The sequence below is a fragment of the Cyprinodon tularosa genome, unplaced genomic scaffold (assembly GCF_016077235.1).
Source record: "Cyprinodon tularosa strain WSP-4 unplaced genomic scaffold, ASM1607723v1 ctg296, whole genome shotgun sequence".
Taxonomy (NCBI): domain Eukaryota; kingdom Metazoa; phylum Chordata; class Actinopteri; order Cyprinodontiformes; family Cyprinodontidae; genus Cyprinodon; species Cyprinodon tularosa.
This window is the reverse complement of record NW_024039003.1, coordinates 1-272,014: the sequence shown is the minus strand read 5'-3', so window position 1 is coordinate 272,014 and position 272,014 is coordinate 1. Positions and strand designations below refer to the sequence as shown.

The following is a 272,014-nucleotide window of genomic DNA, read 5'->3' as shown; positions in this document are numbered from 1 at the left end:
CGTAGAAACATATTAAAGCTTCGTCTCCTAAAGGGTTCTTTCTTTCTACGGAAGATGATTAGGGCCACTGAAAAAAAAAAAAAAAATTTATGGATTTTTAAAATTTTATTTCAGTATGAGAAAAAAGTCAGAATTCTGATTTTAATCTCACAATTCTGATTTTAATCTTAGAATTCTGATTTTAATCTCAGAATTCTGTAGCCTAGTAAATTATCCCCACTTGCCAGCGGCCAAAACAATTTTTGCCTGCGAGTTTTATACATTTAATCTCACATTTAGGCTGGTTTATCAAGCTAAGAATTCAGATTTTTTTCTGAGAATTCTGACTTTAATCTCAGAATTCTGACTTTAATCTCAGGATTCTGATTGAATTCTAACAGCTGACAAACATGTTAGCATCAAGCCGTAGCCATGTCTGTTTTAGAGACTAAACTCTATCTCTTGTTTTAATTACCTTCTGCTCTTCCATTAATCAAATAGCATCACCAGGGACCCTCAGGCATGTAAAAAGTTGCCTAATTCCATCTTTTTCCACCAAAGTGTTCCTGTTCCTCCCAAACAACTCACATCTTTGTCAGTGAAGCTGAGTGCTCCACTTCTCTACCTTCATGGTGCCCATCTACATTAAGATCCAGAATTATGAGATTAAAGTCAAAAACCAGAGAAAAAAGTCAGAAGTTTGAATAAAAAAGTCAGAATTCTGAGATTAAAGTCAGAATTCTGACTTTTTTCCCATATTAAACTTTAAAAATTAGTTTTTTATTTTTTCAGTGACCCTAATCCTCTTCCATATTCTTTAGAATAACAAAGATATATGTTATAAAAAAAATATCTTTTTTTTTATAACTTGTTTAGAAATTGTATCAATCACATTGGTAAGTCAACTTTTCAATGAAAAAGGCAACCTCTTTATTAATCAATAATTTTTATTCCATTTAAAGATTCCCGTAAACTTAAACCGGTTTGCTATTGTTTTTGATGCTGTTCCATCAGGTGTTGTAAAGTTATTTAAAGGTCAGACTTCTCTGTTCTCCGAAGACCTGAAACCTCTACCGGATCCAACTGATACTGATGTAAGTAGACTGTGCTTCTCCTAAATTAACAAACATACTCGCACTTTATTCCAAGCAAACTGCATCTCAGTTCATTATGTCATTTCAGCCTGGTCTGGTCTCAGAAGTATGACAGAGCAAAACGACTTTACTTCAACATGTGCAGCGTACATTATTTTAATAATAATATAACAAGTGTCTACAAAATATTATTACGAATAAAAGAGGAACAAAGGGTGTGCAAGCAACCAGTAACCAAAGTCTAAATAAAAACTTAAAATATGTAACTTTGCATTGTAAATCTAGATTGCATGTTTCAATTTTTGGTTTAGATTGAAACAAATGTACTGTTCAGTTATATTCTCTTTTATTGAGATACACGTTTATACTGTATGTGTACAGCTGGGTGATTCATCAACATTTGCTTTCAGTCTTTAATCTCTTTTGAGGCCCAAATTAAAGGTCTGCAGGGGGTGTAAGCCTGCAGATGGCAAGTTTGTTCTACGTCAGACCAACCCCAATATTTCTCCAAGTCACCATTCTACTGTTAAAAAACAGTTTGCCCTTAAAAAACAGTACAACAGGTCCACCAACTCTTGATAAAAGTGATACTTTTTGGGAATTTGAAGAGCAAAGCATACAAATAAAGGTTCTAAAATACTTCGTCTCACTGTTTTAAATGCAGTATAAAATAAATCAGCAGTTATATGCTATTTAGATTTAATCAATCACTCATCCAAATATTGGCTTTTTTTATTTGCTTTTAACCAGTTCTCCAGCAAAACTGTACCAACCCTGAAGGTGAGAGAATCTGAAATAGAAGCTGAAAAAGGTTTGAATTATCCATTTAATCAAACAGCACTAACCTAATGTTTCATAGGCGGGGGCCAGATGGGGCCACTAAAAATCTTGGGGTGGCCACTGAAACTAAAAGCCATAATTTCAGGGTTTGAATCTACTATTGTGCTAAACCTGGCTGTAGAAAACATAAAGAATTAAGGAAACTGTTAGGTTTATTCAAAGATGATTATTAAAGTAATGTGTGTTCATATAAAACATTGTAGAAATGAGATGCTCCACTCCTGTCTCATGATTCAGTCAGGAGACCATCCTGCCTTGTCATTCTAGTGGAGCATCCTGTCTTTATAAACTGATCAGTTCTGTCAGAACAATACTCTGTTTGTAACCATGTGTCATGTTCTGTTAATAAAACGCTCTGCGGAGGAGGTCCAGTGGGGTTCAACTGTCTCTCCTTTCTGCAGAAATTGTATCCATATTTTTGTATTTCAGTTCTTCTTTTGCAAACCTACATTTATGAACCCAACACAAAAACACCTTCTCATATCTTGATTTATTGTGTGATTTTTAATGTTACGTCGCTGTGCAGAATGGGATGAAATGCTAAATTGATGCTTCTGGCCAGTGGGGTGGCCATGGCGCCATTGGTGGTGCAACATATTCTCATTATGAGTGCGTATGAAATCGTACGAAAAGTTATGCACACTATTTCATACGTTTTTGGACATTTTTCCTCAAAAAACCACATCAGTGCGCATGCGCTGGCAGACAGAAAAAAAAGCAGATCCGCGGACGGAAATAAAAATGGGAAAAACAGTGCAATCATCACTTATTCATGTCTCTAACTACGTTGCTTGCTGTTTTATATCTTAGGGTTAGGGTCAGGGTTAGGGCTAATTGTAATTTATATTCTATATTCGTGAAATGAATCGTCAGATGCGCATGCGCATACGACGAAAAAAACGTCCAAAACGTACGAAATTACGGTGCATAACTTTTCGTACGATTTCACACGCACTCATAATGAGAATAGGTTGGGTGGTAGCCATGTGTAGCTTTGAGTTCTGGGCTTCTGGGGGTCATCTTGTGTGTTTGTCTACTTGAGACTGGAGAAATCTTGAGAAATGTTTATTTATTGATTTATTTAAGTGAAACTGAACCACAATTAAACCATCTTTTTTTATGTCAAAGCTTGGATAGTATAGTTTGCCGAAGGTAATGTTTAACTAGAACTACTGCACTAATATTTGCAGGTCACATTCTGAGGCATCTGCTGAAAGTCTTCCCATTATCATCATGACTCAGCCTATTTGCACCGATCACACTGGTTTTACTGGTCCCTTCATCATGCATAGAAACTACACACATTCGGTTATTTATACATAAATACATCCACAATGTCTCTTAGCCTTTCCTCCATGCAAAAATACGATTCCTGGATGTCAAGTAAAATTTGCCGGCCGTTAACCTTAGTTTCCATCTTTGCTCAGCATTTAACATTCTGCACTCTATAAATATATAGATTTTAACGTCTCTGAATGAATAAACAGACTCATTCTTCAGAGGAGGGATCTCTTTATAAAAACATCAGGTGCCTTTATATTCCCTGCAGGTCTTGCTTTGCCTTCTGAACACCTGTTTATTTATTTCACAGTACAGGGACTATTGCAACTCTACTGCTTTGCACACAAAAGATATATGATATCTAGAGCTATTCTTTGTAGATTTTGAAAGTTTCTGTGTGTTTTCTATTGGAAAACATTGGTCTGGTTTACTTATTTATTTGCTCTTGATCGATACAATGCAGTTCATAATGTGAGGTAGGTGTAAAAGGATTAATGCTTTTTAGAGAGATTTTAGGTTTTTATTTTAATTCATGTTTTTTAGTGTTGCTCTTGTTTAGCTTTTCCACTATTCTGTATTTTTTATATACACTGTGGCATAGTAATTTACTTCTCTATCTTTGTCTTTATTCTAATGATTCTCTTTATGTTTTACTTTCTTGTTTATTCTGGGTTCATTTTTCTTCTATAAGCCTTTATGATGTTTTAAGATCTATTTTAATCCAATATTCCTTTCTTCTCTCCCTCCATCTCTGCCATCATACATTCGTTTATTGGATCGACCTTTTGTTCTGCTTATTGAATTCACGCCAGCCACCTGTTCTCCTCTGCTTTTCATCCTGATCCATTTCCTCCAATCCTCTCCGATTTAAAATGTTTTTTCACGCCATGCTTGTTCAGATCCATACTGTGAGTTTTATTTTATAATGCATTAACAAACTGTGACTCACTGAGACGCTTCTGCCTGCCTGCCTTAAACTGGGTCAACTTCTAGAGCCACACATTCTGACAAGATTCTACAAATAAACGATGTGCAAAGAGTGGTGAGCGTTTGTAACCCTTTATTCTGCTACACCTAAATGAAATCCAGTTCAACCTTTGTCATTTAAAGTGGGGTTAGTTTATCGAATAAATATTTCAAATTTTTACACAGAGCAAGGTCAGACACTCAGGGAAGAATCCACAGGGGGGTTAAGGGGGGGGGGGGCTGCCCAGCTGAACCATCATGTATCTTTTTTTAAAGGAAGCAACCATTTATTTTTGCTGAAATTATGGCTTTCAAATTAAACATTTACAAAAACATACACTGTTTTCTATCAAGCATAGCGTATGAGATGAGCCAAGGCCTCGAGCCGTGCGTCGAGTAGTGGAGTTCGCGTTTCCGCGAAGCGTGAATCGAGGCCAAACTAGATGGCGTCCGAAGCCTCGCTAACCCCGCCGTAACTTGTGACCGCTTCAGGAAGTGGTTCAGCTCACCCGGAACTTCGGCAGGCATCTAAACAGCCTCAGTATTCAGTCAAGATGTGGGAGTTTGTAGGAGAGTTTCTGTCAGCTGGATAGAGTTTGGATAGATTCTAGGAATAGATTGGTTGGAAAAACAGCCAATCTAGTTGGTTAAAACTAGTCTGGTTCGATTAAACAATGTAAAGACCAAAATCTGACCAGGCCACTGCTGAAGGGCTGGTTATACTCCAGCACCAGTGTGTTGCAGTGAGCTTGTTGCCGGTATGATGCAGACATTTTGGATTTATGCTCAATATTGAAGCATGGTCTGCGCCATGTTATGCCACGTCCCAATGCAAGAAGGACAATCGGGAACTAGCTGTGGGTCTAGATACGGCCAAGGCGGTGAGGAAGTGGGGGCAAATTTGTGCGACAACGGAGGGACAAGAGGGCCAAAAAGAGCGGGGATCCAGGTGGAAAAATGGGTCCCAGCGTTCTCGCGCACCTCACTGTTCTAGCTGGTCCATCTTCAGGAGTCGTTTTCCGTAATCGTGGTTCTACAAACAAAACACACCGGTAAGGTACCAAACAGGTAATACAGGTGCTGGTCATAAAATTAGAATATCATGAAAAAGTAGATTGATTTCAGTAATTCCATTTAAAAAGTGAAACTTGTATATTATATTCATACATTACATACAAACTCATATATTTCAGATGTTTATTTTGTTTAATTTTGATGATTACAAATGACAACAAATGAAAATCTCAAATTCATCATATCAGAAAATTAGAATATTACTGAAGACCAATAAAAACAAAGGATTTATAGAAATGTTGGCCAACTGAAAAGTATGAACATGAAAAGTATGAGCATGTACAGCACTCAGTATTTAGTTGGGCCTCCTTTGGCCTGTATTACTGCAGCAATGCGGCGTGGCATGGAGTCGATCAGTCTGTGGCACTGCTCAGGTGTTATGATAGCCCAGGTTGCTCTAATAGTGGCTTTTAGCTCTTCTGAATTGTTGGGTCTGGTGTATTGCATCTTCTTCTTCACAATACCCCATAGATTTTCTATGGGGTTAAGGTCAGGAGAGTTTGCTGGCCAATTAAGAACAGGGATACCATGGTCCTTCAACCAGGTACTGGTAGCTTTGGCACTGTGTGCAGGTGCCAAGTCCTGTTGGAAAATGAAATCTGCATCTCCAAAAAGTTGGTCAGCTGCAGGAAGCATGAAGTGCTCTAAAACTTCCTGGTATGTGGCTGCGTTGACCCTGGACCTCAGAAAACACAATGGACCAACACCAGCAGATGACATGGCACCCCAAACCATCACTGACTGTGGAAACTTTACACTGGACTTCAAGCAACGTGGATGAAGTGCCTCTCTTCTTTTCCTCCAGACTCTGGGACCTTGATTTCCAAAGGAAATGCAAAATTTACTTTCATCAGAGAACATGACTTTGGACCACTCACCAGCAGTCCAGTCCTGTTTCTCTTTAGCCCAGGCAAGACGCTTCTGACGCTGTCTGTGGTTCAAGAGTGGCTTGACACAAGGAATGCGACAGCAGAAACCCATGTCTTTCATACGTCTGTGTGTGGTGGTTCTTGAAGCACTCACTCCAGCTGCAGTCCACTCTTTGTGAATCTCCCCCACATTTTTGAATGGGTTTTGTTTCACAATCCTCTCCAGGGTGCGGTTATCTCTCTTGCTTGTACACTTTTTTCGACCACATCTTTTCCTTCCCTTCGCCTCTCTATTAATGTGCTTGGACACTGAGCTCTGTGAACAGCCAGCCTCTTTAGCGATGACCTTTTGTGTCTTGCCCTCCTTGTGCAAGGTGTCGATGGTCGTCTTTTGGACAACTGTCAAGTCAGCAGTCTTCCCCATGATTGTGTAGCCTATAGAACTAGACTGAAAGACCATTTAAAGGCTTTTGCAGGTGGTTTGAGTTAATTAGCTGATTAGAGTGTGGCACCAGGGGCCATCAATTTTGAACCTTTTCACAATATTCTAATTTTCTGATATGATGAATTTGAGATTTTCATTTGTTGTCATTTGTAATCATCAAAATTAAACAAAATAAACATCTGAAATATATGAGTTTGTATGTAATGTATGAATATAATATACAAGTTTCACTTTTTAAATGGAATTACTGAAATCAATCTACTTTTTCATGATATTCTAATTTTATGACCAGCACCTGTACGCATAGAGTAGAGCGGATGTAGATTTGACCAATCAGAGGCCTTCTGTCTGCGACACTGTCTGTGGTCACCTATGGTTTGGGAGAGGTGCAGCAGAATGTCTGAGGAAGGGTCGGGGACGTCTCTGCATCCACCACGACACCCACGCAGACGACCTAGTTGGGTTCGGTCGCTCCGTCCCCCGCTTGTTCCTTCCCCAGTCCACCAGGGTTCCCCGACCGGCTCTGGAGCCCACTGCTGGTTCTGCTGCACAGTAGTCGACCAAAATCACAGCCGATTTTGAAATTCACCCCAGACATTTCTTTAGGAATGAAAAGCAGGACATGTCTGGGAAAAATAGGCCATCTGGCCCCCCTACCATATCAACAATCTGATGTTTCAGTGAGTGAGTGCTTGTTGCTATGATGCGTCTTTGCTCAGCAGCTTGGCTCGTTGTAAACCAATCAATCAGAGCACAGCTCATCTAAATATTCATGATCAAACCATAAAAGGAAGAAAAACCTGTGGTTTCATTCTAGGGCTTTTAACCAGGCTGCATTAGGGCTCATAGAACAGCTAATATGCCATTTTCAGCCCAACCAATGTTACACACCCTATTAGAGACCTGAATGACCTGATACCCTATAGAATCATTCTATCACCCTATTAGAGACCTGAAGGACCAGATACCCTATAGAATCATTCTATCACCCTATTAGAGACCTGAAGGACCTGATACCCTATAGAATCATTCTATCACCCTATTAGAGACCTGAATGACCTGATACCCTATAGAATCATTCTATCACCCTATTAGAGACCTGAAGGACCAGATACCCTATAGAATCATTCTATCACCCTATTAGAGACCTGAAGGACCTGATACCCTATAGAATCATTCTATCACCCTATTAGAGACCTGAAGGACCAGATACCCTATAGAATCATTCTATCACCCTATTAGAGACCTGAAGGACCTGATACCCTATAGAATCATTCTATCACCCTATTAGAGACCTGAAGGACCAGATACCCTATAGAATCATTCTATCACCCTATTAGAGACCTGAAGGACCTGATACCCTATAGAATCATTCTATCACCCTATTGGAGACCTGAAGGACCAGATACCCTATAGAATCATTCTATCACCCTATTAGAGACCTGAAGGACCAGATACCCTATAGAATCATTCTATCACCCTATTAGAGACCTGAAGGACCAGATACCCTATAGAATCATTCTATCACCCTATTAGAGACCTGAAGGACCAGATACCCTATAGAATCATTCTATCACCCTATTAGAGACCTGAAGGACCAGATACCCTATAGAATCATTCTATCACCCTATTAGAGACCTGAAGGACCAGATACCCTATAGAATCATTCTATCACCCTATTAGAGACCTGAAGGACCAGATACCCTATAGAATCAATCTATCACCCTATTAGAGACCTGAAGGACCAGATACCCTATAGAATCATTCTATCACCCTATTAGAGACCTGAAGGACCAGATACCCTATAGAATCATTCTATCACCCTATTAGAGACCTGAAGGACCAGATACCCTATAGAATCATTCTATCACCCTATTAGAGACCTGAAGGACCAGATACCCTATAGAATCATTCTATCACCCTATTAGAGACCTGAAGGACCAGATACCCTATATAATCATTCTATCACCCTATTAGAGACCTGAAGGACCAGATACCCTATAGAATCATTCTATCACCCTATTAGAGACCTGAAGGACCAGATACCCTATAGAATCATTCTATCACCCTATTAGAGACCTGAAGGACCTGATACCCTATAGAATCATTCTATCACCCCTTTAAGGAGGAAACACATGAACTGAGACAGAGATAAAGGAAGTCATCTATGATAGATATACAATAGCTTTAAACACAGGAGTTAACCCCAGCTTCTATCTTCCAGACATCTCACATATTTACATCTTGGAACATGTTACCATAACAACGGCACTCTGGCCTCATCAGGGAACTTCCCATAAGTAACAACGATCAAAACGTCTCACAGGAAGGATGGGAACGTCATCTGATCCTGTTCAGTTAAAAACAGAGTTACAAATGAAATATGACATCATATTATCCAACTTTAGGCTTTTAGGGACAGGAAGGATCTGCTGAAACTGTCAGTATTCTGAAATCCTGTCTGTCTGGAGCGTCTGTGCTTTAAAGATAATGCTGTAAAAAAAAAAAAACGTTCAATGTTTTCCATTGGTTTTTGATTCAATGTAATATTCTTCTATTCGCATCACCTTTTTTTTTTTTTCAGGTGAGTTCCAAGAAAAAAAACAGCCTTGTTTATCCCATCACCTCAAAAGATGATGGGAGTAGAAATTAAACTCTTTACTCCAATCACATAAACGTTCATATTTATCAAAGTTTATGGAAGAAAAATTGTCTCATTGGAATCTGCCTTTTGTTTTAGACTGAATTTTAAACACCCAATTTTTGCTGCCACATTTTTTGCAGGTGATTTTTTGCAGCTGCATTTTTTGCATTTTCCACATTTAAATGAAAATGACTCTTAATTAAAAACACTTATCATTTATTGAACAGTATGGAATAATTTCATAATTAAAGTACTTTCAGTTTGTCAGTTTGAATTCTGAGTATGACTGGACTTTTCCTTCAATCTTTTATTCAGTGTACAGAGAAATGAATCAGTTACTAAAGATTTTCAGAAATGTTTTAAGTTAAATTGTTAATAAACATCTACATGCTAATATTGGAGCCTGCATGTGTAACTGCTGAGATATTTTCATGTGCCAAACAAAATTACTGTTACATCAAGCTGTTATTCAGACAAAAATGTAATATATATATATATATATATATATATATATATATATATATATCATAAGTGATAAATTTATACAGAGTTAAAGAGATATTCAAAATATCTTTTAAGCTGACATTTTACTCCTCATATTTCACCATATTTCTTAGTTCTCCTAGATGGCAGCAAAATACTCCAACTCCCTGCATCCTGCATTATATATAAGCACCACCAGAGGGCGCCAGATCCATACAAAGACCAAAACTACTAGGAAACGGTAAAAAAAAAAATACTAAATCTAAATAAATAAACATTAAGTTTATAAATAAATAAACATATTGATTTTACTCTAAACAAAAAATTGACGAAGTCACAGTTATATTATTGAGACGCAGCCTTTAATATGGTCTGAAAATAAAAAAGAAGTTGGGCAAAGTTAAAATATGTATAAATTATGCTAAATGTGATTGAATCAGATATGCTCTGTGCAGGGACAGACTTCCTTCCCTCTCCTCTGTTGCAGCAGCACCTGCCTTGTTTCTTGCTGCTCTCCTGTTTCTCCCCAGATTATGAGTCTCAGAGGAAAGGGACGGATTTTCTGCATGCATCATCCCCCCTCCGCCCACCCCACAGCACGCATCTTCTGCAGCGTCCTAACCTGCTCTGCTGCTCATTCCTCACTGCAGCTCAGCACAGCTCAGTCCAGCTGGTTCAGTTCAGGTGGTGCTGATGGTTCAGGAGGCATTCAGCGCCTGTAAGGAAATGTGAGGAATGCGTCGCTTGGAATAAGTAGATGGTCACTAAAGTCTGGCAGGATTCATGGAGACAACAGAAGAGCGCGTCTGTTACAAAGTTGGACAAGGTAAGACCAGACTGGGAATGAAGAGTCTGCATTGGATCCATTTTTTTCTGCATACATTCACCTGAATCCCCTTTAATAAACAGAAACCATGGAAACGCCCTACAGAGCTGGCTACTCTGTTTAACTCCCCTGGAATCTTTTGTTAGGGAGACGCATAGGCTGGGGATTTTCTCTTCTGCATTTGATTGTTTGGAAATAAAAACAATGGACTGTTCTTTATGCGCTGTTTCTTTTTAACATTTTTGTTCTCCATGTTCTCCCTGCAAGGGGAAATCTGGGAAGGTCCCAGGAAAAGATGCCAATCTGGAGGAGAAATACTTCTGTTGGTAAGACACACTTGCTTTATCCTGACAAAAGAAATAAATGTTACTTTAGATGAAAAGGGGCGATTGTCAGAGGATGACAAGATGACACTGATAAACTTGGTGCAGCAAAACAAACCAAAAAACATTTTTTATGTCCCTATATGGAACTACAGAAGCGTTTTGAATACACTTGAAAAAAGAAAATAAAGTAGTCTATTTTTCTGAATTAACATGATGTTGTTTTTTTTTTTTTACAAAAATGTGGTAACAGATATCATTTGATATTTCATTTATTTTCATATAGGGTTTCATTTACAGAGTCATTTCATTATTTCAAATTTTATTTATCACCATTGCACCGTATTTCTAAATTAGTGTGCACATTCTGGTTTACTGGTTCTGTTATTATTCTTTTAATACTCTGTTTCTGTTGCTCTAGTCCGTTGACTGAGGAAGCAGCAGGTGGTTGAGGGGTTGAGTTAATTTGGACTATACCACATCAGTGCCATATGTTAAGTTTCTCTGAAACTAAAATAGAATGCTTTATCTTTTTTTTTCTCCAGTGAATTCAATACACTTCTGTAGTTCCATATGAAGGCATGAAAAAATATTAATTTTTATTTTTTTTGTGCTGCACCAGGATTATCAATATCCCTTAATCTTGTCTTTAAGTTTCAATTCTCTCCAATCTTGACGTGATGACAAGATTAGGAGACACTGATAATCCTGGTGCAGCACAACAAACCAAGAAATAAACATGTTTTCATATTCCTATATGGAGCTACAGAAGCGTATTGAATTTATTTGAAAAAAAAGAAAAATCAGTCTGTTTTTCTGAATTAACAAGATAATTTTTATAAAAATGATTTAAAACTAAATTTCGGTTTATTCAATTTCAATTCAATTTATCTTTATTGTCATTATCACAAGAACAACGAAATTTTAAAAAGTGCCATCGATCAGTGCATATACTTAAAAACAAAAACAAAAATCACTGTCACCACCATTTACACAAAATATAAGAAATAAATAACAATCACTGATACAAAAACAACTCATAAGAATAGTACATTCTCACACACACCATCCATGATGATTAATGGTTATTTTTGGTTGCATTTAGTTTGGTTATTGCTGTCGGGTAAAAACTGTCTCTAAGACGGTTGGTTGTTGTTCTAATTGCTATTACCGGAATTAGCAAGATAATTTTTTATTAAAGATACATTTTAAAAACTTTATTTCGCTAAATCAACAAACTGAAAAGCAGAGGAAGTGGGGAAACAACTGTGCCATGAGGAAGGGCCCAGTTAACAAACGTTAAAAGTTAACAAACTAATAGTGATTTCATCTACATAACTAAGATGCAAAGCATTTCCCAGTTTTTTCAATTCCAAAAGAAAGTAAAAATGAGTTAAACTCAACAAACGGGACGAATTGAAGCTTTTCTGAAGCGTCTCACGCTTGGACATCTGCAACAGAACATCCTCTATGAAATCACAGCAGCATTATGTCATTGCTTCACTTATTTTTGTAAAAATTATCTAATTAAATCAGAAAAAAACAGTTAATTTCCTTTTTTCCTAGGTGAATACAAAATGCTTCTGTATGGATAAAAATATAAAAAATGGGATGCTATTAAAGGAACCCAGTTATGGTCCAAATTAGTTGGCAAATAAAATGTATTCATATAGAACCTTTAAAAAATGAGCCGTTGCAGATTAACAGCAACATTCAGTTAAATTTGCTAATTTATTGTCCCTTTATAGGGCACTCAGTGAAATACTTAAAAAATCTAAATTTAGAGACACCTTCACTGGAAAAAATGATCTAAAAATAAGTAGAAATGTCTTAAATTAAGTGTATTTATGCTTAATTTGAGTAGGTAAATGAGATAGTTTGCCAATGGAATGAGTATTTTTGCTCTTAAAATAAGAAAATTAGATAAAATGCACCTGAAATAAGACAATGCAATTGTGTTTTCTTATTTTGAGTGTAAATTGTCTTGTTCCATTGGCAAAATCTCTCTTTTACCTACTAAATCCAAGAACAAATACAATTATTTTAAGAAAAAACAACTTATCTAGATTTCGATTCTTTTTCCAGTGTTATTACTTTTATAACGTTAAAAAAAATATGGATATTTTGATGGTAAAAACTAACGTCAATGTAATAACAAATAACTCCAACTTGCTTGGATATATGAAGAAAAATAACAAAAGTCCTTCTAAAAGAAATTCATGAAAAACACTGAGAGCGAAAGAAAAACATTTTATTTTGGTAAAACTTAACCTTAGAGGCATTAATGCTGATACTGGCACTTACATTTTATAGTTTATAAAACTAAATATAATTGTTAACTAGGCTTATTAACTTTTTATTTTAGTTTTTTACCTTTTTCCTTGCTTTGTCATCTTTTTTTCAACTTAATTTCCAGTAGGTAATATATCATACAAGGGCTCATCTAATTGGTCAAAATAAGATGTACATCCATGTAGCAGCATCTTTGCTGAATGGATGCATATAGATCTAGTGCTTCTAGACCTCACTGAGTTGACCGGGGGGAGGGGGACTCCATTTTTTAAGGGGTATGCAGGTGATCAAAACCTTTAACTTGCCCTATAAAGGGTTAAACATCCCATCTAAAAACATTTGGAAATATAAAGATTATTCTGCACTGGAAAATATCTAAATCTAGATTAGTTATTTTTTCTTGAAATAAGTGCATTTGTTCTTGAATTGAGGAGGTAAAAGAGGTATTTTGCCAATGGAACAAGACAATTTACTCTTGGAATAAGAAAGCACAATTGGATTGCCTTATTTCAAGTGCATGTTATCTAATTATCTTATTTTAAGAGTAAAAATACTAATACCATTGGCAAACTATCTCATTTACCTGCTGAAATTAAGGGTAAATACACTTAATTTAAGACATTTTCACTTATTTCTAGATCGTTTTTCCAGTGTGTCCTTTTTGCTCATGTTTTGCTGTACACTGCAAAAAATATAAATCTCAATAAGTTATTTTTTCTTAAAATAAGTGTGTTTTTCCTTGATTTGAGGAGGTAAGTAAGACACTTTGCCAATGGAACAAGACAATTTCCTTTTAAAATAAGAAAAAACTATTTTATCGTCTTATTTCAAGTAAATATTATCTAACTATCTTATTTTAAGAGTGAAAATACTCATTCCATTGGCAAATCATCTTATTTACCTGCTCAAATTAAGGCTAAATATACTTAATTTAAGCCATTTTTTACTTATTTCTGGATTGTTTTTGCAGTGTAGTTATTGCGTAGAGAATCAGATCACACTGGAAAAAATCTAAATCTGGATGAGTAATTTTTTCTTAAAATAAGTGCATTTGTTCTTGAATTGAGGAGGTAAAAGAGACATTTTGCCAATAGAACAAGACAATTTACATTTAAAATAAGGAAACACAATTACATTGTCTCATTTCAAGTGCCTTGTATCTACATATCTTATTTTAAGAGTAAAAAATACTCATTACATTGGCAAATCATCTCATTTAACTACTCAATTTAAGGGTAAATACACTTAATTTAAGAAATGTTTTTCTTTTTTCTGATCGTTTTTCCAGAGAGAGCTCGATAAAGATAAATCAGCACATGTTGATGTGTTTGAAATCTCATTCTGGTTCTTCGGGAATGTGTCATCTTATGCTTCGTGGGAAGAAATGCAGTCCAAAATACGTCAGCATTTTCCAAATCTGTGAGCTGTTCAGACTTGCAGGCATCAAAGGAAGTTGCTTGGTGAAGAAAGAGTTAAAAAGCAGAACGTTTAGATCATGGAAATATCAACTGTACAATCTGTAAATGCAATGCTTAAGCAGCTCAAAGTGTCAGAACAAGCAAATCAGTTGTTTAATAATGAATCAGTGTAGTAACTGATAGCTGGGTGAGTGTGTGAGATCATCTGTCCTGCTGCAGCTTGCTGCAGGTATGTGATGCATAATTGAACAACCATTTACCCCGTCTGACCACTGCAGGTCTATCTCAGTGTTTCTCCAGGCTTTGTAAAGTTGAGCTGCTCTTTCTGACTGGGTTAGTTTCCTTTTAAGACATGAGAAGACAAGTCGGAGCACGATAAGGATCCTTAATGAAACACAAAGGAGGACGAACAGTGAAATTGTTACCGAATTATTGGGAAAGATTTGCAGGTAGAGACAAGTTGGAGGCGGTACTAGCTTCTCAACGACTGCTGCTTACCTCATCAAGGCTGCACTTTAAAACATGAGAGAATTGTTCTAAGTGAAATTTATTATTGCTCACATTTGGGTATACAAAATGAAATAATAAATCTGTTTGTTTACACTGCAAAAAATTTAAATCTAAATAAGTGCATTTTTTCTTGAATTGAGGAGGAAAGTGAGACACTTTGCCAATGGAAAAAGACAATTTTCATTTGAAATAAGAAAAAAATATTGCTTAGTCTTATTTTAAGTGCATATTTTCTAATTATCCTATTTTAAGTGTAAAAATACTCATTCCATTGGCAAACTGTCTTATTTTCCTGCTCAAATTAAGGGTAAATATACTTGATTTAATAAATTTTTACTTAATTTCAGATAGTTTTTGCAGTGTAAGTATAAGTTCAGGGTGCCACTGAATTCTCTTCAGCTTTGTGTTAATAAATACCCGACACAGACCAAACCAGTGGGTTTTTTAAAGGCTTAGATTAAAATAAATGCAATAAAACCACAGACATAAAATCTACACCGCTGGGAAAAAAAATCTCTGGCTTACATGTTTCAGATTATCTAAATACTTCTATTATAATTTCATTACTCAGGCACATGTGTTTTCTTTTAGGGTCTCTTTTAATAAAAGCAAGAACAGGTTTGGACTAGGCCACTCCTAAAATTCATTTTTAATTTGAGGGAGACCTAAACTGGTTTGGTGGGGATTGGTCTGGCAGTAATAATGGAGCAATTAGCTTTACACTGCAAAAAATCTAAATCTAGATAAGTCATTTTTTCTTAAAATAAGTGCATTTGTTCTTGAATTGAGGAGGTAAAAGACATTTTTCCAATGGAACAAGACAATTTACACTTAAAATAAGTAAACACAATTGCATTGTCTTATTTCAAGTGCATTATATTCAATTATCTTATTTTAAGAGTAAAAATACTCATTCCATTGGCCATCTATCTAATTTACCTGCTCAAATTAAGGGTGAATACACATAATTTAAGAAATTTTGACTTATTTTTATATCGTTTTTGCAGTGGAAGCTGGTATTTTATCACAGTTAATTTGACATTTAGGGGGGGGGGGGGGGGGTTATCATTAGGCAATACTAGGCAGCTGCCTAGGGCTCCAGGTTCCTGGAAAACTCTGTTTACATGTATGGTTAATACAACTACACTGCAAAAAACGATCTAGAATTAAGTAAAACTGTCTTAAATTAAATGTATTTACCCTTAATTTGAGTAGGTAAATGAGATGATTTGCCAATGGAATGAGTGTTTTTATCTTAAAATAAGATATTTAGATAATATGCACTTGAAATAACACAAGGCAATTGTGTTTTCTTATTTTAATTCTAAATTGTCTTGTTCCATTGGCAAAATGTCTCTTTTATCTCCTCAATCCAAGAAAATTTGCAATTATTTTAAGAAAAGTATAACTCATCTAGATTGGAATTTTTTCCAGTGAAATGCATAAATGGAATAAAAGCCCCAAGTTAATCTGAAAGTGCTATACACTGCAAAAACGATCCTGAAATAAGTAAATATATCTTAAATTAAGTGTATTTACCCTTAATTTGAGTAGGTTAATAAGATGATTTGCCAATGGAAGGAGTATTTTTACTCTTAAAATAAGATAATTAGATAATATGCACTTGAAAAAAAAATACAGTAATAAAATTATTTAAATTTAAATTGTCTTGCTGCATTGGCAAAGTGTCTAATTTCCCTCCTCAATTCAATAGAAAATGCACAAATTTTAGGCGAAAATGACGTATTTAGAGTTAATCTTTTTTGCAGTGTATAATGTCGTTACGGAAACTAACCAGAGAAAAAGGTTGGAGCATCGCATCTTTAACATGTTGTCTGTGATTGCAGAGAAGGAACGCCGTGTCAAAGCCAACGCACGGGAATACAATGAGAAGTTCGCATATGCGGTGAGGGGGAATCACTATTTATTAGAATTTGATTCCCAGTTTAACCACAGCTGAAGCCTGTATGATTTCATTTGTCTTTTCTTTCTATTCATTTATTGTCGTGCAGAACAATCACATTAAGACCTCAAAGTACAATATCTTCACCTTCCTGCCCATCAACTTGTTTGAGCAGTTCCAGAGGGTGGCCAATGCTTATTTTGTGGTGCTGCTCATACTTCAGGTAGGACAAACCTTCTCATCATGTTAGATCACCTGATAATCACGTTAAAGGAATAGTACACCCAAAACATGATTAGCCTTCATTTTCTACTCACCCCCATGCTGAACAACACTCTGGAGTACTTTTTTGATATCTCAAATGCATCTGGAGATCTGGGAGGCTTCTTGCTGTCTGCTGACATTCAAATAATGGAGGTCTATGGCGCCCGAGGCAGAAAGGTCCATAAAAGTCCACAAAAAACGTGTCAATATTCCTCCATACTGCTCGTCCAATGTATTCCAAGTGTCCTGAGTGGGTAGCGTCCAGAATTTACTCGAAACGAAGTCATTTAGAATGTTTTTAGAGCATAAACAGTAGTGTATAGGATTTCCTAAAAGCGTGTTCACGAGTCTACGGAAACCGCGGCAGACCAAACCAGATGAAAGTGCGCATTCAGCTCGGCAAAGAACTCATGCTCTTCCTCAACACTGAAGTCCTCAGTCATTTTTCTTTCGTTGTTTCTTTCTTTGCACAGGTAAACAGCACATTTCTTCTCCTACGCTTGCATTATCGGCAGAGCAGACGCTGAATGCGCACTTTCATCTGGTTTGGTCTGCCGCGGTTTCCGTAGACTCGTGAACGCGCTTTTAGGAAATCCTATACACTACTGTTTATGCTCTAAAAACATTCTAAATGACTTCGTTTCAAGTAAATTCTGGATGCTACCCACTCAGGACACTTGGAATACATTGGACGAGCAGTATGGAGGAATATTGACACGTTTTTTGTGGACTTTTATGGACCTTTCTGGCTCGGGCGCCATAGACCTCCATTATTTGAATGTCAGCAGACAACAAGAAGCCTCCCAGATCTCCAGATGCATTTGAGATATCAAAAAAGTACTCCAGAGTGTTGTTCAGCATGGGGGTGAGTAGAAAATCAAGGCTAATCATGTTTTGGGTGTACTATTCCTTTAAAGCACTGGAAAAAAGATAGATAAGTCATTTTTTTTTCTTAAAATACGTTTATTTGTTCTTGGATTGAGGAGATAAATGAGACAGTTTGCCAGTGGAACAAGACAGTTTACACTCAAAATAAGAAAAAAACAATTGCATTGTCTTATTTCAAGTGCATATTATCTAATTATCTTATTTTAAGAGTAGAAATACTCCATTGGCAAACTATCTCATTTATCTACTCAAATTAAGGGTGAATACTGCAAAAACGATCTAGAAATAAGTAAACATTTCTTAAATTAAGTGTAATTTATCTTTATTCTAAGTAGGTAAATAAGAAAGTTTGCCAATGGAGTATTTCTACTCTTAAAATAAGATAATTAGATTATGCACTTGAAATAAGACAATGCAATTGTGTTTTCTTATTTTAAGTGTAAATTGTCTTGTTCCATTGGCAAAATGTCTCTTTTATCTCCTCAATTCAAGATCAAATGCACTTATTTTAAGGAAAAATTACTTATCTAGATTTCGATTTTTTCCAGTGAATACACGTAATTTAAGAATTTTTTACTTATTTCTAGATTGTTTTTATCCGTGAGCAAAGAGACTCATAGAGATTTTCTTCATAGTTGATTCCAGAAATCTCGTCCCTGTCCTGGTTCACCACCATTGTGCCTTTGGTTTTGGTGCTGGTGATCACCGCAGTCAAAGATGCCACGGATGACTATGTAGGTGCTACGATTTCACTCATATCTGCTTTAATCACAAAACTGCTTGGTAAAAATGATTACCTTTTTAAAAATAATTCCAGTTTCGACATAAGAGTGACCAGAAAGTGAACAACCGTCAGTCTCAGGTTCTCATCAGAGGAAGGTACTTCAGTCAGATCGCTTTTAAACATCTGCTGCAAACATTTAAACTCATCCACTCACTGTGGACTTTATCTGTTTAAGTTTACAGAGGGAGAAATGGATGAATGTGCGAGTGGGCGACATCATCAAACTGGAAAACAACCAGTTTGTTGCTGTGAGTAGAAAACACTTTTCTAAGATAACTTTAATAAAAAAACTTTTCACACCTTTTCATTGAAATGTTATGTAAAAGATTAACAGAAGGTATATTAACTCATTGGGGTGGAGTTGTAGAAAAAGGACAGATGGATTTTACACTTTAAATAAAAATCCGTTTCCATTTAGCCTCCATTATGCTGACCAGTGGTGCCAAAAGTACACACACTGCACAAACGATCTAAAAATGAGTAAAAATGTCTTAAATTAAGTGTATTTATCCTTAATTTGAGCAGATAATTAAGATGATTTGCCAATGGAATGAGTATTTTGACTCTTAAAATAAGATAATTAGATTATATGAAGCTCTAGCGAAAGTTCAATTGAAGAAACTCTGACTTACCTCACATCATCAGAAGCGGATCCGTCTCTGAAGCGAGCCAATCAGCTTTGAACTACTCCACCATGAAGCCAAATCAGCGTCCTGCTTCCACTTTATAAACTCCCTCAAATCTCACCACAGCCGCTATCCTGCAATCGCAATGTCGGATTTCGATCCAGACGACAATTCAATTTTCCCCGCTCGGAGAAACTCCCGTCTAGCCGCTCTCATCTCCTTCTTCCGCGTTACACTCCAGGGGTATATTGCCAGGCTCCGACCTAGACTCTGCTCAGATGTCTTAACGAGCCTCCCTCCTACCTCCTCGTGATTCATCTCCCTCGCCTTCCGCTTCAATCCGCTCCGATTCCTGGCCGCAAAAGTCATGCAAGTCCTCCGCTCCCCTCGCCAGGCGCAGAAGGCCTCCCGGATCTGTCCCAGCAGCAGTCACCACTACGCCCGCTCCTTCTCATCGTTTCGATGCAGCCTTGGACCTCTCCAGCTTCCTGATTCATAGCAGCTCCCCCGTCTAGTCCTTCTGGCGTTTAACAGCTCTCAGCCTCCCTCCGCTCCACCGGACTCTCTCACTCAATCCTTCGACGCTGTCCGCACGCTCCAAACGTGGGAATCCCTGCACTGCCACGTCATCCCTGCCGCTGTCTGCTCAGACGGACCTCCCCCTCCCCTCATTCTCATTAGGGAACGCCCGCCCTGGGCCAGCCTTAGGGTAAGACGTATTCAACCATGTTTTCATTCATAATTTTCTATCTATTTGAGTTGCTCTCATGCTTCGTCTGCCTCTATCAGGCATACTTATATTAACACACATGCTGATATTTTCCCTAGCCTCGTTCTAAATTATTCAGGGGAATATTTTATTTAGTCTCTTATTCTTCCCTCCCCTGAAGTCGATCAGCAGGTGACGTCACCGTTTTTCTAAAATCATCCGATCTCCGTCTACCAGAGATCTTTCTATTGGCCAAAATTTTTTGCCGCATTCAGCATCTATCGTGATTACTCAGAGCTTCTGCAGGAGGGCCATCCGATCAGTCTGTCCCCGCCGTGCACGCTTCATATATATCGTACCTCAGTCTTAGCAGCCCGTCATCTTACCACCCCTTATTATTACTTCTGATTATCGTTCTGGCTTCTTCTTCTTCAAAAAAAAAAACAAAAAAAAAACACACAAACTGATGTTCTACATCAGTCATTTCTAAATGCAATTGCGCTCCTTGCTAGGTCAGCTAATTTGCCATGCGCTTATTTTTCCAAGGCCGCGCTTTCATTCCCAGTTGCTTGATCCGGCAATTTCCGTCCCTCTCCTTGGTCAGATTACTGAACGTAGGCTGCCGTTCGGATCTCCTGGTCTGACTGCTTCTAATTGGGTCAAATTTCTTTTCTATGTCGAAATTATCTATCTCCTGCCATGCTTCAAAATTTTTCGGATGCTGCATCCGTAGGTTTTGGGGGGTTCTTCAGGACAGGTGGTTCATGGCCTCTTTTATTCACACCCATTATGCTTGTGTGAGGTCTAACCCTAGCTAGCTTGCATCGTGGGGCTTTGGGAAGGAATCGCGTCCGCCCACTGCGATAACCTCGTAGTAGTTGAAGCCACTAATAAGTCTCTACTCCTCCCAGTCTCTCATGCCTTCATCAGAAGCATCACTGGCAGCAGTCACTAACGTTTCATCATCTCAGTGCGTTATGTTTAGGCATTCAGCACTTTTATTCGCCCAAGCATTACCCTACGTCCACTCATGGTTCTTCACCACCTTAGGATACTCTTAGAATCGCGTGGCCTTCCCTCTAGTAGGTAATCTGGGCATTCGTTCTGGACCGAGCAGCTGCATTGCAGCTACTCGCGGGGTTCTGAGGCTTCCCTCAGCTCTGGGCCGATGGCTCACCAGCCTATACCTCATTCATCCGCCCAGAACTCTCACCAATTCTCTCAGCTCAGTGCTCTCTGCCTCTAGGTAACACTATTTCAAATACTGGTGGTGGTTCAACTCATTTTCATAATTTTCTGACCTAATCACGACTATCCTCTAACTCATTTTCTACTCCCACTCCTTATCAGTTTTCTTCATTATTCCCTGCTTCATGCAGTCTTCCATGCTGTCTCCTGGCTATTCATGCTATCTTCATTCTGGCTCGCATTCATGCAATCTCACCTTTATGACAGGCATTATATGCATTCTCCTGTGTGTCACGTCACGTCTGGTCTGTGTCTCGTCATGCATCCTTGACACCATTTAGCATGCATTCCCTAATGCATCAATTCTTCATATATGTAACCATCCGCAAGAATCATCCGCAAGATTCATTATCAGACTCATCCGCAAGATTCATTATCAGACTCATCCGCAAGATTCATTATCAGACTCATCTGCAAGATTCATTATCAGACTCATCCGCAAGATTCATTATCAGACTCATCCGCAAGATTCATTATCAGACTCATCCGCAAGATTCATTATCAGACTCATCCGCAAGATTCATTCCCCATGCATCACATGCTCCCTATCTGTGTCTCGTCGTGTCTCGTCATGCATCCCTTACGCCATTTTGCTTGCATTTTCAATGCATCAATATGCACCATGTCTGCGTCTCGTCATGTCTGTATCCCGTCATGTTATATGTTCTATATGGACTCATCCGCAAGATTCATTATCAGACTCATCCGCAAGATTCATTATCAGACTCATCCGCAAGATTCATTCCCCATGCATCACATGCTCCCTATCTGTGTCTCGTCGTGTCTCGTCATGCATCCCTTCGCCATTTTGCTTGCATTTCCAATGCATCAATATGCACCATGTCTGCGTCTCGTTATGTCTGTATCCCGTCATGTTATATGTTCTATATGGACTCATCCGCAAGATTCATTAACATCGTCATCATAATGGGATGCACCATCGTCATCATCATCCGCAGGATTCATCATCATCGTCATCATCGTCATGGGATCATCGTCATGGGATCATCATCGTCATCATCGTCATCATCATCATCATCATCATCATCATCATCATCATCGTCATCGTCATCATCATCGTCATGGGTAAATCATCATGGGTAAATCATCATGGGTAAATCATCATCATCATCATCATCGTCATGGGTAAATCATCATGGGTAAATCATCATGGGTAAATCATCATGGGTAAATCGTCATGGGTAAATCATCATGGGTAAATCGTCATGGGTAAATCATCATGGGTAAATCATCATGGGTAAATCATCATGGGTAAATCATCATCATCATCATCATGGGTAAATCATCATGGGTAAATCGTCATGGGTAAATCATCATGGGTAAATCATCATGGGTAAATCATCATGGGTAAATCATCATCATCATCATCATGGGTAAATCATCATGGGTAAATCGTCATGGGTAAATCATCATGGGTAAATCATCATGGGTAAATCATCATCATCATCATCATGGGTAAATCATCATGGGTAAATCATCATCATCATCATCATGGGTAAATCATCATGGGTAAATCATCATCATCATCATCATGGGTAAATCATCATGGGTAAATCATCATCATCATCATCATGGGTAAATCATCATGGGTAAATCATCATCATCATCATCATGGGTAAATCATCATGGGTAAATCATCATGGGTTCATCATCATCATCATCATGGGTAAATCATCATGGGTAAATCATCATGGGTTCATCATCATCATCATCATGGGTAAATCATCATGGGTAAATCATCATGGGTAAATCATCATCATCATCATCATGGGTAAATCATCATCATCATCATCATGGGTAAATCATCATGGGTAAATCATCATGGGTTCATCATCATCATCATCATGGGTAAATCATCATGGGTAAATCATCATCATCATCATCATGGGTAAATCATCATGGGTAAATCATCATCATCATCATCATGGGTAAATCATCATGGGTAAATCATCATGGGTAAATCATCATGGGTAAATCATCATCATCATCATCATGGGTAAATCATCATGGGTAAATCATCATGGGTAAATCATCATCATCATCATCATGGGTAAATCATCATGGGTAAATCATCATCATCATCATCATGGGTAAATCATCATGGGTAAATCATCATCATCATCATCATGGGTAAATCATCATGGGCAAATCATCATGGGTAAATCATCATCATCATCATCATGGGTAAATCATCATCATCATCATCATCGGTAAATCATCATGGGTAAATCATCATCATCATCATCATGGGTAAATCATCATCATCATCATCATGGGTAAATCATCATCATCATGGGTAAATCATCATGGGTAAATCATCATCATCATGGGTAAATCATCATGGGTAAATCATCATCATCATCATCATCGGTAAATCATCATCATCATGGGTAAATCATCATGGGTAAATCATCATCATCATCATCATCGGTAAATCATCATCATCATGGGTAAATCATCATGGGTAAATCATCATGGGTAAATCATCATGGGTAAATCATCATGGGTTCATCATCATCATGGGTTCATCATCATCATGGGTAAATCATCATCGGTAAGTTCTCGGCGTCAACCGTGGTCGCCATCCTCATCAACAACCTGGCTCGGTAAGTTGTTTGCAAACCTTCTCAGCATTTCATTACGCATTCTTTATTCTGTCCCTAGCGTATGCCCTACGAGCATACGGACTCTCCGGCCTCGACCTCGGCTTTTTGGGGGAACATCCCTATTCACATTCATCTACTCATGCATGTTAAAGCATAATTCAGCATGAATGTTCCTGCCGAGGTCTGAGCGCCAAAGACTATACTTTCTTATCAATAAATTCTTCTAATTATCTTTTCTCTCTGTGTGAGTTTTTCAGATTGAAATGAAGCTCTAGCGAAAGTTCAATTGAAGAAACTCTGACTTACCTCACATCATCAGAAGCCGATCCGTCTCCGAAGCGAGCCAATCAGCTTTGAACTACTCCACCACGAAGCCCAATCAGCGTCCTGCTTCCACTTTATAAACTCCCTCAAATCTCACCACAGCCGCTATCCTGCAATCGCAATGTCGGATTTCGATCCAGACGACAATTCACCCACCTCCATCCCCTTCTCCGCCATCGCAGCTGAATCGTCCTCCATGACACGACTTCACCTCAACCTCATCAGAGAGTATTAATCCCAGTTGTCACCATCCCTCGTCTCATCGCATTGGTCCGGCAGAAGACCACCATGTTGAGCCCGGTTCTGCCAGAGGTTTCTTCCCAAAGGGGAGTTTTTCCTCTCCACTGTCGCTTCATGCTTGCTCATCATGGACACTTCACGGTACCTGCATCACCGAGCAGGACCTCTATATCCCGAGTCTGAGTGAAGCCCCGGCGTCAGCTCCCTCAGTCTTCTAGTCCCACAATTCTGCCCAGCAGATCACCTTGTCAACCAGCTCGGATTAAACCACCACCAGTTTCAGGCCCGGGGGGAACATCCCTATTCACATTCATCTACTCATGCATGTTAAAGCATAATTCAGCATGAATGTTCCTGCCGAGGTCTGAGCGCCAAAGACTATACTTTCTTATCAATAAATTCTTCTAATTATCTTTTCTCTCTGTGTGAGTTTTTCAGATTGAAATGCACGTGTAATAAGGCAATATAATTGTTTTTTCCTATTTTAAATGTAAATGTTCTTGTTCCATTGGCAAAGTGTCTCACTTACTTCCTTAATTCAAGCAAAAAATGCACTTTTTTAAAGAAAAAAATCACTTATTGAGATTTGAATTTTTTGCAGTGCATTGGACGTTGCATCACTGCAAAAAATCTAAATCATTTTTTCTTAAAATAAGTGCATTTGTTCTTGGATTGAGGAGATAAAAAAGACATTTTGCCAATGGAACAAGACAATTTACACTTAAAATAAGAAAACACAATTGCATTGTCTTATTTTAAGTGCATATTCTCTAATTATCTTATTTTAAGAGTAAAAATACTCATTCCATTGGAAAATAATCTTATTTACCTACTTAGAATAAGGATAAATACACTTAATTTAAGAAATTTTTACTTATTTCTAGATTGTTTTTGCAGTGCAAAAACTATCTAGAAATTAGTTAAAAAAAAATCTTAAATTAAGTATATTTAGCCTTAATTTGAGCAGGTAAATAATAAGATTTGCCAATTACACTGCAAAAATAATCTAAAAATAAGTAAAAATATCTTAAATTAAGTGTATTTACCCTTAATTTTAGCAGGTAAGTAAGAGGATTTGCCAATGGAATGACTATTTTACTCTTAAAATAAGATAATTAGATAAAATGCACTTGAAATAAGACAATGCAGTTGTTTTTTCTTATTTTAAAGGTAAATGACCTTGTTCCATTGGCAAAGTTTCTCACTTACCTCCTCAATCCAAGAATACATGCACTTATTTTAAGAAAAAATTACTTAAGATTTACATTTTTACAGTGTATTTCTTTAGGAATTAGTATATTTACTCTTAAAATAAGATAATAGATAATATGCACTTGCAATAAGACAATAACATTGTTATTTTTTGTTATTTTAAATGTAAATTGTCTTGTTCCATTGGCAAAGTGTCTCACTTACCTCCTCAATTCAAGAAAAAAATGCAGTTATTTTAAATAAAAGTGACTTATTTAGATTTAAATTTGCTGTGTAGATACTGCAGTTTAAAAACACTCTGGTAAAGGTTAAGGTATCAACTTGAATTCTTTACTGAAGTAAAAGTGAAGCTTTCTAAATTCAAAGAGTCATTTGAATTGAGAAAACTTCCTGGAGGGGAAGTGAAACGTCTTCAAACCCTGGAAACCAAATCCAGTGGATTGTTTTTAAACTTTTATGGAATAATAAATATAATGATCCATTGATTATTCCTGCTGACTGGACTTCTCCTTTATAAAAAACTTTTCTCATCTTTTTATTGAGATGTTATGTAAAGGATTAAAAGAACATCTTAAAGTATGGGGGTGGTGTTCTAGAAAAATGACAGATGGGTTTTACACTTTAAATAAAATCCGTTTCCATTTAACCTCCATTATACTGACCAGTGGTGTCAAAAGTACACACATTGGTTACTTAAGTAGAAGTATAAACTGCAAAAACTATCTAGAGATTAGTAAAAAAAGAATCTTAAATTAAGTATATTAAGCCTTAATTTGAGAAATGACAGATGAATTTTCGACTTTAAATAAAATCGGAAACATTTGCAGTCCATTTGTATTTAGCCTCCTTTGTGCGGACATCCCTGAGTTTTTTTTAAAAACTTCACTTTCTTGGCATCGTATTTTAATCCCAAAGTATCAAAAAAACTTGTTTGCGTCCCTACTTTTAAAAAAGAAAATGTAAAAGTTAAGTGGTATAAATACTGTTTTAAGGCACAACTAACTGCAAAATGTATTTCAAACCTGGTTACTCTGGATCTTCCTTATTTTTTCTGCATTTTTGTTGTTATTTAGTTGCCTGTTATTTGGTCTGCTTGTTTCTCCAGTCATTAAAAACTATAATAGATTTGAAAATGGGAGCATTGCTGCAGCTTCTGTTACACAGATTAACTTACTGTCTTGTTTCATCACTTGTTTCCTTTGCATCTACACACAGGCAGACATCCTCCTCCTGTGTAGCAGCGAGCCATATGGCCTGTGCTATATCGAGACTGCAGAGCTGGATGGGTGAGTTCTGCATTACTTATATAAACAGCACACTGGGAAAAAAAATCTAAATCTAGAGAAGTAATTTTCCCTTAAAATAAGGGCATTTTTCTTGAATTGAGAAGGTAACTGAGACACTTTGCCAATGGAACAAGACAATTTACATTTAAAATAAGAAAAAAATCTATTTCATTGTCTTATTTCAAGTGTATGTTATCTAATTACCGTATTTTAACAGTAAATATTCTCATTCCATTGGCAAATTATCTTATTTATCTGCTCAAATTAAGGGTAAATACACTTAATTTAAGACATTTTGACTCATTTCTAATAGGGATGCACGATATAATCGGCCCCCTATCGGTATCGGCCTTAAAACTGAATATCGGACATCGGCCACCCCACCGATATTTAACCCGATATTTGATCAGCTTCTGAGTTTCTAAAGTCTAAAAAAAAATAAAAATAAAAAAAATACTACTTCTTCCTCAAAAACCTCTTTTTTACAGACTTAAAAACTTCTAAAGACGAGGGAAAAAATATTGATCCATTAAAATATCCCAATATCTTCATATGCTGATATATTACCATTTAAAAACACCATATCAATCTCTTTTACTAATGAAATATTGCTATATGTCATCGTTATGCTACGAAATCCCCCGAAAATTCACCAAATGTTGCCATATTTTTATATGTTGATATATTGACGCGGAATCGATCTATTTTACTAACAAAATCTCACAAGAATTTGCAAAATATCACGAGAGTTTGTTACAGAACCATGAAATTTCACGAGATTTTAAAAATCAATTTGATATCAGCATATGAAAATATATTTGAGTATATTATTTTTCAAAGTGTCAGAAATGGATAACAAAACTGCTATTTTCAATGACTACTTATTTTTGTCCAGCTTTAACATCGGTATCGATATCGGTTATCGGCTACATGAGTTTTAAAATATCGGCATATCGGATATCGGACAAAATCCCAATATCGTGCATCCCTAATTTCTAAACTAAAGCTGAGCTCGACATGCGAAGGTGAAGGAAAACTCACAGATGCTCGATCATTTTTCCCCAAACAGTGAAACTAATCTGAAAGTCCGTCAGGCTTTGAGCGTGACCTCAGATTTGGGAAATGTTTCAACACTAACGGAGTTTGATGGTGAGATGCTGCGAGTGTTTTTATATTCCAGCAGCCTTATATTGTGCTAAATTAGGCTCAGATCGTTTCCTTTTGTTTTGTCGTCTCTCCTCAGGAGAAGTCATTTGTGAACCACCGAACAACAAACTGGATAAATTCACAGGAACGTTGTACTGGAGAAATAATAAATACTCTTTGGATAATGAAAAGATGCTTTTAAGAGGTTGCGTTCTGAGAAACACGGAGTGGTGCTTTGGAATGGTCATCTTTGCTGGTATTATTAATGGTTTTTTATCTCCATACTGGGGAGCTTTTGCTCTTAAATGTTCTTTTTGGAGAATTTTTGTCTTTGTTTGCTTTAATCAGGACTACAAACCAAGCTAATGCAGAATTCTGGAAAGACTAAATTCAAAAGGACCAGCATTGATAAACTAATGAACACGCTAGTATTATGGGTAAGAAGTTGGTCTTATTTTTAATAAACCCTTTTTTTTAAAACTTTAACATATAATTTTTAACTTTTAAACATTTTTGCTATGATAAATAACAGATAAATATCTCACAATTTTTTTAAAAACACTTTGCTGCTATTGCTTCCAGATCAGTTACACTGGAAAAAATCTAAATGTAGAAGCAAATTTTAATTTAAAATAAGAAAACACAATTGCATTGTCTTATTTCTAGTGCATGTTATTGAATTATCTTATTGTAAGAATTTATTAAAAAAATACTCAGTTCATTTACCTACTCAAATTAAGGGTAAATACACTTAATTTAAGAAATGTTTACGTATTTCTAGATCTTGTTTCCAGTGTAGTAATTTTTCAAAAACATTCATTATAATTCACTTTTTTGAATTGAAACAGGCGTTCATTTTTTCAAACCATTGGTCGTTGTAAGTTTGGCACCATTTGAAAATGTATATTCATATGATTCCAGGAGAAGCAGTTTCTTTCTTTTTGTTCTCATAAGCTTCACAACAAAAAATGCCTTCTAAAAAATAAGAAAAAAAATATAGTGTTTTAAGTGAATAATTGCTTATTTTTAGCTAAATAATCTGCCAGTGCAGCAAGCAAATGAGACTTGGGAAGATTTCTTAAAACAAGAACATAATGTCTAAGTAGTAAGCATCCAAAAAAACTTAAATCAAGTAGAAAAATCTATTTCTTCTTTTACTTGTTAAGATTTTTTCTCTTATTCTCATTTATTAGTCATTATTGCTTAGAATTAAATGTCCTCTAACCAATTATTGCTCAAAACAAGCATACAACAGGCTTAAAAACAAGGCAAATGTACTTGATACCAGTTCAAAAATGTATTTACCCTTAATTTGAGTAGGGAAATGAGATAATTTGCCAATGGAATGAGTATTTTTACTCTTTAAATAACATAATTAGATAATATGCACTTAAAATAAGACAATGCAACTGTGTTTACTTATTTTAAGTGTAAATCGTCTTGTTCCATTGGCAAAATGTCTCTTTTACCTCCTCAATTCAAGAACAAATGAACTTATTATAAGAAAAAAATTACTTATCTAGATTTAGATTTTTTTTTACTGTACATGTTCTTCATTTGTTTTAAGCCCTGAAAAACCATCATTTAAAAGGTTTTCGGGGTTCATTTTCAATGTAGGAGCTAATTTAAATCCTGGCTGAGATATAGAAATATAAAAAAAGAACCTATGTGGCCCTCAGGCCGAGCATTAAACCTAACTTTCTCCACATGTTGCTGGCATTGCTTTCATTATTTCACAGTAACACTTTCTGCCAATGCTCAAAGAGGAGCAAGGAACACCAAGCAGCTTCCCTGTGCACATAGATGCATGCTATTATAGTGAGACTCTCAGACAGGGAAAAGAACACCAATATCTACAGATTGCACATCTATGTTGGATGGAAAAGAGATTTTATTTTATTTTTTTAATCTTGGAGTCCACATGCAACATACATTTTTTACAGCTGTTAAATAACAGATATTTCCTTGCATTTATTGGGAGAATGAAATTTCCATCCCATCTTGTTTTTAAATCATTTGCAGAACAACTAAAGCACAAATGAAACTTTAACTTCAGGATTGAAGATTTCCTCTTACTCTGTATGCTGACAGTGTAAATGCACCAAAGAAGTTTTGCCAAATTTGTTTTTATTTAGTGATGAACAGAGGTGTCAAATTACAAAATACTTCATTACCTTACTTAAGAAGAAATGTTGGTTATCTATACTTTACTGGAATCATTGTTTATTAGACAACTTTTTATTTTCTACTCCTCACATTTTAAAAATAGACTCACTTTTTTTCCCCATTTAACCCTTTAAAGCCTGACCGAAGAATAAAACAAAACCGAAAATTACTTTTTTTTGGTTTGAAGTCCTTATTTGGCCTTTTAACAAAATATGTAAAAAGAAAAAACAAAAATAAATTTTTGATATTAATAATTTATTACTATGCGATAAGTCAGAATTATTTTTTGTGTAGTCTTCTACTGGCTGTTATCAGGTATATCTGATTGTGTACTATAGGATTTTGAGCAAAGTTTTTACCATTAAATTATGCAAAAGGTTTCAGACGCAAAACATGTCAGAAACCGTATGTATCAAATATGATACATTTGGCATTATAGGGTTAATCTCATTTTCATTTTGTCATTTGGTATAAAAAAAAAACCAAAACAACAAAAACATCAAAGTAATTATTTTCATCCAGACAATTAATTTCTTTGTGGTTGGAGTCGGTGCTGCCCCAACTTGTTGCTCCCCACATACCAAATTTCACACTTCTGCCATTTGTTATATTACACTGGAAAAAAAATCCAAATCTAGATAAGTAATTTTTTCTTAAAATAAGTGCATTTGTTCTTGAACTGAAAAGGTAAAAGAGACATTTTGCCAATGGAACAAGACAATTTACGCTTAAAATTAGACAATGCAATTGTGTTTTCTTATTTAAAGTGTATATTATCTAATGATCTTATTTTAAGAGTAAAAATACTCATCCTATTGGCAAACTATCTAACTTACCTACTCAAATTAAGGGTAAATACACTTAATTTAGGAAATTTTAACTTATTTCTAGATTGTTTTTCCAGTGTACTTAATTAATTCTAGGGAAGTTATCATCCAGAATTGTAGAAACATTTTCCTTTAATGGACTTAGACAACTTTAATTGTCATTTTTTATACACAGAGTTGTACACAAAATGAAATTTCGTTTTTGTAAAGCATTCAGAACATTTCCATTTCTTAAGTGCAGCAGTGATCAAATGTAAACAGTGTTAGAGGAAAAAAACATGGTGCAAAAAAATGCATTGATATGGACGTTCAAAGCGTTAAATATATATGGTGCAATTATACAGTATTTTGGTTTGGTGTTATTAGTGTAATAGGGTAGTGCAGTAAATCATTTCTCATGTATTTCTTTTACTTTTATACTTAAAGTAGTTTTAAAAAAAGTACTTTTACACTTTTACTGGAGTAAAAACCTGAAGTTGATCCCCTAACTTCTACAAAAGTGCTTTTAAACAGCAGGATTTATATTTCTGCTGGAGAAATGCACCTTTGACACCTCAGTAGATGGATAAGAAGCAGCTGAAACTGACCAAGCAGAATCATCCTAACATGTCAAAGTAACCCTGGACTTTAACCCAAATGGTCCGATTAAACATTTTAGATTCACTTCTGTCTTTAAGCTCCTCATAAAGCCTTTACGACCGACCAGGATATCCATTTTTTTTTTTTCAGATTTTTGCCTTCCTCATCTGTATGGGAGTGATTCTGGCAATCGGAAACACCATTTGGGAGACTTATATCGGCAGAGGGTTCCAGGTGTTCTTACCATCAGAGGAGTTTCAGAGCAGTGCCGTTTTTTCTGGCTTCCTCACCTTCTGGTCCTACATCATCATCCTCAACACTGTTGTGCCTATCTCACTGTATGTCAGGTAAATAAAGAACGTCTTTATTTCATTTTATCTATCAGCTTAAGGGTGGCTTTGTGAAGGAACATAATTTTCTGAAACGTTCCTCACACCTTCGTTTAGTGTGGAGGTCCTGCGACTTGGTCACAGTTTCTTCATTAACTGGGACCAGAAGATGTACTTCACGCAGACCGATTCCCCGGCTGAGGCTCGCACCACCACTCTGAACGAAGAGCTCGGTCAGGTGGAGTTCATCTTCTCCGATAAGACCGGCACGCTCACACAGAACATCATGGTATTCAGCAAGTGCTCCATTAACGGACGGACGTACGGTACGACTTCTGATCTCACTTCCACCTCTCATTGGAAACATCAAAATTATCAAAGGGATTCAAAAATTGATGAATTATAAGTTATTATTTTTCCACTATTTTAGCATCTGAACCACACAGAATAAATAAAAAAAAACACCTTTAAATATATTCCATATTACATTAAAGAAAAACTGCTTTAAGGAAAGCTTCTTTTACTAATTAGCAAATTGATTTGGTTCGTAATATTAAGGTAAAATTGCATAAAAGTTCCTAAAACTACGGTAGAATTAGAAAGATATATTTCACCAGATATCAAGGAAAAAAAAAATCATTTTCCCATTTTTCCATTAAAAAAAAATAAATAAAAAGCTGTTACGGTTAGATTAAAGTGTCCTATATTGATTCTAGTGTAGTGTTTTTTAACCCCTTGACATCCAAATTTTATATACGTGTATATAAAATATAAAGTTTTGTAATCTATATATACATATATATATAATTTTTTATTATAAATAGATATATATAATATCTATATACACTACTGTTGTAGGAAAGTGAAGATTTCCTCTAACGGTGTGTACTACTCCCTTCTAAGGACAGCACAAACAGGCTCTAACCAGAGTAGAAAAAGAAGTGGGAGGCCGCGTTGCACAACCGAGCAAGAAGATAAGTACATTAGAGTCTCTAGTTTGAGAAACAGACGCCTCACAGGTCCCCAACTGGCATCTTCATTAAATAGTACCCGCAGTAGCCTGTTTGTGCTGTCCTCTGAAGGGAGTAGTACACACCGTTGGAGGAAATCTTCAATTTCTTAGCAATTTGTTGCATGGAATAGCTACTGCGGGTACTATTTAATGAAGATGCCAGTTGGGGACCTGTGAGGCGTCTGTTTTTCAAACTAGAGACTCTAATGTACTTATCTTCTTGCTCAGTTGTGCAACGTGGCCTCCCACTTCTTTTTCTACTCTGGTTAGAGCCTGTTTGTGCTGTCCTCTGAAGGGAGTAGTACACACCGTTGTAGGAAATCTTCTATTTCTTGGCAATTTCTCGCATGGAATAGCCTTCATTTCTAAGAACAAGAATAGACTGTTGAGTTTCAGATGAAACTTCTCTTTTTCTGGCCATTTTTAGCGTTTAATTGACCCCACAAATGTGATGCTCCAGAAACTCAATCTGCTCAAAGGAAGGTCAGTTTTGTAGCTTCTGTAACGAGCTAAACTGTTTTCAGATGTGTGAACATGATTGCACAAGGGTTTTATAATCATCAATTAGCCTTCTGAGCCAATGAGCAAACACATTGTACCATTAGAACACTGGAGTGATAGTTGCTGGAAATGGGCCTCTATACACCTATGTAGATATTGCACCAAAAAACAGACATTTGCAGCTAGAATAGTCATTTACCACATTAGCAATGTATAGAGTGTATTTCTTTAAAGTTAAGACTAGTTTAAAGGTACACTATGCAACCGGTGTTGATTTTCCCCCCAGAGGGCGAAAGTAAAAGTGCACTGTCGTAAATATGCTCAGCTGTTCTCCTGGTTTCTCCGTCAAGCCAGGCGCGGTTGTTTTGAGCTTAGCAGACAGGCGAACGCAGCTGGCACGATAGAAGCAGCGAGTTTACATGCAAAGTCAATGGTTGACGCGCGTCAAGGCGCAGCAAAAGGTCCCGCGGCGCGTTTTGAGCAGCAGGCGCAGCGCGTCTGAGCAGCTGAAGCAGCGCGTCGGGAGCTTTTAAGCATCTGACGCGTGTGACGCGCCGCAAACGCGCTGCTGCTCGAGATGGAAAAATTTTATTTTTGCTGCTCGACGCGCCGCCTCAACCAATCAGAGAAGCTGATCTGGGAGCTGGCAGGGAGAGAGACACAGCGCTGATGATCACAGCGCTATGATCACTCCTCTTAAACAGTTTATTGACGCCTAAATTAACTTAAAATGCAGAAATTTGCCGGCAGAATATGTTCACTTTTATTATCCTGCTGCCTGAAGTTTGGATTATTTAGATGAAAAACACCTACCAGCCGCCGCGGTGAACCGCGAGGAGGCAACCCAGCCAGAGGCTGCTGATGAAGGGGTTCCTACTGTCGGCGCACCGCTGCTATGTGGGGGTCTGAGCGGCTCCGACAGAAAAAATATTGGAAGGCAGGATGATAAACTGGATGAACTGACTGCACTGATGAAGTTTTCAGGTGTATTTTCTCACTTAAAAACATATTAAAACTACTTTATTCCCACTGATCACAGCAAATATAGCTGCAAGGCAGAGAAAGGATAGTGAAGCTCCGCCCAACGCGCGTCAGACACACTTTTGCACCGCGCAGCCAGAGCAGCAAAGCTGCTTCAGCCGCGCGTCAGAACTAACTTTACAAGCAGTAAAAATGAAGCAGCAGACGTGATTTTGCTGTGTCCGGTGTGAAAGCAGTGCTGCACAAAGATCGCCACTGTGCTAGCAACCAGCGTGCTTTTAACTGGGGGCGTGTAGCAGTTCTCGCCGTAAAGCAAGACCGACTCTCGCGAGACTTTTGAGCCTGTGGGTGCGGGTCGGTGCTCCTGCAATTGCAAGTGCGGTTTTCCCCCTACAGACCACCAGGGCGGCCGAGAATACCTTTGTTCAACCTGAAATGACTCATTTAATCATCCAAAACGTTATGGAACACATTAATTAACTGAAAAATGTTGCATAGTGTGCCTTTAAAGTTATCTTCATTGAAAAGTACAGTGCTTTTCCTTCAAAAATAAGGACATTTCAATGTGACCCCAAACTTTTGAACGGTAGTGTATATATATATATATATACACACATATGAAAAAAGGAGTCCTAAAAATAAACTTCCAACACATCCTTCATCACATTGACCAATTGAGCATAAATAATACTCTTATTAACATTGAATTTGAACATTAAACATTTGAAGATAAATAAAGACTAAAACAAAATGTTACTCGTCTTTTTCATGCAGTATAAATACTGGATTTGTACTATAATCCCCCTGATTTTTATAATTCAGCTGTTGCTTTGTTTTCATTGTTGTTGTGTATTAGCTAGGGGTGTAAATAATAATCGCTTTGTATCGATGCATCGATCCAACAGCCGACGATCCGATGCATCGATACGTCTGCAAGAGAATCGAATCATGTTTTTTTCCTCCCTCCGGTCTATTTTTATCCATTTGCTCCTGGGCGTAATTCTCCCTCCCGTGCTGCGGTGGCGCTAAACCTATTTTGCCCTCCTACCTCGCTTCCTGGTTATACTCTTACAGCAGTGTGTTGCATTTTTTATCAATGCTCAATATTGAAGCGTGGTCTGTGCTACACACTGTGGGTCTAGATACGGCCGAGGCGGCGAGGAAGTGGGGGCGAGTTTAGTCCGACGACGGAGGGACATGAGGGCCAAAAAGAGCGGAGAGTTAAGACTAGTTTAAAGTTATCTTCATTGAAAAGTACAGTGCTTTTCCTTAAAAAATAAGGACATTTCTATGTGTCCCCAAACTTTTGAATGGTAGTGTATATATAATAATAAAAAAATAAAATAAAAAAAAATCTATATATTTATATAGATTACTAAACTTTCTATTTCTTTCAAAAATAAGTAGAAATGTAGGTATATAGAAATTTGTGATCAGATTTATAATTGTCAATGATAATGTTCTCTGTCAGGGACCAGTTGAACTGGAGACCAGAGCCTGTTAAAGGTTCCTTGATCCACACTGAATGTGTAATAACTGGCACTGAGGGAACGCCATCATGGCCGTGGACGTTATACGAAGGGCTTGTTGCGTATTTGCAACAATGGGGGTTGAAGGGGTTAAGAGACAACCTGAAATGTTATGTTAGGGAATATTTATTTTTGGACAAGATGCAAAAGTGTTTAAATTTTCCTTTTTTTTCCCTCAAGGTGATGTTTACAATGAATTCAATGAGAAGGTGGAAATTACAGAGGTAAACAAAAAGGAATTCATCTTTTTATTTCATTTTTTTTTTCTGGGTTTCCTTCTCTAAGACAAATTAAGGCGAAAGCTTTATTTAAGCAGGCGTGAAACTTATTAATAAATCTGTGAGTTTAGAGTACGATTAATTCATTAATGTAATAAAGAAAAATATAAATAATTCAGTTGAATTAGCGTCCACTACAAATATTATAATTGAAATTATTGATCTCATATTGGAGGATTCCAAACTTTATACCCTAACCACTAGACCGCCACTCCCCCAGCGCTCTATTAAAGAGCTCTAAAATCTGAGACTCAGGCTCTGTTCGAAAACCTGGGCTGCATCCTCCAAGGACGCGGTCTACCTAGACTGGATCCTTTGAAGTCCTTGAAAATAAGGAGACCGGAAGAGTTTTGGCTGTGAATTCGAACAGGTCTACCCTTCGACGGGCTTTACCGCTGTGGCTATGTTGCTTAGCAACCGTGAAAGTTGACACACAAAGCAGGAAAAGAATGAATGCCGAGGTATTCAAAACCGTTTGTTTATTTATTTATTTTTTATTATAAAGTGAACAAAGACTACATTAACAAGAATCCAGAATGGCATAAAGGTTCCAACCACCGGGAGCAGGAACAAATAAAATCAAATGTAATGATAGAAACCTTAGTCAGTTAAATAACCTGCTGCTGTCATTCTGCACATCTCTGATGTTGCTGCTATTTTCAAATATCCATTACTGGAAAAATGTCCATAGCTGCATATTGGTTATTTATTCCCCAGTTTTATATTGTTAAAACACTTTACAGTATTTTATTGTTTATATTTTAACTGTTCCCTATTATGTTATTCCACATTAGTCCACATTTGTGTGACCATTTTCAATAATCTTTCTGCTGCTGTAAATTTGCCCATTGTGGGACAATAAAGGGATTTTCTATTCTATTCTATAAAAGGGGTAGAAAGATATAAGTAAATCTAAACAATGTATGTATAAAAATATATCTGCAAAATCTCTAATATTCAACAACAAAAATACTTAGTTAAGCATATTGTGCAAAACAGCAATAGAAAGATAAAAATCCTATCAGATTTATAGTCCCCACCCTGCAGATATATTAGAATATGTCCTTAAATTCCAGCCAAACCGATTTACACAGTAACTGATTAAAACCTTTAGATAAATCAAACATTACCGCCACATATCTGATTCAATAACCATTAAAACAACTATTTTTCATTCATCTCAGAGGGAACTATTCACAGACTTGTATTATATTAAACTGAACTTCCAATTTTCACCACTGTTCGGCGCCAAGTAACCTTTCCTCTGATCACGGCTTGCTTGGTCTCGCAATGAATCCTGGGTAAACCAAGGATAGCGAGGATACATCGGACCCGTCCTTCAAATCGGGCAAAAAGAAGGACGCATTTTAAGGCCGCATGAGGAGGAGTCTTGGAATCCGACCAGACCTCGGCGCCGCGCTATGACGTAATCGTCCTTCGAATCTGGCCTTCTAAGGACGCGTCCTAGGTTTTCGAACAGAGCATCAGTTTCACGCTATTTTCCCACTGCTCTTTGCTATATGGTCCAAACCTGCCTATGGTTTAGCCATTCAAATTTTTATGTATACTCTGGTTTGTTATACGGAAAAAATTGTTTCATCATGCCTAATATTGAAATTCCATAAAGGTAAAAAAAACTGCTTGGAAACATGCAAATTGAATTGACTGCCACTGCTATGTTTCAAAGTGGCTGCAATGTCTTGGTGAAATGTTTTATTCTTCAGATCACAAAAGAGATAAATATGAAGCAATCTTTTTATTTATGACCTTATAATAAACCCTAGATTATATCATTAAGGCTGATTATATATCACTGTTTAATAGGGATTATTGAACTGGTGTTCTGTCAGATAAGCATACCCAGTCAGACCAGCATTCCCAGTCAGACCAGCATACCCATAGTCAAAACCCTCTCTTTAGTTTATCTCTTTCGTTTTGTATGAAAAATAAACTTTAAACTACCTCAACAGGTGTAAAACCAATTTGATTACTTACTTCTTGGCATTTTTTTAAGCATATGGCGATCTGACCTTCAATTGTTTTTATCCGTACGTGACTAAAGGGATACACGCCCCTTTAGGTAGTTTAAAGTCTATTTTTCATACAAAACTAAAGGGATAAACGCGAATCTGACCTCTTGCGCATGCATATTGACTCTGAGTATGCTGGTCTGACGAGGTATGCCTATCTGACAGAACACTGGTTTGCTGCATTTTGTCATAAAATACATTAAACAGTTAAAAGAAATCCACAAATACCTACCTAAAGAGTGGGCAATGGTTTAAAATCCAATCATTGTACCAAGACACCTGCATGGTTCACAACGCTTGTCAGAAACACTGTTCCACAAACTAGATTTTCTGATGCTTCATAATAAAGGCCGTCCTCCTGAAGCAGGGAGTAATGAAATAAAAATCCTCTTTATCTTCCTGACTTGATTCAATTTCTATTCAGTTTATTTCTATAGCTCCAATTCACATCATGTCATCTCAGGTCACTTTCCAGTTCACCAGATCATCCAGTCAGATTGATTCAAAGTTTTCTATCTAAGGAAAACCAGCTGATTGCATCGACTCATTGACTCTTCAGCAATCCCTCACACTAAGCATGCTTGTAGCGACAGTGGAGAGGAAAAACTCCCTTTGAACAGGAAGAAACCTCCAGCAGAACCAGGCTCAGTGTGAGCGGCCATCTGCTGAGGCCCACTGGGGTTCAAGGAGACAGAAGCGCCAATTTACAACACAAGCATGCTTAGTGTGAGGGATTGCTGAAGAGTCAATAAGTCGATGCAATCAGCTGGTTTTCCTTAGATAGAAAACTTTGAATCAATCTGACTGGATGATCTGGTGAACTGGAAAGTGTCTTGAGATCAAATGTGTTGTGAATTGGCGCTATAGAAATAAATTGAATGAATGCGTTTCCCTCAGAAAACAGCGTGCGTGGACTTCTCTTTCAACCCCCTCTTGGACGGAGGGTTTAAGTTTTACGACAGCAGCCTGGTTGAAGCTGTTAAACGGGAGGAATCTTCAGTGCAGGAGTTCTTCAGGCTGCTGGCTCTGTGCCACACCGTCATGTCCGAGGAGAAGAGTGAAGGTAAAGCTGCACCCTGATCTTACCGTCCATGAGGATTTATTTTACGTTTTTTCTCTGATCAATATGTCTGTTTGAACGAAGGGAATCTGGTGTACCAGGCCCAGTCACCTGATGAGGGAGCGTTGGTAACGGCAGCACGAAACTTTGGGTTTGTCTTCCGGGCTCGAACGCCAGAAACCATCACATTATGTGAGATGGGAAGAGCCGCCACCTATGAGCTGCTGGCCATACTGGACTTCAACAACGTGCGCAAGAGAATGAGTGTCATTGGTTAGGTCTTTACGTATAATAGCACTAGAAGTCAATATAACCCCAGTGTCCTTTAGTCATTTTCAGCATCCTGAAAAACTAATTTTAGGTATTTTATTGCCTGTGACATGAGATCAGTGTATCTGATTTGCTTTTGTGTGTGTGTGGTATCTATGGAGTCAGAAAGGGTTCAAAATATTTGGAAACTTCTAAATCTACAATTTTTTTTACCTTAAAATATGACTAACTAAAAAAAGCAAACATAGAATAATAAGAAATGAATCTAAACTCAGATTAGTATTTTAATTACACTTTTTCCTTTATTTTTTATTTCTGTCCTTATTTGCGGTTTTAGATTTTTACACTTTCAAATCAGCTTTTTTCAGATTCAGATTTTAACCCCAGTCTGACAGGAAATTATATTTATAATTTTTTCTAATTAAGGTTTTAATCTTCGTTGCATTATTTAGGACTGTGACAAAGTAGTCTGTAAAAAAAGATGAAACTTGCCTGATTAGCAGAGATGGGAAGTAACGAAGTACAAATACTTCGTTACTGTCTTCAAGTAGATTTTTCTGATATTTTTACTTTACTTTACTACTTATTTTTATGGCGACTTTTTACTTCTACTCCTTACATTTTTACACAAATATCTGTACTTTCTACTCCTTACATTTTAAAAAATTGGCTCGTTACTTTAGTTTTGAATCATTTCAATGGAGTTACCGTTATTATTTTTCACGTCATCAATACCAAATTCAATCTAATTGGATGGGAATCTACGTTGCATTTGACGCACCGCTACAAGATGAATCGACAGATTCGGCGGTATTCATTGGCGGCAAATCATTGCAGCTTGGTGGCGGTGGCGTTAGCATAGTAGCATGGACGACGAGATGATTGAAAATGAACACAACGTAGATCTAGTCCTATTGGCAGACATCCATTTAAAATGTAGGCAACGGCATGAAAAAAGTGGTTTCTACTTTTACTTTTATACTTTAAGTAAATTTACAAGCCTGTACTTTGTTACTTTTACTTGAGTAAAGAAGTTTAATCAGTACTTCCACTTTTACCAGAGTATTTTTTAACACAAGTATCTGTACTTTTACTAAAGTACGGAAAGTGAGTACTTTAGCCATCTCTGCTGATTAGCAGTGTTGCTCGAGCCACTCGGTGCAGATCCCATCTTTCAGTGAACGGACACAGAATTTAATTTGCGGATTTGGGAATGTTTGAGGGTCATACATTGCCTGTTTATTTTTATATATATTAACTCATCCTGGAATGATTATTATTGAAAGTTCCAGTGTAAATGTCTTTAATGCAATATTTTTCACGGGATTTGGCCAAAAAGGCAAATAAATGCTGCAGAGAATGTGAAAAAGTTTAATTAAAATACTAAACTGAATTTTTTCAAGTTTTTTCAAGCTGCAGGAAAGAATTTAGATTTTATTCCTATTATTTAATGTTATAGGTAAATATTCAATATCAACTTATATTTTCTCTGTTTAAACTTTAATTTTTTTCAATTTCAACTAAGATTTAGTAGGTTTACAAACATTCTGACCCCTTTCTGACTCCATAGGTATCTCCAAAGGCAAACTGTTTTCTTATTTGGTTTTGTTTGCGGATTTAGTAAGAAATCCCAAAGGTCAGATTAAACTGTACTGCAAGGGAGCCGACACCATCATCTTTGACCGTCTGGATCCGTCCAGTGAAGAGCTGATGTACGCTACCTCAGAACACCTCAGCGTAAGTGTTATCTGATTGCTTAAAGAGTCTGCAGGATTCACACTGAGCTCTACTAAAGTTATTCTATCCTTTGAACTATTTTACATAAGGTTATATTAAAACTACTAACTTTAATATATATCATTCTACTTTTTCATCCCGGAAAATACTTGTATAGTCAGAGAAAAAGGAAACAAGATTTAACTAATTTTCTTAATAACTTTTGTTGCTCTTCCACTGAAGAGGGAACCTGGGCTCCAGTTTCAATTCTTTTCCAGCTTCCAACAGCATAAAAAAAAAAAAAAAAGCTGTTGGCAGATTTTCCGACCAGATCTGTTAACCTCTGCAGCTCATGGGCTTTTCGGTTGACATTCTACGGAACCCCAGAGCGGCCATGTCCCTCCGATACTTTTTCATGGTGGTTTTCTCGAGAAAACAAGTTAATTTTTTCATTATCTAAAGATAACGAAAGCCATTTTCTCGTCATAACGAAATTATTATTTTCTCCTTAGAAAGCCGTTTTCTCGTCATAATGAGATGATTGTTGTGTGTTAAAACTGATAAAATCCTTCAATACCACAACAGCGAGAGAGGAGAAGTCATGGCAGCCTATGTGTGATTCTTTAATTAATCCTGTGGTTAACATTTAGGTAACGAGACGACGTTGTTGGTTTGATGATTTGCTTCCACTTCTGATTCATAAGAAATTAAACCTATGCCTCCGGCGCCTTAGCGCCTGGTGTTTTCTGGACAGCCCCGGTGTTACACCTGTAACAGGTATAAGCTGCATTAACCCCCAAAATGAGTCCAGATTCAAGATTTTCATTAAAAAACAGATTTGTTTCTACTCTATTCCATGCAGTCCAATTATCCACCACCACCTGACAATGAGTGAAAAGAAAAAGGAATCTAAGAAACTGATTATTTACGCTCACGCTGTACTGCGGCTGCACAACTATGGGCCCTGCAGGCATGGATGGACCGGGAATCCAGGGCAGTTGGCCACCCTCTTTCAGTACTCATACATGTTAATCATCTCGTTATCTCAAGAAATCAATAACTGCACTGGAAAAACTATATAGAAATAAGTAAAAATTTCTCAAATTAAGTGTATTTACCCTTAATTTGAGCAGGTAAATTAGGTAGTTTGCACAGTCAGAATTCTGAGATTAAAGTCAGAATTCTAAGAAAAAAAGTCAGAATTCTGACTTTTTTCCCATACGAAACTGAAATAAAATTTAAAAATCAGTTAACTTTTTTTTTGTGTGGCCCTAATCCTCTTCCGTAGCCAGCAAACTGCTTGTTTTTGCAGCCAAATGCTTCATAAATTGGCAATTTTACTGCGTGTCTCCGTGGGATTGGGGAGTACCAACATGGTGGCTTCACTTCACTTCACTTTTTTGGGGCTTTCAGCAATCCAGTGAATAAACAGAGATCAGTGAGTGGCACTCCAGGGCCGAGGTTGCCTACCGCTGGTTTACTCTGATTCCTGCGTATTCGACAACAGTTCAGCTCAACATGATGCATCCTCTGTGCTCTAAGAACAACTCTATCAGTCTGAACTAACTGGATCTGCTTTAGTTTAATTTTTATAGTTTTAAAACATGCATGTATTCAAATTGCATTAGCATCTTACAGAAGAGCAATGCTGAAGCTTTGATTGCTTGTTAAAACTGCAGCATTTGTTCTGCTAGATAAGCTGACTGATTTTTAAAAACTTTCATTTACTACAGAACTGCTGAATATGTAATTTCTTGACAGGAATTTGCAGGAGAAGGGCTTCGGACGCTAGCTCTCGCATACAAAGATCTCAGTGAAGACTATTATGAAGCGTGGAAGAAGAAGCTGCACCATGTGAGCACCGTGATTGAGAACCGGGAAGAGCAGCTGGCTGTCCTCTACGAGGAAATTGAGCGGGACATGAAGGTAAAATCGACATCCTTCAGTCTGAAGCAGTGACTCTTCTTCTGCTGCTACAGACTGACTGCTGGTTCTGTTGAAGCTTCTTGGAGCCACGGCAATAGAGGATAAACTTCAAGATGGAGTGCCTGAGACAATCGCCTGCCTGAATCTAGCTGACATCAAGATTTGGGTCCTAACAGGAGACAAACTAGGTAGCAAATAAGTAAAGAAATCTGGATTATGAATAGCTGTATCTGTGGAGAGTTACAGAAAATTAGCTCTGTTGCCTTAGAGACGGCGATGAACATCGGCTATTCCTGCAACATGCTGCGAGACGACATGAATGAGGTGTTTGTTATCTCTGGACTCACACAGCTGGAGGTGCAGCAGCAGCTCAGGTAAATTGCCATGTTTATACAACAAGCTAAAAAACACAGCAGCAGCCCTGGAGAGGGTCTGCTGTGCGCAGGGCGCCGTTTGTAAAGTGGAGGAGTCAAAAATTAGGAGCAATATTTATGGTTATTTAGCGTGTTTTAAGAGAAAAAATAAGGTTATTTTATTCCAAGTCATTTTTTCATTATGTCATTCATTCATTTATAAAACTCTTACTTTGTTAAACATTTAGTTTATTAAATAAATATTTTGCTCTTAAGTAAATATTTAGTTGGTTAAATAAATATTAAGCTCAAAAGTAAATATTTAGTTTGCAAATTAAATATTTAGTTTATTAAATAAATATTTAGCTCCAAACTTAATATTTTGTTTGCAAATTAAATATTTAGTTTATTAAATAAATATTTAGCTCGAAAGTAAATATTTAGTTTGCAAATTAAATATTTTGTTTATTAAATAAATATTTAGCTCCAAAGTAAATATTTAGTCTGCAAATTAAATATTTAGTTTATTAAATAAATATTTTGCTCTTAAGTAAATATTTTGTTTGCAAATTAAATATTTAGTTTATTAAATAAACATTTTGCTCCGAACTTAATATTTTGTTTGCAAATTAAATATTTAGTTTATTAAATAAATATTTAGCTCGAAAGTATATATTTAATTTGCAAATTAAATATTTAGTTTATTAAATAAATATTTTGCTCCAAACTTAATATTTTGTTTGCAAATTAAATATTTAGTTTATTAAATAAATATTTAGCTCGAAAGTAAATATTTAGTTTGCAAATTAAATATTTAGTTGGTTAAATAAATATTTAGCTCAAAATTTTATATTTAGTTGGTTAAATAAATGTGTTGCTGTGTTTCCCTGAGGGAGATACTTGTCCTTCTCAAACCTATTGTCAGGATTTGGTTGTTGGTTTGAGGACCCAAATGCAGAGGCAGGGAGGCAGGGATGAGCTTCTTGTAGATTTAATGAAATGTTAACAGACAACTTAGGCAGGAATCCAAAAATCAAGCATGAAAAAAGTAAAAACAAACCAGAAACCATGGAGACTCCAGTGGAAAACAATCACGACGAGGAAGACACAGTGAGACGGAGTTGGAGGAAGTTAGACGAGGAACCAGCACTGAGGAACTGCACAAGGAGAGTATTTATGGCTAACTGAACAAAGAGGGGACTAACGAGCAGATTGGGAGCAGGTGTGAACAGAACAGACTGGAGAGGAGCTAGGGAAAAGGAGAACACAAGAGGGCAGCAGAGGGCAACAAATAAAAACCTGAAAACTGAAATATAACCAGAAAACACAACAAAATAAGAATTAAACCAATAAAACTAGAGAAAAATGGAGCAAAGTTAAACTGAATACTCAAAAGAAAACATAACAGAACCAAGACCGTGACACCTATTAACGTTTATCCAGCTTAAGTTGAGGTTACTGGACTTCATCTCATGCTTTTGAAGACGTTTAACTTCTAATACACAAGACTTTCCAAAATCCACATAAAAAAAAAATGGAATAACACTGAAATATACGGCAGCTTGCACAACATTTTACTATTGGAGCTCTTGACCCTAATCACAGGTGAAAACAAGACAACAAATGATGTAGAAGTGATTGCCATGGCAACGCAAGCATAAAAAGAGAAATATTCTCTGAAATCTGAATGCATCACAGAAAAGCGGTGGATTCAGGACTCTATTTATGAAATTCTCTCTAGAATGTTATTCTGTTAAAGTTTTTTTTTCTTCATCTTGCAAAAATGGTCATGTTACGTAAAAAATAGCCAAAACCAATACACAGTACTACAGTATGAATCTGGTTTATAATCTGGTTTATAATCAGGTATATAATCTTAAAAGATCAAAGCCCTGATTTGCTTCCTATATTTCTAGTATTTTTTTTTTTCAACAGAACCTCTGAAAATGCATAAAATGCATGTTTAGCAGCATTCCTCCCTCTGCAGGAATGCTAAGGAGCGTGTCATCGGTCTGAGCCGGCTGAGCAGCACAGGAGGCGCTGAGAAGGACGACATGTTTTTAGAAGATTCAGTTTTTGAAGAAGCCATCATTGCAGAGTATGCCTTAATTATCAATGGCCACAGCTTGGTAAGATATAATTAAAATGCTTTTTTAATTTTCTTTATTTGTGTGTGTTGCAGGTTTTTAACCATTAAATAGTAGTTTTGTTGTTTTTTTGCTGAATACTGCATCTGTCTTTACCTGCTGCTAAATAAAGTGTAATTAGCAGAGAGCTGCTGGGCGGCTGAGTCCTGACAGATGTAATACAAGTTTTCATTAACATCCATTTCCTTACCCCCTGCAGCTCTGGTTAGGTGCATGATGGGAAATGTTACGTTGTGCTGTGCTGCCTCAGCAGGGATACTGCAGCTCTGCAGAGATACAATATGTTAAGCAGGAGTGTTGTGTGTGTGTTTGGCCGCGCCAGGCTCACGCTCTGGAGCCCCAGCTGGAGCAGACGTTGCTGGATTTGGCCTGTTTGTGTAAAACGGTCATTTGCTGTCGGGTCACGCCGATGCAGAAAGCTCAGGTGGTGGAGCTGGTGAGGAGGCACAAGAGGGCCGTCACGCTGGCTGTAGGAGACGGCGCCAACGACGTCAGCATGATCAAAAGTAAAGCTGTTTATGAGTATAAACATTATTCCCTGAAACAAAACAAAAAACACTGTTTACTGAAGATGTTTGAAACCCTCATTGATAAAAACGACTGACCTCACACTCATTGCTCATCTGAAACCAAGAAAAAGCTTGTGCCGTATGCTAACCCCCTGAAGGGAAAAATAACTTGCTTTACAAGCTTTTATGAATTATACATCCATGTTTGTGGAAATAGATAAGGATAACACTGTCACGGCTGAGTGGAGGTTTTTGAGGACCGAGGTAAGTCTTGCAAATTTAATGAGGCAACTGAGCAAAAATTCAAAATACTGAGAACCAAAAAGAAGATAACATCAGGGGAAACTCACGAGGGAAGCCAGAGACAAGGGAACAAAAAAAAAAAAGAGATCAGCACTGAATGGCTGCAGAGGTGGTGTATATATTGGGAGACAGGGGCGTGCACACATAGACACTAGGTGGTGCTAAAGCACTAGGAAGTTTGCCCTCTATCAAAGAAAATGCCCTTTTGAAACTCGTTTTTTTTTTTTTTTTTTTTTATTATTAATATTATTAAGATTTTACTGAGGTCGGTTTTGAAATGATCTTTTGAAAACCTGAGCCATTAAAAACGACTGAAACAATGCCCCGAAATGACCGACCTACTTGCGCACAAACGACCGGCCTCTCTCTCTTCCTTTGTCACGTGAACTCGCTCGGTCGCCCGCAGGGCATCCCAGATGATGGCAGGAACGGTCGCTGACAGGCTGCTTCTCCTGTGCCCCATTAGCCAGGTAATATACAGATCAAGCAGAATCATTTTGTTGTGCATTAAAATGTCTCATTCAGCAGCACCAAACACGCATTTTGCCGACTGGTCACCAGATAAACTAGTCGTCTCCTTGTAAGATGCTATTTTACTTTTTATATTTTGTATCCATATTTTTTATCTTAAGTGTATACATTAGTCTATTTTATTGCATGACGTATACCCACAGTTTTTAGATATTTTTATAATTTTATTTACCTATTCCATATTATATGTTTCATGTTGCACGATTGTACCACAAAAAATTTGTGAACTCCTTCACTAACAATGGCAATAAACCTGATTCTGATTCTGAAAGTTTTACACTGTAGCCCAAGTCAATGACAGATAACGTGAGGACGACCACATAGGCTACAAATAATTTTGGTAGAGTTTGCAATTGCAAATACGGAAGAGGATTAGGGCCACTGAAAAAAAAAAAAAAAGTTAACTGATTTTTAAATTTTATTTCAGTTTAGTATGGGAAAAAAGTCAGAATGCTGACTTTAATCTCATAATTCTAACTTTTTTCTCATAATTCTGACTTTTTGCTGAGAATTCTGACTTTTTGCTGAGTATTCTGACTTTAATCTCAGAATTCTGACAATAAAAAAGTCAGAATTCTGACTTTTTTCCCATGTTAAACTGAAATAAAATTTAAAAATCAGTTAAATTTTTTTTTTTTTCAGTGGCCCTAATCCTCTTCTATACAAATCTATGTGTTAAGACAAACATTTTCTGTTGTATAGGTTCTGTTAGGCAACATAAATTAACACATTTTTGTCTCTTTATTGTCTTAATTGTATATTTATTTAGTAATTGCAGCACAATGCCAAGAAAGGAGGGTTAATCATATTGAAAAATCTTAAAAGCTGTTCACATTTTATTTTTAAGTGGTTTGTGCAGCAGGTATTAAAATAGCAAATATTTTGTAGGCTACCATAAGTCATATCCACGTGACAAGACTTCCAGTCATGTTGCCCTAATAGCCCATTATTTAAACTAATGTGGCATATTTGTTAAAGCTATTATTATTATTATTATTATTATTATTATTATTATTATTATTATTATTATTATTATCATTATTATTATTATTATCATTATTATTGTCATGATGGTTATTATTAATATATTGTAGCCAGTCACAGCAGGGAAGCTCTATACCATCAACATCTACCAGGACAGGAGATGAGGAAGAGTTCAGGGAAGACACAGAGACAGAAAAAGACCAGGATGAGGGAGAACAGATGGGTGAGGGAAAACCGGGAGATGAGCCAGATGAAAGAAGTACGCTTTAGTCTGTTCTGTTGGTGATGTGACTTTTTTCCATTGAAAACTCACGTTTAGAGAATGTTACAAATAAAAGTCAAATTTCATTCAACATGCGTTTATTTTTTTTTATAATTAAGTGTTACACGTGCGCTAAAAAGTGCCTCCCCCCCCCTCCTGAGCACCTGCCCCCCAAAATGTCTGTGCACGCCTCTGTTGGGAGACTGAACCAAGACAGGCTAATCAGCAGATAGGGAGCAGGTTTGAACAAGACCAACTAGGAGGAAGGCAAGGGGAAAGGAAACAAGCACAAGGAGGCAATAGAGACTTTTTTTTTCGAATTCTGACTTTAATCTCAACATTCGGACTTTAAAGCTACAGTGTGTAATAATTACAGGGATATACAGTCAGAAATGTAATATATTATACATAACTATGTTATTTATCATCATCTACGAGCTCAGCCTCTTAACCTTAATATTTGCGTTGCCTTAGAATTCGTTATTTATAATTACATAGGAGCGGGTCTCGCAGCCATGGAGGCAGACATCTTTGCGCTACGGCAGCGCAGAGCCAACAAACTAGCGATTGCGAGATCGCCCATTATGCTCGAAAGTAACTACGGCAAGTTGAGAGAGATGATGAACTGAGACGGTACTGAACAATAGATGGCAGTATTATGCCTGAGAATACTATCTGTAAAATTATCTATGTAAACAAACCTCATCACTTGAGAAGGTAGGTGATGCGGACGTCGTGGAAGACATTTTGTCCCGTAACGCTCGCCGTACTGTTGGGGGGGAGATGTTCATGTTGCTGCGGTCTGCAGTCTGGACGTTAGATGTCGCTAAAAATTACACACTGTAGCTTTAATCTAAGAATTCTGACTTTTTTTATTGTCAGAATTCAGTCAGAATTCTGAGAAAAAAAGTCAGAATTCTGGCTTTTTTCCCATACGAAACTGAAATTAAATTTAAAAATCAGTTAGATTTTTTAGACAGCAAACTGCTTGTTTTTGCAGCCAAATGCTTCATAAATTGGCAATTTTACTGCGTGTCTCCGTGGGATTGTGGAGTACCAACATGGTGGATGGTGGCTTCACTTCACTTTTTTGGGGTTATCAGCAATCCAGTGAATAAACAGAGATCAGTGAGTGGCACTCCAGGGCCGAGGTTCTTTTTAAAACGTCAGGATCTGATGCAGCATGGATAAAGACGGCTAGGACTGATTTAAAGCACTTTTTAGAAAAGGCAAAGAAGAATGAACAATCTGGGATTCACATGGAACATATAATATATTGATTAGTTGCTCTTAAATAAACTCAGAAAATAAATAGTTTATATATATATATATAAAAAATATAAAGCTGACTAATAGCTTCTAATAGCTTCTCCATTATTAAACTGGCACATTTATTAGGTTGGTGAAACAATATTGGATCATGCAAAACACAGATTTACCTTCACAAAGCTTTAGAAGGGCAAGATTTTTTACAAACATTAACCTGTACATGAAATTATGTTTATAAATTGTTTTTATAAGGTTTTTTTATAATCGTGTGATAACTTCGTATACTTAAAACTCCACCAGCCGCCTCTGATTCTGACACTAACATTTTCTTCCCCTCAGATTTTTTTTATCCTCTGTCTTCATCTGTTATCATGAATTATACCTTTAATGTGTTTGTAAATCAAATCAAATCTCAGGGATGCTGATGAAGATTCTCAGTCATCCAGGTCATAGTCATTCCGTAAAATTTTAAAAAACAATCCACTGGATTTGGTTTCCAAGGTTTGAAGACGTTTCGCCACCTCTCCAGGAAACTTTCTCAATTCAAATGTCTGGATCCACAATGAGTTTGAGTCTATATATAGACAAGGCCTTGTATCGCTTGGAAACATGCAAATTGAAACCGACGAGTGGGTCGTTTGGTTCCATGGTTAGCCTGTAATATCTGAAACCTGTCTATGATTGTTAAGGGTCGGTCGTTAAAGGGGGAGATTGTGATTAAGGGGGGGGGGGGGGGTTGTCTCCTGTAATACCTGAAACCTGTCTATGATTGTGAAAGGTGGGTCGTGGTGTGGTGATATCTGGAAGGGATCATCTCTATAACTGAATTGTAAGTTGTAAGTACTTACAAGTACTTTTAAGTAAGTTTTTTAAACTTTTACGGAATCTCAGGGATCTTTACAGTATCAGTGCTTGCAAAGGTCTGCTTGTTTTGGTGTGTGTTAGGTTTATTCTTTTAGTCATTATTAGTCATGTGTATTTTTTGTATCTATGCTTCTTTTTCTGTCTGCTTCTGTCTCCTTGAACCCCAGTGGGCCTCAGCAGATGGCCGCTCACACTGAGCCTGGTTCTGCTGGAGGTTTCTTCCTGTTCAAAGGGAGTTTTTCCTCTCCACTGTCGCTACAAGCATGCTTAGTGTGAGGGATTGCTGAAGAGTCAATGAGTCGATGCAATCAGCTGGTTTTCCTTAGATAGAAAACTTTGTATCAATTTGACTGGATGATCTGGTTGAACTGGAAAGTGCCTTGAGATGACATGTTTTGTGAATTTGGCGCTATAGAAATAAACTGAATTGAAATTTAATTGTATTAGAAATCCGTCCAGATTAGATGGAGTGGACGGCCTTCCTTCACATGGTGGATAACAGCGTGTGTACAGAGGCCATCTAATGAGGCATAGAGGCAAGAGGCACAAAGGTCAGGGCATGGATGGCGTGTCAGTTTCTGACACAAACAGCATCCACCTGATGCAACACATGAGGTATAAGAAGCAGGAGATGACCTCGTTTTGGGCTCATTTTTCCAGATTTGAGCCCAACAGCTATGCCGACTCCAAGCAATTTCTATTTGTCCTTTAACGATCTGAACTGGAATAAACTCTGTTAATATTTACTCCTGTTTTTATAGTCCTTTTAATATAGTTTTACCAAGTTTTGAGTTAAAAGTAATTATACAAAGTAGCTTACTCCCAGAAAAAGAACCGGAAGGGAAGTTCTGTGGTGTAATCGCCTTCAGGGGGACGTAACTTCCTATTTTAACAGGCGGGATATAAGATCTTAAACTCTTCATGCCAGTGATACATTTGGTCAGTTGTAGTCTCTCTAAGTGACTTGATGTGCAGCATTTGTGAGATGTTGTGGCTAACATGCTCAGACTGGACATTATTTTTGTAAGCCTGTTAAAACCAAGATTCCCAGAAGTGATTAAAATGCGGTTGATAGTCGCTGCACAAATACGACCCATTTATAGTTGTTGGTGTTTAGATATGGTTTGTTTCCGGTTCCTTTGGTTTGGGTGGTGGTGTTTGGTTTAGGTTGACACACTGACCTATATTTTGCCCTACCGCTGGTGGCGCTGTGGAGGGGAAAGCTATAAAGGTGAGATCTGAGAGGGCAGAAAAGGTTAGAGTGATGGGAGGTCATTACCGCTTTCTTTAGCACACAATAGCCTGCGTCCACTGGTTAAGTTCTTTCATATCCACACTCTCCATAATTACCTGTCCATCTTGCTTGTTGGAAAAGACCACCACTCGGATCGTTTGTTCATTAACAAACTGACTTCAATAAATAGGAACGCCCATAAATTATCTCCCGGTCTGGACATCATTTTGTAAAAACGTTAATACCAAGATTCCCCGCATCCACAAGCGATTTAAAGGTGGTCGATAGTCGCTACCAGATCACTTCTCTTCTGACACGAACATTTTGTTCTCATCAGATGCTTTTTATCCACTGTCTTCATCTGTTATCATTAATTATACCTTTAATGTGTTTGTAAATCAAATAAAAATGATGACCAGTAACAACTTTATAGCGGAGATCTGAAATGCATTTTTAGACATCCATTTCTGATAGGAGTAATGTCATTTCAGATATCTGAAATGTTCATTTTCGATATTAGCAATACTATTAAAGATATATGAAATATGAACAAATCTATGTTAAAACGGCTGCTTAAAAAAGTAAAGATTTGTAGATATCTGATATGTAGTTCTTACTAGTACAAATTTGATTCCAAAGTGTTTAAAATTTAATTTCTACTGGTAGAAATGCAATAAGTGATATCTAAAACACAACTAGCTGACTATTTGATGTTAAAATGGAGCCTCCAGATGTATCTTTTTAACAATAAGCCTTCAGTCAAGCTAATAAATTTCAAAATGGCCTGCCATACAAACACTTAAAGAGACTTTTGAGAAACCCATTAACCTAACAGTCATGTTTTTGGACTGTGGGAGGAAGCTGGAGAACGACCCCGAGCCGGGAATCGAACCCAGAACCTTCTCGCTGCAAGGCAGCAGTTCTATCCACTGGATCAATGAGCAGCCAGGAATAAATAAACCTGGTTTAATCATGCACCCTTGTACCTCCCTTAGTTTTGAGCTTATAGATGTTGTCTAAAATGCAAACTTGTTGTTCCATATTTCTATAATGTCTAAAGGAAAGTGAACCACATTGTGCTTGTTCCTTTTGCTGCTTCAGCCGCCCACATTGGTGTAGGCATCAGCGGACAGGAGGGGATGCAGGCCGCTCTGGCCTCAGATTACTCCTTCGCTCAGTTTCGATTCCTGCAGAGGCTCCTGTTGGTCCACGGCCGCTGGTCCTACTTCCGAATGTGTAATTTCTTGGCCTACTTCTTCTACAAGAACTTTGCCTTTACCCTGGTTCACTTCTGGTATGGTTTCTTCTGTGGTTTCTCAGCACAGGTAAGGAAAGTGTGATATATAATACAATCTGAGGCCAGTTTTTAATCAATTATCCTTATAACTCCTTTCTTTCCACAGACTGTGTACGACCAGTGGTTCATTACACTCTTCAATATTGTCTATACATCTCTACCGGTGCTGGCAATTGGACTTTTTGATCAGGTATCGTTAAAAACAACAAACAAATAATAAAACACTTGCATAAAATAAAAAAATAATAATAATAATAACTGAATTTTATTGATCTCTCATTGGAAAAATTAACCTCTGTTTTTAACCCATCCCCTTGGTGAGCAGTGGGCTGCTATTGTGCGACACCCGTGGAGCAATCGGGGGTTAAGGGTCTTTCCTCAGGATTCCAAGCTTTATGCCCTAACCACTTGGCTGCTGTTCTGTCAGACCAGCATACCCATAGTCAACACGCATGCGCAAGACGTCAGATTTGCATTTTATCCTTTTAGTTTTTTACAAAAAATAAACTTTAAACTACCTCGACGGGCGTCTGTCCCTTTAGCCATGTAAAAAAAAAAAAAAACAATTTAAGAGGTTGCCATACGCTTAAAAAAACACCAAATAGTAAGTAATTAAATGTTTTTTTTTGTATAAAACTAAAGGGATAAATGGGTTTTGACTATGGGTATGCTGGTCTGACCATGTATGCTCATCTGACAGAACACCTCCACTCCCTGTTGCATTCAATTTGAATGTATAAATTTTATTCTAAAATCGATGCAAATCTTTGTATTGCAGTAGATGTCATTTCATGTAGACTCATATGTTAAAAACAACCTTTAACTCAAGTACAACTGTTCTGTTATTGACCTCCTAACGTCCACTAAACTTTTTTCTGTAAAAGAAATGTAACTAAAGCTTGTTTTTAATTATTTTGTAATTTTCATTGGTTGTTAGAAGGTTTCTGGTCTTTTAGTTAGAAACCTGTTTCTCTAAGACACTCTCAGAAAATGCACTAATATTTGAATCAGATGGTGTTAATCTATGTATATATATATATATATATATATACATATATATATATATATATATATATATATGTATATATATATATATATATATATATATATATATATATATATATATATATATATATATATATATATATATATATAAAATATGATTATAAAACAACATGGGAATAATCCCTGGTGGAATTTTAAATCTCATTTTATTTGTTTACACAGCTATAAAACAAAAAGTATTTGTGAAAAAATAATTTTGAAACATGTTTTAGAAATCTTAAAGCCCCATTTGAAAGGCATGTGGATGAAACACCATGTGACTGTGTTTTGGCCATTTCTATAAATAGATAAACATCAGCTGAGCCCGGAACCGTGCCCGCCAGGCTTAAGGGTTTAATCAGTTTCCTATTGACAAAAGGAGAGTTGCACAAAGTACTTATATTAGAAATAAATATAGAAATAAATAAGAAATAAGAAATTTGGCACCAGTAAAAACAATTATTTCTTAATATGGATTCTTATCCCTTTTCTGAATGGATTCATTTAAAGGTTTGATATTTTTATATCAAAGTATCAATTGCAATGAAAGGTTAGTTCACTTAGTTTTGTTGTGAAAGTGACACTTAAAGAAGATGCTTTATATAACTTAATGTCTCCACTTTTTAAGACAGAGTCAATTTATCCAAGTGAATATTTAGTTGATTCGATGCTTTATCACATATTAAAGCTGCAGTATTACAGTATTTTGTTTATTTTCTTTACTCTAATTTATTCTGTTATTTTATACACTTTTTTTAAGGTCCACATTTGTGTGAACACTTTAGCTGTAATCGTTTGCTGTTTTAACACCACAATTTCCCCCATTGTGGGACAATAAAGAGATTTTTTTATCCTCTTCCGTGTTACCTTCAGCTTACCATTTGTTGTTCTATTGCTGTAGATATTTAAATTAGATTCTTCATCTGATCTTATTTCTGACACGTTTCTGCCAGGACGTCAGTGACCAGAACAGCCTCCGCTACCCGAGTCTGTACAAACCGGGCCAGCAGAACCTCCTCTTCAACAAACGGCAGTTTTTCCTTTGCACCCTGCAGGGGATGGTGACGTCGTTCCTGCTTTTCTTTATTCCCTACGGAGCCTTCTCCATCATGGTGAAGGAAGGCGGCGCGGACTTCTCCGACCAACAGACTTTTGCCGTCACCATTGCAGCATCGTTAGTCATCATCGTGAGCGTTCAGGTGAGAGTCTGAACAGAACCTGTTTTTTGCAGCAAAATACAATAATAAAGAATGGAAACGCTTTCTTTTACACAACATCTATAACCATTTAATAACATGGTAATAACATAGCAAGTTACACTATATTAGTAGGTAAAACATAAACACATTATGGAGCATTTTGGTACGTGCTGTGCTTTAAATTTGATCAGACAAGGTTAATTCAGACTTTTTAAATGCCAAACTGTTATTATCAGCTAACAGTCATATCACTGGCAGAAGTAAATTAATGTGTTATTATCCAGTAAAATGCAGTTTTTTACTGGACATATAACAGAAAACCAAACCTAGAAGATGGCACGCCTATCTCCTTAACTAAACTCTTATTTACAGTATATGTATTTATATACACTCTCCGGCCACTTTATTAGGTACACCTTTCCAACTGCTCGTTAACACTTAATTTCTAAGCAGCCAATCACATGGCGGCAACACAGTGCATTTAGGCATGTAGACATGGTCAAGACAATCTCCTGCAGTTCAAAGCGAGCATCAGTATGGGGAAGAAAGGTGATTTGAGTGACTTTGAACGTGGCATGATTGTTGGTGCCAGAAGGGCTGGTCTGAGTATTTCAGAAACTGCTGATCTACTGGGATTTTCACGCACAACCATCTCTAGGGTTTACAGAGAATGGTCCGAAAAAGAAAAAACATCCAGTGAGCGGCAGTTCTGTGGGTGGAAATGCCTTGTTGATGCCAGAGGTCAGAGGAGAATGGCCAGACTGGTTGGAGCTGATAGAAGGGCAACAGTGACTCAAATAACCACCCGTTACAACCAAGGTGGGCAGAAGAGCATCTCTGAACGCACAGTACGTCGAACTTTGAGGCAGATGGGCTACAGCAGCAGAAGACCACACCGGGTGCCACTCCTTTCAGCTAAGAACAGGAAACTGAGGCTACAATTTGCACAAGCTCATGGAAATTGGACAATAGAAGATTGGAAAAACGTTGCCTGGTCTGATGAGTCTCGATTTCTGCTGCGACATTCGGATGATAGGGTCAGAATTTGGCGTCTACAACATGAAAGCATGGATCCATCCTGCCTTGTATCAACGGTTCAGGCTGGTGGTGGTGGTGTCATGGTGTGGGGAATATTTTCTTGGCACTCTTTGGGCCCCTTGGTACCAATTGAGCATCGTTGCAACGCCACAGCCTACCTGAGTATTGTTGCTGACCATGTCCATCCCTTTATGACCACAATGTACCCAACTTCTGATGGCTACTTTCAGCAGGATAATGCGCCATGTCATAAAGCTGGAATCATCTCAGACTGGTTTCTTGAACATGACAATGAGTTCAGTGTACTCAAATGGCCTCCACAGTCACCAGATCTCAATCCAATAGAGCATCTTTGGGATGTGGTGGAACGGGAGATTCGCATCATGGATGTGCAGCCGACAAATCTGCGGCAACTGTGTGATGCCATCATGTCAATATGGACCAAACTCCCTGAGGAATGCTTCCAGCACCTTGTTGACTCTATGCCACCAAGAATTGAGGCAGTTCTGAAGGCAAAAGGGGGTCCAACCCGTTACTAGCATGGGGTACCTAATAAAGTGGCCAGTGAGTGTATGTTCAGTTTTATAATACTTTATTTAGCTGATCATAAGTTACAATTTACTTTGTAAGCCATTGGTAGGCGATGGCAGATAATAGAAACTGTTATGCAGTAACCTGAAGGTAATTACGCAGCAAAAGTCTCCATTGATACATAGTAATGAAACATGCAGGTAATGTTACCTTGAAATTATATACCTTAATTTGGGGTAATTACCAAATAAAGCTTTACCTAGTAATATAGTGTGACTACCCTGTTATCACATGGTTGTTGATGTACTGTAAAAGAAAGCATTACCTAAAGAATCCCCCCGTACTGATTGTGATTTCTGTTTCTAGATTGGACTGGATACCCACTACTGGACGGCAGTCAACCATCTGTTTGTGTGGGGGAGCCTGGTTGTGTATTTCGCTGTACTATTTGCAATGCAGAGCGACGGCTTGTTTGGCATTTTCCCAAATAATTTCCCGTTTATTGGTGAGTTTGGCTCAGAGTGATAAGAAAACAAATGGATGGAAACCGAACAGGAATTAAACTTTGATTATGGTCGATTCAGGCACGGCTCGTAACTGTCTTTGGGAGAAGAGCGTGTGGTTGGTCGTCCTGCTCACCACTGTGGTCTGTATTTTGCCCGGTTTAGTCGTCAGCTTTGTAAGAGTGGACCTCTTCCCAACGCTAACAGACAAGGTGCAGTAAAAAGGAAACACATTGCATGCATTAAGAAGACACAATCCACTCATAATAAACTAGATTTACCAGCATAATGCTGCAGATAAACAAGTGATTGATGTGGGTTTATATATACTGTATGTATACACACACACACATACATATACACATACATACATATATATATACATATATATATATACATACATATATACATGTGTATATATATATATATATATATATATATATATATATATATATATATATATATATATATATATATATATATATATAAATACATATACATATGTACATATATAAATACATATATACACATATATATATATATATATATACACATATATATATATATATATATGCACATACATACAAATATATGTATATATGTATGTACATCTATATATGTATATGTGTATATATATATATATATATATATATATATATATATACATATACATATATAAATATATAAATACATATACATGTATATACATATACATGTATATGTATATATATATACATATACATGTATATACATATATATACACATACACATATATATACACACATACATACTTATATACATATATATATATATATATATATATATATATACATATACAGGTGCTGGTCATAAAATTAGAATATCATGAAAAAGTAGATTGATTTCAGTAATTCCATTTAAAAAGTGAAACTTGTATATTATATTCATACATTACATACAAACTCATATATTTCAGATGTTTATTTTGTTTAATTTTGATGATTACAAATGACAACAAATGAAAATCTCAAATTCATCATATCAGAAAATTAGAATATTACTGAAGACCAATAAAAACAAAGGATTTATAGAAATGTTGGCCAACTGAAAAGTATGAACATGAAAAGTATGAGCATGTACAGCACTCAGTATTTAGTCGGGCCTCCTTTGGCCTGTATTACTGCAGCAATGCGGCGTGGCATGGAGTCGATCAGTCTGTGGCACTGCTCAGGTGTTATGATAGCCCAGGTTGCTCTAATAGTGGCTTTTAGCTCTTCTGAATTGTTGGGTCTGGTGTATTGCATCTTCTTCTTCACAATACCCCATAGATTTTCTATGGGGTTAAGGTCAGGAGAGTTTGCTGGCCAATTAAGAACAGGGATACCATGGTCCTTCAACCAGGTACTGGTAGCTTTGGCACTGTGTGCAGGTGCCAAGTCCTGTTGGAAAATGAAATCTGCATCTCCAAAAAGTTGGTCAGCTGCAGGAAGCATGAAGTGCTCTAAAACTTCCTGGTATGTGGCTGCGTTGACCCTGGACCTCAGAAAACACAATGGACCAACACCAGCAGATGACATGGCACCCCAAACCATCACTGACTGTGGAAACTTTACACTGGACTTCAAGCAACGTGGATGAAGTGCCTCTCTTCTTTTCCTCCAGACTCTGGGACCTTGATTTCCAAAGGAAATGCAAAATTTACTTTCATCAGAGAACATGACTTTGGACCACTCACCAGCAGTCCAGTCCTGTTTCTCTTTAGCCCAGGCAAGACGCTTCTGACGCTGTCTGTGGTTCAAGAGTGGCTTGACACAAGGAATGCGACAGCAGAAACCCATGTCTTTCATACGTCTGTGTGTGGTGGTTCTTGAAGCACTCACTCCAGCTGCAGTCCACTCTTTGTGAGTCTCCCCCACATTTTTGAAGGGGTTTTGTTTCACAATCCTCTCCAGGGAGCGGTTATCTCTCTTGCTTGTACACTTTTTTCGACCACATCTTTTCCTTCCCTTCGCCTCTCTATTAATGTGCTTGGACACTGAGCTCTGTGAACAGCCAGCCTCTTTAGCGATGACCTTTTGTGTCTTGCCCTCCTTGTGCAAGGTGTCGATGGTCGTCTTTTGGACAACTGTCAAGTCAGCAGTCTTCCCCATGATTGTGTAGCCTATAGAACTAGACTGAAAGACCATTTAAAGGCTTTTGCAGGTGGTTTGAGTTAATTAGCTGATTAGAGTGTGGCACCAGGGGCCATCAATTTTGAACCTTTTCACAATATTCTAATTTTCTGATATGATGAATTTGAGATTTTCATTTGTTGTCATTTGTAATCATCAAAATTAAACAAAATAAACATCTGAAATATATGAGTTTGTATGTAATGTATGAATATAATATACAAGTTTCACTTTTTAAATGGAATTACTGAAATCAATCTACTTTTTCATGATATTCTAATTTTATGACCAGCACCTGTATATACTAGGGCTGATTAATCAAGTATTGAAATATTCGTCAACTAATTTAGTAATCGATTAATCGTTTACTAAAGACTAAAACATGCCTTTAGCTGACAGAGCGACCCACTTAGAGCAGTAGGTATATGAAAATTGTAGAAATAAATATGAAAACATTTTTCATTTAAGATAAAAGAGGTATTTTTTCTGTCAATATCTTTTATACCGAACTCCTCAAGCAGAAAAGTTTTAGTCTCACTCGATTTAATTTAATAAAAAGTCTTCTTTAGGGAATGGACTATGTCAAAATAATATAATTCTTAAAGGGTAAATATTATTTTACATTTTTTGACAAGATATAATGTTGTCTAATGGATAATTTTTATGATTTTTTTTGAGGATTTAAAACGTTATGGTAATGTAAATATACTCATTAAAGTGACATTTCTAAGCAGTGTTTCCAAAAACTGCTTTTTATGAACAAACAGGTAATTTGACGTCACCTCAGGGAGTTGATTTAAAAAACAACTGCTTACATATTTTTCTAAACACTGATAAAAGTGAGGCTCTAACCTGAAATATCCTCTTTAAATGATTCTCATATGAATTCCTACTGATCTATTCATATAACCAGATATGAAAAAAGCATTTTTACACTGTTGTTAAAGTCATTACTAACTACCATAACATGATTCATTTGCTGTTGAATGTTAATACAATAATAGGATAAACATGTTGCATAATCATTCACAGTCACATAATTCAAATAACAGCCAAAATGTGTTTTTACACCTGCAAAGCAAGTTGAGATCAGATTGAAAGGAATCGATTTTAAATTATCAGAATTGGAATCGATTACGAATTAAGTTTTAAGTCACTCAGGTCGACTGCAAAATTAAAGTTTAAAAAAACAAAAAAAGCAGGAATATTCTTACCTGAAAAGAAAAAACGTATAGTTGCAAATTGTGTTGTTTCAATACAGACAGGGGCGGATTTACCATTAGGCAATATTAGGCAGTTGCCTAGGGCCCCGAAGTTCCTTGGGGCCCCATTAAACGTCATTAAAACGTCATTAAAATGAAAAATGGAGAACAGATAAGCAGATCATGGCTTGTCTACAGTAGGGTGACCAAACGTCCGTATTTCACGTCCTGTCCCGGGCGTCCCAGGTTTTTTTTAGAAAGTGAGGAAATGTCCTGATTTCACTGCGCACGACGCTCCGTGTGACGTAATCCCTGAGCCGCGTCAGTGCAGGCAGCCCTGCTCTTAATCAGAGGCTCTGTTCAAAAACCTGGGCTGCATCCTCCAAGGACGCGGTCTACCTAGACTGGATCCTTCGAAGTCCTTGAAAATAAGGAGGCCGGAAGAGTTCTGTCTGTAAATTTGAACAGGTCCTCCCTTCGGCGGGTTTTACCGCCTATGCTCTGTTGCTTAGCAACCGTGAAAGTTGAAACACAAAGCAGGAAAAGAATGAATACCGAGGTTTTCAAAACTGTTTGTTTATTTATTTATTTTTTAAAAAGTTAAAGTGAACAAAGACTACACTCAAAAGAATCCAGAGTGGAATAAAGGTTCCAGCCACCGGGAGCAGGAACAAATAAAATCAAATGTAATGATAGAAACCTTAGTCAGTTAAATAACCTGCTGCTGTCATTCTGCACATCTCTGATGTTGCTGCTATTTTCAAATATCCATTATTGTAAAAATGTCCATAGCTGCATATTGGTTATTAATTCTCCAGTTTTATATTGTTAAAACACTTTACAGAATTTTATTTTTTATATTTTAACTCTTCCCTATTATGTTATTCTTATACATTTCTCTAAGGTCCTCATTTGTGTGACCATTTTCAATAATCTTTCTGCTGCTGTAAATTTGCCCATTGTGGGACAATAAAGGGATTTTCTATTCTATTCTATAAAAGGGTTAGAAATATATAAGTAAATCTAAACAATGTATCTACAAAATATATCTGCAAAATCTCTAATTTTCAACAACAAAAAATACTTAGTTAAGCATATTGTGCAAAACAACAATAAAAAAATTAAAATCCTATCAGATTTATAGTTCCCACTCTGCAGATCTATTAGAATCGGTCCTTAAATTACAGCCAAACCCATTTACACAGTAACAGATTAAAACCTTTGGATAAACCAAACATTACCGCCACATATCTGACTCAATAACCATTAAAACAACTATTTTCATTAATTTCAGACGGAACTATTCACAGAGTTGTATTATTATATTAAACTGTACTTCAAATTTTCACAACTGTTCTGTGCCAAGTAACATTTCCTCTGATCACGTAGCAAATCCCGATGATGAGACATTTGTTCTTTCAATACCCCCCCCCCCGCTCCAAGGTGTCCTGGTTTTCCCAAATGAAAATATGGTCACCCTAGTCTACAGTGAAAAGAAGGACTGGGTTATTTACTTTGGCCTTTTTGGAAACACAGGAAGGAAAAAATCTTTCATTCCTTTAGAGACAGCATGAAAAGTCAGCTGAGTACAAAACATAGAGAGGAAAACAAGAAGAAAAGGGACAAGAAGAGAGGGACACAACCTAGAACAGATAATGGATGTCTATTCTATTAACATTTCTCTATCTGGAGAACGGGGCTGTTTATGTGTTGTCTTCTCCATTCAGAGGGCCCCCTGCCTGTCTTTGCCTAGGGCCCCACATTTCGTAAATCCGTCCCTGAATGCAGGGTTTATAGTTTTACGTTTTTGTCGTGGGAAAAAAAGTATTCAACTATTCACTCCAGTTAAATAAATGGAGATCGATGGATTTACCTCAGTCGACACTTTATTTTTATCTTTGAAAAGAGAGAACAGTTCATCATACGGCCCTTATTGCACGGTAATCAGCAGAGATGGCGAAAGTACTCACTTTCCGTACTTGAGTAAAAGTACAGATACTTGTGTTAAAAAATACTCTGGTAAAAGTGGAAGTACTGATTAAACTCCTTTACTTAAAGCTACAGTGTGTAATAATTACAGGGATATACAGTCAGAAATGTAGTATATTATACATAACTATGTTATTTATCATCATCTACGAGCTCAGCCTCTTAACCTTAATATTTGCGTTGCCTTAGAATTCGTTATTTATAATTACATAGGAGCGGGTCTCGCAGCCATGGAGGCAGACATCTTTGCGCTACGGCAGCACAGAGCCAACAAACTAGCGATTGCGAGATCGCCAAAACGTCACAACGACGTAGAAAAAATAACGGGTATATTTATTATCTTAAGTCTACATGAAATCTATACCCTACACAGACTAATGAAATACTATCTGTAAAATTATCTATGTAAACAAACCTCATCACTTGAGAAGGTAGGTGATGCGGACGTCGTGGAAGACATTTTGTCCCGTAACGCTCGCCGTACTGTTGGGGGGGAGAAGCGGTGGGGGGGAGATGTTCATGTTGCTGCAGTCTGCAGTCTGACCGCTAGATGTCGCTAAAAGTTACACACTGTAGCTTTAAGTAAAAGTAACAAAGTATAGGCTTTTAAATTTACTTAAAGTATAAAAGTAAAAGTAGAAACCACTTTTTTCATGCCGTTGCCTACATTTTAAATGGATGTCTGCCAATAGGACTAGATCTCCGTTGTGTTCATTTTCAATCATCTCGTCGTCCATGCTACTATGCTAACGCCGCCGCCACCAAGCTGCAATGATTTGCCGCCAATGAATACCGCCGAATCTTTCGATTCATCTTGTAGTGGTGCGTCAAATGCAACGTAGATTCCCATCCAATTAGATTGAATTTGGTATTGATGGCGTGAAAAATAATAACGGTAACTCCATTGAAATGATTCAAAACTAAAGTAACGAGACAATTTTTTTAAATGTAAGGAGTAGAAAGTACAGATATTTGTGTAAAAATGTAAGGAGTAGAAGTAAAAAGTCGCCATAAAAATAAGTAGTAAAGTAAAGTAAAAATATCAGAAAAATCTACTTGAAGACTTCCCATCTCTGACTAATCAGCCCTGTTCTGATCTGGGCAGCATTCGTTCCCCCTTACTTACCGTACATAACAACGTACAGACTTTTTTTTTTTTTTGTTTAGTTTTTGCAGCACTACTGGCTCTTTTTTTTTTCTGAGGTCAGACTGGAACCCGGGTCGGCCACATCAAGGACTAAGGCCTCCGTACATGGGTTGTGCGCACTAACCACTGCGTCACCTGCACGCCCAACTTACAGGAACTTTGGTTTAACAGTAACATGTAATGAATAAACCTTGAGAAAGAATCTGACTTGTTATGGTGAGAAGTATATTTTGTCTACAAACACCCTCACTCAGGCATTGTGTGGCTTTGCAGGTAATACATAGCCTGACGTAGTCCGACTCAATTCTAGTCAGAATGAGTCTGATGCTGCTCCATAGAGCTGTGATTATGGGGCGTGTTTCGAACGAACCAGGAAAAAAAATGCCTCTGCACTCAATTGGATAGACCTACAACCAATAAGAGCAACGGAGTGCGTGACGTATGTTAGGCGAGGCATAGTTGTTGTCAACAAAAATCAAAGCGTGCAGTTACACGCCTAGAATAAGAAAATGAGCCTTGATCGCGTTTCTCTGTTCCTCTTTTAAAATTAATTTGCTGTCGATATCTTCTAGAACAGACCTAATAGCAGAATCTACACACCTCAACTCTCCAGCGGCAGCCATTGTTGTTGTCGCCCATGCGCGCTTTGGTCACGTGGTTGATTACGTTACTGTTGATCATCTGTCCATCATCGTATAAAGCCCGCCCTGACAATTTGATTGGCCCGCCAGATATTGTGCGAGCATACTCGCGCTACTATTGAGCAATGCCAGTCCGAACTTCCTGACCTCAAACATTGTGGGCGGGACTAAGTTCGGAATGGCACCCAGGCTAGGTAATACAGACTGAGTGAAAACGTTTATAGTGAGAAAATAGCATAAATCAATATATGAAACAAGAGAAATCCAAATTTTCCGACCACACAGAACGACTCCACTAAATACAGAAAATGCTGTGAAATCCAACAATCTCAGAGAAATAAGAGATTGCTTCCATCTCTGTCTTTGCTCTGTGGTCACAGGTTCGTCATTTGCAGCAGTCCAGGAAGAGGCACAGACCTCAGGAGCAGAGCCTAAGGCGAGTCCGCAGAACCAGCTCCCGCCGCTCTGCCTATGCCTTCTCCCACCAGCAGGGCTACGGAGAGCTGATCACCTCAGGCAAAAACATGAGAATGAGCGAAATATCTTCCACTCACTCCCTGGAGAGAACAGCACAAAGTTCCAGCTGGATAGAAAACATCCTTAAGCGGAAGAACGAAGTCTCGTGCATCTCGGCTGAAGCACCAGAGAACCATAAAGACTCAAAGGCATCAGCAAATAGACTGCAGTAACACAGGAAGTGCCTCAACAAAATATTCATACCCAATTGTCTTTACACATTTTTTATTCTGCAAAGTCGTACATTAATGCATTTGACAGTTTCCTTTGAGATTGTTTTATGGATTTAAATCTGAAACCAAAATTTCTGTCCAGCCCCTATGGTCAAAACTTTATACAATTGCTTTTTATATTTCACTCATATATGATTTACAACATTTGTGCATCTGTGCACCTTCCTTCTTTTGCAAAAAAAAATCAGCTCAATCACAATGGATTAAAAGCATATGTGCTGACCCCACAGAACAATGCTGCCACCACTATGCTTCACCTTGGGGATGGTGTGTTTTGGGTAATGTTATTGGAAGGTTTTTTAATATTGTCAGGGTTTGGTTGAGGTTTTGAGGACCCAAATGCAGAGGTGAGGAGGCAGAGGTGACTTGTAGTTTTAATGTAGTACTCACAAGCAACTGAGGCAGGAATCCAAGAATCCAACATAAAAATACAGAAAAAAACAGAACCATCAAGGAAAACATGCATGAGGAGCCAGGAAAGAATGAGGAACTGCACAGGGAGAGTATATATGGGAGACTGAACAAAGACAGGACTAATGAGCTAATTGGGAGCAGGTGTGAACAGAGGATTCTAGAAGGGAGCTAGGGAAAAGGAGACCAACACAAGAGGGCAAGCAAGAAATACCTAAGAACTCAAATATATCCAGAAAACACCACAAAATATTAATTAAACCAATACAACTGGAGAACAAAGAAAAACATGGATGAAAGTGAAACTGAAAACTCAAAGAGAAAACTTACTGTGACAATTGTGCTCTCAACAAACCCTCACAGACCTTCCCAGAACAGCTTTATTACTTTAAAGTGGATTCCACTTACTGACCTCTGAATGCTGCACTACATACTGTGGCAGCCATTCAAAATGCCCCCTCCCAGTCAAACAGCAGCCGAATGGCAGCACACTTCCCAGCAACTCCCAGCAAAATCCCCTGCAACTCCCAGCCAGTGGCCTTCACCTGGGCACGCATATTTTTTACTGACTCCACCCTTTCACTGAATTACAGGGACTGATCAGGAGATGAAGTTTCTCTTTAGATCTTAATGTCAACAAATAATGTCAGAAAGAATATTTTAGTACAAATATTGATGTTTATAAAGGAACTGTAGGGGAGAAGCCAAGGGCCCTTCAAGGAAAGTTGGGAAATTCTGAATGGCTACTACCACACCTTTTACAGTTTTCCTTTTTCATGTATTTCAATTTGAATAGTTTCTCTTTACAATTTTGTGTTGTAATAAAAAATGTGAAGAAGTTCTGAGGGTTTGAATATTTTGATGACCATTTGCATGGATCTGATAAACTAAGAACAAGCTTTGAATTTTCTTCATTTGGATAAATCAAAGCTCAAAGTATACCTCAGTTTTTAATGGTATGAATGGGTAGGCTCTGAATATTAAAGAATATTAGGAAACAAAATAATCTTTACGGTCTGGAATTTTTCTGGTCTGGATAAGTTTGGTGAAAATAACTATAGGAGAATAGCGATATATTTCCATACTTTACTTCAATCAGAAACCTTCTTTTTCTCCCCTCTGTCCACCGTTCTACCTACTATCCTTCCCTCTCTTTACTTCCTCTCCAAGGTTCTTTCTTCCTACCTTGTGTCCTTCTTTTTTTTCCTGTTTTTCTTCCCTGCCCTGCCTAATAAACCATTTTTCCTTCATTTTTTTTCCAATATCCTCCCTTTTTCCAATTCTTTTCTTGTATCCCACCTCTGTTCAGTCATTTTTTGTCTTTTCGTCTTTATCTGCCTCCTTCCTTTCTATGCATGTCTTCAAGTTTTTATTTTTTGCAGGTTCCATTTATAAAGCAGGTTTGATCATTTAAAAACTGGGAGATATTTACATGAAAAATGTATAGGAGCCCTGAGATTACCTCGAAATGATTTACCTCTGTAATTTGAAGTAGTGGAAGTTATTTTCCCACGGAGAACGCTTCTGAAAGCACAACAAATTGCCTTTTATTGATTCTCCATTTTGCCTGCTCCAATGCTATAAAACAGCAGGGATAGAGAATATGTGCCTTGTAAGGTTTTATTTGACCATTTATTGATTTATTTGATATTTTCCTCGACTCTAAATGTATAAAAGGTGTAGAAGACAGTTTCTGAATGCATTAAAATGATTAGATCTAAAATACTCAATAATACCAACAGTGGTTTATCGATACGGAGCGGCGTTTGCCTCAGACCAGTAAGACCAGCCACAGTTGCTAACTGGATTAGGGAATAAATGTCCGGAAGCCAAAGCCCAGTTTGTGATTTTATATTTACAACTTAAAACTTGTCTTGATTGTGTTCTATGTCAAGTTTGCATTGTTGTCAGTTAATTTGTTTGCCTTCTAATTAAACCTTTTTTGGAGATAATGATCCCTTCAAGTGCAGCTGTGTTCTTTTAAATATATGGTTTAGTTTTATTTTCAAAGGGTTCATTTGACATCATCTCTCAGAATAAAAAACAAAATTACAAAAAGAAATTCAAGCAAATACAAATCACAGCAGTGTATATTGATTCCCTCGTGTTCCCATCTGTAAAATGAGCTAAAACATAAAGCACAATTATTCCCAGCTCTTCAAGCCGATTAGAAAAATAAAGTTTGCAAAGTAAACATTGGTGGGTTTGAGGTTTTACTCCTCCAGTAGAACTGCAGCTCCTCCCCCCGGCTTCGTCACAAACAAACTTTGTTTTTCCATGGAAGCTCTGCGTGGGTCTGACATGTAGTAGGCCTCTCTGACGGCTTTTAGGAAGCCCTCCGCCTTTTCACTGGGAACCATGGAGACGGCACAGCCTCCCCAGCCTGCTCCTGTCAACCTACAGCCAATGGCTCCAGACTTCCTGCATCCAGAGGAAAGAATCAGGATCACAGCAAAGGGTTAAAAAAAACAGCTTTCAACAACATTAATTCGCAGGGAAAATGATTATTAAAGCAATGTGAGCGATAAGAAGGGACAACAAAAAAGGCCGTTTTATTGCACTGAAAGACTCCCGCAGTTTAGGACTATTCTAGTGCCTTGCATAGAATGTAGGATTGGGTCAGATCCATGAGTAAAAGCTTAAACCAACAGCTTTATTTATGTTTGTTTGTAGTAGTAAATGAATTATGCTGCCTTTAAAACAAGGCATAATAAAAGCAGTAATTGCATATTTAAGATTCGTGTAAATGTGGGATAGCTAAACACGTCAATCTCAGTAAATTACAATATTGTTAAATAGTACTGTATTTTTTGTGATTTGATGTAAAGAAATCATAGATTAAACTGCAGTGATTCATTTCAACCATTTCTGTACTCATTTTTTTTATGCACACCGAATATTAAACACTTATTTTTTTTTTTTTTTTTTTTTACACATTGAATTCCTTATACTGAATTTATGCAAAAAAATTGCAACTGCAAATGTGTTGACCTTTTGGTGAACTCCAGCCAAAGCAATCTACACTCAATGCAGCCAAGCAGCTTCTAGCCAATGAAATGAGCTCATTTGGTCACGTGACACAACAGTTGGGCGAAGCTTTGTTTCCGGCTGAATGAAGCTGATGAGTTTTTCTTGTTACATAGATATGATTACAAAATGTCAGGTAGCTGCTAACAGATAGCCATTAGAGTTTTTCATCTAATCAGACCGGGTGAAACAACTAAGCCGCTAGTGCGGCACCCCCCGTCTGCCGAGGCTCTTTTTTTTTTTTTTTTTTTTTTGACAAAATGAGCTATGCCGCCCCCTGCTTTAAAGTAATTAATTTATTAAAAATGTAATGTAATTGACATTAAATGGATACATTAATATAAAGTAAAGTAGAAATGTTTGGGAACTTCTGTTCTAAAACACACTAGGAACATTTTTTGACAATGCACCAGTTGTCTGGATATTTTTACACCTCCTCAGCTGCACAATTTAATAAAAGTAGAAATTATAGAATAGATTTGTGTAACTTATACATCTTTTTCAGCAAAAGCAAAAACATAAAAAAATTTGAATCTCTCTTAATAGGGCTTGGTCGTCATGACGTAAGCAGTTTAGGTTGCCGCCATATTGACGGCCTCTTTTACCGCGGCTCAGACTACTGCCTATGACTACCACATACTGTACTCCTTCTCAGCCTGATTAATTTGACCTTATCTTGATTTCAACCATGGTAAACCGTTGCTGTATTGTGGGCTGTAACAGCTCAACACATGATCGCCATGGGAAAAACATAGAAAATGGGTTAACTTTCCACCGCTTTCCTGCCTGGAGGCGTAACCATGGAGACCAAGCGTCAGAGAAAAAGAGTCGTCGGCTAGCTTGGATCGCGGCTGTAAGACGACCGAACATAACTTTCCACAGTATTCCAATGTCAATAAGAGTGTGTTCCCTGCATTTTCATTCTGGTAAGGTAAAGATGCACGGTTTTATTTTATAGCCTACTTTGTTTCTTTCCCTCAAAGTTGGGATCTTTTACGGGAAAACAATAAAAACGGCAGCGGGAAAAGGCTCAAACACGTGAGAAACCCGGAGGGTTGGCAGTTAACGTTACTAACTACACCTTTGAAACACATAGCAGCTAGTTAAAAGTACATTACATGCGTGAGTGGTTGTTAGCACTAGCGGTTAGCAGTTACTAAACTAGCAGGTTTCAGAGCCCGTCTGATCACAGCTTACCTTCGTACAGATTACTGTGTTCCCACTGTTTGCTGGCTTTATGATCTGCAGCTCCTGAACCCATCCATTCATGAACTGCATATGAGACTCCAAGGACTTGTAGCTTCTGAACTGTTTTGAAGTATAGGCGCTCACTCATCGGTGCTCCACTCATTGTTTGGAACTTTATATGGATCCAAATTATTAATAATGCTGATTTTGTCAACATACCGGTCCGAGGCTTCTCTATTTAGTGTGTCCTGGTAAATTCCAGATCTTTTTCGGGATTTTGACATCTTTTTTCTCTCTACTTCTACGTCTCTTCTTTCAACAACAACGTTGTATCAGAGCTATGTTTACGTTTGCGTAGCCGTCAATATGACCGCGACGTCCCACAATGCAACGTGGATCCCGAGCCCTATGAGGCTTTGCATCAAGTAGCATAAACTTTTTAAACCCGACATCACAACAAACAAGATCTCCTTTTTGGTCCCATTGTACTCACAGACAGACGTCCACTAGCTGATCTAGTTCTGCACAGCTGCACTCGTACAGGTCCCTGCAGCTCGCGTGGCTCTGGTTCATCAGTTCCCCCAGCAGCTGGAGAGACTCGGCAGATCCGGCGTCGCACACGCACTGAAACTTCAGCACGCGCGCAGCTTCGCCGTACACATGCTTAGCTCGCTGGTAAAGCTTAAAATGCGTTACTGAAAGAGACGAGGAAGAGTGAGAAAAAATACATACAACACATTTTAAAAGAGGTTTCAAACCGTCTTAGTAAAATCCAAACTTTTCTGATGTTGACGCATATTTTGCAACATGCTTTATTATTAGTGGTGAGCATAGATAAAAAAAAGTTTATCTAAATTATTCTAACTGTAATCTTGGAATTAATCTAGATTAATCTAAATTAAAATGGCTCATTTGAATTCTACCAAAGGCCTTCCTGAATCAGAATCAGGATTAATTCATTAATTCCTTGCAGGAAATCTCTCTCTGGCAGTTTACAGAAGTGCTACCTAAACAATAAGTAAATAAATCAAAGTAAGTCTTTAAACTAGTGCTGCACCCATGACATTTTTTGGCCCCGATACCGTTGCCCAATACCTGGCTGTGCAGTATTGGCTGATACCATCTGTTTGAAATTGATGTGTGTATATATATGAAGAACTGTATACTACCTGGATGTAAAATAATCGCCATCATGGCTTTGTCAAGCTGCTGCCTACCTTTGTGAAATAGGAAAAAAGACTAAAATTGAATCCAGTAGAACTTTTTATTGCCTACCTGGAATGGGTTAACCATACTCCGCCAGATGGATTTGCTCCACATATCCATCTGGAAACCTTCCGTTGAAGTAATTTTGGGAAGGGGCGAAAATACTGGTTAGCTGATTGGCCTATGTTGGTGATAGACGGGCCAAATAAACCAATCAGATCAACGAAGCATATGACCAGTGTTGGGCACATTATTTTGAAAAAGTAATTAGTTATAGTTACTAGTTACTTCTCCCAAAAAGTAACTGAGTTACTAACTGAGTTACTCCACAATAAAAGTAACTAGTTACTAGTAAAAGTAACTATTGCATTACTTTTGCGTTTCTCGCCCCCGTAACCCTCAGCACCCAGCCCCCACCTTCTCGCCGTGTGTTTCCAAAGCCAGCTGAATAGAGCGGACGACAAAGACAAGAACCTGCAGAGAGTTTAGCATTTATTGCAACTCAACGTAAATGACATCAGAGGGGGGATGCTATCTGATGGGCCTATTAACCTCGTCCATCCATCCATCCATCCATCCATCCATCCATCCATCATTAGATCGTTCACGCTCTCCGTAGTTCCGCTGTGGCGCGAGCACAGCACGGCTGTTACACGCCTTTAGCGAGCATGCGCGTTTCCTGTCGCTTGCGCGGTGAATCGTGCCGCCTGCGCTGTGCGGAGATGCAGGGGAAACCGTATCTGATGGGGAAATGCAGTTCGCTGGAGTCCTCCTCACTCTCCATCCTCCCCTCTCTCATGACGCATGCACCAGCCCTATCATGATAAAAGGTTCATTGTGCGACCTGAGTAACGTGCAGTAACGGGGTGTCGGCAGTGTAATAATTTTGATTACTCGTTACTAAAAAAAGGTAACGCCATTACTCCCATCACTGCATATGACGTACTAACAGATCGACGACAAAAACAAAACCACAAGCCAGGCTACTCTTGCCGAAACCAGTCGGGAGAAGAGCAAAAACATCTTTTCCTCTGAGAAAAGCCTCCAGAGCAGTGTTTTGCTCTTCTTTCAGTGAAGAAATACTCTGTAATTCCGATAAAACTTGCTCGATAGCCACGCTAACGCTAGTTTCATCGGCTGAAGCCGCCATGTTCTTTAGACTGAACTGTCGCGCTTCTCGTTGCGTCACACCTCAACCCGCCTCAAAGCCAACGCTGATTGGACGTTCGTTTGGTGAACGGCTCCAAATTTTCTTTAACGGAGAGTCTCCAGACTGATCTGCGAGTGAAACCTTGAAAGCTCGCGAGATCAGGATGGTCTCACGAGGCTAGGAATGGGTGACAATAGTTGAAGAAACTTTTAGCTCTCAAAATGGTATCGGTGCCCTATTTGTTGGTACTCGCCGATACCGATGCCACCATTATAGTGCTGGATCGGGGCCCCGCCCGATACTTGTATCGGCCAATACTGCACAGCCAGGTATCGGGGCCAAAAAATGGCATCGGCACAACACTAGTTTATAGTTACCCACCATTTTGAGTGTTGGCGCTCAGCAGCTCTGTGCAGAACTGCTCCGAGGTGATTCCCAGCACCTTGCAGATCTCCTCGCGGCTGTATGGATCAGGATGCAACACCTCATCCACCAGGACCAACATCTCGTCCAGGGAGGCCTTCAGCTCCGTCTGAACCTGAGAGAGCTTCAACATTCGGCTCGGATCCAGACCTTTTGACAGCGCCAACATCTGAGCCCCAAACAGGAGGACGACTTGTGTTAACTTCTAGAATATATTATATATTCTATAATAGGGAGTTTGCAGCGATGTAAATATTATTTTATTGTAAAGTTAAATGGCTGCCAATCAAAAGGTCTAGAAGAAATGTCTCTATCAGCCTATTTAGGTCACCTTTGTTGCGATCCGACACTCAACCACACGGATGTTGTAGTGAGAAGAAGCAGCTTTGTTCATCTCGACGCAGCAGTTGGAGATCACGAACACCGCCCCTTCTGGGAGCCGGACGTCGGTGGCCCTCAGAGGCTGGAACTCGATCAGCTTTGCCTGATAAGCAGGTGAAATTTTCATTTAAACACATAATAACCACCTGAATACGCAGATTTATTGAAACAATAAAAGATGTGGTAGAGAAAAAAAAAATCGGTTCATACAGTTCCTTCCTCTGCCAGGAATGAGATTGACTGGTCCATGCCTCCTCCCTCTGTCCCGATGTAGCGCTCACTTTTGGCACATATCTCAGCTAGAGCCACCTGGTGTATGGATGAGAGAAAAACAAAGATAATACATATATTCTTGTAACATAACCACTATGTTATTTTTCACTTTTTGTATAAAGCACATTAAAGTGTACCAATGACAAACTGTCTTGTAGAACAGTTATGTCATTGATAATATTATTTCAAATCTCGTTTGGACGTTTGGATTTTCATTTTGGAAAGGACTTTGGACTTCCAGGATTTTACTTTGGGTTCGGAGTGTATGGAACTCCTGTTTGGACTTTATTATTAGAAATAAAAAAGAGACGGACAGTTTTGGACTTTCAGTTATTAGGGATGTTTTTCTTTGTTTTTTGCGGATATAAATTGAGACTTTGAGATTACTTATAAATTGGTTGCGAAGGTTTTTTTGGTTTATTTATCATTTATACTGAAATATTATTGAATTAACTTTGGATTCTTGGTAAAAGTGCAATTTTTTTATTATTATTATTTTTTTTTTTAAATAAATCTTTGTTTTTCCTTAAAATTGTAATACTTTGCCTGATTTCCGGCGGTTACCTAACACCTGATTGGTCACCCTGCACATTAAGGCGAAGCAAATCGATTACAGAGACTCGATTCGCGTTAACCCCGCCCCCTAACTTTGATGGGTGAGTTTGACAGATTCTTTTAATGGTTTCGATGCACTGCGACACAGGACCATGAAATAATTAAATGCACACTGAAATAATTATATATTTTTTTTTTAAATAAAATGAAGACGTATTTTATTAAATTAATGACACATTTATATATTTAATTCCTTATTAATTTAATTAATTACACATTTAATTCATTGTTTATCGCTGTATTTATTTATTTAATTGTGGCACTTTATATTAGTGACGTGGTTTTAATTAATGAATGACACATTTATTTATTCAATTCCACATTTAATTAATTATTGACACATTTAATTATTTATTTAATGCTGTATTTATTTATTTAATTTTGGCACTTTTTATCCTCCATAAGTAAGGATAACATGTGGTAATCTTTAAAAAATGTTATTTCTGTCTACCGGTATTTTAACTGGTTTCAAGCATTTTACTGACTAAAGAGCAAAGCAGTCAGTCTTTAGAAATATAAAAGTTGTATAAAGCTACAGATTTGCAGAAGATGCTAGAAGATACATGCATGGATAAGCTACACTTTTCTACTTTTGAAAAACAGGAATGATTTTCTTTCCACTTCAAAATTATGGAATAAATATACAAAAAAATTAGCTTTCTACAGAATCCTTAAATGTGGAAAAGTTAAGGGGTGAAAAAATATATTTTTTGAGAGGCTCTGAATATGGTTAAGTTAGACTTAGACTCAACTTTATCTCTCGGGACTACTCCTTCAGGGAAATTCTGGTTCCAGTAACTTTTATAGTGTATAAGCTATATATGTTATAAAAGAGTTAAAGCAAGATGCCATTAAGGATAAAAATATAGCACACAATATAATGCATAAAAAAATTACTTTAAAACTTTCCTTTTTGATAAAGCTTCTAGTTAGAGTGGCTCAGGTTATCCTGAGCTATCTCTATAGTTGTGCTGCTATAGGCTTAGACTGCTGGAGGACATAGGGACCCCTTTTTCATCATTCTGCTTCATTCTATCTCTATTCTCCCACTCTGCAGAATCTGTTAGTTCAATCTCTAACGTTCTGCTCTCTCTGCTTTTTCTCATAGTAGCTTCATCTGGTCTGTTCCTGTTTGGCTGTGACTCCATCCTGGAGAGAAATATCAGCTGTGCTGCTGCCATCAACACCTTTGTTTCTAGATGTTGGAGCTTGGCCTGTTTTCCAGTGTAGTCCTGTTTCTCTGACTGTGACTAACTGGATGTGCTCTCTTCATCCTCTGACATGGGAGCTGGCTCGGAGCTCGTCTACCTGGCTGTGTGTTTCCTGGACGGGGCCGCCTGTGGAGCTGGTTGACAGTTGCCTTTTGTATCTATGCTTCTTTTTCTATGTCTGCTTCTGTCTCCTTGAACCCCAGTGGGCCTCAGCAGATGGCCGCTCACACTGAGCCTGGTTCTGCTGGAGGTTTCTTCCTGTTCAAAGGGAGTTTTTCCTCTCCACTGTCGCTACAAGCATGCTTAGTGTGAGAGATTGCTGAAGAGTCAATGAGTCGATGCAATCAGCTGGTTTTCCTTAGATAGAAAACTTTGAATCAATCTGACTGGATGATCTGGTGAACTGGAAAGTGACCTGAGATGATATGATGTGAATTGGAGCTATAGAAAAAAAACAGAATTGAATTGAAAACAGTTGGATTATTTTTACCTTAGAAAGAGACTTTTGGTTCGCCTCCATAGTCAAGAGGCCTGAACAACAAACTAAGGCGCTTGAACTGGAGAGACCGGAACTGGGAGGAATGGTTCCATCCACAACACAGGACATCCCAGCTAAATGAGTGATCCCAAACTTCTCCTGGTAAAAAAAACAAAACAAGACAAACACGTCAACATATAACACTCTACGATACCAATCATTTCCCCAGTACATACACATATACACTTAAAGCTTTATTTATTTCAGATACGACCTTCGCCGACACAGCTTACCTGGATACCTTTAACACCGCAGAGAAAATAAAAATACCACTTTGGATTTTCTCTGTCTATGATGATCTCTTCTGAGCAGGACACTTTAAAATCCCTGCAATTATCAGACAATAAATCCTTATAATAAAACAGCAGCTGTCTTTATATACATTTTAGTATTTTAGATTAAATAGAAGTGTAGAATTTATAGGTATCCTACTGGTACTGAGGATTAGTGTTTGCCAGCTGGATCATCCCGGAGTTGTTCACCGACACGGCTGCCAGGATGCTCTGCTCAATAGCCATTGGCAGGACCGAATAACCGCAGTAGTCGATGTGCTCCCCTGTTCAGTGAGGCAAATACAACAGAACACATTTATGGAGTTAATTAAACTGAATAATTGTGTTGTTATGTCTTTGTGTTTAAATATTTTAGATTTTCCTGTTCTTTAATAGTACCGATTTAAATCCAAAAGCTCTGAGGGCTGCTAGAGACTGGAATGAGGGTTTCCTTTTTAGCTGGACACCAAAGCAAACAGTCAGAGCTACAGAGAAAAGCTTTAAAGCTCCATATAGTTGTTAGATTCAGAAAATGTAGGTTTGCAAATAAATAGAAATTGAGTCTACACAGGAAAGAGATTCAAGCAGCTTCTGCAGGAGCGGAAGGAATAGTCCAACCCAACTTCAAGCTTTCCTTCTCCGAATCCCCCCCCTGCAGCCGTCTTTTATTAACAGAACATGACACATGGTTACAAAACAGAGTATTGTTCTGGCAGAACAATTGATCAGTTCATAAAGACAAGATGCTCCATCAGAATGACAAGGCAGGATGGTCTCCTGACGGAATCATGAGACAGGAGTGGAGCATCCCCTCGCACAAATGTTTCACAAGCTAACATTAATTTTATAATCATCGGTGAATAAACCTAACAATAGTCTAATATTTATCATTGTCCTTTGACTTAACAATTCTGATTTTTGTTTTTCAGACAATCTAGAGAATTGTATTTGTAAGTTTGAGATTTTCACATAAAAAAAGTAAGATGATATTGAGAGAATTAAATCCATTATGAGGCACTAAAAAGAGACATTTACCAACTTAAGGAGCTAAACTATTTAATGTGGTTTGGTTAATTTGCACTGATGGGTCCAGCAACACCGATGGGTCGGTGCCTGCGTGGAGCCCGTAGAGCAAAACACTGTATCGGTGAGCGTGTCGTTTCAAGAAAGTCATGTGACCGATACAGCAATTGTTTCTAACTGATTGATTCACTAAACTGTGTTGAAAAACTTTTCTGTCAACATGATGCAACTGCTAAAAAAAAAAAAAAAAAAAAGCATTTTGGAGCAATCTAAAAGGAGTAGGAACGTTTCAGCAGTTGTGTTTTTAATTTAAATTTTCTCGTTGTGTCATCCTGTTCCTCTGTTATCACTCAACTTATCTGAATTAAAGTTAATTTCAAATTGACTTTTAGTTTACCTACTGTTTTATACTGTGCTTATTGTTTTTAAATTATGATTTAAAAATCCACAAGCATCCTCAATCAAATTTCCCCCTAGATTTTCATGTTATATGTCCTTTCTCTTCTTTTTCTATGTCTGCTTCTGTCTCCTTGAACCCCAGTCGGCCTCAGCAGATGGCCGCTCACACCGAGCCTGGTTCTGCTGGAGGTTTCTTCCTGTTAAAAAGGGAGGGTTTCCTCTCCACTGTCGCTACAAGCATGCTTAGTCTGAGGGATTGCTGAAGAGTCAACAAGTCGATGCAATCAGATGGTTTTCCTTAGATAGAAAACTGAATCAATTTTACTGTATCATCTGGCGAACTGTAAAACACCTTGAGATGACGGGTGTTGTGAATTGACACTATAGAAATAAACTGAATTGAATGTTCACATTATTTATTGGCTGCATCTAAAAATAGCAAAGATAGATATGAAATAATACAATATAACCTACAATAACTTTAATTATATAATTGTTTTAGGTCATCAAATCAATTCATTTTAATCTGTCCAATCAGCTGCCTGTAGTGTCTTTAAATGTCCAGCAGGTGTCAGTATTGTGTGAGACAGAATCAATGCAGGATCAATGCAGTTTAACAATGTGTGGAAACGCTTCAAGATGCCTCATTAACTATCACTAGTTTACAGTCACTCAATTCAGTCAATAAAAATCCTTCACAGGCTTTTTATATCGCACGCTTCTAAATATCTATATTTAATTACCTATTAGATTTACCCTTCCAGGTCCACATGCATAGAAGAGAGGAGATTCTCCAAACTTTGCTTCAAACTTTTCTTTTAATTCTTTCAGCCTGTATATGAGGGGAAAAAAAGAATGGTAAACAGAGAATACATCAATAGTTTCGATGACGGATAATCTCCCTCCCCCATAGGCTGCTTCTCACCTCTCATTAGAAGTTATCTTAAACTTGCTTTTGGGTGGACAGGAGGCCATGTTTACCTTCGCAGAGATTATTGGGTTTTTAATCAGTTTCTCGTCGAAATATTCCCACCGCCTGGTGACTGTCAGCAGACCGGGACTCCCGGATTGGAAACTGCTGACCTCCGATCAGCTGAAGCGCTGCCTAAATGACGTTTCTTTCATTAGAGCCGACTCAGGAACAGCTGCAGAGGCAGGAGGCGGAAGTAAATAGAGGAAGACACGTAGACCAATGTATTATGTTCTCTGCTGGCCACCGTAGAAAGCACAACCAAGTCAAATTGAAAATTTCTTCATTAATAAAGTTAATTTCCCCAATTCTTAAACACTTACTAAAAGCATAGTGAACAGAATGTCACAAAAAGTTATTATTTTACATTAACAGTAGTAGAGAGTGATTAGAAATAAAAATACTGTTTGATATTGAGCTCAAAGCAGTTTCTAAAATAAAAGCAAAAGAAAACAGGTGATATAAATACACATGGTTTGCTCCTATTCTAATTCACTTTTTTATTCAATTCAAATTTAAAAAGATGATTAATTACAACATGACCTTATAAAGATGAAAGTCACCGTCAGTCAACAAGCGACAGTATGAAGTGTTTTATGTTAAAGATTTCTACATTTTGTAATTACTTAGATAGATAGATAGATAGATAGATAGATAATTTAAAAATGGATAGATGGATGGATAGATGAATGAATGAATGAATGGATGGATGGATAGATAGATGAGTGGGTGGATGATGGATGCATGGATGGATGGATAGATAAATTCATGAATGAATGAATGAATGAATTAATTAATTAATGGATGGAGGGATGGATAGATGAGTGGATGGATGGATAGATAGATAAATGAATGAATGAATGGATGGATGGATGAATGAATGAATTGATTAATAGATAGATGAGTGGATGGATGATGGAAGGATGATGGTTGGATGGATAATGGATGGATGGATGGATGGATGGATGGATGGATGGATGGACGGATGGATGGATGATGGATGGATGGATGATGGGTGGATGGATGAATGGATGGATGATGGGTGAATGGATGGATGGATGATGGATGAGTGGATGGATGGATGGATGGATGATGGATGGATGAGTGGAAGGATGGATGCATGGATGGACAGATGGATGGATGATGGATGGATGGATGGATGGATGATGGGTGGATGGATGATGGATGGATGATGGATGAATGGAAGGATGGATGGATGGATGGATGGATGAGTGGAAGGATGGATGGATGGATGAATGGATGGATGGATGATGGGTGGATGGATGGATGATGGATGGATGGATGAATGGATGGATGGATCATGGGTGGATGGATGGATGATGGGTGGATGGATGGATGAATGGATGGATGGATGATGGGTGGATGGATGGATGGATGATGGATGAGTGGATGGATGTATGATGGATGGATGGACAGATGGATGGATGATGGATGGATGATGGATGAATGGATGGATGGATGATGGATGGATGGATGACGGAATTCGCTATATAATAACCACTGTAATGCCAATGTGCCTCTACAGCGCTAGCTGTAACAAACTACAAATAAGAACTACTTTACCCATAATCCTAAGGAAACTGTTACTATAGAAACGATACTAACCTGGCCTGGTAGAAGCGAGGAAAAACGCCTCTAATGTAACTGTTCTCCGCTGTGGATGAAATTTACACGAATGAATCAGTGAAATTCTACTATTTAAGGTTATCTTTATGTTCCAGCAGTTCTTCAGGATTTTTTCTTTCTTCCTTTATACATCCGGAGGGGTTGGCGCTGCTAACGCGCGCGACTTTTCAAAGTGGGCGAGTCCATGTGACGAGGATGTTCAGCAGGCTAGTTAGCCAGCTAGCTTAGCTTAGGATTTTTACAGTTAACGTGTAAGTAAATGTTCGTATTAACTATCTTAACCGTTTTCTGGCTAAATATGTAACGTTTACAATTAATGCTCAGTGTCCGAGTTTTTCACGGAGGCGTTATTTAGTATTTGTTTAGCTCGTCGCTGCTTTATAATGAAAACATTAGCATGAGTAGCACTAGGCAGCTAAAGCTGCTGAAATGAGCTTTTAAAAAGTCCTCCAAGTATTTATTTTGGCATTTCAACTGGTAAGTCATTAATATGCATATCCGTTGGTGAAAACACAAATTAGATTTTACGTAAATTTTACATCTTTATTAAGCTGATAACTGATTCCTGGATACCTGAACAGGGCAGCAAGTTGACTGACTGTTTACTTTTGTTTCCAAGCAGGCAGTGCAACATGTCGATTGATTTTGACAGCGCTGCTCTTCAGACTCAGCATGATGAGGAGGAATACGACCAGGAAGACTATACGAGAGAGCAAGAGGTGAAAACACAGCATGTTCAGCAAACCATTTATTCGGCTTAACTTTAAAGCGTTGTATGCCTCGATTATTCATTTCTATCTATATATTTAACCCCTTATAGGGCAAGTTACCGTTTCTTATTACTTGCAAAATAAAGATAAATTCATCACTTTGACACACACTGGCTGTTTCATAGCATCAGTAGATTACTTTAACTTATAATAAAAAAATAGGCACATCGCATTGCATAGTCATTATGAAGTCAATGAAGTCTATAAATCATGCAAAATAACATATTATACATATCCATCCCAAAAAAAATAATGTGTTAAAGGAGCATAATAATACAGATGTGCCAAATGTGTAAATGTCGTAAATACATGTAATATACATGTATTTATGACACATGAGATATATATATACATTTTTTTTCGAGTCAGTCCTAGATAGCCAGACTAATGTTACGCTACATACTATACTATAGGATCCATCGGCGTATGTGGATTTTCTTGGTTAGTTCATCCACTGACTGTGAAATAACCTGTGGAACGTCTTCCCACAACTGGCAAAATGCTTGTTTTTGCAGCCAAGTGCTTTACATGTAGGCTGTTTTACTGGGCTTCTCCATGGGAGTGGGGAGTACCAACATGGCGGATGGTGGCTTCACTTTTCTCGGGCAATAAGCAATCCTGTGAATATATAGACATCAGTGTTTTCAGCCTACTATGGTCTGATGAGACTCAAATAAAGCTCTTTGGCCATAGTGACCATCACTGTGTTTGGAGCTTAGAAGGCTTACAGCACCGCTCCTGCAGTGGAAGTTTGGTTTGGTAGCATCCTTGATTTGGGAAGGATGCTACAGGGTTTCTGTGGGTCATTAAATATCATTAAAAGTCATTAAATTATTATTTTCTAAATTAAGGCCTTATTTGGCATTAAAATCCATTAAACGTGATTATCATGGAATTTAAAATGCTTTATTAAAAAAAAAAAATTGTCAAATATATCAGATTTAACTGGTTTGCGTGGAACTGCTCCTGGTTGATTGTAAAGCCGTATGTTCGGAACAGAAGCTCGGGGCACAGAAAAAGCTAGAGAATGGGGAAAAAGCAAATTTTAACATAAGTGGCTGGAAAACGAGAAATTCGGGTCATGACTGCAGCCTGTCGATGGTAAAGATTACGAAGGATTTGGCCGTGTTTATTAATATATGTGTATATTTCAATGTATGAGAGTAATGGATACTTATTGATGGCATTAAAATTATTTCTAAGCATTAAAAAGCATCAAATTAGAGTTCCTCCTTCCTGTATAAACCGTGTTGTATGGAAGAGACAATATGAGGAAATCCTGAAGCGATATTTCAAGAAATCTCTCAAAGTTTAAGCTTGGAAATAAGTTATTCTTTGAATCGGATATTGATCCCAAACAGCAAAGTTATGGTAAAGCAGACAAGAATAACAAAGTCAATGATTTGGATTGGCCTGTAAAAAGCCCTGATTTCAATCCTGTAGAAATCCCATGTTGCTAGAGTTGAAAAGTTGTTTTTAAATGAAGCAGCCTGCAAACCTAAATCAGTCATGCCATTTCTGTCTAAGGAAACGGGTTGAAAGTTCAACCAAATAATGTTATAAGGAGGTTTTCAAGAAGTCATCTCTAAAGCAAAAAGAAATATTCCATATTATTAAAAAAGAATAATATAATAATAAAAAAATAGTTATTTCAGTACCACAATTTACTACGGTAAATGCAAGGCATTATAGACTAATTAAATTAGGGCTGGAACTGACCAATAATTTGCAAATCTATTAATCTGTCAACTATTTTTCTGATTAGTAATCAGATAGCCAAAGCTTCCTTAAAGAACACTTTTTATGAAATGAAACGGGTGAAACTAAAACTTTTCCACATTAGGAGTTCTGAATAGAGCATGGGGACAGACAAAAACTATTTTAAAGTCTTAAAATCAAAATATTTATGTTTTTTTTTTTACAATTATGGTAAAATTACTGCTCTAAGTGGGTCGCTCTGTCAGCTAAAAGCATGTTTTAGAGTCTCTTTACGCCAGTAGACGAGTAATCCATCACTAAATTAGTTGATTATTTCAATTGTTTCAGCCCTAAATAAAGTAATACATCAATGTTCTCAAAGTTTTATTTCTTTTTGTCAATTCTGGTGTTTTTCTGTGTAAAAACTAATGAAAACACAACATTTAAAATGAGTATATTACATTTGAGCAATAAAGTTTTTGATAGAGCAATGTTTCCTCTATGAAGAATAAATTTATTACCCGAAAGCCTCGTGGAACCCATATTTGAAATCATTGACTGACTTTGTATATATATATATATAAAAAAAAAGAAGATAAATCAGCACAGGCCTGTTAGCCATCGAACTTCTGTCCAGAGAAAAAACCCGTAATATGTAGCCAACATTTGGAAGAAGAATGTTTTCAAGATGACTTGGATAATAGCGCGTTGTGACAAACACCAGATACAGCACTGGGACTTGATCAACAGCCGATACCGCACTGTGACGTCACTAACCAGTAGGTGGCAGTAGTGTTCTTTGACAAACATGGATGCCTCCAGTAAAGCACATTCACATGAAAATTACTCTCGATTAAAAACACTGATCATTTATTGAACAGGATGGAATAATTTCATGTTTAAAGTAATTTCAGACATTTTAATTCTGAATGACTTTTCCTTTAACCTCCTGTAAAGTATTTCAATGTACTTTACAGTAATTTACCTCCACACATTTTGCATGAGTGACTTAGACTTAGACTGTACTTTATTGATCCCTTGGGAAGACTCCCTCCGGAAATTAAGGTTACCAGCAGCTCACAGGGCAAAAAATTATTAAGTTAAATTAAGTTAAAATTAAGCAAAATACAAATAAATATGGAGTTCACATTTAACAGAAAAAATAAAAACTCTATCACACGTGTCATAAGAGTAGTAGTAGTTTATTTTAGGTATTTTATCTTTTTTTGTGCAGCACTTTGGAAACCTTGTGTTTATTGAAATCGTGCTATATAAATAAAGTGGATTGGATTGAACTTGATTGATCTGAAAGGTTCTTATTTGCCGTGTGAGTCGTGTTGTTTCTAGAAGCGCTAAAGTGGACTTTGTTTGGATTTAAAAAATCACAGCCAACCTCTCACTGGTCCAACACTTCCTGCTTTCCACTCCCACGCAGGAGTTATTATTGGCTCAACGGAAAGGCCTCCTTCCAGGTGTGTCATGCTGAAACTAGCTCTGCCCTGTGGCCTCCCTACTTTCTCCTTTCTCAGCTTAGATCTGCTTCCACTCTTGACCTCATTGAAGCTTCAGTCCAGAGGGAGGAAATGTTGCTGAGCTGCTTTTACCACTGAGATGCAAAAAAAAAAAAAAAAATTCTCCCCTTGAGTTAAAATTGTTTTGGATCCATAGTAACCTACTTGTTGCACACTAGCTGGTGAAGAGGACATGTCCGCCGCCTGTAACTGGAATGTTTCTGCTCCAGTTAACCCTGCTATATGTTTTTTGGCTAAACAATGGGGGGCTTTGGGAGCGAAACGCAGTGATTTCACAGGGATCCAACAGCATGCCAGGCATCTTTTGAATGTTTCACATAGGAGGACATCTCTACAGGCAGATTAGAAGCGTGGGGCTTTTTTTTTGCAGCTTTATGGATAGAAGCAGAGGATTTTTGTGAAATGTGTAATTGCGGTGATATGGGTCCGTCGGTTGTGGACGCAGTCGAGGATTTGAGGAATATTCAGCAGTCCTTGTGGGAAGTAAGTCCAACAGGCTGTGTTTGTTTCATCGCTCATGGCGGTCTGATAAGATGCCCTATTCAGTCCTAACTGATGGAAAGTTTGCTTAACGGTTTTTCTTATTTAAATGTTTAAAAAAATGTATGGCAAAGCGATTCAAATAGCGCTTTAATATTGAATAATTATTGTTGATTTGCTTATAAATATATAAATATGAGAAACAGCGGCCAGAGTTTGTTGATTGATAATCATTTCCTAAATCAAACCTTTTAGTCTAACTAAGAATCTAAACAGCTTTTAGGAAACTAAAGAGACCAACAATTTTTCTTGGAAAAAACAACAGAGCAGCGAATCTTTGTTTTGCTTATTCTCAAGTTGTCATCGATTTGCTCTCCGTGTTATTTCTATGCACTGTTATTTTATAACTTTGTTGCCGAGCAACCCTGGTGACTCATTTCCATGTGTCCTATCTCTGCAGCTGCACAAGCTGCTCACAGACCTGCCAGATGACATGCTGGAAGACAGCAGAGACTCCTCCTCCCCTGAGCTGGAGAGCTCTACCTACAGCCGTAAAAACACCGGCAACAGGTAACACATGTTGCTGTTGACACATCAGTCGGGTTTGGTGAAATTAAGGTGTGGCTGAGAGCATAGAGAAGCTGCAGCGTATCACAGTGATGTGTTTTTACCTTCTTTCAGCCCTCAGCCAAAGTGGAACCAGGATTGGTCTGATCATGTACAGCCAACGTCTCATGCACAGGTTGTCTTTGACTTCATATTGATCTTCACTTTCTAAGATTAAAGTAAATAAAAAACCTTTATAATGCTTTGCTGTCTCCCTGAAGGCCTCTGAAGTTGGCTCACATGATGAGTACGCCTATGAGGATGGTCCTGGGTATCCTAACGGACATCTGAGTCACCCTCCTAATCCATTACTGCCTCACGGATGGAACCGGGATCATCACTTTGTTCAGGAAAATCAAACACGCACAAACATGGACTCAGATGATTACGCAGAGACCAGGGATTATCCTGCAGAGTGTGAGCCCATGTTGTATCCTGAAAGCACCAAAAACCATGTGGATTATAACGGAGACGGCGGCTACAGCAATCACCATGGGGACCACGGCAGCAGAAGCCATTTCCAGGTGAGTGAACCAGTTCAACAATGATCAGGATTCTGTGCTTTCATCCGTGCCGGGTCTGTAGTTGCGTCTGTGTTAGTGTAAACATTAAAAGCTGGTTTGAAATTATGCTGTTTTAGGAGTTATGCATGTAACTGTGGGCTTTACCTTGTGCTGCAAATAAAAAAGGAAAGGTACTTTCATTTATGATGAAGTGATGTTAAAAATGGCAAGGTTTCACCTAAAAAGTACAATTTTCTTTCCAAAAAAAGTTATATAAAAAAAAACCAAAACAATGAACTGGACTTTTCCAAGTTTGAAGTCGTTTCTCTTCCATCCAGGAATCTTTTTCAATTCAAAATGTCAGAAATAGCGTTGAGTTCCAGGCTTTATTGTAAGGTCATGGAGACACGGAAATTGAACCTGGGATGTGGGTCGTTTTGTTTCTTTAATAGCCTGTAATACCTGTATATATCTTCCTTCCTGCTATCACCCCCTTCCAATTACAGGGGACCAGAGCACCTCGAATCTTCAGCCTGGCCAACAATTCCTTTTAACGACCCCCCTTTTCAATTCAATTAAATTCTATTCAGTTTATTTCTATAGCTCCAAATTCACATCATATCATCTCAGGTCACTTTCCAGTTCAACCAGATCATCCAGTCAGATTGATTCAAAGTTTTCTATCTAAGGAAAACCAGTTGATTGCATCGACTCATTGACTCTTCAGCAATCCCTCACACTAAGCATGCTTGTAGCGACAGTGGAGAGGAAAAACTCCCTTTGAACAGGAAGAAACCTCCAGCAGAACCAGGCTCAGTGTGAGCGGCCATCTGCTGAGGTCCACTGGGGTTCAAGGAGACAGAAGCAGACATAGAAAAAGAAGCATAGATACAAAAGGCAACTGTCAACCAGCTCCACAGGCGGCCCCGTCCAGGAAACACACAGCCAGGTAGACGAGCTCCGAGCCAGCTCCCATGTCAGAGGATGAAGAGAGCACATCCAGTTAGTCACAGTCAGAGAAACAGGACTACACTGGAAAACAGGCCAAGCTCCAACATCTAGAAACAAAGGTGTTGATGGCAGCAGCACAGCTGATATTTCTCTCCAGGATGGAGTCACAGCCAAACAGGAACAGACCAGATGAAGCTACTATGAGAAAAAGCAGAGAGAGCAGAACGTTAGAGATTGAACTAACAGATTCTGCAGAGTGGGAGAATAGAGATAGAATGAAGCAGAATGATGAAAAAGGGGTCCCTATGTCCTCCAGCAGTCTAAGCCTATAGCAGCAGAACTATAGAGATAGCTCCGGATAACCTGAGCCGCTCTAACTAGAAGCTTTATCAGAGACATAGACAGCTTTCAGGTATTACAGGCTAACAAAGAAACAAAATACCCCCATTTTAAGGGGCAGACCTGTTCGTCAGGTTCAATTTGCATGTTTTTTAAGCCAAAACAAGGCTTTGTTTTTTTGTCCACTCTATAAAGCCTTGAACTCAACGCTATTTCTGACATTTTGAATTGAAAAAACTTCCTGGATGGGAAGATAAACGTCTTCAAACTTGGAAACAAAATCCAGTTTTTAAATTTTTTTTGAATGACTGTGACCTGGATCAGTTAAAATCTTCACCAGCATACCATTTTCTTTATTTTGTTCTTTAGAAATTAAACTCTGGACTGGGTGACCATGGTGGTAATCAGTACAGGGTTACTTATAACCCTCCACATCCTGCCCATCAGCCTAACATGGTGAACCCTCATGGTGCTCAGAAACATGATCAATTCGACCAGCTGCAGAGGGAGTTTCTTGATTCGACGCAGCGTGAGTTTCAGTAATCTTTGCATCCACGTTGGATTAAGTCTTTGTTTCGATTGTCTTTAGCAATGCAATAAGTTTTAACTTTTATTTAGAGAAAACTGGTTTACTGCTGTAATCTAAAACAATGTGATATGTAGAGAATTATAAAGCCTACCCAACTAATGGGCTAATTTTTAGGGGTTAGTCCCAGATTTAATCATAACTTAAGCAGCCATACAGTAAATTAGAGTCTGGTGAACTTTCCAAATCAATGTGATATTATCTTATGGTGTTATTGTGGGTTTTGTATTGAAATGATGGAGATTTATTACAGGAAGCTTTAATTGGCAGACCCTGTGATATTCGCAACCGTTAAATTAAAGAACGTGCTCTGAGCTGTAGAAATTTTGAAAGCTTTTAAAGGAAAAGTCCGGTCAGTAAGGAATAATCGATGGATCATTATTTATACCTAAGACTAATATGTTTGCTGTGATTTATTGAATTTAGCTTTAATCAGTAAAACAATTAAAATAATAATTTTTGTCGCGATCACTGAGTCTGGGAGCGGCCATTTATGCCCAAATACAGTAGCCCCTCCCTCCTGCCATCTTCCAGCAGTGACGTCACGGTGCGGTAAGCCTAGCGCCATTCTCCCCGCTTTACAAGCTAAATCAATGGGAACTACTAGACACATCTGCAATCAACAATCATTATTGAAGATTTCCAGAGGACTTCACCATTGAAATTCACCAGAGCTATAGTGAAACTGACAATGCCCACGTGCATGCCAGCTGGATGCTGGAATACATCGGGTAAAAGTGAAAAAAAAAGAGTTATTCCACCTTTCTGATTTCTGATCCTCCACGGACGGGTTGGTCGTTGGATCGCCAACTTGAAGAGGGAGGATTTGCCATCGAACTTCTGGCCAGAGAAAAAACCCGTAATATGTAGCCAACATTTGGAAGAAGAATGTTTTCAAGATGACTTGGATAATAGCGCGTTGTGACAAACACCAGATACAGCACTGGGACTTGATCAACAGCCGATACCGCACCGTGACGTCACTAACCAGTAGGTGGCAGTAGTGTTCTTTGACAAACATGGATGCCTCCAGTAAAGCACATTCACATGAAAATTACTCTGAATTAAAAACACTGATCATTTATTGAACAGGATGGAATCATTTCATATCTAAAGTACTTTCAGAAGTTTGAATTCTGAATATGAGCGGACTTTTCACTTAAAAGATGCTTTTACTAGGATTGTAAATTATTTTAATATCCAAATGTTTCAGAAACGGCCAATAGGGAGCAGGTCGCTCAGCTGCAGGTTTTAAACAAAGCTCAACAGAGGCAAATAGAGGACTTGGAGCGGAAACTGGAGGATTCACGCCGTAATATGAGATACATCGAGCATCAGTTTGCAATCGTCAAAGGTTTGTTTCACACCTTTTATCTTCTCCACCATAATGGAGAACCTTGTGTCTTTAAATCATTTCACAGTTTAGTCTTTGCCATCACTTATAGCCTGGTGTCATTATTTCTAACAAATGGTTAACAGATGAAAAAGATGGCCTTGCTGTCAGTTTGAAGGAGTCCAGTCGACTGATAGAAGAGGCGAAGAAAGGAGAGGTTCAAATGCAAAACAAGCTGAAGGTGTTGGAGCAGCAGGTACAGATCCTCAGGGAGAAAGACCAGGAGGTAAATCAGCCTTCCATCTTATCTACTGTTTTAAGCTGAACTCATTTGATAATGTGTTAACAACCACTTAACTGCGCTCATATCTAATGCTACATTCAGACCGCAAGCAGCAGAGGCAACAGAAGCAGCTGGTTTACATGCAAAGTCAATGGTTGACACGCATCAAGGCGCAGCAAAAGGTCCTGCAGCGCTTTTCGTGCAGCTGAAGCGGCAACGCATGAGCTTCAGAAGCAACAGCTGAAGTTTAAAAAATTTAACTTTAGCTGCTGGAAGCGCTATGTCAACCAATCAGAGAAGCTGATCTGGGAGCTGGCAGGGAGTCAGACACAGCACTGCTGATGCAGAGCGCTATGATCACTCCTCTGAAACAGTTTATTAACGCCTCGATTAACTTAAAATATGGAAACCTGCCGGCAGAATATGTTCACTTTTATTATCCTGCTGCCTGCAGTTTGTATTATGTATGTGATCCAAAATGCCTTCCAGCTGCAGCGAACAGTAGCGGAAATATTAATAAATATAAATAATATTTGAAGGCAGGATGGTAATCTTGATGAACTGACTGGTTGGGGTTTGGAAAAAAATCGATTATATATCATGATTTTCAGCTGCTAATATAATATTGATCTTTCAGTTCCTAGTATATCGATATTAGTAAATTAAACATTTTTATCTAAAAAAAGAAGGAAAATGGCTACCTCTGCACCACCGCTCTGGCAGATAGAGCTGTGGAGCCCTGCCGCTGTGCTAATCATTGCCATATCTGTAGTTGAGGCAGTCACAGACGTGGAATAACTAAAACCCCGAACAACACGGATACAAAAATAACTGATCCATATCTTCTGCTGCACATATACAGCACTTGCTTTTTATCTTTACATTTCATTTTGAAAGCTTGGAAAAATATTGCAATATATAGTGATATTTAGGGGTGTAAATAATAATCGTTTTGTATCGATGCATCGATCCAACAGCCGACGATCCGATGCATCGATACGTCCGCAAGAGAATCGATTAATCTTTTTTTTTTTTTTTTTCCTCCGGTTTATTTTTATCCATTTGTTCCTGGGCGTAATTCTCCCTACCGTGCTGCGGTGGCGCTAAACCTATTGTGCCCTCCTACCTCGCTTCCTGGTTATACTCTTACAACAGTGAACTTGACACAGACATTTTTAAATTACGCTCAATACTGAAGCGTGGTCTGTGCTACACGCTGTGGGTCTAGATACGGCCGAGGCGGCGAGGAAGTGGGGGCGAGTTTAGTCCGACGACGGAGGGACATGAGGGCCAAAAAGAGCGGAGATCCAGGCAGAAAAAGGATCCCAGCGTTCTCGCGCACCTCGCTCTTCTAGGGGGTCAAACTTCACGAGTTGTTTTCCGCAATTTCGGTCATAAAAACAAAACAAGCCGGCCTCCTGTCTGCGGCACTGTTTGCGGTCAGCTACAATTTGGGAGAGGAGCAGCGGAGCGTCTGTGGGGGGGGCGGGGATTGAATTGCACTCATTGCGCTGATTTTGTGCAGTATTTTTTGATGCAACTTTTCTATTTCTGTTATTTGCTGTTGTTTCTCAAAAAAATGCATGACGATATTACAGCTTTCATTTATTTATTTCAACTTTGAAACATTGCCTAGTCTGTAAGGTGTAAAAAAAAAAAAAAATAAAATTAAACAATTAATCGAATCGTACCGCGGTGTATTCTTGGGTATCGAAAATAATCGAATCGTTGTCAGGGAATCGATACTGAATCGAATCGCCATGATGGATGTGATTTTCACCCCTAGTGATATTAACATATCGCAATGATATTATATTGTAACCCAAGTATCGCACAGACGATGTTTTCAGGTGGACTTTCTCACTTTAAAACACATTCAAACTACTTTTTACCTGCTTATTACAGCAAATATAGCTGCCATTGTTACAGGCGAAGAAAAGATTGGATAGCTCCGCCCATCAGGCGCACTTTTAGACCGCACAGCTAGAGCAGCATAGATGCTTCAGCCGCGCATCAGAACTAAAGTTGTACAAGCATCAAGAATGAAGCAGCACGCAGGTTTTGCTGTCTGAACGTAGCATAAGATTCCATTATTAAAAGTTAACTTATGTAGAATTAAGGAAATTCAAGTTAAATCAACATATAAACACAAGCCAATTGAATGGGATTAAACAGATTGTCCTACCTTATTAGATAAACATTCATTTAGAGAATCGTGAAAGCTTCTTGTTTATGAAGGGGTTTGATGTTTCAGAACACGAAGAGGCTGAAGGTTGCCGATGCTGCAGTGGACAGCATGAAGCAGCAGATGCTGGAGCTGTGTCGCTCTGACACTTTGTCCAGAACGCGGGAGCAGCACGACAGAGACCTGGCCACCATGAAGGAGCAGCACCAGGCTGCACTGCTGGCTCTGGAGCAGAAGCTCGATTCTACCTCGCAGGCTTTCAATGACCAAGCAAGTAGTTTTAATGAAACGTGCTCATCAGAACTAATGCGAAACATATCATTTTGAAAGTTAGAATTACGGTTTTGATCATCTACTCTGTTCTTTTGTTTTTTGTTTCTAGATTGACGTCAGTAAGAAGCTTCAACAGCAAGTCAAGCAGCTGGAACGTCAGAGAGAAGAAGAGCAGCTGGAGAGAGCCAGGATCGTTAATTCTCTCACCCAGCGCCTGGAGGAGAGTCAGCAGCAATGTGCCAAGCTGCTGCAGACAAGTCAGTAAAGTATCCAGTGCTGAGGCTATACTCCTGTGAAAAACAACTCTACAGATTTCTTTCTTTTTTGGCTTCTTATCTCATCAGGCATTTCAAATCAAAATTAACCTGATTGCATAAAAAAGGCCCCAAAAAAGTTCCCATATGATTTTAGCTATTAGGATTTTAAAGGAAAATTCTGTGTTTACACCTTAAAGCTTTTAGCTTTTTCCTGAAAAGAGATCAAACTCTTTAAATAACACTTCATAACTTATTTGTATTAAATAACCGGGAGACAACAGATTTTGATATAAATTGTAATCTTGCTCAGATCAGAGAAGTTGCTTTGAGTTACAGAATGCAGCTGCTCACCAACCGGGCTCACTTCTCGTGAAGTGGCCTCCATAAACAGTTGGAGACGCATTTTATGCATCTGCAGTCTGCCACATCATCGGATCATTACATCACACACGTTAGCAGATGAGGAGACATTAAGGGTGTCACATCCAATCACATCCATCATGGCGATTCGATTCAGTATCGATTTCCTGAACCAACGATTCGATAATTTTTTTTAGAAATAACAGCAAATAACAGAAGTACAAAAGTTGCATAAAAAAATACTGCAAAAATACTGCAGAAAATCAGTGCTATGAGTGCAATGCAATACCTCGGCTCCAGACGTCCCCGCCCCCTTGAGAGACGCTCCGCTGCTCCTCTCCCAAATTGTAGCCGACCGCAGACAGGAGGCCGGCTTGTTTTGTTTTTATGACCGAAATTGCGGAAAACAACTCGTGAAGTTTGACCCGCTAGAAGAGCGAGGTGCGTGAGAATTCAATATTCAATATTGAGCATAATTTTAAAATATCTGTGTCAGGCTCACTGCAACACACTGCTGCAGGAGTATAACCAGGAGGCGAGGTAGGAGGGCACAATAGGTTTAGCGCCACCGCAGCACGGGAGGGAGAATTACGCCCAGGAGCAAATGGATGAAAATAGACCGGAGGAAAAAAAAAAACATGAATCGATTCTCTTGCGGACGTATCGATGCATCGGATCGTCGGCTCTTGGATTGATGCATCGATACAAAACGATTATTATTTACACCCCTAATGTACACTTTGTGTAAATTGAAAATTAGGACAAATATTAGATGAAAAAGATCTCAAACGGATCGTTTTGTCTTGATGCTGCTCCGTAATTCTTGGTGAATTTGAAGAGCACAGATTTTTTTAGGCAGATGAATCGCTTATAAACACAATTTAGTGCAACAGTCTGTTTTAAACAGCTCCTGTATTGGTGACTTCCATATTACAATGCAGGCACTGACATTGGGTTTTGTTCTATTAGCTCAATGCATGCATCAATGCATCTGTGTTTCCTGACTCATCACTAGTGGCCAGACAATGTAATTACATCAGCAGGGAATAAACAACTCATTCAGGAGCTCACAGAGCAACTCATTTCATCATCTAACTGCAGCGCTCCTTTGCATGGAGGACTCCTTAACTGCCAACTGCTACAGACCAAAATTAGCTCTGAGACGTGTCTGACATTTACTAGAATAAAATCTTGATGATCCCTAAAACGTTTAGGAAAAATTTCTCAGCACTTAGGAGACAAAACTGTCATATAATCTGATACTACTTTGCCTTTTCAGGACTTTTCCAAGCAGTGATTAGGTTTAGGGGGTTGATTACTTTTTTACATACAAACTTTGGTGGCACACCAAAGTGTTTAAGCTTAAAGCTCCTGTCACACCTTGACGATTTAGACCAGCGTATGACTAACGTAAGGAAATCTGGCCAAAACGCTGGCATGCCCTGGATAAGTTATGGGTACGTTATGTATAAGTTATGAGCACGCTGAAACACACTGGCAAACTTAGACGTATGCCGACTACATCGTCCCAGCGTATGCCAAAAGGAGGGGCATAAGTTACAGGTAAGTTATCTGATCGTTGACATACGTTAAGTGTAAGTTACTCATAAGTTGTGGCGTCCAGCTTATCCAGAACCTACGAGTAACTTCTCCTCCAGACCTCATCCCCATCTCCAGAAGGAGAGCGTGAAGAATCCTCCCTGCGTTCACGCCCACCACCAACAAACTTCCTAGAAGACACTGCCATTTCTTTCTTTTTCTGTTTGATTATTATTCACCTTTTTTTTTTTTTCTTTTTTTTTTGGCGGGCAGTATCATCGTACGCATCATCTAGTTAGGCTGTCGTTGGACATAAGGTCTGGACTTGTTATGAATACGCTATGTATACGTCCAAAATTGAAAAAAATACACTGAAAGTTCAGCTTATGCCAGCGTTTTAGGAGATTCCGCGACGTCGGACTTACGCTGGCTAAATTGGCAAGGTGACAGAGCCCTAAGGAAATGCATTAAGGAATCTTACAGGGCAGAGGTTTGTAACAGTGGGTCCACGACCCCTAGGGGGTCCATGGAGGTACTGCTTGAGGGTCCCGAAAGTTTTTGTTGATAAGACTTTTTTTTTTTTTTTATATTTCCCCCCCTGCAATTTTCCCCCCTAATTGAAATGTCTTTAAATCCACATGAACATGAATTCAACAGACTGTAGTAAACAGATAAATGGAGGCAGAAGATGTCTTTCAGTCATCAATGCTCACATTCAGCGACACACAGGAGCTCTTTCAAGCTGGGCACCGTTTCATTCACAACACCTGTCCCATCAACCAGGAATCAGAAATACTTTAATAATCCCGGGGAGGGATTACTTTAGTTACATTAGCCATCAGTTTGGGGGTCCTTAGCCTGGAAAACGTTGAAGAACTCTGCTCTAAGGAGTAAATATTTTCATAGTATGGTCGGTTGGTCTGTCTGTCTGTCTGTCGTTGTTGAGTTGCTTTGTTTATTTTTCTTCAGATTCGGTGCAAGAAATGAGCCAAATGCAGATCAAACTACAACAAGCCCAGTCGGCGAAGGCACTGAGTGAAAACATGAACAAAGTTTTACAGGTTTGTTCTTGTTTTTTGTATTTATTAATAGTAAAGACACCCATTTTGAAATGCATCTAAACAACACTGTTTATACTGGTGAACGGTTTTTTTTATCTTAAAGGAAGATGTGGCTGAGCTGAAAGAGCAGATTAATCTATATGAATCTGCATTAAAACATGGCATAGTAGCATTTGACCCAACTAACGACTCGGAGACCCATCTGTCTGAGTCCTGCATAGATCTGGGACTGAAGAAGCCTGAAAGGAAGAACGGCACCCTTCACAGGTACTCCATGATCACTGGGGGTCTGTAGCCCCATCTACACTACACTTTGAAACCCTGCCGAGACCGGTCCGAGCACGGTAACCGAGGTAACGGCACGCAAACTCAACCGCCCTAAACTAGTACCAGTTCAACAGCAGGGCTTGGTTAATCTGTGGCTCGGTTCTCTGATAACAAAGAGCGCATGAGCAGACTGCGTCATCTCCTTACAGTCGGCTTGGTGCTTCTGCTGCTCCTGTGTTAAATAGCAGAGAGCGGCTTTGCTAAATTTGCTGTGATCAGTGGGTGAAAAGTAGTTTTAAAGGCATACTATGCAACATTTTTCAGTTAATTAATGTGTTCCATAACGTTTTGGATGATTAAATTAGTTATTTCAGGTCGAACAAAGGTTTTCTCCGCCGCCCTGGTGGTCTGTAGAGGAAATACCGCACTTGCAAATGCAGGAGCCCTCGGCCCGCACCCACAGGCTCAGAAGTCTCGTGCATCGCGAGAGTCAGTCTTGCTTTACGGCGAGAATTTGGCTAACTACAATCTTTGTTATTTAGACACATGCATGACAAATAATGTATGAAAACAAAACAGCAAAATAGTCACTTACCGCAGTAGACATGGTGATTCGTTGCGTTCACCTGTCTGCTAAGCTCAAAACAACCGCGCCTGGCTTGACGGAGAAACCAGGAGAACAGCTGTGCATATTTACGACAGTGCACTTTTACTTTCGCCCTCTGGGGGGAGCCTCGCTGGAAAATCAACACCGGTTGCATAGTATAGCTTTAATATATTTTTAAACGAGGAACTTCACCTGAAAATACCGTCTGTGCAGTCAGTTCATCCAGATTACCATCCTGCCTTCAAATATTTTTTCACTGTCAGAGCCGCTCTGTACGGAATAGGATTAGGGCCACTGAAAAAAATATGTTAACTGATTTTTTAATTTTATTTCAGTTTAATATTTTAGGAAAAAAGTTTTTTTTTATTGTCAATTCAAAAAAGTCAGAATTCTGAGATTAAAGTCAGAATTCTGAGAGAAAAAAAATTCAGAATTCTGAGAAAAAAAGTCAGAATTCTGAGATTAAAATCAGAATTCTGAGATTAAAGTCAGAATTCTGACTTTTTTCCGTACTAAACTGAAATAAAATGTAAAAATCAGTTAACTTTTTTTTTTTTTTTTCCAGTGGCCCTAATCCTCTTCCGTAGCTCAGACCCCCACATACCGGCGGTGCGCTGTCACTGGGAATCCCCAGCAGCAGCTGCTTCAGGCCCGCTCGCCTCTTGGAGGTTTCCCTCTACTGTTCTTTGCGGTTGAAAGGAGATATAAGCGGTTTTCCTGTACGTAATCCAAACTGCAGGCACCAGAATAATAAAAGCAAATATATTTTTGCCGGCAGGCTACTACCTTTTAAGTTAATTTAGGTGTTAATAAAGAGTTACAGAGGAATAAACATAGCGCTTTCCAATCCAATGTCACCAACAAATCAGCTGAATATGATACAAGAAACTGAGAGGAACCAACTTCAGGTGTCTAGAGACTCCTAGAGAGCAGTAGTACCGTAAATCATCACTAGGAGGCGAGGAACCATGCTAGCATGAGCTGTAAACGGTCATAAGGAACCAAGCTTGGCACGGTTAACTGAGCCAAGTTTGGTCCGAGCTCGGCACGGATCGGTTTTAGAGGGTAGTGTAAATGACGCTTACACACAGCATCACAGCTCCACCTGCTTTCCTGGGACTCAAAGTTTGTTCTTCTGTTTCTCCAGTTCTGTTCTGAATCACCTGTCAGACTCCAAACTGCCCAAGGAAGAAGCTCTGCGGCTGCTGCGCATGGAAATGCAGCGCTGCCTGGGGTGTCTGAAGGCGAAGAGACAGAAGATCAATCAGCTGCAGGACGAGCTCCAACAATCTCAGGCTCGGGTTCGTGAGCTGCTGGCCGAGTTGGAGGAAGCGAAGCGAAGCTCTGCAGTAAGGGACCCCCCCCCCCATGGATTAATGGTTTTAAAGATTACGTTTGATTAACCAGCACATGAGCTTGTAGAGAGAATCCTCCTCCCCTCTTTTTCAGATTTTGTCACAGAACAACTACTAAATTTAATGTTTTTAATGAGGCTTAATGTGACGGATAAAATCAGAGTTGCGTATAGTTCTGATGCGAAACAGGAAAAAAAACAGCATTGATATTTTTACCAGACAAAATCTTGAAACGTGTGGAGTGCCGTGGTATTGAATCAGTTTCTGTGTGGAATCGCTATTCAATGCAGCTACTTTTTCAGACTGACAGTTGGTTTGATGTAATGTCTTAATGTAAATCCCTTTATTGTCTCACGATGGGGAAATTCATGGGCTGCCATTGTGTGGCACCCGGGGAGCAGTGTGCGATTAACAGTCTTTAATCAGGAACCCAGACTGGAGGCTGTGACGATTGAACTGGGATTGAACTCTAACCACTCGGCCAGCACTCCCCGATTTGAGTGTGGGTTTGGACCGGGACATGCCGGTGTAGCTACCAGATCTGCTGGGGTCCTGCTTCATGCCAATGACGTTACACTACGTGATTGGCTGAATGTTGCCACATGATGTAAAGCATTGTGGTTACCCTGACAACGATAATAACATCACGCAGCGTCCGTGTGCCGAGTCAGGAGCATCTGTAGCGTTAGCGTGTCTAATGACCGATGAAGTTTTACTTGATTGATAAAAAAGCAGAAAAAAATCTGTTTCTGGTGAACAAAGTAACTGTTAGACCATGATATAAAGGGGGGGAGCCGGGTAGCGCTGTAGCTAGCTGTGCTCAGTAGCTAACAGGTTAGCCTCTTTTAGCTCGGTCACTTAGCCATATTAAGCTACACAGCTTTTAAATTTGTCAACAACTGTTCATTTTCTACAATTAGAATAACAGTTTTATTTGTCTAAAATCTCTACAAGCCTTTTTTTAAGATGTTCCATTTGAATAGAATAGAAATAAGCTGAGACTTTTTTTGTCACCTTGTTAAATGGCAGAGCTCGGCCTTAGAACGCAATATTTTTTCTTCAAGACTGACAATGATTGTTTTCTACTTTCAGCTTCTTTAAATCACCGATGGAATGTAAAATAATAGCAAATATTGGTAATAATATGTTGATCCTTAGAAACGGGTGCAATATAGTTTGTCCGAGTGGTGTTGCCATATGATGACGCTTAAGAAGGGGCGGGGCCACGAGCAGATCTGGTGCTGTTAAATGAGGAAGTTATGTTCCATTGAAGACAGTTGCGCCTCAGAACTTCCCCACCGCTTCTTTTCCTGGGAGCAAGTTATTTACTACTCTTAACTCAAACTGGGTAAAACCATGTAAAAAAGACTATAAAAACAGGAGTAAAAAAGTAACATCGTTTATTCCAGGTCAGGTCGTTACAGGACAGAGAACATTCTTGGAGCTTGCAGAGCTGTGGGCCTAAAAAAACTTCAGTGAGGGTCCGGCAAAGATTGAGCCCCGAACAAGGTCCTCTCCTGCTTCTTATAGCTTATGAGTCTATGTGGTGCACCAGGTGGATGCTTAGCTGTCTGTATCAGAAACTGACACGCCATCCATGCCCAAGGATTACAGATACATCTCCTCTATCAGACTGGCTGCAAGATGTGCCCATATCCTGTGTATTTTTAAAGACACGAAGGCTGTCCTGATTAGATGACCTCCGTACACACAGTGACATCCACATTGTGAAGGAATTCCTTCTACTCTGTCTAATCTGGCTAATAAAGTAACAATGCACATGATTTATAAAGAATAAACCTAACAGTACCTTTGTTTCATCTGACAGAACACCGGGTCATTAGTATGATATTCCTGTTTTGAACCTTCAAGTCTTTAGCAGCCTTAAAGGGATTTCCTTTCTAGGATTGTCTGCGTCCTCTAAGCCACACTAGCCCCGTCTTTAGGAAAGCTTCCCCTCAGCATAATGCTGCCCTCGCCGTAGCTCCGAGTCAGGAGGGTTTTTGCTGTGCAGTGTTGGTGTCCCATTAGTGGCTGGGTACACAATAGAGACTGACACGGGAGTGGATTTTCACTCCTGTCCCGTCCCACTCCCACAGAAAAAAATAGTGTCCCGTCCCACTCCTGGTGAAATTACTCCCACTCCCATCCCGCTCCCATTCAGAAGGAATCCCGCTCCTTCACCACTCCCATTCTTGTTTTTTTTTTTAGCGCGGGTGAAAAACTCAGAGCGGAAGCACTGTTGGTTTTTGGGTCGTGTAGTTTTTTTGACTCGCATTATAGTGTAGGCTTCAAGGAAAAAAACTACAAAATGGCGCCAGTACTGGATTTTTTTTTTCTATTTTATTTTATTTTTTGGCATCGATCCTAGTTTTTTTTAGTTACTATTGGTTTGCTCCCGCTCCCGTGTGCTCCCGTTAATGTTTAATCCTGTACCGTCCTAATCACGTGATCGTTACTAATACTGACTGCCATCCCACGGGAATCCCACGGGAATCCCGTGACCCGTGGGATTCCCCAAAAAATGACAGTCTCTAGTAGAGCTGGGCGATATGGCGATATATATCGTGAGGACGAGAGAAACATGTCTATCGTGACCTTTCTCCTCTATTTTTTCTATCGTGATAAACTTCTTTATTATTATTATTACTGCTAATATACATTTTAATATAATTTGTTAATATAACATTTTGCGTTTTTGCTATGCAAACTCTAAGTGTATATAACGAAAAAAAAAGAGAATAAAAAGATAATGTGTAGAGAACGTGGTTTTGCGACACTACACCGCTTTACGTCACGCGGCTTTGCACCATACGACATTACTGACGGAGAGAGCCCGCGAAATTTCTTTCTGGCTTGAAAAAAAATTAATGATGGGACACCCAAGAAGATGTTACCACAGCAGCGGTTACAGAGTCCGAAACGGTTGCCAGGTCACAGACACAACAAACACCACTTTTGCCCAAAAGGGGAGGCAGCTCGGTTGTTTGGTTATATTTCGGATTTCAGCCATCTGATAAAGAACAAACGCAACCGATATGTAAACTGTGCAGCAAAGCCGTTCCAGCGGCTGATGCAAATACTTCCGGCCTCTTTTACCACCTGAAGAAAAATCATGAACAAGAACACGGGAAACTACAACCACTCCGATCAAAACAAACAAGGGATGAAAATACAGGAAGCACTGGAAAGAAATTCTCACAGCCGAAGCTTAAGGAAGCATTCGCCCAAGGATCACAATATGAGAAGACGTCTCAGCGACACAAGCAGATCACAGGTGCTATTTCACGCTATATCTGTAAAGGCATGGCCCCCGTTTACATAGTCGAGAAAGACAGCTTTCGGGACCTCGTCCGTACACTCGATCCCAGATATGTGATGCCTAGTCGAAAACATTTCAGTAAAGTGGAGCTGCCTGGCTTATATGCTAGTTGTCGGGCTGAAGTGGAGAGAGAGGTACGCAGTGCGACGCATTATGCGTTGACTACGGACATGTGGATGAGTAGAGCAACACAGCCTTATATGAATCTCACCATCCATTTCATCAAGGACTGGACCCTCCTAGTGGAAAACAAGGTAAGTGAAAGACAAGAGAAAAACCTGGCCTTGGAATTTTATAAAATGTCAATAACAAACGAATATTAAATGATTAATTACTGCAGCGCAATAGCCAAGATTCTATACTGTTCACTGTCATGGCCGCAAATTGCATAACTGGTGTTCTTGGTTTGGGGTTGGGATTCTCATATTAGGAAACAAGATGATGGGTAAAAAATAGGCGATGAAAGATTTTTTTCAACCCTGTCCATCTGACGGACTATGAAAACATAAAATGCAGTTGTGGTATATCGTGATATATATCGTTATCGTGATATAAAATAATCCATATCGGGATATAGTTTTTTTTCCATATCGCCCAGCCCTAGTCTCTAGTACACAACACTGAATATAAACTATATTTTACTCTTTGTAGAAACATTTGAAACGTGAAAATTATAAATGTTGAAACGTTTCTGTTGGTTTATTCTGTAGCAACCCAAGATAAACACTTCATCAACAGTTTTTAAGGCATTGCAAAATATTTTACTGGACCTCCACAGGCCAGAGAAACCGACCCGATGACACACCTGGACATGACCGAAGGAGCACAGAAAGAGATGCTGAGGATGCAGGAGGAGAAACAAAGCCTGCTGGAAAAAGTCCAGGTTGGATGGAGTTTTTTATATATATGTAGGTGTGTGTATAGTTTTCTTTTTTGTAATTAAATAAAATACTTAATTTTTTATCTTTTCAACATGAAGTTACTCGAAACAAAGAATAAGGAGTTAAAACAGAATGAGGAAAAGCTGAAATGTACCAACTCTGAACTGTGCACCAAAATGAGGGAAATGATCCAAGAACTGGACCAAGAAAAACAGGAAGCTGCTGAAAGGTCAGCCTCACAGAAACCCCGATTACATCATAGTTCTTTGAATAATATATTCATGGTGGATCATTTGCATTGTTTTTTTTTGATAGGACTGAGCGGATTAATCAGCAGTATAGAGATGATGTGGTGAAGCGGGTCAGAACAGAGCTCATGACGGAGCACAGCGCTGAGCTGGAGCGGCTGACTGCGCAGCACCAGCAGCAGATTCAGGAGCTGCAGTAAGTCTCACATCCTGATCCTGGAAGCTCTTCTCATTAACACTTCATTTATGCATCACTTTTATCTTCATTTACAGAAACCAGCTGTCAGAAGTCAGTGATAAGATGCTGGCTGTGCAGGAATGTTACATCTCTGTGTGCAACGAGAAGTGTCTCCTGGAGGAAACGATACAGAAGAGAGAGAAGGAAGAGAGTAGTAGGACTGCTGGAAAGCTGAGAGGAGAACTGGAGGCTCAGCATCAGGTCTCAGTGATGAAGCTTAAAGAAGAATGGTCCAAGGAGAAACAGGCTGAAATGCAGCGGGAAGTGAGCTCTCATGTAGCTTCCACAGACGCCAAATGGAAGATGGAACTTCAAAAGGTCTGACTTCTCAAACGAATGCTACCCAGCTGATTTATTTTACCTCATCTGATTAAATTTGATACTTTTTACGTCTGCCGGGGTGCAGATAGAGACGACCTGGGCTCAGAAGTTGGAGGAGGCTAAGAGGGAGAGAAACTCAGACACTGCTGAGGCGACGTGCCAAACAGAAGAGCTGGAGGCAGACGGTCACGCAGTTTCTGCTGAGGAGCTGGACGCCAGGCTCGCTGCCCAGAAACAGGAAGCTGACAAAGAGCAACGCAAAGCTGTGGAGGAAGCCAAAAAACGAATCCAGAGAGAGTTGGAAGAGAAACACCTGAACGACATGGCCAAGCAGGTGAATGGGGGGGGGGATGACAGGGGTCGGCAACCTGCGGCTCTTTAGCTCCCCCTTGTGGCTCCCTGGAGCTTTTTCAAAAATTTATGAAAATTTTATTATTTTTTTTAATATGGTGTGCAGCTTGCAAACAAAAATTAATGTTTACCAATGCTTTAAACATTTGTATTATAAATAAATTTAAACAATAATTGGCGTCAAAGCCATAGAGATCAGTGATCATAACTTAGAACCAGCACGGCGCGGTGCCAGGCTAACACAGCTGTAGGTGTGTCTCAGAATATGAATCCCAAAGGGAAAAAAGGATGATTGCTGATGAGGAAAGAGGATTCAAATAGGCCGACTCATTTGCCTTCATTATCAATGCTGAACATTTGCCTGCATTTTCGCTTTGTAATGAGAGGGTGTCAAAAATAAAAAAATAAAAATTTGGAAAGGCATTTCCAGGGAAGGCTAAATCTGCAGCCCACCACCAAGCTGGGAGGGAGAGAAAAAGTGCGATTGAAGAATTTTGTTTTGTTGCAAGGATGGAAAACCATCCACAGATCAAACAGGTAGCGCTCTGATGCAGGTATCTGAACTTTCTTCCATTTTTTTTACCCAAATCCTAAAAATATTAATCAGACCAAGGAACGCTGGTGACAGGGTTAGGGTGGGATTTCGGGGTTAGAGAGCACAGCTCTGATGTCACTTCCTGCTTGGTTCCTCATGACTCAATAAACTCCTCCCAACAGAAACACGTCCACCATAGAAAGATTTCTTTATTGTGTTTCTATAATTTCATCATTGCAAGAAAACTTAAACCGCGCAGTGAAGGCGGTGAAGCGGTGTGAGCGTTCACTGTTCCTCCGTCACCTCAGGCTACTATGTGACATTTGCTTCAGGATAAACATTTAATCGTGAATGCTTATTATATATTTAAGCTAGGGATGCAGGATATTGGGATTTTGGCCGATATCCGATATGCGGATATTTTAAAACTCATGTAGCCGATAACCGATATTGATACCGATGTTAAAGCTGGACAAAAATAAGTAGTCATTGAAAATAGCAGTTTTGTTATCCATTTCTGACACTTTGAAATATAATATACTCAAATATATTTTCATATGCTGATATCAAATAGATTTTTAAAAACGCGGTATCGATCTATTTTACTTTCAAAATCTGGTGAAATTTCATCGTTCTGTTACAAACTCTCGTGATATTTTGCAAATTCTTGTGAGATTTTGTTAGTAAAATAGATCGATACCGCGTCAATATATCAACATATAAAAATATGCCAAAATTTCGTGAATTTTCGGGGGATTTCGTAGCATAACGATGACATATAGCAATATTTCATTAGTAAAGAGATTGATATGGTGTTTTTAAATGGCAATATATCAGCATATGAAGATATTGGGATATTTTAATGTATCAATATTTTTTCCCTCGTCTTTAGAAGTTTTTAAGTCTGTAAAAAAACAAGTTTTTGAGGAAGAAGAAGAAGTAGTATTTTTTTTATTTTTTTTAGACTTTAGAAACTCAGAAGCTGATCAAATATCGGGTTAAATATCGGTGGGGTGGCCGATGTCCGATATTCAGTTTTAAGGCCGATACCGATAGGGGGCCCATTATATCGTGCATCCCTAATTTAAGCCTATATAGTCTAGGGATGCACGATATAATCGGCCTCCTATCAGTATCGGCCTTAAAACTGAGTATCGGACATCGGCCACCCCACCGATATTTAACCCGATATTTGATCAGCTTCTGAGTTTCTAAAGTCCAAAAAAAAAAGAAATAAAATACTACTTCTTCTTCTTCCTCAAAAACTTCTTTTTTACAGACTTAAAAACTTCTAAAGACGAGGGAAAAAATATTGATACATTAAAATATCCCAATATCTTGATATGCTGATATATTGCCATTTAAAAACACCATATCAATCTCTTTACTAATGAAATATTGCTATATGTCATCGTTATGCTACGAAATCCCCCGAAAATTCACAAAATTTTTATATGTTGATATATTGACGCGGTATCGATCTATTTTACTAACAAAATTTCACAAGAATTTGCAAAATATCACGAGAGTTTGTAACAGAACGATGAAATTTCACGAGATTTTGAAAGTAAAATAGATCGATACCGCGTTTTTAAAAATCAATTTGATATCAGCATATGAAAATATATTTGAGTATATTATTTTTCAAAGTGTCAGAATTGATAACAAAACTGCTATTTTCAATGACTACTTATTTTTGTCCAGCTTTAACATCGGTATCGATATCGGTTATCGGCTACATGAGTTTTAAAATATCGGATATCAGCCAAAATCCCAATATCATGCATCCCTAGTTTAAGCCCATATAGTCCTTTTCTATAGTGGGATCAAACACTCAGAGCCCGTGTTGCTATACGAGGCTTTTATAAGGCTTTTACATTTTTGCGGCTCCAGACAGATTTTTTTTTATTTTTTTGGTCCAATATGGCTCTTTGAGCAGTTTGGGTTGCCGACCCCTGGGTTATGATGACAAAGGAAGGATGATTTCACACCAGCAGGGATTAAACTGTAGAAATATTTTGAAGATAAATTTTCTACATAATTTACTTTTCCTAAAAGATCAAGCTTGGTGGTAGATATTTGAACTTTTGTTTTTCAGGTGGAAGGGGCTGTAACCCGGGCCTACAGCCGCTGGATTGAGGATTTGCCTTCCCTACCGGAGCATCAAACACTTCTCCAAAGAGAAAAGCAGAAATGGGAAGAGCTGCAGGAAGAAGTCACAAGGCAGAAAGTATGAGCAGGATTTTTTATGATTATGGTCAACGGTGTTAATCCTTCCCTTATTTCAATCTTTTAATGTTTCAGGTGTCCCAGGCCCTGAGGGAAGCAGAGGAGGAGCGGCACAAGAAGCAAGTGGAGCATCCTCAGGAGGAGCTGGCAGCTCTGAAGAGCCAGCTAGAGCAAGCCAGCAGAGAGCAAGCCGCCCTGCTGAAAGCTGAGCTAGCTGCAGCCCGAGCAGCGTGGCACAGAGACAAACAGCAGGAGATCTCCATCATCCAAGCCCAAAACCAGCAAGCATACCAAACCAAGCTGCTGGAGCAGTGCAAAAACCTGGAGCAGGCTGTGCAGGGAGTCCGAGAAGATGCTGACCTCCAGAGGAAGGAGCTGCTTCTGCAGATGGAGGCCAAGCTTCAGCAGGCTCTAAGGACGCGAGAAGAGGAGTGGAGACGCCAGTATGCAGAGAAGGAGCTGGCCCAACGACAACAGATAAAGGAACAGTTTCTATCAGAGCTTCAGGCTGCCGTGGCCGACGTCTCTACACAACTTCTAAGGCCTTCTGGAGCAGAGCTTCAGCAGTCTGTAGATGAAAGGAGCAGCAGCAGGTCTCCATCACAAGCAGCAATCACAAACATCATTGAAACCGCGTGTAGAGAAATGGTGAAGAGGGCAGTATTGGAGGCTAAGAAGGAGTGGAAGAAAGTATGTTTCCGTTAACCTTTTATTTTTCCATGATCTGCAATAAGTGGGTTTCTGCTTAGTTTATTATTATTTTTACTTTTACAGACAAGTGAAGAGAAGCTGAGCAGCATCCTAAAAGAAACACAAGAGAGACACACAAGAGAAGTCCACAAAATACAAGGTGTGTAATGCACCCCTATATAGAATATCACATCGTTATTATGTCTTTACAATGTTTAGTTTCTGACCAATTATTGTTCATCGTCTCCAGAGTCTTTGTCTCAGAGGAAGGAGCGGTCATGTTACATGAAGGAATGCACCGAAAGCCTCGGGAAGCTGCAGAAGAAGAATCAGGAGCTCCAGAGACATTTAGAGAAAGCCTGCCGTCAACTTCAGCACCGCATCCGTGAACACAAAACCGCCATTCAGCTTCTTAAAGGTATGCATTTTGGTAAACATTTGTCTGAAACGTAAATAACCGAATCTGAATATGCTGGTGAAGGACAAAGAAGATAGATGGTTTGAGAGGGGGGTGAAGGAAGCCATCTATGTTGAGAAAGAAAAACCAGCCTTAAAGTCGTAGGAAAATCATATTCAAATGTCAAATTATTCTGGCTTAAACATGTATATAAATGTACTCTTTATCAGACGATATTGTCCCAAAATTTAGAAATTTCTATTTTTTCCTAAATTCAGCCAATCTTATATCAACGGTCATCTGTCAATCAAATTTTTTCAGTCATAGCATCTTGATTCATATGTCGCAGCTAATATACGCAACGGTTGAAACCAGAATCCTTTCCTTTCCCATTGAGTTGCGTCCCAGTGTTCACGGGGATGGACGTCTGTGTCTTCGGCAGGCGTAGAGCTAACAGAACTGGCAGCGTTGCGAGGCAAGGGCTCAAACATGTACGGCTGGAAGCCTACACCAAACCAAGCTTCTGCCGCCCTGACGTCCTCTTCCACAACATCTTCGTCCCCGCTTTCCTCCTCTAAATTAAAAATGGATGACGGAGGAGACTCATCCACGACCTCCGACACTAAACTCTCCTCCTCTTGCATGTTTCCGCTGTCCATAGCGTTCCTTGACAGCGTCGTTTCTAAGTAACCAATTTAGTGCTACTTGGTCCCAATGGAATTTCCCATTGGGAACCTGCTAGCGCTAAGTTCCTAACTGGTTAGCAAGATGCTCCTGAAACCGGCTACAACCAAAAAGCTTATGAACCTTCCTCCACAACAATCCCGCCCCCAAGATAACCAATTCACTTTATTCACTCGTGTAAAGTCGGGCACCACTCGGGAGAATTCAGAAATGCAACGGTTGGAACAGCCGCTTCCCTACGACTTTATACAGGGGGGTGGAGTCAGATTTCAGCTTTTAAAAACCTGCAATGCAGCAATTGAGTTGTTGAGTTAATGATCGCAACCCCAAACCCTTTACAGAGTAACAGAAGACCTCACCTATTCGGCCGGCCAACAATTCCCTTTAACGACCCCCTTTCAGAGACATAGACAGGTATGGGGCATTGCAGGCTAACAAAGGAAGCCAAATGACCCCCATTTCAAAGGGGTGGACCGTCCGTTTCAATTTACTTTGTTTGGCTACTGTATAAAGCCTTGTACTCAACGCTATTGCTGACATTTGGATTGAAAAATCTTCCTGAATGGGAAGAGAAACATCCTCAAACTTGGAAACAAAGTCCAATGGATTGTTTTTTTAATTTTTTTTAACTGAATCTGAAACGTTTTACTTTTTCCTGAAATGCAGATGAGCATGAAGGCAGCATGCAGAAGCTGAAAGAGGAGCACCTGCAGCAGTTGGAGGAAGTGAAGAGAGCTAAAGAATCCTCTGGGTTTGTTTTCCATCCATCCTTTCTCTGCTCTTATCCTGACAGCATTTTGTTTAACAACGGTTTAGTCATGTGCTTCATAAATCTTTTTATTTTCTGGGAGAGTGTTAAGAAAAAAAAATCCATGATTAATTGCAGTTTTGCACAAGCCACATAGGGGAAATGGGAGACATCTGGAAGATCTCTGCTGAGAGGAGCTTGAAGCTGAGCTTTTTGGCCTGTAGGCAGCAAAACGAACAAACTGAACCTGCCTGCTTCAAACCTTCGGGAAACATGGCAGCTTTCTTTTAGCAGAGATAGGGATGCTTTGAGTGTCCATTTAAAAATCTGATAATCCTAGAATTTATCATTTTTTCTTCACATCACAATTGAAGCTTAATATATACCCGTCTGTACAAAAATCCCAATAAAAACAGGGATGTTTATGCAAAATAATAATTACAATAATTACAGGATATACAATAATTATAGGAACTCAGTAAAGAAGTAATTTCACAGCTGCTGTAAACCAAAGATCTAAAAGTTTGCAGCATTTATAGCTCTGTACCAGAAGACTAGTGATGGTGAGATGAAGCCGTTTGGGCTCATTGCTTCAATGATGACGCAGTTCATGAAGCTTCATGTGAACATGTCTCCACCTACTGGTGGAGTGCAGAACTACAGTTAGTATTATAATTATGAATTTTTGCGATTGCTCTTGTTTTTTTCCCATTCAAGTTCCTTTGAAATTGTTAATGAATGAATGTTCTGTATTATAAAACCTTTTGTAAGTTTTTTTTTTTTGTGTGTGTAAAAAAGTATTAGAAGAGAACAGCCATTTAAGGTACACTGTTTTTCTGCCATTTTAGTGAAATAAACTCAAGCAGACAGTGAAAATTGTGAGTCATTGGTATTCAAACATGATTGTTTTTCCACAGTTTTTGGTTTTAATTGGGTTGGGAGTTATGTGTTCAACCAATCTTTTGGTTATACCACTGGCAGTGTTTTTACCCAATCCATATTCGTACTTAGCCTCGTGAGACCATCCTGATCTCGCGAGCTTTCAAGGTTTCACTCGCTAATCAGTCTGGAGACTCTCCGTTAAAGACAATTTGGAGCCGTTCATCAAACGAACGTCCAATCAGCGTTGGCTTTGAGGCGGGTTGAGGTGTGAAGCAACGAGAAGCGCGACAGTTCAGTCTAAAGAACATGGCGGCTTCAGCCGATGAAACTAGCGTTAGCGTGGCTATCAAGCAAGTTTTATCGGGATTACAGAGTATTTCTTCACTGAAAGAAGAGCAAAACACTGCTCTGGAGGCTTTTCTCAGAGGAAAGATGTTTTTGCTCTTCTCCCGACTGGTTTCAGCAAGAGTAGCCTGGCTTGTGGTTGTGTTTTCGTCGTCGCTCTGTTAGTACGTCATATGCCTCGTTGATCTGATTGGTTTATTTGGCCCGTCTATCACCAACATAGGCCAATCAGCTAACCAGTATTTTCGCCCCTTCCCAAAATTACTTCAACAGAAGGTTTCCAGGATATGCGGAGCAAATCCATCTGGCGGAGTCAGGTTAATTCGTACTAGGGCAAACCAATACAAATTAGTCTCATTTTCCAAAATACTTGTTAAGTATTAACGCAACTTTTAAAAGTCTAAGGAGGAATTCGAACCAATAACCTCAGGAGTGGAAGTCAGTATCATACAGCTGACGCCTCTGGCAATAGTCACTGCTCAACAGAAAACAATACTACTTAGCACTAATGTTACACCTGTAACCAATGACCTGCTCAGATTTGGATTATTTCATTGTTCAGGCATCCCCCAAAGTCGGGTCCTCGAGCTCAGCTGATTCTAATGGTTGAAGTTAATCAGCTATCGATGGAAATCAGCTTTGCTGGAGCAGGGAAACCTCTAAAACCTGCAGGACAGCGGCCCTCCAGGACCCACTTTGGGGATGCCTGCTATTGTTTAATCTAACCAAAATAGTTTTAACCAACTAGATTGGTTGTTTTTCCAGCCAGTCTAGTCTTAGAATCTATCCAAACTCTATCCAGCTGACACAAACTCTTCTACAAACTCCCGAATCTTGACTGAATACTGAGGCTGTTTAAATGCCTGGCAAAGTCCTCGCGTGGTCCGAACCACGGTATCAACGTCATCAATTTTGGCCCCGCCCCTAGATGAATCATGCCTTGACACGCGCTTTGGGGAAACGCCACCTCCGGTATTCGACAAACGCCTCAAAGCCTCGACTTCTCATAACATCACTATAGAAGACCTAATGGTTAGAAGCTCACAGTCGGAAGCTAATTTCTAAATTCTTATCTGTTTTTGTTTATGTTGTTGTTTTTTTTCCCAATAGAAATTCTGACCTCCAGCAAGCCCTCGAGGAGATGAAGCAGCAATACCTGATCACTGTAGAAAAGATCAGAGGTTAGTGTTGAGAGTGAGACAGAATTTTATGCACAGTACCGTATACAGGTTATTGAAACTTAAATCCTAAGCAGTCTGCAGTTTGTGACATTAAATGAAACAAAACCAACGGTGTCTTTCTGCTAGGAGACATGCTGCGTTACCTGCAGGAGAGTCGAGGCCGTGCGGCAGAGATGATCCGCATCGAGGTGCAGAGAGAGAGACAGGACACGGCCAGAAAGATGAGGCACTATTATCTGACCTGTCTGCAGGAGTTACTGGAGGACGGGGGGAAAACTACGGGGCAAGAGGCTTTAATTGTCCCAAACTTGTTCACTTGCTGCAAAATTTCTCCTCAGGCTAATTGCATTGATGTTTCTGTCTTCTGCAGTGCTGAGAAGAAAATAATGAGTGCTGCAAGCAAGCTGGCGGCCATGGCTAAGGTGCTGGAAACTCCTGTTAAAAGTAAATCCGGAAAGAATTACGTTTTACAAAGTGAGTTCTGTTTTTTTTTAAACTGCTTTGATTTTTACCCCCAAAACCAAGACGCAATATTAGGGCCAAGTTGAGATTTGTTTTAGTTTTTTATTTTGAGGATAAAGCCGTAACATTATGAGAAAAAAGTTGTAATATTACGAGAATAAAGTCGTGACATTATGAGAATGAAGTCATCATACAGCAAACCGTTTCAGAAAGAAAGCTTGGAGCTCCGCCCAGCAGATGACGGCCGACCAGCTCCACCAATCAGCTGCTGCTAAAAGATTTCCCGATTTGTCAAACCGATGCTAAAATATAACTTCACATGATGCTCCACATTCCTCATTTTAGGGAAGAAAGGGCTTCTTGGAAGAGTTCTTATAAAATACAACTTTATTCTCGTAATGTTACGACTTTATTCTCTTAATTCTGGTAATTCTATGACTTAATCCGCATTATATAATGACCTTATTCTCGTAGTGTTACGACTTTATTCTCGTAATGTTACGACTTTATTCTCTTAATTCTGATAATTCTATGGCTTAATTCGCATTATATAATGACCTTATTCTCGTAGTGTTACTACTTTATTCTCTTAATTCTGGTAATTCTATGACTTAATTCGCATTATATAATGACCTTATTCTCGTAGTGTTACGACTTTATTCTCGTAATGGTTTATTCTCGTAATGTTACGACTTTATTCTCTTAATTCTGGTCATTCTATGACTTAATTCACATTATATAATGACCTTATTCTCACACTGTTACGACTTTATTCTCGTAATGTTACGACTTTATTCTTGTAATTTTACGACTTTATTCTCGTAATGTTACGACTTTATTCTCTTAATTCTGGTAATTCTATGACTTAATTCGCATTATATAATGACCTTATTCTCGTAGTGTTACGACTTTATTCTCGTAATGTTACGACTTTATTCTCTTAATTCTGGTAATTCTATGACTTAATTCACATTATATAATGACCTTATTCTCACACTGTTACGACTTTATTCTCGTAATGTTACGACTTTATTCTCTTAATTCTGGTAATTCTATGACTTAATTCGCATTATATAATGACCTTATTCTCGTAGTGTTACGACTTAATTCTCGTAATGTTACGACTTTATTCTCTTAATTCTGGTAATTCTATGACTTAATTCGCATTATATAATGACCTTATTCTCGTAGTGTTACGACTTTATTCTCTTAATTCTGGTCATTCTATGACTTAATTCACATTATATAATGACCTTATTCTCACACTGTTACGACTTTATTCTCGTAATGTTACGACTTTATTCTCGTAATGTTACGACTTTATTCTTGTAATGTTACGACTTTATTCTTGTAATGTTACGACTTTACTCTCGTAATGTTACGACTTTATTCTTGTAATGTTACGACTTTATTCTTGTAATGTTACGACTTTATTCTCGTAATGTTACGACTTTATTCTCGTAATGTTACGACTTTATTCTCTAAATTCTGGTAATTCTATGACTTAATTTGCATTATATGATGACCTTATTCTCACACTGTTACGACTTTATTCTCGTAATGTTACGACTTTATTCTTGTAATGTTACGACTTTATTCTCGTAATGTTACGACTTTATTCTCGTAATGTTACGACTTTATTCTTGTAATGTTACGACTTTATTCTTGTAATGTTACGACTTAATTTTCGTAGTGTTACGACTTTATTCTCTTAATTCTGGTCATTCTATGACTTAATTCACATTATATAATGACCTTATTCTCACACTGTTACGACTTTATTCTCGTAATGTTACGACTTTATTCTTGTAATGTTACGACTTTATTCTCGTAATGTTACGACTTTATTCTCGTAATGTTACCACTTTATTCTCTAAATTCTGGTAATTCTATGACTTAATTTGCATTATATGATGACCTTATTCTCACACTGTTACGACTTTATTCTCGTAATGTTACGACTTTATTCTTGTAATGTTACGACTTTATTCTCGTAATGTTACGACTTTATTCTCGTAATGTTACGACTTTATTCTTGTAATGTTACGACTTTATTCTTGTAATGTTACGACTTAATTTTCGTAGTGTTACGACTTTATTCTCTTAATTCTGGTCATTCTATGACTTAATTCACATTATATAATGACCTTATTCTCACACTGTTACGACTTTATTCTCGTAATGTTACGACTTTATTCTTGTAATGTTACGACTTTATTCTCGTAATGTTACGACTTTATTCTCGTAATGTTACGACTTTATTCTCTAAATTCTGGTAATTCTATGACTTAATTTGCATTATATGATGACCTTATTCTCACACTGTTACGACTTTATTCTCGTAATGTTACGACTTTATTCTTGTAATGTTACGACTTTATTCTCGTAATGTTACGACTTTATTCTCGTAATGTTACGACTTTATTCTTGTAATGTTACGACTTTATTCTTGTAATGTTACGACTTTATTCTCGTAGTGTTACGACTTTATTCTCTTAATTCTGGTCATTCTATGACTTAATTCACATTATATAATGACCTTATTCTCACACTGTTACGACTTTATTCTCGTAATGTTACGATTTTATTCTTGTAATGTTACGACTTTATTCTCGTAATGTTACGACTTTATTCTCGTAATGTTACGACTTTATTCTCTAAATTCTGGTAATTCTATGACTTAATTTGCATTATATGATGACCTTATTCTCACACTGTTACGACTTTCTTCTCGTAATGTTACGACTTTCTTCTCGTAATGTTACGACTTTATTCTCGTAATGTTACGACTTTATTCTCGTAATGTTACGACTTTATTCTCGTAATGTTATGACTTTATTCTCGTAATGTTAAGACTTTATTCTCTAAATTCTGGTAATTCTATGACTTAATTTGCATTATATGATGACCTTATTCTCGTAGTGTTACGACTTTATTCTCAAAATTAAAAAATCTCTAGTCTGGCTCTGATACTCCGTCATAAAAAAACATCTGCTGGGATCAGCGTCTGTGTTTTGTGTCAGCAGGCTGTCAGACGGGTGGATCCTCTAACGCCGCTGGAGGCCTGCCAGCTGGAGGCGCTGGTTTCAGTACCAACCTGGCGGCAATAAACAAACTTCCTGATTTGAGGCCAGAGCAGCAACCTGTAAACGCTTCCGTGGATCCAGGGCTGAAGCCAAACACAGCAGCTGGAAGCAAACTTTTAATCCACCGGGACACTTCTGCCCCTCAGGAGGGTTCAGACGCCGCAGGGTCAAAACCCCAAACCTTTAATGCCATCCCACCTTCCTACAAATCTCAGCAGACATCTTCCCAACAGCACATGGATTTTGTCGCTTCGTCTTCGACGGGTAAAAGCTCCGATTGGCTTCTGCAAGGAGGCGACTCAAACAAAGCAGTTAGCCGCGCAAAATCAGCTGGACACAGCCGACCTTTCCTCGTCCAGGAGGCTCCAGTCAGAGATGAGAAGCAGGCGGACTGGAGCCTGGCTAGCAGTGACTCAGACTCTGGCCCAAACGTAGCCAGAACGTCACACCCCCGGAGGACAGTTGAACCACTGAGGCCTTTGACTGTGAGTGAAATGGGAGCATTTGGGGGCCTCACACCAGATGGTTCAGACCTAACAGTGTATGAGGAGATTCCCAAACAGACGCCTATGACCGAAAAGGATGCTCAAGCAAAGAGGAGTCTGGTCAGAGAGCCGATCCCCGGCTCAGAGTGTGAAAACGGGCAGCAGGCTCGCTTCAGGGTTCTGTTCGGTGAGCTGAGGGAGCGACAGCAGGACAGCGGGTTCGACAGTCCCACCTACCAGCAGAAATGATGAAGGCAGGGAAGAGGCAGTAGCTTCATAACCTGTGCCTTTAATTCATCATGTTTACATGTTATAAAACATTGAAAACATCTTCAGCAGTTTTGCCAACCATGCTTCATTAATAGATAAATACATTTTAAGATATTTCTTATATATGTTTGTCGCAGAACTTTGCTTTTACTGCAGATTTTGTCCAATTCACACAAGTTCAGCAAAATAAAGGAATCCCAGTATGATAGTAAAAATGATCTGGGACAATTTTAAGAAACAAAAACATGCTTTCCGGTCAGAGTTTTAGCTGCTCCTCCAAGCAGGATTAGATGAAGGGGTTTAAATCAGGTGGATTCTTTAAAATGACCCAGAGTTTTTTAGGTAAAGCATATGTGAGATTTTGGGAAAGCCTTCCTTACCTTTGTGTTTGGGCTTAATGTCCTGTTGGAACCCCAAACTGCCCCCAAGTTTCACTCATCTGAGTCTAAATGTTTCCCTTCCTTCCCTTGTCCATAAAAAAGACCCAAGATCCGAAGCTGACACCTTCAAATGCAACTAAAACTCCCCACATAGACGAGCCCGATGTCCTGGAGAAACATTCTGCTCCGTTTGGACACAGCGACATACGAGAAGTTGATTTGATGCTTTTAAAACTAAAATAACTGTAAGTCAAGGTGTTGGAAGTGTGGTGCTGAGGGTCTGCTTTGCTGCCAGTGGTATTTGTGAACCACATAAAGAATTCCCTCCACATTCTCCCCCTCATAGCTAGAACACAGTTGACTGGTTTAAATGGACAACGATCCCAAACTGACTTCTAAACTGGTTTTAGAATCGACAAATTCAACGTTAAACCTGAATCCGCCCTATTGAAGCAAATCTTCAAACGAATAACTTTAATATTGTTACGAGTTTATAGAATTCTACACCTTTAAAAATAACATTCCTGTAAGGAGTGAAAATACAGCAGGAATCTGCATTATTTGTCCATCTTTTCGATAAAACGAGCATATAAAGTCTGTTCAGCAGCTTTAGCACTTTTCCCAGCTTATCTCATGCAAAATAAATCTGCACAGTTTCAGAAAAGGAAGTTTTGTTCTTGGCGAAGCAGATTAAACGTGTTGATTAATTTTTTTGCTTCACTGTGAAAAGCTAATCTTATTTTCCACTGATTCTAGTTTAATGTTTCTGCAGTAGCTGTAATGCGCGTATCGATCCTCCCATTAAAGTACCAAAACCTGTATTTATGGTGCACATTTAGTAGCAGAGTCCCTAACAGGGGAGTAAATGAGGAATGTTTCTCTAATGTAGACGTTTTTTTCCGCCTCTTCAGATTACTGGGGTTCTTTAAAACGTCACCCTAGTTTAAGAAATGTGCCTTTTTTTTTTATTAACTTGCTCTGATATTCCATTAAAAAACAGACTGATAGAAAAACTGAGGACCTCGCTGGCTCTTCCAAATAATTTTTTTTTTTAAAGCAAGACATTTTCTTTTTAAACAAACTTTATTTTTTTTCAACTCCATCAACATCTAAATGATAAATGGCAGCTAACTTCTATAAAGTCCTGGTTATTCAAGCGTTATCTTTCTTTGAAGTGTGTTTGTGCTTTTATCTTTGTTTGGTTTTATATTAAAAGGTTTATGACTCAATTGACCAGATGAGCTGTTCATACAGAACTATTTTTATATTTATATGTGTATACTGTACATACTACTTTTAATAAATCTTTCTGTATTTAAAACTCTGGTCGGCCTGCTTCTGTCCACAGTCGGCCTCAGCAGATGGCCGCTCACACTGAGCCTGGTTCCGCTCGAGGTTTCTTCCTGTTAAGAGGGAGTTTTTCCTCTCCACTGTCGCTACAAGCATGCTTAGTGTGAGGGATTGCCTTTTAGGGAAAAAAACACTGGAGGAAGCTAGGAGGGAAAAATAAAGGGAACAAGATCACATTCTGCAACAGCTTCAATCCCCACTGCCATCAGACAGCTGAACTGTTGGGGAAAACAAGCTCTAAATTGTGTCACAGACTGCATCACAAACTAAAAATACTGCATATTTGCACCATATATATTAATGCTCTGGACTTCAATATCAATGCAAAGTTTTGTTTTTTTTTTCTCCCATGTTGTTTACATTTGATCACTGCAGCATTTAATAAATTCAATACATAATATACTCCAGATACTAATTACATACTTACTCAAAAAACACTGAAATTTAATTTCCTTCCTCTAGACTGAATAAAAACCCACCTCGCTCTACAGGTGAGATGCGTCTTATATCTATTATGCATCCAAAAAAATTTAAAGTTTTACACCATGTAATTGTCAGCTGTTCAGAACTCGACTGTAATAACTGCGTATCCCAGTGAGGCTATGGGTAAATAATTCAACTCTTCCCGTTTGTTATCAGCACAGATCTTCCTTCCTGCTGGTCAGCAAGCATCACATCTCTAAGGCACACTGCATCTTCTCTCCTGTAGCTCAGTGCAGCCCAGTTAACACTAACGTTCCAGGTTTAAGTTCAATTCAGTTTATTTCTATAGCACCAATTCACAACACATATCATCTCAAGGCACTTTGCAGTTCACCAGATCATCCAGTCAGATTGATTCAAAGTTTTCTATCTAAGGAAAACCAGCTGATTGCATCGACTCATTGACTGGATTCAATCGGACAAAACGATCCAGGTGGGATTGGTTAAACTCTGGCCCAGTTAAAGCCTGCTTCTGTTTTCCACTGGTGTTTAACCAGCGTGGTTCAGCTGAGGTCAGTGACCTGCTCATAAACTTTCACATATATTTTGCTGTATGAGGTCACAGGAGGGTCAGCTTAGCACATTATCATCAGCATCTAAAGGTCCGAAAAACCCCAAACAGATGTATAATGAATGTGTCCAAACAGTGCTGTGAATAAATACAGAAGTAAAGTGACATCAGTTGCTTCACCTGGTCTGAAGCTGGGTCACCTGTCTGACACCATGAAGTAGGCTAAAAGCTCTTAGTAATAATAAACCATGTCCAGATTGAAAAAAAAATCAAAATCAGAGGAAAACAACAAAAAACTTCTAAAAAGATAGAAATGAGAGAAAACAAGAGAATAAATGTCTGTCCCACATTTACCCAAAAACCTCTTGATGTCATGTAGGATTTTAGTAAATAAATCTGTGCAAAGATGAGACGAAATATATACCGCTTTTGGAAGTGTGCTTATTGTTACCTCTGGACTATAAACAAAAACAAACAAAAAAAACAGCACAACATAAACAGGTGAGCAGGATGATGGATTATCTGTTGCTGCTTCCGGATGTAAGAATAGAATAGAATAGAATATATCATGTTGTCCGGCAGAAGATGTCTTTCAGTGACATTCAGCGACACACAGGAGCTCTTTCAAGCTGGGCACTGTTTCATTCACAACACCTGTCCCATCAACCAGGAATCAGAAATACTTTAATAATCCCAGGGAGGGATTACTTTAGTTACATTACTCCATCTGTAATAGAGTGACTATAGGACCAGTTTGATAGAACACTATTTCATACTATATATATAATTAGGGGTCCCCGCTCCATCTAACCATCAGTTTGGGGTCCTTAGCCTGGAAAACGTTGAAGACCTCTGCCCTAGGGGAAATTTATTTTGGACTCAAAACTGCGTAGTACATAGTAGTAGCTGCCATTAGAAACAGTAAATACACATAAAAGACAAATACCAGCTAAGGATGTACAAGTTTCCTACATATGCATAAAAATATGTTAATAAATAAAGATTTAACTTTACTGATCTCCTATTGGAGAAATTTACCTCTGCATTTAACCTATCCCTTTAGGGAGCAGTGGGCTGCCATTGTGGGGGTGTATTGCATGTTAAGGATAACATGCAATACTAAATCAACAAGAACACCAAGTTGTTGCATATTTCCCATTTCTCTGCAAACAGATCTATTTTTAATTTTGATCTATATATATTTGATCAAGATAGTTTTAAAGGGGTATTTTAAAGCGGTTCAGTTTAGTTTAAGGGATTCTCAACCTTCTGGTAGAAGGTAAAATCTTGTATTCAGCAGTCTAGTTGTTAAAAGAAAGGGAGATGGTGGATTTATTTATTTATTTAAGCATACATAGCTTAATTAATATAGAATATTAACCTATAGCAATGTGCATGGTCTGGTTGTTCTGTGTCAGGTACGCTGATCACTGACCTTGACCAAGGGACCTTACATTAGAACTGGTCATGCCCTGGACTGGCATGGCTACCACTGCCCCTACATAGTTAGCATGGCTATCACTGCCCCTACATAGTTAGCATGGCTACCACTGCCCCTACATAATTAGCATGGCTACCACTACCCCTACATAGTTAGCATGGCTACCACTGCCCCTACATAGTTAGCATGGCTACCACTGCCCCTACAGAGTTAGCATGGCTATCACTGCCCCTACAGAGTTAGCATGGCTACCACTGCCCCTACAGAGTTAGCATGGCTATCACTGCCCCTACAGAGTTAGCATGGCTACCATTGCCCCTACAGAGTTAGCATGGCTATCACTGCCCCTACAGAGTTAGCATGGCTATCACTGCCCCTACATAGTTAGCATGGCTATCACTGCCCCTACATAGTTAGCATGGCTACCATTGCCCCTACAGAGTTAGCATGGCTATCACTGCCCCTACAGAGTTAGCATGGCTATCACTGCCCCTACATAGTTAGCATGGCTATCACTGCCCCTACATAGTTAGCATGGCTACCATTGCCCCTACAGAGTTAGCATGGCTACCATTGCCCCTACAGAGTTAGCATGGCTACCACTGCCCCTACAGAGTTAGCATGGCTATCACTGCCCCTACAGAGTTAGCATGGCTATCACTGCCCCTACAGAGTTAGCATGGCTACCACTGCCCCTACAGAGTTAGCATGGCTATCACTGCCCCTACAGAGTTAGCATGGCTACCATTGCCCCTACAGAGTAAGCATGGCTATCACTGCCCCTACATAGTTAGCATGGCTATCACTGCCCCTACATAGTTAGCATGGCTATCACTGCCCCTACATAGTTAGCATGGCTATCACTGCCTCTACATAGTTAGCATGGCTATCACTGTCCCTACATAGTTAGCATGGCTATCACTGCCTCTACATAGTTAGCATGGCTATCACTGTCCCTACATAGTTAGCATGGCTATCACTGCCTCTACATAGTTAGCATGGCTATCACTGCCTCTACATAGTTAGCATGGCTATCACTGCCCCTACATAGTTAGCATGGCTATCACTGCCCCTACATAGTTAGCATGGCTATCACTGCCTCTACATAGTTAGCATGGCTATCACTGTCCCTACATAGTTAGCATGGCTATCACTGCCTCTACATAGTTAGCATGGCTATCACTGCCCCTACATAGTTAGCATGGCTATCACTGCCTCTACATAGTTAGCATGGCTATCACTGCCCCTACATAGTTAGCATGGCTATCACTGCCCCTACATAGTTAGCATGGCTATCACTGCCCCTACATAGTTAGCATGGCTATCACTGCCTCTACATAGTTAGCATGGCTATCACTGCCCCTACATAGTTAGCATGGCTATTACTCCCCCTATATAGCTATCATGGCTATCACTGCCCCTACATAGTTAGCATGGCTATCACTGCCTCTACATAGTTAGCATGGCTATCACTGCCCCTACATAGTTAGCATGGCTATCACTGCCCCTACAGAGTTAGCATGGCTATCGCCGCCTCTACATGGTTAGCATGGGATCAGCTTCATAGTCATAGTCATGGCTTCTTTGATGTAATTTATTTTGCTCAGGCTACTTGTAAGCCCACAGCCAACAGCATAGTAGACATTTTACACATTCAGTAATAAAATGTAACGGGATGGTATGGGGGGGATGGTTATTTAAGAAGGTAGATGATTTCTAAGATTTTTTTAAGAAGGGGGGTGCCATCCCCCCTCAATCCCCCCTCATCTCAAGCACTGTTTGTCGTCCTTATGGAGGACATGGGACGGGTCCAGCAGTTCTTTCTCTGCCCCTGCCTGAACAGACTGCTCACACTGCTGGAGGGAGAGCTTTTCAGGCCTCCCGATCACTTAGAGACTGCCGCACCTCACCAGCATCCCAAACCTGATGACACCTAACCCTAAAAACATTATGCACTTTAAGTGGAAATGTCATTAAAAGCTGCACAAAACAAATTTTCTTTAATGACAATAAAGTTTGTCTAAGTCTAAGTCATAGTAAAGATGATCACCTCATCTTAAAGGTTATCCCGGTGGATACCTGTACCAGCTTACCTGTTTAATCTCCTCCCTGTCCCATACCATTGATTGTGAGGTAGTCCCCACATCTTTTCTTTCATGGTGTCCATCTACATTAAGATCCAAAATTCTGAGATTAAAGTCAGAATTCTGACTTTATACTGAAATAAAAGTTAAATTGCATATCGGGCAGAGTTAAATTACCTGTAGATAATGGGAAAGGTTTTGCAGTTCTATGGTAGTAGAACAAAAGGCAAGGTTCTAGGGAATTGTCAACTGCCCAAGGAGAAATTTTTGATCAAATGCTAACAGCTTTAAAGATAATTAGAAATCAAATACTGGAAAATTAGCTCAAACAAAGTCCTCTTCTTCTCCATAAAAAAAAAAAAAAATCATTAAATAAATAAATGTAATCTAACAAAAACTTCCAACTGTTTTTAATATTCTTTTTTTGTTTCTGCATTTTTTTATGTTATTTTATTTATTTTTTATTTATTTTTTTATTTTATTTTATTTTTTCCTACTTGCTTTGATCCTGTTTTATCTTCCTGTATTTTAATCATGTAAAGCACTTTGCATTGTCTTTGTACTGAATTGTGCTATACAAATAAATTAGCCTTGCCTTGCCTTGCCTAAAAATGAGGTAACTTTTTATTTTTTCCATTGGCCCTAATCCTCTTACATACTTTGGTTTTGTGCAGAGATAGCAAAAAAGAAAAATTCTCTGCTATTATGAATAAAATCTTTATCTAAATGCGAAAGTAATTTTTTAAATCTCTTTCTATCTGATAATAATGGAAACTATTTTATTTCATTTCGTCTTCAAATGCTCAGATTTCCTTTTAAATGATCGACACCTTTAAATGTGAGGCTTGATCTTAGGATCTGTTAGTTTTCACTGAGAGCAGCTTTCAGTGAACTCTGGTGTTAGAGTGAACAATGAACTCTTGGAACCACTGCTAAGGTTTTTTTTTTTTTTTTTCACCAGAACAGCTGATCTGTCAGAGCCCGTCCTTAAAGAGACAGTGTCTCTTTCTGATCTTTAAGCTTCTCAGACTCTTTCAGATCACGCCTTGTAACTAAAATGTGGAATATTAGAGTTTTAACTGTTTTTGTCTGCTGTAAAGAGGGACTGTCTGATGCAAACATTTATTTGCTTGAAAATAATGTCTTTCTGATGAATAAAGTGTTTCTATTCTAGTTGATCACATGTATTATGATATGATAATAAAGTCTGAAGCAGAAGAGGTTAAATAAGAAACTCCTCCAAGTGATTCAGATTCTTTCCAAAAGAAGTTTGATAAAAAATTGAATATTTCTTTGCATTGAAAGGAACTTAGGTTCGTCTTTCACCTTTATGCACCTTCCAGAGATTAGGGTTACATCTTGTATATTTGGAAGTTATTTCTAAGAACTCACTTTCAACTCTTGCAGGAAAGTACTATTTTATAAACCCTTAAATTTGTACCAAAAACAAAGGCTTTATCTCTGAAAGTTTTCATCACTGAACATCCATCGATCAGGTTAGTCATGCAGAAAATGTGGGTTTAATGATTCACTGCTTCAATAAGTTGGATTTATACTTTATTGACATTTAATTAACTGATGATTTATACAAACAAGCAGGAAGAATAAGATGACTTTATTAATCAAAAAACTGTATATAATCTTTGTCTTTTTTGAGAGATAAATATAGTGTAAGTATAGAGGAGGATTTAATGAATTTAGCATTAATCAGTAAAAAAATTTTTATTTTTGTCGCGATAAATTCAATTCAGTTTATTTCTATAGCGCCTATTCACAACACTGTCGTCTCAGGGCACTTTAAAGTTCACCAGATCATCCAGTCGATTGATTTGACTCATTGACTCTTCAGCAATCCCTCACACTAAGCATGCTTGTAGCAACAGTGGAGAGGAAAAACTCCCTTTGAACAGGAAGAAACCTCCAGCAGAACCAGGCTCAGTGTGAGCGGCCATCTGCTGAGGCCCACTGGGGTTCAAGGAGACAGAAGCAAACATAGAAAAAGAAGCATAGATACAAGAGCAACTGTTCCCCGTCCAGGAAACACACAGCCAGGCAGACGAGCTCCGAGCCAGCTCCCATGTCAGAGGATGAAGAGAGCACATCCAGTTAGTCACAGTCAGAGAAACAGGACTACACTGGAAAACAGGCCAAGCTCCAACATCTAGAAACAAAGGTGTTGATGGCAGCAGCACAGCTGATATTTCTCTCCAGGATGGAGTCACAGCCAAACAGGAACAGACCAGATGAAGCTACTATGAGAAAAAGCAGAGAGAGCAGAACGTTAGAGATTGAACTAACAGATTCTGCAGAGTGGGAGAATAGAGATAGAATGAAGCAGAATGATGAAAAAGGGGTCCCTATGTCCTCCAGCAGTCTAAGCCTATAGCAGCAGAACTATAGAGATAGCTCAGGATCACTGAGCCTTGGAGCGGCCATTTTTGCCCAAATATAGTAGCCCCTCCCTCCTGCCATCTTCCAGCAGTGACGTCACGGTGCGGTAAGCCTAGCGCCATTCTCCCCGCTTTACAAGCTAAATCAATGGGAACTACTAGACACATCTGCAATCAACAACAATTATTGAAGATTTCCAGAGGACTTCACCATTGAAATTCACCAGTGCTATAGTGAAACTGACAATGCCCACATGCATGGCAGCTGGATGCTGGAATACATCGGGTAAAAGTGAAAAAAAGAGTTATTCCACCTTACTGATTCCTGATCCTCCACGGACGGGTTGGTCGTTGGATCGCCAACTTGAAGAGGGAGGATTTGCCATCGAACTTCTGGCCAGAGAAAAAACCCGTAATATGTAGCCAACATTTGGAAGAAGAATGTTTTCAAGATGACTTGGATAATAGCGCGTTGTGACAAACACCAGATACAGCACTGGGACTTGATCAACAGCCGATACCGCACCGTGACGTCACTAACCAGTAGGTGGCAGTAGTGTTCTTTGACAAACATGGATGCCTCCAGTAAAGCACATTCACATGAAAATTACTCTGAATTAAAAACACTGATCATTTATTGAACAGGATGGAATCATTTCACATTTAAAGAACTTTCAGAAGTTTGAATTTAACAGACTTTTCCTTTAAAATCCTCCACTGTACCTTGAAGCTGGAATTTATTGGTATCAGGTTTGAAAACTTGTCCACAGTTCCTGGAGTCAAACATGTGTCTCTGACCTGCCAGCCGTCAGGTCAACCCTCAGCTGTCCACCGATATCTATGGAAGACCAACAGTTATGTGAGGAGAGACATGAGCAAACTGCTGGTTTGAATGAAGCTGGGGGGGGTTGCCCAGAATAAAACGGTCATTATATCCACTCACCTTCCTCTGACCAGAACACAGAAGAACATCAGGTGCCTTAACTGTCTCCCACTTAATTATGTTAAAACCACAATAATCAATGGGTTTTATTGGGAATTTGATGCCATAGATTAAAAACAAGGGAAGAAAATAGAGTCTATCTGTTTGATTTAATGTTAGTATGGAAACATTTGTTCTGGGAAGACCTTTGAGAGAAGATGAAACAGCATGATGAAGACCATGAGCGTTTATCAGAGAACCAGCCAATAGATCCGGTGTTACACTAGAGCTGCAAGAAATACTGTAAAAGAAAACAAGTCATTTTTGTATTTTGCCATCAAGGAATATGAGACACGGCACATTTTGAATACAGGTTGCCAGTTAGATGAGAACAATAATGATATTAATAATAATGCATTTAATTTATGAGGCACTTTACAAAAAAAATGCCGTGCTCTCTTCATCCTCTGACATGGGAGCTGGCTCGGAGCTCGTCTGCCTGGCTGTGTGTTTCCTGGACGGGGCCGCCTGTGGAGCTGGTTGACAGTTGCCTTTTGTATCTATGCTTCTTTTTCTATGTCTGCTTCTGTCTCCTTGAACCCCAGTCGGCCTCAGCAGATGGCCGCTCACACTGAGCCTGGTTCTGCTGGAGGTTTCTTCCTGTTCAAAGGGAGTTTTTCCTCTCCACTGTCGCTACAGGCATGCTTAGTGTGAGGGATTGCTGAAGAGTCAATGAGTCGATTAAATCAGCTGGTTTTCCTCAGATAGAAACATTTGAATCAATCTGACTGGATGATCTGGTGAACTGGAAAGTGCCTTGAGATGACATGATGTGAATTGGAGCTATAGAAATAAACTGAATAGAATTAAATTGCTACAAAGAAAGAAATCAAACAGATAAGAGGAAACAGCATCAATTAACAATTTAAATAAAACACTTAAAACACAAAATTAAGATCCTATAAAATATAATTGATGAGCCTTAGTAAAACAAAACAGAACAAAACTGATCTTTGTTGTCTTCATTCAAAACATCATAAGTGAAGGAAAACAACTCCGGAGTGAAACATGGTCTTGGCAGCATGATGCTGGGTTTCTTTAGCAGATAGGGAAGCAGTTCAGAGCAAAATAAGATGATTGGTGTTAAATTGTTAAATACACAAAGATCATAAAAGAAATACTGCTAGAGGGGGGAACAGCCGGATGTGAGGGTCTAGTCAAAGTTAAAATCTAAATCCTGTTAAGATTAGAAAAGAAAAGCTCTGTTCTTAGATGCTCTCTGACTTAGACTGAGGTATAATTTTCTTAAAATAAGACGCAGCTTATCTCTGGATTTCTGCCTCTGTTAGACACAACCTCATTAAGACTTCTGGTAAAACTAGATTTCTAATTCTATAAACACTTTCTATCACTTACAAAGTTTGTACTGTTTTGTTGTTGTTGTTGATCTATCACCAAAAGTCACAACAATAAACACCAAAGTCTGGAGTTCCCAGAGACAAAATGCAAAAAAAAAACATTATTAACTCTTTATCCATAACCAACCTTTATTGTCATGTTGCTTATTCAAATAAAGGTTTTATCACACATGGTTTATTTTAGCATCAACTAATATTTATTTCTAGATCTTTACATTTCGAGCAGGATTATTTTGGGGTTTTTATCGGCTTGCACATGTGCAGCAGGTGGCGTCTCAGAGAGCAGAAGCAGCCTGTGCAGCATTAGCTCTGCTCCTCCACATTCAGCCATTCATCCCCAGCAAAGCTTCTAATCAGGAGCTTAACATGTGTGTCTTTCTAATCTTTTTACTATTATCTCTATTCTATATGTATTTATATTTTGTTGGAGACTGGATTCAAGATTTATTATTTATGTATTATTTTGTCATTTTTTATTTCTAAGCCTTAAACAATTTTATCTTAATTTAGTTTTTTACTTTCATGCTCAGGATGAAGTTTTTAGGGAAATCATGTGACAGAAATTCTATCTATCTATCTATCTATCTATCTATCTATCTATCTATCTATCGAAATAGATCTATCTAGATCGAGCCATCTGTCTATCAGAATTGATCTATCTATATAGATAGATCTATCAATAGAAATAGATCTATCTATATGGATGTATCTGTCTATCTATATAGATCTATCTATATCTATAGATAGATCTATATAGAAATAGATCTATCAAAAGAAATACATCTATCTATTTATCTATAGATAGATCTGTCTATCTATAGATCTATATAGATAGATATATAAAGATCTATCTATATATATCTATCTATCTATAGATATAGATAGGTCTATAAAGATCTATCTATATAGATCTATCTATATAGATTATATAGATCTATCTATATGGATTTTTATAGATCTATCCATATAGATCTATCTGTCTGGCTGCAGGTTGTGGGAAAAACAAGCCTCCCCCCTCCTCCCCCCTGGTGAGGGAGGGTTCAGTGGGGCTGATCTGAGCGCCGCCCTCCACTAAACCCATGAACTTTGTCACATTTCTTTCTGTTTTCGGAGGGAGGCTCCAGCCGCTCTGCCTGCCTGCCTGCCTGCCTGCCTGCCTGCAGCCATGTCCATGTGGCTGACCGCTGCGCTCGGCCTGGCCCTCCTCTCCTATGCGTACATCAGGACTTTCCTCCCGTATTTCTGGGATGACTGCGTCTCTATGCTGAGGAGCCTCAAGCTGAGCCTCAGGCTGATCAGCTACAAGAAGCGCAAACCCTTCTACAGCATCCTGGAGTGTTTCCTGGACGCAGCGAGGAGACACCCCACCAAGGTCTTCATCCACTTCGAGGGGCGCTCCTTCTCCTACGCACAGGTGGACAGGCAGAGCAACCAGGTGGCCAGAGCCCTGCAGGCCGAAGCCCGGCTGAAGGAGGGGGACACGGTGGCTCTGTTTCTGCCAAACGAGCCCAACTTCGTGTTGTCTTGGCTCGGTTTGGCCAAGCTGGGCTGCCCGGCCTCTCTGCTCAACTTCAACATCAGATCCAAGTCCCTGCTGCACTGCTTCTCCTGCTGCGGGGCCAAAGTGCTGCTCACCTCTCCAGGTCAGATTATTAAAACATGTAATCAAACTATGCAGCTGCACAGCAGGGTCTATCAGCCACTATCTAATTCACTCACAGGCTTGCAGGCAGCAATCAAAGTCCACTAATCAGTCACTGATAGGTTCATGTTGCGCAAATATGGATTCCTGCTGCCAGACTTTTACGCACGTCCGAGGAAACGATCCTTTAAAATGAAGGAACATATTGTTCCTTAGAAACACAATCAGGCATTGCTTTACCAGTTTCAGCATGTTAACACCATGGTGGTTTGTCTTTAAAAACAAGGGAAACTCAGAGCTGCAACACTTTAAACAACTCAAGCCTTTCTGTAAAATCATTCACTCCCTTTGGATAAAACGGTTTTTACTCAGCTTTGATTTTATTTTATTGTAATTGGTTTAACTAAAATAAGATCAATCATTCCAGTTTAATACGCCTTTGGTGACATCACATCTGGAATATCAGTTTTTTTTTCTTTTTATTTGTTTGATTTTCCTCTTAGACTTAGACAAACATAACAAAATGCCATCAAGTGTGTCTCAGCCCCCCCGCTTCAGTGTCCACCATATTGGATCAGTCCATTTGCTGCACATGTTCAGAAAGGTCCAAACAGACAGCAGCAAACCATTTGAAAACAAACCATGCAAAGAGCAGTGTTGCCAACTTAGCGCTTTAGTCGCTATATTTAGCCACTTTTCAGACCCCTCTAGCACTTTGATTTCTAAAAAGCTCCTAGCGCCAAATCTAGAGACTTTTTTCTGCTACTGGAGACTTTGGAGACAACATCTTAAAGCAGCGAACTCTGCTCTCCAGAGCGAGTAGATTGGTAACCCCGCCTCCTGCTCTCCTCTATCAGAGGGCCCCCTGCCTGTCTTTGCATAGGGCTCCACATTTTCTAAATCTGGCTCTGATCGCAACGTTTACTTCAAATACATGCAGTGGTATTTAAGTGGCACTATTAACAACTAGGGATTTGTAGAAAAAAGTAATGTAATAATAAAATGGATAACCTGTTCATTGTCCTTTGGATTTCAAACTAAGTGATCAACAACGATTGGCTTATCTCTTAACGAAACTCCTTGAAAGGACGGGATGATTGGATCTAAACACACTGGAAGGACTAGTTCTCATTTCCCAAACTTTTCCATAAGGTTGTTATATAAATAAACAGGTGATATTTTATTGAAGTTGCTCAACCTTTTCCTTAGAACTGCTGTCTTCACCCAGTACTCCCACTGATAATAGTCTCGAACCCATTTCTACCATTTATTCCCTCCATCAGGGAAGAAGTAAGAATAAAATCCCATCGCTCTGCTGCCAGACGCTTCTAGTAAAGCAGAATTAGTTCAGACTGAATGCAGAGTGAGCAGGAAAGCATTTATTCATCTTATGGGTGGTGCTGAAAGCAAGCGGATGCTTGGAATTATGCAGATAGATATAATAAGAAGAAAATGTGCTCTCACCAGGGTTTGATTAAAGTTGTTCAGATATTTGTGAAACTATTAGACAGGAAGGTGCATTAAAAGTTTCAATTCAATTCAGTTTATTTCTATAGCTCCAATTCACATCATGTCATCTCAGGTCACTTTCCAGTTCACCAGATCATCCAGTCAGATTGATTCAAAGTTTTCTTTCTAAGGGAAACCAGCTGATTGCATCAACTCATTGACTCTTCAGCAATCCCTCACACTAAGCATGCTTGTAGCGACAGTGGAGAGGAAAAACTCCCTTTGAACAGGAAGAAACCTCCAGCAGAACCAGGCTCAGTGTGAGCGGCCATCTGCTGAGGCCCACTGGGGTTCAAGGAGACAGAAGCAGACATAGAAAAAGAAGCATAGATACAAAAGGCAACTGTCAACCAGCTCCACAGGCGGCCCTGTCCAGGAAACACACAGCCAGGCAGACGAGCTCCGAGCCAGCTCCCATGTCAGAGGATGAAGAGAGCACATCCAGTTAGTCACAGTCAGAGAAACAGGACTACACTGGAAAACAGGCCAAGCTCCAACATCTAGAAACAAAGGTGTTGATGGCAGCAGCACAGCTGATATTTCTCTCCAGGATGGAGTCACAGCCAAACAGGAACAGACCAGATGAAGCTACTATGAGAAAAAGCAGAGAGAGCAGAACGTTAGAGATTGAACTAACAGATTCTGCAGAGTGGGAGAATAGAGATAGAATGAAGCAGAATGATGAAAAAGGGGTCCCTATGTCCTCCAGCAGTCTAAGCCTATAGCAGCAGAACTATAGAGATAGCTCAGGATAACCTGAGCCACTCTAACTAGAAGCTTTATCAAAAAGGAAAGTTTTAAGCCTAGCCTTAAAAGTAGGCAGGGTGTCTGCCTCACGGACTAAAACTGGTAGTTGGTTCCACAGGAGAGGAGCCTGATGACTAAAAGATCTGCCTCCCATTCTACTTTTAGAAATTCTAGGAACCACTAGTAAACCTGCAGATTGAGAGCGAAGTGCTCTGTTAGGAACATAAGGAACAATCAGATCTCTGATATCAGATGGAGCTTGGCCATTTAAGGCTTTATATTATTAAATGATTCTTCTTCTTCTTTCATGTTTGTTGGGTCAAATTTACTTTGATTTTAAAGTTTTAATCTTTCCTATTTATGGTTATTACTAAGTTATATCGGCTGTTTTGTAATTAAGATCCACATCTCAGGAAAACAAAGATGACGGTTGTTTATTTTCACAATGACTCCATTAAACTTTTCTTGCTTTTTTTTGTTTGTTTTCATCATGACTGCCTCGCCACTATTTTAGGCTGAAATCAGCAGTTAAAGCCAAAATTATTCATACCTCTGGCATGTTTTTTTTCTTCCCAACATCTTTCTTATGACTTGAAGACGTATACATTTGTTTTGTTTTTATTGTGCATCTTTTTTTCAAACAAGCCTATTCCTTTAAGGTCAGTTTTTCAATCACTGGAAAAAAAATCTAATCTAGATAAGTATTTTTTTCTTAAAATGGGTGCATTTGTTCTTGGATTGAGGAGGTAAAAGTGACATTTTGCCAATGGAACGAGACAATTTACGTTTAAAATAAGAAAACACACTTGCATTGTCTCATTTCAAGTGCATTTTATCTAATGATCTTATTTTAAGAGTAAAAATATTAACTCCATTTGCAAACCACCTCATTTATCTACTCAAATTAAGGGTAAATACACTCAATTTAAGAAATTTTTACTTTTTTTAGATAATTTTTCCAGTGATCGTGAAATAAATGTCTAATTTTCAGAGGTTGTGATTACTTTAGTCTGGGTAGGGATGAGAGGGTTTAATAAAGAAAAGTTGAAAGCAGCGTTGGATAAACGTCCAGAACCACGTTGTTGTGTTCCTCAGGTGGACTCTGGTAACACGACCCAGGCCTGCATGTGCAGCGTTACGTAACGCCGCTCTCTGACACCAGCTGAATCCTTTCTTTGTGCGCAGAGCTGCTGGATGCTGTGAAGGAGGTGCTGCCGACGCTCAGAGAGCAGGGAATCCGCGTGTTCCTCCTGTCTGACAGCTGCAGCATTGAAGGCATCACCGCTTTATCTGACAAGATAGCTGAAGCCTCAGACGAGCCGCTGTCCCCTGAGCTGAGGGCCAACATTCACATTCGGAGTACGGCTCTCTACATCTACACGTCCGGCACCACAGGTACTCACTGCTTCAGCTGCAAAACACCTGAGGCAGATAAAAACCCCTCCCTTTGTTTGGTCTGATGGAAATATAAGCTAATTACCTCAGCACGCATCATCGCTCTCTGCGTCGGTATATTTAGTGATGCTCTGTGTTTCCTTACCCAGGAAACCATTAACCCTTTATAGGGCGCTCAGTGAAATATTTTGAAAAATCTAAATTCCAAGCCAATAGTTTTATTGGAATCCAGTTCAAGACCTTATTATCTTTGTAACATTCAAAAATATGGATATTTTGATAGAAAAATTAATGCCAATGTAATAACAAGAAACGCCAACTTGCCCGAATATATTAGGAAAAATAACAAAAGTGCTTCTAGAACAAATTCATAAAAAAAAATTCTCTGAAAGTGAAAGAAACACATTTTTATTTGGTCCAACTTAACCTTAGAGGCATTAATGCTGATACTGGCACTTACATTTTTTAGTTTATAAAGCTAAATATAAATGTAAACTAGGCTTATTAATTATTGAACTTTTCAATGAACTTTTTACCTTTTTTTCCAACTTAATCTACAGTAGGTAACGTAGCGACTTCGATCCACCAACAGAGCCGCTGCTGGCTGAGAAGTTTCTCCAAGAAGCCATCCTGAGCCGCACTTGCATTTTCTTTCTTATTTATATTTCAAAAAGTTTCAAATGACAATGAGAACAGTGATGATGATGACGGTCAACAGAAAAGTTTGACAGAAACCCCCTCACCCAACTCCCTGTTGGGTGCACTCCTTTCTTCTAAAATAACAAGGGACCCCCCTAAGCAATTCCCCCAGCTGTGGGAAGATCTGAACACCTGTGCCACCAAAATAATAAACAAAATATAAACCTTAACTTTGGCTCTTACAGGTAATAAATCATTCAAGGGCTCATCTAATTGGTCAAATGCCAAAATAAGATGTGAAGCCATGTAGCAGCATCTTTGCTGAATGAATGGATATAGATCTAGTGATTCTAGACCTCACTGAGGGACGGGGGGAGTCCATTTGTAAGGGGATCAAAAACGGTACCTCGCCCTATAAAGAGTTAAGTGGTTTCTTTGCTAAAAAAACAAACGTAACCAAATGCAACTTTTCATTTTATTTTGAAATAGAAATCGCATTTTTGCCCCCAGTGGCTACAGTAGATCGCTCGCTGTCTGAGGCGAGTTTGGATGCTTTTACGCCCGGGACTTTTACCTTCATCCAGAATAATCCGTGTATCATTCGTTCTTTCTATTTTCAATTGCCAATCAAAAAACAAAAAATAAAAAATTGACTGGTTATTTTGTTATTTGTTTTTTATGGTTAAACCAAAAACGAAAAAAGGATTTGTTTTTCATATATCAATTCTAAGCTCAGATCAAGAATACGAAATGGAAAAACGGACAGCAACGCAGAATTTGTTTTTAATATTTAATCGGTACAGTTTACGTGACCCGGAAATAGCTCTTTGCGCAGCAGTTGGGGTAATGAAGTGGCTACCATGGCGACGCTAGAACCACACACTATGTTGATCGAGAAGCTGTTTGTTGTTGCTAGTTAAAAGTACAGTGCACAGAAAAGTTTCAAGAAAAAAGTTATACCTGGAAAATCCTGCAAATTTTCTCCGTTGTCATGTCCTCCTCAAGAGTCACACGCTTGGATCCTCGAAATAAAACGTAACTGTCCATGGCTGATAGGTCCGACTGCCTTATCTGGTGCAGTTTGATCGAACGTGGTGGGAGTAAGCCAATAGTTTTTTTAGCTAACGCTCCACCAAACTTCCGGGTCATGTAAACTGTACCGATTAAATATTAAAATCAAATTCTGCGTTGCTGTCCGTTTTTCCATTTCGTATTCTTGATCTGAGCTTAGAATTGAAATATGAAAAACCAATCCTTTTTTCGTTTTTGGTTTAACGATAAAAAACAAAATAACCAGTCAATTTTTGATTTTTTGTTTTTTGATTGACAATTGAAAATAGAAAGAACGAATGATACACGGATTCAGAATGAATGTCATCGACTAATTCTGGAGCTTAATGAAAGAACAGTTAGGAAAATTCAAACTTTGACAAAATCTGCTTTTATTTTTCAATCGATGCTAAAAGGAAAATATCATCAGTTTATTAAAGGGCTACGACTTTAAATTAAAACGTGCTTTAAAAGTTACCGCTGCACCGCAGCTAAAAAATACAAATTAATCTTTTTCAAATACAGAAATCTTTTATTATGTCTGAAGTAATGGAAAAAGATTATACTTTAAAATCAAGAATAATTATTTAGTGAGTGAAAAAAAATCCAGTGTTCAGTTCAATTCAGTTTATTTCTATAGCTCCAATTCACATCATGTCATCTCAGGTCACTTTCCAGTTCACCAGATCATCCAGTCAGATTGATTCAAAGTTTTCTAAGGAAAACCAGCTGATTGCATCGACTCATTGACTCTTCAGCAATCCCTCACACTAAGCATGCTTGTAGCGACAGTGGAGAGGAAAAACTCCCTTTGAACAGGAAGAAACCTCCAGCAGAACCAGGCTCAGTGTGAGCGGCCATCTGCTGAGGCCCACTGGGGTTCAAGGAGACAGAAGCAGACATAGAAAAAGAAGCATAGATACAAAATGCAACTGCAAAAGTTTCCCCGTCCAGGAAACACACAGCCAGGCAGACGAGCTCCGAGCCAGCTCCCATGTCAGAGGATGAAGAGAGCACATCCAGTTAGTAGGGGTGTAAATAATAATCGTTTTGTATCGATGCATCGATACAAAAGCCGACGATCCGATGCATCGATACGTCCGCAAGATAATCGATTCATGTTTTTTTTTTTCCTCCGGTCTATTTTTATCCATTTGCTCCTGGGCGTAATTCTACCTCCCGTGCTGCCGTGGCGCTAAAAAAATTCATAACGATATTACAGCTTTCATTGATTTATTTCAAACTTGAAACTTTGTTTAGCCTGTAAGGTGTAAAAAACATAATAATAATTTTTTTTTAACCAATTAATCGATTAATCGAATCGAATCGAATCGTGGTGTATTCTTGAGTATCGAAAATAATCGAATCGTTGGGTCAGGAAATCGATACTGAATCGAATCGCCATGATGGATGTGATTTACACCCCTACCAGTTAGTCACAGTCAGAGAAACAGGACTACACTGGAAAACAGGCCAAGCTCCAACATCTAGAAACAAAGGTGTTGATGGCAGCAGCACAGCTGCACATTGTTAAGGCAAATGTTTTCTTTTTCTATACTTAAAAAAGTCCAAAGTTGAACAATTATTGCCCCCCTAACAAAATGTTAGACATCTTTTATTATAAAATGTATTCCTTTAAGTTGACCTTGGTCTCTGTGTTTTGAGCTGCAGCCATGAACCAGGTTTGAATTCTGGTTCTGGACGGGCATTAAGTGTAAACGCTCTGCAGACTAAGCACACAGACTTAGTAAAACATTTGTTTGGTAATCTGTAACTTCCTCTTTTTTTGGGATAAAGTTCTGACTTCAGATGGATCATTTTTAACTTTTATTTATAGAAAAGAAAAAGAACGAGCTGTATTTTCAGGGTCACCAGTTTTTCACAAACATAAACATGTGTTTGTAACTCTTCTGGGACTTTAAAAGAGAAATTTTTGTTAAACAGAATGGCGGATTCGATAGATGGATCTGGTGCTAAAGTAAGGTAGAATATGTGAATCCCTGCCTGCTTTTAAATGAGGTTGAGGATCTGAAAGATGTCTCTTTTTGGAAGATAACTTTTTTCAACAGGACCTAAAATACCAGAAAAATAGTAAATTATAATCATGTTAGCTTTTGCTGGAAGATGTCAATGGATCCTAAACAGGAGGACATTTTACTGTCCAGCAATGCTTCAGCAGAGCTTCCTGCCCTCCTTCCTATCTTTACTTTCTTCCTCAAGCCCCCCCATCTCGAACTAACTTAAACCTGAACCTGAATGATGTGCTGGAACCGCAGAGCTTTTCTCCTAAACCAGCCTGGCTCAGACTAACGCCTGCAGCCGCTTGCTGGACGCCCACAACTGATTTGCAGGCTGCAGCTCTTTACCGTTGCAGATGTTTTGTTGTTCGTGGTCCACTGCATCAGCTGCTGTGAACACGGATAACTTACGGCTCTTTAGCTGCTAAATCCTCCCATGTGTTTACCAGCAGGCCTCTGAATTCACCCGCTGGCTGTTTGATTGAGCAGGTAGGATGATGCAGACCTGGACGGGTGAATGAAGAGGCAGAGAGCGAGATTTTACAGCCTGTTAAACAGAGAAATCAGACGGGATTTATCTGTAGTTCTAAGCAGGGTGGGGTGGGGGGGGGGTTACCATTAGGCAATAATAGGCAGTTGCGCAGGGCCCCAAGTTCCTGGGGGCCTCATAAAATTGTTTACATGTATAGTTAATACAGTATTCCTTATATGTGCACATTAATTATGTTTTGATAAAATTCCTTTGGCTAAAATGCCATCAGAACGCCGATAATATTAAGTGTGTCTCAGCCCCCCCCTTCAGTGTCCACCATATTGGATCAGTCCATTTGCTGCACATGTTCAGAAAGGTCCAAACAGACAGCAGCAAACCATTTGAAAACAAACCATGCAAAGAGCAGTGTTGCCAACTTAGCGCTTTAGTCGCTATATTTAGCCACTTTTCAGACCCCTCTAGCACTTTGATTTCTAAAAAGCTCCTAGCGCCAAATCTAGAGACTTTTTTCTGCTACTGGAGACTTTGGAGACAACATCTAAAAGCAGCGAACTCTGCTCTCCAGAGCGAGTAGATTGGTAACCCCGCCTCCTGCTCTCCTCTATCTTGTCTGCTGTCATGATTCATGCAGCTATTATTTCATCCAAATGAAAAATGGAGAACAGATAAGCAGATCATGGCTTGTCTACAGTGAAAAGAAGGACTGGGTTATTTACTTTGGCCTTTTTGGAAACACAGGAAGGAGCAATCAGCTAAGTGAGCTTAGTGCTTGGAAAAAATCTTTCATTCCTTTAGAGACAGCATGAAAAGTCAGCTGAGTACAAAACATAGAGAGGAAAACAAGAAGAAAAGGGACAAGAAGAGAGGGACACAACCTAGAACAGATAATGGATGTCTATTCTATTAACATTTCTCTATCTGGAGAATGGGGCTGTTTATGTGTTGCCTTCTCCATTCAAAGGGCCCCCTGCCTGTCTTTGCCCAGGGCCCCAAATTTCCTAAATCCACCCCTGTTTCTATGCATCAATGGACGCAGCTTCTTGTTCAGAGGATAAGAACAGATCTTTATAACGCGTTTCACTCTGACTGTTAAAGGTTTGCCTAAAGCAGCCGTCGTCACCCATGAGAGGGTGTGGGCGGCCTCCTTCGTCCAGGCGGCGTCTGGAACCACTGCAGAGGACATCTTCTATCTCAACCTGCCTCTGTATCACAGCGCTGGCTTCCTCATCGGGCTGGCCGGAGGAATCGAGAGAGGTAAGGACTCAAGAGAAGCGCCGGAAGCTTCAGGCTTGGACGACTCCTGATCTGCTGGTATTTTTCCAGGTCTGACCATCGTGCTGAAGAGAAAGTTTTCCGCCTCTCAGTTCTGGGACGACTGCAGGAAGTATAACGTGACGGTGATGCAGTACATCGGCGAGACGCTGCGTTATCTCTGCAACATGCCCAAGGTGAGACTTTTTTTAACCCTTTCTGGGAAGCTTCTGCACTTCTCCACTTCCAATTCTTTTGCTTGTGCAGAAAGAGAATGAGAAGAACCACAAAGTTCGAATCGCCATCGGGAACGGAGTCCGAGCCGATGTTTGGAGGGAGTTCCTGAATCGATTCGGGGACATTAAGGTCAGAGAGCTGTATGCCGCCACCGAGGGCAACATCGGCTTCATCAACTACACCTCAAAGATCGGAGCCGTGGGACGGATCAATTTCCTGCACAGGGTAAGAGCAGTTCGCTCAAAACGGGGAAAAATAATCATGTTTCCAGCATCATGATCTCAGAATGAAATCTTGTTGTAGAGATGAACTGGTTATGCTTCCTTTAAATCGCGTGACAGACTGTTATTTGACAGCATTTAGTGTTTTACTTCTGAACAGCTCCGCTCCACTGACTGCTCTCTTCCTCCCAGTTTATCTTTCCCTGCATGTTGATCAAGTTTGATGTTGAGAAGGAGGAACCGATCAGAAACTCAGAGGGTTTGTGCATCAAAGCAGAAATCGGTGAGTGACCCAGCCTCTGATGTAAACACAGATTACTCCCCAGATTTCACCTCATTCTGTGTGGAATATCAGCACAAAGTAGCTCATGATTGTAAAGAAGAATGAAACTCAAACCAGATCTTAGTTCTTTCTTTTTAAACCAAATTACATGCAAATTATTTGGTTTTTATCAAGATTTAAAAGAACTATATAAGTGTTAGATAATTCACTTGGTATAAGACATTATTTTATTATTTCAAGTGTTCAGTATGCTTAGATTTATAATTCTTAAATCAATCTTGTCGAGTAGAAAGATCTTGCAGCACAGACGGATCATTTCGCCTGGTTTCAGCAGCGATTCCCTGAGATTTAGTTTTGTTTTTCTTGATTCTAGAAACCCATTTTCCCCTGATTTGATTATTTTTAAAATCATGAAAAACTTTCAAGTTTTGAAATCACAGATCGGTGGGGGGGGGATTTACCATTAGGCAATACTAGGCAGTTGCCTAGGGCCTCGAGTTGCTGGGGACCCCATAAAACTCCTTTTAAATGTATAGTTAATACAACCAAGGGCGTAGGTTTGATTTCAACTTTGGTAGGGACACTATTCTTCAGTTTCATTGGTTCTTTGCAAAAATATGCATGCTCTTTTTTATGCTTAATGTGAGCTTCAGGGCTCATTTTGTTTAAAGAGAACAGCAGCATTTCTTGCTACATTAATACAAATCTTATAAGCACTACATGCACTAGATGCTGTTTATCAATATTTAAAGCATAACTGGCTCTGATGAATGTGGAATTAGGACTTTTTCCACTTTGAAAAGGATTGCATTTAAATTTACCTGCGACTAAGACAGTGTCTGTTTAACCAAATATAGTCTATAATATGTGGATTTATCCTGTGTTTTCTTCTGAAGATATAGAATTGTGCAGAGGTAAACAGAGGTAAACCCCACTCTTATTTTTTTTTTAATCTAATATGCTCTCTCTGGATCATGCAAAATAATACATTCAAGAGACGGCAAAGAAATGTATTGTATTTACATGTGCACTGGAACTAGAAGAGGAACTGACACTGAGCATTTAAAATATTAATATTAGAAGACATCATGTACATCTGGGCTGTAGTTACTCTGTGTAGCTAATTTCATGTATTTTATCTATGGCTGAAACAATTAATCATATTAACAAATTATTTAGATAATCGTGAACTAATTTAGTAAGTGATTAATCGTTCACTGGAATATAGGGCCACTAAAATGTGCCTTTAGCCGACAGAGCGACTCACTTAGAGCAGGAATTATACCAAGATTGTAAAAAATATGTAAACATTTTGCATTTAAGAAGTAAAAAAAAAATTGTTTTTGTCTGTTAATATCCAGAACTCCTCCAAAGGAAACGTTTAAACGTTTCTGTTTCACCTGGTTTCATTTCATAAAAGATCTTCTTTAAGGAGCCTTTGGCTATCTGATTAAAAGATAAAATAAAAGAAATCATAACGTTGTTAACTTACATTTCTCAAGTTCCACAAATCAAAAAACTCTCTCCTGCTTCTTTACAGAACTCAAATCAGAAGCTTTCGCCTGTTTTAGCGTAGATAATATTTTTTTTTAATTTGGACTAGTTTCGTAGCCCAATATTAATTTATTTTAGCGTCTTTTTTTTTCACGCTCCAAGCACCCGCGCGCGCGCACATACAGACTAGAAAACACACAATCAGAAAGAGAGAAGGCGGAACTTAAGGCAGAATAATCAGAGTTAAACCGCGCAGCACAGTTGATGCGCTGCTATGTGAAAGGGACAGGAAAGAGCAGGCAGCTGCAGCTACCAGGCAGAGAAGCTGCGAGAGGAAAAGAAGCGGCTGCTGTATAGTAAATTATAAACATGTTGTTTACATCCAATTATTGGTAGGGACAAATAGGTCCTTCCAAAATTTTGGTAGGGACATGTCCCTATGGTCCCTGTGCAAACCTACGCCCATGAATACAACTATTCCTTATTTGTGATGTCATCAGTGCGCTTCTCTTCCAATTAACTCGGATTTATTCTGCGTGCTCCTGTTCTCCCCAAGTCCAGACTTTTCTGTGTTCTTTTCAAGAACACACTTGGCGAGAACACGAGTCCGTACTCGCGTTCTAGTGGATTGAGAAACGGCCAAAGACGGGTATGGGGCATTGCAGGCTAATAAAGAAAAAAAACGACCCCCATTCCAAAGGGGGGGACCCATTTATCAGGTTTAATCTGCATGTTTTTTAAGCCAAAACCTGGAACTCAACCCTATTTCTGACATTTTGAATTGAAAAAACTTCCTGGATGGGAAGCGAAACGTCTTCAAACTTGGAAGCAAAATCCAGTGGATTGTTTTTAACTTTTTTGTAAAACCTTCATGTTGTCCAGGTGAAACTGGGCTCTTGGTGGGAAAGATAACTCACAGGTCTCCCTTTGTGGGTTACGCCGGCAACAAGCATCAGACTGAGAAGAAGAGGCTTTACAACGTCCTGGAAAAAGGCGACCAGTACTTCAACACCGGCGACCTGCTTCGGCTCGACCACGAGAACTTTCTGTATTTTCAGGACCGAGTTGGAGACACGTTCAGGTGAGCGGGCGCTCAGCGTTATGGAGGTTCCTCCTGCTGACACGGAGGCAGACGGTTCTTCTTCTTTGGTCCCGTTTCAGGTGGAAAGGTGAAAACGTCGCCACGTCGGAGGTGGCGGACATCCTCATGGTGGCTCATTGCATCAGGGAGGCAAATGTTTATGGCGTTAAAGCAGAAGGTAGAGAAGCCAGAAAATTAATTTTTTTACATAAAACCTTCAGTTTAAAAGAAAAACTAGCTTCTTTGATTTTTTTTTTGATCACCAGGTCATGAGGGACGGATCGGCATGGCAGCCATCACTTTGAGAGAAGGAGAAACCTTTGACCCCACGGACGTCTACAAGCAGGTCGTCTCCTACCTGCCGGCCTACGCAAGACCCAGATTCCTCAGGATTCAGGTGAGATCATCATATTTAGTAGCCTCATGAGACCATCCTGATCTCGCGAGCTTTCAAGGTTTCACTCGCAGATCAGTCTGGAGACTCTCCGTTAAAGAAAATTTGGAGCCGTTCACCAAACGAACGTCCAATCAGTGTTGGCTTTGAGGCGGGTTGAGGTGTGACGCAACGAGAAGCGCGACAGTTCAGTCTAAAGAACATGGCGGCTTCAGCCGATGAAACTAGCGTTAGCGTGGCTATCGAGCAAGTTTTATCGGAATTACAGAGTATTTCTTCACTGAAAGAAGAGCAAAACACTGCTCTGGAGGCTTTTCTCAGAGGAAAAGATGTGTTTGCTCTTCTCCCGACTGGTTACACCAAGAGTTTGATCTATCAATTGGCTCCTCTTCGTCGTCGCTCTGTTAGTACGTCATATGCTGCGTTGATCTGATTGGTTTATTTGACCCGTCTATCACCAACATAGGCCAATCAGCTAACCAGTATTTTCGCCCCTTCCCAAAATTACTTCAACGGAAGGTTTTCAGATGGATATGCGGAGTAAATCCATCTGGCAGAGTCAGGTTACATATTTAGGCAGAAAGGCAGGAAATAAAAAATTTAAAATAACAGCCATAAAACATTATTTATATTTAACCTAATTTGCAGCTTTTCAATGGATTCTGTTTAAAGGAAAAATCTGGTCAGCAGGGAATAATCAATGGATCATTATTTTACCTAAAACTAATACGTTCGCGGTCATTAAAGGAATTTAGAGTTAATCGGTAAAAAATGGCGATCACTGAGTCTGGGAGCGGCCATTTTTGCTCAAATCTAGTAGCCCCTCCCTCCTGCCATCTTCCAGCAGTGACGTCACGGTGCGGTAAGCCTAGCGCCATTCTCCCCGCTTTCCAAGCTAAATCAATGGGAACTACTAGACACATCTGCAATCAACAACAATTATTGAAGGTTTCCAGAGGACTTCACCATTGAAATTCACCAGAGCTATAGTGAAACTGACAATGCCCACGTGCATGGCAGCTGGATGCTGGAATACATCGGGTAAAAGTGAAAAAAAAAGAGTTATTCCACCTTTCTGATTCCTGATCCTCCACGGACGGGTTGGTCGTTGGATCGCCAACTTGAAGAGGGAGGATTTGCCATCGAACTTCTGGCCAGAGAAAAAACCCGTAATATGTAGCCAACATTTGGAAGAAGAATGTTTTCAAGATGACTTGGATAATAGCGCGTTGTGACAAACACCAGATACAGCACTGGGACTTGATCAACAGCCGATATCGCACCGTGACGTCACTAACCAGTAGGTGGCAGTAGTGTTCTTTGACAAACATGGATGCCTCCAGTAAAGCACATTCACATGAAAATTACTCTGAATTAAAAACACTGATCATTTATTGAACAGGATGGAATAATTTTATACTTTCAGAAGTTTTATTCTGAAACTTTTCCTTTCATTTATTTACTTAAAAGCAAACTGCACGAGCAACATTTTTTTAAAGTCTGTTAAAAAAAAGTCCTAAAATGATGTTTCTTCAACCAGAAATCTTGTTTTATTAAAGTATAACTTTTAATTGTTTACCAAAAATCCAGCAGTTTAGTTCAGTAGATCCCAAATATACGGAAGAGGATTAGGGCCACTGAAAAAAAAAGTGAACTGATTTTGAAATTTTATTTCAGTTTAACATGGGAAAAAATGTCAGAATTCTAAGGATTTTATTTCAGAACTAAACTGAAATAAAATTTCAAAATCAGTTAACTTTTTTTTTTTTTTCCACTGGCCCTAATCCTCTTCCGTACAAATATGATCCCAGTTAGTTCATTAATAAATGAGCTAACTGGGATGAAACCAGCTGCTTCCTGGGATCACTGGAGCAATGTGAACAAAAATCAGGCATTTTTACGGTCGACAGCAGCAGCGGATTAGATAATCCTTCCTTTTACACACAGAAAGTCAGAGCAGTGATTGAAGGAGCCTCATAAAGTGATAAACCTGGTTTCCATGTTTAAACTATTTGTATCAGTTTGCTTTGAAACTCTACTTGCTTATTATGCAAAAATGAATTTTAAGGTTTTTAAACCAGATCAGTGGTCTGTTTCTGATCTATGGCTGACGTTCCTGCACGCTGCTGAATCTATAAACCAGAGGATGCAGCGTCAGCAGGGGGGGCAGGTGTCCCTCTTTATGTTTGAGAAAAAAAACAACCTTTCCAGTCTTCAATCCTGCACTGATTAGGAGAGTTTCCTCATGTTCAGCCGACTCTGCATCTCGTTAGTCAGCACCACAGGCCATAAGCTCCACGTCTGCAGGCTAACCTGTCCTCTCTTCGCTGCTGCCTCGTACCCGTTTACCTGATTTTGTGCAGATACGTTTTTTGTAATTCTGTTCTAAAATGTAACTTAAAGTTTCGTTACACAAAATGGAAGCTATACGTTGGACAGAGTTCCTATTAGATCTGAAACAATTAGTCGGATTAATCCATTATTGAAAAAATAGTAAACTAATTCGGTAATCGATTAATCGTTAACTGGAGTACAGAGGCTCTAGAACCTTTAGCTGACAGAGCGACTCACTTAGAGCAGCAAAAGTATCGTAAATACCATCTACTTTGGGGGTAAACAATTAAACATCAGCAGGTCCGAATAAAGAAAAATCAACCAGTAAAGGTCATTTTTATTTATAATCTGTTACTTTAAAAAGAATTTAACACTGAAATAAAATTAGGTTTTTATTAATCTGTGATATATATTGAATTTTTAAATAAAAAATAGAAAATTTTTGCAGGTGTTTTTTAAGTAGAGAACAAAAATTGTTCAGTTTAGTATAAAGACAATTAGCTGCGACACATGAATCAAGATGCTATGACCGAAAAGATTAGATTGATGACCGTTGATATATGATTGGCCGAATTAAGTTGTTCAAGCTGACGTAGAACTAACTGGCCTGAAGACACATGTTCCATGTTTTAGGGAAAAAATGTAAAAAAAAAAAAAAAAAAACAATATTTGAATTTTAAGGATCGATATTATATTGGGACGCCAAAAATCACAATATATTGCCAAATCGATTTTTTTCCCACACCCTTCCAATCCAATCCAACTTCATTTTTAAAGAACTTTAAAATCTTCTCAAAGGACCAAAGTGCTGAACAGTGAAACAACACAACACCATTACACATACTCAAAAAAAACCATACAAGCATAAAAGACTAAATTAAAATCAGAACTTTAAAATCTATAATAAAATAAAAGTAATTTAAAATAATGTATCACAGAATAAAATCAACATCTCGCACAGTTCAGAAAGCCGAGGCAAAGGATTGAGTTTTTAAAATCAGGGTGATTCGTGAGCCATTTAAAATAAAAAAAAAGAAGTAAACTATTTAATTAGCAATGGAAGGTTGTTCCCTTAATTAATTTTTTAGCAGCCCAAAACAATTTTAAGGATTATGACGGAGTATTAGAGCCAGGACAAAGATTCTTTTCTTCTATTTCAAGAATAAAGTCATAAGACGGTGGAAAAAAATCTAGAAATAAGTAAACATTTCTTAAATTAAGTGTATTTACCCTTAATTTGAGTAGGTAAATGAGATAGTTTGCAATGGAATGAGTATTTTTACTCTTAAAATAAGATAATTAGATAACATTAACTTGAAATAAGACAATGCAACAGTGTTTTCTTATTTCAAGTGTAAATTGTCTTGTTTCATTGGCAAAATGTCTCTTTTACCTCCTCAATCTAAAGACAAATGCACTTATTTTAACAAAAAAAAAAGACTTATCTAGATTTCGATTTTTTTCCAGTGCATTACGAGAATAAAGTCGTAAAATTACGAGAATGAAGTCATCATACAGCAAACCGTTTCAGAAAGAAAGCTTGGAGCTCCGCCCAGCAGATGACGGCCGACCAGCTCCACCAATCAGCAACCAGAGTCCCCTTTGACATCCTTCCCAGTTTGATGCTGCTGCTAAAAGATTTCCTGATCTGTCAAACCGATGCTAAAGTAGAACTTCACATGATGCTCCACTTTCCTCACTTTAAGGAACAAAGGGCTTCTTGTAGGAGTTGTTATAAAATACAATTTTATTCTCATAATTTTAGGACTTTATTTTCTAATTTTACGACTTTATTATTGAAATACGTAGAAGAAAAAAAAATCTCTAGCCTGGCCCTAATCATCCGCAGTATTAGGATAATTATCCCTGATGATGTGTGAGTTTATTACACCCTGATATTAGCTGCCTGTTGCGCGTCAGAACTGATTTTTTTCCTCAGTTGTTTATCTAATTAAGACATTTTCACTGTCCGGTTACAGTTAAAATCTTAATTCTGAACGTAGAAAAAATGTAAGAATGGAATTTGAGCGGCGTCCTTCAGCTAAGAACTAATTGTAATAATTTTAAAAGGCTGGAGGCATGGATGGCTAATCATCTGCTAACGTGTTTGATGTAGAATAAGATGATGATACTGCAGATGTATAAAATGATTCTCTCTGTCAGCGCCACAGGGAGCCCGGTTGGTGAGCAGCTGCCTTCTGTAACTCTGAGCAATTTCTCTGATCAGAGTAAAATCACAATTTCTATCAAAATGTGCCGTCATGTCCTCTGGTTATTTAATACACTGGAAAAAATACAAATCTATATAAGTCATTTTTTTCTTAAAATTAGTGCATTTGTTCTTGAATTGAGGAGGTAAAAGAGACGTTTTGCCAATGGAACGAGACAATTTACACTTAAAATAAGAAACACAATTGCATTGTCTTATTTCAAGTGCATTTTATCTAATTATCTTATTTTAAGAGTAAAAATACTCATTCCATTGGCAAACTATTTCCTTTAGCTATTCAAGTTAAGGGTAAATACACTTAATTTAGGTTTTGACTTATTTCTAGATTGTTTTTGCAGTGTACATATAAGTTATGAAGTCTTACACTGGAAAAAATGGAAATCTAGATGAGTCATTTCTTTCCTAAAATAAGTGCATTTTTTTCTTGAATCGAGGAGGTAAGTGAGACACTTTGCCAATGGAACAAGACAATTTACATCTAAAATAAGAAAAACACAATTTAATTGTCTTATATCAAGTGTATATTATCTGATTACCTTATTTTAAGTGTAAAAATCCTCATTCCATTGGCAAATCATCCTATTTACCTACTTGAATTAAGGGTAAATACACTTAATTGAAGATATTTTGACTTATTTCTAGATCGTTTTTGCAGTGTATTTAAAGCGTTTGTCCTGCACTGGAAAAAAATTGAAATCTAGATAAGTCCTTTAATCTTAAAATAACTATATTTGTTCTTGAATTGAGGACGTAAAAGGGACATTTTGCCAACGGAACAAGACAATTTACATTTAAAATAAGAAAACACAATTACATTGTCTTATTTCAAGTACATATCTAATTATCTTATTTTAAGAATAAAAATACTCATTCCATTGGCAAACTATCTCATTTACCTACAAAAATAAAGGGCAAGTACACTTAATTTAAGAAATTTTTACTTATTTCTAGATCGTTTTTTCAGTGTGAGTGATTTATTTTCTGGAAAACGAACCAGAGGGAGAAAGCTTCAAGGTGTAGAACCAGATCTTTAACACAATATAAAACAAAAACATTAAGCAAAGAGTGTAATAAAAAGAAAATAAATATGATAAAGAAATTATAAAAGCAGTGTGCGTTTTTATAGAAGAAATGGGGTCAGTTGATGACGCCTGGTGTTTCCTCCTGTTCCGCAGCCGTCCCTGGAGATGACGGGAACGTTCAAGATGAAGAAGGTGAAGCTGGTGGAGGAGGGATTCAGCCCTGCTCTCATTAACGAGCCGCTTTACTTCCTGGATCCTGACCTAAAGACTTACAGCCCTCTGACAGAAGAGATCTACGGCCAGATCAGCTCCGGGAAGGTCAAACTCTAACAGAGACGTGACTCAACGTTTGGTTTTATTTTAATTTTTTAATTGAGGAATTAACTTCTCATCCGTTGGACCTTAATCAACTAATCTCAGGGAGAAACTTTTGACCCAGCACTTGTTTGTTTAAAGATTTTCTTTTTTTATTAACACATTCACTGCACACCTCTACAGATGTTTAATTCATCATCCTGAGTGTTTCAGAATGTTTTTAAATAAATCCTTAGAATAAAAATATTCGCATCTGCTTCCTGTCTTCTGTTGATCAGATCAAAGAACTGCTTTAATGATTGGCAGCTGATAACCAGGGGCGGATTCAGGAAATGTGGGGCCCTAGGTAAAGACAGGCAGGGGGCCCTCTAAATTGAGAAGACAACACATAAACAGACCCATTCTACAGATAGAGAAATGTTAAGAAATGTGACTTTTCATGCTGTCTCTAAAGGAATGAAAGATTTTTTCCAAGCACTAAGCTCACTTAGCTGATTGCTCCTTCCTGTGTTTCCAAAAAGGCCAAAGTAAATAACCCAGTCCTTCTTTTCACTGTAGACAAGCCATGATCTGCTTATCTGTTCTCCATTTTTCATTTGGATGAAATAATAGCTGCATGAATCATGACAGCAGACAAGATAGAGGAGAGCAGGAGGCGGGGTTACCAATCTACTCGCTCTGGAGAGCAGAGTTCGCTGCTTATAGATGTTGTCTCCAAAGTCTCCAGTAGCAGAAAAAAGTCTCTAGATTTGGCGCTAGGAGCTTTTTAGAAATCAAAGTGCTAGAGGGGTCTGAAAAGTGGCTAAATATAGCGACTAAAGCGCTAAGTTGGCAACTGCTCTTTGCATGGTTTGTTTTCAAATGGTTTGCTGCTGTCTGTTTGGACCTTTCTGAACATGTGCAGCAAATGGACTGATCCAATATGGTGGACACTGAAGGGGGGGGGGGCTGAGACACACTTAATATTATCAGCGTTCTGATGGCATTTTAGCCAAAGGAATTTTATCAAAAACATAATTAATGTGCAAAAATAAGGAATACTTGTATTAACTATACATGGAAACAGAGTTTTATGGGCCCCCCAGGAACTTGGGGCCATTGGCAACTGCCTACTATTGCCTAATGGTAAATCTCCCCTGGTTAGAATATCGTCAAAGTTTGTTTGTTTCAGTATTTGTTGAGTTTTTTTCTATCTTGATGTATTTTGCAGAGTGACGTATATTTATCTTTGCAAGCTGGTCCCAGCTAGGGATAAACCCAAAATCTGTTTCCAGCCATGATGGTCCATGGTCTTAGCTGTATATTTACTCAAACTTGGCTCAGGCTCCTCGGCCAGCCTTTGCTTTCTAAACAAAATGCAACTTTTATCTGAAAAAATGAAACTCTGCTCTCCAGAGCGAGTAGATTGGTAACCCCGCCTCCTGCTCTCCTCTATCTTGTCTGCTGTCACGATTCATGCAGCTATTATTTCATCCAAATGAAAAATGGAGAACAGATAAGCAGATCATGGCTTGTCTACAGTGAAAAGAAGGACTGGGTTATTTACTTTGGCCTTTTTGGAAACACAGGAAGGAGCAATCAGCTAAGTGAGCTTAGTGCTTGGAAAAAATCTTTCATTCCTTTAGAGACAGCATGAAAAGTCAGCTGAGTACAAAACATAGAGAGGAAAACAAGAAGAAAAGGGACAAGAAGAGAGGGACACAACCTAGAACAGATAATGGATGTCCATTCTATTAACATTTCTCTATCTGGAGAATGGGGCTGTTTGATATGTTGTCTTCTCCATTCAGAGGGCCCCCTGCCTGTCTTTGCTTAGGGCCCCACATTTCCTAAATCCACCCCTGTTTCTAACATGCAGATTTGCAGAAGAAAACACGACAGCAGAAAACAAACCTTTACTTTATAAATGGATTTATTTAGTAATACAGTGGTATACTTAAAAATGTGTTGCAAAGAAAAAAAAGGAACAGAACAGAAATAAAATGAAAATAAATAAAAAGTATGTCGGCCACACGGGAAAATAAAACTAGTGTTGGTTTGAAGCGTCTGTGGTATCATATCAAAAGAAAAAAATAGTACCGATGTGCCATAATAAATCGTCTATTAGTACAAAAATACATTTCAGGGCACACAATACCGCATCCAGTATCACAAATAAAGGAAGGGGCCGCTGTTCAAAGCGGCCCCCCTTAAGTACATCTTTTTAAAATCAGTTAAACCAAGCACTTCTCTAGTTTGTAAATAAGAATAAAAAGTTTTCTGACAGTTAAAAATGCCTTTAAGTAACGTATCTGTCTGTGTGTATATGTTGGTAGAAAAAGGTTGGACTTATTACTGCTTATGTCAGTTCCAAGGCTCAGGGGTTTAACCGGAATACAAACATAACCAATTCAACCGCTTCCTCTTTTTTAAACAAACCGTTTTCTCTTTTATACAAAATAACAAAGATGTACAAAAGGTCATTTACAGAGAACCAAGGCCATATGCTAGCAGGTATGTACAGCCACGTTTAAACATCTTCTAGCGTTGTGTATTTTCCTCACACTTCATATGCATAGCAGTAAAGGAAAGCAAACTGTTTTTTCATCAGCCCCAATTATTCCGTGTGCTAAATCCGAGTTCCGTGTTTGATAAAAAAAGAAATGCAAGAATATCTTTTTTTTTCTCCTCCTGCAGATAATCGTTATAACTCAAGGATCCGATGTTGGAAGGTTTTTTTTGTTTTGTTTTTTTTACTGAAAAGTTAAATATGCAGATAAGGCATCACTGCTTGCAGTGTACGATGGGGTTTTCATGTTGAACTTAGTTAGCAGGCGTCTGGACCTGAGTCGTAGCACATGCATAGATCTCTAGACAGCAGGGGTTTGTAAAATCAAGTCAGTATATTTATCTATGTTAAAACATTTCCTTCTTTTTTTTTTTCTACAAAAAAAACAAACAAAAACGGCCCACAGGAACGGGCTTCTGATGCTACTTAATACTTTCATTCTTCGTAGTTTTTTCATAACGTCTTCCGTGGTGAAGGGAAGTCCTGGGAGATCCTCCATGAGTGAAACGCATGACCACTTAGCTCGCAAACAAAGGCTCTGCTTATACAAAATTCATGTTTGTGTGGATTTTGTTTTCTCTTTACACAGTACACAAAAATCTTGCTGCGATATTAAATAAGGTTCCAAAATTCTCCTTTTTTTTTTTTTGCACCACTGAAACCTTTTAAAAAAGTGAGCTAAAAATGTCAAAATGAGATAATCCAGTCCTGTAGCACTGGTCATGCATTCCAACTTCTCTTCCTTAGATTAAATAACTTTTCTCTTATTTGTTCTTTTTTTTTTTGCAAGCCTTGAAAGCACCGAAAACAAAAGAAAATAAAGAAAGAAATGAGAAAAGGTCCAGATGCTGGACTCCTCCGACTCGCTTCATAGTGAGAAAGACTGTTTCTCTACTTGATAAAGTTCTGGGCACAGTAAACTAAGTGGGGGGGGGGGGTTATCACATTCGTTAACAGGCCAGCTGTCGCCCTCTTCAGAAGTGGTCAATGAGCACAGACACGCAGTTTGCACCCACCAGGTAGTTTGGGTCTCCGGGGAGAGATTTGTTCTGCCAGGTTTTAGGATCACCTGCAGGGAGACAAGAAGCAGACGCCATCAGGGTGCAGAAATGAAGACGCTGTGTTAACAATAAATATCAGGATTAACATTAAATCAAAAGATTTTCATGAGCTGATGCAAGGTGAGAGTGATTCCAAAAACAGTTAGAAAAGACTTTTTCCAAATTTGAAGACGTTTCTCTTCCATCCAGGGAGATTTTTCAATTCAAATGTCAGAAATAGCGTTGAGTTTGGAACGGGGTCTGTGGAGTTAGAAGCTGAGACACAGATATTTCTTGCAAGAAAGAAGGTTCAGTTTTATTTAACGTCCTCAGACAGAGAGATAGGGCTCTGACTGGGTAGTTCCCCATAGACACACTCTCCCTTGGAACTATCCCACCCCTACATAAAGAACTTTCTCACACTTGAACATTTGGTTATTCCCAAGAAAAAACACACTCATTTCCCTCCCTTCACCTTGTCTAGAGTCGGGAGGCATCTGCTTTCTGTTTTCCCCAAATCTTAACTCCATAACTTAACTCCAGCATACAGACTTGTACCAGACTTCTAAGCAATCACCCCTACTTAGACAAAGGCACAATATTTTATCTCACAAAAAGGCCAAGGAAAAATATGCTTCCACAGGCCGCTTGGCTTCTTTGTTAGCCTGCAATGCCCCATACCTGTCTATGTCTCAGAAAGGGGGGTCGTTAGAGGGAATGGTTGGCCTGGGTGAATAGGAGAGGTCTTCTGTTCTCCTGTAAAGGTTGGTGGGGCTGCCATGATGGCGTCTCTATTTAAGGGTCTGTTTGGTTTGAAATATTCTGGGATTTTGTGTTTGGAGAATCACAAGCTAACTAAGCAGCCAAACGACCCCCATTCCAAAGGGGGGGACCCGTTCATCCGTTTCAATTTGCATGTTTTCTAAACCAAAACCAGGCTTTGTTGGGCTGCTGGATAAAACCTGGAACTCAACGCTATTTCTGACATTTTGAATTAAAAAAGCTTCCTGGACTGGATGGACATAATAGAGGAGATCTATAACATGGAAAGACTCACATTGAAGCTGAGACTGAAACAAGTGAAGTTTGATACCAAATGGGACAAATGGACAACATATCGACCCTATAGCAGAGCCGCCACGGAAGACTGAGTATATTCACCATTGCCGAACTGCTCTTACCTAAGATATATATCACTGACACCCTTGTTCCTTTTCTCTTATGCAAAAGCAAAAAATTTGAGTGACAAAAAATAATAATAATAATAGTTCTGTTCTGTAAAACCCTTTGTTGTTGTATATTTTTGTAATTATTAATGTTCTATATTGTTCATGCACTCTCTTTTGCAATAAAAAGAAAAGAAAAAAAAAAGAAAAATCTTCCTGGATGGAAGAGAAACGTCTTCAGACTTGGAAACAAAGTCCAGTGGATTGATTTTAACTTTTTTGGAACGACTATGACCTGGATGACTGAGAAACTGAGAAAACAGTGAAAGTGATTGATTGGTTCATGTTCAGATCAAAGGATTTATCAAGATCTGATCTTTAAACTGCTATTAGGATCAAACTACAGAGAAGATGTCAGGAGACATCAGCTGGAGACAGAGAGAGATCCACCAACTGTTAGCTTCCTTGGGTCGCTCATCATCAAGCTGGGAGAACCGACCAAAGGGAGTAACTCAACATTCACTCCTTCACTCACACGCTTATGATGGGGAGCTACATCAGAGCCACAGCTGCCCTGGGGCTCACTGACAGAAGCCAGGCTGCCGCACACCGGCGCCACAAGAGATTGACTCGATTAACAAGATTCATAAATAGAATGAAACATGGTGGAGGAAGAATTATAATCTGGGCCTAAATGGTGCATGAAAGGTTTTCAAAACATCCTAATATTTTAAAATTGTTTTTATTTTAGGGACATGATGCCCGATCATTCTCAGAAAGAACCAGGACTTTGTTTAAAGTCAAGGTTGGAAAAAAGGGAAGAAGAGCTCATTCTGGTCAGGAAGCTTCACGTTTCTGACAGATCGTGTTTAAAATGCAACAAAAGAAAAAGGTCTGGCTGAAAAAAAAGCTGCATACTACGGAAGAGGATTAGGGCCACTGGAAAAAAAACAAAAAAACAGTTAACTGATTTTTAAATTTTATTTCAGTTTAATATGGGAAAAAAGTCAGAATTCTGAGATTAATCTCAGAATTCTGACTTTAATCTCAGAATTCTGACTTTATTCCCTTTAAATTTAGAATTCTGTCAGAATTCTGAGAAAAAAGTCAGAATTCTGACTTTAATCTGAAAATTCTGACTTTTTTTTTTTAGAATTCTGACTTTATCTCGGAATTCTGACTTTTTTCTCAGAATTCTGACTTTTTTTTATTGTCAGAAAAAAGTCAGAATTCCGAGATTAAAGTCAGAATTCTAAAAAAAAAAAGTCAGAATTCTGAGAAAAAACACACTTTGACTTTTTTACCTGTACTAAACTGAAATTAAATTAAAAAATCAGTTAACATTTTTTTTTTTTAGTGCCCTAATCCTCTTCCGTAGCATCCCGAACCATGGATGTAAGTAAAGGATGAAGAATGGAGAAAACTCTCCAGCTACTCAGAAGGAAAACAAGGAAAAATGTATAAAAATAAAAAGAGAAAGTCAGTAGAAAGGTTCAGAACAGATTTTTAATGCTGATGCCACGGATTAGGAGTCACTGCCCCATCCGTCCTGCACATGCGCAAACAGATATACGTCCGGGTTTCCATAAATAATGTCAGTATGGTAATAAAATGACTTATTTCTATCCTTAACTCAGATAGTCACTGCGGAGCTGAGTCCCACCTGGTTTTTAGACGTAGAGTGTGAGCAGGTAGATCGCATCAGAGCGTCGGGTCGCACAGCGTGAGAACAAACATCGTGAGCTGCGAACTTTTAAACCCTGCGGTTTCATCGTGCAGTGTGAGCTGTAGTGGCGAGCAACGTTTAAAACAAATCGCAGCGTACGCCCGGCATCTTCTGGTTATTTTTTACAAGCCCGGTGATTATGGAAAAAAATCAGCAACGGTTCTGTTTGTGTTCTTCACCATTTTCTTTATGATTTGATGGTTTATGTAGAAAAATAGATGAGAAATTTAATATGAACAGAAAGAAGAGAGATAGGAGTATGTGAAAGCACGGATTCTCCACTCATACATTCCCTGTTGCACCGTTCTCTTCACAGATGCAGGATGAAAATAAAATTATGAGAGTGATTGAAGCTAAGGGGGCTAAAGGTTTTCCGTTTTTAAATCTGTGAACATCCTGCCTGATCAAAGCCAGCCCACAGACCCCAAAAGGACAGACAGAGAGGACAGCGTACCCGACGAGGAGTCGGAGGATTTTAGAGCAAAAGACCAACCATCAGGGGTCATAGACGCACAGTGAGGTAAGCGCAGCTCCACCGGCTTCAGGAATTTGAGTCCGTGAGGGCCGCACATCACCAGCGGACTTAGCAGCGTTTCTCCTGCAAAGAAACACGACAGGATTTAAATTCCACCGATTAGGCACAGAGTTTAGCAGCACAGAGGGATTATCCTTTAACTAATGAAGCTCAGAGAGGGGGGGGGGGGGTTGGGGGCAGTGAGGACTATTAGGCAGGTTATAAACCAGGAACACCTCAGAAAAAGATTTTACTTTTGTTTCCGTCTGAAATAATCCCAAAAATATCACCATCTTGATGATCATTTTAATCTGACATTAGCAGCAGAAGCAAAGCAACCCGTCGTCTTAAGCTGTGAGTCATTCCTTGGCATAATGGGGACAGGGAGGATGGGGGGGGCTGACCTTTCTCCTTGTCCAGGGGGGGCAGGATGCTGTTGTCCCGGCACACCTTAAAGTAAATCTCCTGCTCCACGCTCTCCGGTATGGCCCCCTGCGGAATGATGATGCTGACGCCGGTTTCGATGGAGCTCAGGACCCCTCCGTTACTGTTAAAGACGCCGCGGGCGGTGGCTACCACTGTGTGCCCTTCATCCTCGTCATCATCATCCAACGCGCTGGGGCTGCGGGACAGAGGGAAGCGAGTCAGCATCATCAGTCAAACAGCGGCGCAGCAGAGGGGGGGCGAGCGAACCTCCGCGGTTCCTCCTGTCTTACCTCACAGGGATGGCCTTGGGAATGGCGTTGACGTTATTGTGCTGGTATTTGGGCCTGTTGTCCATGGTGCGGGTGAAGGTGTCCAGGCCGCTGTCATGGTCCAGGGGCTGAGGGGACAGCTGAGGTTTCCCAGAGGTGTTGCTCACCCCTCCAGGCTTAGCCAGGAGGTCCGTCTTCACCTGCGTGTCGTTAGGCAGCAGGTTGTGGTTGAACTTTGGGCTGTCAAACTTGCGCTCGAAAGGCCGGGCTGCACTGGTGTAAGGCTTGGGAACGTAGCGGTTGTAGCTGGTTGAAGGCGGGGCACCCAGCGCCTTTGAGGGAGGGGCATCCGTGCCGTTAACAGGGACTTTATCGGGGAGGCCTCTGGGAGGCAGGTAACCTCCTGTAGAGGGTTCATCCCTGCTGGGGGGTCTGAGAGCTGCCAGGTCAGATTTAGGGTTCGGGGAGGTCAGAGGTTCAGGTATGGAGTTAGCTGGAAAACAAGGAAAGGGAGAAAAAACTGTTCAAAACATGATGTATTTAATGTAAAACTGACAGAACATTTAAAGAGGCATTCAGCTCAACAGCAACTAAACTGCATCAGTCTTTTACAGCAGCTGAGCTTTTTCACATTTGAATAAGCTCTTTAGAAATGAGCTTATTTTTAAGCTATTTTTTAGTGGATGAGCAAAAATCCTCCTGAACGGGGAGCGGGAATGGAGCTGCACTCCGTTCATATTGACAGCGAGTAGATAAAACAAAAAACGTTTACATCTTTACTGAAAGTCCAACCTATAGATGTGAGGAGTGTTTTACCAGCTGCACTTTATCTTAGGATTAACATACTAAATACACTAGGGATGGAACGGTTTATGAAAACCGTCCGAACCGTTCGGTTCGACTGTCTCGGTTCGGTTCGCGTGTGTTGCGTTCGGTTCATGCGCTGCTCCTTTTTCTCATAGGCGAAGCGTTTACACTCCAGAGCAGAAGGTGGCGGTACTGCGACCAAAGCCAACCACCAGTAGTAAACAAGAAGAAGAAGAAGCGAAGCAGCTTAGCCGGGTGTAGCAGAAAAAAATCAGTTGTTGTGGAGAATTGTGTGGGTATGGCGAGTGGGAAAGAACAGGAGTTGGAAGACGCGCCAGCAGCACTTTATAGGTCTGCTGTATGGGACCACTTTGCATTTAGAGTGACCTACGATGACGGCGGAAAGAAAGTTGTGGATAAAAGTGCAACAGTGTGCAAGCATTGTGCAGCACGTTTTGTTTATGCTAACAGCAACATGACCAACATGTCAGGCTAACAATCAACATATACCGAACCGAAAACCGTGAACCGAAGCGTGGATTTTGTGAACCGTTCCACCCCTAATATACAGTAGTAAGATATTTTTCCCAACTATCAGAATTACATGTACAGATAAAGAGCAAGTGCTTCATATATGTTCATCAGAAGATATTGATCATTTAGTTATTTTGGTATCCATGTTGTTTGGGGTTCGAGTATCCATGTCTTCCACTGTGACGCCTCAACTACAGACATGGTGCCGTGACTCACAGCAGAAGGACTCGGTGGTTCTATATACCAGAGTGGCGGTGCAGAGGTAGCCCATTCTCCCTCATTGTTTTAGATAAAATGTTTTGTTTTTAAAATCGATACTGGGAGCTGAAAATTCGATCCAGCCCAAAATCACAGTATTTCAATCTGAAAAACTCATGAAAAGAAAAGACAATTAAAAGAAATTTATCGATACGATTACTTGGTCTTTGGCGCTCAGACCTCGGCAGGAAACATAGCGCTGAATTTTGATAGATATGCATGAACAGGAGTAAAGAACAGGGCTGTTTCTCCCCCAGGCCTGAAACTGGTGGTGGAGTGGAGATAGATGGAGTTGGTCAGTCTGTAGACTGCTGATACTAGAGCTTCACTCAGGGACCTGGAAGATGGAAGTCCAGCTTGGATAACACAGGTTGAGAGAACCTGTCTATGATGAGCAAGCATGAAGCGACAGTGGAGAGGAAAACTCCCTATTGGGAAGAAACCTCCGGCAGAATCAGGCTCAACATGGCGGTCTACTGCAGGACCGGTTGAGATGAGACAGGGAACGCAGTAAGAGTTCAGGAGGAATGAAACTCTGATGAAGCTTTAGCTACGATGGTGGAGGAGGGGCTGGAGGGGGGTTGAAATGGGGTCATCTGAATGAAGTCACACAGCGGGTCAGACATGTTGCGGATCGGAGGCCTTTTAAGATGGACTTTGGATGCTGATTGGCTTTCGTGGAGGTGTGGTCCAAAGCTGATTGGCTGTCGTAGGCGGATGAAGGAGAACAATCAGTTTCTTCAGTTGAACTTCTGCCTGTCTCCATATTGCCAAATAGATTTTTTTTTTATACACCCCTATTGTTATTTCTGTTAGGTTTGTTCTTTATACATCTTGTGTATTGTTACTTTGTTAGCCAGATTAGAGAGAGTAGAAGGCCTTCCTTCACATGGTGGACGTCACTGTGTGTACGGAGGTCATCTTATCAGGACAGCCTTCATGTCTTTAAAAATACACGGGATATGGGCACATCTTGGAGACGGACTGATAGGAGAGCTATGTGTAATCATGGGGTAAAGAGGCAAGATGCATAAAGGTCAGGGCATTGATGGCGTGTCAGTTTCTGATACGGACAGCTAAGCATCCACCTGATGCAACACATGGACTCCTGGGGTATAAGAAGGAGGAGATGACCTTGTTAGGTCCCCCTGAGCCCACAGCTGTGCCGACTCTAAGCAATTTCTCTGTCCTGTAACGACCTGACCTGGAATAAACGCTGTTACTTTTTTACTCCTGTTTTATAGTCCTTTTTATATGGTTTTACCCAGTTTGAGTTAAGAGTAGTAAATAACTTGCTCCCAGGAAAAGAACCGTTGGGGAAGTTCCGAGGCGCAGCCGCCTTCAGGGGGACCTAACGTCCATATTTAACATTTCCATATTTTCACCTCATGTTAAGAAAAAGTTGATAAGAAATTGTCAAGAGAATATTTTAGAAGTATAAGAATGAAAACGGAAGTTCCTAATGTGTGTGAGGGAAGAAGAGTGAATTAGAGGAGAATAACAGTTTCTAGAACTTACCATCAACAGGGCTGAGTTTGGGCAGCGTGTTCGGAGGGTTAACTGGAGCTGGGGGTGCGTACTGAGTGGAGGGACTGATTTGGGGCAAAGCTTCATATCTTTTCTCCACAGGGCTCACCTTCTCCAAAGACTCGACCCTTTGAGGAAGCAAACAGCAGTGCGTGTGAGACCAGTAACGCTATGAGGAGGAGGTCCTACTGACAGACGGTGAGCTGGTCTACCTGTGGTACGGGTAGGACAGCTGGGCTGGTTTGGACACGTCATGAAATCGGTTGATACCGGGTCCAGGTTGGCCCATCGCCTTGCTGTCAAAGCTGCGCCGGTCAAAGTAGGACAGCTGCTTCCTGTAGTACTCTTCATCATCATCTAGGTCATAGTGGTTAGAGCGAACCACGTCATCCAGAGGCTTCGAATGAGGCTTCTGCGGCTCAGGAGCCCTGAAGACAAAAAAACACAGTTTTATATCAAACATTACATATATATATTTATATATATATATACTCTAAACATCAAAGCGGCCTTACTAATAATAGATGAATTACACAGAGGATCACTGTAAACCTCAGATGTAATGTATTTCAATCAGTTAATTAATCAAAAGTTCACCACTAGATGGAGCACAATCAGCAGCAGCTCTGCTATAATCCAGCGTCTTCCTTTAGTTTGGAGGTGAGGATTAGATACCTGTAGGTAGACTTCTCCTGCTCCAGGTTGCTGAGGGAGTTGGCTTTGAGGACCGGGGCGGGAGCATTCACAGGCTTAGGAACATCTGCAGGCTGCAGAACAAACAACAAGGCCTGCTTTATATGGAAGGAACCCTCAATACCAAACTTATTCACAAATGTTTTAGTCAAAAATGACGAGTTAAAACGAACTCGGGCTGCAACTGAACATTATTTTGCAAGCTGATTAATCTGTTGATTATTTTTTGGATGAATCGATTAATAATAGAGCCAGCTCCCTCTGACATGGGAGCTGGCTCGGAGCTCGTCTGCCTGGCTGTGTGTTTCCTGGACTGGTCGACTTTTGCAGTTGCCTTTTGTATCTATGCTTCTTTTTCTATGTCTGCTTCTGTCTCCTTGAACCCCAGTGGGCCTCAGCAGATGACCGCTCACACTGAGCCTGGTTCTGCTGGAGGTTTCTTCCTGTTCAAAGGGAGTTTTTCCTCTCCACTGTTGCTACAAGCATGCTTAGTGTGAGGGATTGTATTTGAGTCAATGAGTCGATGCAATCAGCTGGTTTTCCTTAGATAGAAAACTTTGAATCAATCTGACTGGATGATCTGGTTAAATTCTCTCTGTAAAGTCACATGTTGTGAATTGTTCTACATAAATAAACTGAAATAAATTGAATAACCAGATAACCAAAGGTTCCTTAAAGAGGATTTGTTGTTTTTAAAGAAATTAAACCAGGTGAGACTAAAACCTTTAAGGCTGATTTATACTTTGAAACCAGGTCGTCTGCGTAGGCGTCACAGTAAACAAATAGACGTACCCGCCCCCTCCGCAGACACTCCGCTGCACCTCTCCCAATTTCGATACAATTCCTGCTCTAAGTGGGTTAGTCTGTCACATTTTACAGTCTCTAAACTCCAGTTACTGATTAATTACTAAATTAGTTGATTATTATTTCAATAATTGATTGATTCACGATTCATCTGATTGGATTCATTTTTAGTTTGAATTATTAGGCAAGTTATTTTGGTCCTTCTTATTTCATATAAATATCTACAGTGTTCATTTTAAATGCCAAGATAATCACATTTAATGAATTTTAATGCCGATTAAGGCCTTAATTTAAACAATAATAATGTATTTTTAGTGACCTACAGAAACCCTGGTGTGGCCTGTTTAAGGAACGTACCCTGAGCACCGAAGACTCGCCGTCTTTAGCTCTGTCCATAGAGACAGAGCGTTTATTCTCAAACATCTTCACTCTGTTGAGCACTGACTGCGGCTTCATGGCCGGATCGTCATCCAGGTCTTCCCGAGGTGGAGGAGGAGGAAGCGGCCTGGAGGTCGGAGTGACTGCTGGCTCTCCCGGCGAAGGCAGGGCGTCCGGTTTCGGAGGAAGAACGCTGGGTTCAGAGTTGACGACGGGCTCGTGTATCCCTGGCTTATAAACCCGGTTTGAAAGCCCAGACATGTAGGCGGGCCGCAGACCGGAGTCGCCGTAATAGTGCTTTGGAGGCTCTGGCGAGCGAGGAGAATTGATGGGAAAGCTGCGTGATTCTACATCATAAGGAGAAAGGGCGTCGTAGGTTGCTGGGGGTGGGGGAGGGGGCTCATCGTAACGGATGGGCCCAGGTTTACTGTGCCGTGGTCTGCTGTCATAGCCCGCCGCCGGGGGCTCATCGTAGCGTGGCTGTGGGGGGCTGTACTCCCTCCCTGGTCCGTCCTCGTAGGGCGAGCGAGGACTGTAGCCCATGAGTTGCTGGTGGCCCGGCTGGTACCCGGCGGGCTGGGGGGACGAGGTCTGCTGGTCGTATGGGGGCCACTGTTCGTTGTAATGAGGCACACGGTTGTCGTAGTGCAGGTGAGAGTCAGCGTTGTGAGGCTTTGGTTCTGCGTAGCCGCCTCCGTCGTATCCATAAGGCGGGTGGTCGTATTCACGGTATGGCTGTTTGTCCTGAAACGGCGGCTGGTGACTGTAGCTCAGAGACTGCTTCAGACCGTGGTTGATTCGCACTGGGTCCTCCATATTGTACAGATCTTTCTTGTACATCTGCGAAGAAACGGCAACAATTAAAATGATTTCTCAAACCTACCCAGCTGAAGAACAGAGAGCAGCTAAGAAGAGCAGTTTACACCCAAAACACCAGAACAAATTCTGGCTAAAAGGAAATATGGAGCCATGCAAAAGTATTTACACTCTTCAACCTTTAACATATTCTCTCATGTTACAGCTTTATTGACATAAACACAAGGAAACCAAAATCTGGACTAGGAAAAGTGGGAGAAAAAGGGTTTTCAGAGGTGCTTAGAAATAAAAGTTGTTGAGGTGTAGAATCCAGCCAGCCTCGGCGTGATAGGAAACTACTTTATTAGCTGACCGGTGCGTTCGGATTTATTCCTTTTATCAATAAAAAATCAAACAAACATAAGGGGTCGGTTTCACAAAGCAGGTTTGACAAACTCAGACTAAAATCCTCCACTCTGAAATGATCTAGTCTGAGGTTGGAAACTCTGTGTTTTCAGTTCCATAAGAGCTGCTGTGAGTTTAATAAACTCTGAGTAGGTCCTCTCAACAAGTAAGAAAAGCCGTTATCAGTGGAGCCCCGATTCAACGAGTCTCCATGACAACAGGCAACAGGAAGTGTCCTTTTCCCACCACTCAAACTAGCTATTTCATTGAAAAAAATTAAACAATAGAGAATGTGTATAAAAGACATCAGCGCTACAGCTTTAAGAAGAGGAAGGTTGTGAAGGAGAAGATTATTGCTCAACTTAATGCGTAGGTTTATAAGAAGTGGGCTATGGCAGGCCGTTTTTACATTTATTAACGGCACTCCTCTGTGTTGTTCCATTTGTAGATCCCTAAAATAAGATTCTTTCTGATCAAAATAATAATAATGCAGGAGTTGACGTTAAGGATTTAGGGCAAGTGACTTTCACATTTCATTTGCCCAGAAACAATTTTTACTTGCCCAGTATAATGTTTGATAAATATAGTTCCTAATATTAATTTTTGTATATATATCAATGAAAAATGTTTGTTTTTTAAATGTTTGTTTGTAATTCAGTAAGTTTCCAGGTTCCTGGTGTGTATCTGCATGCGTCAGATAATGAACTCAAGCCTACATTACCGTGTTAACATGCTTTTCAATCCTTCCTGCACATTCTTTTCTAACTAAACTTTGCTTTAAACTGTTGTGTGCTTGGAAAAATATAAATTCACAGGTTAAAAATAAAAAAAAACTCGACAGGTTAAAAACTTACACTACTACTACTCACCAATTTAACATGTTTAGCTCTATAACATTTAAATGCAACACTCCAATGTCTAAGAGAAAAACATTTAATGAACATTTTTTTTATGTATGACCTGCATCACTGTACAGAAGGCTGCCATATGATAGAAATATTTACACTGTGCGCATACAATTATTATTATTTTCCTAATCCCTGACTGATCATTTTTAATCTGGCGTGTATTATAGTATAGATTAAATTCATCATCCAGCTGCTGCTCTGCAGAATTCTCTCCCCAAGAGCTGAATCACGCCATCTAGCGGAAAATCACGTGGCTATTTCAAATTACGCGAGAATGTGTACAAAACAACAAAAATGGCGCCGGCATTTTAAAGTAATTTTGAGTGATAAAAATAATTTTTTTGCGATCATTACACTTGCCCGGCGGGCAAATACAATGAAATTTGTACTCTCCCGACAATAAAAACTACTTGCCCCAGGCGATCGGGCGATGGTTAACATCGAGCCCTGTAATGTAATAATATATTTTATTTTGAATTTCAGAAAGTAAAAAACAAAAAAAAATTTGCTGTATTTTTTGGACAATAAGTCGCACTTTTTTCATGGCTGAAAATGAAAAAAATGATAAGTCGCACTTTTTTTTTTTGGCTGGCCATGCGACTTATACTCTGGTGCGACATATATACATTTTTTTTCACCACAAGGGGGCACTATGTAGCTTTGCAGCAAAAACATGTATTCTATTAATACCATTGAAAGAAAAAACATTACAACTCAAAGCAAATTTGCATTACAAAAACAACGACTGAATAGAAATATGCCACCTTAAAGAAATTCATATCTGCTGAATTCAAGCTGAAAGTAATTAAATACGCAGTTGAAAATGGCAATAGGGCAGCTGAACGACTGTTTGGATGCAGTGAAAAACTGCATCTAAAAAATGGCTTCAGATTATGCCAATAGGCTCGGCAAGTTGTTATCACCGAGTGAATCCTAATTCTAACCTAAAGTAATTCCTTCTCCCCCCATGGAATTCATTTATCTATTTATGTGTAATCTGAAAATAATTTCATTAGTTCTTCATGAACTGTAAAAAGAAAAAAGAAACGAAATGATCGGCATGTCGTTCATATTATTAAACCAAAAAAAAAATAATAATAATTTCATATCCTGTTGTAGAATCCTCTCTACATAAATATCGTATTCCCTGTGAATTAATGCCGATTATCCTTTTATAGGATCGTCATCAATGGACATGATAAAACCTGTCTCTAACGGACCTAGTGAATGAAATTTTTAACTGTATGCACAAAACTATGACAAGTCCTGCTAAATCAGGAAAAAAAAGAACGTGAGAGTGGAGACAGAGGACTAGCGCTGGGAAGAATGTTACTACGGCAACAGAAACAGAGGTTGAGGAAAGTCTTTGTGAAACGGAAAACTCAGAGTTTCCCTGATTTCAGGTTTAGAAACTTTCAGTAAACCTGCTTTTTTAAAACAGACCCCAGGAACCGAAGGAACACCAAAAACAAACCCATCGTTTTCCTTCCACTTCTCAATAAGGCAAAGATTCATATTAATCTACCAATTAAGCTTGTTGCTGTAACATTAATTGTGAAAAAGTTCAAAGTGTATAAATATATTTTGCAAAGTACCAAAAACTAAGCCTCAAAAAGCTTAAGATAAAGGATACAGATCCAATCGTTAGCGATAAATCCTGAACTAATTGATCAGATTGAACGAGCATATCGTTGTTCTTTATTTATCAACCGTTCTGAATGCCTGTTTGAAAGGTTGCCTTTCAGGGAAAAGCAAAAAACAATTTAAACAAAACTGAATTTTACCAATTTGAAAGTTTTTACTGATTTCTAACAATTTGCAGATTTCTGAAAGGCCTCATGTCAAACATATGATGTGTAGCCTGTAGACAGTAAAGTTACAGCACTTCCTATGGAAGAAGGCTAATTTGTTAGCAGCTAGTAAGAAGAAAACCACTCAACCAGGAATATATTCTACTGGGTTTAATTCTCTGTGGGATGAAATTTAGTTTGAGTTGTTGATATAACAAAGAAGACTGTCTGCAGGTTAGCTTTCATCATGCAACAAACATTCAGTTTGTAACTAATGCAATGTCAAACTACTGGCACTACACCAGACAACACATCTACCCACTACAGATCTACTGTCAGTGCTGCTAAGGTTCATCTACTGTAGAGCGTCCAAGCTGAAAGGAAACCCCGCCCCCCAAAGAAAAATCAAATAAAACAAACACCAGGAGCCATGCAAAGGAAGTAAGAGGCAACAATTAGGGCTGGTTGTGGATGTCTTCACCCTGATCAGAGACTCAGATGTAACCAGTCGTTCTGGTCTCCCAGCCCACTGTGGTGCATGTGGACAAACGTGTCGCACATTTCCTCTGGGAGCCAAAGGAACACAGTGGGCTTAGTGAGTCACACAGTGTGGACATGACATGCAGAGCGCGAGTGGAAAGCATGTGTGAGAAGACAGGCAGTTAAAAGAGCAGGCTGGGGCCCAGGCCCGGTCCGAGTGGCTGGTGAAACAGCGGATACCTTTGGTTCAGGACCGGGGGGTTCATGTGGTGGTGGTGGTGGTGGGGGCTGAATAAGCTCAGGGACAGGGCTGGGGCTGTTAATTGAGTCAGCCTGAGGAGCTGCGGCTGCAGCAGGCGGCTCCTCTAGTTGGACAGGCTGCTCAGCAGCTGGGGAGGCTACCACCGGCGGAGGCAACGAGGGCAGAGCAGCCTCACCTTGCTGTGAAGTATTGTTAAGAGACATTTATCACACAGCCCGCCAAAGGCACACAAAAACATCTCAGCCCAATGCTATGATCTGATTATTCACACTCAGCCAGAAAATACAGACATGTGGTTTGATTAGATAGCATACTGCTAACAGAAGATATTAAATCTTAGAGATGCACCTGAACTACATCAGCTGTCAGAAACTAAAAAACACATTTTCCACTGACTGTATAGGAAATGGGCAACATTTAAAAGTCAGGTAGAAAAACACTCTTTACTGTGGATGCTGTGACAAAGAGAGGAAAACTTAAGAGTAAGCTAGCTTTAGTATTAGTGAGGTGTTCAACAGACAACAGATGAAATTTGGAGATGAAAAGAAGAAATTAAATAAAAAAATTAAATCAAAAGATCAAGCCTGCTGTTCACTGACGAGAGGGAAAAAAAGCAAACAAACAAAAACCAAATGAGTCACAACTCCATCATTTTTAAATGTTATTGGAAACTTCAGATCTTTCCTTAAAAACATTTACTGTCTTGAATCTTGCCAACATTGGATGCAGCTTTAACGACCATAAGGAGTGTTTCTTCCTCCATAATGATTAAAGCACCACAGCTTGATTCTGCCCTGGATTACAGAGCTGATTGATTCCCCTAAATGGATCACGGTTCTGTCATTAACTAGCATTACCAGAACCAGAACCACGCATGGAGAAGCAGCTTTTAGTTCTTATGCTACACTAATCTGGAACAAACTCCAAGAAAGAAAACCTGAGCTGCTTTAAATAGAGAAATAAAACATATTTTAGGAGTGACCTTTGCCTGTCTAAAAATTATTAGTTTATTTTTGTAGTCCCACTTTCTCTCATTTTATTTTCTATTATTTATGGATTCATTTTTCATAATTTTTATTATCGTATTTTCCGGACTACAGAGCGCACCTCTACGGAAGAGGATTAGGGCCACTGGAAAAAAAAAAGTTTACTGATTTTAAAATTATATTTTAATTTAATATGGGAAAAAAAGTCAGAATTCTGACTTTAATCTCAGAATTTTGGATCTTAATGTAGATGGGCACCATGAAGGAAGAGATGTGGGAGCACTTCACTGACTTGAGCTGTTTGAGGTGGCCAGTGACACATTGGTGGAAAATGACGGAATTAAGCAATTTTTTAAAAGTCAGAATTGTGAGATTAAAGTCAGAATTTTGAGATCAAAGTCAGAATTCTGGAAAAAAAAGTCAGAATTATGAGATTAAAGTCAGAATTTTGAGATTAAAGTCAGAATTCTGGAAAAAAAAGTCAGAATTATGAGATTAAAGTCAGAATTCTGGAAAAAAAAGTCAGAATTATGAGATTAAAGTCAGAATTTTGAGATTAAAGTCAGAATTCTGGAAAAAAAAGTCAGAATTATGAGATTAAAGTCAGAATTTTGAGATTAAAGTCAGAATTCTGACTTTTTTCCCATACTAAACTGAAATTAAATTTGAAAATCAGTTAACTTCTTTTTTTTTCTGTGGCCCTAATCCTCTTCCGTACACAAAATCTTTTTTTAAAAACTTGAAACGTAAAAATGTATGCCGCACCGGGCTATAAGCCGCTGATCTACTGAACTGTCTCCCCTCAAACCTGTAGGGGGAGCTCTACATATAGCCCCTGGAGTAGGGACGAAGAAGAACGCTAACTCCCGTTAGCTTATTAGCTCGCAGCAGTAAGAGCTTCTACTGAAAGTTGGGGCTTCGTCGCCTCTTTATTTCAGCTCTGCAGGAGTTGAGCTCAGTCTCATTGGTTTAATGCAGCAAATAAATTGCAAAATGTGTGAATTCGGGACTTTGGTTCTCTGTCGTGCCTCCTGCTAGCATGTTGTGCTAAATGAAAATAAGCACCTTATTCTTTCCTTTCCAACTTTGACTTTCCCCTCTGACGGTTAGTAAAAATCCACAGAAAAGCGGGAGGTTCTTATAAGCCGCATGGTTCAAAGCGTGGGGAAAAAGTAGCTGCTTATAATCCGGAAAATACGGTAATCATGTTCAATAATTATATAATGACCATTATGCCATAAATCCTATATGCTTTTCTCTGAGTTTTTTCCTATTATGATTTTTCACGTAAAGCATTGTCTTCCTACTTAAATTTCCTTTATAAGTAAACTTGCCTTGGCTAGAATAAATTATATAGTGATTCACAACACATGTCATCTCAAGACACTTTACAATTCAACACGGTCATCCAGTCAAATTGATTAAAATTGTTCTATCTAAGGAAGAAACCTCCAGCAGAATCAGGCTCTTTTGAGTCACATTTACTAAGCTAACAGAAAGGTTGAAAAGAGAAAGTTATTTTAAGATTTCAAAGCGTTTTTGACAACTTTCTGCCTTTCCTTTGTTAACAGGTGGTATGTTTTTTTTCCCCCTCTTTATTCTTACTGTATGTTTAAGTTTTAATATAATGATCATCTTTTTTTTCTTCTATTAACTTGGCTTTGACAACAGTCAAACTGACTCCTGGTAAAAACTAGCTTAATTTAGCCAGCTTGGGTATGTTTACATTGCAAAATGTTGATTAATGTGTCCTGTCCCTTGTCGAAAAATCAGTTAATTAATTAGTCATCTGTCCTTAAACACTTATTACAAATACATGCACATGAAAAATTTAGTAAATTGATACAATATAATGAATCGACTTCAGTTCCTTTCAGGAGTGCCAACAGTTCCTTTCCTTACTTGGCAACACTGGAACAACAAAGTTTCTCTGTTTTTCCACATTGAGCTTCAACCTTTCTCAGTGACCATTTTAGATTTGGAAATGTTTTCAGGCCTCTAAAATATCAGAATTTGTGTAAGTTTCCACATAAGGGACGTTCTAAGTATGTCTCATGGACAATCTGCAGCCCTGGGAACGATTTGGTGCAGCGCCTGGCCAAGATTCAACAGCAGCACAGGAGGTTGATGCAGAAGAACTCTTAAAATTTAAACACCTAAAATTTCCCTGAAGAATTGAGATCTTGGACTATTAGATAAAACAAAGGAGCTGTCTTTTAATGCCCCACAACTGCTTGCTCTTTATTTTTATTGTAATGCAGTACTACATTCAGCACCTTCCCTCACAAGCAGACTTTAATAAACCTAGCTAAATTTGGCCCGTGTTTTCTCTGGAGGAGAAAAGGTCCAAGTCTGTGACTCATGACTGAGAATAGATTATAAAAACTACACAAAACAACCACCTAGATAAAGAAAACTATTAAGCCTGAATATTATGGATATGGTATGCCTTTCTTTTAATAAGACAAACATGTGAGATCTTTTCTTTGAGGTTCTATTGTCTCTAAAAAGAAACTGAGGATGTTGGAAAACTGTAAATCATTTCTCAGTCTTATATTTACATCTGATCACCATGTTTACATTTTATCCCTGCTGCACTTTAAAAATGGAAATGTCTTGAGAGCTGCACTGAACCAAATTTTGTTTTGTATACACGCTGTGTGTAGAAAATGACAATAAAAAGTCCAAATCTAAGTCTAATCTTTACCAATTTACAAAAATCTACTCTGTTCATTAAAATGTTCCACATTCAGTTTATCATTTAAAAAAATAAATAAACAGTTTATTTGTTCCTGCTGCCTTTGATAGAGCTTACTTCTAGCTCACATGCATGAATCTATGTACTAGTGCGAGTATTGCTAAGATAAGTAGCATAAATAAATCCTTTATGATACCAATGTCTATTAATAGTAAATTTTACTATTACATTTTCAATCATCATCTTTTGAGATTGTCACATTAAAACTTTTAAACGTAGAGGCTGTCAGCGTTGAATATAAATAATGAATGACTGCATGAAGCAGAAAGGCAAGGAAAAATCACTTTTCTCATATCTTTTGCTTTCATAATATATAAGAAATCTAAATAATCAAAATCCGAATCAGAAGGTCAGAGATCGAAAAAGCCAGATATCGGAAATTAGCCACAAATTCTGATCGCTGCATCTCTACTAAATATTAGCAAAGATCCAGACACAACACCAAATACAAACAGGAGCTAATGAATAGCCCTCTAGTAATACATTTAGCTAATCGTTTAGCGAGTACAATCCTACCTGCTGCGGAGCGGCCATCTTGAATCCAGCAGGATCTATTCGGCTGGCTGGGTCAGGCTGCACAGGATGCTGGTATCCAGGGTATCCAGCGGGGTCCTGTATCACAGGAGGGTCCTCTCTTACAGGCTCTGAGGAGCGGGTGATGGCCGGCTCCGTGGGCAGGCCCACTTCATCGTTTAACGTCTCGTCTAACTCCTGGTCCGTGTACGCGCCTCCCTCCGTATCTGTGTCCTCGTAGTCAGAAGTGTGGCGGCTGTCTGTGCTATACATGGAGTATTCACTACCTGGCGCCGACAGATAGGACAGACGGTCGTCGTGGATATCCAAGTCGTCCTCTGTGGTGCCGTCCGCCTGAGCAGATCACAAAATCTGTCACCGAACCGTCTGGCTCAGAAGAAGCATGAGGATCAGAGCTACGGCCGGGCGGTTTGTCTCACCTTGCCCTCTGATACCCACACCAACTGGTTCTGCTGCTGCTGGATGGTTTCTTTGAGGGCTCCGTACCAGCCATCATTCATGTTGTTCAAGTTGATGGTCGCTAAAAGGAAATAGTTTGCGTAATAATCACTTCACAAGGAATATGAAGGCATAAAAAAGGCCATTTAGGCTTGAAGTCAGTGTTGTCCAACACACTGTGCCTACTTACTAGTGAACAGGTGGTGATTATTCTTCCTCAGTTTAATGGCTCGCTCATAAAGCTTCCTGGCACTTTTCCTGGACTCTGGACAAAGTCTTGTCCTCATGTTCTTCACACCCTGTTTGCTATCAGGATTTAGGAAGACTACTATAGGGTACCACTGGGCATAGTTTAGCCTATCCACAGCGTTTGGGGTGATGTCCAGCACAGCGTGTTTGTCCTTTGTTGTAAAAAATGAAGAAAAGAATATATATACATAAAGTTTATTGAGAGATTATGTTAGATGGATTTAAGATGAAAAACGACAGCAAGTGTGCTCACTCTGTCTATGATTTGTTTGATGGTGTGAAGACGAATGATTCCTGAACTTCGCTGGTCTGTTCCTGCATCTCTAGGTTCGCTCTCTGAAATAAATCGGGTAAAGAAATTTAAAAAATTGAAACAATGAGCTCAGTAAAGCGTTGAGCTGTAATATCAAACATACTTGCAAGTTCAAAGAGATCTGGCTCCTCTCGGGAGAGCTTTTCTCGAGCCACGTCAGCAATAGGTCCGAATATTACCACCGGTCTAAGGAAACCAGCTGCACAAAGAAGCAAAACATTAAGGAGAAAAATCTCATCAGATTGGAAGATCCACTGAAAGAGGATCAAGAAAGAGAAACATTTCTGACTCCTGTTCAGCCCACTTTTACAGTGAAAATAGAAAAAAAATCAATATAGATGGATGAATATAGACTGGTGAAAGTGAAAGGATGAACGGACTCGAAAATCTCACCTTCTCTCAGGACCACTCTCTCATAAGCAGGGAACTTTGTTTGGACCGGCTGAGAGGAAAGATCCTCTCTGCTTTTCCTCAGGTTCCTCTTTGAGCTCCGAAGACCTCTGAACCGCCAGAAATCTGCCCTGTCACCTCCTGCTGTTTTGGGAAGCGTGTACTGAACACTTGAGAGCTGCTCCGCTCTGTTGACAGAAAGACAAAGACGGACACTGATGATGTAACACAGCCGCCGCCGACCACCCAGTTACCATGGAGAGAGGCGTGATGCTTCCACCTGTTTTTGTTGGGGATGATCCCCCTCTCCACCTCCTGGTGGTTCTTTCCAATGCGAATAGCCAACCAAGAACCTAGCTTTCCATTGTAGAGCGTGTCGACCACTCGGAAAACCTCGCCCTTGTTAAAGCTTAACCCGTATGGAGATTCCTTCTCGTACTCGAAATGTGTGCGGATGTAGAAAGAGTCCCCAACGTCCGACTCCACGATCCGTCGATAAACTGTAAAAACAAAGACCGGCTGGTCATTCACACCGAGCTGATCATGTCATCACATTCATGCTTCCTCTCCGGTTACCATCTTTTTTCTTCTGAGCCAGAATGGTGACCTCCTCGCCCTTAGGAAGATCCAGAAGGAATAGCACTGCCTCCTCTCGGATTATGTTTGCAAAATCAACATTATTTACCTGAAAGTTGAGAAAACATTATCCCATAAGTCCTTCACACTACAAGCTACAAGGTTTATGTAGTCAAAAAAACTTTTGACATTACATAATACAGCTGGAGAGAAGAACGCATACAAACAGGAAGACATACGAGTGTGTGGGAAATTGGACGAACACGGGATGAGGAAAATGTGTTTGTGCTTGCTTCTAAGGGGCCACTTCTAGGAGACTAACTTAAAGATAAAGGATTTTTCTTACAACCTGTAAGTGAACTAAAACAGGGAATGCTAAAGGATGTAATGCCTATAAAACAAGGCTGTTAACTCAAAAAATGCCTCAAGATGAATTACATTTAAAAAAAGGTCTTGATTTATTTTTATGTCTACTTTTAAGGCTAGGCTTAAAACTTTCCTTTTTGATAAAGCTTCTAGTTAGAGTGGCTCAGGTTATCCTGAGCTATCTCTATAGTTCTGCTGCTATAGGCTTAGACTGCTGGAGGACATAGGGACCCCTTTTTCATCATTCTGCTTCATTCTATCTCTATTCTCCCACTCTGCAGAATCTGTTAGTTCAATCTCTAACGTTCTGCTCTCTCTGCTTTTTCTCATAGTAGCTTCATCTGGTCTGTTCCTGTTTGGCTGTGACTCCATCCTGGAGAGAAATATCAGCTGTGCTGCTGCCATCAACACCTTTGTTTCTAGATGTTGGAGCTTGGCCTGTTTTCCAGTGTAGTCCTGTTTCTCTGACTGTGACTAACTGGATGTGCTCTCTTCATCCTCTGACATGGGAGCTGGCTCGGAGCTCGTCTGCCTGGCTGTGTGTTTCCTGGACGGGGCCGCCTTTTACAGTTGATTTTTTGCGTCTATGCTTCTTTTTCTATGTCTGCTTCTGTCTCCTTGAACCCCAGTGGGCCTCAGCAGATGGCTGCTCACACTGAGCCTGGTTCTGCTGGAGGTTTCTTCCTGTTCAAAGGGAGTTTTTCCTCTCCACTGTCGCTACAAGCATGCTTAGTGTGAGGGATTGCTGAAGAGTCAATGAGTCGATGCAATCAACTGGTTTTCCTTAGATAGAAAACTTTGAACCAATTTGACTGGATTATCCGGTTAACTGTAGAGTGCCTTGAGATGACGTGTTGTGAATTGGTGCTATAGAAATAAATTGAATTGAACCGTTCACTGATTTTACCCTGAGAATTTGGTCGCCCTCCTCCAGGCCTTCCTTAGCAGCTGGGCTATCCTCCAGCACTCCGGCGACAAAGATGCCCACGTCGTTCCCTCCAGCCAGACGCAGACCCACACTCTCCCCCTTCTTGAACTTCACCAGCTTCATGCTCGGCCTGAGGAGAAATGTACAAGTTCAGTGAATAAAAATAAAAATAAGCCACACCTGGGTTTCCTTTATTGGCTAAAATCTAAATGACTATAAGGTGACAGACAGGAGAATACAGAGGTTTTTAAAATTACGCTCTAAGAAGCCAGAACGCTTCTCAATTTCTTCTGCTGCCACTGATGGCCAGTAGGAACAGATCAGACTCACAAATGACAAATTTGCATCTTGACTTTAAAGCTATCAAAAACACAAACCTGAGCATGGAAGATAATCAGTCTCAGACCAGTTCGCATACATTATCAAAGGCATCATTATTTATGTGAGTTTAAGGCTTTGTAAGTCACAGATTAACCATCATTCTTTAAAGGTGTAATGATTGTCCAAATCCTCACATAAGCAGCGAATATTCTTTCAAAAAACAGGACACCAGATGATACAACCTTTAAGCAATATTTAAACATAGAGTCAAATTTACACATACCTATACCTATGGATGTTTGTTCAAATGTCTTCTTTCAAGTCACATGGACACCAGAGCCTTACGTCTGATGATTCATTTAGTTAGGTGAGTGTTTAGGGTTTTGTCCTGAAGGAGCAACATTTTCTTTTCTGTTTTTCTTTCTTTCAATTAATTTCAACTAAATTATACTTAGTTCTAGGGATGCACGATATAATCGGCCCCCTATCGGTATCGGCCTGTATCGGCCTTAAATGTGAATATCGGACATCGGCCACCCCACCGATATTTAACCCGATATTTGATCAGCTTCTGAGTTTCTAAAAAATACTACTTCTTCTTCTTCCTCAAAAACGTATTTTTTACAGACTAAAAAACTTCTAAAGACGAGGGAAAAAATATTGATCCATTAAAATATCCCAATATCTTCATATGCTGATATATTGCCATTTAAAAACACCATATCAATCTCTTTTACTAATGAAATATTGCTATATGTCATCGTTATGCTACGAAATCCCCCGAAAATTCACGAAATTTTGCCATATTTTTATATGTTGATATATTGACGCTGTATCGATCTATTTTACTAACAAAATCTCACAAGAATTTGCAAAATATCCCGAGAGTTTGTAACAGAACGATGAAATTTCACGAGATTTTAAAAGTAAAATAGATCGATACCGCGTTTTTAAAAATCGATTTGATATCAGCATATGAAAATATATTTGAGTATATTATATTTCAAAGTGTCAGAAATGGATAACAAAACTGCTATTTTCAATGACTACGTATTTTTGTCCAGCTTTAACATCGGTATCGATATCGGTTATCGGCTACATGAGTTTTAAAATATTGGCATATCGGATATCGGCCAAAATCCCAATATCGTGCATCCCTACTTAGTTCAGTTAAATTGATTTAGATCAGATGTAACATAATACATCATCTCAAAGCACAATGCATTTGCTCAACCACTGTCACATCCAAAACAGTTGGTTATTCTGAGCCAGTTTCTATATTTATGCTGCTATAGGTTTAGGCTGCTGGAGGACATAGGGACCCCTTTTCATCATTCTGCTTCATTTTAACTCTATTCTCCCAATCTGCAGCATTTATATGCTTCTCCCATATTTTTATGTTCTATCTGCTTTTTCTAATCATGTTGATTTAATCTGCTCCATTTTGGCTGTGATTCCATCCTGGATTAAAATATCGGCTGTGCTGCTGCCATCAACACCTTTGTTTACAGATGTCGGAGCTTGGCCTGTTTTCCAGTCTAGTCCTGTTTCTTTAATGCGACTAACAGGATGTGCTCCCTTTCGTCCTTTAATATGGGAGCCGGCTCGGAGCTCGTCTGACTGAACGTGCCTTTCACGGAAAGGGCTATTTAGTTTACGTACTTAACAGTTGCATTTTGTATCTATGCTTCTTTTTCTATGTCTGCTTCTGTCTCCTTGAACCCCAGTCATCCTAGGCAGATGGCCGCTCACACTGACCCTGGTTCTGCTGGAGGTTTCCTGTCAAAAGGGAGTTTTTCCTCTCCAGTGTCACCATGTGCATTCTTTGTGTGAGTGATTTGCTGAAGAAAAGTAAAAGCGAAATTCTTCACCAATGATCCTGGAGGAGCATGTCTTGCCATTTAATGACTCAATGCACACAACTGTTTTTCTCTGATAGAAACTTTTAACCAATTTGACTATATTGTCATTCGTTAGATACCCAGGGATGACGTTTTTTGAATAGTGTTTTCTATCTAAAGAGACTTAGCTGACTGCACAGTCTTTGACTTTGCAGGTTCCTTTCCTCATGGATGAGCATGTGGCCAAAATAGATATTCACTTAAATTGTGGTATTTACTCTACAGCAATTCCTCACAAAGATCATGCATGTAGCGACAGTGGAGAGGAAGAGGTTTCTTACACCTCCCTGCTGGATATGAAAGGAACCTCAAGCAGAACCAGATTCAGTCTGACCAGCCCTCTGCCAGGGACGAGTGTTTTAAAGGGGACAAAGAACACTACCGACTGTACAGCATGGCGATCATGGAGAGGGGCTGATTTACTGCCGGTGTATTCCCTAAAATAGATAAATAACAGAGAAGGAATACCTATGAAGCCTTCAGCTTCTCTTCAAATCAAAAGATGGTTAATGCTGAACCAACATGCATTAAAGTGAGCCTGAAGCTTCTTGATGCCTACAATAAGCTTATGCTGAATGTTGACATGGTTAAATACCCAATTCCATATTTGACTACGTGTACTGATATAGTACACGTATAGTTCCACAAGTTTCTTAAATTTTTGGGTCAGAAAAAAAAATCTAACTTGTGTAAAAATATTCCCGTATCACAGCTTATCAAAGCTGTTAATTATCAAAGCTTCTTTATAATCATTAGTAATCTCTACATAGAAGCCCTTCCAATTAACATGACATTGATATGAGAAGAATTACCAACAATGTTCACTTTTAATGGTCAGTTAAAATACTTCCTTTCAACGATTTGAAGTGTCCATTTATTATCTATATTACCGTAGAATGCTGTCATCGTGGGCAGCGCTTGGCACAGGGGCATCAGAGGGGCTGACAGGCAGGTCTACATCCGGCTGTCCAGGTTGAGCATAAACTGGCTTGGGCTCTACAAATTGAAAAAAAAAGGAAAATAAAAATCATGGTAACTCCTGCAGAGCGTGAAATCTCACACCAGTTATCCATAAAATATATACACTGCAAAAAATGGAAATCTAAATAAGTCACTTTTGCTCAAATTAAGTGCATTTCTTCTTGAATTGAGGATTTAAGTGAGACACTTTGCCAATGGAACAAGACAATTTACATTTAAAATAAGAAAAAAACAATTACTTTGTCTTATTTCAAGTGTATATTATCTAATTATCTTATTTTAGGAGTAAAAACACTCATTCCATTGGCAGATCATCCTTTTTACCTGCTCAAATTAAGGGTAAATACACTTAATTTAAGACATTTTTTACTTATTTCTAGATGTTTTTTGCAGTGTAAACAAAAAATGCATATGAACCACTGAGAATAAACACCAATGAAAAAAAAAACACGACAGTCCCTTAGTATCACTCAGGCGTTTGTGCAAACACAAACACACAAAGCACACAGTGTCCTTCGCTGGGAGGTCGAAGCCAAAGACAGCAGAGTGCTGCAGGCTAGAGAGAAACGTCAGACTCCATCAACTCATATGGTTTATTTTCACTTGGCTCCAGGCAAACTCAGCCAGACTCAGCAGGCGTCTGGGTCCAACTTATCAGGGTGGTTGTGTTTTTAAAAAGGGCAAAAAGAACTGGTTCTAAACCCAAATTAACTTCAATAAGACATTTTCTTTTATATCCAGCCCTTTGCTAATGGAAGGATGGATGGGAGAAAGATATCTGATCGATTTCCATTTCTTATACCCAACCAAGTTTTCAGGGTTACTGATCTCTGACCTGGGAGGGGTGGGAGCTGTTTCTCCTCTCTTGCAACAGCCGAATCCTTCGGTTTAGGGAGAGGAATATCCTCCACTAGCTTTGCTGGTGTTGAAGCAGACTTCGACATCCGTTCATCATCGCGACTTCTGTGACTGCAGATAGTAGAAAATAATTTATTTTTAAAGCACTAATCTCTGGAAAAGGAGAAGAATAACTCTGGAGCGTGAAGCTTTGCAGCCTGTGAAGTTCTCTCGTGTGCAGACTTACACGGGAGCAGAGCACAGGTGAAAGAACAGCATCTTATTCATGAAGGTCATTGCTTTGCCTGTCCACTTTTCTGCTGCTCTATTTTTAGCCTAGCTTATCTAAGGTGTCACAGTGAATTCTGTCCTCCAGATCGTCTTTAAAAAAAAACTTTCTTGGTTGTGAGGTCTAGTTTTAAATCATTTTATGTATTTTATTTATTTTTTTATTCTTAGATACATATTCTCTCTGAAAATACACAACTTGAGTTCCCACTTAGTAAAAAAATGGAACTACTGCTGTCTTTGTAAACCAAAGCTCTAGTAGTTGGATCACCTTTTAGTCATACTCTGTGACTATATACTAATGCTACGTTCAGACCGCAAGCAGCAGAGGCAGCAGAAGTAGCTAGTTTACATGCAAAGTCAATTCAAAAAGTTTATACCAGTCAAGGTAATTGTATTTAACTTAAATTAAGATAAAAAATAAGTTGTTTTTTTGCATAGTGGGAGCTAAAAATATGTAAACGAGCTTAAATGATCAGGAATCTAAAGGAGAAAACATAGTAGTCTTAGTAGTCCATATTCTTAAGTGAGCGTCAATAAGAGCAACGGGCAATATTTTTTTAATGATGCGTCTCTGTATTAGTGTAGATTATTTTTTTATTGGAACCCATAAAAGCATGATGTTATGGCATCTTTTCCCTAGCCTCGTGAGACCATCCTGATCTTGCGAGCTTTCAAGGTTTCACTCGTTAATCAGTCTGGAGACTCTCCGTTAGGGATGGGCGATATGTTATTGTGTGCGATATATCGTCAAAGAAATTCCTCATGGTAACAATTTGTCATCTCGCGATAAAAACGATAAACTCCCGCCGGTGACGTATACTGCACGTGACACACCTGCAGTCCAACTCACGTGCGAGCCATGCGCAAACAACAAGCATGGCGGAAGGTGGAGGAGACGTGCCCCAAGACCTGGTTCCTAAAAGAGGCTCCAGCTCCGTTATCTGGAACTGGTTTGGATTTAAAAAGTCTGATACGGAGCAGAAAGTCGTAATATGCAAAGTTTGCAGACAACCTGTGAAGACAAAGGACAGCGACACTACCAATTTATTTCACCACCTAAAACACAAACCGGAATATGATGCTAGTCAGAAGATGCGCTGCGATGCAGCAGAATCCTCGACTTCGAAAACCTCTGTTAAGAAACCGACTGCCACTCAAACAAAACTTGCCGATGCGTTTGCTCATTCCACACCATATGACAGCCAAAGCAAGCGATGGAAAGAGTTAACAGAGGCCGTTGCGTTTTGCCTGGCTAAAGATATGTTGCCGCTTTAATCACAGATTGAGAGGTATTTGAGTTTTTATATTCTTTTTAAATTTATTGAAATTATTTATTTTTATTTAATGTTTAGCATGCTGACAATCCTGCTAGTCTTATTTGTACATTCTTGCACAAAGAAGTATTTCAGGTTTTACATGTTTTTTGGAATTTATTGAAATTTCAATTTTAGTATTTAGATTTTTCTGTTTTTTTCCCTTTATTTATCATACCATTTGCACATTTTTGTAGCCCAACAGCAAAAAAGGTTGTTACAGGTTGATATAACATGTTAGAACTTGCACTGGTATTTATTTATCCAATATATGGCATGTTCCAGCAACTGGTCATTTACACATCTATTTATATTAGGAGGTGATTACTCATTAGTTTAAATTTGCAGTGAAATACTTTTAAGTTCTGTTTCTCAATTTATCAGGTTGTATTTACAGTTGCACTACTTTGCAACTTTTATTAGCCAAGTTATATTTGCTGTGTAGCATTTAAATAAATGTGAAATTTGTTCTCATATTTCAGGCTTGTTTGATTGGTTTGATACATTAGGCTGATATTGTGTTTTTGTTTTGTTTTTTATCGTCACTTATCGTTATCGTGGTAAAACCTAGAAATTATCGTGATCAATTTTTTAGTCCATATCGCCCATCCCTACTCTCCGTTAAAGAAAATTTGGAGCCGTTCACCAAAGGAACGTCCAATCAGCGTTGGCTTTGCGGCGGGTTGAGGTGTGACGCAACGAGAAGCGCGACAGTTCAGTCTAAAGAACATGGCGGCTTCAGCCGATGAAACTAGCGTTAGCGTGGCTATCGAGCAAGTTTTATCGGAATTACAGAGTATTTCTTCACTGAAAGAAGAGCAAAACACTGCTCTGGAGGCTTTTCTCAGAGGAAAAGATGTTTATGCTCTTCTCCGGACTAATTAAGGCAAGAGTAGCCTGGCTTGTGGTTGTGTTTTCGTCGTCGCTCTGTTAGTACGTCATATGCTTTGTTGATCTGATTGGTTTATTTGGCCCGTCTATCACCAACATAGGCCAATCAGCTAACCAGTATTTTCTCCCCTTCCAAAAATTACTTCAACGGAAGGTTTCCAGATGGATATGCGGAGCAAATCCATCTGGCGGAGTCAGGTTATCTATTACATGCACTGGGACAAAAAAACTAAATGTTTTCACCTTAAATATTAATCATCTAAAGAACAAGATGGTTAAATAAAAGTCGACTTTTCTACTTTTCAGCTTTCACAGTATGGAGCTAGATCGGTCTCAATTTTCACAAATTAACATATGTGATCTATAAATGTATAGAACAAGATTTGCCAAAGTATTTCTGGTCCATAAACAATTATAAATAAAATTACACGCTGTGTGTGTGTGGATCTTGTCCTGTGCATGTATGAATCACATATGTGTATTTGTGAAAATTGAGACCGATCTAACTCCATATCACAGATTTTCATTTTCTGGTAAAATCCAGAATATTCCCGACTGATTTAATTCAAACCACCTTTACATTTATCAATCAAACACGGCGGAATAGATTTTTACCTGCCATTGCTGATTTGTTGTGGTGAATGTCGGGAGTGGTCTGAGGGTTCGGACCTCCTGTCCGGGGAGCGGGAGCGGCTGCTACGGTGTCTGTCGTGTGATCGGTTGGAATGATCGGATGCCATAGAATGGATGTCTGAAATGTCTGGTGAAAGAAAAGTCACGTGTTCAGAGAACACCATCATGTAGGAATTACTCCACGCTCCTTTCAGCGGAATACTCCACACTCACCATCTCTGTCGGAGGCGTTAGCTGAAGGAATGCTGTCATCGAGGTCAGGGATGTTGAGGAGGGTCGCCCTGTCGTCTCTCTGAACAACCATTTTTAGTTTGCCCTTTGACCTTTCAATCAGTTTCTTAGCGTCTATCAAGGAGAGGTTCTCTGTCACTGTGCCATTAATCTGAGACAAGCCAAAGAAGAAGATATCAGCTCTAGGAAAACAGTCACCCGATCAAAATGCAGTTTTTACTAATTATTGACCTTTAATACTTAAACCTTCAATAAAGAAAAACTATGTATTAAATAAATAAAAAAATGCCAGGTTATACATAGAGCTGTAAAAACAAACGTTTAGGTGTGTAAAAGTTATTTTTTGTGCTACAGCCAACCATTAAATCATTGAAAATAGTGATTTTAAAGAATGCAGATGTACAATTTACAGACAAATAGTGAAAATAAGTGATTATTTAAAGAACAGAGGTAAAATGCAATATCTTTCGATGAGAACGAACCTAAATCAAGGAAAATTGATGTGTTGTGATGCAGCATTGGGGAGGAAAACATTCTGAATAAGATAAACAGTTTCTGTTGTCCATAATAAAACACGGTAGGAGATTTTGCTTAAATCTCCGTACCTTCAGTACCACGTCCCCCTCCTGGATGTTGCCATCCCTGGCGGCCAGGCTCTCGGGGGAGATGTCCTTGACAAAGATGTGGCTGGCCAGGCGCAGGCCATATTCTGCTTACAGAGTGAACGACAGCAACAAAGAGCATGTTAGCACAGAGAGTTCACAGGACAGCGGGACCACACCAAAAGCTCTGCTGACAGCTGCTGCTCCCGCTGGGATTAACATTAAAGAAGATTAATTGCTCTTTTACTTATTTACTTGAGTTTACTCAGATTTTGCTAAGGCTGGCAACTTCTATTTACTCTGGCTCTCACCCAGAGCTGATTTGGAAGATTTACTTGGCTAAGGTCGGGTGCATGAAACGGCAATGCCCCGTTATTCATTTCTATCCCCGACTTTTCGAGCCTCACCTTCATTTTTGCGGGATTTGACGAGCGTGACCTTGGCGGGGCGAGGGGGGAGGTTGTGCGAGCGGCGGTCCGAGCGCGGGGACATGCTTCTCTCTCGTGACCCGCTGCGCTCGCGGTCCCTTCGTCCGCTGCTCCGACCGCTGCGTCTGCCCATGGCCCCGCCTATGCCACTGTAAGCACCACTGCGCCCGCTCCGCGTCTCGTATATTTCTTCGTCGTAGCTGTCCTCCTCTTCGTCGTGTTCCGACATCGTTTCTCTCTCCCCCAGCCGGCCCATGGGAACGTGCACCTTCCTCTTCCGTCTGATTGTCTGACAAAAGAAATGAGGATCAGGATCAAGATGACTAACATTTCATTTCAATAAATCAGTTAATTAGTTCCCTAGACTTTGCTTTTCTTTGCTTTCCTAAAAGAAAAATGTCTGTCTAGTAAACATTTCACGACCCTTTGTGACACTCACGATTTTGGCAATTTTCCCACTTTTGCGAAGCTGCTGGACAGCGTACGCATGCTCCACATTGTCCATGGACACAGCATTGACCATAACCACTCTGTCATTTTCCCTACAGGCAAAAAAGTAGAAAGAACAGACAGACTGGAGTCTCTCTGAAGCATGTCTAATGTACTAATTATTCATGGGGAGTAACTCAAAGCTAAAACACATAATTTGATCCAAGAACAGAATCTTACTGCAGCAGGCCTTCTGCAGGGCCTCCTTTCAGCACGTCTGAGATAACGATGGAGGTCTCGCCGCTCTGAAAATGAGGGTTATCCCGACCTCCTGATATGGCTATCCCAAATCCGAACCCTGGTGCCTGCACACAGAGAAAAAACATAAAACCGTTCTAAGATTTCTATAATAATAATAATAATAATAATAATAATAAAGACTGACATGTTATCTACTGTTGCTTTCCATACACACTCATCAGGGCTAAAATTAGACAGTAACCAATCTGTGAATTTAATATTTACAGTTATGTTTAACAACTAAAAAAAAGCTTTGTCCACATTTTCTTTTTAAATTGTTAATAAAGAAAATTATATAAAATATTTATTTTGATAAATACTAAAATAGAATAGGGGTAGAAATCAATAGGATAAATGATCCATTTTTAGAGGTAATTTTAAAAAAAGATGTTGAATTATGTTAAATAGTAAAATAAAGAAACTTAAAAAAAATGATAATATTATTGAAAGATTGTAGTTTTGTGACTTTGAATAGAACTGTAGTGTGTTTTATTGCAACATTTTATTTACTGCAGATGACCTCGTTTGTTCAGCAGTTGGAAAGCTGAAACATTTTGATTTGTTCCTATTTTTTGGCTAACGTTAGCCCTGGCTGCTGCAGACGGGCTAACGTTAGCCCTGGCTGCTGCAGACGGGCTAACGTTAGCCCTGGCTGCTGCAGACGGACTAACGTTAGCCCTGGCTGCTGCAGACGGACTAACGTTAGCCCGTTTTCATTTGATTTGTGTTTATCTGACTGTGTTTATTATTATTCCCCCACTAAATGAAAAAAGTAAGAATCAGTACATTTTTCAGTACACTTCTGTTCCAATTGAGCCATATTTATGCTGGCTGCTCCCAATCTCTTTAAGTCCACACTTTCCTGCGTTCTTCTCAAAAACATACTTTGGGAGAACACCAGTCTATACTCACATTCTCGTGAATTGAGAAACCAAATTGAGAAATCAATCTTAAGAGTAAGTGTGCAGGAAATATCTTATCTGGGATAAAGACAAAAAGGAATAAACTGGTCTTCACTGGGTTAAGTCTGGAGTAAGTCCAGCTGTTCAACACAAAACTATAAAGCACTTTTTGCTTCTTTCTGCTGACATCTTTATACTGATTATGAAGGATTTTCTAACAAGAGGAAGAGGAAAGTCAACAGTGGACACCGGCTGAAGGTCAGCATTAAAGCAACCTGAGCTCTTGAACACCTTAGCAGATCCACAGGCTGATGCAGCTTTAATGCAGTAATAGGGACAAGGAGACCCTACACTACACAGTACATGGACATACACTATATTGCCAAAAGTATTTGCTCACCCATCCAAATTATTGGAATCAGGTGTTCCAATCACTTCCATGGCCACAGGTGTATAAATTCAAGCACCTAGGCATGCAGACTGTTTTTACAAACATTTGTGAAAGAATGGGTCGCTCTCAGGAGCTCAGTAAATTCCAGCGTGGAACTGTGATAGGATGCCACCTGTGCAACAAATCCAGTCGTGAAATTTCCTCGCTCCTAAATATTCCACAGTCAACTGTCAGCTGTATTATAAGAAAATGGAAGTGTTTGGGAACGACAGCAACTCAGCCACGAAGTGGTAGGCCACGTAAACTGACGGAGCGGGGTCAGCGGATGCTGACGCGCATAGTGCGAAGAGGTCGCCAACTTTCTGCAGAGTCAATCACTACAGACCTCCAAACTTCATGTGGCCTTCAGATTAGCTCAAGAACAGTGCGCAGAGAGCTTCATGGAATGGGTTTCCATGGTCGAGCAGCTGCATCCAAGCCATACATCACCAAGTGCAATGCAAAGCGTCGGATGCGGTGGTGTAAAGCACGCCGCCACTGGACTCTAGAGCAGTGGAGACGCGTTCTCTGGAGTGACGAATCGCGCTTCTCCATCTGGCAATCTGATGGACGGGTCTGGGTTTGGCGGTTGCCAGGAGAACGGTACTTGTCTGACTGCATTGTGCCAAGTGTAAAGTTTGGTGGAGGGGGGATTATGGTGTGGGGTTGTTTTTCAGGAGCTGGGCTTGGCCCCTTAGTTCCAGTGAAAGGAACTCTGAATGCTTCAGCATACCAAGACATTTTGGACAATTCCATGCTCCCAACTTTGTGGGAACAGTTTGGAGCTGGCCCCTTCCTCTTCCAACATGACTGTGCACCAGTGCACAAAGCAAGGTCCATAAAGACATGGATGACAGAGTCTGGTGTGGATGAACTTGACTGGCCTGCACAGAGTCCTGACCTCAACCCGATAGAACACCTTTGGGATGAATTAGAGCGGAGACTGAGAGCCAGGCCTTCTCGTCCAACATCAGTGTGCGACCTCACAAATGCGCTTCTGGAAGAATGGTCAAAAATTCCCATAAACACACTCCTAAACCTTGTGGACAGCCTTCCCAGAAGAGTTGAAGCTGTTCTAGCTGCAAAGGGTGGACCGACGTCATATTGAACCCTATGGATTAGGAACGGGATGTCACTTAAGCTCATATGTGAGTCAAGGCAGGTGAGCAAATACTTTTGGCAATATAGTGTATGTTCACTGAACTAACATTGCTCCATTAAAATACCATGGTCTTATGTAACATTATTATTTTCTAAAAGCTGAAGTTTGGTTTCTGTTATGAGTACGGATGGGGATCAAAACCCGGTTCCATCAAGGACCCGGTTCCACTTTTTTCAAAACCCGAAAATCAATAACGTTTGGGCTTATCGATACCACTATCGAGTCTGGTCGTTTTTTTTTTTTTTCTCCCGGAGGTCCTGTAACATATTGTGTGTCCCTCGAGTCGCGTCACAGCATTTAAATCTAATCAATCCAATCACTGCAGCGTGTCCACCAATGTTTTGGAATGAAATTGTAAGCAAAAAGATATTAAAAGTAAAACAATTGAAGTCTGGCATTTAACTTCGCTCACGACTCGAGAATGGCTGAACAGAAAAGACTCCTCCTCCTCCTGCAGCTGCCACAGTCGGGCCCGTCTTCATCATCCACTCAGAGTACCACTGCTCAGCGCGCACACAGACTCTGTAGCTTGTCCGGTCAGTTAAAAATAGTAATTGTGAAATCCGTCTTGTAATCGGAAGCATACAAGCTAGTTAGCTTGAAAAGTAAATAAAGTTTCAGACGTGCTGCGTGATGATGTGTTCAGATTGGCTCAGTAAAACGACAATTAGGTTATCATGATGCGTTCATGTGTAACGTAAAGAAAACGGGAAATTGAGTTTTTGGCGAGAAACACGAGTAATACAGTTGTATATTGCTCTAATTATTTTAGAATATATAATTAAACTACTGATGCCAACATTTATTAAAAATTACATTTAATTTAAAATACAATTATTTATTTGTTAAACATTTTCCTAATCTCTAAAAACATGATGAAAAGTGACAGTAGACAATAAATTAACCAACAATTGTAAAAATATATTCTAGTTAGTTTTATGTCATTTCGAAGTGGCCTATTACATTAGCCATGTTTATTGAAGGCTAGAAACGCTTTTGTTATGCTCACTTGTTAAGCAATAAAAGCAATACCAGTTCTGTTAAAAAAAATTGTTGCATCGTCTTTCCACCAAATAACAGAAAAGTATCGATAGTGGTATCGATAAAGACTCGGATAGATAAGGAGTATCGATAAAGGTATCGATATCAATAAATATTAACGATCCCCATCCCTAGTTTTGAGACAGAGTCTAGATTAATGGAATAAATATCAGTTTAGTTTATTTCAATATTGCAAATTCACATGTCCTCTCAAGGCACTTCGTTCCAGTCAGATTGATTCAAAGTTTTCTATCTAAGGAAAACCAGCTGATTGCATCGACTCATTGACTCTTCAGCAATCCATCACACTAAGCATGCTTGTAGCGACAGTGGAGAGGAAGAACCCCCTGTTAACAGCAGAACCAGGCTCAGTGTGAGCGGCCATCTGCTGAGGCCCACTGGGGTTCAAGGAGACAGAAGCAGACGTAGAAAAAGAAGCATAGATACAAAAGGCAACTGTCAATCAGCTACACGGGCCGCCCCGTTTTTACCAGATTTCCAGAAATAAAAACTAAAAATATTTCACTTTGTGTGTAATAAATATATATCACGTGTTTTACTCTGTATTGTATGCTAGTCACCCTGTCACTTTTTGTTCTGAGTTTCATTTAAAATGGTTAAAATAGCTGATTTAGTGAAGCGGGGCATACACTGTCCAATTTTTTGTGCAATCGTTGCACTCAGCTGTCGTACAGTGTGAGCTCACAGATCACCATGTTTGTTCTTTCACTGTGCGACCCGACGCTCTGATGCGATCTACCTGCTCACACTGTACGTCTAAAAACCAGGTGGGACTCAGCTCCGCAGTAAGATGGCTGTACTCGGACACGTCTATCCGGAAAATAAAAGAGTATAAGAGGAACATGAAGCTCACTAGAGTGAAACGCGCTGCCTTGGATATTTGGGCGATTTTGTGCTGAAAGACCTAAAAAGAAAAGGAGACGACGTGTTTGGACAAAGACATGGCTGAGCAAACATGGCTACTACGGTCTGTCAGTTTGACAGAAAGAACTCCATTTCACTCATTGCCCCCCCGCCATGATTCTGTGATTTCATCTGAGAGGAAGAAGAAGAAGAAGAAGAATCTTTGTTTGCGCACTGAGCGATTTGCCAACGACTGATAATCAAAAATGTTTCATTTTTTCCCGAACTTACAATTCCTGATGGAGAGGTGGGTCGTTAGAGGCTGATCGCCCCTCGTTACCCCCTGTAACACGACACATGGTCAGGCTGAAAATTGCAACTGGAAAGTCGTCCCGAAAAGGGCAAAAAATCGTACAGTAAATGCTCGGCTTTATTCCACTAATTGCAAATTTTTTTGTGTCAAACCTTCTTTCATTTCAATGGCAGAGCATATCAACTAATTTTAAAACCATGTTTATCAGCTTGGGATTTAGTTGCACTTTAATTTCATGTAAACTGGGAACAAAAAGCTAAAGAAAATGTCCTTAAATATTCATCATCTAAAAAACAAGATGCTTAACCTCTTACACCCTAAGGGGGTATAAATAAATTTCTGCCTGACAAAAACACACAAAAGTAAATAACTTATAGCCTCACAGCTATTAGATTTAAGAAGAAACTTTTGGTACGTCTGTAAAGGTAAGATGTCATAGAATGGTTTTCTGGTGTCAGCACCATTGTAGCTTTGACCCTGCCTGAAATATTAGAGACAAAATACAAAATATTTTGCATTTTTTGAACCTCGCCAAAATTTTCTTTGAAATAAACATTGCAAAACACTACCAAAATATTATTTATAGCACAAAAAAGTAGTACAGACTTTCAAATCTAAATGTTGTGTAAAAATATACAAAATTTGGACTCAATCAGATGAATCATATTTATTTTAGAATGGTATTAGTGAGAAATTTCTTAGGCGGAGAGGCCATTTTGGCACATTTATCCATAAATGTCACCAAACTGTGCCAAATGTGTTTTTTACATCAATACTGGTGGTTTGGTAAAATTACGGTCACGTAGCAGCTGGACCCGCCGGTGGGTCCGTAGGGTTCAAGGGGTTAAATAGTCAAGTCGACTTCTCTACTTTTCAGCTTTCATAGTATGGAGCTAGATTGGTCCCAATTTTCACAAATAAACATATGTGATGTATAAATGCACAGAACAAGATCCGCCAAAGTATTTCTGGTCCATAAACAATTATTAATGTCATGTTAACGCTGAACAAAATAATGCAACCGCTTTTGGCATTTACTTAATCCTATTTAGTTATTTTAACAGAATTGTTTTTTGTCCTACCCTTAAACATGAAACAATTGTGTTAAAGTAACTAAATATGATTAAGTAAATGCCAAAAACGGTTGCATTATTTTTTTCAGTGACAAAAGAATAACTGGAATAGTTTTTAAAAGTTGTTTCTATTCATATTTTATTTTCATGAAACAAAACAGACCAGAAAAAAAAACTGTTAAATTTGTTTTCATTAGCTTTCAGTTGAGGATTGTTTTAATTTACAGAAAGACGGTCTGAAAAGGTTGATCTGCGAGTCATTATGTGTTTTACTTGATGAGTTGAGTTCCTGAAATAAAGGAAAGTTTCAACGGTACTCTAATTTATTGACACACACTTTTAAATATCCTTACAAATTGTGATATGGGGTATAAATAGGGAGATAAAAGCTGGTCTGGAGGAAAGGGTGAGACGGTGCTCTAGCGGCTCAGACAAAGATGGATGCTAAGAGCAGAGTGAGGATAACAAATACCTACCCTGTGTAGTGTAACTGTGTGCTGTTCCCAAATGACTGTCTCCTCCATCGCTGCACTCTGGAAGACAAAAGATCAACATAAAAGTTCAAATGCAATTTACAACAAAGGGGTAAAAAGCTGAAAACGGTTTTGGCAAAACTGTTAACATGATCAAAGAAGGACAAAAAACAAGAGTGTGTATTGGAACAATTTTCTTTCATTTCAATATGTGGTATATTATGAAACACATTCAAAATGCACAGATGTGTTCCCTTATTTGACCGATCTTTCAGGCCAGGCTTGACCAGAAAGCAACAAGCTCACAAACGGTCGACTATTGAAAAGGTTTGTTGTTGTTCTCTAATGTCTAACTTCCTCTGTAACAGAGGTTTCCGATAAGCGGGCTGTGGTACGGATCCAGACCCACCTGCTGGCTAATCTGGAACAAACCTGATTTAAAACATTTATAAATTACTGCCTGTTGTCTGACGACAGTGTCTAATTTCACTTGCGCCTCTTCTCCTGTTAATACGGTAAAGCCCTGGGGAGCGTCCGGCTCCAGGCTGCACGTGATCCAAATGAGCCAATGAGCTGTCAGTCTGGGTTGCTGCTGCTGCTACTTTTAGACACAGCAGGCAAACCTGTGGCAAGCCGGGCGATGGGAAAGAAGGAGAAGACCATGAGAAAAAGAGAGCAGAGAAAGCGTGGACTGCTGGAAGAACTGCGGTGAACTGGTGAAAGAAAAGTGAAATGGCGTGCTCAAAGATGACCCTGCACATTTAGAGGATGTTTGGCTCAACCTGCTGCTGTGAAGCAGGATTCTCCACCATGAACAGAATCAACAATAAATCTGGATCCAGGCTCAAAATGAGCTCCTTGATATGTGCTTGAGAATGGCTTAGTCTGCGGTTAAACCCAGGTTTAAAGCCTTGCAGGGCAGCCTAAAGCCCACTGCCAACATTAAGACAGAAAAAAGAAAGAAAATAACAAACAATCAGTTCAGGTGTTTAATAAAAGAGTGAGTCAGGAAATTGTCTATAAACCAAACTGAACGATTGTTGTTCTCCACTCCAAAAAACACTTTAGATTTTAAAATGGAAATTTTTAAAAACATTTTAGAGTTAATGTATGACATGGATGCATAAATCAGTGTTAAATTCTGTTTAAAGTAACAGATTATAATAAAAATGTCTCCAGACCTTTACTGGTTAATGATTTTTTTTGTTGTTGAAAAGGCTGAATTGGTTACCCCTGCTCTATAACCTCAGAAAAAGTAAACATCTCTAGCAAATAATACATAAAAATTAAACGTCTTCAATCTGATCTGATCATTTCAATAAAAAACCCAAAAACAAACATATAAACAGCCATAGTTTACAACATGTCATAAAAATAATGCATTAAGTTCAGCTTAAAGCATCCCTAGTTCATTAAGTACAGGCCTCGCTTTGGATCACATGAAATGTGATCAGCGTTCCACCTTATTACACATCATTCAGTGAGATTCTCCTTCAGGCCAAACAAACTGTAGTTCAGCTGTTGCAACATCTGAAACACAAGTTTAAAGCAGACAACACGTCTCACGGCTCCTCCTGATTCTCTCTGCCTCTCATTACGCGCCTACAACTCTACCTCACATGTAACCTTTCAGAGCCAACTGTGTATTTAGAAACTGTTCCGATAATAATAATTCATTTATCCCCCAAAAAGGACTGCATGTACTTCATGGAAAATCGTTGCTATGGGGACTGTAATAAAAAGGAGCCAATCAAACAGGGATCTACTGAACTAAACTGCTTGATTTTTGGTAAACAATTAAAAGTTATACTTTAATAAAACAAGATTTCTGGTTGAAGTAACATCATTTTAGGACTTTTTTAAAAAGACGTTAAAAAATGTTGCTTGTGCAGTTTGTTTTTAAGGTTATAAATTAAAGGAAAAGTCTAGTCATATGCAGAATTCAAACTTCTGAAAGTACTATAGATATGAAATTATTCCATCCTGTTCAATAAAGGATAAGATTTTTAATTCAGAGTAATTTTCATGTGAATGTGCTTCTCTGGAGGCATCCATGTTTGTCAAAGAACACTACTGCCACCTACTGGTTAGTGACGTCACGGTGCGGTATCGGCTGTTGATCAAGTCCCAGTGCTGTATCTGGTGTTTGTCACAACGCGCTATTATCCAAGTCATCTTGAAAACATTCTTCTTCCAAATGTTGGCTACATATTACGGGTTTTTTCTCTGGCCAGAAGTTCGATGGCAAATCCTCCCTCTTCAAGTTGGCGATCCAACGACCAACCCGTCCGTGGAGGATCAGGAATCAGAAAGGTGGAATAACTCTTTTTTTCTCTTTTACCCGATGTATTCCAGCATCCAGCTGCCATGCACGTGGGCATTGCCAGTTTCACTATAGCTCTGGTGAATTTCAATGGTGAAGTCCTCTGGAAATCTTCAATAATTGTTGTTGATTGCAGATGTGTCTAGTAGTTCCCATTGATTTAGCTTGGAAAGCGGGGAGAATGGCGCTAGGCTTACCGCACCGTGACATCACTGCTGGAAGATGGCAGGAGGGAGGGGTTACTATATTTGGGCAAAAATGGCCGCTCCCAGACTCAGTGATCGCAACGAAAATTTTTATTATCTTTTTACTGATTAAAGCTATATTCATTCAATCATTGCTAACGTATTAGTTTTAGGTATAAATAATGATCCATGTTTTTTCCTTACTGACCAGACTTTTCCTTTGAAAGATAAGTTAGTGATTCCTGTTCACAGAGCAGTAACTACATCTGTCTTCATGCAGTAGAAGCTGCATCGGTGCCGTTCTTAATTTGGCGTCTGACTTTTTTTTTTTTTATCAGAAAGCAAACTTGCACAGCTCCAACACACTGCTGGCAACAGCCATTAAATGACTGTTTCTAAACATACCACACACAGCAGCTCAGTGTTGGCAGATCTCCCACTGCGTCTATAAAACATCCAGAGTACGAGCTTCAGTGTTTAACATTAAAATCACAAACAACAATTACTAGAAAACCAAAAGAGAGCACCACACCACATAATGGAGCTATGCTCAGGCAGCATCAAAAAGGAAAAAAAAATCCAAAGTTACTCAGTTGGTAAAACTTTATTGTAATTAAATATCCACTGCATGAGGATGAATGTTTAAACAATCAACAGTTGCAGAGAAAGCATTATTAGGTCAATCCCTCTGAGGCAAACCTCATCTCACATCACATGCTCTAATTTGTTCATCCTGCAACATTAATCTGTCAGATTGAGCCTTTTAGAAAAACTATGTAAAACAAAACAACAAAAAATAACAAGATTTGATTTTGTGAAACAATATGTGATGATTCCGTAAAAAAAAGAAAATTCACTGGACTTGGTTTCCAAGATTTGAAGACGTTTCGCTACCTCTCCAGGAAGCTTTCTCAATTCAAATGTCTGGATCCGCAGTGAGTTTGAGTCTGTTTTTGAACTTTTATGGAATGACTATGACCTGGATGACTGAGAATCTTCATCAACAATGTGTGATGATGCATACGGTGATTAGTAGTAAATGAAGGACAGTGAAAGTCCATCTGAATGGCCAAATATGTTATTAGCAAGCAGTCTAAATGCATCATATATGAAATAAAACAAATATGTGCATGTAAAGCAGACTCTCAGCATTGAACACATTTCTGTTTTATATGAAAAGAGATTATAATATTTAATGCATCAAGGCACAAACTGAATTGAATAGAAACAAAAATAAACCAGTTCCTTTAAGTTTAGAGATAGTTAATAGATATAGACAGTAGGGGTGGAACGGGTCACAAAATCCACGGTTCGGTTCAGTTCACGGTTTCGTGGTCACGGTTTTCGGTTCGGTTCGGTATATGTTGATTGTTAGCCTGACATGTTGGTCATGTTGATGTTAGCATAAACAAAACGTGTTGCACAATGCTTGCACACTGTTGCACTTTTATCCACCACTTTCTTTCTGCCGTCATCGTAGGTCACTCTAAATGCAAAGTGGTCCCATACAGCAGACCTATAAAGTGCTGCTGGCGCGTCTTCCAGCTCCTGTTCTTTCCCACTCGCCATACCCACACAATTCTCCACAACAACTGATTTTTTCCCCTGCTACACTCGGCTACGCTGCGTCGCTTCTTCTTCTTGTTTACTACTGGTGGTTGGCTTTGGTCGCAGTACCGCCACCTTCTGCTCTGGAGTGTAAACGCTTCGCCTATGAGAGAAAGGAGCAGCGCATGAACCGAACGAAACACACGCGAACCGAACCGAGACAGTCGAACCGAACGGTTCGGACGGTTCTCATAAACCGTTCCATCTCTAATAGACAGATAGATAGAAAAGACATGCTTAGTGTTAATCTATATTCCAGGAATAAGAAAAACAAAAAAATAGGCCATTGATTTTCTGTCTGATTGGTGCATATCTACCTGTGAGGGATTGCTGAAGAGTCAATGAGTCGATGCAATCAGCTGGTTTTCCTTAGATAGAAAACTTTGAATCAATCTGACTGGATGATCTGGTGAACTGGAAAGTGACCCTGAGATGACATGATGTGAATTGGAGCTATAGAAATAAACTGAATAGAATGGAATTAAGCCTCTTCTTAATGTTTTCTATTGGAAGCCCATAATATTATAAGGATAGCTTGAGATATATACATACACCCACACAGAGTGTATATTTAAAGGGCTGCATCTGAAAATGAGAAAATAAGTTTAAAAATGACAGCAAAAAGCTGAGAGTGATTGTGATCGGTTTGTTTGTTTGACCCAATGGGCCTCCTTCAACACATCATCTCTGCATCTGTTTGGACCTGTCCACCAAATGCCAAACACCAGCTGGCATCTAGGAACACAGGCAGCTGAGTAAATTGCCAAAAGTGTCCTCAGACATTCTCAGCTTGGCAGCAGCAACCGGGGACCCGGAAAGCAGATGAAGGTGGAATAAATACAAAGCAGGGGACGGATAGTTATGCAAGACGACTCTTCTTTAAAACTGAATGGGTTGCAATTTAGAAAAGCTTTAAAAAGAAACGTATCGTTTGGTGATCATTTAGTTTGTTTTACTTCTCATAGAAAACTTTGATCCTTTGAGATTTTTCCCCTGAGCCTTCAGGATTTGTGTCTCTATGGCTGATTCTTGTTTCCAGTGACTGAGATCTTTACAGGCTGCTGAAGGAAGCCAGATAAGGGAAATGTTTTAAATCTGTGCAGCCTTCTTTCATGACAGAGAAGGCTGACAATATGAGATTAATTATACACAAAAGCCGGATAATCCGGTAGAGAATGAAAACTGGGCAAATCAGAAGAACACAGAAATCATTAAAACCTATCTAGCCTGGTCCTACTGTTACCTCTCTCCTTCACACACCTCTCAGCTGAGGGATGTAACTGTTCAGCTTGTTGTTCTGGTAACACAGGGGAGCAGCGTGGCATCCCTCAAGTGGCCTGACATTTTTAGGAGACGTCTCAAAGTCCCTTTCAGTTGGGGGGGGATTGCGAAATCATCCAATTTACTGCCATTATTTTAAATTTTAATTTAATGTAAAAAGCAGAACTGATTCTTTATGCATTCTATGATGTTACATTCAGAAAGAGACTGTCCATGAAACGGACGCAGTGAATTTAGGTAAAAACATTTGTGTGCACCCTTTGAGAGGACAAACAACCTGAGCCAAAAAAATGCATCATGCCCACATGCCAGAACTGGCATCCACTCCCCATTGGAGGGACACCATGTTGGTTGGGTCATGCTTCGGGGGATTACAACAACCAGACTCTCAGATGCCAACATTACAACACAGATGGACAACAAGCTCCAGGATCACGGAGCAAGGAGAGGAAAGCGCTGGTCAGGAGGGGTTGGGTTAGCTAAACACAGATTATCATAAAAGAATAAAAATAAATCTAGCTTCTCTATATGGGATGTCATAAATGCCAAGCTTTTAATGTGCTTTAATTTTCCTTTTCTAATCCTTTGGTACAGGGCTGAAACAATTTATCATGATTAATCGATAATTTAAATAATCATCGACTAAATTAATAATTGATTTATCGTTAACTGGAGTATAGAGACTGTGAAAAGTGCCTTTAGAAGACAGAGCGACTCACTTAGAGCAGCAACTATACGAACATTGTAAAAAATATACATAAACATTTTTGCATTTAAGATTAAAAAAAACATTTTTCCTGTCAATTGCTCTTCGAAAGCAAAAGTTTTAGTTTCACCAGGTTAAAATCTGTAAAAAAAATAATAAGAGATATATTAATCTATGTGCACACCGTTTGTTGTAGCCCTAAAATATATTAAACCATTTTATAGGAAAAGACAAAGATTATGCCTGCAGTAAAAAAAAATAAAACAGGTGTAAGAAGAATATTTGCTTTATTCTGCTGGTAGTGACAGTTGGTAGTGAAGGAAATGTTATATGCTTGTTTGCAAGCTTTAAAGGAAGAAGATTCTATAGACAGCTGCCGGTTTGGCTCCAATATATGAGAAAAAAGTATACTTCAATAAATAGTTTTTATCTACATTATTATTGAGGACTAGAAGACTACTTTACCAGTAAAATATAATTCCATGTAATTTTTTTTTAACCAGAAGTTGTACTGAACAACGCGTAATGGTGGTCTCAACATGGTCGCAAACCATGTTTGTTTGTCTTTTTGGATGAGAGGACGCTGGATGTTCAACTGTCCAAGTACAGCCTATCCTATGCTTTCACTCTCATCCGACAAGGATGTCAGCTGCAATGCAAACAAACATCCACTACCTGTAATCTTTCACAGCCATTCTTGTCTTTATTGAAAATCCCAGCAAAAATTCTCCATCGTATCATCTGAAGCCAGAAAAAGCAGGAGGAACAGCTGGGATTATATCTGCTGCCCTTTTTGAACGGTAAGACCATGTCTCAGTGCCTTTACCAATAGCTTCACAAAATATGCAGCGGATATATGAAGCTTAAAAGCACAGACTCAATTGCTCTTTATTATATTTTAAGTTTGCATTCTCAAATGTTACTTTATCCCCCCTTCCCAACTGCAGTTGCTCTATAACCAACAAATTGTTGTAGAGCTAAAAAGATGAATCGATTATTGAAATAATAGCCAACTAATATTGGTAACTGAATCTTTACGTAGCATTATGATAAAATCAATAGATTGATTGGTTGATGTAATCAATAGATGCAGCACTAAACTATGGAGCAGAGGTCCTTGGTTACGACACTTGAGGTCTGGTTTCCTGCAGCTTCCAGATGTCGCTTTACTTCCACACTCGAATCAACTGGAGGAATTTATGGAAGAGGATTAGGGCCACTGAAAAAAAGGTAACTGATTTTTACATTTTATTTCAGTTTAATATGGAAAAAAAGTCAGAATTCTGATTTTTTTTTTTCAGAATTCTGAATTTAATCTCAGAATTTTGGATCTTAATGTAGATGGGCACCATGAAGGAAGAGATGTGGAGCACTCAGCTTCACTGACAAAGATGTGAGCTGTTTGAGGTGGCCAGTGACACATTGGTGGAAAATGACGAAATTAGGCAACTTTTTACGTCCCGAGGGGTCCCCTCATTAATGGAGGAGCAGAAGGTCATTAAAACAAGAGAGCTAGTCTCTAAAACAGAGATGGCTATGGCTTGATACTAACATGTTTGTTAGCTGTCAGAATTCTGAGAAAAAAAGCCAGAAATTTTTCCCCCACATTAAACTGAAATAAAGTAAAAAAAAAAAATAAGTTAACTTTTTTGTTTTTCCAGTGGCCCTAATCCTCTTCCGTAGGAATTATCTCCTTGGCATGGAGTCAAGTTCTTCAGAGTCCTGCTAATGAGCTGATTTTTTTTTCTTAAAGGAGAAGTCCGGTCAGCAAGGAATAATCAATGGATCATTATTTATACCTAAAACTAATTTGTTTGCGGTAATTTATCAGGTAAAACTGAAAAAACTAAAGTGAGTTATTTCACCTTTCTGATTCCTGATCCTCCACGGACGGGTTGGTCGTTGGATCGCCAACTTGAAGAGGGAGGATTTGCCATCGAACTTCTGGCCAGAGAAAAAACCCGTAATATGTAGCCAACATTTGGAAGAAGAATGTTTTCAAGATGACTTGGATAATAGCGCGTTGTGACAAACACCAGATACAGCACTGGGACTTGATCAACAGCCGATACCGCACCGTGACGTCACTAACCAGTAGGTGGCAGTAGTGTTCTTTGACAAACATGGATGCCTCCAGTAAAGCACATTCAGATGAACATTACTCTGAATAAAAAAAAAACTTATCATTTATTGAATATGTAATAATTTCACATTTAAAGTACTTTCAGAAGTCCGAATTCAGAATATGACCAGACTTTTAATTTGTAAATAAATAAATGCGATATTTTCAATCGTTGCAAGCAGCTACAGCTCAAACTGTACGACGAAACCGCAGGGTTTAAAAGTACATGTTTGATTTTCTCCCGACCTTACGGTTTGTGATCACGAGGTGGTTGTGAGAGGCTGATCTCCCTTTGTTAGCCCCTGTATACTAAACAACGCCTGATGCACAATGAGGCTGAAACTCGGCCAGATCAAAAAATTCTCGCACGACTGGACAATGGAAAGGGCAAAAAAATCGTACAGTCTATGCTCGGCTATAGGTGTGTTGAAGCAAAAACAAATCTAAAAGCTGCAGGGAACCAAACTTTAGGGACAAAAAAAGGAAAAAACAACAATCAAAGAAGCAGTTTTATCTTTACCAAAGATGGGTAAAGAAAATCAAATAAGAGGAATGGGACAGTTCCTTTTCCTGATCAGCAAACTTGCCATCTGCAAGCCCTAAAGGTGTGCTGACAAACACACTCTGAAGCAGCCAGGTGTTTAAAATAAAGGAGACACGTATGTAAGTAGTGACTCTCCACAATTATGTCAAGATTTTTGGATATTATTCAGGCTGAAAGATACAAAGAGAGAGTGGCTCTTTTAGGAGATAATAGGGATACTAAACCTAAACCAAAATCAGCTCCTACGTTTTACAGTTTAGAGATTCGAATCCTTTTGTCAGGATATGTGTTGGATTTGGAAATGTTGGAAGTCTTTCAGAAATCGATATCCTTAACATAAGTGTATTTTAGACATGTATGACCTCTCATAACAGGAGCTTAATGAAAAAAAACATGGAATACAGTTAATTACAGAGAAGAACAAACCGACAAATAGCTAGAATTGATATCAGCCAATCAGAGCTTTAAACAAACTGGGGATTGGATGTTGTCCACAATATTCTGATTAATTCCTCTCTAATGTTTGCATTTTATAAATACTGTTGTACAAACTGCTAAAAACAATCCCTGAAATGACTAGTTTTGAATCCTGTGTAGGCTTACGGTTTGTTTTGATGACATCCAAACAGAAACATTACCAGTAGCAACAAACCAAACACTGCTTATTTTCTCCTGAAAAGGATTGTTTGTACCCTTTGTGAAATCAATGGCTCCTACAGATGCCTGCTCGTACATACACTACGCAGAACCATCTGAAGCCAACGGATAAAAGCAGAAGTTCCCTGCTTTGCCATCAAACCATTCCAGCAAATTTAAAAAAAAGCAGAATTTTAATCCTGCCTTCACTTCAAAGTCTCATTCAAATTACAGAGCACAGGCTCCCCAATTCACCGTGCGCAGAAAAACAAAATAATATTTCGTCTGACGAGGGAAGGGAGGCAATTTGGTGGGCTGCCGAAACGCTCTGACAAAAGATTACATTTTTTGCTGTGGTATGGTTTAGAGGTAAGGCTGAGTCTCATTCAATTCAGAGCGCTCTGGGAACGGAGCGGCTAAAAATAGCTCTCATTAATTCTGCCATTGTGATGCAGCAACAGAGTGATTTAAGGCAAACTTGCAGCATGGACACTGCAGAACCTTTAATAAGATCCTGTTATATGAAATACTACCGACTGACTGAAACAAATGATGCAATACGGCAAAGAAAATACATTCACTTTATCTCCGGCCTCCAATTGTCGAATTTCTCTGGAAGAAGACAAAGGGAGGTAAATCCTGTTCAGAAACTCTCCACTGACAGTCAGAGCAGTGGGGGTATGGCTAATTGGTGCTCATATACTGAGAGAGTGGGGGGGCTAGTGAGGATGATTCATGCTACACAGACCCAAATATTACACACCTTTTATACACGTATCACCTGACACTCAACCATCTTTAAAAAGAAAACCATAAAATGTCCTATCATGTGCAAATCAAGCCAGTTCTTACAAAGGAGTATAAAAAAGTTGTTTCGTTTCCCCCCCAATGCTGTTGAACTTTCACTGCAACCAGAGACGGATGACAACGGGAGCCCACTCCAGCACGGCTGCTGGCGGGGAGGCAATAAAAGAAAATAAGATGATTGATCACTTCAGAAAGTGAAATCGATGTGGTGCGAAGTGCTGACAACTGCTAAAACCCTCTCACTTCTGAGAACATAGCCAAATGCTAATCAGGGCTCCAGCCTTACCACTAGTCACTGAGTAGGTGGTGGAGGGGGGGGGTCCCCTGAGAGAGAAGTGACACCGCACATGCAACATCATGGGTAGACACTGCGGTTCTACACATGAGCAGAGATCCCAGGGAGGATGCAGCAATGCACATGCCAAGGTCAAGACATGAGAATAAGGCTGGCGTTAAAGTAAACTATCCATCACTGCAGCAACCAGAGCTGGCTGCTTTACAAGATACAATGACGTAGGCTAGCAGTCGTCTTTGACTTCATGCATCAGGCAACAAAACGGAGGAAACTTTGTACGCAGAAGATGGGGGGGTACTTACATTCGGGTCATTACAAACAACAGACAAGAGTGTCCTCAGCATCTAGCTACTCCTTAGTAAATCCAGCAGGAGATTCCAGCAGACGCACATCAGCAGCAGAGCATGACCGCACCAATCAGTGCTGGGAGGGACTCATCCCAGCCTTCCTTTTCATGTTCTTAGTTTTAAAAAAAACCAAAATATATATATATATAAAAATTGAATTACAACCACAGGTGAGAGGTTAGGAAACACATCCAGCAGCTACTCGCCGACACTTCCTCTGTCCCGCACAGGTCTGCATCCTTACCCTGCATCTCTCTTTCCAATGCTTTGCTCCCTAAAACTCTCTTCTTCCACGCTTAAGAGATGAAAATCCCCTCCAGCTTGGCAACAATCTGCGAGGGATCTGCAGTTCCGCTACAGCCTGGGACTCCTCTGTACTAGCGAAAATCCATCCGCAGTGTAAACTGCTGTATCGGACTTAACCCTCACACTGCCAGGTTCTGCCAGTCCACCATGTGCCTGGAAATCTGAAGCTATCCACATCCTCCTTCTTATTTGTGCAGGAAAAAAAACATGCATACAATAATGTAGTTAGTAACACTTTGATAAAGGTTTAGATATATGGGCAGTAAATAGAAGCTATTCATGAGTTACACTTTTAAACAGAAGCCAAAGTAAGCACAGCCATGATTAAATCTGACCTTTGCATACATGTTTGCTTCATTAAATACTGGTGAGAAAGATCAGAGCGAAGAATCTCATCCACAGCATCACAGATCAATCAGAACCACACTAAGGGGGAGTTTTCTGAAACATTATTGCTTTAAACATCTTTTAAAACAAAATATGAACAGATGGATTCAAATGTCTTGGAGATTAAAACCCCAAACACATTTCTTAAATAAAATAAAGAACATGCTTTCTATTAAATTCTATTAAATCCAACAAAGTGGTAAATCAACTAAGGGTAATAACACCTCATAATCATTTAAACAATAACTGTACCTCTGCACACCAATCCAAATATTAAGAGCTATGTTTTGAAAATGCACTGCAGAAATGTTTGATTGTTCCACCCTGCAACATTGATGAAGCTTTTTATTTGTTAAACAATCCAGTCAGGTGATGCTTCATTTTGTTTCAGTCACTTCCTGTGTTTCTTATTAGGAAACCAAATAAACTAGTGGGAAGTCTCCGAGGTATAGCCAGTGAGTCACGATCTCTGATGAAGAGGCAGGATTAAAATTTTATCATTACTGTTGAATCCAAGAGGAAAGGAAAAACATTCATCTTTAAAAAGGAAAAGAGCCTCTATTTAGGGCTGGGCGATATAGAAAAAAAGCTTATCGATAAAAAAAAACGCATATTGATCGATATCGATAATTATTGAAAAGATTTGAAACCATATTTTATGTGCAGCTCTGCCTGGACTTTTTGTAATATTGCTAAATGATTTAATTTTAATAAAAAACACAAACACAGACTTCGGATTAAATCTTTATTTAACCAACTTTTTTAACCATAACAGAATTGTTTTAAAGAAAAATAACTTAAGAGACCTGAGTTATGTTATTAAATACTGACAAAGAATAAACTAAAGTGACCAGAAAAGTGACCAAAATAAATATAACAAATAAATAAATGCCCCCCCACCGCCGCCCCCGCATTACTTTGAAGTTTCTGGCCCCTCAGCATTTTTATCTCAATTGTTAGAACTACGTGGGAAACTGCCCAGAACGGAAAATATATATATATATTTTCCCGAAATTCCCGAAGATTCCTCGGAGGAGAGCCGCACCGAGGCCTACACAGCTCGTAGTCCAGCGGGTGTGAGCGGCCGAGATGAAAAAAAAAAAAAAAAAATAGTTGGTTGTGTTATCAGACTGGTTTTCACTGGTTCCCGACACATTTTCCAGATGACTGTGGTTTGTTTTTTGTCCGACTTGCCATGACCGAAAAACTGCCAGACTGCCGAACTACAAAAACCCTTCTTTGGAACAATTTCCTCCGCCTCTCCTTGCTGCGACATCTTCATGTGCTCTGTGTTGTGGTTTGAGAGGGCGGTGCTTTGTGACGGCGTGCCTGGGTCCATGATTGTGATTGGTTGGGAGGAAGTAGTGACTAGCATAAACCTACATGATAGGCTACAATGAGAAGGAAGGAAAACTACGTTTCTTTTTTATCGAACTTTTATTGACTACTGCGCCACACGTCTATCGATCGATATATATCGTTATTGAATTATCACCCAGCCCTACCTCTATTTACTTGCAAGTGGAAGAAACGAGCTCTACACGAGGCATCGCTGCTTCAATATGCAAGGGGAAAACTAAACCATAGAGCCAACATGGTCTTATGATTGCAGCCTTCCCAGGTACAAAAAACTGGGAGTTAGAAAGTACTAAACTGCACTGCTTTGAAAAGGTCTGTGGAAGACACAGAATGTTTATTTTATGTGGTAGACCAACAAAATGTGGCAAACTGTTGAGGAAAATTCCGGTCAGTCAGGAATGATCAGTAGATCAGTAGATACATAAAACTAATACGTTAATAAATTTTACGTTAATCAGTAAAAAATAAAAAAAAATAGTTTTCATCGTGATCACAGAGTCTGGGAGCGGCCATTTTTGCCCAAATATAGTAGCCCCTCCCTCCTGCCATCTTCCAGCAGTGACGTCACGGTGCGGTAAGCCTAGCGCCATTCTCCCCGCTTTACAAGCTAAATCAATGGGAACTACTAGACACATCTGCAATCAACAACAATTATTGAAAATTTCCAGAGGACTTCACCATTGAAATTCACCAGAGCTATAGTGAAACTGACAATGCCCACGTGCATGGCAGCTGGATGCTGGAATACATTGGGTAAAAGTGAAAAAAAGAGTTATTCCACCTTTCTGATTCCTGATCCTCCACGGACGGGTTGGTCGTTGGATAGCCAACTTGAAGAGGGAGGATTTGCCATCGAACTGTTTATGCTAACAGCAACACGACCAACATGTCATGCTAACAATCAACATATACCGAACCGAACTGAAAACCGTGACCACTGAATAAGACCGGACTTTTCCTTTAAAGCTGAAGTCTGTAAGTTTTTAAAAATCCCTTTTTTGTCATATTGGCTGAAACTGTCCCTATGCCCAGACAGCAGTACATGTGATATGTAACCTGTGAAAAAAACTGCTTCAATTGGTCCCGCCTACTGCCTGTATTTCAATCTGGAAAGAATAATTCGGGACGAGTCTAAACAACCAATCACAGCCAGAGGAGCGTCTGATGGAGTGTCAATCACAGCTCACACACGCTGAATCCCCCCCCCCCCCCCCCCCCCCCCTTCTGGTCGCATGTGGTAGCCGCACAGATGCTGTGAGAGGGGTGGAGCTTGGAGGTGGGGCATGAGTGAAGCAGAGAGGGTGGGGGAGTGTCGTGAAACCTGTTTTTCTTCAAATTTTCAGTCGAAGTCTGCTCTCTCCTCAATGTTACAGACTGCAGCTTTAAGTAGAGGGAAAACGTCAAATATTTTTGAAAGTTCAGCTGTAGGTGCAACAGATGTTATCTTTTTTGCAAAACAGAAAATAAATATCAGCCCCTATTAGATAGGATGGAGAACAGAACAGAACAGAACTGTTTAAGTCTTGCAACAATATCACAATTACCAGAGGAAAATGCTTTCTTCATTACCTCTCCATTTTATGTTTACTGTTGTCGTCCTGCTGGTAGGTGAACCATTAAAGAGTATAGCTCTATATTTACCTACATCCATCTTCCCATTTCCCTGACAAGCTTTCTTGTCACTGCTGATTATGATGGATTGAATGGAGCTCTGTGAGATTCTCAAAGGTTCCTGTCATATTGTTTTCCCACGTAATGCTGCTTTAGACTTCTCAACAACTTTATCCTGACGTGACTTTTGTGTTCTTCTTTATAATGCTGTTTTTGTGCATTTATGTTCTGTTTCTATAATTTGGTGAAAATCAGTTGATTAGTTCAAAGAGGTTTTTGGGTGGTTTAGTTTCTTTTTCGCACAGGGAAACTCAAAACAAACTAAACTTGACATCACAGTCTGTTGGGTGCTGCTGGATGTAGACAGACACCAGTTGCTTTGTTCTAAACCAATTGAACACATGGGGATTTGAATAATAGCATTATTTCTTTCTGTGCTATTTATGGCAAAATTATCAGAATAGCACTAAATGATTTTGAAAAAAAGTTTTATAAGTTAAAATAACTTCATGCTTTAACTCTAGGACTCCCAGATTTCTGATCCTGGTCGTCAATGTTACGGCTGACATTTTTCCCAATGCAACACATTGGTAGTGATGTCATCAACTGAAGTGGTTCCAGTGTGCGATATAAACACATTGTGGATCTGTAAACCTTAAAACAGGTCTAATATATATTTTTTAAATGCTGTATTGTATACTATTATTTTTTGCGGTCTTTGTATTCAAAATAAATCAGTAAAATAAATAAGACTGTTTTACAGTAATTGATTGATTCCCCCGCATAAGATAACGGAAAAAAAAACTGATTTTAAGGCAGGATTTTTTTTGTTTTTAAACAAGTTTTCTAAATTTTGTGACAATATGGTCTGATAAAGAGAACATTTATATACATGTTTAAGCCAGAATGATTTGGCACTTAAATATGATTTCCCTATGACTTGGGGGAAAAAAAAACACTTAAATAGCCTTTGGATCGTTACTCTGACGGCTCTGAGCATGACCGATGATGTCGTCACGCAATACAATGGAGAGAATATAAAACGTATCCAGTACTTCCAGAAAGTCTTCAATAATTTCTAGCATTCTTTAATGTTTTAAGTATATAAATAAGAATTTTCAGTATCATTATTACATAGTTTTTGCCGACCCAGATCTTATTACTCTGTTCTCGCATGTGCAGGACGGATTGTGCTTCCGGGGTGGATCGGGTAGTGACAGTGCATAATGCAATTTATATGTGTGAAAAAAACTACAAATGTGTGTGTACTTAAAGGGGAGTCAAACCCAGACCACTTTCATCTATAAACTATTAAATTAACTATGGACAAGTATGGAAGTAGGTAAAGATTTTCCCTCCATAGATAAGGAAGGGTAACAAAGTGCTTTACAGAAAGTACACAAAAATACAACAGAAATACAGAATATGCAACATTGTAGTACAATAAAGAGGAAAATTAGAAAGAAAATGGCTTACTTTAGACTTTTCATATTAGCTCTATGCTAAAGCTTTTATGATGAAGATTAGCCCACAACTTAGAATGTCATGCTTATAGGTTCTTTTTAGTAAATAGTAGGGCTGCAACTAACGATTATTTTAAAAATCGATGAATCGGCCGATTATTTTTTCGATTAATCGATGAATCGGACAAAAAAAAAAATTTTATATTAACCTCTTTATTCCAAAATAAACATTTTAGACAGAACAAACAAGCACACAAGTACAGGTTGCTCATTAACTGTACTGGTGCAATATGAAAAATAAATGTTTGTGTAAAAACTACGCAAACTTACATGAGAAATGTAGCTGTACATCCACAAAATATAGGCTACTTTGGTTCATAAAGCGCAAAAAGAGACAGGCATTTTTGTTTTTTAAAGCCCCTAAGGGGTTCAACAATAGGTCCCCCCATTTCAAGAAATGAGTTTTTTTTAGACTAGAAGAGTTCTGCCTTTTAAGACAGGAAAGTATAGCAGTTAAAGTTGCTGCTTGAGAAAATACTGAACCATAGAGATAAAAATAGCCTGTGATTCAAATTATAAATTGTATTTGGAATAAAAATGAGAGAACTAGGGGTGCTAAAAAAACACATCCTCCAAAGACAGATATTTACATGGGAATGTGGCAGATAATTAATTGACATATTACTGATCTTGCTGGATTTTGTTCTGCTTTACTTCCATAAATTGCAGGATCTTCTTTTCTTTATCTTTGCCAGAAGATTTAAACTTTAAAAGCCTTGCCCTCATAATTTGCAAGTTAATTTATTTATAAAGAAAATATAAACGCTGCTTAAACAAATGTAAATGAAATTAAAAGTAAAATAAGTAGCCAACCTTATCCCTGTCTGTAACCTACTAACAAGGTAAGGAAAGCGTCAGATGAGCTACCTGAGAAACTAACGTTACGTTTCCCCACTTTAAAACCAAACAAACATGGTTACTCATCCTGCTGATCAGCTCTCTTCACTGCCATCGAAGGCTCCAAAGTGTTTTCTTTTCAGGTGCTGCGTCATAACAGTGGTGGTTCCGTGCCATGTTAATTTCTTTTGAAAAAAGTTGCATGTTATCACTTTTTTCACTTTACAAAGCGCAGGCTATTTTAATTATTGTGATCAATTTGCGCCGTCAATCCCGGCGCATGCGCGCTTCATTTGCAGTCTGGACGCTGAGGGTAAACTCCTCACTAAAATCCTGCGGCTCTGACTGCCGCGCTGAGAGGGATTCCTGTGGGAGAGGGAGAAAGGCGTTGGGATGGGGGAGGCGCCCCACGGCAGGCAAAAGCCGCCAGTGACACCGTAAAAAGTCGCCAGATTTGTCGCTAGTCGCTTTTTTGAAAAATAGTCGCTGGAGGGGTCTGAAAAGTCGCTGAGTTGGCAACACTGCAACTGCGGCGCTGACTCGCTCCGCCATATTTTTTTTTCTTCCCCCGGATGACGGCGGCGGCGGATGACGCATTAATCGCGCGACACAACTAATCGATGATTAAATTCGTTGCCAACGCTTTTAAAAGTCGATTTTTATCGATTTTATCGATTCGTTGTTGCAGCCCTAGTAAATAGACTAAAAACCTCAGGGGTGATGAGACCCTAACAACCATCTGAGACCTTTAACAAATAGTTGGATTTACGTTAACGGTTAAACTGGGATATTTTTACTATTTGGGTTGCTACCAGAGGAAACCGGCTGTTGTTCCAAAACAGCAAAAAAAAAAAACAAAAAAAAAACAATCCACTGGACTTTGTTTCCATGTTTGAAGATGTTTCGCTTCCCGTCCAGGAAACCTTTTCAATAAAAAATAGCGGAACTAGCGTTGAGTTTGAGGCTTTATAGAATGGACAAAAAACAAAGCCTTGTTTTGGCTTAGAAAACAAGGCTTTGTTTTTGGATGGGAAGCGAAACGTCTTCAAACTTGGAAACAAAGTCCAGTGGATTGTTTTTTAACTCTTTTGGAGTGACGATGACCTGGATGACTGAGAATCTTCACCAGCATATTGGTGGCTGCTTATTTAATTTTTGGCTAATGAAGTTAGGAGTTCTCAACATTAATACCGGTCACACTTTTCAGAAAAAGTACAAAAAATTCTCCCTTTGAGAGAATTTACATAAAATACTTTCAGTTAAGATAAAATGTGAAACTGTGGTTCAGGAATTATTAAGACTTCTTCCAGCACGCTAAGTGATGTTTCTATTTTATCTAGTTTAAAATTGAGAGTTTGCACCTCCAGGTTTTGCACTAAAACTGCTGCTGTGATCAGTTTTAATCCGAAAACACACTTGATTTCCTTCTAAACGTAGCTAAACTTAAATCTTACAGATTTAAGTGCCTGTTGGTATTGAACCAACCTACAGTCCTGGGAGAGAGTGCTCTGGTCAGACAAAGGGTGAGTATTAAGATAGCAACAGGTCTTTTTTTTAATTCCCAGAGGCAGCAACAACTTTAAGAACTGGAGCCAAGAATATCTGTAGCTCTGCAACTGGGTGAGGAAAAAAAATCCCGTATTGAGGGCCCCTGAAGTCCCCAACTACCTCAGCCACATAATAAACAACTTCCTTTTAAAATGAAAAACCATTGACATCATACAGGCTAATCTTGATCACTATTTTTGAAAAAGTAAAATATTTCACTGTTTTACCCAATTTTCTAGATGTATTCTTGGCAACACAACTGTAGTTCTTTTTTGCTTATTTATGAGTTGTTGTTTTCTTTTACTTATTTATAAGGTCAGTACATCTCTGCAGGACAAAAGAAATAACCCAAATCAACTACTGTGTAGTCTCTGCTTAAATCTCTAGTGTGCAGATATTTTTAATTCTAAGGGAAACATAGTCCAGGATGTTACAACTTTTTTAATTTTTATGCTTTTTTGTACTACCGTATATACAGTCTTTTTATATTGTCTGTCGTATTTTTATTTTAATGGCATCTTGCTTTAACTTTTTGTACTCTATATAAGCTACTGGAACCAGAATTTCCCTAAAGGAGTAATCCCAAGGGATAAATAAAGCTGAGTCTAAGTCTAGGACCTTCTAGTTCATACAATGTGCAAAATACAACACAAAAAGCTACATCCCTGTTCCATTATAACATCATATGAAAAGAAAGCAACAGAATGTATATATCTATATGTACTTTTCAAGCCCATCTTAAAGATAATAGATCATCCTTTTTCTACAATTTTTTATAAATACACTTTTTTTTAACATATTATCCAAGATCTTAAATTGGTAAATGTCTTCAACAAATATACCACAACAATCCGATCTTCTGTAATTACCATCCCTATCATAATCACAAAATCTTAAAAATAAAGAATAAAAAATTATATTAGACTTAGATTTCATCTGTCATTTTGTTTACAAAAGTATTAAAACAAAAAGAAGTTTCGTTGGGAAACAGCTCACTGGACAATTTCATCTTTTAAAAGTGCAGCCTTTAAAAAAAGTAAAAATTACTGTAAATTTACAGTTCTAACATTTGTTTTTCTTTTTTTATATAATGCTAGGTTGGTTATAAATACATTTTCTCTTAATTTACAAGGCTTGAATTGAAACTCTTCCAGAAGTAAAGGAGAAGTAAAAGAAAATGCTAAGGATGGGTAGAGCATTTCAGCTTGGGAGTTACTGCAGTGGTTTGTTGCAATAAAGCAATTAACCTAATAGTGATGCCGTGCTGGTAATACATATATTACAACTGCAGATAAAGGATTTGAGCCCAGCTTTTATAATTCAGTAACCAAATATAATCCAGTTTGTTTAAAATGAATTGTACACTTGCAGTGTATACTGTACAGTGTACAGTATTTAAAATGTACATTTTAAAATGCATGACCTGCATAGTGTCTAACAGGTGAGATAAGCAGAGACTATTAGTGGTGGGATCATTTAACAACTCATTTGAGCAAATATGATTGGTCATGTTACACAACTCTGCATCAGAACATTTTGTTTATGATCAAAAAGCTTACTGGATCTGTCTGAAGGTCCAACACAGCTTGGTTTGGCATTAAAGTCATAGGGAAATCATACTTAAATGTCAAGTAATTCTGGCTTAAACATGTATATAAATGTACTCTTTATCAGACCACATTGTCCCAAAAATTAGAACATTTCTATCTTAAAAAAAAAAAGCAAGGGCTCAAACATGTACGGCTGGAAGCCTTCTACACCAAACCAAGCTTCTGCCGCCCTGGCGTCCTCTTCCACAACATCTTCGTCCCCGCTTTCCTCCTCTAAATAAAAAATGGATGACGGAGGAGACTCATCCACGACCTCTGACACTAAACTCTCCTCCTCTTGCATGTTTCCGCTGTCCATAGCGTTCCTTGACAGCGTCGTTTCTAAGTCACCAATTTAGTGCTACTTGGTCCCAATGGAATTTCCCATTGGGAACCTGCTAGCACTAAGTTGCTAACTGGTTAGCAAGATGCTTCCCACAAAGCGGCCACAATCAAACTTGATTCCGAACCTTCTGCCACAACAACCCCCCCTTGATAATTGACCAATTACATTCACTTTATTCATTCGTGTAAAGTTGGGCACCACTCGGGAGAATTCAGAAATGCAACAGTTGGAACAGCCGCTTCTCTACGACTTTGAAAGGACATGAGCTGTTTGATATTTACTTACACTCAGCATTTAGTAGCACTGTGGCACATTTAAGAGTTATCAGTTTTCATTTGCATTTGAGCATAATCGGGCTTATAATACTAGGAATTGCGTGCTCTCTTAGTAGGAGCTTCCTGCATGATTGAACACATAAATTCCTCCAAAAGCAACTTACTGTAGCATTTGCAACACATGCCAACTGTATACTATGAAAATCATTCTCAAACTAGAGTTCTTTCTCACAAACATAAGGGGGTTGTAATAAAGGATGAGCCTGTGCCGCTCCATCAATGCATGTTCAGCTGAAAGGAAAGGTGAGCCTAGAGCAGGGGGGTTTTACTGCAACAATTACAGTGTAGACTTTAATAAGGCAACATTTAATGTACACTTTATCATACCTGATGACATGGGCCGAAGGTTGTCCACATAAAACTTAAGAGTGGCCTATCATGCAAAATATAGATGCTATCTTTCCAAACGTCCAGCACTTAAACCTAGAGCACAGCCTGTCATGCACTGATTGTTCCTTATAAAGCACTGATATTTATGAGACTGTTCATAAAGACGGCAGAAATTGCATCATTTGCATACCCCACCTTTGCCCTACCGAAGACGGACTCTATCCTGAGTAGGGCTGTGTATCCTGAATTGATTTGATTTTGATTCATACGGTTCTAAAGCGATTAATTTCGATTCGATCTGTTTTTACAATAATGAAAAGTGGTTTAACTGTGTTTCAAAATACTCATGTATTTTGTTTTTTTCCTGTCACATTAAACACAAAGTGCAAACTTGAAAATCAGACAGTTTAAACATGAGATGTGAACAAAACTGTGCATTATCTTCAATGCAGAAACTATATTTGCAGCTTTGTCTGTAACTGCAGGGTGTTTGCTGGACAGCCCCCATTTGTTAATGACTTCAGTCAACCTATTTCTATATTTGCAGCTATCTGACTTGAAGTCATCTTGAGTGCATCTTTCCTGCTTATTTGAAAGTGAACGTTACGCGCGTCACTATAAAATGAATCGATCTCATTCCCAAGACATCGATTTTGCAAAAATGTAAAGGAATTGATTCAAAATTGATTAAATCGATTTTTTTTACCGAGCACTAATCGTGAGTAAAAGACATCTGGGTATTGTGTAGTTATGAGATGGTTAATGAGGCTGGTGGATGGCTTACCTCAAAATAAAACAACAGAAATACAAATTGAAGTAAATACAAATAACATGGAAACAAAAATATATATATAAATAAATACAGGGCATTCAATGCTACAGAAAAATTTATATAAATAATCAAAACTACATGGTGCTGACTAGGGGTGTGCAAAATAATCGTCATGACGATGCATCGCGATTCTAATTTTTGTGATCTACTGCATTGATTCTTGACGCCAAGTATCGATTCTTAATTTAAAAACATGAACAAATAAAACACATGAATTTAAAGAATCCTTGGCTATCCGATTATTAATTGATTAACTGAAAACAAATAATCGACAGATTAGTCGATTTGCTGAATAATTGTTAGTTGCAGCCCTAAAGGATAACCAGTTGAATAAAAAGGATGCTGATAGGAGTTTAAACATTACTGAAACTAGTGATTGCAAAACAACTATTTAACTATTTATATCGATAAAGTATATTTAAATAATTGATTTTTTTTTCTTTGTTTTGTGCCGTTCAGGAGCAGATCAAGTATTAATGAAGGAGGTAGGAGGAGCAGGCATTCCTCGAAGTGAAATAGCTTTCAGCTCCCAAACTTCTAAAAATACTGCAATTCACCGCTTTATGTCCGTTTAACAGCTACTTACTGGCTCTGTGGGCTATTAGGAGCCCAGCTGACAGAGCGTTTTAAAGCAGCACACTAAGGTAAATGAATCACAGAAAACTGGGTAAGGATTGCTTTTTTCCTAAAATTAAAATGTTGTATTCACTTCCAGGGACAAGCTGTTCAGAGTGGCCTTTGTCTATTTCCAGACTCCTCAGCTGCAGTCGGTGATCCTAACCAGAGCCACTGAGAGAACTGAACACATGAAGCAGGAAATCAGCTCCTGAACTCAATCAGCGCAGTGGAAGTTATCAGCGTCCCACACAAGAGAGCAGGAATGTGGAGATAAGCTGAGGCACCAACCTGCTCCCCCCGTCCTCTCCGTCACTGCGATTGAAATGAGGACAACTGAGCAGAAGAACAACAGCAGTGATAAAGGATGTTTGTATTCCATTATAAAAAGGGCGGCTCATGTAGAAATGTGAGCGATGAAAGGCTGCATCCTGACCATTTCACACCTCATGCACAGAAGGATTTATAATGGCCTTGATTATTACATACAAACCTCTCTATTAGTAGGGGCTGTAACCAACGGGAACATTTGAACACACCAATACATCCTGTGCGGAGGAGACTGTGGGAAGACTTGGCAAGCAAATCTTAACTTAGCAATTCAGTGTCGCACAATGCTTGCACAACGCTTGCACTTTCATCCACAGCTTTCTTTCTGCCGTCATCGTAGGTCACTCTAAATGCAAAGTGGTCCCATACAGCAGACCTATAAAGTGCTGCTGGCGCGTCCTCCAACTCCTGTTCTTTCCCACTCGCCATTCCGTCACAATTTTCCACAACAACTGATTTTTTTCTGCTACACCCGGCTACGCTGCTTCGCTTCTTCTTCTTCTTGTTTACTACTGGTGGTTGGCTTTGGTCGCAGTACCGCCACCTTCTGCTCTGGAGTGTAAACGCTTCGCCTATGAGAGAAAGGAGCAGCGCATGAACCGAACGCAACACACGCGAACCGAACCGAGACAGTTCATCCCTAATAGATGGATGGATGGATGGATGGATGGATGGATGGATGGATGGATGGATGGATGGATGGATAGTAATGACCAGTAGAAAAAAAAGATGTTCATTAACATAATGCTTAAACGCAGAGATTCCCTCATTTTCCTGCTCCAGCCTCACCACACAACCCATCTGCTGATTAAAGTATGCACACAGGCCAAGCAAACAGCAGCATCAAACATTCTACTCTATCTATTCACTAAATGTTACACCATTTGCCATTACCCTAAGATAAACCAATAACTCTTTAACAGACTATTACTAACTCCCCCTTTCAGTTTGGGACCTGAATAAAGCAGATGTTGTACTGTGTACTGTGGGGTCTTAAAGCCATGAGTTAGTACAAGATTCTCAGTTTATGGAAAATTGAAAACATCGATGTATACTAATTTCTTCAAAACAGAATATTTACCTATAGCTACAGCTTTCAGATTAATTTAGGCCGGATATGTCCGCCAACTCTACCCCGTGTGGCTGACTTATGGTGTTTGGAGCTAAAACATGTCCACACTGAGTAGTATCAGTTAACACTTCAAACTGGTAGTTGAGGTCATCCACACCTCTTATTTTAAGGCATAAAAACTCAGCACTGCTACAGCACTAAACTCTTCCATTAACAAAGTATTTCCATCTTTCCATCAGTATTTCCATACATTAGGACATCTGTTTTCACTGGGAAATGGTAAAGCCCTTCGTTTGAGACAGTTTCTATAAATACACAAAAACACAGAGCTGCAGTCAGTAAAATTTATCCAAACTAGGCAAAATATCAGATCCCTTTGCCCTTTGAAAAACCACCATGACTCAGATGACGGCTGCTCCCATGACTGCTTAGGGCAATGTGATTTACAGGCCATCATGTCCGAGTGCCCTTCAGCCGCCATACATTTTCTTCCTCATGGGTGACATGTTTACCTGAATGATTCCCTAAACTAACGTGCAACCAAAGCGATTCCTGAAGAGGCGGGAGTGGAGGGCTTTAATCATAAATTCAAAAATCTAATTACAGTCACAAATATCATCTGCAGTGTGCCCCACTCACTTCATTTGACACATCTATTAACCAAGCCCAGCTGCTGCTTCATGCAGCGTTACAAACATGATGCTAGTGATGACACGTTTTAGTCATGGCCCTGAAGGGGGCTAACGCAGAGAAGGACAATGATGAATCGTCAAAGTTCTACCAATCACCTTGCAGACTGCACTGTAATGTAAATGTCATAAAAAGGTTAAAATCCACCCTAAGTTGGAGAAAAACCATTTAGGTCTCGATCAAGTCTGCATGTTCTCCCTGAGCATGCGTGGGTTCTCTCTGGGTACTCCGGCTTCCTCCCACAGTCCAAAAACATGACTGTTAGGTTAACTGGCTTGGATGGATGGATGGATGGATGGATGGATGATGGATGGATGGATGGATGGATGGATGGATGGATGGATGGATCATCAAAACATCCAGATACTATAAACTGTGTAAATCCCCCGTCGAGGTTAAAGGGTTTGGGCATGAGTTGGAAAATGAGACCGTATATAATTTGTAATGAAGGATAAATCCTGACATGGTCATTCTTAATCAAAATCTTACTTTTTCTGTTGGATTATTGATAATTCTGAAAAACAGGCTTTTAGTGCCGTCTCATTTGGCCTAGTGTTATTAGTTTTACTTGACACTTTTGGATGGATATGGAAGCCCTTCTTGGACAATGCTGAAGGACATGCAGGAGCGGATTTAGACAGGCAGGGGGCCCTCTGAATGGAGAAGACGACACATCAAACAGATCCATTATCCAGATAGAGAAATGTTAATAGAATAGACATCCATTACCTGTTCTAGGTTGTGTCCCTCTCTTCTTGTCCCTTTTCTTCTTGTTTTCCTCTCTATGTTTTGTACTCAGCTGACTTTTCATGCTGTCTCTAAAGGAATGAAAGATTTTTTCCAAGCACTAAGCTCACTTAGCTGATTGCTCCTTCCTGTGTTTCCAAAAAGGCCAAAGTAAATAACCCAGTCCTTCTTTTCACTGTAGACAAGCCATGATCTGCTTATCTGTTCTCCATTTTTCATTTGGATGAAATAATAGCTGCATGAATCATGACAGCAGACAAGATAGAGGAGAGCAGGAGGCGGGGTTACCAATCTACTCGCTCTGGAGAGCAGAGTTCGCTGCTTTTAGATGTTCTCTCCAAAGTCTCCAGTAGTAGAAAAAAGTCTCTAGATTTGGCGCTAGGAGCTTTTTAGAAATCAAAGTGCTAGAGGGGTCTGAAAAGTGGCTAAATATAGTGACTAAAGCGCTAAGTTGGCAACACTGCTCTTTGCATGGTTTGTTTTCAAATGGTTTGCTGCTGTCTGTTTGGACCTTTCTGAACATGTGCAGCAAATGGACTGATCCAATATGGTGGACACTGAAGGGGGGGGGGCTGAGACACACTTAATATTATCAGCGTTCTGATAGCATTTTAGCCAAAGGATTTTTATTAAAAGCATAATTAATGTGAACGTATAAGGAATATTTGCATTAACCATACATGTAAACAGAGTTTTATGGGGCCCCCATGAACTTGGGCCCCTTGGCAATTGCCTAATAGTAAATCCACGTGTCTACTATCCTGTTTCAAGAGTTTAGAAATGCTTAGACTTGGAATCTTTATTGATGGAAGTATGTATGCCTCCTATAGTTTGCCTAAGCCCTATTGGAAGGGCTTTGATCCTGGTACAGGTTAAATAAAACAAAAGTTTTGAATGTATATGTTGCATCTGTAATTATTTATACAAATCATAAGGTAGTACAACTTATGGGATAGATAGTAGATTAAGGAATTTGAAGTTATTACAATGTAAAATATAGATTTAGTACAAGTTACAGAATAGTTAGTAGAATAAGGAATTTAAAGTCATTAAAACGTAAAATCAGAAGTTAAGACAACTTATTAGAGAGTTGATATAATAAAGAATTTTAAGTTATTGTAATGTAAAATTAGAAGTTAGCAAAAAATAGAATTCAGAGTTGAGCAAACTCAAAAGCAAAACTTAAGATATTTAGTTTAATTGGCAACTTAAAATTTTATTGAAGTTTGTTGCCTTGAAATTTTGAGTTCATCCAACTTTTATTTTTTTGTTTTGCAGTGTAGCCTTTGTTCTATGTTATGTTGTTGTTAAACAAAAAATAATAAAAAATCTATTAAAAAATAAATTATTGGAAAACCTTAAAAAAAACATGATGAAAAATGTAAAACAATATAATCTCTATTCAACAGCTGATTACTGCAGAACAGCTGAAGGACCGTGGACAGTTCAGCCTCTCCTGAGTCAGCCCACGTGTGGCACTTATGATAGTTTATAACACAGCCATAAAGTCAATAAGGCCACATCACTAAATCATAAAAGTGAACAGCATTGTTAGCACTCCACAGGTGATAATCTGTGGCTTCTGTTTCATCAGAGCTGCTGTTTATAGAGACAAATGAGCTGGACTGGAGGATAGCGGCCAAACACTGACTGTAGCCCACATTAAGCTCACCTGACAACCTTAAATCAAACGTCCCTGTAGATCATAACACATTTAAAACAACCAAACAGCAACATTTTGCTTCTCCAGAACAACCAAGTCGGTCTAAAATAACGGTACCCGACAGCGGGATGAGCGAGCGCATCACCTCCCATTCAACGCAGGAAAAGTCATGTTTCCCTGAGCTGACTCCATGTTTCCAGCTCTCTCCTTCCCTCCCTCCCACACACCGACTCCTTCACAAATCCCGTGCCCCCCTCTTCATACCCTCTTGGGCAAATCAAGCCCCTAACTGGCCGACATTTTGTTGTAGAAGCTAAGCTAGCGCTACAGTTACCTGGACACACTTCTAACAGCCCGTCCGAACGATGACAGCAGGGGATGGGTGATGGAAGGAGGGAGGGGGGGTTCATGGTTTAATATAAAGGCCCCCCATGTAATAAATAAAGCTAAATACAGCAGAGGGGAAGGTTATAACTGGTGGTTAACCTGAGGGATAACGGTAGCTTGGTGGACAGTTAGCGCGCGGATGCAGTTAGTTAGCCGCGCGGTGGCTAAGTTACCTCGGCTGCTTTGGACCGTTATCGCTCGGTGTTTCTACCCGGAGGGGTGACAGCTTTAGTTCGCCTCTAAAGCTAGAAAAAAAGCTTTCTTTACAAGAAAAACTAAATAAAATAAAAATCCATTCACCTTAGAAACGGTAAAGGTCTCCGCGGCGCGCTGGTGGAGGTCCTACCGTGGAGGAAAAGGGTCTCCCTGGTGTGGCTCCAGAGCAGCAGCTACCGCCGCACCGCAATGGCAGGCAGTGGATGAACCCCCCCTCCCTCTCAGCGCGCTCGCGCTCCGGCTGCCTCTCCGCCGCGGTGACAGTGACGGGCTCGCTTGGAGGAAACCATTCCCGTTTGTTCGCAGGGGGGAGGAGGGCGAAGAAGGGATGTAGGAGGGAGTCACGTAGGAAGCCCGTAACAGCGGCAGCAGCACGCGGCGCCATTCCATCATAACATTAAAAAAAAACAGCCATCAGATGGAGCGAAAATAAATCTATACATGTTCCCACTGATCTAATCTGCTCCCCTTATGGAAAGAGAAATGGAACCGGCTGTTTATTATGTCATCGATTTTACTAAATCCATTATGAAGGAAAATTTCATCCCCCACAGAATGGGCTCCTATATTCTCCCATTAATTGTTAAATGCCCACATATTATTTATGTACAGTAATAAAAGAGCAACCTCTGAAAACGCTGCAACGAGTTTGATAAACAGTGATTTCTTATGATAATGACGAATAACAGAGGTGCGACAGAAGATCAATAATACCGCAGAAACCTGATTCTACACTTTTAAATCTATTTCATGAAGATGAGCTCATATATGTCAGTGAAGCTGCTAACCTTGCCATGATGCTACTTCACCATGAAGGCAGATGCAAGATGCAGCAGCGAGAAAACTGCTAATCATAGGATTATACAGGGGCGGATTTAGGAAATTTGGGGCCAGGCAGGGGGCCCTCTGAATTCACTAGACACCACATAAACAGACCCATTCTACAGATAGAGAAATGTTAATAGAATAGACATCCATTATCTGTTCTAGGTTGTGTCCCTCTCTTCTTGTCCCTTTTCTTCTTGTTTTCCTCTCTATGTTTTGTACTCAGCTGACTTTTCATGCTGTCTCTAAAGGAATGAAAGATTTTTTCCAAGCACTAAGCTCACTTAGCTGATTGCTCCTTCCTGTGTTTCCAAAAAGGCCAAAGTAAATAACCCAGTCCTTCTTTTCACTGTAGACAAGCCATGATCTGCTTATCTGTTCTCCATTTTTCATTTGGATGAAATAATAGCTGCATGAATCATGACAGCAGACAAGATAGAGGAGAGCAGGAGGCGGGGTTAGCAATCTACTCGCTCTGGAGAGCAGAGTTCGCTGCTTTTAGATGTTGTCTCCAAAGTCTCCAGTAGCAGAAAAAAGTCTCTAGATTTGGCGCTAGGAGCTTTTTAGAAATCAAAGTGCTAGAGGGGTCTGAAAAGTGGCTAAATATAGCGACTAAAGCGCTAAGTTGGCAACACTGCTCTTTGCATGGTTTGTTTTCAAATGGTTTGCTGCTGTCTGTTTGGACCTTTCTGAACATGTGCAGCAAATGGACTGATCCAATATGGTGGACACTGAAGGGGGGGGGCTGAGACACACTTTATATTATCAGCGTTCTGATGGCATTTTAGCAAAAGGATTTTTATAGAGGAGAGCAGGAGGCGGGGTTACCAATCTACTTGCTCTGGAGAGCAGAGTTCGCTGCTTTTAGTTGTGCACAAAATTTGCACAAATAAGGAATAGTTGTATTAACCATACATTACACAGAGTTTTATGAATCCCCCAGGGACTTGGGACACTAAGCAACTGCCTAGTATTGCCTAATGGTAAATCCCCCCTGGGATTATATACTATTTTATTTTTATCCAGTTATTATTCTGTTTTAGAAATTTCTATAATAGAATGTGCAAAATATAATATGACATCATATCTAAAATAGGTGATTTTACAGGTGCACATTAATAATGTTTTGATAAAAATCCTTTTGCTAAAATGCCACCAGAACGCTTGTAATATTAAGTGTGTCTCAGAAAGGTCCAAACAGACAGCAGCAAACAATTTAAAAACAAACGCTGAAAGGAAAACAACAAGAAAAGGGACAAGAAGAGAGGGACAAAACCTAGAACAAATAATGGATGTCTATTCTATTAACATTTCTCTATCTGTAGAATGGCTCTGTTTGATGTGTTGTCGTCTCAATTCAGAGGGGCCCCTGCCTGTCTTTGCCTAGGGCCCCATATTTCCTAAATCGGCCCCTGGTTATGCTACAACCTTATTCCAAATGGTATTAAATAATTCTCTTATCTCTGTATTCTATTCTATTAGTGAGAATAAAAGTTTTTTTTTTATATTGTTCCAAAATAGCTGCAAAAAGAAATATAAGAAATAACATTTATTGTTGTAATTGTTATATTCTCTGTTGTATTTTATATCTTTAATGGCATCTTGCTTTAACTATTTGTGCTCTATTTAAGCTGAACCAGAGTTTCCCTGAAGGAGTAATCCCAAGGGATGAATAAAGTTGAGTTTATGTCTAATTTATATAAGTATTCACACCCTTTGTCACGAGGCACTGATCATCTTTCTTCTAGAGCTTAAATTGAGCTCACCTGTTTAAATTCAGTTGGTTAGACATGATTAGAAAAGGTGTATGCCTGACTCAGGTCACAGTGGATGTCCGAGCACAAACACCAAGCGTGAATTAAAAAGAAGCGTGTATGGGATTTAGGCGAAAGGCCACACCTCAGCCACTCGTCTAACGACCAGGCATTCTACTTTTACCAACTTCACCCATTCCTCACTGTCTGCACGTTCCTGTCGACCTCACCCTCCCACACCCTCAGTCGGACATCACCTCATCCCTCTTCCTCTTTTTCATCCAATCACCCTCAGGCCTGCTTTGTGTTCTCATTTTTCATCTGCTCCTGTTTATTCCAGGTACCATCTGGAGCTTCTAGGTTGGCAGCAGAAAACACAGTTTCCTTTAAACTGCCCCTCAATGCTAAACCTCCTCCTCCTAAAGCCATCATCACACTGCAAAAAACATCTAGAAATAAGTAAATTCACTTATTTTAAGAAAAAATGACTTATTTAGATTGCAATTTATTGCAGTGCTGGAGCTCTACCCACATAAAACATCCACACATCCATTCTATACTTGTAAAATCCAATGTAAGTACAGACTGTGCTCACCTCCACAAAACAATGAAAAATTCATTTTTATATATTTCATAGGACATATTAAACTCCTTACAGGCTACATTAAATTGACAGTAACATTTCTTCTAGATGCCAGAGAAGTCTATGGAGGATAAAAAGTGCCAAAATTAAATAAATAAATAAATACAGCATTAAATATTTGTCAATAATTAATTAAATGTGGAAATAAATAAATAAATGTCATTCATTAATTAAAACCACGTCACTAATATAAAGTGCCACAATTAAATAAATAAATACAGCGATAAACAATTAATTAAATGTGTCATTCATTAAATAAATAAGGAATTAAATATATAAATGTGTCATTCATTTAATAAAATACGTCTTCATTTTATTAAAAAAATAAATATAATTATTTCAGTGTGCATTTAATTATTTCATGGTCCTGGGGGCGGGGTTAACGCGAATCGAGTCACTTTATTCGATTTGCATGAAATAATTAAATGCACACTGAAATAATTATATATATATTTTTAATAAAATGTAGACGTATTTTATTAAATTAATGACACATTTATATATTTAAATCCTTATTTATTTAATGAATTACACATTTAATTAATTGTTTATCACTGTATTTATTTATTTAATTGTGGCACTTTATATTAGTGATGTGGTTTTAATTAATGAATGACACATTTATTTATTTAATTCCACATTTAATTAGTTATTGACACATTTAAATATTTATTTAAAGCTGTATTTATTTATTTAATTTTGGCACTTTTTATCCTCCATAGATGTCAAGTGACTGATGGGGATCTTTATACACATGCTATGGAGTTTCTCAATTATAAAATAATTTTGGAAACGTGTCACTGTGATAACTTCAAGGGTAATGGGAATGCAAATTGAACATGACCAAAAACTACAGATTCTCGGGGACAGAGGCCCTATTAATGTAAATTATTACAAGAAATACTTTATTTTACTTGTGAGCACTGCAGTGAAGAAATGTATCCTGGTTTTTTACTGCACCCCCAAAAATATACTGTATAATGATAGAGGAAAACATGCAACTTTGGTCCAATCTGGGGCCCCTTCATAGACATCTGGCCCTCTCTGGCTGTCCATGGTGTCTATTGCTGCGCAATATTGCAAAGATGAGAAATCTCCTGTCCAGGGGTGATGCTAGGAAACTAGCAGAGGTGGAAAGAGTACTAAAAAATTGTAATTGAGTAAAAGTATCTTTACTTTGCCTAAATTCTACTCAGAGTAAAAAGTAAAATTACCCATCTCAAAATTTACTCAAGTAAAAGTACAAAATTACATCATTTAAAATGTAATTTGAGTAAAAGTTACTTAGTTACTTTGAGTTATTTAATGCAAAAAAGGATGAGTCATGAATGGAATTGAGCACAAGGTGTTTTAATCGATTTCAAGGCGTATTTCAGTGGAAATCCACACTGCAGAAGATCAGCTGGGCTAAAGAACATACTTCCTCACAGCAGAAGGACAGTCACATCCTGAACCATAAAGTGCAAACAATTTTCAATCCTACTGTCCAACAGACACCATGATAACTAACTTACTGCCACATTTTTTCGTAAATTGGACGTTGATGTTTTAAAAGCTGAAAGCTCCGTTTTGCTGGGAAGGCACATGTTGCACTGCATCGTCACATTGTTCCCTTTTGTGCCTTTGAAAACAAATAATCCTTCCAAATATGGCCGAGGGTTTTTCTGGCTTTCGTCTCCAGAATATGTTTCCTCTTCAGGCCTTTCCTCATCCATACTCCCTAAATTGTGATTAGCAGCTGCCATCTTCTGAAGCGCAGCGCTGGATTATGAGACAATACAAAGGGTAAAGTATTTTTTTTATTTTTTACTCAGTAACGTGAGGGGGGTTTTAAATGTAGCAAGGTAAAACTACTTAGGTTAAAATTTACTCGAGTAAAAGTAAAAATTACATATTTTTAAAACGACTCAGAAAATTACAAATTACTTATAAAAAGTACTCAATTACAGTAACTTGAGTAAATGTAATGCATTACTTTCCACCACTGGAAACTAGTAACCTGACTCCGCCAGATGGATTTGCTCCTCATATCCATCTGTAAACCTTCCGTTGAAGTAATTTTGGGAAGGGGCGAAAATACTGGTTAGCTGATTGGCCTATGTTGCTGATAGACAGGCCAAATAAACCAATCAGATCAACGAAGCATATGACGTACTAACAGAGCGACGACGAAGAGGAGCCAATTGATAGATCAAACCAGTCGGGAGAAGAGCAAAAACATCTTTTCCTCTGAGAAAAGCCTCCAGAGCAGTGTTTTGCTCTTCTTTCAGTGAAGAAATACTCTGTAATTCCCATAAAACTTGCTCGATAGCCACGCTAACGCTAGTTTCATCGGCTGAAGCCGCCATGTTCTTTAGACTGAACTGTCGCGCTTCTCGTTGCGTCACACCTCAACCCGCCTCAAAGCCAACGCTGATTGGACGTTCGTTTGGTGAACGGCTCCAAATTTTCTTTAACGGAGAGTCTCCAGACTGATTAGCGAGTGAAACCTTGAAAGCTCGCGAGATCAGGATGGTCTAACGAGGCTAGGAAACTAGTCCATGCATTTGTTACTTCAATAGTTACTTTGTCTAAATTTTGTTTCATTGTTTTCTTCTGGTGTTCAAAAAAAAATTTAAAAATCTTCTACACACAGTCTATATATCAAGAATTCCGTAAAAAAAAAAAAAAAAATATCCACTGGACTTGGTTTTCAAGATTTGAAGACGTTTCGCCACCTCTCCAGGAAGTTTTCTCAATTCAAATGTCTGAGAAAGCTTCCTGGAGAGGTGGCGAAACGTCTTCAAATCTTGAAAACCAAGTCCAGTGGATATTTTTTTTTTTGAATTTTTAAGGAATGACTATGACCTGGATGACTGAGAACCTTCATCATGTTTGCAATGCTCTCTATACACCATCAATAACCTGTAAAAGCTTCTGTTAATAAAACAAATCTTAAAAAAAAGGAACATAAAAGCAAAAAGTTTCTGAGAAAAAAAAATACATTTCAATGGGAGGGACTTAAGCTTTGTTTGAAATTATTAGTCTAACACCAAAGCAGAGAATAACTTGACCTTGTATTCTGACACATGCCGCATAGCCAATGCAAAGTGTATTTTACATAAAATAAAAACGTTATAAAGGATTCAGTATGGATATAACTTTAGCAAATGTGAACCTTTTTACTTAGAAAGCTGAGGTAAATTCCTCAAAGCAGCATAATGACATGCTGCAGAAGGTAATTTAAAATTCAGAGGATAGAATTAGAATCCAGCCCACAGTCACGATGCTCAATATCCCATCCCATGGGGCACACAGATTTAATCAATATACAGTATAATGTAAATTGTGCACTGCACCAAACCTTACTCTTTAGACTGTGTTGTGCATGATAAGATTTTTCTTTAAAATCTTATTTTATTCTGTATTTATTTGGAGCTGGCTCCTCCAGATCTGGCTAATTCTCTGCAGCGGCTTCTTCATCTGGAAGGTATTTTATCACTTTGAGACTGCGTGACCATTCCTGTCACCTCGACCTGTGGCGCTAATGAGCCCAGAGAAGGATCGGCCCTGAATTTAATGCCGGAGGAGCGGTGAGGTCCAGAAATGTTGCTGACGTTAGAACATCATTGCGGAGTCCATCGGAGGATCGGGAGGAGGATACAGGGGAACGGTGGGGTGGGGGCATCTTGAATGCAAGATGTGAGATGGCCAAGGTCATGGGAATTAGATAAAGAAGGGCAGGCAGAGATATCCCAGGAAAAAACAGAGAATGATGAACAGCAGCTGTGGAGCTGTAATATGTGGACGCGCTGTATATACTGCATATATCCCATGCACCTTTTTCTTCCTTTTGCACCCTCTTCTTCTTCTTCTTTGGACTATTTGAGCTGATGTAACGAGTAAATTAACTCTGTGTAATTACATGATATTGGAAAGCAGAGTTGAAGATAACGAGCTACATCCAGGCATGATTCCTACCAGAGCTGCAAAACTCATTTTGATACAACATGTCTGATGTTATGAGGTAAAGTTACACATCAGACCTGAATGGAAATAAATTTAAGAACAGAAAGGAACCACATTTGGGCTCAGGTGAGACAGTGAGAGCCATTATCCACAAGCGGAGAAAGCAGCGAACAGTGGTGAACTTTTCCCAAAGGGCCCAAAAAGTTAATCAGGAGATTAACCCTATAATGCCAAATGTATCATATTTGATACATACGGTTTCTGAAATGTTTTGCATTTGACACCGTTTGCATAATTTAATGGTAAAAACTTTGCTCAAAATCCTATTGTACACAATCAGATATACCTGATAACAGAGGGCAGAAGACTACACAAAAAATAATCTTGACTTATCGCATAGTAATAAATTATTAATATCAAAAATGTATTTCTGTTTTTTCTTTTTACATATTTTGTTAAAAGGCCAAATAAGGATTTCAAACCAAAAAAAAGTAATTTTCTGTTTTGTTTTATTCTTGGATCGGGCTTTAAAGGGTTAAGGAGAATTGTAGAAAATAATCTTAAGCAAATAAAAAACAATGACTTAACTAGATTTTCTGTCTATAGGAAAGAGCAATAAAAATGTTATTGACAGAGTTCCAACGCTAAAACCACCGATAAACCACAAAAAACTGCGCATCTTAAGGTTGACCTCAACTTATTTTGATTATCTCAGAAATTTTTCTATAGATTTATGACATAAAAGTGACATTTCTTGGAGGGTGTGCAGCACATTATATCCAACAGCCATTAGTAACAGCGTTTCTGAAAGAACATCAAACCAGTTTATAGTCATGCAGGGATGTTCATTTCTGTAAACTGATGGAAGCACTAATTCTGCTCTCTAACATCAAACTCCAAAGGAGAATGTCTGGTTATCAAGTTCCTGGTCATTTATGCCGGAGAAAAAGGGGGGGTGCTGGGGCTATAAATTCAAAACGGATGTATACCAAAATCCAATCAAACCAGTATATTTATATGAATCCCAACAACAAAATACATTATAAAAACACTTTATAAAAAAAAAAAAAACATAATTTCATGTCGCTGCAAGCATGCTTAGTGTGAGGGATTGCTGAAGAGTCGATGCAATCAGCTGGTTTTCCTTAGATAGAAAACTTTGAATCAATCTGACTGGATGATCTGGTGAACTGGAAAGTGACCTGAGATGACATGTGGTGTGAATTGGTGCTAGGGATGTACGATATTGGGATTTTGGCCGATATCCGATATGCCGATATTTTAAAACTGATGTAGCCGATAACCGATATCGATACCGATGTTAAAGCTGGACAAAAATAAGTAGTCATTGAAAATAGCAGTTTTGTTATCCATTTCTGACACTTTGAAAAATAATATACTCTAATATATTTTCATATGCTGATATCAAATTGATTTTTAAAAACGCGGTATCGATCTATTTTACTTTCAAAATCTGGTGAAATTTCATCGTTCTGTTACAAACTCTCGTGATATTTTACAAATTCTTGTGAGATTTTGTTAGTAAAATAGATCGATACCGCGTCAATATATCAACATATAAGAATATGGCAACATTTGGTGAATTTTCGGGGGATTTCGTAGCATAACGATGACATATAGCAATATTTCATTAGTAAAAGAGATTGATAGCATATGAAGATATTGGGATATTTTAATGGATCAATATTTTTTCCCTCGTCTTTAAGTTTTTAAGTCTGTAAAAAAGAAGTTTTTAAGGAAGAAGAAGAAGTAGTATTTTTTTTTTAGACATTAGAATCTCAGAAGCTGATCAAATATCGGGTTAAATATCGGTGGGGTGGCCGATGTCCGATATTCAGTTTTAAGGCCGATACCGATAGGGGGCCAATCATATCGTGCATCCCTAATTGGTGCTATAGAAATCAAGTGAATAGATGTCATAAAACGGGACAGACATTATAGAAATAAACTGAATTCAATTGAATTGTAAAAGTGAAAAAAATTAGCTTTTTCACCTTTCTATATATATGTATATATATATATATATATATATATATATATATATATATATATATATATATATATATATATATATATATATATGGGTGAAATGTTTGAGGTTTTTTTTTAAACACGTTTAAAGTAAAATAACCTGCAATATATTTCAGCACATGACTTTTTCAAATGAGAAATACAACAAACACTACAGGAACGATGGGATCATCCCTTCATAATTAATTACTACGTTACCATTTCACACTCAATTACTTTCTATTTTCTTGGTTAGTTCCTCCTCTGACAGTGAAATTACCTGTGAAACTTCTTCCCAAAGCCGACAAACTGCAGCCAAATGCTGCACATATAGGTAATTTTACTGCACATCTCCGTGGGAATGGGAGCACCAGCATGGTAGACGGTTGCTCAGAGAGATCAGCGTTTGTGCATCGAGTCTCAAAAATCCAAACACTGGTAGTTTATAAATCAGGATATAGTTGTGTATGAATCATTGCTAAACATGTCTTGTGAATGTGCAGATTCTATGTGCTTGTTTGAATCATTTTCTCCATGAGTGGAATCATGTCATGTGCATGAGTAGATCTTATATGTGAGTTTGTTCATATTGTGACTCTTTTAGCTCTAATCTACCATTAAACATGAACGATGACCAGCAAAGGTGTTTAAGCATATATACACAAACGAAATAATCAGGGAAAATGACCTAACTTGTTTTACATATTTTTATTTTTTCTTGCTCTCTGCAAGGAACAATGCTCCCTTCTCTTGGAGCCCTTGAAATACCCTCTGCCTCTGCTTCAGCAGCGTTTGCATCACTGGCTTCAACAGCACAGAGGGACTATCACGCACCATGGAGGAGAAAAATGTAGCTTCCTTTTTCCCATCAGCGCATTTAAGGAACGCCGCTTGGATCCAAAATTGGAGTAAAACTGCAGGAAGAAATCACACGAGTGGAAAGGCAAATTAGAAAATCACAGCGGGTCAGGTTTTACAGTGCATTGGCCCCGACCGTGAGTGAGTCACCTCTCGGCTGCGCAGGTCAGGAAAAACAGCCTACTAAGCAAAGGTGGGAATCCTGTCTATGAGCTCTAATGCTCCCATCCAGCACCACAGCATATACTGAACAGAAAAAAAATACAACTTACAGAGATCTTTGCAGTGCAGCTGCAAGATGACACTAGGAAGCATTATGCGTCCTTGGTTATAACGCTCTGCTGAATTTAGCCACCAAGGACTGTTCAAAGTCTCATATTTCTGTGATTGTGGCGAAGTCCTCCATCAGACTTCCTGACCTCCACCATGCGAGGGCACCACAGTGACACGACAGCGGACTCACAGCTCAGACGAGGAAAGGCTTTGCAAAGCCACGTGATTACACACTGCAGCCCGCTGTAAGCTCAACCTTTAAAAAAGGATCTAATAAAAAGGGTTTATCTCAGTAAGTCTGCAGATAAAAAGATTGATTATCAAACGGTGTTAAATACAAAAATAAAATGAAGATTAGCTGAGATTTTAAGAGCAGAAAAAAATGGAGTTAAAATTCAACTTCACTGTGTTTTTTAAAATCTGCTTATCAGCTAATTCTACCAACCTCCCAGCAGAGTGACACGAAACTCATGTTTCATCCAAATTTGTATGATAATACAACATTTCTGTTGTGATTTTAAGTTAAGCTGCAAACCCTAAATAGAAAATGTTTAATTAAAAGTTGCAAGAAGCAAAGCAATACTATCAAGAGAAAGGCATCTGCTTGATTATAGAGCACAATATATCTTCTACAATTCATTAGTTCTTCCATACTGTAGTTATTGCATAGAGGTTTGGGGTAATACGTATAAAAGTAATCTAGATTTACTTATCAAAATTCAGAAAAAAAGCTTTATGAATCATTCATAATGTTGGATTCAAAGATCATACTATTGCACTTTTCTTAAAATCTCACATGGTGAAAATCCAAGACTTTATTAAATATAAAACACTTGCTGTAGTTTACAAAGCAAGCCGCGATCTACTTCCTCGCAATATAAAAAAAAAAAAATGTATAACAGTAGAGAAGAGAATAATAAGATTTGGTGTTCACACCACAATTAAACGTCTGGGGCTCAGCCGAGCAGGAGTTATGCTGTGAAATTTAAAAGCATGTATAAATATGTTATCTTTAAGAAATATGCATGTGAGCCGAACATTTAAACGTCAAAATTTGCAACATTTTTAATATGTAATATTAGATATCTTCTTTTTTCTGTACAACTGCTTTCAAAATAAGACACTCTGTATTGGTTTAACTGCGCTTTAACTTGTAATGCCTCCTTTATACTTTATGTGATGTGACATGAATATTGTTATCTGGGTAAATTCTTACAAGTTCTTGAACTTCTTTTCTATTCTATACTATTGTGTTCTATTGTATTCTATTCATTCTATTCTCTACTATTCTATACTATACTATAGTATACTATTCTATTCTATTCTATTCCATTCATTCTATTCTATTCTATTGTATTCTATACTATACTATAGTATACTATTCTATTCTATTCTATTCATTCTATTCTCTACTATTCTATACTATACTATAGTATACTATTCTATTCTATTCTATTCTATTCCATACTATACTATACTATAGTATACTATACAATTCTATTCTATTATATTCTATTCTATTCTATACTATATTATACAATTCCATTCTATTCATTCTATTCTATTCTATACTATATTATACAATTCTATTCTATTCTATTCATTCTATTCTATACTATACTATACTATACTATTCTATTCATTCTATTCTATTCTATTCTATTCATTCTATTCTATTCTACACTAACTATTCTATTCATTCTATTCTATACTATACTATACAATTCTATTCTGGTCATTCTATTCTATTCTATACTATTCTATTCATTCTATTCTATACTATACTATACTATACAATTCTATTCTATTCTATTCATTCTATTCTATTCATTCTATTCATTCTATTCTATTCATTCTATTCTATTCTGTTCTATTGTATTCTATTCCATACTATACTATACTATACTGTTCTATTCTATTCTATTCATTCTATTCTATACTATACTATACTATACTATACTATACTATACAGTTCTATTCTATTCTATTCTATTCTATTCTATTCCATACTATACTATACTATACTATTCTATTCATTCTATTCTATTCTATTCATTCTATTCTATTCTACACTAACTATTCTATTCATTCTATTCTATACTATACTATACAATTCTATTCTGGTCATTCTATTCTATTCTATACTATTCTATTCATTCTATTCTATACTATACTATACTATACAATTCTATTCTATTCTATTCATTCTATTCTATTCATTCTATTCATTCTATTCTATTCATTCTATTCTATTCTGTTCTATTGTATTCTATTCCATACTATACTATACTATACTGTTCTATTCTATTCTATTCATTCTATTCTATACTATACTATACTATACTATACAGTTCTATTCTATTCTATTCTATTCTATTCTATTCTATTCTATTCTATTCTATTCCATACTATACTATACTGTTCTATTCTATTCTATTCTATTCATTCTATTCTATTCTATTCATTCTAGTCTATACTATACTATACCATACTATACAATTCTATTCTATTCTATTCATTCTATTCTATTCTATTCATTCTATTCTATTCTATTCTGTTCTATTCTATTCTATTCCATACTATACTGTTCTATTCTATCCTATTCATTCTATTCTATTCTATTCTATTCTATTCTATACTATTGTATTCTATTCATTCTATTGTATACTATACTACACAATTCTATTCTATTCTATTCTATTCCATACTATACTATACTATACTGTTCTATTCTATTCTATTCTATTCTATTCTATTCTATTCTATTCTATTCTATTCTATTCTATTCTATTCTATTCTATTCTATTCTATACTATTCTATTCTATTCTATACTATACTATACTATACTATACTATACAATTCTATTCTATTCTATTCATTCTATTCTATTCTATTCTATTCTATTCTATTCTATTCTATTCTGTTCTATTCTATTCTATTCTGTTCTATTCTATTCTATTCTATTCTATTCTATTCTATTCTATTCTATTCTATTCTATTCTATTCTATTCTATTCTATTCTATTCTATTCTATTCCATACTATACTATACTATACTGTTCTATTCTATCCTATTCATTCTATTCTATTCTATTCTATTCTATTCTATTCTATACTATTCTATTCTATTCTATTCTATTCATTCTATTCTATACTGTTCTATTCTATTCTATTCTATTCTATTCTATTCTATTCGATTCATTCTATTCTATTCTATTCTATTCTATTCTATTCATTCTATTCTATTCTATTCTATTCTATACTATTCTATATTATTCTATTCTATTCTATTCTATTTTATTAGCTTAAAGGGAAATTGAAATAAAATTGCAGTATTGGTTGTAATTATTCTGAATTTAGCTTTAGTTTGTATTCACTTTCCAATAAAAGTTTTGTTGCCCTCTCCAGTCTGTTACATCATAAAATAGAAAGATAATGAAAAGCAGTGAATGTGTAAAATCTACAAAGAGGATAAACACCTGCATGCTGTGAAAACAAACATTTTTACTGACGAAGCACAAAGCTGCAATCACTGTTTTGAAGCAAACGTAAAGAGAAAGGAATACATTTTTTTTTTGTTCCAGAATCCCCTCAAATGAACCTATAATCTCTGTCTCCTTTTTCCCACCGACAGCTGAGAGCTTAGACACACCAGGCCTGCAGATCACGTGACCGAAGGCGGCGCCCAACATCCAAATCCTCCCTGGATCAAATGACTCGGCTACAGCAGCAGAGAAGCAGTCACATAAGTATGTTTAACACAGGAGGGGGGCACCAACCTTAATAACGATGAACAATTGCAATCAGTTAATGCGACTGCAGGTTGTTGATAGAAAAGGTAAATAATTTAGCGACAGGAATATGTATATATCCCAGCCTGATTGCAGTGCTGACCCTAAAGCTGAGCTTCTGAACTGGGGAATAAAAGCTTTTAAAGCTGTTTATTTCAGATCAATCGAACTATGATTTTTAAGTCAGTCACATAAATCAGCAGATTCTTCCTCTTTACCAAAAAAAAAAAGAAAAAAACATGCAAACTCAGGCTAAATGTGAACCATCTAGTACGTTCTCACGTAAACTTGAATAATGAGGTTTCCATAATCCTCAAAGAACATTTAAACAAGACCTTCAAGCAAGGCTTTCAAATGATTCTACCAAAGGTTATCTATTTCTGGCAAACACAGCCCGGGATGCAAGTGAGGCAATTTCAGGCCTTGGTGGTCTTGGATCAGAGGGTCCCTTTGGACCCAAAATAAAAGGAGCGTGGGGGGGTGGGGGGGTGGGGGGGGGTGGGGGGCAGCAGATGGGGAGGTAACAGAGACACGCAGAAAAAGGAAGAAAAATCACCCAGAAGTAATTTACCGCACTGCGCAAACAAGAGAGACAACACAATGAATCTTCTCTCCCACTCTAAGCGTAATTGGAAATTAATGTTTTATCCCATTTACAGGTTGACTTATTGTTAAAATACAATAAGGGGAAAAAAAATCTGAACATACTGAATGGAGCCAAAAGAGTTGGATCACCTAGAAGGTTTAGGACTAAACTGGGTGTTGAAATAAATGAAACCTGTGGAACCCGTGATATAATACTCAACTTAATCTACTGCTTCCAACTACACTGGAAAAACGATCTAGAAATAAGTGAAAATGCCCAAATTAAGAGTATTTACCCTTAATTTGAGTAGGTAAATGAGATAGTTTGCCAATGGTATTAGTATTTTTACTCTTAAAATAAGATAATTAGATAACATGCACTAAATAAGACAATCCAATTGTGCTTTCTCATTCTAAGAGTAAATTGTTTTGTTCCATTGGCAAAATACCTCTTTTACTTCCTCAATTCAAGAACAAATGCACTTATTTCAAGAAAAAATAACTAATCTAGATTTAGATATTTTCCAGTGTAAATCCAGTATCCCTGTTAAAACATACAAAATTATAAAATCCCCACATTTTAGATCAGCTCTAAACCCTCTTTTCGGTTTAGTGAATTAGGAATACCATAACATGTTTTGGAATCCCTGCCGTTCTATACATTTAGGTAGTTAAACTCTGCCCTCTGCAGGAGTTGAGCTGAACATGACTTCTATATGTCAGGCCTGACAGAGGCAAAGCCTGCGGTGGGAAATCACGTTTGGTGGCTCTAATGCAATCGAGTGGAGAGTCAGTCCAGCTGGCTGAAGATATTCGGTGTGCTGATGAGGCAGGAGAGGGCGAGGAGTTGGATGTTTGTTCCCAGGGGTGGGATGCTCCTGAGCTTCCATAGCATATGGCTTCTCCCAGGGCCTCCATGCAGCAACATGGCAGGCTGCAGCACTAATGCAAACATGGTGATGTTGGTGACTTTGAATGCACATTGCCATTAGACTGCTGAATGTTAGAAACTGTAAATCGTGCACCAGTCTTATGTTTACATTTTATCACTTCTGCATTTTAGAAATGGAAATGTCTTGAGAGCTGCACTGAACGAAATTTATTTTTTTATGCACCCTGTGTGTACAAACGTTGGTTTTATGTTGAGTCTGTGATGCAACTAAAGCAATCGTGTATTTATACGTGTTATATATGGAGGTTAAAACGTGCCAAAATTAAATAAATAATTAAATGTGTCAACAATTAATTAAATGTGGAATTAAATGTATAAATGTGTCATTAATTTAATAAAATACGTCTTCATTTTATTAAAAAAAAATATATAATTATTTCAGTGTGCATTTAATTATTTCATGGTCCTGTGTCGCAGTGCATCGAAACCATTAAAAGAATCTGTCAAACTCACCCATCAAAGTTAGGGGGCGGTTATCTAACACCTGATTGGTCACCCTGCACATTAAGGCGAAGCAAATCGATTACAGAGACTCGATTCGCGTTAACCCCGCCCCCTAACTTTGATTCTTTTAATGGTTTCGATGCACTGCGACACAGGACCATGAAATAATTAAATGCACGCTGAAATAATTATATATACATTTTTTAATAAAATTAAGACGTATTTTATTAAATTAATGACACATTTATATATTTAATTCCTTATTTATTTAAAGAATTACACATTTAATTAATTGTTTATTGCTGTATTTATTTATTTAATTTTGGCACTTTATATTAGTGACATGGTTTTAATTAATGAATGACACATTTATTTATTTAATTCCACATTTAATTAATCATTGACACATTTAATTATTTAATTAATGCTGTATTTATTTATTTATTTAATTTTGGCACTTTTTATCCTCCATAGTTATACACTTGTGTTTCTCTGCTTAAAGTCATACATTTAAGCTCTTTTTTTCCGTTGATGAGAACTACTAGTAGTAGCATTCTGATAAGATATGACAGAGCTTCTGGGTTAGGTTTTTAAAACGAAAATTAATCCAAATGAAAAACAGAGAAATAACACTGTAAAAGGCTAATTATAATTTTTCTAAATTAAGTTTTGTCGAAAGGTTAAAAGCGGTTAAAATCTCTCACAGTCGATGTGTTCGTGTTAAATGAATCCAGATCAGCAGTTTCTAGAAGATGAAGCGAAGTGATGCAAGACGGACAAAAGTGAAAGTGGATTTCCAGTACGGCTGCAACTAACGATTATTATTATTTTTCCGATTAATCGATTAATAATGGGATACCGAAAGGTCCCTTAAAGAAGATTTTTAAGGAACTAAAACTTTTCTACTTCAAGAGTTCTGGATGGACTATATTGACAGGAGAAAACTTTTTTTTTTTTTTATGCAAAATATTTATATATTTTTTTTACAATTTTGATATAATTGCTGCTGTGAATGGGTTGCTCTATCAGCTAAAAACACATCTTAGAGTCTCTATACTCCAGTTAACGATTAATCCATTACTAAATTAGTTGATGATTATTTAAATAATCGATTTATCACGATTAATCTGATTATTTGTTTCAGCCCTAATTTCCACCATTTAATAAGAGCCTCCTCAGCACAATTTACAATTATACATGTATGACGCTTGCATCACAAACCTAAAACCAATTATTATTTACACTAAAAATTGGGGCTGGAGTCGGAGCTGCACAAAAAAAATCTTCCTGAAATAAACCGACTCAGAGCAAAATATGTAAACACTACTGAAAAGAGGAACTCATAATCTAATAATGATAATAACGCACGGCTTCCTGCCTCAATTTCCTTTATAACCATTAATTACTTCCTTGCATATTAACAGCCTAAAGCAAACATGATGGATTTAAGCATTAGCATGTAACCTTTTGGATACTAGAGTTGCTTTAAGAGGATTTCTAAAGAAGTAAAAAAAAAAAAAAAAAAACATTCCACTGGACTTTGTTTCCAAATTTGAAGACTTAATGAAGGTTTTCAATTAAAAATGTCAGGAATAGCTTTAGTTTGAAGGTTTTATAGGTTTTAAATTCTCCTTAAAACATTGGTTGAAAACTAACCAGACATGTTTTCACAGGTAAATTGATCTGTTTCCTGTGGCATGTTAACCTCATTTTATTGTGATTTTATGTTATTGGCATCTTATCTGTTTGTGTCCACTCTGTTCTCTCCTTTAGCGTCTTGTTTAATGTTCACTGTTTTTACCTAACCTGACTCCGCCAGATGGATTTGCTCCGCATATCCATCTGGAAACCTTCCGTTGAAGTAATTTTGGGAAGGGGCGAAAATACTGGTTAGCTGATTGGCCTATGTTGGTGATAGACGGGCCAAATAAACCAATCAGATCAACGCAGCATATGACGTACTAACAGAGCGACGACGAAGAGGAGCCAATTGATAGATCAAACTCTTGCCAAAACCAGTCGGGAGAAGAGCAAAAACATCTTTTCCTCTGAGAAAAGCCTCCAGAGCAGTGTTTTGCTCTTCTTTCAGTGAAGAAATACTCTGTAATTCCCATAAAACTTGCTCGATAGCCACGCTAACGCTAGTTTCATCGGCTGAAGCCGCCATGTTCTTTAGACTGAACTGTCGCGCTTCTCGTTGCGTCACACCTCAACCCGCCTCAAAGCCAACGCTGATTGGACGTTCGTTTGGTGAACGGCTCCAAATTTTCTTTAACGGAGAGTCTCCAGACTGACTAGCGAGCGAAACCTTGAAAGCTCGCAAGATCAGGATGGTCTCACCAGGCTAGTTTTTACCTGCCTTAGGACAGCGGATGCAAATTAGCTGTTGTGCTAATTCTGGCATATTTACATTGATGCTTTATGCTGACATGTTGATGAATGTGCATTGTCCTAATTCAAATAAATAAAATAAATAAATAAATATAGAGTGGAGCAAAAACAAAGCCTTGTTTTGGCTTAGAAAACATGCTAATTGACCCTTTAAGCGGATCTGCTTTGGTCTGGGGACGTCTTGCACCAACCTTTAGTTTAAACAACATGAAAACAACATGTAATATTTGCTCTTTAAGATCTAATATAAAACTGTTTATAGTGTTAAAACAGTGCATATTTAGTACCATTACTATTATTGTTTTGTTTAGGGCTTTTTTATTTTACCGTTTTTTACCTTTAAACACTTTATAGACTATAAAGAATGCAAAAATTCCTATAAACAATATCCGTCCCTGAGCATCCAATATGCTGCAGCGACGGCTCCCAGCTGCGAGCAGTGAACCTCAGGATTGATTAAGTGGTTTTAGTCCCAGTTGATTCATTCTTCATGCTTGACTTCTCCACCAGGACCGTCGTCTCGATTCCAGTAACATTACATCATCCTGCTGAACGTCCTTCACCTGACCTCAGACTCCACAGCTAAAACATAAAGAGCAACATGAACAACCGGCTTTCTAGAGGAATATAAGAGAAGATGATGGCACCGAGGTTGCTGTTGAGTTATAAATAGACCCATATGGTATGACATGCTGGTTTACTGCCACGTTTACCGTAATCCACAGCTGTGGCTGGTGCGAAGCAACCAGGTCTCTGCTCCTGCTATAAATCTCAGGTCAAAGTCAATAGAGTTGTTGGGATTTATGCGGGTTTAAGTTCTCCCCCTTCAGGTGATTTGCTGTTGATGAGCAACAAAACCTCAACCATAAAAGCAATTCAAAGGCAGGAGTCATTTTCTCCAAATGGTCCCCTGCAACGAAGGATGTGGTACTCTGCATCCCTTATGGGCTGAACAACATGTTTGATTTTCATGCTACAGCAAGAACTACGGCAAAACCTTCCTCACCGATGATGTAATATAGAGTTAGTTGTCCTTATAATGGGGGCTTTGCTTCACCTTTTAGGTATCCTTTTTTTAAGAGAGAAAAAAATGAATAAATTAGGAACAACAGTGTCAAATAGACATGTGTTTTGATTATGTATGTATTCCTCTGTACACACCTATTATTTCTAATTTATCTATGCTTCTTTTTCTATGTCTGCTTCTGTCTCCTTGAACCCCAGTGGGCCTCAGCAGATGGCCGCTCACACTGAGCCTGGTTCTGCTGGAGGTTTCTTCCTGTTCAAAGGGAGTTTTTCCTCTCCACTGTCGCTACAAGCATGCTTAGTGTGAGGGATTGCTGAAGAGTCAATGAGTCGATGCAATCAGCTGGTTTTCCTTAGATAGAAAACTTTGAATCAATCTGACTGGATGATCTGGTGAACTGGAAAGTGACCTGAGATGACATGATGTGAATTGGAGCTATAGAAATAAACTGAATAGAATTGAATGTATGTAATAGATCATTAAAACTAGTGCATTTGTGAAGTGTAAGAATGCTGATACACGGTTAAATATTAGGCAGCACAACTCATTGCCAGAAAAAGGAATCCATTTGTTGGTAAAAAAAAATCCATGGACCAAATGCAGATGTACTGTAAAGGCCTTCGAGGTTTACTGGAAAACTTTAGTGACCAAGCAAAACCTTCAAGACTAAGAAAATAACAGGTATGGGATAAAGCTACGAAGCAGGGGCGCAGTGGGTAGCACTGCTGCCTTGCAGCAAGAGTCCGGGTTCGATTCCCGTCCCGGGGTCTTTCTGCATGGAGTTTGCATGTTCTCCCTGAGCATGCGTGGGTTCTCTCCGGGTACTCCGGCTTCCAAAAACATGACCGTTGGATTAATTGGCTTCTCTAAATCCTTAGGTGTGAGTGTGTGCGTTAATGGTTGTTTGTTCTGTTTGTCTCTGTGTTGCCCTGCGATGGACTGCACTGGAAAAAATCTAAATCTAGATAAGTCACCATTTCTTAAAATAAGTGCATTTGTTCTTGAATTAAGGAGACAAAAGTAAAAATTTGCCAATGGAACTGGACAATTTAGATTTAAAATAAGAAAACACAATTGCATTGCCTTATTTTAAGGGCATATTATCGAATTATCTTATTTTAAGAGTAAAAGGTCTCATTCCATTGGCAAACTATCTCATTTACCTTCTCAAATGAAGAGTAAATACACTTAATTTAAGAATTTTTTACTTATTTCTTGATCATATTTCTAGTGTGGAGACCTGTCCAGGATGGACCCCGCCTCTCGCTCATAGGCACCAGCACCCCTCGCGACCCCACTTCGGATTTAATGTGTAAGAAAATGGATGGATGGGTCAAATCTGGAAAAGGAAAATGTTTTGCAAAAAAGAATCAAAAACATGTCCATACACATAAATCGACAGGCCAGGCAACAAGAGCATTTAGAGTGACGTCATAACTGACTTTGCAGGAGCTGCATAGGTCAGCAGCTCAGGTGGGGAAAATTTTATCAACAAGACAAATAATCCTTGGCCTTAATGGAAGGGGGTGTCAGGAAAAAAATCACAAGAAAACATTTTTACAGGAACAGCAAAGATAGACAGAAAAGACGAGGCCAAAATTAGATTTTTTTATGCATGTGAAGGAAAACTAACTCTTCCCCCCTGAACACACAGTCTCCTTGGTAAAACATGATGATCCCAGCCTAATCCTGCAGCAACGACAGGGACCCCATCCAGAGATGATCAGAAGATAAATAAACCTTAAAGCAAGCCTAAAGTTAAAGCCTAAACGTTCTCTCTTCACTGCAAAAAATGGAAATCTAAATAAGTCACTTTTGCTCAAATTAAGTGCATTTCTTCTTGAATTGAGGATTTAAGTGAGACACTTTGCCAATGGAACAAGACAATTTACATTTAAAATAAGAAAAAAACAATTACTTTGTCTTATTTCAAGTGTATATTATCTAATTATCTTATTTTAGGAGTAAAAACACTCATTCCATTGGCAGATCATCCTTTTTACCTGCTCAAATTAAGGGTAAATACACTTAATTTAAGACATTTTTTACTTATTTCTAGATGTTTTTTGCAGTGTTTAGATTAGCTAAGATCACAGCGTTACCTGTTAAAATGGCCCAGTTCAGTTCAAGACCTGAAACTAGTCCACAATCTAGACTAATCTAACACTTCTAAACTTATGCTCATGGATTAGCATTAGTTAGCTGTGATTTTATTCTCTCTTTAGGTTTATCTTGATTTTACATGAGATAATAAACAAATAAAGCCCCAAAGATGATTACTGGGCCAGTCTACAGTCATATGAAAAAGTTTGGGCACCCGTATTAATCTAAATTATTTCTATTTCTAAATATTTGGATGTTTGCAGCAGCTATTTCAGTTTGATATATCTAATAACTGATGGACACAGTAATATTTCAGTATTGAATTCAGGTTTATTGGACTAACAGACTGATGTTTTTGCAAAAGGAGAATCTACACTGGAAAAACGATCTAGAACTAAGTAAAATTTTCTTAAATTAAGTGTATTTACCCTTAATTTGAGCAGGTAAATGAGACAGTTTGCCAACTGAGTATTTTTACTCTTAAAATAAGATAATTAGAGAATATGCACTTGAAATAAGACAATGCAATTGTGTTTTCTTATTTTAAGTGTACACTGGAAAAAAATCGAAATCTAGATCAGTAACTTTACTTTAAATAAGTGCATTTGTTCTTGAATTGAGGAGGTAAAAGAGACATTTTGCCAATGGAACAAGACAATTTAGATTTAAAATAAGAAAACACAATTGCATTGTCTTATTTGAAGTGCATATTATCTAATTGTCTTATTTTAAGAGTAAAAATACTCATTCCGTTGGCAAACTATCTAATTTACCTACTTAAAGTAAGGATAAATGCACTAAATTTAAGAAATTCTTACTTATTTCCTGATCGTTTTTGCAGTGTACATTGTCTTGTTCCATTAGCAAGATGTTTCTTTTAGCTCCTCAATCCAAGAATAAATACACTTATTTTAAGAAAAAAATGACTTATCTACATTTCAATTCTTTCCAGTGTACTAAATATTAATTGTTCTTTTTTGCTGAGGTGTGCATATTTTTGCACCTGTCAAATTTTTTATTAATGTGTACTGCACATTTTCTGTTAGTCCAATAAACCTCAATTCAATACTGAAATATCCATCGGTTATTAGATAAATCAAACTGAAATAGCTGCTGCAAACATCCAAATATTTAGAAACAAAAATAATAAAAATTAATAGGGATGCCCAAACTTTTTTAATATGACTGGAAAGGGACATGGTCTGTAATAATGCTTTTAAAGACAGACTATGCACAATGGCCCACAGTGACCCACCATATGTCACATCGGTGGACATTTGGACCTTGCTCTTAGGGCAGAGCTTCAAGAAACGCACTCAACATCTGCTGTGCAACCGTTATAAACATCACGCATCATCAGCTGCACTTCACCGTCACATGTAAAACCCCGTCTGAATCACATCCAACCAAGCCTCCGCTGCTTATCACCTAAAGGACAAAAAAAAATCCTCCAATCGACCGCCATTACATAACAGACTTGTCTCACTTAGAGCAAATCAGCCGCTCCAGTCACAGAGCCTCCTGTCACCTCCCCCTCTCCTCCCTGCAATAAGGCCTCCTGAAGGGCTGGTCGTGATAAATCTTTTGCACCCATCCTCCCCTCCCCTCTCTGCCTCTCCACAGCCCTCGCTCGGAGTGCCCTGCTCAGGTACGGCCCTCCATTTCTCAGGAACAACCTCCCTTGATAACAGGCTCTGAATATGCAGATTGGTTAATTCAGCTGCAGTTGCTCTCTCTGTAAATGCATCTGCAGCACTTTCCCAACACTGAGCAGAGAATAAGTGCTTACGCCGGGGCTTTTTTTTTTTTACCCTTTTTTAAAATCTTTTTCTATTTTTTTGGTGGTGCATATGGTTGTTTTGGGGGCGTCTCTGTCTCTCTCCATGAAAGACTGCAGCCAAGAAAAAAGATTTGAAAAGTAGAACAGGGCAAGCAGAACAGATAAGAGATTAAGACTCTGACCAGTCCAAACCTCTGGCCCAGCTGGTGACGGATCCTCATCTGTTATGTAGTAATTCATTTAATTGTGCTTCTCATCTTGGCTTAACTGCTGATAGAGATGGAGCCTCTGCAGCTCACCTGGTCCAACGCTCTGCAGCAAAACATTCCTCTGACTTTTTGTTGTTGGAGCTATTTTATCTTTATATCTTTATCCATTTAAATTGTGTTTATTTATTCCTAAATGTATATTTTTTGGATTATTTACAGAGTTTATTTGCATGTTAACAATTGTTGACTCTATCTATCTTTGCTTTATTATTTTTATTATATATATATATATTGGTTGATGTTTACTAGTCTCTTTTGTGTGTATTTGATTGATTCATTGATTGTTGTTTGTGAAATTGTCTAAAAATTGTCGGAAATATATCCTTATTCATTCATTCATAACTTATGAACAGGTAAATAAAGCATTATAACACTGAACTCAAGTTACATATTAATAAGAGTTTAGTTAAGAAGATTGGCTTGCCGTTTGGTTTTCTTTTATATATTGGAGGTCTTCAACAGGGGGTCTGCGACCCCTAGGGGGTCCATGGAGGTTCTGCACGGGGGTCGCGAAAGTTTTGGTTGATCTAATTTCTTAAAATAAGTGGATTTCTTCTTAAATTGAGCAGACACTTTGCCAATGGAAACAGACCATTAACATTTAAAATAAGAAAAAACAACTGAAGTCTCTTATTTCAAGGGCATAATATCTAATTATCTTATTTCAAGGGTAAAAATGCTCATTCCATTTGCAGATCATTTTATTTTCCGGCTCAAATTAAGGGTGAATACACTTATTTTTAAACATTTTTACTCATTTGTAGAATGTTTTTGCAGTGCAGGAGCTCTTTCAAGGTGAGAACCGATTCATTCACAACACCTGACCCAAGCAGGAATCAGAATCAGGAATACTTTAATAATCCCACGGAGAAATTACTTTCGTTACATATAGGACCAGTTTGATATAACACAATTGAATACAATATATATTTATACATCTGTTTGGGGTCCTTGGCCTGGAAAACGTTGAAGACCCCTGGTTTATATGTCAAGTAATAAACTGTATTTACTAGACAATAACACATGAATTTATGCTATCGGAGAAGTTACCTGGTAATAACTGCTTGAAATTAAAAAAGTCTGACTTTACCTTGTCTGCCTAAAATCTGAAGCACAGCATTTATCAAAATTCCCCATAAAGTTTTATTTATTACTTATATAATATAGTGTAACTGATTGTATTATTACCATGTTATTAGATGGTTATTGATGTACTTTAAAATAAAGCGTTACCGACTCTTTTAGCTTTGTTCAGTTTGTGTCAGTTCCAATCCAGAAACATGGTCAATCAATGGATCGTTATCCTGGTGCGTTTAAAAGTTTTATGACAACAAAAACATGTAAACATCTAAATCCAGACACTGCAATATCCGGCTTTTTAATGCATCTGCTGCTGTATAATATTTGCGTTGTGAAGAAGCTTTAGTGTCGACCCCAGAATTTTTCACAAGGAGGCAACATTTAACTCCCATCATGTGAAGATGTTCTTATTGCTCCTTTAAAATCTGTAAGATAATCCATGAAAAAATGAAGCCACTTGATATCACAGAGCAGAGTGTAAAAGGGATGAACTAGGATGGAAAAAAGACACTGCAGGTGTCGTTTATCATGCCAAGACACAGTTTGTCCAGGTATCAGGACATTATGGTAAATGGCACCTTTATTCAGGTTAGGAGACTTGACCAAAGCGCTTTACACTACATTCAATTCAATTCAATTCAATTCAGTTTATTTCTATAGCGCCAAATTCACAACACATGTCATCTCAAGGCACTTTACAGTTCAACCAGATCATACAGTCAAATCGATACAAAGTTTGTTTCTAAGGAAAACCAGTTGATTGCATCGACTCATTGACTCTTCAGCAATCCCTCACACTAAGCATGCCTGTAGCGACAGTGGAGAGGAAAAACTCCCTTTGAACAGGAAGAAACCTCCAGCAGAACCAGGCTCAGTGTGAGCGGCCATCTGCTGAGGCCCACTGGGGTTCAAGGACACAGCCAGGCAGACGAGCTCCAAGCCAGCTCCCATGCCAGAGGACGAAGAGAGCACATCCAGTCAGTCACGATCAGAGAAACAGGACTACACTGGAAAACAGGCCGATCTCCAACATCTATTCATTCACCCATTCACACACACACTGATGGTGGCAAGATACATTGTAGCCACAGCTGCCCTGGGGCTCACTGACAGAAGCGAGGCTGCCGTACACTGGCGCCACCGGGCCGTCTGACCACCATCAGTAGACGATGCAGGTGAAGTGTCTTTCCCAAGGACACAACGACACTGAAAGTCGGAGTCGGGGCTTGAACCGTCAACCCTTCGATTTCAGGGCAAACTCCTACATCCAACGCCACTGTCAGAGACAGCAAAGGCCTGTGGAAGCATGTTTTTCCTTGGCCTATTTGTGAGATAAAATATTTTTAGTGTGCCTTTTCTCTGCCTAAATAGGGGTTATTGTTTAGAAGTCTGGTACCAGTCTATATGCTGGAGTTAAGTTATGGAGTTAAGATTGGGGAAAACAGAAAGCAGGTGCCTCCCTACTCTAGACATGGATTAATGGAGGGAAAAGAGAGATAAGAATGAGTTTACACAGACCGGGAGACCTGCTCTGAGTGTTTATCTGGCTAAAATTTATGTCCTTGATTAATTAAAGTGTTTTTTTTCTTGGGAATAACCAAACATTCAAGTGTGAGAAAGTTCTTTATGTAAGGGTGGGATAGTTCCAAGGAAGAGTTTGTCTATGGGGAATTGCCCAGTCAGAGCCCTATCTCTCCGTCTGAAGACGTTAAATAAATTTGAACATTCTCTTGCAGTAGTTTTTGCTTCTTCCTCAGGTCCACAGGCGTTTCCTTATGTCAGAGAGAACATTTCTGTTCTGAATACCCCAGCTTCCTGCCTGGATAACTCCTGAATCCCTTTAAAAGGTTTCTGTATAAATAAAATGGAATGGCAAAATGAAGCTGCAACATTTCATCATTTCCCCCTTTCCACTAATATTTATTTTTAGAATATATAATATTTCTATCTTTAATTTCATTCATAAGCTGATGACATTTATTTGGCCCCTCAGCTGAGGGGCATCTGGTTTGCTTCATTAAAACCATTTTTCAGTGTCTGGACGGCCTAAAATTAGAACAAGACTAAGGCTAATCATATTAAGAAGCATTAAATTTTTTAAATCAAGGATTTTATCTAATGTGAGATCATATTTTATCATTTAAAAACTTTAAACATTATATATTATTATATATTAAAACTGTAACAGTTTATAGGTTGTTGTTAGTCAGCACTGCTTCTACAGACTGTAGTTGGCCCAGAATGCTGCAGCTCATCTAAAGCATTAAGGTATTTCCCCAGTACTTGCTTCTCTGGCTCACGGTTCATATTGAAATTGATTTTAAGGTGGTATTGTTAACTTATAAGGCCTTTAATGGACAAGCGCCTGCATGTCCTCCTGCAGCCGTGTTTGCCCTCTAGGTCCCTGGGATCTAATGATCGCCTGCTCTTAGCTGTACCAAAGTCAAGGTTGGTTCAAAGAGGTGATGCAGCATTTCAGGCTGCAGCCCCTAAACTATGGAAGAAACTCCCCCTAGACAATAAATAGGCTCCAGCGCCTGATGTATTTAACACATATTTAAAAACACTATGTTGTCAGGTTGGATGGAGGGTCGAATTTTGCTGATTTAACTGAGGAAAAAAAGGCAACTGAGGCAAAAATCCAGAAAAATGAAAAATCAAAAATACTAGTGATGTTATGAGACGAGCCGAGGCGTCAAGTAGTCAAGGCAGCCTTTCCGCCAGGCTCCTATCGAGGCTCGCTTCATTTGCGGGAGGACCCAAATAGCTGATGTCCGAAGCCTCGCTAACCCGCCGTACCATGTGACCGCTTCGGGAAGTTTTTCAGCTCGCCCGGAACTTCGCCAGGCATTTAAACAGCCTCAGTAGTAGGAGAGTTTCTGTCAGCTGGATAGAGTTTGGACAGATTCTAGGAATAGATTGGTTGGAAAAACAACCAACCAATCTAGTTGGTAAAATCTATTTAGGTTAGATTAAAAAGTATAAGGATCACAATCTGAGCAGGTCACTGGTTACAGTTGTAACTTTAGTTTTAAATACTATTGCTTTCTGATGAGCAGTTACCATTGCTAGAGGCGTCAGCTGCAAGACACTGACCTCCATTCCTGAGGTCGTTTGAATCCTACGCTGGATTTTTAAAAGTACTTTGGCTAATAAGACTAATTTTATATGTTTACCCTAGTATAAATATTTATTAGATAAAATCACTGCCAAATTAGATTGGTTGGTTTAGCCAAAAGATTGGTTGAACACATAACTTCCAACCCAATTAAAACCAAAAACTGTGCAAAATATATAATGTTTAAATAAAAACGACTAACATCTTTCATTTGGTTCATCATTGCCCAATTTGCACAAACGCTTTCACTGCCTTCTTGAGGTTATTTCACTAAAATGGCAGAAAAATAGTGAACCTGATTGTTCTCTTCTAAGACATTTAACACAAAAAACCAGTGTTGTATAGTGACAAAGTCAAAATACTTCACTACTGTACTTAAGTATATTTTGGAGTAATTTTTTTGAGAACTTTCACTTTTACTTCACTACATTTCTGAACTTAATTGCATACTTTTACTCCGATAGATTTTCAATGTTTGGTTTAGTTAAAAAAAAAAAAAACTGACTACAAAGTCGGGTCTTGCCTGGACTTGTTCATCAACTCCAAATTTTCTCTGCTGTGATGTATACTTAATTTCAGCACTGCCTTTTTTTACGTTTTAAGGTAGTTTTACAAAACATGTCTTCCTCTTTAGATGCCAACTAAGCTGCAGTTCCCTCCCGTTTATTTTTCTTTTGTAAAATCACCTGTTATGTATAAGCCTTTTGTTTGTGAAGTACTTTAAAGCTTTTTTTTCCTTCATGTTGGCCGCATTTACAAAAGGGGCTTCAAACTGGACTCCCTCTTCAGATGCCAGCAGAGATGGCAAAAGTACTGACTTTCCGTACTTGAGTAAAAGTACAGATACTTGTGTTAAAAAATACTCTGGTAAAAGTGGAAGTACTGATTAAACTTCTTTACTCAAGTAAAAGTAACAAAGTACAGGCTTGTAAATTTACTTAAAGTATAAAAGTAAAAGTAGAAACCACTTTTTTCATGCCGTTGCCTACATTTTAAATGGATGTCTGTCAATAGGACTAGATCTCCGTTGTGTTCATTTTCAATCATCTCGTCGTCCATGCTACTATGCTAACGCCACCGCCACCAAGCTGCAATGATTTGCCGCCAATGAATACCGCCGAATCTGTCGATTCATCTTGTAGTGGTGCGTCAAATGCAACGTAGATTCCCATCCAATTAGATTGAATTTGGTATTGAAACGTATTGGACGTGAAAAATAATAATGGTAACTCCATTGAAATGATTCAAAACTAAAGTAACGAGCCAATTTTTTTAAATGTAAGGAGTAGAAAGTACAGATATTTGTGTAAAAATGTAAGGAGTAGAAGTAAAAAGTTGCCATAAAAATAAGTAGTAAAGTAAAGTAAAAATATTAGAAAAATCTACTTGAGTACAGTAACGAAGTATTTTTACTTTGTTACTTCCCATCTCTGGATGCCAGATAAGCTTCTGTTGTTTCTTTTTTTTTGTAATGATGTCAATAATAGTAGCAGTAATAAAACTTGGTCTAAATTTATCCTACACTTGGTTGTTTATATTATTTTAAGTCAATTTAACCTTCAAAGTTTACCAAAATGTAAAAAAAGTTATTCAAACTGCACTACTTTTTACTTATACTTTTCACTACATTACTTGAGTACATTTATTTTTACAGTAATTCTTACACTTAAGTACAAACCTTTTCAGATACTTTAAGACTTTTACTCAACTAACATTTCAGTCAGTGACTTGGACTTTTACCAAAGTCATATTTTGGAGAGGTACTTATACTTTTACTGGACTCCGAGATTTCAGTACTTTTTACAACACTGGTTGGTTTAGCCAAAAGATTGGTTGAACACATAACTTCCAACCCAATTAAAACCAAAAACTGTGCAAAATCTATAATGTTTAAATAAAAACGACTCACACCTTTCATTTGGTTCATCATTGCCCAATTTGCACAAACGCTTTCACTGCCTTCTTGAGGTTATTTCACTAAAATGGCAGAAAAATTGTGAACCTGATTGTTCTCTTCTAAGACATTTTAAACAAAAAAATCCCTACAAAATATTTTGTTACACAAACCAATCATTATTCGATTACAAAGAAACTTAAATGGGAAAGAAAAACATGAAAAACAATTGCAAAACTGTAGTTCTGTACTCCACCAGTAGGTGGCAACATGTTCACATCAAGCTTCATGAACTGTGGTGATTTTTGAAGCAATTTGCCCAAACAGTTCAAAGCCTCATGAGGCTTCATCTCACCATCGCTACTGAAGACCAAACAAAATCCAATAAACATCAAAATACACGCGGCGAGCAAGAGAAGCAACAAAACAAGAAACCAGCAAAAAGAAACCGCAGAGGTGGTGTATATATGGGGAACAGAACAAAGGATGGTTTAATGAGCTGATATGGAGCAGGTGTGAATAGAGTTAACTAGAAGGGAGCCGAGGGGGAAGGAACAGGCACAAGGGGGCGACAGAGAGTAACTACAAAGAAACGAAAAATGAATAAATAAACTTGAATTTGTAAAACATATTAAACTTTAACTGTTGTTCATTCAGGCTGTGAGAACATAAGAGAGAGCAGGATTTACAGCAGATAACAAAAAGTGGCAAAGTGACTTTGTTTACTTTTTTTTACCTTGTTAGGGTTGATGCATTTGGAAATGTTTGTGTTTTATCGAGACATTTTCCATTTTGTTTGTTTCCTGTTCCGTTACAATTCTCGGAGAGAAATTGGGAAGAAATAAAATTGGCATCGATTGGCCAAAGCTGAAAACACCTGAAACTGGCAAAGCACTTCTCTAACAGGTAAATTGGCATCTAACACTACAGTAACCATCATATTTGTATTATTTTAGGAAAATAATTGTTTGTAAGTGGGGTTTTTTTTTTTGCGTGTGATGAATGAACAGTTGGATCGCCTTATCTGCCTAAAGCTAAATAAGTAAATAAACAAAATACTGTAAATGCAGCAGGTCTGAAATGAGATGAAGTGTTGTCAATAAACCTGGAATAATGGCTCCTGTGACGAACAAAGGCTTTGGCTACTCTGAAGCCTGTTATTAACCTCCCCACCACCACCACCACTCTTTATCTCAGGGGGACTTTCTGCAGCCTTAGCACTAAAATGTGATTCAGGCTCTCCGTGAACAAGTGCAGCGTTTGCCAACACAAATGACAGCGGGAGTCGGCCCCCCGCCAGAAGTCCTCCCCAGACATCCCGGAGAGAAAAGCAATCAAAAAAACGCAATCGATCTAAAACAAAGTCTTAACCACTATTGATTATTTAGCTCTAAAGTGATGAGCAATGATAGTTGTGGACTTGAATTCATATGTTCCCTCCACCAGCATCTTCCCTCGTGTGTTGAAACCGACTTTAAGACCATCCAAGTGGCTTCCTATAGCATCGCTGTGTCTGTTGTGACATTTCAGTCGAATGCAATGGAAACCGCTCCTCAACTCAGCATCCTGCAAGCTCATCACTCACTGTAAGGCGGGCCGTTACTTCCATCGGCTGCATTTGAGTTTGGGCAAGTCAGCAAGTTTTCTTCCAGTGCACACGCTGCCTGGACAAAAAATATATATATTTATGGCAAGAGAGCAAGAGAGGGAGGAGAGGGTCGGGGAAGAGTAGAAAAGCCAGAGGTTTGTATCTGAGTTTTTATTCCCTGGAGGGATCATGGCCTCCAGAGCTGTTTGAAGCATCCTCTGAGTGGCAGACCATAAAAACAAATAAGCACAGTTTGTTCGGTCACTCTCTGGAAGAAAAAAATCATGGCTGCCCTGTTCTTGTTTGGAATAAAAACCTGAAATTGTATGCTGCTTATGATTTCACTCCCCATCAATTTAATCTGTACATAAAATCCAGCGTAACCAACTGGCCTAACAAGTCATCACGTTAATCAACAGAAATGTGTAATTTTAGCCACAGCATGTTCTGGGAGGGCTTTTTTATACAATGATGGTATCTAACAATTAAATAAACAATCTAAAAATTAGTAAAAAATGACTTAAATTAAGTGTATTTACCCTTCATTTGAGCAGGTAAATAAGATAATTCTGGCAAATGAATGAGTATTTTTACCCTTAAAATAAGGTAATTAGATATTATGCACTTAAAATTCTTTAATTTGCGTCTGTTCCTTTATATTCATTTCAGCCCAGCTATCGAGGCCAGATCATTGTTTGCTGTCTGTTTGTTCATGCCTGTTAGTTTTTCTGTTTATTCTACGGTTCATGTCCTGGTTCCTGGCGGCCAGCGGATTGAGAGGAGTTTAGTGTTTGTCTTGTCTTCAGATCGTGTCCTGGTCCTTCTCTGCGGAGCCCTCAGAGTTTTGGCTCAGAACGCGGGGAGAATCAGTTTAATTCCGGTAAGCCTGGCTCCAAGGAGGAGACCAGTTTAAAGTTTCCTGCAGTAATCCCGGTTCCACGTCTTGTCTCTGTTCCTCAACCACTGAGCCTGTCCGTCGGCATCTCTGCTTGTCTGTCTGGGCACGCTTCTGGAGCTGGTATGACTCCGGACCTGCCTGAACGCTCTGAGGATTCCTAAAAACCTGGATCTATCTGTTCCTCTGCGGATCGGAACACCTGGTTGGAATACGGACCCCTGGATCTCAGAACTGTTACTGCCTGATCTTTTTTCCCTTCACCTGGATCGGCCGCCTGCATGCTCTCCGGGGCTGCAGCATCAGCGACAGTCTGGGCGGCTCAGGGCGACTCACTCTGACAATCATCTCCTCCTCAGATCGTGGTCACTTACCTGTGTTTCTCCCTCCAGAGGTTCAGTGATTGGGTGGTGCCCTGCCTCCCTCCTGCAGTCGCTGCAGGTCCGCAGATCCACATCAGCTCCGCGCTTCTGTTCTGTTCTATCTGTTTATGTTTTTGTTTTAATAAACGTTTTGAACTTTCCTACTGACTGTCTCATCTTGAATACTGGGTCCATCTGTCCCGTTTTATGACATCTATTCACTTGATTTCTATAGCACCAATACACAACACATGTCATCTCAAGGCATTTTATAGTTCAACAGATCATCCAGTCAGAGTTTTCTATCTAAGGAAAACCAGTTGATTGCATCGACTCATTGAATCGAAGGCATTCCGTCACACTAAGACTCACTTTTTGACTTTTCAAAAGGTCAGACATTTTCTTGGAACCATTCTCATGGTATGAAGTGCTTTATAGAAATTACAGGCAAAGTACGTAAATGAAGATTTCTCCAGCTGTATGAAGCATATAGTGTAGGGCTCCTCCTATCCCTGTCCTCCATCTACACTGCAAAAACAATCTGAAATTAAGTAAAAATTTCTTAAATCAAGTGTATTTACCCTTAATTTGAGCAGGTAAATAAGATAGTTTGCCAATGGGATGAGTGTTTTTACACTTAAAATAAGTTAATAAGATAATATCCACTTGAAATAAGACAATGCAATTGATTTCTCTTATTTCAAATGTAAACTGTCTTGTTCCATTGGCAAAGTGTCTCATTTATCTCCTCAAATCAGGATAAAATGCAGGAGCTATTGCATTTTTGTTGTTTAATTTTCACTAGAAAGGTCACCACTAATCTGTCGATTAGAGCTGCGAAGACGCAAGTCTGTCAATCAGCTGTTCCTCCAAATCCACAGAAATATATTCACACAGTTCACAGAAATGAAATGAGTGGACTAGGAGAGGATTTACAACAGGGAGATGATCTAATATAGATATTCATAAACAGGCAGAAGGTAAATCATGTTTAATCCAAATGTTTCTCTGTAATCCAGCGATTTTTAGGACTGACCACATTAAGCTGATATTTGTCTTTTATTTAAAGGAAACCTGGTTTCTGTGATAAACTTAGATTGCATGTTGTCTGAGCTGATGCATAAGCAAAAATGCCAAGCACTAAAGATAGTGAATAGTGAGCACATTGCCCTCTGTTCTAATATTATGACTTAATTGATTTTATTTCTCTTTTTAAGAGCAGCAATTTATATTAAATTTAACAATAAAGATAAAGACAAAGTTAAAATTGGTTACCAACAAATCGTTAATTAACAAAAATTATAATAAAAACTAAAACAAAATCAGGTTATATTTTCATACAGTTTGATCAGTGGGAAAGGTTCCCGTATTAAAAAATAAATGCCAACCCACACTGTAACCAAACATCATGGGATATACAGTAGAGGCCATTTTTTTCTTCTTTTGGCCTTTCTTTAAAACAGAAAACAAAGGACAACATGATTTCAGTGACTCAGTAGATGCCTGCTAACCTAAATGTACCTGCAGCAACAATTTAACTGGAAACTATGACGAACAGCTGTGGGAATCTAGAGACACCTTGCTGCCAAACAGAAATCAGTACAGATTGGCATCCTGGGAGCTCCAGGTCTCCAAAACGACCATTAGAAGGCATCAACTGGTAAAATGATTGTTAAGAGAGCAAGGAAGGAAAACTGTTTATCCGTCTTACATTGACAAGTTCAAATGTGTGAAAATTGCTAAAGATGTTCTGAGACTTTAAATGATAATGTCTGTACGGGTAAAATGAGATAAAGACTTAAAGGAGAAGTTTGGTCAACAAGGAATAATCAATGGATTATTATTTATACCTAGAAACTAATACGGTCGCAGAATTTCATGAATTTAGCCTCAATCCGAAAATAATTAAAATAACAATTTTCAGCAAGAAGGTTCGGGTTTAATTCCCATCTCGCCCAATGAGATGCTGGAGATTGGCACCAGCACCGATCGCGACCCCACTCGGGATAAGCGTGTTAGAAGATGGATGGATCACAGAGTCTGGGAGCGGCCATTTTTGCCCCAATATAGTAGCCCCTCCCTCCTTCCGTCTTCCGGCAGTGAAGTCACGGTGCGGTAAGCCTAGCGCCATTCTCCCCGCCAGAGAGCAGATGTGGCTGAACGTGGCTCTCTCCCTCTGCAGAGGTCAAAAATCCCTATCCTGTGCGGACTCAGTTGCTCTTTTATGAACCTACATTTTTGAATGTAACACTTTCAGAAGTTTGAATTCTGTATATGAACGGACTATTCCTTTAAAATTGTAAATCAATGTTAAGCGTTGGTGTGATTTTACCAAAAAAATTACCTTTTTTTTATTTTACCTATCATTTTAACAGTAGCTACAAAACTTTAGACAGGATGGCATGAAACGTATAGTGGGTTTGTGGCCCAGTGCATCTGGATTGTTTTTCATTTAGTGTCCTTTGTGAACATTATCATTGCATCATGGACTCTTCAGCTACAGCAGGACATTTTAAATAATGGTTGATAACATTTAACAACCAAAAGGTTCATAAGACAGCAAATTGGCCAAGTTAGTCCCTAAACCCCAGCTCCTGTGGACATTCTTTGGTGAGATTAAAAAAACTAACACAAAATTCTTTACCTTTTTGTTTTCTTGATTACAGAATACTTTTTTTCTTTTACAGTAAGCTTTATAGAAGGTTGGTGCTCAAGCAGTAAATGGGGGAAAGGCTGGATGGTCAGCATCCATCACAGCACCAAAAATAACAGGGCTCTGCCTAGGCGGGGTGATCAGATCTGTGTAGATTTTTTTTCACTTCTCTTTCTGTGACATGCAAATTACAACAATTTCCCACATTTGAATTGGACAGATATGAAAAGTTATAAAAACCAAAACAAATAAATGGAAAATGAGATCTACGTCTACAGCAGATCAGTGTGAGACCTAAAAGTCAAATCCAACAGATGTTCATAACTAATGTTTATCAGTTTATTAGTCCTTTTTGATAAAGCTTCTAGTTAGAGTGGCTCAGGTTATCCTGAGCTATCTCTATAGTTCTGCTGCTATAGGCTTAGACTGCTGGAGGACATAGGGACCCCTTTTTCATCATTCTGCTTCATTCTATCTATTTCTCTGACTAACTGGATGTGCTCTCTTCATCCTCTGACATGGGAGCTGGCTTGGAGCTCGTCTGCCTGGCTGTGTGTTTCCTGGACTGGTCGCCTTTTACAGTTGCCTTTTGTATCTATGCTTCTTTTTCTATGTCTGCTTCTGTCTCCTTGAACCCCAGTGGGCCTCAGCAGATGGCCGCTCACGCTGAGCCTGGTTCTGCTGGAGGTTTCTTCCTGTTCAAAGGGAGTTTTTCCTCTCCACTGTCGCTGCAAGCATGCTTAGTGTGAGGGATTGCTGAAGAGTCAATGAGTCGATGCAATCAACTAGTTTTCATTAGATAGAAAACTTTGAACCAACTTTGAACCCTAAAGTGCCTTGAGATGACATGTTGTGAGTTGCTGCTATATAAATAAACTGAATTGAATTGAATTTATGTCTCTACATGTAAAATAACAATTAATTAGACAAAGGAAGGTGCTAAAAGATTAAATTTGTTCATAAAGTTCATGCAACCCTTCATCAGAAGGGATGTCTTTGCAGGTGAAATAAACATATAGGTGAAAGAGTTTTTAGTTGATGAAATGGAAGTTAAAATGTAAATATGCAAAGGAGCAACAGAACATTGCTATCTGATGGGGGGGGGCACCCTCACTGAGCCCAAACTCTTTTAAAAATAGGTGGGAAATTAATCCTGGGTCCAACAAATTAAAAGGTGACAAATCTCCCTCATGTTAATGAGGTTTGGGGTCATTAAGCCCATTATTAGTACACAATACAACGGTCTGCATCCTTAATTTGTGGCTCATCAGTGCGTGTAGAATAATTATGCACATCTGTGACGGCCCTATTAATATAAATAAAACAAAAACTTCACCCCAAGATGATTTCTGTCTCAGAGAATCTCCTTCTTACAGTCTTCATCAATAATTTGCATGATTCTCACCTGCAATTTTCAGAAAGGAGCTTTCTGCCATGTCTGATCAACGTGAAGTATTGAAAGCCTTACATAAGGCTGCCTTAGTTAAGCTTAGGCTTAAAACTTTCTTTTTGATAAAGCTTCTAGTTAGAGTGGCTCAGGTTATCCTGATCTATATCTATAGTTCTGCTGCTATAGGCTTAGACTGCTGGAGGACATAGGGACCCCTTTTTCATCATTCTGCTTCTTTCTATCTCTATTCTCCCACTCTGCAGAATCTGTTAGTTCAATCTCTAACGTTCTGCTGTCTCTGCTTTTTCTCATAGTAGCTTCATCTGGTCTGTTCCTGTTTGGCTGTGACTCCATCCTGGAGAGAAATATCAGCTGTGCTGCTGCCATCAACACCTTTGTTTCTAGATGTTGGAGCTTGGCCTGTTTTCCAGTGTAGTCCTGTTTCTCTGACTGTGACTAACTGGATGTGCTCTCTTCATCCTCTGACATGGGAGCTGGCTCGGAGCTCGTCTGCCTGGCTGTGTGTTTCCTGGACGGGTTCACCTTTTACAGCTGCTTTTTGTATCTATGCTTCTTTTTCTATGTCTGCTTCTGTCTCCTTGAACCCCAGTGGGCCTCAGCAGATTGCCGCTCATGCTGAGCCTGGTTTTTCCTGTTCAAAGGGAGTTTTTCCTCTCCACTGTCGCTACAAGCATGCTTAGTGTGAGGGATTGCTGAAGAGTCAATGAGTCGATGCAATCAGCTGGTTTTCCTTAGATGGAAAACTTAACTGTATGGTCTGGTAATTTGTAAAGTGCCTTGAAATGACGTGTTGTGAATTGGCGCTATAGAAATAAACTGAATTGAATTGGATTGAATTAAAATCCATGCTAAACACAAAACGACAGAAGATCCCCATAAATCAAGAAAAAAGCTAAACTCTTGTTTCCAAACACAATATCACCGTTTCCCCCAATTTTCAACATACTTATAAAGTGGGATGTGATCAAAATCGGGTCTAAAACGAGTCGGTTAAAAATCTGTTACCATGTCCAAGATACCAGGTTTCCATTTGAATGCTTCGCCCCAAAGTCTCTGGAAATGTGTTTGAAGCTCTTATGTTTTTAACACATTAAATCTTGGTGAAGCAGTTTTATTAAACTGCAAAGCAGCTAAAGAAAAAAAAATGAACATTTAATGCATGCACCCAGGGAGCATTAAAAAACTCTCACGCTCTCAGAAAGCCTATATTACTAACGCCAAACGATTCCTGTATCAATAATTCATCGGGCTCTGGGCTTTTTGTATCCATTTAATGAGATGGAGAGGGTAGAGCTGAATTCACAATCAGGTCATAGCTGAAGTGTCAACATGATATCAGTCCCCTGGGGAGGAAGACCCGACTCTACTGCTCTGTCTGCAACCAACAAGGGGCACCGAGAGTTTGCATCACCACCGTGTCTCCTTCCATTTCTGCACATCTCTCTGATGATCATTGCAAAAAAAAAATCCAAAATCAGACACTTTCCAGATTCCAGAACCAGAGTTCAGCTCCTTGGAGCAGTTTGGGTCATTAAGTCATTGCTTTACTAATTAAAATGTAACTGTTAGTGTGTCGAACATGTCTGAAAATCAACCATTCTTATTCTAAACAGCCACCACAGCTTAAAGCAAATCCAAACAGTAATCATTTAATACATTTTGTGCAGATTTCAAAATGTTTTGATGTGTTTCAGCTAACTGCGTTTTTAAAAAGGTCCTAAATTCAGACACATGTACCTGCAAACCTTTGTTGGCTTAAAATTAAGCTAAAAAATATATAATAACAAAATATTTTTATCTTAATATATAGCTTACCTTTCTCATCGCGGTTCATTGAAAATGTCGTAAGAGAAAAAAGTTTCTACGAAGTGTATGAGAAGAAAAGAAAGGCTTCAGAAGAGGCAGATATATCCCAGAATGCTTTGCATGGACAGCTCTCTTCGCAAAGCATTATGGGATTCGCTCTCACAGCGGCCCGCTGTCGCTATAGGCTGTCGCTACCCAACAGCGGCGACTAATAACAAAGATGGCGCAGTGTAGGGGAGTTATGTGACCAACAGAGCAAAAAGTAGTGATCATCTGTCCGAATGGTCAGTTACACTGGAAAAAATCTAAATCCAGATAAGTAATTTTTTCTTAAAATAAGTGCATTTGTTCTTGGATTGTGGAGGTAAAAGAGACATTTTGCCAATGAAACAAGATAATTTACACTTAAAATAAGAAAACACAATTGCATTGTCTTTTTTCAAGGGCATGTTATCTAATGATCTTATTTTAAGAGTAAAAACACTCATTCCATTGGCAAATCATTGTATTTATTTACTGAAATTAAAGGTAAATAAACTTGATTTACGAAATCTTTGCCTATTTTTAGATTGTTTTTGCAGTGTAAATGAGTTTGCTATGAAGTCCATTACATGGTCCCTGCTGTATGTGGACACAGTAAGCTATGAGCTATGAGAACTGCACATTTTCAACAGGGCAGGCATGAGGAGAAATGGGCTCATGCACGCTCTTGCAAACGTATTTTAATATTAAAAAGAGAGGGCGGGTCTTTAGAAAAATCCTCCACAATACCTTTAAAATCGAGACGATTTGGGACTGGCGACCTGTCCAGGCTGGACCCCACCTCTCACCTGTAGACAGTCGGAGATACGCACCAGCACCCCCTCGCCACCCCGCTTGGAATAAAGTGTGACGGAAAACGAAACGATGGATTGAGAAGATTTGTTTAAGTAATTTATTACTTTCGTGCATGCTCTTGCATGTGCATTTTTTTTTTTTAAGTGCAGGGGGCAGGTCTATGAAAAAATCCTCCACAATACCTTTAATTAAGGAAATGCTTCAGTTATGTTTGGATACAAAAACTGGCAGAGATTAGTTCGATTTTTTCAGAACTGACTAAATAAAGTTGTATTAAAGTTCAGCATTTTCTAAAACTTTTTCCTTCTGCTGTGATAAAGACTGAATTATTCTTTGGCCTTTTGAAGATCTTTCTAGCAGTGCTCCGAAAACCTCCCACCATAGATAATAGCTCTGCCATCAGCAGGTCGGTTATTATTTCAGTATTAAAGCCCTTAACGATCTAGTTGTTGTTTTGCTTTTACATATTCATATTTTGCAAAAGCCAAATGTTGAATAATAGCTTTTGCAAAGACAGGGTTAATATCTGATAAATGTTTTAATGTTGGACAATTACGTGTGTTTTTGTGCAAATGTATTTTCCATATGACTGTGTCAGCAGCCATAAGAAATTCATCTCATCTGTGTCTGCAGGACGCCACGTTTTGGTCATGCATCACAATGCCAGGAGGACAATCGATATAATTCATTAATAGATAATGTTGAGGTGTCAGTCAGTTTACTCACATTGGAGTCCAGCAGATCGATGCTGTCCAGGCTCTTGCTGCGATGGATGCGGCCTTTGATGCGGCGGAGCGATGGCTTACCCTGAACGGTGCTGGCGGAGGAGGCTGCTGTGACGGAGCCAGCGGTTGGGCTGGGGTGAATCCTGGGGTCACAAAATAGAGGGGGTCAGAAAAACACAGGAACACAGCGAGAACGGTTTGCTTTATTTGGAGCTAACAGCTTGAAGCGAGCAGTGAGGAATATGAAGAAAACCGCCGCTTGTGCTCTGCAGAAGTCCTCTGTTTTCAGTTGAATGAGATGACATTTAAAAAGACCAAATAAATGCCACAGAAATTCATTTCACAGTTTCCTGCTGGAGGCCAGGAAGCGATTCTACCTTAAGCAAAGCAGAATCAGAGCGCCAAATATAGCTGTTTCAGGGGCGCCGTATTTTGAGGGAAAAGTTAGGAAGATTCTAAGGATCCTTGGTTGAGGGGGGGGGGGGGGGGGGGGGGGGCAAAAGTGTTATGTCTCTCCCCTGTTAGGACTCTGAGTTTTTAGTTGTTCTGTTTTATTGATCTTTGGTTTATTTTCTAATATATTCAGTCAGTCTTTAGTTACTCTCTGTCGAACCCTTGTGCTTGTTTCCTTCCCCTTGGCTTACTTCTAGTTAGTTCCACTCACACCTGCTCCATATTCAGCTCATTAGTCCAGCCTTTGTTCTGTTCCCCTTATATACTCCACCTCAGCCACCAGTTTGTCCAGTTTAAAGGTAAAAAATATTTAACTTTCCATGTTCTGATAATTGTCCTTAGTAGAAATTTTACAATAAAAATTAGATTGAAAATGTAAATGATGCTCTTCAGTGCATTTGATAGCAGTTTTAAAGGTTGCATACTTTCTTTGGGGGGGAGGGGGCCCGATATCAGTGTCTTTCATGGGACACCAAATTCCTGGCAGTGCCCCTGGCTGGTTTGGATAAGCTAGAAATAGACACAGATGTTGACGTTTTCAGTGAAAGGGAACAGATTAATAAATCTAAAATAGAACCAATTTAATTTATTCTGAAGAATTACTGCGCACCTTAACCTGGATAGTCATGCACTGAATCCTTCCTGATTAAAAATCTTTAGATTTTGAGTTGGAGGATAATCTAATTCAGTAGGCTAGCAAACCCATTTTAGTGGGTTTTATTAGAATGAAATTGATTTATTTTGGTTATAGGCATATTGCTTTTTAAAACAGAATCCTTTCAATTCTATTCAGTTTATTTCTATAGCTCCAATTCACAGCGCGTCATCTCAAGGCACTTTCAAGTTCACCAGATCATCCAGTCAAATTGATTCAAAGTTTTCTATCTAAGGAAAACCAGCTGATTGCATCGACTCATTGACTCTTCAGCAATCCCTCACTCTAAGCATGCTTGCAGCGACAGTGGAGAGGAAAAACTCCCTTTGAACAGGAAGAAACCTCCAGCAGAACCAGGCTCAGTGTGAGCGGCCATCTGCTGAGGCCCACTGGGGTTCAAGGAGACAGAAGCAGACATAGAAAAAGAAGCATAGATACAAAAGGCAAAGGCTTTCAGAGTTCATTGCTCTCTTATCTAACCAAATAATAACTTTATAAATCTAAATTTAGCTAATATAGATGGTAGATATCCATTCATAGTAGCAGCCTGATAAGATCCTGAGGTTTGAACATATACCAGGGAAATATTATGGGAGAAAGAGATGAACAGTGACGGGGAAGAAACAGAGAACCAGCTTCCACTTTGCTATCTGCATTAATTCAATAGTTTCCTGAGGCAGATAGAGATGCTTACTGGCTAGAAATGCAGAGTAAAAGCCTTCAACAATACACACGGTCAATTAAAGCTGACCTCAGATAGTTCTCATAAACAATTCAGCAAACATTACTAATGAGAAAATCTGCTTGGACTGTATTACAAAGCTGCTGCAGTCCTGCGCATTCACACACTGCTTTCTTGGATGTTGATTCTTAGGTGGATTTCAGCCAAAACACCTCTGGCCACAAAAGGCACAACATAACAAAGTGCCAGCAACTGTGCCGAGTCAGATCTAATGTGTGCACTGAATTATTTCATCCGCTGTTACAAATCAGCAGGTATAGTGCACTACGCTGGAGATTTATGGCACTGACATGAAACAGAAATATATATATATATATACTGCTTAAAATATCTATAGGCTCCATTCAACTCATAGATAATGTGTGAATGCTTCTAAATTCCTGTCGGTATGATGGAAAGGATTTAAGCTTGAGGTAAAAACACTCAATCTTTTTATGTGAAAGACTGTCAGGGTGTTTTAAGTTAAGTTAAAATTTGGTTAACTTCCTAACTACCTTGAAAAATGTATAAACCAGTTAAGCCCATCTGACACCTGCTCATGTTTATCTACGTTTATAGAAATGGCCAAAAACAGTCACATGGTGTTTCACCCACACACCTTTAAATGAGGATTTCACAATTCTAAAACATGTTACTAAATTCTTTTTTTTTTTTTTTCTCACACGTACTTTTTGTTTTCTAGCTGTGTTACAATGGAGTATTAGGGCTAGGATAGAGATTATTTTTTTCTTCTATTAAGAGAATAAAGTCGTAAAATTAGGAGAAAAAAGTCGTAACGTTACGAGAATAAAGTGATAAAAATACGTGAATAAAGTTGTAATGCTATGAGAATTAAGTCCTCACACAACAACCCCTTTCAGAAAGAAAGCTTGGAGCTCCGCCCAGCAGATGACGGTCAACCAGCTCCACCAATCAGCAACCAGAGTCCACTTTGACATCCTGCCCAGTTTGATGCTGCTGCTAAAAGATTTCCTAATTTGTCAAACCGATGCTACAGTAGAACTTCACATGATGCTCCACTTTCCTCATTTTAGGGAAGAAAGGGCTTCTTGGAAGAATTGTTATAAAATACATATTTATTCTGATAATATCACAACTTTATCCTCATAATTTTACGGCTTTGTTCTTGTAATTTTATGAGTTTATTCTTGAAATAAAAAAGAAAAACTAATCTCTAGCCTGGCCCTAATACTCCATCATACTGTGTAAACAAATAAAATGAGATTTTATTTTAGTAGTGTAACAGCAGGTATTCATTTTTAGCCCCGCCCCCTAATGGCTGCCATCATTGGAAACTAGAGGATCAGAGCTTTCCATGGCGGGGTCAGATTGTGCAACCATTTCAGTGGATGTAACCTGAATGTAATACATAAGCTGCTCTGTTATTCTTATTTTTTATTGAGTTTGGTGATTTTATTGCCTAAATCTGAGGACCAAAGGCTTTGCCTCATGCAGAAGGTAGTGCAATAGTGCAAATCAGCATATTTTTCCTGATCAGATTCCCTTTTATGAGCAGAAAAATGCATTTTTGCGATTTTGTCACTGTTCCAAAATCACCTTTCCGCCTGCCTAATAAAACCTTTGTGGAACAAACACGCTTAAACTTATTCAGTCCAAATTAGCTTGAGTTATAGTAAAGATGTGGATCTATAAAGTCTGAAGCTTCATCCAAAGTTTCAAATGGGCTTTCATTTTGTTTTGCTGAGTTTATTTTGGAAAACAAATTACCCAGGCTAAATATTTTTCATATTTTATTTGTTTAATCACCTACAAATCAGTCAAGGTGACATTTAAAATCATGGTTCCACCTGATAAATATCCCTCAAAGCCTCTCTGTCACACAAATATTTCCAATTTATAGTTTGGGATTTGGGCAGAATTTGCTCCTAAGACCCTCTGGGTTTAAAGGGTTAATCTCTGCAAAAAAACAAACAAAAAAACTTCTATAACATTTTTATATGTAAAATAAAATTGAAAGTTAAGGATCTTTAATATTCACAGTCAGCATTTTATCTGCAGTAGTGCAGTAGTTTGTGATTACTTCACTTTAAATCTGTTCTTGAACTGATTTAATTATATAATTTTGCATCTAAATGAAACTGTTTATCTTGTGAGGTCCCTTAAAAACTTTTAAAGTGAAAACTATGTCAAGTAAGTGTTTTTATATATAGATGGTAAAATAATTGTCATACATGTCATTCTGTTTATAATTATATCAACATTTTATAGTTTCAGCTGAAATGAAAACATATATTCTAATGTAAGTTTCGGCCAAACTCTGAATAGATGATCCACTGTTTTCTCTAGCACTAAGAAAGTAGAGCACATCATCCTGGTTCGGAAGTCCTTCCTCTGGCTCCCTGTAGCTCAGACTTTAAAATCCTTCAGTTAGTCTAGAAATCACTGAATAGATCAGAACCTCAATCCATAACAGATCTGCTGTCAGTGGATCTACCTCCCAGACCACTCAGGTCTTCTAGTTTCAGCCTACACTGTCCACCCATAACTAGAACCAAACATAGAGAAGCAGCATCTATGCTCCACAGATCTGGAACAAACTCCCAGCAGACTGAAAGGGTTCTTTGAAGTCACAGTTAAAAACTCTTTAGTTTAGATCTGCCTTTGACTGTTGGAGTTAAACTGTTAACTGAGGAGTTATTAGTTTAAGGTTTTGATCCAACAGTTTTTTTTTAAACAAATGTTTTTGCTTTTATTCTGTTTTTATTTTTCTTCTATCTTATTATCTATTTAATGTCAAGCAATTTAAATTGTCCAGGAACTGAATTGTGCTGCTGTATGTAAATAAACTGGGATTGCTTTGTATGAGTTTTGCCTTAATATGCCAGGTTATGAGGCCACAAGCTACACTTTTAGCATACCAATGGTGTATATTTATTCCATCTGGCATTTATTAAAACCACTAGTAGAAAGCTTTGTTGTTGTTTTGTTCAGGATTTTTAATTGTGGCCTACTCTGCTTTACCTGACTCACCAAAGTAAAAGTCCTCTGGCTTTTCTCTCCTGCCGGTAAGATACTGATTACTTAAAATCTGCATAACCTCATAAAAAAATCCAACCCATCCGTTAATCCTACTTCCACCACACTGTTAGCTCAGCTCGGTTCCAATACAGTTGCTTTGAAAACAATTATGTGCCTCTAACTTATTTATATTTGTACAGGTTGCAGCTAAAGCTGGATTCGATTTTATATAATGACCAACTGAGAATGGTGCTGAACCGTGAAGAGGAAGAAACTCTTTTCTTTGTTTGTTTCTTTTGTTTTTGTTTATTTGATAATTAAAAAAACTGAAAACTTACGTATAAAGCATATATATATATATATATATATATATATAGAGAGAGAGAGAGAGAGAGAGAGAGAGATAGAGAGACAGACATACACTGCAAAAAAATGGAAATCTAAATAAGTCATTTTTGCTCAAATTAAGTGCATTTTTTTCTTGAATTCGGGAGGTAAGTGAGACACTTTGCCAATGGAACAAGACAATTTCCTTTTAAAATAAGAAAAACAACTTTATCGTCTTATTTCAAGTAAATATAATCTAACTATCTTTTTTTTTTTTTTTTTTTTTTTTTTTTTTTTTTTTTTTTTTTTTTTTTTTTTTTTACAGTGTCCTGTCTGGCAAGGTAACTATCTTATTTTAAGAGTAAAAATACTCATTCTATTGGCAGATCATCTTATTTACCTACTTAAATTAAGGGTAAATATTAGGGATGCACGATATAATCGGCCCCCTATCGGTATCGGCCTCAAAACTGAATATCGGACATCGGCCACTCCACCGATATTTAACCCGATATTTGATCAGCTTCTGAGTTTCTAAAGTCTAAAAAAAAAATTAAAAAAATACTACTTCTTCTTCTTCCTCAAAATCTTCTTTTTTACAGACTTAAAAACTTCTAAAGACGAGGGAAAAAATATTGATACATTAAAATATCCCAATATCTTCGTATGCTGATATATTGCCATTTAAAAACACCATATCAATCTCTTTTACTAATGAAATATTGCTATATGTCATCGTTATGCTACGAAATCCCCCGAAAATTCACCAAATGTTGCCATATTTTTATATGTTGATATATTGACGTGGCATCTATCTATTTTACTAACAAAATCTCACAAGAATTTGCAAAATATCACGAGAGTTTGTAACAGAACGATGAAATTTCACGAGATTTCGAAAGTAAAATAGATCGATACCGTGTTTTTAAAAATCAATTTGATATCAACATATGGAAATAAGCTTTAACATCGGTATCGGTTATCGGCTACATGAGTTTTAAAATATCGGCATATCGGATATCGGCCAAAATCCCAATATCGTGCATCCCTAGTAAATATACTTAATTTAAGAATTTTTTACTTATTTCTGAATTGTTTTTGCAGTGTATATATACATTTAGGGTTTTTGTAATAAAATTTAAAACAAAAGAGTTCCTTCCTCTTCACAGTTCAGCACCACACTGCTAAAAAATGTAATCTAAATAAGTCACTTTTGCTCAAATTAAGTGCATTTTTTTCTTGAATTGAGGAGGTAAGTGAGACACTTTGCCAATGGAACAAGACAATTTACATTTAAAATAAGAAAAGAACAATTGCTTTGTCTTATTTCAAGTGTATATTATCTAATTATCTTATTTTAGGAGTAGAAATACTCATTCTATTGGCAGATCATCCTTTTTACCTGCTCAAATTAAGGGTAAAAACACTTAATTTAAGACATTTTTCAGTTATTTCTAGATGTTTCTTGCAGTGCAGTTGGTCATTATATAAAATAGAATACAACTGTAATCCCCGTATATAAAAAAAAAAAAACTTTAAATGTATATATGTGCTATATTTATATCCAGAGCCACAGAGTCAATATTTATAAAACCACCTTTTGCTGCAAATGCAGCTGCAGGTTTATTGGGTTATCACTCTGTTTTTGACATACAGGAGTATTTGTTCACTTCTTTACAACTACATTAAGGCCCCGTCCACACGAAGTCAAACCCTGGCCTAAACGCACAAATTTTTCACCAAACCAGCCTCTCATCCACACGAAGCCGGCGTGTCGGGGGTCTGTAAACGATCTTTTTTTTATTAAGCCTTCAGAGTGGGAAGATTTTGAAACGCCGTTTTCGCGTTTCCATCTTTAAGCTCTAACCGCATTTTTTTTTTCTTACACGCATGCGTCATAGCGTCGCCTCTAAACACGCATGCGCGACACAGCATCACAACAACAATGGCGCCGTACTGTGTTGAATGGTTGCTGCTCATGCTACTCACCCTGCTGTCGGGCTTACAACAGAATCTTCTTCTTCTGAATTTGACTGAACCACGAAAATGGACCCGCAGGGCAACCATGTTTAAATATTAGTGCGCATGCCCAACATTTCGTCGCCTATTTTTGCTTTGGCACCACAGCGCCACTTACAGGCCTGGCATACATTTTGCAGCGTTTTCATGCATTCGTGTGGTCGATCACATTTATTTTACATCTCCGTCTTTACGACAAACGTTCTAGAAAATATTAGCGTTTCGTGTTCGTTTTGACTTCGTATGGACGGGGCCTTAGTTCAGTGAGATTATATAGAATGTGTCCTGAAACATCAATTTTCTAGGTGTATTTAGATCTGTACTTTAAGTCGACCACTCTAACACATAATTCTGATTTCATCGACACAACATTGTAGCACTAATCTAATGTAAAGGCAGGTTTCCTGCTGGAAGGTGACTCACCTGCCTGTTATCTGCTTTGGGAACATAAATATTGTGTTTATTTTGTTTGGTTGCTGTTTTCCTTGTGATTTTGGCCTGGTGGGACCAGTTGTTCTGTTTTTCTTTTTTAGTAGTTTATTTTTTGCCTTAGTCCGGTACTAGTAAGGGTTTCGACGGCCCTCTATAGAGTTGGCTACAGAATAGGATTAGGATTAGGACCACTTAAAAAATAAAAGAAAGTTAACTAGTCGGCCTCAGCAGATGGCCGCTCACACTGAGCCTGGTTCTGCTGGAGGTTTCTTCCTGTTCAAAGGGAGTTTTTCCTCTCCACTGTCGCTACAAGCATGCTTAGTGTGAGGGATTGCTGAAGAGTCAATGAGTCGATGCAATCAGCTGGTTTTCCTTAGATAGAAAACTTTGAATCAATCTGACTGGATGATCTGGTGAACTGGAAAGTGCCTTGAGATGATATGTGTTGTGAATTTGGCGCTATATAAATAAACTGGATTGAATATAATTGGTTTTTAAATTCTATTTTAATATAATATGGGAAAAAGTCAGAATTCTGACTTTTTTTTCCCATATTATACTGAAACGAAATTTAAAAATCAGTAAAGTTTTTTTTTACTTTAAAGTGGCCCTAATCCTAATCCTCTTCCGTACACATCACTTCCTTCATGCTCAGAATTCTGAGATTAAAGTCAGAATTCTGACTTTTTCCCCATATTATACTGAAAGAAGTTTTTTTTTTTTTTTATCGGCTCACCAGGTCCAACTTTCTGTTAATACTTTGTTTTTTGTCTTTTTTTTTTGGACGCAGAAAACTGAGGATATTTATTTCTTTCGTTTTTTTTTCTCTAAAAAACATCCCCACACTTGAATCGAAAAAATAAGTTCCAGAGAGGTAAAAAAAATATATTTTTTTTTACTCTCAGGTTTGCCTATGTGTCCTAAAATATGTTGTGCCCTTGTGGACGTAACACCAGCCCACACTGTAAAAATGGTCTAGAAATAAGTAAACGTCTCTTAAATTAAGTGTATTTAATCTTAATTTGAGTGGGTAAATGAAATGCTTTCCCAATGGAATGAGTATTTTTACTCTTAAAAGAAGTGATTTAGATTAAATGCACTTAAAACAAGACAATGCAATTGTGTTTTCTCATTTTAAATGTAAATTGTCTTGTTCAATTGGCAAAATATATATTTTACCTCCTGCAGGTAAGATATATATTTTTTCCAGCCCAGACTCAGGTGTTTTGCAGCCTTTTTTCCAGGGACCTTCCTGTATTTCGGTTAATATCCTTCTATGTTTCTGCTAAAGCTTGCAGGAATCCCCCAGCATCACCGTGGGGAGGATGTGTTCAGGGAAAATGTTGCAATATATTGAAATTTCCTCATCCTTATCACATCTCCTCTCATTCACAAAGAAAGTTCATATTTTAATTAAGTGTTGCTTTCATAAATCTAATAGAAAAACCTCCACATTTAAACAGATATAAGCTCATATATTAATGCAGGGAATAAATTACTGCGACCGCCCTAAGAGCAGCCTCCGTCTTTAATCTGCAGTTTGGTTTTCCAGAACATCTTGACAGCTCCATGGGTGGTTTCATACCAAAACAAGAGAGCGCTTGGCTCTGCTATGCTGGGAGTGCGCCAGCCTTTTTCACAACGTATGAACAAAGAAAAACCACCTCAAAAGCTAATGAAACAGGATCAATGCAGAGATCTGATGGCCAGGTGACCACAACAGGGTTTAATAAGGTTGGTCACTGATAAGATCGAGGGGGGGGGGGGACCCATTGATCAGCTGCAGGGCTTTATGCCGTCCCTCAGGCTGTTTTAGAGGAGCTATCAGCTAAGATTAGCTCAAGCAATAATGGCTGCTGCTTAATCAGCAGCTCAATATGCAATGTTACGCTTCATTCCTCCCATCTTGGCCAGAGCTAATACAACATTTAAGAAGCAGGGGGGGGGGGGTCTGCAGGGTTTTCTGCTGCATAAACACTAAAACACATAAAGAGAAATAAAGCAGATGGGAAATGGGATAATTATGAGAGGAAAACTACAGGTGAAAAAAAGGAATAAAAAAATGGAGTTGTTATCTCCTCCTGGGCTTGCAACAGAGTGTAAAGTTCATTCATTTAGGTTAGAGCAACACTCGGGCTGTGTGCACAAAAAAGAAAAGGGTTTTTAAGACTGCAGGCGAGAGGAACATCTGTTTGGAAAATGCAGCCTAATTTAGAGAGCTGTTGCTGCTATTCTGCCTTTATTAAAGGCAGGCAAAGCTGCTCTGCCTCTAATGAGCGTTCACGTGGCACGCATTTAAAACCCGCTGGGCCAATGCTGCAGATGCTCAGGTAGAGGGATGCTTTATCTCAGAAGCTCTGACAGACTGACCAAACCTGGAGGGGGGGGGGGGGGGGGGGGGGGGGTGTTATCGCTGCAATTCATTGATTAATGAATAAAATCTGAAAAAGAGAAAATCGTCTTTACAGTTTTTTTTTATTTCCCTGAAATATGCAATTAGGATGTTATACATGTAGACTTTTTATCTAGATGCAACAGGAAGTTTCTTAAAGATGAAAACATTTGTTTGTATCAGAGCAACTGATTTTATAATGATAAAATCAGTTGCTCCTTTCAAATTTTCCATTTTTTCCAGATTTTCATATAGATTTTATATGCTGTGCGCTAGGGATGCACGATATAATCGGCCCCCTATCTGTATCGGCCTTAAAACTGAATATCGGACATCGGCCACCCCACCGATATTTAACCCGATATTTGATCAGCTTCTGAGTTTTTAAAGTCCGAAAAACAAAAATAAAAAATACTACTTCTTCTTCTTCCTCAAAATCTTCTTTTTTACAGACTTAAAAACTTCTAAAGACGAGGGAAAAAATATTGATCCATTGAAATATCCCAATATCTTCATATGCTGATATATTGCCATTTAAAAACACCATATCAATCTCTTTTACTAATGAAATATTGCTATATGTCATCGTTATGCTACGAAATCCCCCGAAAATTCACCAAATGTTGCCATATTTTTATATGTTGATATATTGACGCGGTATCGATCTACTTTACTAACAAAATCTCACAAGAATTTGCAAAATATCACGAGAGTTTGTAACAGAACGATGAAATTTCATCAGATTTTGAAAGTAAAATAGATCGATACCGCGTTTTTAAAAATCGATTTGATATCAGCAAATGAAAATATATTTGAGTATATTATTTTTCAAAGTGTCAGAAATGGATAACAAAACTGCTATTTTCAATGACTACTTATTTTTGTCCAGCTTTAACATCGGTATCGATATCGGTTATCGGCTACATGAGTTTTAAAATATCCGCATATCGGATATCGGCCAAAATCCCAATATCGTGCATCCCTACTGTGCGCTCATCTTATCGCTTTGGTGGTTTTCTTTAATGTGAATTCATCTTACATTTGAAGGAATTTAAATTCATGGACCCTAGGCCTGTTTTCGAGAAACATGCTTGAAAATAACATGCCCAAAATGAATTGAATATATCTCAAGAACTACAGAGTTTATCAAGTGGGAATGCTTATGCATTCCCACTTATTGTTTTTCTGTTTTTCTTTATTGTGTGAATGCTGTAGGCATTCACACTATTGAGATCCTGTTTCTCTTTATTCTTTATTGTGTGAATGCTGTAGGCATTCACACTATTGAGATCCTGTTTCTCTTTATTCTTTATTTATTTTTTTTATTATTTTTATTCTTCCGACCATTTTTTGTAACGCTACTACTTCTGCATACTTTGTGCTATTTCAACCATTCAAATTTCACAATATTCAGCTCATTTAGGACATGTCGGCTATGTCTTTTTGTACTTCTACCTCTTTTGCTTTTTAAATTATTCTGCTTTTTCTGCAAATTTTTGCTTCATTGAAATGAATGGCATTTTGCTAAAATTCTGCTAAATCTTCTGCTATTTTGCTCTTTAACTACTTCTGCATACTTTCAGCTAGAAACACCATTCAACTTTTAAAATATTTCCGTATCTTTCTGCTATTACTGTTTAACTCGGCTTTTTGCTAGCTTTTACAGTTTTGCTTCAGTGAAGCTTCAAACTTTTAAACAATTTTTACAGATTTTCAAATTTATAATGGAAGTCTATGACGGAATGTTCAGCTGCTAGAGTGTGCCACTCTAGCGTTTTCAAACATTTCACTCATGCCGAACAGCTTCAACTCACTCGCTCATTTTTTACCCTATCTAGATAAATTTTACATCAAAACGTAGGGATTTTTGTCAGGATTCAGGAAATGTAACCCTCATCTGTGTGGCATTTACGGTTTTCCGACAGTTTGGCCCAGACCACGAAGAAGTCCACACTTCTCCAATAGAAATCCAATGAGAGCTCTCTGAAAATCTGAAGTGAAAATTCAAAAAAACAGACTTTTTCGTATCGCTCCCATTCGGGAACCGTTTGACGTAGCAACACGAGCCTTGCTGAAGTTGTTCCTCAGACCTTCCTAGCACTCACATTGAAGGAAGTGTGTCGATATCTTTTATCATTTAGCTAGGAACAAGGTTTGTTTGGGGGTAACAAATCTGTCCGAACCCCAAAATCAAGATTTTGACAATTATACACTTTTTTACATCGTCACCACGCCTAGACGAAATATTGTAGATATATGACAGTCTACACCTGTTGTAGTCCAAAGATGGCTGACGCTCACGGTTTGAAAGATTTTTTTGAAATACCTATATTGGTTTGGCTCACCGCTCGTTTGTTCGGAGGGGATAAGTTTTTGTGCTTTTGTGTGTTCTGCTCGTCCAGTGGGCTGCTTGTTATAGCATTGTGAACAGCAGGTAGTTCGCTTACCTGGGGTGTTGTCACTCCGTCCCACATAGGATGGGTGTGATGGTGTCTGTTTGGTAATTGCCCCCCCCCCTCGTTTCATTCACCTGTCTAGCTCTGCCCTGTTCCTCATCAGATCATGTTCTGTTTCTATTAAAGCTCACTGTTTTCCAGCCAACAGCGCTTATTTGAGCCTTTGGTGAAGACGAGTTTCTAGCGTAGTGTTTGTTATATCACTCTGATCTGGGTTTCTGCTTTGGATCCCTTTGAGACTGCCTGCCCCTCTTTTTATGAGTTTTGCCTGCTGTCTCAGTCTCTGTCTGTTCATGGGGATCGTTCTCCCAGTCTGTCATGGCTGACGAGCTTTCCCCTGGTATTAGACTGTATCAAATGATTGTGTTCTTTAGTCGATTGAACTGCTTAGAGATTCTTCTGCATACAACCATCAATTTCCACAATAATTGAAGAGACCCTTGTAGCAGAACTTAAACTCCATTAAATTTTCCTAAGGATTAATAAAGTGGTTTTAAATGTAAATCTATTTTAATTCTGCGGTTTATCTGTTAGATGCTTTTTTTAGTGGGACAGATTGTCTACAATCTACAAACACCCATCCAGGTAACAGTCCATGATGCTTGATGCTTCTCCCAGGAGAATTTAATGGCATAAATCAGTGATGAAAGCATTTGCGGGTTTGTATAAATGATTTTAGGAAGTTGAGGTGTTTGTTGAGGTGTGGCTGTTATTTGAGTTAAAGATCCACTGAATTGAGATGGAGGGGCTGCAGGGTGGTATGCTGGCAGAACTGCTGGCTTGCCAGGGACTGTCCAAGGCTCTAACCTGGCCTGGGGTTTTTCTGCATGGAGTTTAGCATGCCTGGGTTCCCCTTAGATTCTCTGGCTCATTCCAAGTTCAAAAATTGACTGTTTGTGTTAATTGTGTCTCACAATTACCTTAGGTGAGAGTGTGTTGCATTTCAAATAGGACTGGAGGACCTGGTTCACAGTGTGCCAAGCCTTTAAACCATTCAGCAGAATTTTGACTGATTGGACCAAGCCACAAGAGTGCCGCCCACCAAAGTTTGGTCTTAACCTACTTTGGTAAAAGAAAATCCAGCCAACCTTAAGAACTACAATTTTACTACTTTTATGTTCTTGGTGTTCTTCTTTGAAATGATGAAATTATGGTAGCAACAGTTATGCTTCATCCCCAATGCGTGTCATTGTTTATTTGGTTGACTGTGGATATCTAACGCTTTCGTCACACTAATGTTCCGCTTGTACCATAACAAGCAAAAGGACTAGGTGCAAAACTTTTGGGTCCATCACAATGCTGATGGTTGGGACCAACTTACTTTCACTGGGCAAATTTTAAATCTAGTTAAGTCATTTTTTTCTATAAAATACGAGCATTTGTTTTGGATGACGGGGAAAAGAGAAATATTTGCAATGGAACACGGACAAATTAACTTAAAATAGAAAATTAATTGCATGGTCTTATTTTAGTGCTTTTTATTGATTTATCTATTTAAGAGCAAATACTATTCATTGGTGAACTATCTAATTTAGTACTAAATTGAGGGTAAATAACAAAATTAGGAAATTTTAACTTATTTCATAGATCGTTTCTTACCTGTGTTTTCAAATCGAGAAGTTTGACCGTGGATCATGATGATGGTAATGAAAACTGGGCGGAACTAGACAGGTGGATAAAATTAACCATAATCCATTCATCAGTGCAAGAACATGACAAAATATAATGCCTTTTTTATTTTACGCGGCATAATTCATCTTATTAAAGAATTATTTATTCTTTTAAACAGTTTTTTCTATGTAGGATACATTTTTTTCAAGTTATTTACTTTTTTATTCGGTTTCACATTAAATAATATGCTCTATAAGACAGGTTTATTTTATAAAATAGATTAACCTAAAAGCGAATGCTTTGAAAGTCCACTAGGTATGATGGGCAAACTCTTCAAAAAAACGTCAACTCTTGAATCAATATGTAAACGTATTCAAATTGTGGTTACCATGTCTCTTGTACTTTTAAATGCTTTGCTCTTTTTAAAGTGGAAGCTTTTTATTCAGACTGTTGGATTTTTAACTCATGGAACATATTGCTCTTTATATGTCAGCTTTACGGGGATTAATTGGATATATTTGGCATTTTCCCTGGTTAGACACATTCCACAGAATGCGCAGAAATATCTAGTCATCAGCCTTACAGACGCAAAAATCTCTTTACAACTTTAATACTGAATCCTTTGCAGATGTTTTACTGCCTCCTGCATATTACAAGATTACATCAAAGTTTGTATTTTTTTTCTGGGTGCTCTGAAATCTTTCCATATGTGTATTTATCAATTTACCAATTGACTATGTACGTTTGTCTTTTACAACAAATAAAAAGAATAATTAAAATTCTATGATGGCGTATCTCCGATGGTAACCATGGTTTAATACACTCAGGGACGTTGTTCTAGCTGACCTACAGAAAAACCCTTTATTAAAAGTCACTATGGTAGAGCTAACAATAAAAGAGCTTCTTGCTCAATCCTGATCTGATTGCAAAGGGAAACTTGTAAAATTTTCTGTTCTTCCTCATTCATCTTTTATATTTGTATGTACCTGAGTTACATGCAGGTGACATTAATTGTCATGCAAATGTAGTTTCTATATTATTTTTACAATGGGGTTATACAACTTCTTAATTTGTAGAACATAGTTTAGTTTATGTGCTGAAAAGTTTTCACTTAGGTAATGTTAAGATCCAAGGAGAGTGCAAAAGCTTATGGTGCATATTTAATTTATACTGAGCCTCTTTGTTCTTAGTTCAGTCATGAACGCGTAAACCATTGTCAATCATTTATGTTACAAAAATGCTTATCCATTTTTATTTCAATATGCAGGTACAGTGTTATGTAACAAAAAAAATTTGTAATTTGATCTCAGCAGAAGGTCCTGGACTTTTTTTTTGGTATCTTGAAATGATTTCTCCTCCGATCCAAAGGATAAAGCAGTGTAACAATAATACCGTACATAAAACAGTTTGCATGACTATAAAAGAGAGCACCAGCAAGTGTGAAAACTCAGATCCTCAAAAACCAGGCTGTCTGTTTTTTTTTCATTTTCTCTGGAGGAAATTACTTCCTCTAACTTTAATTTCAGAAAGCATTTCAAGCATAAAATGTCTGTTTATAGTCACACCACACAGTCTGAACTTAGATATAAGTAGGGCCACTTCAACGCCCACCATGTCCTGACAGCCCCAGTAAGATATTAGTCGGATTTTTCTCTTAGTTTCATCCATTTTTACAGCTTGCACCATCTTGTGTTTCAGTGGTTGAGCAGTATTTGTAGTTTCAGTGCAGTTCATTTAGAAAAATCTTATAGGCTCATCAACAATTCTATTTATAATTTAACATAGCACCAGAGTGGCTTTAGAAAGCGCCTTTTCTGAACTTAAATGATAGCATTTTTAAAGACATACTGAGGTTATCTTTGTCTGATACTTCTTTTTTTTATTAGACAACATAAGCAATATTATGATAAATATAAAACAGAAAAAAAATATATATTTTATAAATGTTTGTAAAAATAAATTATTATCTTTATCCTTTTACTGAGGATGATGTTAGAAGTTCCTTTGTTTAAATTTTTTGAATTGATGCTATGAGAAGAAAGCAATGCCGACATCTATGAGAATACATCAACAGAAACCACACAGAGTTTGCTTTCAAGACATGTTAAACAGGATTTTCCCAACATTGACTTTCTAAGGTCTTAAACTGTTTGTTTATACAGTTGATTTTTTATTGATAGTGGTTTTATCTCAGGAGAAGGCGATGCTGATACTGGTCCCATGAGAAGTGATAAGCCCATCAGAATTCCTTAGCATATTTTAATAAACAAAAACTTTTTTCTCAAATACAGAAAAATAAATTCATCACAATACATACTGATCAATATAAAAATCTACTTTTAAATTGCTCTCTTATCCCATAAACAAATCAAGGTTTCATTGATTCCATTTTCGATAATCTCTCTACTCGGTTGTAAAGCTTATCCTTGAGGTTTAGCATTTGAAGTAATTTCAAATTTAAAAGTAACATACCGTGCAGTAAAAAATATTATATGTGTGAAGACAGCTTTAAAGGATATGTCAGCCTGTAGCATCGTTAGGTTTATTCAATGATGATTATAATATTAATGTGTGCTTATGAAACATTTTTGCCAGGGGATGCTCCACTTCTGTTCATGCTTCAGTCTGGAGACTCATCCTGCCTTGTCATTTGATGAGCATTTGACTTATGACTGATCATTTGTTTGTTCGAGACAATACTCTGTTAGTAACCATGCGTCTGTTCTGTTAATAAACCGCTCTGCGGTCCAGTGGGAGACAGGACAGGTGCTGGTCATAAAATTAGAATTCATGAAAAAAGTAGTTGATTTCAGTATTCCATTTAAAAGTGATAATTGTTATATTTTATATTCATACATTAATACAAACTTCATATATTTCGATGTGTTATTTTGTTGAATTTGATGATTACACCTGACAACAAATGAAAATCTCACGAATTCCATCATATCAGAATTAGAATATTGTGAAAAGGTTCAAAATTGGATGGCCTGGTGCCCACACTACTCAATCAGCTAATTCATCAAACCACCTGCAAAAGCCTTTAAATGGTCTTTCAAGTCTAGTTTATAGGCTACAAATCATGGGGAAGACTGCTGGGGGGGGGGGGGGGGGGGGGGGGGGGGGGGGGGGGGGGACTGACAGTTGTCCAAAAAGAGCATCGACACCTTGCACAAGGAGGGCAAGACACAAAAGGTCCTCGTAAAGAGGCTGGCCTGTACACAGAGCTCAGTTGTCCAAGCTCATTAATAGAGAGGCGGAAGGGACGGAAAAGATGTGGTCCGAAAAAAGTGTACAAGAAGAAGGAGATAACCGCACCCTGGAGAGGATTGTGAAACAAAACCCCTTCAAAAATGTGGGGGGGAGATTCACAACGAGTGGACTGCAGCTGGAGTGTGTGCTTCAAGAACCACACACCACACAGGACGTATGAAGGACATGGGTTTCTGCTGTCGCCATTCCTTGTGTCAAGCCACTCTTGAACACGACAGCGTCAGAAGCGTCCTTGGCCTGGGCTAAAGAGAACAGGACTGGATGCTGGTGAGTTGGTCCAAAGTCATGTTCTCTGATGAAAGTAATTTTGCATTTCCTTTGGAAATCAATGTTCCCCAGAGTTCTGGAGGAAAGGGAAGAGCGGACTTCATCCACGTTGCTTGAAAGTACCAGTGTAAAGTTTTCCACAGTCAGTGATGGTTTGGGGTTTGCCATGTCATCTGCTGGTGTTGGTCCATTGTGTTTTCTGAGGTCCAGGGTCAAGCAGCCACCCTACAGAAGTTTTTAGAGCACTTCATGCTTCCTTGCAGCATGCCAACTTTTCTGGAGATGCAGATTTCATTTTCCACAGGACTTGGCACCTGCACACAGTGCAAGCTTCCAGCCACAAAACCCCCCCCCCCCCCCCCCCCCCCCCCCCCCCCCCCCCCCCCCCCCCCCCCCCTACTGGTGAACGGACCATGGTATCCCTGTTCTTAATTGGCCAGCAAAACCTCCTGACCTTAACCCATAAAAATCTATGGGGTATTGTGTAGAAGAAGATGCAATACACCAGACCATCAATCAGAAGAGCTACTAAAGCCACTATTAGAGCAACGGGTATTCAGAACACCTGGTGCAGTGCACAGACTGATGACTCATGCACGCCGCATTGCTGCAGTAATTACAGGGCAAAGGAGGCCCAACTAAATA

General features: G+C 38.6%; 5 protein-coding genes across 15 annotated transcripts; 3 read left to right on the top strand and 2 right to left on the bottom strand.

The window, feature by feature from the left end:
- The first annotated feature begins 10,228 nt into the window (after positions 1-10,228).
- atp8b4 (ATPase phospholipid transporting 8B4) lies at positions 10,229-65,847 on the top strand. Its single transcript, XM_038291165.1, has 28 exons — positions 10,229-10,501; positions 10,769-10,827; positions 16,892-16,950; positions 17,057-17,170; positions 18,735-18,833; positions 18,917-18,978; positions 19,059-19,131; positions 27,085-27,155; positions 28,225-28,304; positions 28,399-28,557; positions 28,650-28,738; positions 32,024-32,220; positions 32,320-32,528; positions 36,406-36,449; positions 39,431-39,596; positions 39,678-39,866; positions 41,485-41,600; positions 43,341-43,505; positions 43,582-43,693; positions 43,774-43,879; positions 45,846-45,987; positions 46,328-46,511; positions 53,063-53,286; positions 53,365-53,448; positions 55,256-55,501; positions 57,437-57,575; positions 57,655-57,785; positions 65,083-65,847. Exons 2-28 carry the CDS (start codon positions 10,797-10,799, stop codon positions 65,389-65,391), a joined length of 3,600 nt encoding a protein of 1,199 aa, XP_038147093.1. The 5' UTR covers positions 10,229-10,501; positions 10,769-10,796; the 3' UTR covers positions 65,392-65,847.
- Positions 65,848-67,845: 1,998 nt separating this feature from the next.
- galk2 (galactokinase 2) lies at positions 67,846-78,735 on the bottom strand. Its single transcript, XM_038291203.1, has 10 exons — positions 78,494-78,735; positions 78,312-78,400; positions 76,307-76,430; positions 76,108-76,201; positions 75,827-75,973; positions 73,448-73,546; positions 73,188-73,340; positions 72,815-73,025; positions 70,571-70,772; positions 67,846-68,283 (listed from the first exon to the last, which is right to left on the bottom strand). Exons 1-10 carry the CDS (start codon positions 78,541-78,543, stop codon positions 68,076-68,078), a joined length of 1,377 nt encoding a protein of 458 aa, XP_038147131.1. The 5' UTR covers positions 78,544-78,735; the 3' UTR covers positions 67,846-68,075.
- A 1,416-nt stretch (positions 78,736-80,151) lies between these two features.
- cep152 (centrosomal protein 152) lies at positions 80,152-115,252 on the top strand. Its single transcript, XM_038291195.1, has 27 exons — positions 80,152-80,436; positions 80,808-80,904; positions 85,126-85,235; positions 85,347-85,407; positions 85,493-85,795; positions 87,434-87,593; positions 88,864-89,004; positions 89,130-89,269; positions 91,521-91,721; positions 91,834-91,981; positions 94,850-94,941; positions 95,045-95,208; positions 96,963-97,164; positions 101,271-101,375; positions 101,472-101,602; positions 101,689-101,817; positions 101,895-102,177; positions 102,266-102,514; positions 105,165-105,296; positions 105,371-105,985; positions 106,070-106,145; positions 106,236-106,403; positions 107,733-107,817; positions 110,152-110,222; positions 110,349-110,505; positions 110,593-110,696; positions 113,711-115,252. Exons 2-27 carry the CDS (start codon positions 80,818-80,820, stop codon positions 114,502-114,504), a joined length of 4,908 nt encoding a protein of 1,635 aa, XP_038147123.1. The 5' UTR covers positions 80,152-80,436; positions 80,808-80,817; the 3' UTR covers positions 114,505-115,252.
- An 11,364-nt stretch (positions 115,253-126,616) lies between these two features.
- zgc:101540 (hsFATP2a_ACSVL_like domain-containing protein) lies at positions 126,617-146,105 on the top strand. Its single transcript, XM_038291196.1, has 10 exons — positions 126,617-127,147; positions 130,588-130,797; positions 136,093-136,251; positions 136,321-136,445; positions 136,516-136,710; positions 136,899-136,989; positions 139,366-139,564; positions 139,645-139,742; positions 139,831-139,961; positions 145,698-146,105. The coding sequence occupies exons 1-10, from the start codon at positions 126,670-126,672 to the stop codon at positions 145,872-145,874; spliced, it is 1,863 nt and encodes a 620-aa protein (XP_038147124.1). The 5' UTR covers positions 126,617-126,669; the 3' UTR covers positions 145,875-146,105.
- A 2,409-nt stretch (positions 146,106-148,514) lies between these two features.
- On the bottom strand, positions 148,515-253,908 carry tjp1b (tight junction protein 1b). 11 transcript variants are annotated; one of them, XM_038291176.1, is made up of 28 exons: positions 253,765-253,908; positions 186,147-186,203; positions 179,826-179,950; positions 179,596-179,698; positions 179,136-179,445; positions 178,732-178,838; positions 178,109-178,277; positions 177,878-178,022; positions 174,766-174,899; positions 173,840-173,945; positions 170,707-170,857; positions 169,434-169,542; positions 169,138-169,357; positions 168,861-169,045; positions 168,571-168,666; positions 168,408-168,490; positions 168,096-168,306; positions 167,887-167,987; positions 167,450-167,800; positions 163,168-163,368; positions 158,529-159,389; positions 157,350-157,441; positions 156,887-157,102; positions 156,666-156,802; positions 153,570-154,041; positions 153,258-153,475; positions 152,794-152,937; positions 148,515-149,476 (listed from the first exon to the last, which is right to left on the bottom strand). In XM_038291176.1, the coding sequence occupies exons 2-28, from the start codon at positions 186,192-186,194 to the stop codon at positions 149,382-149,384; spliced, it is 5,190 nt and encodes a 1,729-aa protein (XP_038147104.1). In that variant the 5' UTR covers positions 186,195-186,203; positions 253,765-253,908; the 3' UTR covers positions 148,515-149,381. The 11 variants fall into 11 exon arrangements, with proteins under 11 accessions (XP_038147104.1, XP_038147105.1, XP_038147107.1 ...); XM_038291177.1 differs by having other exon boundaries at positions 178,732-178,835; XM_038291179.1 differs by having other exon boundaries at positions 152,854-152,937; positions 178,732-178,835.
- Between the last annotated feature and the right edge of the window lie 18,106 nt (positions 253,909-272,014).

Excerpts from the sequence above, each read along its gene's own strand:
- tjp1b (XM_038291167.1), bottom strand. The coding sequence starts at position 214,105 with ATGGCGCCGCGTGCTGCTGCCGCTGTTACGGGCTTCCTACGTGACTCC. Across the intron at positions 179,446-179,595 it reads GTGGGAAAATTGCCAAAATC|ACAATCAGACGGAAGAGGAA; the intron begins GTGAGTGTCACA and ends TTCTTTTGTCAG. Across the intron at positions 163,369-167,449 it reads AGATGGCCGCTCCGCAGCAG|CAAGGTGAGGCTGCTCTGCC; the intron begins GTAGGATTGTAC and ends AATACTTCACAG.
- galk2 (XM_038291203.1), bottom strand. The coding sequence starts at position 78,543 with ATGGCCTCCTGTCCACCCAAAAGCAAGTTTAAGATAACTTCTAATGAG. Across the intron at positions 78,401-78,493 it reads AAGATAACTTCTAATGAGAG|GCTGAAAGAATTAAAAGAAA; the intron begins GTGAGAAGCAGC and ends CCTCATATACAG. Across the intron at positions 73,547-75,826 it reads ACCAAAAGTCTCTTTCTAAG|GTGGCTCTAGCTGAGATATG; the intron begins GTAAAAATAATC and ends TCCATACACCAG.
- atp8b4 (XM_038291165.1), top strand. The coding sequence starts at position 10,797 with ATGCCAATCTGGAGGAGAAATACTTCTGTTG. Across the intron at positions 32,221-32,319 it reads CCTATCTCACTGTATGTCAG|TGTGGAGGTCCTGCGACTTG; the intron begins GTAAATAAAGAA and ends ACCTTCGTTTAG. Across the intron at positions 36,450-39,430 it reads AGAAGGTGGAAATTACAGAG|AAAACAGCGTGCGTGGACTT; the intron begins GTAAACAAAAAG and ends CGTTTCCCTCAG.
- cep152 (XM_038291195.1), top strand. The coding sequence starts at position 80,818 with ATGTCGATTGATTTTGACAGCGCTGCTCTTCAGACTCAGCATGATGAG. Across the intron at positions 105,297-105,370 it reads AAGAAGTCACAAGGCAGAAA|GTGTCCCAGGCCCTGAGGGA; the intron begins GTATGAGCAGGA and ends TTAATGTTTCAG. Across the intron at positions 107,818-110,151 it reads AGAGCTAAAGAATCCTCTGG|AAATTCTGACCTCCAGCAAG; the intron begins GTTTGTTTTCCA and ends TTTTCCCAATAG.
- zgc:101540 (XM_038291196.1), top strand. The coding sequence starts at position 126,670 with ATGTCCATGTGGCTGACCGCTGCGCTCGGCCTGGCCCTCCTCTCCTAT. Across the intron at positions 139,743-139,830 it reads TTATGGCGTTAAAGCAGAAG|GTCATGAGGGACGGATCGGC; the intron begins GTAGAGAAGCCA and ends TTTGATCACCAG. Across the intron at positions 139,962-145,697 it reads CCAGATTCCTCAGGATTCAG|CCGTCCCTGGAGATGACGGG; the intron begins GTGAGATCATCA and ends CCTGTTCCGCAG.